The 239,478-nt window shown below is 39.7% G+C and overlaps 1 protein-coding gene and 1 long non-coding RNA gene across 4 annotated transcripts; both read left to right on the forward strand.

Annotated features, from left to right (window-relative positions):
• The first annotated feature begins 14,119 nt into the window (after positions 1-14,119).
• RERG (RAS like estrogen regulated growth inhibitor) lies at positions 14,120-121,016 on the forward strand. 3 transcript variants are annotated; one of them, XM_052668689.1, is made up of 5 exons: positions 14,120-14,231; positions 15,439-15,611; positions 98,431-98,487; positions 114,872-114,945; positions 116,526-121,016. In XM_052668689.1, exons 2-5 carry the CDS (start codon positions 15,551-15,553, stop codon positions 116,931-116,933), a joined length of 600 nt encoding a protein of 199 aa, XP_052524649.1. In that variant the 5' UTR covers positions 14,120-14,231; positions 15,439-15,550; the 3' UTR covers positions 116,934-121,016. The 3 variants fall into 3 exon arrangements, with proteins under 3 accessions (XP_052524649.1, XP_052524647.1, XP_052524650.1); XM_052668687.1 differs by lacking the exon at positions 14,120-14,231 and adding an exon at positions 14,287-14,540; XM_052668690.1 differs by lacking the exon at positions 14,120-14,231 and adding an exon at positions 15,049-15,281.
• Positions 121,017-127,698: 6,682 nt separating this feature from the next.
• On the forward strand, positions 127,699-131,804 carry LOC128073444 (uncharacterized). The gene is made up of 3 exons (XR_008202714.1): positions 127,699-128,017; positions 128,142-128,221; positions 130,926-131,804. It is a non-coding gene; the product is annotated as an uncharacterized LOC128073444 (long non-coding RNA).
• The last annotated feature ends 107,674 nt before the right edge of the window (positions 131,805-239,478 follow it).

A 239,478-nucleotide genomic window follows, 5' to 3' on the forward strand; every position in this document is an offset into this window, starting at 1 on the left:
TGTGTAATAGAAAAACTACATCAGAAACAAAGCCAATCTATTCAAAGTCAATCACGATCTAGGGAAAGTACATCTGGCAAAATCTCCTTTATTTATTAGCTGAAAAATATTTGGCTTCATATAGTAAATAATAGAATGATATGAATTGGAAGGGACCTTAAAGCCCATCCAGTTCCAACCCCGAGCTGTGAGCAGGGCTGCCACTCACCAGATCAGGCTGCCGAGCCCCATCCAACCTGGTCTTGAGGGATGGGGCATCCTCAGCTTTCTGGAGAGCTTGTTCAAGGGGCTCACCACCCTCTCAGTGAAAAATTTCCCCCCAGATCAAATCTAAATCTCCCCTCTTTTAGTTCAAAGCCATTTTGTCTTACTACTATCAGACCTTGTAAAAAGTTTATCTCCTTCCTGGCTATAAGCTCCTTTTAAATGAATAAATAAACCAGCTCAAGTTAATCTTAAGACAAAACTATCCTATGGAGATCATATTTACTTTTACCTCAATAGCAAAGATAGGACTTGAAATATTCGATATTTTATTACAGTAGCAAATTCCTTCTATTGTAACAAATAATTAATTAATCCTGCTTTGTTTTAATACGCTGAGCACCAAAGTATTGAGGTTTTTTTTTTTCATTTTTGTTTTCCCCAAATAGGAATGTTGTTTGAATATTCTACAAAAAAACAAGTGGTTATTGTATGTAGATACACATTTTCATGAGGAAATAATGTTTCTGGCTAAAGTCATGATTACAAGGACTGGATCTCACAAATGATCCCTCAAACAAAATCTGTAAAAGATACTCACAGGATATGTGTTAATTCTTCTTTGTCAACATTAATATTATCTTCTGTAAGCTATGTATTGTCTTGTGTATATCACTTTTTTAGCAAAACAACAACAATAACAGTGACAACAACAAAAGTGCAGCGACACAACCTTCACCAGGAAAACAAAGTCAAGGCAGCCTCAGAATAGGTGCATTTTAAGAGTAGACCATCTTTTCACACTTTTCTCAGGATGCACATCAGTGACTCCTGAATAATTCGATCAATTCTACAGCCAGCACAAGTCCCTGTCCTTGCCTGCCTGATCACAGGAATAAATGAAAGACATGAGTCTTTAAAATGGCATCTAATGGCAAAGCCCTGTGAATGATTATTGAGACCCAGGAAAATCAGTGGAAGTTATTGCTAACTGCAGTAGTTCTATCTTGCAGAATGTCAACAGAGATGTCTTTGTTAAAACAACTAGTAGCTTAGTAGATCAAACAGAATTTATTTATTTATTTATTTACTTACTTACTTACTTACTTATTTACTTATTTATTTATTTTTCATTTAGATCCTTTATAAAACCCTGCAGTTTATCCCTCTTGGTACACTGCACCAAGTGTCAAAGCAACTATTACTAACCAGAAAGTTTTCCTTCAAAGAAACACCTCTTTTGCCTGTCATCAGGCTGTGGCCTGAGGTTATTCTTTAGCTTAGTCTGACATTTTCATTTCATTTTACAGAAAAAATAAAAAATTGGAAAAACTCTGTTTACCTGCTCTGAGCCTTGTGGCATTACCTAAAAATATTCTGGTCAACATGTAGTTTTTCTCCACAGAAAACCAAAGCAGAAGGATGCCAAATACTGCCTTAAGGAACATTCTAATTAGCAAAGAGTTTTGAAATAAGGAGGCTGTGGAACGAATGTAGAGAAGCTGATTGTTGGCTTCCCCTGTCTTCATTTGCTTGGCTATTACATACATACTGCTGCCAGCTGGCTCCCATTTGGGCAACACATGAGCTGCCTCTTGGTGGAAGCAAGGCAGTCTGCAAGCACTGGTGTGTGATGGGGTCTCGCCTGCACTTGCATGAAAAACATCTGGATCCAGCTCAGGCTGGAGGCTTCAAAACTCCTTCCAGGTTCTGGAGTCTGGGTGTAGCCCAGTTTAATCAGAAAGGAAAGAACGGATACACAAAATTATTTAAAAATCTTAGTTTCTATTCACATTCTTTTAAGAGCTGCAATTAAATGTCAAATTGTCTTCCAACAAGCAAAGGTTGCTGAAAATTGCTGTGGCACATTTATCCAGGTACAACTCCTACAAAGAAAGCTGCTGCCCTTTATATCAGCTGCAGCTTACAAAATGATTTAAATTTTCCATATATAAATTGTTGTATTTATCAGCCTTTTCCATACAAAGTCAGAACAAATGTGCAGACCAAAAAATGTCAAAGGAAATCAGTGTACCCCAAAGCTTCTTAATTCACATTCTTTGAGTGTATGCTCAGTTATACATTTCTTCATTATATGATGCAAATCATTATTTTCCCATTGGATCTCAGCCTTTCCACCAAACCTTGCCCTGAAGGACTTTGCCATTGTTGCAGATAATCCATCTAACTAGAACATTCCTCTCAATAACGTGATGCCTGAGCCATACAGAATAATTAATGTTGTATGTAAGTAATCACTGAAACATTCCTATGGACAAAGACTGCTGCTTCAGGACTAGCTTTTAAACAAAATCTTGCAAAACTGAGTTCTAACTGCCAGCCACCACTAAAGAGTAATGCAGATGCAAACACCTGAAAACGAAGTTGAAAATTCAGCCTCTTCCTCATTTCTGCCCCTCTAATGAGCTGCATGAGAGATAGTGGGGGTCAGTTACAAATGTTTTTCCCAGTACATTTGCTTGCATGAGATCTATATCTTGTGCAGGGAAAAAAATTCCTAGGGCCATGCACGATTTCCATTGCAAGAAAAATGCCATCAGTAGGCACTACAGGAATCACTAAAAATAGTTTCTGACTCTTGTCTTCACAGAGCCAATTTTCAGCACATTTTTGCAATCTCTTCAAACCTGTTTATATATGGAAAATAATTTTATGCTGTTTCATTTAAGGAAGACAGGAGCTTGAGATACACTGAAGAAAAGCAAAGAAGGGACACTATCCACGTCCTACTGCTGAAGCGTGTGAATACCTACTGTTGGCCCTGAAACAAAAAAAGGAATACAACCCAAGCAAAATCACATGCAAATAAACAAAAAACAACCAAGCCCTCCAAAGCAACAACAGAAACCCTAGAAAACCCCCAAAATCTTCCAAAAAAACCTGAAAAACAAAGAAAACAAAAAGAGAAAACCCATCAAGAAACACACACACACAAAACACACAGAAAGCAACCATCCAAAAGACAAAAGCACCCCCCCCAAAAAAAATTAAGTCCCCACATTTCCCCTCCAAAACACCCCACTAATAAATAAGTAAATAAACAAACAAAAACCAAGTTTATTTACTTCTGTGACTGAGGATGATTTTCTTTATTAAAAGTTATTTGGATTTATATCTCTGAATAGAAATGCTTCCCATTCTCTTCCACTTTGGCAATGACATAAGTTCTGAGAAAGATGATAGCTGTGGGTTTATCAGCAATTATTTGTCTTTAATTTAGGTCTCAAGAAAGGTATTATTTCAAACTTTAATATCTATAGAAAATATTTCACATTAGTATTATAACACTTTGAAAAATGCACTTGTAATCAGTCATGGAAAGCATCTCCCCATTATCACCTTGTTCCTACAGCATTTCAGCTTTTCAATAGACAGTTCATTATTTGATGTACCAACATATCTTATTCTCATATTTGGAAAATACCTGACTTTTCACATTTTCAAATGGTTCAGCACTGTCATCTGGTTCTTCAAGACAACCAAGACAGTAAATTAGTACTTCCTTGATAATGGAGAAATGGACAATTTTGGATACATTTTAGATCTATTTTGGAGCAGTTGACAAAAAAAAAAACAAAAACCAACAACAACAAAAAAAACAACCAACCACCAACATGACCTTTCAAAACAAGTGGTAATTGAGTTTTTAGCTGAAAGAACATGTATATTTTGAGAAAAGCAAGGAGCTTTAAGCCCAATATGACTGGAACAAACTTTTTAGATGTGACTGAAGCCCAGAAATCAAAGCTCATATTTGGTACCTATATTGTGTGATTTTTGTGAATAGAGAATACTACAGTTCATTTTTGCTTCAATCACAATCATACTCTTGGTTTTGATCATAAAGATTAGACTACTTTTTGCCTTGGAAGGCAATCATTTTTACGTCATATTATTTCTGGAGGGTATTTTTAGTTTGGCTGGACAGTCAGCAAAGCTTCAGTTCTTACAGAATTAATATACAACAGGAAAGAAGGTGGCTTAATGATGAAGATGGCACAAAGCCATGGAATGCACACACTCCCCGCTTTATAAAATGAAATAAAAATGCATTCCTCTCACCATGGCATCCCCAGAAAAGCTAAGAGGGAAAATATCTTTGTTTCATTTGGAATCCAGCCTAGGAATCCGAATTTTTAAATACAGACATCTAGTTTGTGCCTTTTAAAGATATGCCACCCTGAAACCCACACTAAATAGCAATGTGCATCTGGAGATGGTTGTTACACTGAAAGGCTCGTGGTTGCCATGGCACTAATGGTGGGGTTCAGCACTGAGGACAATAGTGGACCTCTTTTGAGCCAAACTGTCTCTCCCATTCATGCTCAAGAGAAGGAGCAATCAAACCCCTTACGTAGCTGCAGATGATGATGGTGACTGCCTCAGATCTCATATTAAAGACAGGCAGATGTTAGCTCACACAAAGAGTGGCTAACATGTATATATACATATTTAGTTTGTCAAAGCCAGAGGAAGACAAAACGAAGAGTTGAGACAAAGTTACTTAGGCAAGAACCTCACAGCAACAACACGTCATATAAAGCTATCCAGAACTCTGCTGTTGTGGTCAGGAAAACCACATAGCAAAGCTGTGTACAAGATTGTACATAAATATATGCCATTTTTATAGGTTTCTCATCTTCTGTAACGAGAATGAAAGTCAACAACCTGCCTCATGAGAGAAAAACATAGAATATGAATGCAAAATTTTGAACTAAGAAAATTCCTGCATTTCCAGCTGCAGGGCAGTCACTTTTTGGCAAACACACCTCACTGGGATGAACCTTGAGAACTAAACCTTCCAGGCTTCTGATGGCAATAGGACTCATTTGACTAAAACTCCGTGAGAGCTCTCAACACAAAACATTTCACAGTTAATAGGAAAATAAGTGCCACTAGACTCAATGCCTCTCATATTAAAATAGATTACTTAGACCATAAGAGGAAGCAGGATTGCTATGACCCATCTTCAGTTAGGTGATGTCTTGCTTCAAGTGGATTATATTGACAATTAAGTTGATGGTTTGTATTGAAACAATTGTGCTTTCAAGGTACTTTCAGAGACAGGTAAGATGAACTGCCTGTTAGAACTAACTTCACAGACTGCAGAAATGTTCATCAGTTCAGCCTAGATGCTTGTTAGATGGTTAAAGTTGTATGAAATAACTTGCCATCCTCAAGGTAGTTTGGAGGGACCACAGTTAATAGCAGTGGTCAGAATGGAAACACTGTCCACAGTTGGGGATATTTTTCCCATGTTCAAGCATTTGATGTGATGAATATCTTGTACATGGGCCTGACTCTCAGCCTGTGTCTGCCAGAATCATGAGAGGGAACAATATGAATTGTCCTGTAATTTTAAATAAAACAGAGAAGTTGTTTCTGTGCACTTACATGACTTAAGAGTGAAAGCAAAGTATCACATACACACATCCATATTGTACTGAAAGTGGGTGGCTTGGGCTACCTCAGTTTGGCTTCTCACTTGAAAGCACCTTGTGTGGAGCCAGTATTTACAAAATACTGGATCACTGTTCTCGAAAAGACAAAGTGGTCTGAGATTTGTCAAGTCGAGCATCCACTCATTAAATCACTCAAAAGATGAGTACTGATTCAGTTAATAGGGATTTTAGACAATAGTTGGTTTTCAAAAGCAACTGGAACCTCTCAGGGCCTGATTTCCAGAAAAAGTACAGATGAATTCTTCATAATTCTTCAGGGCTTTCTAAACAGATGTTAAAAAATTTAAAACAGAACCATCATCTAACAATTTTTATTTTTAGTAAGCAGATGACAAAGTCTTACATTGGTATTGGCATTCACAATATATGCTATATTCATCAGAGTTACTTTTCTTCTCTGTTTTGTGCGTGGCACTTCATAACATATTGATGCCTCCCTGTCATGCTGCAAGGACAGCTATGAGATGTTGTTTTGGTGTTTTGGTCTGGGCATGAAACGCTACAGAGAAATGATCTTAACTACAAAGAATGCACAGTTTAGAATGAATTTAGTCAATCAGCCAAAATACTGTTAAAGGCTTATGACTAGGGTATCTCCTTTTTAGTGCCCATTTGCTGTGCAGCAATATGTGTTAAGTGGCTGAACTATGGCGTTGTGTGACACTAGCAAAAATGTGCTGTTGCATTCTTGAAGCAGAAGACTTATGTAAAAACTGAATGTTTTTTTAAATGACATTATTATTGTGGATGATATCATGTTGACGAAGGGTATAGGAGAGGCATTATCAGATAGTGTTTCTTAAGGAATACTCTCTTCACCCACTACCCCACTCCCAGTGGATACTGAAATAATGAACAGCTTAAATAAATTAACTACTGCTTGGTTAGTGAATCTCCACAATATTATTGCATTGTTTTCCATGGGATTGTGCTCATATGAAAATGAGAAATCATAAGAAATAGCTTAATCTTTAGGTGTTGGCATTTGCTGTTTTCATTGCTTCTGCCTTACTGAATCCTTTAAGCTTTGCTTTCAGTTGAATGTGAAGTCAACAGGAATTCAAAGAGTTCTTAAAAGATTTCTGAAATTATAGCATTACTAATCGCTTTTCAAAGTAAGTCCTTTTGGAGTCATTCCACCTCACAGAATAATATGCTGAGAAATTCATTTCTGTAATGTCTGTTGGTTAACATTGGCACACAAAGTTTTGTGTTGATTTATTTATCATTTATTTACAAATGATGCCTAATGGTCATTGTTGCCAACTGAAACTTCTGGTGCACTTCATAACAGTAACCAGTGCACAAAAGCTAGACTGATTAGCAATAATGATTTGCAATGCGGATGGATCACTCATGAGCACCTCATGTTCTCCAGTGGCAGAGCACCACAGAGTCTCAGAGTTGGTCACCAGATTGGGCTAACTACTGTAACGCCAGAACAAGCTAATTTCCCTCTCCAGCTATTTACTGAATGGAAAAGAGAGTCACAGGCTGTGTGATTCTTTCATGGTCTTACACACAAATTCAGGGAGAGTTCCAAAATGTATTTAGATGACACTAATGCTACTGGAGTTAACTATCCAAACAATTGTTGCTTTTCCTCTCCAGATCTTGTCCCCAAATACTGTGGTGAAAAATAGCGATATATAATCCCAGACACCATTCATCAAAACAGCACCAAAGAATATATATGTATATGAGGGGAGCGGAGGGGCAGTGCTGAGCTCTGCTCTGTGTGACAGCAACAGGGCCTGAGGGAACGGCATGGAGCTGCGTCAGGGGAGGGCAGCTGGGGGTCAGGGACAGGGTCTGCTCAGGGCGGTGGGCATGGCCACATGTGCCAGAGTTCAAGGAGAGTTTGGACCACGCTCTCAGAAATAGGTTTGGATTTTGGCTGAACTTGTGTGGAGCCAGGAGAAGGCCTGAATGATCCTTGCTGGTCCTGTCCAACTCAGGATATTCTATGATCCTCTGAAACTCTGAGTAAAGTGATTGGAGTTTTTAAGCCTCACAGAGAGTATATCACATAATTCCTGCCTGAAAAAGGCACTTGCTATTTTTCTTCTGAGATATTTGTATGACATGTCACCATCACATTGATATGAACTGTGCACAGGCCATTGCAGTTCCTGAGCATTTGGATGTGGAAAAGTTATTCCCCACTACAACACTCTTCTTTTCCTGGAAGACAACTGATTGATATAGATACAGAAGAGCAAAGATTGTCAAAATGTCATTTTGATCGTGATAGGCAGTGGGCATAACGTATTTGTAGACAAACACTTGTCAAGATGATTTTAAGAGTGACAGCATGGAGGAATTTTAAGGGCTAGATGTGAAGGAGGATAATGAACTATCTTTACATTAGCTCCTCTCAAGCACAGCAGATAGGACAGAGGAAAGAACACAGCACAGTTCTGGAGATTTTATAAATGTTAATGGATTTCATAAACAATACAGCAGACTTTTACAAGCAGAAGTAGTCATCAGTGAGAAATCAACATAAAAGTTTTGTTTTCTTAGGAAACAAAAACAGAAACAAAAACAAAACTGATTTTCTGTTAATGCAGTGGTCTGTCCAACCTGAAATGAAACATTTCATTCTCGGTAGCTTAGAAAGAAAAGCTGAGAAATTTATAAGCATGGCGACAGTTTCTTCATTTTCCTCCCTTTTATATTCACCCTTTAGCCAGTGGAGGATACAGGACACCAAGATGAATTTCCCCTTTTTCTCAAGGATTCCAAATCCATCTTGCCCCAAACAAGATTGTAGCCTATCAATGAAGACCATATTGCTTTGAGGCAGAATGCTATGATTTCATTACGTTAATATTTTCCTGAACAAAACCAAATTTGTGGCAGGGTCTTCTATAATTGTTTTCGTCTTAATTGCAGGGCTGCAAGGCTGTCATTCATGTCTATGGATGATCTCTGACAGCACCGTGAATTCCCATACTGCTACATGTCTGTATTCACTACCCCCACAGCACCTTCCTGTTCATGCTAGCAGCCATTTCAGGAAGGATCCAGGCTGAAAACCTATGGCTAATGTTGGCCATAGCCACATTTCCACAAGACAGCATGGGATACATATTGTCATACACTGCTGGGCAGGCAGACATGGTCTATGCTGAAGAACAATTCACACTCAAGATTTCCTTTGCTGTGCCTCCGTGAGCTCTGTTAGTCCCTAGCCCCTGAGAATGGGCTAGAAACTGATCAGCTTGAGTAGGAAGTAAATCTGAATTTTATAAAGTACAGATAATTACTCCTAGTTAAAATCCGGAACAGCCTCTCTCTTTAATACAAGTATAGAAGCTGTGTATATAACATACAATAGCCATATATACCCATTTATATACTGCAGTCACTAGGGCACTCATGTGAAGAGGCACACCCCAACAAATCTACTGCTTGGATTCAGAGTGGGAGATTGAAGTGTGGCCTCCTGCCTCTCTGGGCATGTTACAGTGTGTTCAAAGTGAATATTCTTCAGTCTTACTTCTATGAACAGGTCTACCTTTTGTATAGAAGCTGAGCCACAATGCAAGCAAGGCCCCAGGGCTGAAAGCAGAGCACTTGCCTGGGCCTGGCTCTCTGCACTAGGGATGTCCCACCCAGCCCTCATTCAGCATTTTCTGTTGGGTGGTGGTTACACAGAGAGAGAAACAAGAGACAAGAACGAATCTGTATCTACACTCCAGGTTTAAATATCCTCCAAAATCCTCTCAGTCATTCAGCTCCCTCAACATATTATTAATGATGGCAGCAATTACCCCTTCCATTCTCTTGATTAAACAGAGGGAAGGAGGTAGAAAAAAGATGAGAGGTGGAAAACTCCAGATGTTGTCGACACCAATATCTGGTTCCACCAGAGAATTTGAACACTGAAGCAATGATGAATTACAATGGAGTCCCTACGGCAATCCAGATTGCAATCATAATACCGTTGAGGAAGAATAAGGGCTAGCATTCATTAACATGGATAGCAAATGAATTTATGGTAATTTCCACTGGTCTTTTCAAAGCACATGAATACATCTGTAAGAAATTAAGTTGACACATCAGTGTAACTCATTCATTAATAAAGTCTGGTATTGCACATTTGTTGCAAAATTTGTTGCAAGTGTTAGCAGAGGTTTTTAATTCCATTACTGTACTTTATTAAATCCATAATACAAATCTCTCTATTAGAAGACTATTAGTTGATTTACAGAATATTATTAGGTGATTTAGTTATTAGTCCAAACTTACTTCAGTGTGGAAACTGGAATTCTTTGTTTTTTTTTTCAAGCATGTAAGTATGTTATAATTCTGAATATGTACAAGAGAATTACAGTCACACTGTTTTTGCTAGGGTTATGTATTAATTAATTTTCCTTTAATAAAAAACTATTAAAAGATCTCTCCTCTAAAAGATGAGTGAGGAAGGAGAAGCGACAATATCAGAAAAGCAAACCATAAACAAAGAACAAAAAGGACTAAACTGTGATAGGGTCAATGCAATCATTGCTGTATTCCAAATGAGTATGTAGTCACAACTTGCCCAAATTTAAAGGCAGACTGATAGGATGAAATCTAGTCAATGGCTCAGATGAGGAGAAACCCAGATTAGCAGAATTTATGACTTTTAATGTGAGCAACAGAATCACAGAATCACAAAATGGTTTGAGTTGAAAGGGAATTTTAAGATCACCTGGTTCCAACTTCTGTGCTGTGGGCAGGGTTGCCACCCAGCATCTCTGGCTGCCCAAGGCCTCATCCAATCTGGCTCTGAACACTCCAGGGATGGGGCACTCACAGCTTCTCTGGTCAGCCCGTGCCAGGGCCTCATAATGAAGAATATCTACCTAATGTCTAATCCAAATCTACTTTCTATTAGCTTAAAGGCATTAACTCTTTTCCTGTTGCTGTACTCCCTGATGAAGAGTCCCTACATATCTTTCCTGCAGGCCTCCTTTAAATAATGGAAGAGTCATTTGTCATGGGTTACAAAACATGAATTTATGCCTTGCTAATCTACCTAGCATAGGTAGACCTTGTATATCAACATAGGCACCATGTATGTCAACTTCGCATGCACATGTATCACTTTGAAGCATACCTTATAAAAATCTTGCTACTGCAAAAAAACCCTAGCTATGTATTTATGCATCTCTTTGAAAACACACCAAATGTTTGAAATAGAAGGCCTGAGTCAGAAAACAGCACAGAAGCATTTCCATGTGTGAGATCCACAAGATGCTGTGAAGAGCATCCCTTGTCCCTCTCCAGTACTCTGTTTTGGCACCTCATGAAGCCAAATGAAACAAAACGTTGAAGCCCAGATTCTGCTTCTCTCTTTGTGGCTGCAACATCAATATAGGCTGTTGCAGAGCTTCAGATTAGAGATTGCTATAGCCTGAATTTCAGCAAAGTTCAACATCTGCTTGGTTTTTAAATCTTCACATGGGCCTGAACTAATTGTACATATAACAAAAAAAAAAAAAAAAAAAAAAAAAAAAAGAACACCACAATAATTATGTATGTGAGGGATTTTGTGCTTGTGTAGATATTTTCCTTGAAGTGGCACAGAGTTAGTATGGCACCAGGTTATCCCAAAGGCAAATCTGTAGCTTCCTTCGCTACTTCATTAAGCCTGCTCTTGTAAGATAAACACAACCAAATGTTTCCAGGATTGTGATCTCAATTACTACACTAGAAATAAACACCTATTAAACAATAAAGCCTGTATCTTAAAACAAAAGTGTTTAATTTTTCTTATATATAGTAAGAAAAAAGTTGAGGGAAGTTATAAAGACTCAGCATACACTCAAGAAGCACATCATTATAAACTCAGTGTTTCATGAGCTACAAGGGAAAACATAAGCAAAGGCAACATTAATTTAAACCAGCAATTATAATGACTACAGACTAACAACAAAGTGTGCCCATAATCTAATGACAAAGTTGCAATTTTTTTCATGGCACTAGATTAGCATAACTGAACAGATTTATGTACATTGCTGGAAGCCAACACAGAAACATTTGGAAGATATTCTGTGAAAATGAAGAAAAGAATCAGAATGTTTCTCTTTGAACCCTTAGAAATAGCTAGAAATATTTGTGTTAACTTGTTATTTGTTCTATTGTTTTTCTAACAGTAATCAAGCAACATTTCAGCTCTCAGGAGAGTGCTGGTAGAAAAGGCTGTAATCCTACTCACTGATGGGCTGCTGCTCAGGACAAGCATCCAGCTCTGACCAGGTGTGCATGGCTCTTGAGCAATCCTTGCTACAGTTCTGAGTTGTTCTCCTAAAGCAGCAGCAAAGGTATTAATCCTGAGCTCAGTAATCCTTTACCAACTGCAGGTACCCTACTGCAGACCAGGAGAGTCTGTCTCCTCAGCCATCCCAACATTGGCATTATCTGCTCTACAGTTTGTAAGCATCTGGATTCAGATGACCAAGGGTGATCAGAGAATGAAGTGACACTGGCTTTTATGAAGCTCAAGCTCCTAGATGCTTTTGTGAAATCAGACCTTTGTAATCTTTTCCTTTCTCACAATTCCCATCAAATTTCATGCCCAAATCTTCTTTCAAAAGTTGTTGAAACCTGCAACACTGTCATCTACCACAAAGTCTCCTGATTGGTAGAAAAATACCACCATTCCTTTCCTGTTTATGCATCAACTTCACATGCTGTTTGTCATGCCAGTAATGTCACACCAGTCTGCTCTACTACCCTGCAGGAAGCTAACGTGATGTCATCACAAAGGAAATGGGAACAAGTTGCCCAGAGAGGTGGTGGATGCCCCATCCCTGGAAACACTCAAGATTAGGCTGGAGGGGTTCTGAGCAACCTGATCTACCCGTGGGTGTCCCTGTTCACTGCAGGGGGGTTGGACCTTTAAAGGTCCCTTCCAACTCAAACGATTCTGTGGTTGTATGATTCTATGATTCTGCAATTCTCTGTCTCATTCCCCATGCAAAGATCACACCCATAAGTACATTCCAGGATCATCACAAGTGACAAAGCCAATGAGAAAACACGGTGCCAGGCACAGCTGCAGGTAAACCACTGCTTATGGCAAAGTATGCATGTGTGGCAAAGCATGGCAAAAGACCAAGGTCCTTGGTCTATAAAACTAAAACCAGTGAATTTCAAAACTCATTTTAGGAAGGGAAAAAAAAGCACACCCAAACCCATCAACATTATGTATGAGGCCAGAGGAAGCAAACAGCAATGGACATGGTCCTGGACCAGGCCTGTGGGTCTCTGAAACCTTTGCCTGTGTCCAGGATTGGTGTTTACTGAATTCTTATGCCCTGGCACTAGGAGACTTCATCGCAAGCAGATTGCACAGTGACTGGGATTTTTAATGACCAATAAATTATCTACTCCTTTGTAAAAGCCTGTTATCATATTTAATTTGACAGCCCCATGCAGGGTGAATTCCATAGACACAAAACAAATGTCAGGCCTCCAGACTAGCACACATCTCCCCAGATGCAAAATAGATACTCACCAGTTGCTCTCTTTGGAGGATGGAAAAATCTAATCCCTCTAAATTATGTAAACCAAACAAAGAATGAAGGCTTAAAGCTTCAGAATTTATTTTTAAAAGTAAAGCACAAACCACACTACTGCTTTCACTTCTGCCTTCTAATTTTTTTGCATTTGAATGATATGCAGCACAACTGTTTTAGGATCTGCTTCCAAGTGGCACAGCATGTAGGTGCTCAGGTCTCCTCAGGGCTGATGTCTCCTAAATGCTGCCTGTGCTCTTGTGTAGAGATGTGGGCTCATCTTTTCCAAGACAACTTTCATTTAATTTTGCATTGAGAAGGACAGAGGGGGGAGAGCCATTTCTTTTACTCACCTTGTATCTCATTCAGATATGGGCTGGAACAGAAACATGAAAGGAACATCCACTGAACTTTAAGTGCTTTGGAACTCTGGTTCACATCTGTTATTCATGTATCTTTACATTGCTGCATAGTTTAATCAACATGGAAGCAAAAGTTGTCCGGTAAATTTTGTCCTGTTGCATCAGAGCTTTATCCCTGCCTCTGACCTCTCGAGTGGACTGATGCAATTACATGCTTCATTTTCCCCATTTGCAAATTGAAATAACAATGTTTCCCTTTGCCATAATGCAGGCTGGGGCGCACAGAGGAAGAACGCCAAATGAAGAGCCGGTGCTGACAGAAGGCCGTTTGAAGAAACGGTCTCACTTTCACTTTGCTGTTTTGTCGTAAGGACTGGGAGAGACTGCCTGACTTTATACCTTTATACAGGGTGCACGGAGGTACTGGTGAACACTAAGAGGGAAGGAAAGGCAGCACTGGAGACGGTCTCGCAGAGGCGCCGTGGGGCCGGCAGGGGGCGCTGCAGCGCCGCGGGCTGAGTGCGCCGCGGGAGCTGCCGCCGCCGCCGCCGCCGCCGGGCGGGCGGGGTGTCCGCATTGTGCGGCCGCTGCCTCCGGCGGGAGCGCCCGGGGCCGGGCCGGGCCGCGCCTCCCTCGTTGAGCGCCACGGCGCAGCCCGGCACCGCAAAGAGGTGAGCGCCGAGCGGGCGGCTGCGGCGTGGGGTGCGCGGAGCCGGGGAGCTGCGGGACCGGGCTGGGCGGCACCTGCCAGGACCCCGGCGGGGAGCAAAGCACCCCGGAGTCTCAGGCGGGCGGTGGTGAAGCTGTGCATGATCGTACAGCCGCTACAGCCGCCGGCGGGACGCGGCGAGACGTGCCGCAGCGCAGCCCGGGAGCGGAGGGTCCCGGAGCGGCGAGCGAGAGCGCTCGGGGGAGGGAGAGCCCCGTGTCTCTTTCCCACTGCCCCAGTGGGTGACGGGCTGTGCCTGGCTTCGGAGCAGGTAATAGTAAGCGAGAGTTTGCTTTGTCGCTGTAAGAATTAACGGCTAACGTGGGCATTCTAGCACAGCGACTAACCTTCATAACGGTAAAGTTCTCCGCGGTTGTAAAGGCAGACTGAGCGCTCGAGGTTTTGCTCGGGGCTGAGGGTCACCGTTGCCGTGTTTTGCTCGATGTCCGAGAGCGCGTTAGGAGGACAGGCAGCGATAAGTGCATTACTGCCCAGCTCTGAGAAATGAAGGTGGCGAGGAAGGAGCAGGTGACTTGCTCAAGGTCATGCAGCAAAGCCATTTATTCCCATGGGGCCTGCTGGAAGCGTGTTGCCAGGTATCTGGCATCCTCTGTCTAACCCCATTGCTTTGCCTAATGTGTGTGTGTATGTGAGCTGAAGCAGCTCAAAGAAGGAGCACTGGAGAACTCCTGGTCACTGATTTGTTTAGGAGAGGGGGCAAGGTACAAGTGCTCAGAGGTTTTAAACAACTGCTGCTGAGTAATTGAAACCTTTCTGGAATTTGAGGGCTCGAGGACAGATCAACTGTCTGCGGGCGTTGCTGGTGAATGGTTGTAGCTTTTAAACTAAGGCCTCAGAGTTAAGGCAGGTACAAACAATTGCAGCCCACCGAGGCAAAAAGAATAAGGAGCCCTACCTGGAGCCCTGAGGCAGATACTTCAGGTTGAATAGGTACCTTTGTCAGCATTACAATGCCAGCAGGAAACAAACAGCAAGAGCTGGAAAGCTTAAGGTAGGTTTTACTTAACGGTGCCAAATGTGTCAGTGGTGTTAGTGCAGTGCTTAAGGCTGGAGTGCAGCACCGTTGGCATGACTTACAAATCACACGGAGGAGTGGTGAGGAAGCGCCTGGCTCCTTGTAGCTCCATGCTCGTGGTGTTCATCCCCAGGCTCTGCACTGACGTCACGATGACACGGTGAAGCCGAAGACAGGATCTGGGGAACGCTGCTTCTGCTTCAGTTTTGATCATCAAGTGAATTTGTTGACACTGTTCCTCCAGCATGGCTAAGAGTGCAGAAGTGAAGCTGGCGATCTTTGGTCGAGCTGGCGTGGGCAAATCAGGTATGTTTGCTGTCTGCTTTTCCTTCTGCTTGTCAGCAGGTAACTTTCTGCTCCCTCTGTGCAGCACCGTGCAAACTCTTTGTGCAATAGGACAGCTGTGAACTTAGTCTTGTCAGAGAGGGCAGGATAAGGCCAGGGCTTCTCTCCCTTGCTTTTTACACTATTGTCTCCAGATTCTCCAAAATTAAAGTACGTTCATTGCTTTAAGATAGAAAACAGAAAACTTCACACCCCAACTCCATCCTACTTCTCATTAAGGCAAGATTCCTCTTTTCCAAGGGAACTGAGGGAATGAGTATTATTCAAGTTGTCCCTTCAAAACCTGTGCTATATTAAGGTTTTATGTTTCTTATTTACATTATCTATATTGCAATCTGTCCAGGATCAGATTCTCTGTTAAGTGTTGGATGGCTTCTGATAGGTGTTTATTGCTGTAATTTGTGTTTATTTCAGCGGAGCATTTTCAGTTTGACACCTCAAAGGATCTTTGTTTTGAGAGTTCTCTTAGGTTTACATATTTACCAAGAAATCAAGAAATGTGATGTGTTAAGTTTGCTTTGAGAGAGACCATTTGAGAAATAAGCAAAGCCTGGAGAGTTCATATTGTAGAAACACAAGGGGGAGGCATAAATGTGAAAAATCCTTTTCTGTGCACAGCCTTTTCCTCAGTGAGATAAATGAGTGCAGTGCTAGGGGTTGCATGCTTCCTCAGGCAGTTTGATGGTGTTGCATTAACTTGGCACCTCAAGGACCACTCTCACGTGTCCTTGCACCACAAAGATGAAAAAACAGGAAGATTCAGGCCACTCATGCTCCTGTGCCAGCTTGGGAATTGTAAGGTGTTGCTTGCATGAGAGAAACCTGCACTAGAGAAGCCAGGATTAGGACCTACTTTTAAGAGCATTAGGCTGACTCCCAAGTGCTGACAGCCAGCTCCATTTCCCCAAGGTCACTTTTATGTTGGAAGTGTCGAGGTTGTGTCCCGCAAGCTGCTTATTATGGTTTAGTTAACTTGGGAAGCAGTTTATGAAAGTATGCTTACCCCGAAGGTCTTTTAGCAGAACGCTATCAGTGAAAGAGTTCTGTCAGCCTTCAGGAAAAAAGGCGTATATGAGGCAGAGGTCATTAGAGATTACACCACTTACACAAAGCCAGCACAGATTAAATTCTACCTGTTTGAATAAAATACCTGGGGGAATGCTGTTAATACACTGGGATACGTTTAAACCGTGCCTTCTCTCCTGTTGCTCTCACTTCTGCCACACCTTCTTCCCACATACCTTATGAACTGGAAACACTTTAATAAATCTGCTGCTGTATTTTGCTGCTCCCTCCAAGTTTTGCAAGTAACTTTAGTGGTTCAACTTGTACTTGGTTGATGGTTTCAGTGGTTGTCCAGTCTTTTGGGTGGATTCAAAACAATGCAAGGGGACCTTGAAACATTTTCAGGAAAACTGCAGTACTAAAAATGTCCCTGCATCCTGATCATGGAATCATTAAGGTTGGAAACAACCACTGAGGTCATCTAGTTCGACCGTCTGCCTACTATCAATATTACACACTAAACCATGTCCCTTAGTACAACATCTATGTGTTTCTTGAACACCTCCAGGGATGAGCACTCCACCACCACCCTGGGAAGCCTGTTCCATTGCAACATCACTCTTTGTGAGAAAAAATTGTTTCTAATATCCAAACTGGATATAGGGGTGCCTGGTAATGCTGCAGAGCCTCCCCACCCCCTTAAATTCACCTTTGTTGTGCTGCCCATGTATTTGTGCCTTCATTTCAACACAGCTTTCCCTGGTGCAACTTGAGGCCATTCCCTCTTGTCCAGTTGCTGTTACCTGGGAGAAGAGGCCAACCTCCACTTTGCCACAGCCTCCTTCCAGGGAGTTATAGAGAGCGATGTGGTCTCCCCTGAGCCTCCTCTTCTCCAGAATAAATCCCAGTTCTCTCAGCCACTCTTCCTAGACTTGTGCTCTGATAACCCTGGCCATCTGAGAACTTATATTTAAGAATGCAAAGCTGCCAATTAGGTTAAAATGCCTCACCAGCAAAAGATCAACAAAAACCTTTCATTTTTATCTGTTGTATCTTTTTTTTTTTTTAAACAGATTTCACTAAACCATGATTTTATGTTAGAAATGTTGTCATGTAGTCCTGAAACTGAGTGGGAGATTGTTTTTAATGCAAATCTATTAAACATCCTAGTTTCAGAGTCCCTTTTCACTTTTTTTTTTTTTTTCTCTTTTCCTTTAAGATGCAGAGAGGAGTTACATAAAATATGACTAAGGTCTCCTCTTTTTAACTGTGACCACGCATGTGAAGCTGTGTGGAAATGAAGGCACAAATATGTGGGCAGCACAACAAAGGTGAATTTAAGGGGTTGGGGAAGCTCTGGAGCATTATCAGCCACCCCTACAGAGCAGCAACTGCATCCCAGAATTTCCATCTATGAAAAACTCTCTTGTATGTTCCCATAAAAGGATCCAGTTAAACAACTCAGCCAATTCCAGTGCAGTAAGTGGGGGGCTGGCAGTGGTGGTGTCTGAAAGTACCTATTTGGTTGTAGTCAACAGCAGCAACATGGAAACTGTTAGACCTTTGTTGAAAGCAGAGCTGCACACTAAGTAATCTCCAGATAGCTGGGTTTGGCAGTTAAGTATCCTACTATATTAATGTATTTTTTTAGAGTCTCCATGTAATTTCCTATCAATGACAGGAGTTTGTGATGCATTGTAGAGACAGTGTCCTGTGGCCATAGGTTTCTAGCATTGGCTTGGCCAGACAGCTGAAAGATAAGCCAGACTGTAGAAGCAAGAATGCAAGACGGGACAATGGACCAGACTGGATATGTATGATGAAAAGGAGACACTGGGTGATAAATAAAGTCACTGTAATTGCTGGATAGTCATGCCAAAATATGGTTGCTGGCCTGTTTTCTTGGCTCATCTTTGCTTGCTGAGGAAGAGCCAGGCATTTGGTCCTTAATCTGTAAGTGGCTTCACCACTTCACAGCATCTGTGAAGTTACAAACACGTACTGTAATTCCTTTCCCAGTTCCAGAGTAGGTCTTTGGATCAGTGAATCAAAGCAGTTATGATGAAATAAGTATTGTGCTGGGATGGGACGCATGGAGAATTATAACTGTCCTCCGTGCACCACGAAAGTCAGTTTAGTTGTTACCCATACTGAGAGGCAGTGAACATCCTAATCTTGTTATTAATGCTACACATCTGTTTAATAAGGTGCAAGGCTCCTTGTTCTGCAAGTACTCCCTTTTGATTAATCCAACTCTCTCACCCGGGAGAGAGCTGCTAACCCAATGTTCCCAACGAGAATGCTGTTCACAAGTCAGAGGAGTGAGAGCATCCCAAAGAATGAATCCTGAAGTTAAAGCCAAGAAAAATAAACCTTTTCTCTACTTTCTTGTTTCTTATCAAGTTTCCATAGTTCAAAGGTTTTGAAAACAAACCAGGGAACAGCAAGTCCGAGTGTCAGCATTTACTGTTCTCCTCCTTTTCGTTGCCTCCCCGCTGTCAGCAGAAGGCCAGCAGAATTAACTGATCAACTCAGCCATCCTGCGTTTGTATTTAATGTAGACCTAAACCTTTCAAATAAAAACAGAGAAATAAACCAACTCAGAAGGGCAACTAAGAGTGTGCTGTTAGGGCAGTTAGATCAGAATTGCACTAAGCATCAACTTGGGTTTCTCCTGGTCAAGTTCACCAGGTACAAGCATTCTAGCTCGACCCACTCTTATCCAGGGGACTGGTTGCTTCATTCTCCCAGTTTTGGAGAATAAAAGTTGCTTTAAATGAGCTGAAAAAAGAACAGATGAGGAACTCTGTGCCAAGGAGCTCTTTGCTGCTGCTTCACTCAGGAAGAGGGAGCAGAGTCCCGTGGGTGGAAAGGGGCACTGCTATGTTCTCCTATAGGTAACAGGCTGTCTTCTCCCCATTTGGGCTAGAGTCAAGTGGCACTGAGAAGGAAAGAGCTTTCTAAGCTCTTTTCTCTATGTCCAAGAGGAGCTTGGAGGGACGGGAGAATTAAAACTGATGTGAATTACTTAAGCATTGCTATTTAAATTGTTCTTCTATTGAATCCTGCGGCTTCATTCCTATGGTAACAAAAGCTAGAATTTCCTAAATAGCTCCTTTTAAAAATATAGAAGTAACAATTAATGAAGACTTAAAGGCCTTGTTCTCCCATGTCATCACAAGGTACAGTATGTGCCCAGAAAGCTGCAGAGGAGTGAAAATGTATTAACTAGGAAAGAAAAGAAGGGCATGTACTGGATAGCAGCATGGCTGATGCTTTTCCAACTCATAACTCAGTTGACTGTGAATGCTCAAAATACCTCTGCATAGAAGCCCTTATATTTTGGCCAAAAAAGAGAGAATGTCCAGCTGTGGCATGTGCTTTCCAACTTGATTTTTTGCTCAGTATGTGCCAGGCTAAACACTTCAAGTTTGTGTGTTTGCATGAATGGTGCGGTGCGCTCAGCCACGGGCAGATGCACTTCTCATCTGTCTGGGCAGTCTGTGCAGCTGCAGCTCTGCTATGTGACATGGAAATACATATGGCTTCTACTGCTGCTTGAACAGGATGGAAAATGCTAAAACCTCCACCATCTCCCTGGCAAATATATGCCTGCTTATCTGCAGCTATAGAAACCCTTTTCTTGTTGAATAAGGTGCCTAAAACGCAGAGCTGCTGTCATCTTTAGATGCAATAAAGGCTCAGTTCTTTGCTTTTGTGCAAAGGGGTGATTGATAAAGTGGCATCAGCAAATAGCATCTGCAAAGAGACCACCACAGAAATGAAGGTTTCACCAGCGTCAGTCTTTCTAGTGTCCGCTGGAAATGTTGTGAACAGATTTCAGTGTTTTCTTACCCTATATCGTCTAACCCAGGATGGGGAACATACCTGGAGAAAGATACCTAGATTTAAAAGTTCCTACAGAACAAATGTGAGCAACAGCCAAGTGAGAGACACCTAAAACAAATCTGTATTTTGTTTTCATTATCTGGGAGTATATTTGAAATTTACCTCTGAGGATCACTTCCAACTGCAGTGCCTGAACTGAATTCCTTTTTTCAAAAAACTGTATGGGTTACTGGGAAAGAAGCCCATTTCAAAGTAATATTCTACTTCACAAATCCCTGCAGCAGTTTTCCCTCACCAGTTTCATTTAAGTGACTTTTGAGGAGGAAACATGAGCTATTAAGGAGCGATTAGTCAGTGAGCTTGCAGTTCTGCTCATAAGGCAAGGAAAACTACCACAAAAGCTTTGAACTTCGTGCTATACCAACTGATGTATCCCAGGAGGATTACTGTAATAAAGGTGCATCTGAGATACAGGAAAGTGAGTGGAAAGGGAATTTATGGATTTACTTATTTTTTTATACACTGATAAAGTAGATGAAATGGCTTTTCTTTTTGTGTGTGTGTTTATTCTTAAGAATGGCAGTGGCAACCAGACACGTAAGTGATTGTTCAGTGCTCAAGTTTAATGCCCACTGTATTAACTGTCCCCTAGGACTTCTCATTGGTAAAGTACTCGTTAAACAATCCCACTTTTTACTACCTCTGGTTTTACATAGCTTATTCAAAGGTGCATTTGTTGAAAGTAGTTGTTTGTGTGTACCTAATAGTGGAAACATACCAGTAACTAGCTCACACTGGGTGAGATTTTGGAATGCTTTCTCATCTTCAAGCACACAAACACATGTTTAGAAGCAAGTAATACTGCAAACAACTAGTTGCAGTAACATGATCTATCTACCCTCCTATTCAGTGGATGACACTGATGCCTGTACTAGGGAGTGAGCTCGGGGTTTGTGAATCAAACACATAGGCCACTGTCACCCATGAATGTGTGGTCCTAGCCATGCTGACAAGAACAAGAGCTGCTTTTGGAGTAGCCCCAGTACATCTGGTTTGAGGGCTGGGCAGGGGGTACATTAATGAAGCAGAGGGCACTACTGAGATCAGTGGTACCCACAAGCACCCCTGATATGTTTCTTGGAGAAGTCACACTAGTGATACCACACAGATATGAACGTCTGGTCAGCAGTTGTTCGTCAGCCAGTCTGTCATGGACTTTCTCAAAGCTGCAGTTGTTGCTTCTTCTCCATTCTCTTCAGTTCTAACACCAGCAACCTGGGCTAGATACAAACACATTTGCTGTAATGGGCAAGATGGTTTGCTTGTACCTGTTGCCTGCTCCCTTTCCTCTGCTTCTCTCTCTGTGCTTCACTGTAGTATTGCCCTTGATGTAAGAAGCATTCATACTCTGCTTTGCTTGACATTTGATCTCCTTTTTGGCTAACCATGAAATAATAAAACCTAGAAATTCTAACCAAAAGCCAGCGTTGTTCATTCAAGCGTATCTGTGTTCCCCGTTCCATCTCATTTAACTACATCTGACATTGGCCCTACCTGCATCCCCTCTGAGCAGCTGGTGGCAGCTGTTCGAGCTAAGCCTACTCCTGCTGTTCTTTGTTTCTGCTTAGGTTGGGCTAAATATAGCCTGCAGTTTGATTGCTGGGGAAGGAATGCCAGGTTTCAGGATTTTTATGTGCAGTACAGCTTTCTTTCTAAGCTGCGCTCAACCACCTCCTGCAGTGCTCTCCTTGGTCAGATAGTCATCTTGCCCACTTCTGTCTCCAGTAGTCACTGGCAGCAGAAGACCTTCCTAGTGGAGTCGAGGCATCCTTTGCCAGATTACTGTGAAGCATGGCAGTACTTTGATCAGTCTGCAATTCACCACAGAGTCACTGAACACACTGACAACTCCCAGACTGCTGAACCTAATTCTTCTTTTCAGAAATTCTAAGTTCACCCTTCCCCAAGTTGATTCCTTACTTCTCAGTGTCTGCATTCCCTGCTTACCTCTTACTTGGCATATACTTTTTCCTTCACTTCCCCTCAGCCCACACCCTTTCCTCTCATCTTGCCTGTCCTAATACCCATTCCTTGATTCCTGTGTACAAACTCCTCTGCATTGTACAGTTGACTTTTTGTGCTTACAGCTGTCTTTTCAACCTTCTCTCATGTACTGCTTCTTCCAATCTCTATTTCTTATCTCCAGCTCCTCCACTACTGTTTACTGACATTGCCAGTAAACAGCAGTGGTTCAGGGCATGAGATCCAGATGAACTGACCTGGCAGCAGTGATGTGGCACAGGACAGCCACTCTGAAGAGGTTCCTGCTGTCTTAGAAACCATTCTCTAGCCTGATTTTTTTGGGATGTTCCCAGCTTTGACTGCTTCAGAGACTTGTTATACAAAGCCAATTTCATACAGCTTGAGGGAGTAAAGCGTGTGACTTTACATAACTAACCTCAGTCATGGAAGTGGGTACATTCACCTATTTTGGCTTAGCAGAACAACAATAGAAAGAAGTCTGTATTTCCCAAGCAGACTTTTTTTTTTTTTTCTGCATATATCTTTATGCCTAGAACTGGGAGGACAACAAAGTGCTTTAGGGTTCAGCTGAGCTGTGGTTACAGTGCTGTCACTACCTGCTGTTGCCTGAAGGTTTACATGTTGTTAGCACACCCCTGGCAGGGGCTCCTACACTGTGGTGAACAGGAGTGTGTGGGGAAATAATGCAAGGCTGCTTGGGGCAAGTGAGCTGCGGCTTTGTCTGGAGCCCTGTCAGTTTGAGAAAAGGTCTATCACTTACTTCTGTGCTCTTTGCAGCCAGCTCTCAGTGGGAGGGTCAGCTTCACATGTGTGACAAAGCTACGGCTGATTCAACCAGCATTTCTGTCCATTTGCTTCAGATTAAGCCAGCTCCCCTGCATTACACTGACTCATACCTCTTCCCAGAGTCAGAAAAATAACTGAGAAAGGACATCTGCTTCTATAGCCTTTTCATAAAATTCTGAATGGGAAAAGTACTTTTTCTGGTTGTTTCTCACCAGGTAGAGCATTCACACTGGTGGAGTCAGGCAGAGGCTGTTAGAGTTTTTAATGCATCTGCCATGTAGGTGCTGAGAAGTGCCATATATTACAATAGTGACGCTGTAGATAACTCATTCTATGCATATAGCATGAAAAGATGAATGGCAAGAGAAGCATGAAGCCCTGGGGAAGGAAGTAGTAGATATATTAAACATATGTGTGGCTTTAAAATGCCATAGAAATTGGCTGGAGTCACAGGCTGCCTTTCCAGAAATGTTAGACAGTAGTCTGCATGCAGGAAAATGAGAGAATATGTTGAAAACATCAAGCCTAGCTTTGAAAGCACACGAAGCTCTGGGTATTCACAGGTTGATTTGCTGCTGCCACTCGGGTCAGCAGAAGGGAAGCTGAAGACAAGCAAAAGCAGAAGCCTGGGGTGGTGAGGCATTATCATATGGGAACTGTTTAGACAGACAGCTTGAAAAGTTTTCAGGCTGGGAGGATGCAATCAGGGAGCGCACAGGATACTCTTTCCCAGGGAATAAATTTCTTTAGCACTTGAACAGTACTTCAGCTTTCCAGCAGGCTGTGGGAACAAGGGCCAGCACTGTGACCCTTCTGCAAAGCATGCCACTGTGACTATCCTCAAGTGGCCAATATAGAAGCCGAGGTGAAGGAAGAAGGAGCCTGATAGCCTTTAGTCACCAAGGGGATTTTGTCCATGCGCACTGCCAGAGCTTCCTTCTATGGTTCATCTTGTGGCCAGGCCTGCAGACACCCAGCATGTAGCGGCTCCCAGACAGGCAGCCATTCTGCAGGGTGTGAGCCCCACTGCATCTCTGTGCATCTTTATTAATTACAGCATGAAATAAGGCATGGAGAATGTGTTTTTTCAAAAGGTGTATTTAAGCAAAATTGGCAATCCTGTTTTTCACTTCTCATCCAGCAAGGCTTACTTTCATTTTGACCTACAGGACCACAAGCATAACAGACCTTCTCTCTACCTGTCACAAAGCACATTATTTGCTATGCAGTTCTAAATATACAACTGGAACATAACCTGTCAATGTTGGAAAACCCTATTCAGGAGACCTTCTCTGCTAGAACAGCAAGGCCCATGGTGTTTTGTCAGTGGCTTATCCCCATGCCTGCCATGGGAAACAAAAATCCCACTCCCCATAACAGCAGATTCCAGTTATAGAGAGCTGTGGACTGTGATCTTTTCCTAACCCACACAGTTATTGACCCATGCCCCTGAGGAGCTTTACAAGTGAGAACTTTTGAATCCGACATTCAGAGCAGAAAAGTGCAAGAAAGAACATAGAAGCCAAAAAATTAGAGCAGACTATTTATTTCTTCACTGAAATAGAGCTGCAGAATAAATAAAAATGTATTGAAGAGTCACCACAGAAGAATGTGGTATTAGACCCATGGGGAGCAGCAGCAGGAAAAAGAAACAACAAAAACCTTCACACTCTGCAAAAAGTGGGGCATGAAGTTTCACCTGCCAAAACAAACACTTCGTATTAACCAAACTCAGTGGCAGAATCAGTGACGCCAAGCACTACTGCTTAACCCAACTGGATGCTCGAGGTTACATACACTGCAATTAGTTCTGCTCCAAGCTGAATTCCAACATGAAATAATCTCATAGTGATCCACAGCGTGAGCGTGTTTCACAAGTCTATATCTCCTAGATCAATTGCCAGGCAAAATTCTAGGAAATTTATCTTCAATTAAGAAAACTTTGCCTTATCTGAAGAGAGCATGTTGGGTCATAAAACATTATCAAAGAGGAATAGAGAAGAACTTCAGCATCCTTGTTTATATATGTATCTGTTTAGAGAGAGGTCCTTCAAGGCCTCATGGTCTTCCATTTGTTCTGGCAACGGATGCCTGCTTACTGCAGCTGAGGATCCAAACAAGTTTGTTCTCAAAACAGGGAATGTGAAGGGGGCTACCAACTTCTTTGCTTTGCTGTGCCTACACAAGCACTTCTCCCTTTGCCACAACAGTTGCTGGGGAAATTGCCTTGTTTCCTGTTTGTGGTCAACAAATTAACTAAAATGGATCAAAAGCTCTTCCAATTTGTATCTTGGCAAGTATGCCCTCACATCCATTCCTGCTGTTCTGTTATTTAGGTTTACCTTGCTGATCAAATGACAAGAACTGGGAAAATGGCAATTTTCCTATGTAGATGCACAATCCTGAGAGCAGGAGACCTGCTTCTGAAAAGCTGTTGCCAGAAAGGTTGAGGACAAGAGACAGCTTTATCCAGAGCACAGCTTACTACATTTCAGTTGACAAATATTCATATGTCACAGAATGGCTTGGGTTGGAAAGGACCTCAAAGTCCACCCAGTTCTAATTCCACTGGCATGGGCAGGGCTGCCACCCAGCAGCTTAGGCTGCTTAGGGCCCCATCCAACCTGGCTTTGAGTGCCTCCAGGGATGGGGACCCACAGCTTCTCTGGGCAGCCTAGTCATGTCCTATTGATGACTTTGTGATGAAAGGAAGGGCTGTGAATAATCCAGCCAGAGGCAAGTGAAGGAAAATAACTGAAACTGAGCAAAAGGACATCCAGTTCCATGGAAAACATGTAAATCAAAATTTTCCCTACTAAGTGCCAATGGAGGAAAGATTGATTAATGAGATGTACTGGTAAGACAAAAAGATGCAAAAAGCTATCCAGGCTTAAAGAGAAGGGACTAACCTGACTGAATGGTTTAGATCCACTGTGAGGGATAGACACACCTGTCCTTTTCCTTTTACCAGTGGTGCTGTCTCACTGAAATGAAGCAATAAAATGAACATCTTGCCTGTAATGAATGCTCAGTGTCCCATGGAAATCTCAAATAAGTGCATCTTACGCAAGAAGCTTCTTTCATTAGTGTTCAGTGTAATTAAATCAGTCTATCTCTCACCACACATTCTTGATAATCACTTTGCTAAGCATGAAAACTAGCTATTTTAAACATAGTTAGTATGACTGTTTTCTTTACAAGCTTTCTTATTTCTCAAACTTATGATCTAGCATGAGACTTCTGAGCTTTGACTCAGCAGCACCATGGTGGAAGGCAGTTCACATAGTGCTCAGTAAATGTGAGGCAAGGGACAGACCATGGAAAATGCAGAATGAACCTACAGGAGTTTCTTAAGTTTCAGCACCTTGCAGATAGGAAGCATCATAGTTTACCTGCAGGAAATCTCTAGACCCAGCTGAGTAAAGATTCACTATCATAAGGACTATTTTCAGGCGCCGTGTCTTATATCTCACTTCGTATTAGCTCTGTTTCTAAAAGATTTTTAATCACCTGAAATTGTTTTGCCTGAGAAAATTTTAGTATTCTTAAGTTTGAGAATCTTGGCTGCACGTTGTAGTGCTGTAAGTATTATTTTTTGTGTCAAAATGCTGCAGTATGGATGAGTACGGGCTGCAAAGAGTGATCTTCACATCCAAATCAAAGCAGTACGTTGCCACCTTAGATCTTATTTCCAGGTTCTGTACAGTATGTAACTGACATTCACATTTTTCAAAAAGGTATGGAGGATAGAATGCCTTAGAGCAGGTGCCAGAAAAAGGCTTATGGAAATATGTTCACAATTAAAACGTTTGCAAGCTTGATTGTGAATTGTCATTTTCTTTTCATTACCATTAATGCTATCACTCTTGGCAAAGGTTAAAATGCCTTTGTGTTTTATGGATAACAAGACACAGCACAGTGAAGACAGTCTTTACAGTTTACAGCATGGGCAGACTGACATAATCGTTTGTTAAAATCAATAAATCATTATGCAATTCCAGGATTGCTCTGTTTGCTTTAATGGTTGACTTTAAGGAGTCAGAGTTACGTGTTTCTGTGACATTCTAAAGATATATTTCATGTGGCACTTCAGAATCCTGCTGATTGCAAAAGTACTTTCAGATCCTAAATTGTTTTGCTCAGAAAAGAGGAGTTTCCAAGGCTGTCATGAGCACAGGAAGCTCAGGGCATCTAACAGTGTGCTAACTCAGCAGGAGTAGTTTAGCACAGGAGTCTCTTCCATAAAAGAGACCTACACGGTTTCCGAGTTGCCTTAGAGATGATCCTGGAGAGGTCTCCCATGCATTTGGGGATCAAAATAACACAGTGGGGTTTGGTAGGTTTTTTTGCTTGCTTGTTGTGGTTTATTTTTATTTATTTGTTTTGTTTTGTTTTTGTTTTCTTTGTTTTAAGGTTAATGCATAAGTTTTCCTCTGCCTTCAGACAAATTCAAGCCTACTTTCCTACTGGGCTGTGAGCTCCCTGACCAGCAAGTGGTGGTGCTTGACCCAAGAGATCCAGGTTTAATTCCTAGAATCAGACTGCTTGGGCTATTGGCTTTCAGCTTGGTTATTTAAAGTGATGGAAGAAGAGAAGTGCATGGCGCTGTTGAATCACTATGCTAGAGAGGACTGCCTCTTGTACAGTAACTATTTTATCTTCAGTTTATCCCTATACCTCTCACAGGAAGGATAACCATTACTACTGAGCTTCATCAGTTAGGGTGTCTTTTGGCACAAGATAGGAGATTGTGTTGGAGGCAATGATATTAATTGTCTTCCTATACTCATCACATCACTCAAGGATTTTGATGAAATACTGAGACATGTTCAGATAATCTCATAACCTCAGCACAATGTCCTAACTGCTAATTCTAAAAAAAATAAAAATAAACTCTATCATCCTGAAGATTTCTGGCACACAGAAGTAGCAAAATAACAGTCAGTGTTATTTATCCCCCTACTGTAGAAGAACTTAAGCCAGCTGTATTTCCAGAAGCCAAGTCATATCACTCCCTCAGCTTGCACACTTGAATGAACTCTGTTGCCTAAATACTGTCACACAGGTAGCATGCACTTGCTACAACAGCTCAATATTAAATGACCTAGAGAACCTCTGAATGGCAGAAACATGAGATGCATATATGAAATTTCTCTACTCTTAGAAAGTTATTGCAGTGCTCTCTTGCAGCAGAGCTCATCCAATTTTAGGTAAGTCATGAACCCCTCAGGATTCTGTTCCCCAGTGGCAACCATTTTATGTCCTTCATTACAAGGGTGCAGTAACTCTTCTTAAATTGAAAAATATTATTTTGTTGATCATAATTTTTTTTTTTCCTTGTGCTTAATTACATTTTTTTCTCCACTTTTTCCCTTGAGCTAAATCTCACTTCTATAGATCACACTCCTCTCCTCTGGACCACTATTCTGAATAGAGTTTGCATTCTATTTATCCCATTATTCCTATATGCTAGTTAGACATATGGAGCCTTGTTTTCATTTTATAAAGCAAATGGTTTTCATAGTACAGTTCTGAAATCTCTTTATGGTATTAAGGAAAAGCAAATTTAAATTACTTATGTTAAATAAAATAAATATGCATAACTTTATGGCACTAAGATGAAAACATTAGCTGAGTCAATGTTTGAATTTTGCTACCAGGGTGTTGATGAGAACTAGCAAATTTCATGCATTTGGACTCATTAAAATCAATAGCATAATTTGTACAGCAGTGGCTTATTTGCAAATATAGGGATTAACAGGAGTAGGTGGAATAGCAGAATACAGACACAAGCTCTTCTGTAAATTCACATGCAGATTCATGATACAGAGCTTTCTGCTGATTCATGCCAACATGAATATTTTTACCTCTGGGTGGGGTGGAATATTTGAAAGCACAGCGGAGAAGAAACTAAGGGCTGGCACAGCTGGCTCTGCACACAAGAAGGGGATGGGAACCTAAATTCAGAAGTTTTAGAAGGAAATTATTGGAAATTAAAGACATAAATTAATTCAAGATGGCACAAAATGTTAGACAAAATCTTGTACAGCACCCTGAACAAGTGCTGCGTCCCTCAGACAGGAGGAGGCTGATAAGCAGGTAACACTTGGTTTCAAACAGTCTGAACTGCTGTTTGTTGGTTCTACTTCCCTGCACTGTTTTCTTCTCCTTCGAACTCATAATCTGTTAGGGAGGTCGCTGTTTAGAGGATGTCCTCCAGAGTCAGAAACAGCTCTGGGAGAACTGAAAAATTGAGGTTTCAAAACATTTACTGAGTGAAGGGTGAGAAAGTAGGCATTTTCTACATTTTGTTTGCTTATTTTTAATCTCTTGATTAAGATTGTGTTGCCTCAGCTTATAGCCAGGGTCTTGAACAAGACTTCTTATCAAGGATAACTTGCAATGATTTGCAGTGAAATGTTAGGTTTTTTTCCTCCTCCAGAAAAAAATTTTGGTCTCTTCTGAATTGCTTTACTTGGTTTCCATAGCAGCATTTCCACAATTAAGAAGTACTGACAGACATCTAGGGATCAATCCAAATTCTGTGAAAGTCAATGGAAAAGCACATTTTTATTTCTTTGGAGCAAGTGTTTGTAAAGCTGGGTGAGTTGTTCCACAGACTGCATCCTACTGCCCCACTGTGGCACTTCCCAAGCAGGAAAGCAGGAGCCAGGGGAATCCAGCCAACCAGCACTAGCAAACTTCCTCAGAGAGTTGTGTAACAAATTCAGAGGCAAAGGACCATTGAAAAGCAAGTATTGTAAGGGCAGTGTAAGGGCAGTGTAAGGGCAGTGTAAGGGCAGTAGGCCCCAGAAAAAAAATTGTTATTTCCTTCCCAATCACAGGTGCTGCATTGTTTCCCATTCAGAATTTAGGGCATTTGCTGTAAATGTGATAAAGCTGTGGTTCAGAGCTCTTTTCTACCCCTGCCTCACAAGAGCAAGACACTGCAAATAGCACAGTAGTGACATTCCCTTGCAGTAGTCCTGTTCAGTAGCACGTATTTCGTGTACTGGGAGTGGGCACACAGAGACGTGGAGAAACTGATACCAAGCTAATAGCTGTGCCTGGAGTTCAACTCGGGCATCTCCAGATCAGTCTACGGCCTGACTCCTCTGACCAAGGACTCTTCCTGCTGTTAATGTGGTTTAAACTATCACTATCAGAATGTTGTAAGATTTTTCTGTTACAGAAATGGAGCCTTACCATAATCTACTGGCCTTCATCTCCTAGATTAATAAGCCTTTAGTAGAGTGCCCTTTTCCTGAGACAGAAAAGAGATGATCAGCAAAAAGTCACTAAGTGTGAGCAACAGCGATATCATACTCTTTGTCTCAAATGGCAGTAGAAGAAGAGGATGGCTCATTGAGAGGTTCCATACTTAGCATAATGACGAGACACCAAAGTTATTAGCATGCAAAACATCAGGGTCGCATATGTAGTAAGAATCTAATTAGTACTGCTGCCTCCAAATGCTGAGTTCAGTAAGTGAAAGCAGGGCAGCTGCTGCAGTGCTTTCTCTGAAGTGTCGTCTGTCAGGCTGAGCCTCAGGTTTCAGTCTGACAGGTGGAGCTGGAAGCAAGACTGCTTTTGTTGTTTATTTTTTAAATGCTTGCAGAACTAATTCTGCAAGAACAATGTCAGGGAAAAGTGAATTGTGTCTATATGGAAAAATATTCTTGCAGCTGCTTTACATGGGTATTACAGTATCACTACTCCTCCGAGCAGGAACTCAACACACAACAAAGAGGGTTGGCATATCAACAGTGGCAAGCCTGCACCTCTATGCTCTTCTTTTATATCCAGCATAACCAGAATGCTAGAATGTCCTAGCACCATCAGATCCTGTAAAAAGTCAGTCTTCATCCTGTTATGAGGTCCATTTAAACACTGGAAGGCCATGATGAGGTTTCCCCAGAGCCTTCTCTTCTTCACACTGAAGAAGGCCATCTCCCTCAACGTTTCTTCATAGGAGAGGCACTCCAGGCATCCTCAATGGCCCGTGTCTGAACCTGCTCCACATCTTTCTTGTGCTTGAGGCCCTAGGCCTGGATACTACACTACAGGTGGGCAAAGTAGAGAAGGATAATTATCTCCCTTGCACTGCTGGTGATCTCTCTTTTGATGCAGCTCAGATTATAATTGGCCTTCTAGGCTGCAAGCACACACTGCTGGCTCATCCACCAGAGCTCCCAAGTCCTCCTCTGCAGGACTGCTCTCAATAGGTTCTTATCACAGTCTGTACACATATCTGAGATAGCCACAACACAAATGCAACACCTTCCACTTGGCCTTGGTGAACCTCATTAAGTTCTTATGGGCTCACTTCTCAAGCTTGATCAGGTCTTTTGGAGGGCATCACCCCCTTCTATTGTCTCAAGTGTACAACTCACCTTGGTGTCATCAGCAAACTTGCTGAGGGTGCACTCAGTCTCACTATCTAGGTCACTGATGAAGATGTTGAAGAACATTGGTCCCAAGACAGACTCCTGGGAGACACAACTCATCACCAGCTCCAGCTGGACATAGAGTCATTAACCACAACCCTCTGGCTGTGACCACTCAACCAGTTCCTTTTCAACTGAATAGTCCAACCTTCAAATTCATCTCTCTCCAACTTAGAAATAAGGATGTCACCTGGAACCACGTTTTTCCACGCATTTCAACTGAGAGATCAGTTTCTCGTGGCCTCAGTGATTTTTTCTTTTTTTTAAAATTTATCTGAATGAGGCTTTTTTAGTGCAGGGCTGGAATGCAACATTCAGAAGAGGCCAGCAAGCAGCCTAAAAAGCAGTTGCAAAACCTGAAAGCATGCATGCGGTTGCAAGCCCAGCTGCCATTATATGGGTATTACATTAATTCTAGGTGTTGACCCAAACTAGGTGCTTCTTTAAGTGATGTAAGTGATTTAGTGATTTTTTAAGCTACCAGATAACTCAAGTGTCTCTCACAAGATTTACATTAACAGCAGGAAATGCACTTCTGTTGAGTTTCAGACTCCAGTTGTGCCATCTCAGTAGATGAGGATAGTGCATTTAGCGCATTGGCAATCACATCAGCTTGGCAGCACACTGTTATTTAGCTTTTGGATGATTTTATAGCCAGCTTCACAGCAGCAAGAGTAGCAATGTAATGAATCTTATACATTGAGCTCATCTGATGGATTTTTAGTGGCTTTGTTTGGACTGGGGGTGAAAAGTATCCCACTCCCAAAGCTCAACACATTTAGCACTGACAAAGGTGCTGTTTAACACTATTAGCACAGTTTTGACTAGGAATTTATGTGGAAAACATACTGTGTAGGGACACAACACAGATGGGTGTACAACTCAACAGTGAAAAGGGGTTATATTCAGCATTAACTATCTCAAGTCAGAGCCCTACAGCATGACAATCTACTCTGTGTGTGTTTTAACCCAAATACAACCAGTGAATGAAATGAGGGTTCTGCTGTTCATCTGAAAGAAACTGTAGGAAAATCAGTTCATTTCACAGTACCTTCAATGTCATAGTCACTCAGCTAGTTGAGCTCAGTTTCTTTTAAAATCCATGTTTTCCTCTCTCTCCTCAGTTTCACCACTCTAATTTCCACTTCAACATACTTTTTCCACCCTGCTTGAAATTACTAGAAGGAAAATGTGCTGTCCTATTGAGAATAAAGCCAACTTTGCAGGCTCTTGAGAATCAAGTAATTTTTGGAGAAGAACCTCAACTTCTAGGAGTTTATCCAGATCAAGGGTTTTGTTTGTGCAATACTAAGGCAAAAGTCAGGAAAAAAAAGGCATAGGTTGGTATGTAGTTCTTGATCCCTTGTGCCATGATATCTTAATTAAACTGTACCTTTGTTTACTTAAGCCCTTAAGTATGTAGAACTAAAAACTTAGCTAAGACCTATTTATAGGGCAGCATCAGTGGTCTATCCAAGTGTTAAGTTAATCATTCTGACTGTTGCCTAGCATGTCTGGTATGCGAAGCAGAACTTCCCTCCAGCATTTGTCCCGTATGTTTCAGTTTGAGGGTCTGTCTCTTGCTTAGGCCTTCTACAGTTGTTACAAAGGCAGTTCGTGCTATGCTTTCTCTGCTTCCCTCTCACCTATTTCCTTTCACTCTCCTCCAAAGTGTCCCTCACTGACGGGCCTTAGGGCCCTGCTTCTTTCATTGGGTACGTGTCCTTCCAGACAGGACACCTCCATGTCAGCCTTTTCCTGCTGAAAGCTCTGCTTTGCTCAGACCTGTATTGATTCACTGTTTCCACTATGGCTTGCAGGGGCGTGAAGCCAATGTTTATATTGACCTGAGGCATCTAAATTTTGCGCCCATAGGGAGTGATAACAATCAGATCTTCAGCAAAGATACAGGAGCTGTCTGCAGATGCAGAATGTCACATTATTTTGTGCTCTACTAACATGTGGAAGATCAGTTGCACAGACCCAGAAACTAAGCACATGAAAGCTTGAATGCTGAATTGTCATTTATTATGACAGTCAAGATTCCTTCATTTTCCAATTCCTAGGCCTTTAAAACATTTTCACAGCAAAAAATTTGGAAGAGTTTTCTTAATGTCTTTCTGTATTTAGTATTAAAAAATGAAGAATTTTGGTGGTCTTGAGAAGTCCTTTAAAACTTCTGAGCCCTGTGCTTAAATTTTTTTTTAGAAATGAAAAAAGGTAATTGCTTTACTGATCTGATACAGAGTACTTAGTCATTTTCTTCCTATGATGTGAGAAGAGAACATATCCTTGCCTTGTTTTGACTCAGAGAATCATAATCTGACTTTCATTCAGGCAAGTTTGCATATACATGTAACTATCTACACCAGTAGCTAATTAGCAGCCTGAACTAATTCCATGTCTAAGCTTGAAGTCAGGATGGCAAAAAGCTTTGAAGTAATGTTGCATTAAAATGGTATAAAGTTCAATTACAAAATGAACCACAGGGAGCATTGGATGACAGGAGACTTTCTTTGGTCCTAGTTTTCTAGTGTCTGTTCTTTGCTCTACTGCTGCTTATCATATAACCATGAGAAAATTTCCATCTTTCTCAGATTCTTGGCTTATCATCCTGTATTGAGATACAAGGAATACAAAGAAAAAGAGTTTAATCAGTCTCAGCAAAACACTGTAGTTTTTGATCAGAAAAGGCTATATAACTACAAAACATGTATAATCTAGGGAGAATTCCCCAGGAAGTTAAGGAACAAGGGAAGGGGAGGCTTGAGGGGAATTCTTGCACCCTGCAAGGCATAGTTCTGCAAGTGCTTCTTCTACAGCAGAGAGCTCTCTCAATAGTCCGGAGTCAAAGAGATGTTCATTTATGACCGAATTAGGCTTTGCAGTCAAGGCAGATAGGAAGGGGTAGGAATCAAGGGGAAATAACAGTAGCTTTGCAGTCAGAGACTGAAAAAAATGAAGCTCCCTAATTGAGAAGGAAATTTTAAAGGGAAGGTATGATCAGGGTTTACTGATCATGGCGATTATGACAGTTCTGGTTACAATAAACACAGACTTCATCACATCTTACAGTATGAGAACTAAAGGCTACTTGATAAAAATTAATGTAAGACTGGCTTCAGATACAAGCATTTTTTGACAGAATATGTCTAGCTGCAGGAATTTTAAAACTATCAACAAACTCAAAAAGGATTTATGAATCCAACTCATGAATAAGAGATCCACAAATTGATTTTGAAAGTGGTGGACAGGAACGTGCCCTGTAGCATTCCTAATACAACAGTTCTCAAGGAGGGAAGCAAATCACAAACAGCAGCCAAGCTTTTGGGCTCTCCCTAGGTAGGATTTCCTCTTGCTTCCACCAGAGAGGAGGCATCTTAGCACTTGGCTAAGATGGACTGCTAGCCTGAACCAAAGTGCATTTTCTATGCTCTTGTGCTACAAGAGAACAGTTCACATTGGCAATGCAGTAATTTCATCTCTGTTTTTTAATGTAAGGTATCCTTTTACTTATTTGCTCCACATTTCCAAATATCATCGGGTTGGGGCTAATCTCTGCTCTGAACATATGCTATTACTACTGCCAAAAAAAGGAGGTTTCAGTTTTTTAAATTCATTTCTTTTTCAGTTAACTGCTATTAAGATTCTATTTTCTTTCTGGTATGAGGTTTCGGACAACAGCTATTTAGAATCTCTTCAAACTTCTTCATAATCAGACTGGCTGAATGTACATCTACAAGGGCTTTCCAACAAAGGTGAGATTCTCAGAGTGTCTGCTGCCATTAGTCAGGGCTTCACCAACCTGAATACACATCCTTCGTAGCCTAGTTCCCTCTGTTAAAAGGGTTTCATTCATCCCAATTAAAGCCAGACATTAGGTCACTCAAGCAAGGTGTGCAGCCAAGCACAAGGGACTTAGTTTTCGAAGTTCAGTTGCAAGATAAACAATTTGCCTAAATCTCCAAGCACGCTAAGGAGCACAGGTAACTAGGAGGTTATCTGGATATTCAGCAAGTACATCAATACAGTTTCCAAACTAAATGATGCTTTGCTTAAAGCAAGCCTGGTTTCAGTGTGAGAAGTCCTGTATCTAGTGACAGTTGCAAGAAATGGGAAGATTATTGATAATAGTTCAGTCCTTGTATGGTCTTGTTTGCTACCTCTGTGTTGCCCAGCCGCTAAAGAATATACCTCTTTATTTCCTAGTTCCTCTTTTATTGCTTAGAACCAGAAGTTCAGCAGAGATTAGAGGACAGTATCTAATATTTACTTTCCGTCAAACAAAAAAGATGTGCAAGAAATCAGTCGATATTTGTATACTAAAGAGTGCCTCGCTTGCAGAGCGCCATATGGAAGCAAAGTTTTTGTCTGGCATATTCTTACAAACAGATGCCTAAAGGAGCAACTGCTCATCTGATTTTTTTTTTTACTAGAGGAACCTCCCATTTCATTTACACCATAACCTCTTCCTCCTCCTTTTCTAACATATGGAAACTAAATGTAGTTATGACTCTGGAGAACGTTCGTCTTTAATTGCAAAGAGCTTCCCCTGAGCGTATATCCTGTGAAGAGTTTGCTTGGTTACTTTTCTTGCAAAACATTTTTATGAAAAGTAATCTATACAAAAGTGACAAACTATGTCTGCATAAAACCATTTGCTTATACTATGAGCCACCAATTTTGGAGACATGTTTGCCATCTTAGTTGGGTACAAGACTAAATCAAGGATTTGAGCCAAACTGAAGGGTTGATTTTTTTTTTCCTCCCTCTTCATATCTACAAATAACTTCGTGTTGAGGTGCTACACAACACTCAGTGAAGCTGACACAATAGTTATTTGTGGGGAAGGCAGTAATTTCACATTCTAGCTTCTTAGCTGCTCTGTTGCAATAGCCACATGCTTACAGGTTAGCCCATGGAAGATGCAACGTAGCCCTTAGAGGGGTTTAGCTATAGAATGGATGATTTCCTAAGTCTTCAACTGCCATAAGGAGAACAGGTAGCCAGGAGGTTACCTGGGCATTTATCAATTCAGTTTCAAAGTTAAATTGTGCTTTAGAGTTGCTCCTTTAGCTGGGAAACACTACACACATGAAGCAGCTAGTGCAAAGAAAATGGGATTAGGTACTGTCTGTCCTAATTTGCCTCACAAACATAAACAAATTGGGTCAATGACAACACCATTACCATTCAGGGATAAATAGATACCTCACTGTGAAAGCTAGTGATCTCAGTCTCCCATCTGTTACAGATTTGTTGTGCAACAGTAGGTCAGTCACTTCACACCTCCAACATGATTATTACACTATATCTTTATTTCAACAAAGCCTGGGGAAGGTAAATGCTTTCCTGCTTGTAAGATATCTAGATATCACAGCAGTGGGAGGCACCACACATGAGCATTTCAGCTTGGGTTATAATTATGTAGAAATGTTTTGGATGAGATAAAAAGATGCATCAGCATATAGGGTGTAGAGCACTGTATATTTAGTTTTGCTGAGGAAATTCATTTACTATGAGGAAGAGAAGATTACTTTTACTGTTGTCTACCTCCTTGGCCTCTAATTTGTCTTTCTTAATATATTTCAATATCAAAATCATTTACTTGAATTCAAAAAATAATCTGCAGTGCTGCCTATAATGCTGGGCTTAACTTTAAATGCTCCTTTAAATACAGTTCCCATCTTGTCGGTACATCTCTTCCATTATCCTCAAAGTCAAATTTCCTGTCTATTCACAGGGCACTCAAAAGATTATGTTCTGTGGGAGGAATCTTAAAGACAACAGGATACAAGGAACCTTCAGCTCTAGTTTCTTCTTCTTAGGGCAACCAGAAGCTACTACTCAGGTGCTTTTAGTATCCCCCACTGAACACGTCACAGTGTTCCTGCAGTTCCTCCCACCTTATTTGTGACACATTTTCCCAAGATCCACAAATGCACCAGTCTATCTGTAGCTGGGATATGCTGACCTGAGGTAACTTCATTGCAGCCCAAAGAATAAACTATTCAAGCACAACAAACAGAGAAACTAACTGGAACTTATGCAACTGGGAACTCCGTGCAATTCAGAAGGCAACTAGGAATTCTGTGCAATTTAGAGGATGGACCTCAGTGCTGTCAGACATTACTTTTCTAGGAGAGAAGTATGCTGAATGCTTCCTACACAGGAAGATTTCCATACTCTCACACATAGCCTGCTTGTATTCCCTATTCGAGCATCAGCTCGGAAAGCAGATGGTATCCTGGTCTCCATCAGAAGAGGGCTGGCCAGCAGGGACAGGGAGGTGATTGTCCCCCTCTACTCTGCTCTCATGAGGCCCCATCCGGAGTACTGTGTCCAGGTCTGGAGCCCCCAGTACAAGAAAACAAGAGAACTATTGGAGAGTGTGCAGAGGAGAGCCACAAAGGTAATCAGGGGGCTGGAGCAGGAAGACAGGTTGAGGGAGCTGGGCTTGTTCAGCCTGGAGAAAAGAAGGCTGTGGGGTGGCCTCATGGCAGCTTTTCAGTACCTAAAGGGAGCCTACAAACACGAGGGGAATCAACTCTTTGGATGGGTTGATAACAGCAGGATAAGGGGAAATGGCTTTAAGTTGAAGGAGGGAAAATTTAGGTTGGATGTCAGGGGGAAGTTCTTTACAGATAGAGTGGTGAGGGGCTGGAACAGACTGCCCAGAGAGGCTGTGGATGCCCCATCCCTGGAGGTGTTCAAGGCCAGGTTGGATGGGGCCCTGGGCAGCCTGGTCTAGCATTAAATGTGGAGGTTGGTAGCCCTGCATGTGGCAGGGGGGTTGGAGATTCATGATCCTTGACATCCCTTCCAACCCTAACCATTCTGTGAGCATGTTTCTGCCAAAGAGCAAACCAGCATCCATGGATCTTTAGTGAACAGTCCAGTCTACAGCCTACTATATTACAAATTTTTGTTGCTGCAAAACCAGCAATACACACTGAGACTTAGTAAGCCAGACCACCAGCAATGACAGTAATGCTCATTTGGAGCTGCCTTGGAGCAGGGAATTGAATTAGTGGTGTTCAGAGTTGGCACTCTATTCCTCAACCAGGAATAGGCCAGGAGCCTTCTGGGAAGAGCTGAGTGTGTTGGCTTGCAATAGAAGAACATCCTTCTCTTTACATGGCAAGGGGCAAGCTCACATGGCTGCTTTAAAAATATTGGAGGCTAGAAATTGTTTCATAATGGAATGCAGGATACTCAGCAAGTTGATTTAAAGACAATGTTTTTTCTCTTAGTCCATTTTAAACTCTCTCCCTATGTTTTTCCCATTGGCACCGAAGCAGTCATCTGAAATAGCTCTCCCTTGTAGCTTCTGGCTCAGAGAACGCTATCGCTGAGAGGGAACATCTTAATGTAATTATTCCAGTGATACTTATTAGCCCTTATATGTATACTTGTTGCCTCTTCCCTATGAAAATGAAGGAAGTTGTCAAGATAAAGCCTGCCTGTAAGCATCAGGCACTGACAGTTAGGAGTGCTCTTTCCAAGAGCCAGGACTATGGACAAAACTAGTCAGATCGCTACAAAGCAAGGAGCAAGTCCAAAAGCTTCTCTACTTTTACAGGTGTGAAGATCTACTAGTAACAAGTGCTACACAAATACCCTGCTCCAGATTTTGTCAGTACAGCTTAAGCCAGATGAAATAAAATCTATTGTGCTGGCAAAGAGACTTTCCATCGGCATTACTGTCTGCATATGTGCTAGATTGGCAGCTATAGTTACGGTAGGGAAGATGTGCAGAATTGAAGTTTATTAAACCTCATGCTGCTTCTGCTCGTTGCAGTGACAGCCAGGTATGTCTGCAAAGAGTTGTGTTGACATTCCCAGAAGACAAGGAAATCATTCTGGCATAAGAAGGGACAGCATTAACTTCAAACTCAGGGACTATTCTAGAATATTTCCTTTTTCTGACATCAAACTGAATCTTATGATTCGGTTGAATTCCCTTCCAGGTATTTGTCTTTGCTCAAAATATAGCTCCAAGAGTCCAAGTTGTATATCTTCCACTTCTCACATTAGAGTCTAGAAATAAAACATTAGCTTACAGTATTGCTTGTGCGGTATCAAATGCTTGTCTACATGTGGAACAGTAAAAGTGAAGTCTTGCAGCTTGGTTTGTATGCTGCATGATCCTATTTCCTGTTCGAAGGGGGCTTCAGTTCATTACACAATTTTTCCTGCTAGTTCTACATCAAGATTTGCCAGGGTGATTTGAGATGAAACAGTTTCCTTTAGCTAAAGATCAGTACATAGACCTGATGAATTACACTTCATCGTTGCTTTCTATGTCACCAAGGCCACCAGGATTGGCAATGAAGTGTGCAGACAATGAACATCAAGACAGCCAGTTTCTTAACTGAAGCTGATGAGAAGGAGTACTGTATCAGAAGCAAGGCAAATGTCATTAATCCTTCAGATGTTTCGGTACCAGCTTGCATTTTGTTCTATACCTTAGGTATTTTTCTCTAGCATACATCTTACTGAACCCTATATATTCAGCAAACAAAGCATCTTTGAGACAGGCTTTATGTCTTTAGGGAATTAATTTGCTACTAAACTCAAAAGGTTGCTCATATATTTTATACACAGGGTGTTTACATGCATGGGTTTTTGGCTGACGGATCAAAAATATAGTAGGAATACATAGTAAGATGCCCTGGCATACAAGGAAATAGGATTATCAGATCCTGAAAAAAGTAAAAAATTTGTTATGTATCCCATAGAAACAGCATAACATTTTTTTTGGAGAAGGGCCACTCCAAATGAGTCCAGCCAAGAGTCTAGAAAAACAACAGAAAACCCTACTGACTAGTTCAGACCCAAACCTTCAGTACAGAACATTTTCTCCCTAAGGTTTCTGAGTGCTTTCCATTGAATACAGCCAGGCACTGCCTCTGTTTTCATGGTGTTGCACCGTTTGCACCCTTTTCATTTACTACATCTACACATTGCTTGCATCACATAGACAAAGCCTGTGGTAGGAATGACTGCATCATTCACAAACTTTCACCTTGCTGTCATTGAGGCCTTCAGCGTCTGTCTTTTCCCTGGCTACCCTATATTAGAGTTACTCTGACACTGTAATCATGCTAGTCACGAGCACTTCTAAGACAGGTAGGAGATGAGTGCCTACCCAGTCCTCTGTAGTTCACTGTCTGCTCATCATTTCCTGCCCTCCCTCTTCTCTGCCCCGGCAGGAAAACCCCATTCTTCCACCATCACCTCTGTTTTCTAACGCAGCCTTGCTGTTATATGGAAAAAGAAAGCATTGCTTTGGTCTTTTATGAGTTCTAGGACAAATTACTTATTTGCATGTGTTTGGCCATGCAGCTTTGGCCACATCAGTATTTCTCAACAGCTGTTCAAGTGAGGGAAAACTGAGAGGAAGCACTACTACAAAACACCTTGGGCTGAGGAACAGGCCTTAAAGCACATGGATGCACATTTGCTCCCCAGAGTAGGAAATGCAATTACTGAGTTCACTTCTTCTCTTACGCTCCTGAGATTTCCACAATTTGATGGTGATTGGGGCATTTAAAGTGAGATTGTGAAAGGCCCCCCGCTGTTTAAACAAGATGTTTCCATCAGATATTTACCTCAGTTTAGGATGGTCAGAAGTGCATCCCTGCTGGGTTCAGACAGTAAAGTCTGGCTGCAGGCCTTAAGGCAAAACCCCACTGAGCTCTTCTTCCACCACTAGAAGAAAGGCACCCACTGGACCCATCCTTTCCGGACTGAATTTAGATATACTGTATATGGGGAATTGAAGCAGACCATTTATAGTCTTATTACAGTATTGATATTTCCTTTGTAAAAGGTGTTTCAACTCAATTTAACAATACCCTACTTTCGAAAAATTGATTCTTTTTCCTTAGTTAGAAAAAGGGCAGAAGGCAAAACACTTCTAGCCCAGAAGGAGATAAGTGTCTTAATTGTGACAAAACATTCCATTCTGTAGGAACATTTTACGTTCATGCCTATCTTTAACTCAAGGACAAGCAAATCTCTTAACATTTTTACAAGGTTAAAAACCCAAACAGACACCCCTCTGCAAAAACACTCAGCACCATCATCTTCCCCTCCTTGCTCCCTTACAAAACAAAACAAAACCAACAAACCACAGCCGCTGAAGTATTTAAACTTGCTCAGTCGATGTTCTCAAGCATAGACTGCTAACTAAAGCCAGAGTGGATATGGTACTTCTGTATTTTATCACATCAAAAGGATAAATGCATATGAACAATTGTTAATGCTGAAATGTAAATTCACTATGAGCCTCACAGGTCAAGATTTATTAAAGCCACACTCCTACAAGACAACAAGTGACATGTAAGTAATCCAGTACTGATACTTGAAGTGGACAGCAATTAATTGAAGCTGTAAGTAGAACTGGAGCTTCTCCCACAGGTTGTATACTACACCTGTATGAGAAGCATTAGCAAGAAGTTGTAGTTTCAAGCTTAGAAATAGAAAAGTGATACAAAGCTCTTCTAAACCTATCAATAACAACAGCACAGTGGTTCCTTGAATATTGCCACAGCCCTGCCCATATCTATTTTAATCTCTTCCACCTACAGGATGACTTTTTAAATGGTCACCAACAACAGCACTGTTGGTTGTAGCTGTGTACAAGATCTGGTATTTTTAACGTACTTTGTTTCTAACTCCATGCAATTCTTAAAGTCACCCCATAAAGTGATTCTCTTATGTTAACAAAAAAAAAAAACAAAACAACATGGTTTATTTCTTAACAGCATAAAAAAAACCAAAACAACTTTAAACAGAGGTTGTCTTAAAACCCTGTAAGTTCAAAATGAAGCATCAGAACATGCTCTGACCTTGTCAGCACCCATTTGATTTTTTTCTTTTTTTGTGCAATGAAAATATATAGCAAAAAAACCCTACCATCATCCCAAGGAACTTGTTGATTTCTGTGAATTGACATTTCCCAGCAGAGGGAAAAAAAAAAAAGAAGAAGAAAAATGTTAGCTGGAAATTTTTCAAGCAGTTCTCTGCCCAAGAAATGCAGAGCAGAAAAACTGCCATGTATGTTTGCATCATCATAAAGGAGTTAATATAGATAAGGGAAAAACATGAAAATTTCTCATGCACACCTAGGCACCAAATCATCATTTCCTACATAGGTTCTTACCATTGTAAGATCACTCCTTGAACTTTTCTGACCCTGCATTCCTATGGCAGTAGTTGCAATGTATATTTATTTCCAGCCAAAGCAGAACACCATTCTTTCGGATGGGAATCAAACTCTGGGCTACAAGACAGGCCTTTTACCACCTCGGTAGGGCTCCAAAGTCCATTCCTGTTTCAGGAGCATAGATGCTTCCTCTTCAGGTATGCAAGATATTTACCCTCACAAACCAAAAACTTCACCTCTTATCTGAGGATCAAAGTGGCAGTGGATTTATTCAACCTTCTGAGAGCAGCTGAAAAGGTGGAGATACCCACACAGGACAGAACCCCTCTGTAATTTTATAGCATGTAAAGCATTATACTTTCTATCAGGCCATAAATTATTTAAAACTGCTGTTGAAGACCTGCCCCACATTATTTTCTGAATAGTTTTTTACTCACTAAACAAACAAATCCTCCAAAGTTATTCTGACCTAAGCAGCCCAGGGCTTGCAATTTAAAGGCAGTGCTGAAGTCGGCTGATTTCTCTCACCTGCTCCCATGTTCTTCTTCAGCCACAGACTGTTTCCCATCAAGGCTTTGTTCTGGGCTGCTTCCAACCCTCCCTGTTGGATAGAGTGTTGGAGAAGCAGTAATCCAAAGGCCAGCTAGTGCAAACAACAGCATACAAAGGCAAAGCTTTCAGCTCTAGTAGCTCCCTGCATTCTACTTCGCTATCTAAGACTGTTGAAATAGGTAGGAAGTAAATAGCGTCATGTCTGAGCATGGAATGATTTGACAGAGGCTGTTAGCAAAGCAGATAGCTTTGATATGTGCAGCAGTGGATGGTAGAGTTCCAGATACTGAAACTGAAAGTAATATACATGGCTAGTCAGCCAGTGCTCCAAGTACATCCCAACATCCTGTGAGAAAGAGCCTAACAAGTAGTCACTGTGGTCTTGGTACACTTTTTTAAAGCTGAGATTAAATTTATCACTCTTGATGAAGAAAATGATTTATCTAAACATACATTCTCAAAATTGCAAGCAATGATCTGTGAGTAAAAGCTGAATACTGATGATTTATGGCTACATTTTATACTGGCATTGCTAATGATGTAATATTTTTGTATGTGAAACCAATGAATTGTCTAGGCAAAACACAATCAGTAGCTAAGAGAATAACATTAATGTGCTGATAAAGGGAGAGTTTATCAATGTCCTTTCAGTAGAATTGAGTGAAGGGGAATGCTTTCTGCTTGTGTAGAAAACCTGGGACACCTTGTTTTAGGACATGGGCATCATCAACGCTTGTTCCTAGTAAGCAATATTTCCAGTGGGCTGCATATTTGAGAAGTCTATTACATATTGAAAACTTGATATTGTTTTGCTTCAGTTTATCGTAGAATTTCATAATTTCATCTGTCCTATTTTTCATTTTTCCAGACTGATGTAACTGTCTCAGGGTATGTATGGTTAGGTCTCGCTCCAGCATATGAAAAGAGATCCCCTTGGAAGAGACTGTTGCACCAATGTCTTATACAATGTAGGTCATGTGTTAAAAAAAAATAATAATAATAGAAAGGAAAAGGGAGAGAAAAAGAGAGAAAGAAAATTTGAATGAATTTAGCATTTCCAAAATGAAGGTTAGTTAGTCGTTCTGTCACTACTTTGCCTTTGTTTTGTTAGATTTGATATTTGAGCACAAAGCCTTGTACAAATCATTGACATACAGCCACTGAAATGTTTAAATCCTGTATTGTTACACTGGGAATTGTGATGAAGAACTAAGGCCTTAAAATGTTCCATTGCACATTAGTACATTTCACCTTTTGCAGTGTCTAGGAAGGAGATTGCTTATGTTTATGAGCAAGAAACCCTTTCTTGGAGATGATTTGTATCAAAACTTATTACAGAACTACTTTCTTGTGTAAGAGATTTTACTGGTAAAAGAACATGTCAAATAGTTCCACATAGCTTGATCAAAATAGAACAAAAATCTCTTTTTCAACTCTATTTTATCAAAATACCAGAACATCCTAAAGTAGTTTGGAAGTCTTGCAAGAATACGCATGCTAATGTGATTTGTGGGGCTTCTTGCTTCTGCTTAAACTGGAGCATAAAAACACAGAAATTCTCAAGGAAAAAAAAAAAAAAGAAAAAAAAAAAAGCACAGTACAATACAGTACAATAGAGCAGAGTTTACTGAGCCTGAAATAGGATTGGACTGAGATTGCTGAATAGCTGTATCATCATGTACGTTTCCGCATTTTATTAGCAACTTTTGTCTCTGCTATATCTCTACTGCTCAGATTATCTACAAGGTGTAGCGTGGGTACATTTCACAGAGTATTTTATTATTGTATTTTGTTGAATAGTATTTTGTAAAGGTTAGCACATTCAGCCCAGATTTACATGATTCCTTTGTTACTGAGGAAGAAATGAACGATGTTTAGCAAAGCAGATGGTACAGCCAGGTGTGTATTTATTTAAGAATAAATCAGTGTGCCGCAATGCATTTCCTGCTACCAGTATTCCAGTGGTGAGCCAGGAAAAGGGCCTAGAAACTTGTCATCTTTATCCTCTCAGAATAACCTAGCTGGAGATATTTTTTTTACGTAGATGTAATATCTTAGTATGAAGAGGTCATTGCTCACACACACACACATGATTTATTGAATATCTGTTTAAACAAACACTGTTATCCTTTAAAGCTTGTTTCAACAGTGCTAGGGACTGAAACCGCAAAGCAAGTTTATAAGTGTAAATTTGATTTAAAACTTTGGAAATGTCAAAGCAGAATACATTGTGTTTGAGAAGACTTCAAATATCTCTTCATAATTGTCTTCTGAAGTTGGAAAGTAAATAATAATGACTGACACTGGTATAGAAGATTTGATTCACATAAACACAAAACCCATCTCCACAGGTTCCATATCTGTAATGGAGGTACAAACCTAGCTGAAGCTACTGAAAGAATAGAAAGTCATAGTAAAACTAAATTTGTAAATAGTACAACTAAAAGCAACATGGCTAACATCTCTTTTCTTGTGAAAAACAGTATTACATTGTCCGGTTAAAAGAATGATCAAGAGCTTTGTTTCTCAACTTAAAAAAAAAAATGTTATTTTGGAAAGCTGATGGATTTGGCTTGTAAGATTTGTACTAAAGGGATGAGAGGATTCTGGACTCTAAAAATTCTTAGAGAAGGATTAAAACCTGTTACATGTTCAAATTCTTTTACTAGCAGATTGTTAAGGAAAGATATTTAGAAGTATCTAAGAAGTTTCAGAGATCTGTGCATGGAATAGTCCTGGGCAAAGAGAGTCTTCTCAGGACAGAGATAGGGTAGAAGTTGCTGATCCTACCCAGCTTAGTTGGGGAGTAGGAGGGGATGAGAAATTCATAATTTTACATAATGATTTAAATTCCACAGGTTGTTAAATGAACCTTTCCTAAGCAAAGATGCACTAGTATCAGAGATGGTTCTATACAACTGAAGTTGGGTTGCTTGGAATGGTAATTCCTATAGAACTATATGGAATTTGGATTTGGTTTTGCTCAATAAAAAGGTGAAAGGGAATGTTGCACAATTTAAAAGGTGCAGAGCTTATTAGTAGAATCACAGGGCAGAATATTTTTCTTGATGTACAAGGGTGTTACAATATAACATTTATTATTGTGACAGTATCTTAAATATGCTTTGTGCTTACTCTTCTAACCTCAGATTAATTTGCTGTGGTTCATTATTGCATACACTGTAATTCTGTCTCGTAAGAATTTGGGAGGTGTACTTTAATGGTTCAAGAAACAAAAGCCTAATTGGGATGGAAAAAACAGTAAGGGGAGGTACTTCTGGAAAATTGTGTGTAAGCTGTCAGAGGAAAAGATCCACACCATGAGAAAATATCTTGTGAATCTGAATGTCTCTTTTTCCTGTCATCTTTGTGATCTTGTTTTCCTAAGGAAACCACAATTTTTTTTTCCAGCGTGCTGTCTTGCTCTATCTTGCCATTTGTCTCTTCTTTTTAATAATTTATTAACCCAGCTCCAGCCAAATTTGACAGATAGTTATCTGAAGAATATTATGTTCCAATAATAGGCGTAAAGCCTCAGCTGAAGAAATGCGTGCATTGTAAACTCATCTCTTTAGGCATCTCAGCTTAATCTTGGGACCTACATCTGAAAAATCTCTGGATCCCACTGGTGTCCTTACTCTCCTGGTTGGCTGTTCCCACCAGTGTACCATTTCTATTCTCAGGACACCAGGCTGGATTCTGTTAGATGCCACAGGGACACAGAGCACGAAGAGCACAAAACAAAAATCATCATGAGAGGACTATCAGAGAGGAAGACTATCTGGAAATAGTTCCAGAGTAAAATACATGTATCTAGACTAACAGAGGAGGAAACAGCAATGGCTTAGAAAACGATCTCTGACTCCTTCCCGGGGTGTTCATCCACAAGCCGTCGCTATTTGAGTCCTGTAGCATTAATTAGGTCCACATATAGCTAGTGTTTTGTTAGCCAAAGCTATTTGAACCTTTCTTCCTTGCAGCTCAGTCTGTTGACTGTAGGAGAAATGGCTCATTTAAGATCTTTGCCCACAGCCTCATGGACCAGTTCTGTCCCATCCCTGACTTCCACTCCAGATCCCCAATTATTTTGGCATAGGCCTTGCTGGCATTCCAGCCTTACTTTGCACTCGCTCAGCTGTCATTCAGAATTCATGATAATCACATATACTCTAAGGTTTTGATGTCTTGTTATTGTTGATTCACAGAGTGTGGCTCAGCTGTTGGCCTAGAACAGCATTGCTGCAGGTGGACAGGCAGAATTCCACTTTCCTCTCACATGCGTGTCAACTTACATGCAGCCATTTACTCCTCATCAGTGATGCTATTCAGTGGGCATTAAACTTCATGTCTGAGTGAACTAAAAACCCCCATACCAGCAGAACTGTAGTGCAGTTCTCTACCATTTCTTATACTCCTTTCTTATACTTTTATCATTTCTTATACTTCTTACAAAGCCAATTAATATGAGAATTAGAAAACCTCTTTGGTTGTGTTCAAGTGCTGAATTTAGCTGCAGCTTGGAAGATTGAAATCATCTTTCATATCAGATGTCTTTGTTGCAGGTGACTGCAGTTAATTATTCATTGACCCTGTGCCACAATTGTTGTCAGCAACTGCACACACAATAAATACAGATTTAGAGATGCAGAAGTGAATTTATGCGTGTAGGTTAGATTCACTGGCACTGAGTTAACATGCTTAGCAGGTAGTTTGAGAGAAAGAAGTTTTGTCAGGCCAGATCTATCAGAATTAGATCACTGTGTAGAGTGCAGATGGCAGAGAGTTTTGGAATAAATGGATGTGGCTTGATTTGCTTTTCACAGCAGTTCTAATGTAGTGTATAGCCACATGCCATGTATTTACTGGAATTTTTACATTACTACAGCTGTTCATCTGTCTGGAAACAAATGCTTCCAGGCCATAGTAACAGATGATATATAGACAGTGTGTTTTACTAGTTCCCAAAACTCTATAAATGGTAACAGCCTAAGATGCTGAAGTTCTCTGTGCTCTGCAAGAGGAATGCCATTGAACAATATCAGCTCCTGAGAAAACACTGTAGTGCCTTCTGCAGGATAAATGAAATATTTAGTCTTTATGTCCCTATGGGACATAGCTGGAGCACAATGGAGGTGTGGAGCTCTGTTCTCAACATGGTTCTGAGTTGGCTCCTATTGTTGGTGCTGTTCACATCCCCAGGGACCAAGTGATTCATCAGAAACTTCTTTGTGTGCCTATGTTTTTCACATGCTCTCTGTAAAGAATGTTGAAGCTGAGGAGAGAGGGGCAGGAGATTGTGTAGATTGCACAGTTAGGGATGTTAATGTTCTACCAAGATAATTCCCTTTTGGCCTGTTTGCCATACAGAGCAGTGTACATCATATTGTGCCTGCCCTGTAAAATGTGTGCAAGTCTTTTCACTTATACCTGAAACACAGCCTTCTTGGAGGAAAGAGCAGATTCTGTTTAATAGCACAAAGCAACATTGCATGACTTTTCTGGACAGAAAATGAAGGGCTCCTACAGTCATTTCAGCTTCCAGAGTGGAGGCTGGCAGCGTGGAGGTGCCAAAAATAATACAACTCCTCTCCTGTGAGGGTGGCCATCTGTCCTGTTCTCCCCACGCTGTCTTGGAACCATTCTGTGATCTTTGGCAACCTCCCTCCTCCATTGCAAAATGGGGACTTGTAATATTCCCTCCAACTCCAAGGACTGTTACGAAGCTTTAAGATGGAGATGATCTAAAAATATCAGGGCTGTTAAAACTTGGAGTATATTTTGGATTGGAAAAGCCAGTGAGAAGCATCTGGGTTATACACAATATCTAACAAGCTGCATTCATTTCCAGGTAGACTTGGTTGTCTGGGTGGCAGTGAGTCAGTGAAAGGAGAACTCTATTTCACGGGTGCTCTAGAGACACGTTGCTTCATCATGTGTAAGCTAGTGTGGGTTGGATAATACTCCAAACAGGGCTCCTGTGTGTTTAGGTGCTTCTGGTGATGGTTCTCTGTGCATAAACGTTGCTTAATAGAAAACTGAAGTGATTCAATATCTAGCATTATTCTGAGAAGGGCTATATTTTATATTTCTCTATAAAAAGAAAGAGCCTTGGGACCAGGACTCCGGGGCAGACACCTTGGCTCTCTTCCCCAGAGGCAGTGCCATGCCAAGAGCCCAAGAAGCTCAGCCCTTGTACCGACTGATCCCAAATCTTCCTGACTTGTGAAGGAGAACTATCAAAAGCAAAGCACCTTTTTGAACTTTTCAATTTTAACAAATAAGCAAATACTGCAGCGAAAACAACAACAACAACTGCTGGATTTTTTTCTCAGCACTGATAATAAGCATTAAAGTGCAGTGACTCCAGCTAAGTAAACAGGAAAGCGTGCTTGGCTGTCTGTGCAGTCTGGCAGTGGCAAAATAGAGACTGGATTAAAGGTACTATGGACCACGTCAACCAAGAGAGTCCTGGATCTCTAAATAACGTGTAGTGAAAGATGGTGCCTCTTTCTGAGGCACTCTTAATTTTGTCTCTTCTACTCTATTTTGCCACGCAGGTAATAAAGGCTGATTCCATGATGGAGCAGTCCCAAAGAGCGTACTAGCACCTGCCCTTGATCAAAATAAATAAATAATGACCAGGAAAGATACACATCTGTGCCTTCTGTTTCATTGGCACAAACATCACGGGTATTCCATTGTCTCCCTCCATACAAAATCATCCCTTAGGGCAATTATGACTGTTGTCTTTGTAAAAGGCTTTGAGTTTTGCGCAGGTATCGCTCTTTACAGAAAGCACAAAATAGTGTTACTTCAACATGGTTGCTGGGATACCATTATATTGCACATTACGGGTGTACTCATGTTGGTGATATTGCTAGGAGGGGGTGTGAGGAAAACCAGAAATATCTTCTCCGCCCACCCTTCTTTTTCAGTGCAGGGGTGCTTACTGTTCCCACTTTCTAAACTTTTATGAACCTCTCAGTTGTGAAGAAGGCAGCTTTCCTGCTGCAGCTGCACAGCATCTCTCACTGTGGGGCCATGAACACGAACTGCAAGCTGTTCAGCATTCGGGAGCCCATCAATACAGTTGCTCAAACCCTTGGTACTCAGCACACCCTACATCACCTGCTGGATTAGGCTCCAGTAGTGATGTATAGCTGTGATTTATCTCCCTCTGTGCCTGAAACATCTGTGTGTGGCATCCCATCCCATTCTCTGGGCATTTTGCAAACAACTCACCATCTAGGTCCACAGTGATTAAAAGCATTATTAGCAAGAGCTGCCTAATCTAAATTTCACTGCTTTCATTTTTGTTCTTTGCTTTGGGATTTGTGTTTGAAGAGCTATATGACTCACTCTACTCAGGCTGTTGCTTCTTGAAATTAAAATAGGAAAGCTCCTCTCTTCCCCCACCCCATTTCCTAATATGTTGCTTTCTGAAGCCGTACAGTACCCTTATAAATGAGAGATGCCAGAGCATTCCCATCTGTCACATTAACATGGACAGATTGGAAGTATTTTTAAAAACGTGAGATATCATGTGGAGGAAGGGAATGAGTAAGGAACTGCTTATATGGCTGGGAGAATCAGAATTAATGGGAGGCTGTGCAGTGCTGCTGCTTTGGGTTTGAAGTTCAGGGCCCAGTTTGAAGCAGCAGCCCTCTGTTAAAGACGATGACATCCACCACTCCCTGCCTGCGCTGTAGGCCCATAGCACAACTACAAGTTTGGCCTCTGACGTACTGCTCTGGTCACTTATAAATAAAGTCATCCTCAGGAGAAGCAAAAAATTCCAGTGCTTGCAATCTTCAGAGCTTAAATGGGAATCCTTCAAAGTTATCTCTGCCCACACTTTAATAGAGATGTATTGTAAGATATTTTAAGAATAAGCTTTGTCTCCTGTGTCATACCCAATGTTCATAGCACTTCACCAATTATAAAGTCTTTTGTTTGAACTGAACTCCTGCCCATGCAGAATCATTCCCAGAGTAATTAACTTTACCTGTAAGCAGAGTTAGTTTTCTGGTGGTCTATGGCTGTATTTATTCTGCTACACAGAACAGACCTTGAGACCTGTACCACTGGGTACCTGTACCACTGAGATGTGGTGACATTGAAAGGTTATGGCCAAATTCTTTTGCAGCAGATTTGGAGGGACCTAGTTAGTGCAGTCCAAAGCAAAGCTGGGACAATCTAGTGAGTGAACAGTGTGGACGGCTATTGCCACATCTTGCTTTCTGTTCCAGTGTCGTTTAGGATTATAAACACACCACGTATCTTCTCACTCAAGGCAGGGTCTGCCTACTGGTGCTGCATGAACTTCCCATTCTGCTCAGTCCTGTGGGCTGCTTGTTCTTTGGGACTGTGCTGAGTAAGATCCCTTGGCAAGATAGATGCATTACAGGGTCATGGAGCTACAATGGTTGAATCTGCATCACAGTTTGTGTATTCAAGCTGTGACCCAGAAACTATGAAAAGTTGCAATCAGTGCAGAAAAAGAAAATAATTCCAGGACTGCTTTGATTCTGAGATGCAGATACAGACTCAGTGTGTCTTTATTTTCATCAGCTCCCTTGAGTAGGAGGAGGGCAGAAAAAGTGCTACATTGCTGCTTTCCAGGAACTTACTTGATTCTGCCTCATCAGCTACGTCACGCGCAGCAGCTCTGTCATTGTGCAGAAGACTTCACCACTTACGTTTAGCCACTGCCCACCTCACACACTGCTGACACATGGTTCTCACTGCAGATGAACACACAGGCTGTTAAGAGCCAGCCACACCACACGCCAATTTGTAGGAACATACGTGGACAGGAATGGATGGCTTGAAAGCCTGAATCCTAATTTCATGCCCACCTGTTATGCAAATATTCTATTGCAGTGGGATCCCCACTCTGTCAGTTTTTCTTATGTTAAGTAGTGATAAGCTTATAATAGCACTCCAGAATTTCAAAAGGACTCAGCCTCTCACTCTGACAGCCAGACTTTACAAGGAAATCACTTCCCATTTAGGCAACAAAATGTAATATTCATATGTAGAGAAAAAAGTTTAGTGCATTGGATCATCAGCTGCTTACACAATCTGGGCAACAGGCACTGCTGAGAGGGTGGTTGGGAACTCCTGTAGACATCCTCATTTCAGAACCTAAATGAGAACTCTTGTAAAAATCTGGCTGTGATTCTGATGTTGAGAACTCAAAAATTTGAGTCTGAGCTCTCTGGAAAATCTGGCATCTAATGAAGGAGTCCTGCAAGGACCAGTTAATGAATGTGTGAGATCCTGGTGTAACAGTGATGGCAGTACCAGTACGCTTTGTAAGGAAGTCAGGAACAGCTTCGTGTGTTGAAATGTCAGGGAAAATACCTAGCAGACAAGAAACACTGACCTACTGCCATTCTGTTTCAGCACAAGGAGAACCACAGTTGGTTTTCACATAGCTGAATTCTGCCAATGACAGATGTGATGCCATTGGCATTCAACTTTGCAAAGTTTAAAATATTGAAGTATAGACTTTTGATGAAGTGGAGAAGCACATAATAAATCTTTTATGCTGACTTTTTAATCAAGAAGTGCGAAGATTATTTAAAAGCTTTGTTGCCATTAGTTTCACCAAAATATTTGTTGTCAGATGACACTAATTTCCCTACAGGAAAGGAGACAGAAACTTTGAGGCGAAGCCATGTCTTTGAAACTGCAGAGAGACTTGTTTTATAGAAGAATTAGGCAATCTTGTGTTGCTTTTGAACAGTTCATCCAAATAGAAGGAGAAGCAGTGCACATAGGAGGAGCCTGTTGCTCATTCTGTGTGTTCACTGGTTTAATGCAGCTCAGTGAACAGAGAACTGTGGCTGTCCAGGGTCTTCACTTATTTCAGACAGCCATACAGCCCATTTCTGGGGGGAGGTTTTTCTAACGAGAAATAGAAAGAGTCTTATTTCTCATGCAGTTCTTTCATTTCCTGTGGTTTCTCAAACTCTGCTGCAGAACAAGGATTACTCTGGTACATGGTGTAATCACATCTTCAGCAGAAGCTGAGAGTGCTGTAGCTGAGGGGTAGCAATATTTATCTCATAGCTTCAAGTTCCAGGGACCATCTGTCTCTCTGTTTTATAGTGACCTAAGCAGCTACGATCTAGCAAATAAGTAATTCTGCTGATTTCAGCAAAGCCACTTTATTTCACGTGAGCAAAGGGGCTGATCAAGGAAATAACATTTTTGCAGATACAGCAGTTAATTGTAGATACGTACGTACATACACAGCATAGCACTCCTGGGGCAGTGGAAACCAGCAAGCTTGACATTTTTGCCTATTCTTACCTAACTTGCTTCTTTTCTCAAACTCTTCTTTTATAAGGTTACTTTTTTGAGTCTTACTCTCATGCATATTTCTGCTGATTTAAGAAAAATAGTACTGGGAAAATGAAATGATTTCTGGAATGTGTCAGCAACAAGTAGAATCTCGTGGGATTGCTCAAACAATAAGTTTGAGAGAGGAAATTGGTTTCCCCATGGCTGATGTTTTTCCCTGGATTGGTTACCCTATTCCTGCAGTGTTGAAGCTATTGAATGCTCAATTAGTATTCCCCAAAGTGTCAAAATGAATTGAACCAACTCCAGAAATTCTCCACTGCAGTTCATGTATCATTTCTGAGGATTTGGAAAAAGAACCAACTGGTTTCACTGTGTGCAGCAAACAAATTCTCCCCTTCTTAACCCTGTGCCACTTTGTTGGTTTTTTTTTTTTTTACTTGGTTCAAGGGCACCTGCAAAAATAAACAGGAATGTGTGGAGTACTTCAGCTAACCTGTTTATAAACAGCGAGACAGAGGGATATGACTATAGAATCTTGAAGTATTTGGGGTTGGTTTTGTTATGCTTTGGGTGACTGCTATATTACCCAGACTTATTCTGTCAAAGGTAATGGATTCTCAGAGTGCAGGTGGCTGGCTACGTCTTGAGCTACAAGCCAAAATGATACTGCCAAGACCATGAACTCAAAAACCAAGAGCTAGATTTCAACCCAAATAATGACAGTTCTTCACAAGTTGATGGAAGTGAGTTTTTAAATTTAAAAAAAAAAAGGAAAAAAAAAAAAAAAAAGAAGCTTGTTTGTATTTTATTTATATGTTTTTGTTCTTTGTAATGTGTAGCTACATTTTTGTTTCACTTTGATAAGCAAGATACCAAATTTCTTACTTAGCAATAAATACAGAGACTATAGCACAGCTCTAAGAGGTGAAGTGTGGGTTTTTATTAGAAATGACAAAATGGCAGAAGTTAGAAATTAACATCAGTTGCAAGATGCTTCCAAGGACAACACAGTGCACATTCTAAGAAGTTTTCATTTTGGCATCTCAGCCTAATTCACTCATTATGTACTCATGTTTATCAGTCTCTCTAAGTCTTATTTGCATTGACTTCACTAAGTTTGCTTACTGTAATTCTTGATCCTGTCTCTGCTAGTGGTGATGCCTTCTGTTGTGTTGGCCTGGCTTATGTCTATGGTAAAAAGAAGCAGTGAGAAATAAAAATATGATATGATTAAGCTAGGTGCTGTACAAAACTGAGTGCATCATTCCCCAGGGTGCTCACAAGAACAAAAAGGCAGAAGTTATTTGAACTTTAAACCTCAAGTCACAGTTGATAATTAATCTGAAGCAGCAAAGAAAATTTTAGCAACTTGCCATTTTATTCTGAAACAAGTGAATTTCAGTAGTGTGGTATTTTGCTGTGAGACAAGGACCGTTTACAACAACTGAGATGGTTTGCCTTGGTCAGTTCATAAAGCAACAGCTCTTCCCAGCTCAGCCAGGAATCAGTTATAAGAAGACTGTACAACTAGGGAAGTCTCCATTTACAGGAAAAGACACGTGAAGTATAAGCTGGAGTGTATCAAGAATTCATAAAAGTGGAGGTTTGGATAATTTGTAGTTAAATTTTTGGTCTTTTTCTGGCAATTCATATGAGCAAGTGTACAGGGGATGCAAAGATTTTTTGCTAGCTCCTGACCTCTGGTGCACACTGTGCAGTTTACTAATTGATGATTTTGATGATGTGAGGGAGAATATAGATGTCAAGCTGGTATGGACAGCAAACGTGCTAGAAGCAGAATAGTAATTCAGAATGATCCTGATGAGTTGGAGAAGTTGTTTGAAAAGACTATTCTTTTTAGGGGAAAAAATAATCTCTTTTTAGAAAAATGTTGTGGTACAACATAGAAGAGTGGAAAATATGATACATAGGCTGAAGAAATTAATGACAGGAACACAGCCTAGGGGTTGTCTGTCTTGCTTCATCCAGCAGGGAATGGAGGGTTACAATGAATCAGAAGCAATGAGCATGAGTCAGTCTTCCTTAGGCAAATGAGGAAAATATTAAACAGTATGTTTAAACTATAGTATCAATTGTGTATATAGTGTCAATATGTACAAAGATATCAATATATATATGTGTATATATATATATGTATCAATATAGTATCAATTGTACAAAGAGTAGAGAAATAATTCCTCCACTCTACTTAGAGCTGCTTACACCCAAGAAAGCAGCAAGTAGCATTCTCCAATATTTAAAATGTAGTTGTGGGTACAACAAAAGCAATGCCTTTAAATATGCAGTGAGGAGGGTTGAAAGACAAACATTAAGCTGTAAGGATGATGGAGACCTGGAACAGATTACTTTGGAGAGAGGAGCTGAGCAATCATGGAAAACTTTTGCCCATTGGAGAATGATAAGGCTTAGCTTTCACGGGGATACATTTGGTGACATCTGGCTCCTTATTTTCAATTGTGTGTTGATAAAGCCAATGCAAAAGAGCCAGAGCTCAATAAAATGCTTTCACCATTTCTTTAATGCCCTAAGAAAAAATGGGCAACCACAGGCAGTGCTTTCCTGTTGGTACTTACTGTCTCTGACTGAAAGGCAACAGCAACTGTTCAGCACATAGAGCAGCTTGCAGCAGAGTAGCACAAGGGCAAATGGAGAAGCAAGATGGGGTGCTGACCCAAGCTGTACAGTACGTTGACACTTGAAAGCCACTTGCTGTTTGTCCACAGGATGCTCAGTTAAGGGATATGGCAACGTCACTGTCCATCACTGGCTCACGTTCAGAGTTGGCAGCAGTACAGCTTTGGCCATGTAAGGCTACATAAACAAGCACTGACAGCTCAGTTCCTTCAGTCTTTATAGCATAGGTGAGAATGAGGAACTCTGGCCCAAAAACAATTCATGCCTCCTTCATACCTCACCTTCCCTTTTATTTGGAAGGATCTGGAAGGATACAGGCAAATACTGTGTTTGGGCTTCTGGCAAGATTCCTGTTAGACATTTGTGAAATAAATGTGAAGTTTTACCTACTCCAGTTCTCCCTGAAGCCCACTGTAGAAACTAAAATGGCTTCCTATAGTTTCAGTCCTTACATACTGCAGATCTAGTTCTAATTCGGCTGCTTATAAAAAGTTAAACATGGAAGAAAATACTTCAAAAATATACTTGAGCAAAGCAAGAGAATGAGCTAATCAGAATAAGAAATAGATCACTTTAAGGCATTGCAAGAGTGCAACCCTTGAAGCTATATTTTCACTTTAGCTTTCAGCTAAGAGTGTAAGAAAGTTCTGCAAGAGTGGGAGACTGAGTGCTTTGACGTGTGCATCAAGACCTGTTCACTGGCAGAAGAAATATTGCTGAATTTGCTACTATATCAAGAGCTTTACTACATTGACTTCAGCACATACGCACTGTTTCCCAAACAGTGAAATCTCTCTATCTCTTACTTCCATATTGAAACCATATAGTCAATAAATAGAATAGTAAATAGACACCAAATCAAAGAAGAGGAATGGGCAAAGAAAGCAGTGGCAAATAATGGTAGACTGGGATTGCACAGAAACTTCTTACACTTGAAATGCCTGTAGCATTTTGTCAGCATCAAAGTGAGAATCTCAGGACAGACAGATTGGTTGGACAGCTGTGCAGCCCGTTCTGTTTTTATTTCCTTCCTACGGTCTCACTGTCCTGGGATAAGCTCTTATTTATTCAGCTAGCAAGGATACAGGCCTATCAAACAGAAGGAAAAGAAATACAGGGCATTTACACCAGGCAGAGACAGAGAGTCGTATGTGAGCAGTCTCTCTGAAGTCACTTTAATCTAAGCAATAAGCTGCTTCTAGAGAGCCAAGTGTCCAGTCTGCAAAGGGACGTTCAGGGAAGGGCAGCACAGCTGGATGGAAAGGCAAAACTTGCTTGTGAGCCAGAGCCAGATTTTCGCCTTTCCCAAGGCTGGTATGAGGATAGACTCCTAACCAGACTAAGAATGATCGTACTTGTCACCATGTGCAACAGTCACATCATCATGTGTCCTCTCTGTTGCAGCTCCCCCAAGTCAGCCCCCATTCCATTTAGCTAAACAGCTGCTGCAGCAAAAAAAAAAAAAAAAAAAAAAAAAGAGATTCTCATGTAAACCAGAGCATCTGAAATAACCGAGTGCACAACAGGTTATATGTAATCTTACTCCAGTGAAATAAAGTTTCCCCAGATAAATCCCTAATAAGTCTGCATTATTTATTAAGGCATGATAATCTAACTAAATATAAATTAAGTGCAAGTTTGGGGACTTTAATTGAAGAGATTAACCAAAATGTTTGGCTGAATATAATCAATTACCATCTATGTTTTCTCCTAACATCTGTACTATCATCTGTGCAGAGTTTAAACAATATGCCATTAAGGGTACACATGCTTACCTTCCAGCATCCCAGTACCTACAGCACTTCCAGCATAGCTATGTTTGGGCAGAAAGACATTGCTGACTTGGAGCTGCAGTCCTGAGTAAGCATCCAGCACCCTCAGATGTCATCAACAACATCAGCTTTCATGTGTGTCATACAAGAAAACGTCACCAGATTTTTTTTCTCCAAGATGTGTTTAGCACTGGTGACAGCTGCTAAGCATCTGTCCAGAGTAAGAGCTTCTGCAGCCAGCTGCCATGCACAGCCTGCACGCTAACATGTCAGTGCACAGTGGCTCCCCTTCATGGCTTCTTTCCCTGTCCTTGGAAATCCTGGCCTCCCTCCCAGCTCTGGGCTTTGTCAGTGGACTGGTGGAAGGAATAGTGGCGGGCTGAGTGAAACCTGCAAGGGATTGCTACAGAGAAAGCAGTGAGGCTGAGCTTCAGGGGGGGGGCTGATGTGAGATTTCAGTATGCACGTTGATCTCTATTGGTTTTGTGGACAGCTGTCTGAGTGTGCAAGTTGCTGTTCTGGCACCTACGAACCCGTTGTGTGTAAAGCTGCATCATCCACGCTCTCTGCCTTGTGCACCGGGGCCTATGGGCTGGGGGAATTTTTGGAGCTGTTTTTAGAATTGCAGAATCATAGAATCATCAAGGTTAAGGAAAAGACCTAAGATAATCTAGATCATCCCAACTGTCCACCTGTAACCAGTATTGTCAACTAAACCATGTCCCTTAGTACAACATCTAAATGCTTCTTGGATACCTTCAGGAGCAGTGACTCCACTGCCTCTCTGGGCAGCCCATTCCAGTGCCAACCACTTTCAGAGAATAATTTGTTCTTACCCAATCTGAACCTCTCTTGGCGCAACTTGAGGCAACTCCCTCTCATCACTGCTACCTGGGAGAAGAGACCCACCCCTCACAATGCCACAACTTCCTTTTAGGCAGTTGTAGAGAGCAGTGATGTCTCTTCTGAGCTCCTCTTCTCCAGGCTGAACGCTCCCAGTTCCTGCAGCCGTTCCCTGTGCTCCAGACCCTTCACAGCTCCATTGCCCTTCTTTGGACATGCTCAATCTTACGATTGAACTCAGGCATGAAGCAGCCAGACAGCAGTTTTCCACACACTGTGGAGAGAGAGTGATTTAACCTGATGGAGAAGAGCTTTGTGTCCCATTAGCTGTGTCTCAGCTTTCGTACCCTGATGACAGAAGGCTACCTGGTGTCTAGGAACTGCATTCCCAACTCACTTAAACCTGAAAACTTAATTTAATTCTATTTTTCCATTAGGACTTTTTATTGTTTCAAGACTAAAAGGGTAATTTATGCCCTGTTATTTGACTTTATTACACAAGATGCCAAGATTTATGTTAATAGAGGAAAATACATTTAAAATGTCTCCTAATATATTTCCCTTGAAATACATGAAGATTACAGCTGCTACAATAAACTCATAATCTCTGAATGTTATAATGGAAATGTTTGACATTAACAGGCTGCTTTTAGAAATGAAATATCTGTAGTGAGGACATAGAGAACTTAAAACCAACACATAATTGTGACTGCATTTGAACTTTGCAAGCTATTTGAGATTCAGGGGGAAAAAATGTTACCTTTTTTTGCACATGCCTCAGTACTTCCTGTTGTCAACCAGAAACAAGCAGCAGACTTCCAGGGGGGAGGCTGCTCCAATGGCAGTGTTGAGTTGACAGGATCCAAGGAGCATATGAAATCCTCTGAGAAAGTTTGAGCCCTCCAATTTTCCAGGCCTCAGTTTCCATGGAAATAGAATTCTAAAGAACTCTTATTGAGATTTATATCTTTACTACACCACAAACATTAAAAATCTGGATTGGTGTGGTATTGGTGGGGAATTGCTGGGTTTGAAGTAACTCTGTGTTCTTGTGTCCTGGTTAAATGTCTGTTTGGAAGACTTTGGAAGTGGACAGAACCATCCCGCAACCCTTCATGTGTATGAAGGGTATGGTAACAGGCTTTTCATATTACTGTGAAGTAGCAGGTAATGAAGAGATGGAAAGAGGTGGTCTCTACCAGATTCTCTTCTCTGCCACAACCGTTTTATGCCGCTGAGATATTACTAGCTTATCTCAAATCTGATGCAGTAGGGCAGAGAATTTAGTGAGGATTTAGAAAAATGTGGGCAAGTTTGAAATTTAAATATTACAGAAGACCTGCAGTTCATGCTATCATTAGCAATCTTGACTGCTTAAATAAGACAAGGACCAATTTTGAGCACATGAAACTCCCACTGAACTCTGCTGATATTGACAGGGTAATGACTAATTGCTCAAAATGAAATATGATTGCTTGATCTGAATTATTTTGCTAAGACTCTAGATCCTTTTGATATAAATAGTGTTATTCAAATCCTCCTTTGTAAAATGAACTCAGAAGTGTGGGTCTAAGTCTAAAAAGACAGACTTCCATTTTTGAGTTGTGAAGCCCTGTGATAACAATCACTCATCTGTTGGGAAGGCTTGAATTCACATTCTAAGCATTAATTGTGCAAATTTTTGGAGAATAAATGTTATCTTTCCCTTGTCTTGAAATACCTCGTTGGGAGGAAATCAAAATCAAGGTGGTTCTACAACTTGAAGGAGGACAGCTATTTTTCTACTTTTCAAAGGTTCACATGCAAATATGACCCTGCTTGTGTTACCAAGGGAAGAAAAAGTGCCAAACCCAAAACTGTATCTGCTTTAATAGAATCAGTACTTTGCTACATTTTTTAATGAAGGAGTCAGCATAGTGTTTAATTTATGAATCCATTCCATTCCTGCTACCCGTATACCAAAACTGAAATGCCCCGTGGACCATCTTTCTTAGAACAAAGTCATACATTCTTGTCACTTGTTCACTCTATTTAGAATGACATTGACCATATTTCTGTTTGAGTCAAGTTCGAAGTAATTTCAAAGAAATCAATAAAATTCATCTGCAATTTTCTATGCAATTCAAAGGAGAACTTGATCCAATGTTATTGTTAAATGAGCACTCTTAAAATAGAAAGTAACAGATCCTAGACACATGTATCAGCAGTTCAAATTTGATTTTACCTCTTGAGGAATCCCAGCACAATGCAAAAAACAGGCATGGAAAGGAATCACTCAGGTAGTGAAGAGTACAGATTCTTTCACGTTTTATATTGTCTTTGCTGTGAGTTTTTTCTTTTGTTCATCAGTCATAAAGTTTGTAGGTTGTTAATGAAAATACATTTTTCTGTTTGCCTCAGGCATTTTGTATGTATCTTTGTATAAAATCTATAATGATCATTTCAGTTGTGTCTGCCTTTCTAATCATTATGTACTGTTTCATTATTTTACTTTTTCAATAGAAGTCTCAGAACTGGTTCTTTGCCAGCATAAAAATATGAAAGAAGCCAAAGTCTTATTCCTAAAAAGCTCATGACAAAAATGCTAATATCTTTGGGTTCATCTTTTTTTCAGGAAATTACATTAAACCTTTAATATTTATTTGTTAAAGACAGATCACTCACACACAAAGAAGTATAAAATAGAATCTTAGCTGGGAAGTTCATCTCATTTTGTAGGACTTTTGCGTGTGTCTTCTTTTGTAGTTTGAAATGGATAAACTGAAAGATGTTTGACTATTCCAGTAATGTGGGGAATTATGATTCTCTACTCTTGAGCCTAAAAAATAACTCAGAGTAAAGCATCTATAAACAAAATTTATCCAGTATAGCTTGAAATCTTAGATCATAATGCTAATCAAATCAACAAAGCTGCTACGTTATTAACAGTCACCAGAGGGCTCGGTAATAATAGCTACACTAAACTATGATGATGTAAAGAATGGGGTCCTTAGATGAGTTTTATAATTCTGTTAGTTTCTTGGAGACTGTATTTTATCTTATTTTTATTTTTAAAAAAGAAAGAAACAAAAAAAAAAATTTGTGTATTGAAGTGTTTCATTTGGATGCTCATTACATTATGTGGAATAGAGTCAAAATTTAAAAAAAAAAAACAACACAAGTTACACAGAATCACAGAATTGTAGGGGTTGGAAGGGACCTCCAAAGATCATTGAGTCCAACCCCCAAAGTTAGTCCAAGCCTTGACTAAAGCGGGAGCTGAAAGATAATCCTCTTCGTTGAAGCAAAGCAAGCTGAAAAACTGAAGTTTTACAATGTAATTTTCTGTCATTAAATTAACTTGGCTATAGGGAGGAATGCTTCATAAAATTATTTTTAATCAAAAGTCAGTTTAGTAGTATTGAAGAATAATTTTCGTAGCAAATTTATGACCAGCTATTGATTGTAACCATGATGAGTCCTTAGGTGGGAAGTAAAGACCTTTCTTTGGCGGTATCATACTTTTACTAAATATATTCACTACTGTAGCATCAAACTTGTTAAGACTTCTTTTTTCCCAGGTACAGCTTTGCAATCAGATGCAAATCTTAATCCTGCTTTTTGCACCTTTTCCAATGAGTGAGTTTGATCTTCGATATACAGAAACTTCAGAAGCAAAGCTCTACCTTCCACCTTCTGTCAAGTGCATCAACTATGGCAAAGGTCTTGAAAAAATAATACATAGTCATCTAACTAGAGGTTGTATAGCTGACAGAAAGTGATTACATCAAGGTATTGTGGGCAGTCTAAAAGTTAAGCACTTGAAACTTGATTTTACAAACTAAACAAGAATATTATTAACATGGAATGCTTCTCCTAGGTGTCTTTGATTGTCAGTATTAAAAAAAAACGGATGTCCCATTAATTTTACACTCATAAAATACCTAAAAAATTAGATTATCTTCAATGTAAATAAAGCTTTTATAAGTAAATGGTGTAGTGAAGATACAGGAAAGAGGGTTTGATCACTGAGTTTAATTCTTCAAGTCATGAATCCCCTGTAAGGTATTTGCTTTCTACATGAATTATGCACTAAAAATTGCCTCACTTATAAGTTGTTTCCACATCTTCCATAGGAATAAATAAATACAATATTTGCAGGAGAAGTCACTGTAGAAATCAATAGCAAATTACTTTTGATGACAAAAGATAATAGGATTATGAAAAGTCCCAGGAAATTAAAAAGGTGCTTCAAGTTAAAAAGGAGGTAGAATATTGCCTCAACTATTACCATGGTTTTTTTTTTGTAGTTTTTTGAAGGTGCAGAACTGTACTGTCAATTAAATCAGTAATAACACTTTTTAGGAGCACTGTCATCCCTTGAATACCCGTGTGTTGTCTGATGAACGCTAAATCAATCTGCCTTTGTATTCCTTGGCAAATTTTCATTCTTTGGCTCAGTCTGAAGGTATTCATTGTATATGTAGCAATGTGACTGTAGATTTTGAGGGGTGCTTTTCTTGAAGAAAAATTGAGGAAAGCATATGAGGATTGGCCATTATGCATGTCAGATATTCACAGAATGATGTTAACATAACACATTAATCTACACGAGTTTGACAAGCAGATCATCTAAATGTGCTGTGACACACATCTGTAACTGAATGACTAAACTGCCCACTCTAACCTCAATTTGCTCTAATTGATTGGCTCTTCTGTCTACAATTCAAGAAAATGGCTCTGCTTTCAGGAATGACAACTGAAAACCAGAAAAGCAATCCCCATGCACCTGATTTTCAGAGTTTCTAAGCTGCTGTTCTGATGACCTCTGAGGCAGTCATGAACCTGCTATTTCACGGTGATGCTAGATGATGTGAACTGCAATTAATGGTGTCAGAGGAAGCAGACAGTTCTGTTCCTAGCCTACCACTTAGTCATGGAGCTTTTGCAGCTGCACAGTAAATAGCTCTAAAGCATTCTTTTGGAGATTAATTTTCCACCACAAAAATTATTCAGATATCACATTATGTACACAGTCCTTGATGTACCTAAGTCTTTATGCATGCTATTAGATTCAGACAGGCCACTTCGGTTATAGTTGCAAAGCACTCTGAAGTCAAAACGCACTATTTTCTCAGAGGGTGGGAGGGGAGATTCACAACTGCACCTCTTTTTATATTGTTGTTGTTTCAGTTAAAATTGCCATCCCTGACCTTGACATATCAAACTTCTAGAAACTCAGGTCTGCATTAATTTTGTTTCTGTTTCCCAGTTTCCAGTTCAGTATCCTACATTTTTTATGGAAAGCATAAGCTTAAAAGGTAGAACAAATATAAAAACGAGCTTTTCCGGGTAGTTAAAGATAAACTGCATGGAGCACTGGTGTTTCAGGTAATTCAGTAACAATGTTCCCATTCCTTTACCGAGCTAATAGAACATAATGGGATATATCTGGTTCTTTTCATGAAAGTAATGACATAAGCATACGTATGTAGTTCAGTAAGATGGTTATGAAAACGCAGTGCTTTGCCACAGTGATTGGCACTGTCTGATGTTTCACTGCTCTCTCCTCTTATTTGTAACAGAATTACTTCAGGAGAATCCAGTTCATGCTATTTTGCAAATATCTCTACTTAAGAGAGACACAAGGGCTTGCCAGTGTAGTAGAACTGGATGTCTCCTGAATACCTTCAGGGACCTGAGAGCCCAGATGTGGGTCACAATACATGCCTGCAGCCAAAAATGGGGATGAGCTGACCAAGTTGAAAGAAAGAGTGTGGCTGGCATATTTCGTTAAATCAGAAAATTAAACATCCCATTTCCTTTTTTTTTTTCATGTTTATACCGTTTACAGCATGCCATCAAATGAGCAACATCAGCAAAAGGCTTAGCACGTTGTGCTCCCAGTACACTGCAAATGTGGCAGGCTTAATGCACCAAAGGCAGCGCCTAACTAGCTTGTCTTCACATTTGCAAGGCTCTGGAGAAACACAATCACTGTCCCCCAACCAAGGGAAAATATACTAATTAAGGGTTTTTGACTGTAAGACTGCGTGCAGCATGAGGCTACATGCTGTCTGCTCATATTCCTCGGGGGCAGATTATTGTAGAGAAATGTCAGGGTGGATCTCCCAACTCTTCTGGAGGATATATCCATCACAATCTCATCACACAGAACGTCTTGGAAAGAGAATAGGCAGGTGGAGGGAACAACAAATGCAAAGAACTGTGCTGCTCAAGGCAGCAGCCACAGCCCAGGACATTCCTTCAGTAGCAGCCTCACGCCAGGCATGTTCACAAGCCAAAATGTGAGCACCATGAAGGTGGAGCAGCATATTAGAAAACTCGATTTTCTGAATCTGTGGTCCTAACTGACCAGAGAAAAAGAGGGAGTGAAACAAAACCTTTCCAGCCATTTCAGTGGGAAATCTCTGTTGCATTCAGATATAGAAATCAGCATTTGTTCATACCTAGGCACATGTTACTACACTGCTTTTTACAAAACACCAGATGTTGATCTGAATTGCTTCACAGAATCCATTAGCAATTCAGGAGATCTAGGAGGCACTGATAAGAGAAGATAGAGCAGTTCTGTAAATTGTCTTGTTACACATCAATAAATGAAATAAGCAGGAGTTTTCATCTACATTTGATCTCTTTCCAAATATGTTGAATTGTTGAACACATCCGTTTTTCAGAATAATAAAACTATTTGGTTAAACTCTGCAAAAATCAATAGATTAATTAATCATCCTTCAAGCTAAGAAGCAATTGAAAAGAAATCTTTTCAAACTTTTCTGACACCATGGCTTAGGAGGGTACTGCTGACATTTTCTTATTGTGCTTTTAAATAGGTATTATTTACAATATACCTGAAACTTTTGGCAAAAATATCTTTTGATTATGTTGTTTCAATAAAACAAAGTAATAATTCCACCTAAAGCTGATAAGATATAAATGTAAATTTAGAGAGTCGTTGTGGTTACACTTTTTCCTCTTGGTTTTTTAGTTATTCTCTCCTGCTTAGCAGATCCTTTCATGCTGAAGCCTTCCATAGGAACCAGGCCCCTCAGTGGGAATGTTTTAGGCTCCCATTCAATGGAAGCTGCATCATGATAAAACATTTACAATAAAGTCAAATTAGCCAGTAGTAAGCTAGCATAAGGAGAACGGCACATTTCCACAGGGAGATGATGCCATTTGAAGGTACTTGCTTGTGTGAGGAGCAGAACAAGAGAGCACTGCCAGAATCCCAGTGCTGTTACAGGGCTAGGGCTGTAGCACTCTGTTAACCTCAATTTAGAGCAGTGGCCAGAAGAGTGAAGGATGGGAGGCAGAACAAGTATGCAGGGATTGCACAGCATGGACAGGGTGCCTGCATCAAGATTTGACTGTATTAAACACAGTGCAGACCTAGGAATCCTATTCAGAACTGTGTCCTTTACAGTAAGCTTTCCATTACTCGGTGAGAGGAAGAGAACTTTGATCAGATATATACACAAAAGGAGGATAAAATTTTAAAAATAGCAATTTTCAAGGAAATCACAATTAGTGGACTTGCATTTCCTGCCTTGAGGTGCAAGTTTGTAGGCTGCAGAGGTTATGGTGTTTTGTGTTTTTGAGGGTTTGATTTTTTAAAATGGTGGTGGGTTTGGGTATTTGTCAGCAGGCTTTTCTACGTAACTTTGTCAGCCTGATAGCAGAGGCAAACATTTACAACTTTTAATAGCTGAAGTGTTCCAATGTGCTTAAGTGATTTAAGTGCTTCAGAGATTGTTACCCTAATTCCTTGAAAGCAAAACTTTAAATATCACTTTCAATGGAAGAAATTACAGCAAATATGCGTATGAATATCATCATTTACAGTTAAAGGATAGCTAAACATTTCTAGAGATATATATAAACCAGAGCAATTGGATCCAAACATAGCAAGGCTTTCAGACAGACTGAGATCTGGTTACAATCTTTATAGCCGAAACATCTTTCTAAATATCCCTGAAAGGAATGTACAGCTCTCACTGTAATATCTGAGTCATCTTTCAATGAAGGGGGTAAACAGAGAGAACTGAAAAAGTAGTGAACTGATGCAAGGAAAAAAAATTGATTAGAGATGCTTTAGGGGCAATTAAATAAATAGTTGATGTCAGGGTAAATAAAAACATCAATAAAAAGCTCTTTTGAACTACATATGTTAGGTTCTGAAGCTACAAAGCTGTTGTATTATAGAAAATGAAAGAAACTAAGAAACTTAAGTATTTACCTATGTAAATGGAAAAAGAAAACCAGATAAAAATGCACGCCTCCTCATATTTGAATGCATAGTCAGACTCAAGCAAGAAATCTATTCAGAGTACATCAGTGCTGTCAAATAACTTATCTGCATGCCCTGCTCCTGCATCTGGTCCTTTGGTCATCCAAAGGTTTCCTCTGCTCCCCTTCAGGCATGATTCTGGGAAGTTTTCCCAGTGGATTGTTCTTATACAATTAGGGATGAAGAACAATGCCTTCTTTTCCAACACCTCTCCACTAACCCAGCACTTCAAAAGACCCTTAAGCATTCTGCTGTTACTCAGGCAGTATCCATCTGTACTATAGAAACTGAGCAGTCCAAATAGTCAAAACTGAGGGTTATAACAGAATTTTTTAAATCAAATATTTCTGTTGGTAAACTGCAGGAAATATGTGGGCATCTGCACAGTAACAGGCTGGTTGAGCAGAATAAAAAAAGCTTGTAGTTACGGATATAAAAGTAGAGATGATGTGGTGGCCTTTGGACATGGAGTCATACCTGTCTAGATTAGAGATAAGGTAATTATGCTTATTTATTTTAATAAGCTGTTTCTCTCCATGCATGAATTTCTGCTGATCAGTCATTAGAGTGGCTGTACTATGAATCTCTGCAGTTTTTCTTTAAGCAGGCTAACAGTATTTTGCTATTCATTTATTTCTGTGTCTCTTCCCAACACCGTGCCAAATATAATAAAATGAATCTTGTGGGAGGCCAGGCGTGAAAATATTCACATCCAATGATAAACAATTGATTTAGGGTTACAGCTTGCCAGATGCCATTTCAGAAGCTTATCCGTTTTCAGTGACTGGTAAAGATGTTAGAGAAACAACTGCACCTCATGTCTGTGCATGGAACAGAGACCACACAGTGGCCTCAAAGATAAGACAATTAATCTGCAATGACAATGTTTATAAACAGCTGTAAAATGAGCTGTGATCACACATTAGGGAAAGAAAAGGCTCCTCACTGCAATTTTATCCTAATTTGGCTGAAGAGAATAAATCAATGAGATTTTAGAACAGATTGATAAACTTTAACAAGTGAAGGTATGACAAGAATTGAGAGCTACATTGCCAAAAGCAGTAGTTAATCCTGTTGAAAATAGGAAGCTTCCAAGACATCTTAGAAGGTATTATTAATTGAGTGTATTTAAGAAAGTAATAATTGGGTCTTAAGGGAAGTCTCAGGAAATAACATGACTGTTCATATTTGTAATTCTCCTGCTGGTTTGTTTTTCTTTTATGTTAATTTGAAAATGAAAATATTTTACTTCTTAATGGAAAATGAATATACTTCTATTAGGTAAAATTTTTGACTGTTCTGGAAAGTAATTAAAATTACCAAAGAAAAATAACTGAGGACCAACAGACAGCATTTTTCATCTCTGCTGTTGCAGAAACAACAAAATAATGTTCCCCAACATTTTGCAAAAAAAAAAAAAAAAAAAGGCAAAAATACTGTGGAAAATTGAGTTTGTTGTTTGTTTGGTCTTTTAGAACTCCTTTTTTAAATAGGAAAGTTATTCTGAAGATTATACATAGTTGTACAGCATAACTGATTTATAGCCCACACAGGATACCGTAAGAAAGCAAGGCCAAGTTCAGAGTGAGCATAAATCAGTCTTTAGCTTAAATGGAGCTTTGGACTAGCTGAGAAGCTCATCCTCACTCCACTATGTTGGTAGTGAAAGCAGCATGTCTTGTTTCTTTCTGAATTAGCGCTGACTCTTATAAATGGTCAACACAACTTTCAAGTCCATTATTATTCCTGGATGAAAGTCTTCTAACAATATATGGTATTAAAAGATAGGAGGAAAAGCAATTCTGTAGGTCAGAGTCTGTCATTGCTTAAAAAAACCACAAAGCTCATCTTCTTTGAATTTTCCTTATGTGAAACCTGGGAAGATAGATGAGTTACTGGCAGAAGAGTTATTGTATAATAATAAATATTGTAGAAGACAGAGAATCACCTTCTTATTGAACATTTCAGAAGTGTCATGATATATCACCCCTGCCCTGACATTTAACCAGGGCAGAGAACCCGTTTCCACTCACTTATCTGGAAAACCTCATTTAGCCAGATTCTGCTCCTTGACGCATTTCCAACAGCTGTTGAAAGGCCATACGGATGCCTGCATTGCCTCTTGGAAGGCATAAAGCCCTGCAAGTGCTTTACCAATAAGTAATAAACAACTCACAACCTTTTTCAACTTAGGGAATTGGGAAATGAAGTCAGAGAGATGCCACTGTCCTCTCCCACAGTGTGGCAAATGCAAAGATAATAGGTGTCTAAGGTCAGAGATCACTGTCCCACCTTCAGATTGTGCTACTACTGTTCGTAAATATTTATTCATTTCATATTCAAAATGTGAGATAATGAAGGCAGTGGCAACATTAATAATTTTTTTTCATTTGCATTTTACTGCACACTAGTAATAGCAAAACAGGGAAAGAAGGGAAATGCTTTGTCTTCTGTTTGATGGATTGCTTCTACTGTCCTATGTGGAGTCCAGACAAGTGAATAGCAGTATTTGGGACTAAGAATACTTTTGCACTGTGGAAACATTTTCAAGAAAACTCCCTGACGTGGAGAAAACACATATGAGGGCAGTCAGCTGTGTATTCACATGAATGCAGACCATCTTTCAAGTAGTACATGCTGTCTGGGTGCTGACTTCTTAAAAAAACAAACACACATTTGTCATAGTGCACCACAGTCAGCTCAGGTTCTACTTCCTATTAACACCTGAATAAACCTGCTTTTTTGGTGCTGTGACGTTTTTTGCTTGTTTGTTCATTTGGTTTTAAAACTGAATAGAAAGAATGGTAACCACAGCCTTCGATGCACATTCTTCAGATACAAATGATGCAATCTGACATGAGATAGAGCTGAAAAATGAATTGACTTGGCTGAAATGAATTAAAAACAGGTGTTTTCTGAACACAGAACACTGTAGGCCAGATTCTGCCCATATTCTATATGATAAATGATTGGTAATAGAAGCAGAGGACATATCTTCGTGCTTGCCAGGATGTATGAAAGGAGATCCATCGGATAAAAACAGCACTTGTGAAGGGAAATTGGATGAGGAAATGTTATCAAAGTGGGGATACACTAGTGTAAAACTGTAGGAACTTAATGATAAAAAAGCATGGTGATATTTGAAAATACAGAAAGTACTTTTTCATAGAAATGCATCTCCATTGTGCATCTCATCTCATCTCATCTCATCTCGTCTCATCTCATTATGCCCCTGGGGGTTGCTTATGTATATGATCTGCATAGAACGAAATGGATTTCATATTTGGTGTATTTTTCTGCTAACTGGGAAATCAACAAAATGTTCATAAAGAATATCTTAGAGGAGCTACTAAATGCACTTCTGATTCCCTGGAGGAAGCATTTCAAGTGACAGCAGGCATGACTAGCTCTATTTTCTCCCTTGTCTGACTTTCTGCTAAAAGTGAGCTGAAAAGTTTGTGCTAGGAGCTAATGACTGGTATGTGGGAAAGCAGTAACAAGATTATGTTCATTTTCATCCTTGGTTCAGATCTATTCCACATGGCTGCTGGTCAAAAGTTTTTTCCCATCTAAATGCATCTGGAGGTAAGCCAGGGTACTTGAGACTCATTACAGCTTGTAGAGATGGGTCTGCCGCCTATATTACATACTAACTTGATCCAACTGGAATTTGTGATGTTGATTTGAACAAAGAGATTGATGTGCCTTCTCCAGGTTGCCTGGCACAATCTGTTCATTTGAGCAAACGTACATACCTCAAGGGAGAGCAGCCACAACGAGCAGTAGGATTAGAGACATCTCAGCAGAACTTTCTCTGTGCACCACATCCATCCCTAGGTCCTTCAGTTGCATGTAGGAGAACAGTCTACCAGTTCCCTTAGGTCCAGAAAGATCCCTTGTTGCTTTGTGAGATTCAGAAGGGGATGTAATACAGGGCTCTTTAAATTGTTTGTGCTGACCGTATTATAACAAATTTGAAGGCAATAATTTTTTCCCCAAGGTAATATCAACTGCCCTAACAACATGAGAAATTTGATCTACCCATTTCCTGGTTTTGGCCGCAGCTCATGAAATCACAGCTATCACACACACAGCCTGCATGAAAGAGCCATTCTGTTCTACCTACATGGCTATTTCTGGTCCTTCATAACTTAAAAACAAGAAAGTCTTTGAGATTGGAATTGCTCAGGAATTTCTTCAATCAAATGGCAAGTGCCTTTACAGCATCTGGGGAGACAGGGCAAGCAAAACTATTTTTTTGAGTCACAACTGTATTTTTGAAATTTGTAAAACTGAAAATATGTTCCTATGAAAACAGATATACATATAGTTTGCATTTTATTCTCTCTTCATAGAAGCATTCAGTGATTTGCATGGAGTTATGTCAAATTGCACAGACTGGATACTTGCTCCAGTCTATTATGCGATCACAAACAACAAAAATTTTGTCATATTTCTGAAAGGAAGGCCATCGTCACTGGGAAACTGGTGGCAAAATACCATTTGTAAATAAAAAGGTCACAAGTGAATGAAAGGAATAAAAGCACAAAATATTTCACCTCCTTTAAGCTTTATTCTGCACTCCCTTTAATTGTATTCACCAACCACGTTTTTCTAACCTTTTCAAAGGTCTTTCAGAATGTAGGCAGCTTATTTTTTGTGTAATTTAAGCTCTGTGTATTTGGAAACCCTGATAAAAAAGAGCCCTTCATTTCACTCTCTAAAACTGGGTACTCAATGGAAAGGCAGACAGGCCTAAGGACCACTGTTGAAAGAGGGAAGTGAAGATTTGACAGATGCCTCAAACCAAAGATACAGATCCAAACAGAAGATGATGTAGAGAAAGGGTGTAAGTATGGGCAGTGCCATCGGAGCTACAAGAAGCAGCAAACACTATCTCGGCGATTACTGATGGAGTTAAGATGCTGCACACAGCTACTGTGGCAGCATATATATTGACTAGAGGCATGAAGCCTCGATGAATCGAGAACATAAGAGCATCTTTGGCAGGAGGCAAAAATAAATGTAAACAGTGAGCACAAAATGACTAAATACTTATCTTACTCAATCACTCCTTCCTCACGCAATGAAAACAAGCCTATGCATAAAGGGTCAGAAGGAAAATTTATGAGAATTGTGGAAACAGATTGTGATGTTTTACTTGTCCACGAGGCACAGGAATTTATTGGAATTTTGGTCTCTTTTTGGTTTGGTTGTTTTTTTGCTGCTTTTGTAGGAGTTCCTTTGGTCAGACACGAACAGGGACTACTTAACTGAATTAAAGTGAACACTTTTAAAACTGTTTACCCAGGATAAAAATTTGTAGCAACAAGTAAGAACACAGTTTTAGCTAGGGATCACAAAAACAAATCTAATCTCCTGATTTGTATAGAAATAGAGGTGAAGTTCTCTACTCCTTGTACAACACGTAATCCAGTTTTAAAGTAACTACAAAATACTGAAGCTTTTGTACCATGTGGCTTTTCTTCTCTCTCACTGAACTATTAGTGCGCAAGTATGAATGAACAGTGCTGGAATCAACTAACAGTAGGGATAACCCCAAAGAATTTGTAGAGTTATTCCTGTTCCCCATCTGACCTGCTCTGCTTTCTGTCAATGTCTATTTTAAGGGGTAGGAATTGTCTTTCTGTACCGTGGTTTATGTAGTGTCACAAATGTTGATACTGATCTCTAGCAGGAAAGGTTTCTGTTTGATCTCACCAGTACAAGAGTGTGTATGTTATTTTCATCAGGGCCTTTCCAGGCACTAGATTCATTCGTTTCGCACAAAGAAGGATTGTAACTGGGTAGTGAGGAGGGAAAAATTGTATGTGCAGAATAAGAGTTAGCAATTCCTTTATTTCCTGTAAGTCAGAGGCTAGCTGGGGGTTGGCTTATTGTTTGGTCTTCTTTTACCAAAGGAAAAACTACCTATATATTTCCTACCAAATGAAGCAGAGAGCAGCGACATGCAATTTTGCCATCCACTATTTGTCAAATCTTTAATAATTGGGCTTATCTTTTACTGTCTCCTCAACTTTTCCACTAATTCTATGACAGGATGACGTTGTTCTGAGAGTGCATGCCCTTACATCTCAGTCAGAGATAACAAATGGCCTCAACACACCAACACCTCTTCATTTTTCACACCAGTATTGCCATCCAACTAGTTGCTCAAAGAGCTGTATTGATAAGTGTTTTGCCTCTGAGCAATTTAAGCTGAGACTGGCAAACTGTGGGTGTTCACCTTTCAGAAACTGAACAAGGTTATAACATCAGCTTGGGACAATCCATAATATCTGGTGGCATACAAACTTTCCCATAGCAAAATCCATAGAAATGGTTTAGGTTTTGCTCACACAGTAGAATTCTAAATCCATAACACTACTAATACTAGGTGAGTATTCTACTGTGTCTGTTCTGTCTCGCATTTCTACAAGGAGGAACCCTTAGAGATGCAAATCAATTAGTAGGAAGAAACCTATATTCTTCTTATGGAAAGCAGGAAAAAAAAAATAAAAACCACAGTGGCCTCCTATTACATCATCTCCCTCACAGGATCATTTGAGCGTTATTTTTAGGCTGTAGTTATTCCCAGGCTGTTCAGCTTCCTTTGGGTGTGAATTTAATTGTGAAGTTCCATGTTAGGTTTCCTGTGGGAGAGATGTTGAGAGAGACTAAAGGCAGAACTCAAGCAGAAAGAGAGATCTAACATACTTGTTTTTTCATGCTTACACGAGAGGTCTGTTCTTCACACCCAGCCAAAGCTCTACGAAGCTGCTTAAACAGAGTCCCCTGGTGCCATCTGAGAAAGCTCTAAGAGACCGGTAGATATGAGACAGAATCCATTAAATATCCATGCTTTTCTAAAGGGCAGCCAGAGCCACCTGAGGTACCACAGTGAATATCTAATGCCGCTTTACGTTCAGCCCATGGAATGAAGCCCTCAGGGTCTCTGCTATTTATACAAACAGCAAAGCAGTGAGCACAGCATAGAAAGTAAGTGGAACTGGTCACCAAATAACAGAGCCAACAGCACTGCTTCTCTTAATCTAAACATTTTCCAAAGCAGCAGTTTTCCTGACAGATTAATTGCCTCCCTTCAGTTGCCACAAAGTAGAGCAGAAATAGCGCATCTCTGTACCTTCTGCTTTTCCTGTTTTCTACAATTTTAGACTATTTCTGACACAGACAAGTGAGTGTTCAAGTCCAGTTCAAGGTCTAGAATACATGTCAGTATAGTGGGACACTGAATTGTGACAACTAACCAGCTTGTTTTCCTCACTCTGTTCCTGTCTATAGGTCTCTTTGACTTTCTCAGATATTATTTTGGTATCATCAGAGGCTGTATTTAAGTAGTAAAGACATTTTTTACATTACTCAGGAGGAACAGCATCATTAAGCTAGTGCTTTATAGCCCGTAAGTGCTTCAGAACCTACAGGGGCGGTTGTTTGCTGCGCAACAGGTCCCCTGTGTCTTGTCTCCTAAGTAAATATGTGACTCATTCGTCCTACAACAGTGTAGAGCCATAAATATCAGAAGTTTAATTGCTCAACAGAAAGCCACGTTCATGAGTTGTTGATGAAGGCAAGTGTCTAGATATTAAACACTCAGGCCCAAACAACCGAAGCCTGCAAGCCACTATGAAGAATTTAAGAATTTCAGAGGACAAGGTAGACATTCTAGTCAGTATCAAGAGTAGTCCCTGCCGTGACTTGGGCTATGTAACTTTAGAAACAAAAATACATACCAAGTATTAACTAATTTTTGTTGCTGTTCTCATCTTAGAATCCTTTTGAGGCCAAAAATATATTCACTGTGTCATGAACTGTTTCCAGTCAAAATATGCTTGACAGATTCTAATTAATACATTCAAGGGGACAGTTTTGGTACAGCTTCTCACAGATGCTTCTATGACAGTTGTGTTTCAAGAGGGCAATAAAACCATTGGGAGGTTTGCACTATAATAATACTTGCTATTTGTCTGAGCTCAAGGTTACTTGGTGGAGGAAAATGAATTTAAGAAGAAAAACAGCAAGCATCCTTCAGGCAGGAGGCTGCATTGTGCTGGAGATTTTTAGCAAAGCAAATTTGGCCATCTTAACCCTAGCACAGCTAGAAAGAGTTCAAGGATACATGCATGTTTCTTTACACTCATGTAATTTCCACTGAAATTATTTGCTGCTGTAGCGCAAGTCAAAATCAGCAGAGAGATATCATTACGTAAGTGGCACCAGGGACTCCAGCATTAAAGGTACATTGACAGTTCCACTTAGAGCAAAATTAAAATCCTGCAAGTTCACAAATTAGTGGTAACTTTGGAAACCAAATTCTAACACAATAACGCTTCAGGGGGCAATGCGCAGGAGGAAAAGCATTTTCATTTGGCTTTGACAATTTCGCTTGTTTTCTTGGCCCCTGTTTGCTAACAGCCACTTCAAACCTAGCACTTAGAGCATGCAGTCACAATCTGGTAGTCTCAGGATTCATGGCACATTTCAAACTTTTAATCGCAGCCACTGATCACTGTTCTCCATAACCTAATTTAGCCCTGCAAACAAAGACAATTAAAATGTCAAGCTCCATCAATTTCTTCAATTCTGCAGAGCTGCCTTACGCTTGGCTCCAGCTCTGACTGGGATGCCTCCCCACAGGCTCCTTCCTTGCACTGCTTAGCTCTCAGGACCAGGCTACAAAAGCAAGATCTCTCAGCCTGAATGACTTGCACACGCTCTCTTGACATCTGGCTCCAGCAAACCCTGAAGCTCTGCTTCTCAAAGATACAGTGTCTTCCTCCCTCTAATGCCACCAAGGCAGCTTCTCCTTGTGATGAATTCCCTGCAGTGCAGTAGGTTTCTCAGCTTCAGTTTCTAACTAGAACCTGTGCTTTAAAGGCAGCTGGAACCCATAGCAGGAGAACCATCCGGTCTTTAAAGATGGACAGAGATTTCACCCTCTTCAAATCTTCCTATATTTGAAGAGGAATATCCACTTGTGCCTTAAGTTTGTTAAAAATGTTTTTAAATGAGTGCATCAGACAGGTCTACATAGGAACTACCATAATAAAATTAAACTGCACAATAACTCATCCTTACCATTATTTCTAAACCACAGAATCATAGAATCATTTGAGCAGGAAGAGACACTTAAAGGCCATCTGATCCAACACCCCTGTGGTGAACGGGGACATCCACAGGTAGATCAGTTGGTCAGAGCCTCATCCAGCCTAACCTCGAGTATCTCCAGGGATGGGGCATCCACCACCTCTCTGAGCAACCTCTTCCACTGCCTCATCCATCACCCTTACTGTAAAATGTTTCTTCCTTATATCCAATCTAAATCTCCCCTCTTTTAGCTTGAAACTATTTCTGAATGGTTTCTAAAGACTGAATGCTTGACTGCTTCAGCCATACCGTAACTAATAATTGAGCTTTAAGTTTTTAAAAAAGAAAAACTGTATTTTTTTAACTACAGATTTTTTAACACACTACAGAAAAGCAGAGTTCACACCAGAGTCCACAGAGTGTGGAATAAAAATTAAGTGCAGTTGAGGAGGAAGGGAGAGCATGCAATTATGAAGGGAAATTATGAAGGATCTAGTCAGTGCCTCCTATTTCATTTCTCAGTGTCACAAAATCACTCTGGAAAGATTAATAGCTGGTACATATAATTTAGAGGAAAATAAAAAGAAATAATACTGCAAACAGCAGCCTGCTAGCCTCCTTATTGCACATCCACAGAAGATCATTGTATCCTTTTCTTATTCTAGGTGGTTTACAGTATTCAGTAAACATCCATAATTATAGGTGATAGGATGTTGGAGGGTTTTATGAAAGACTCCTGATTCATACTATTAGAGGAGCACTGTCAAGAAGCCTGAGGTCTGTTTTATCATGAATAGACATGCTGGGCTCACACTGTCAGTAATATCTAATCCGTGTCTAATAGGAGAGATCAGAGTCTACAGCATAAAAAATAACCTGGAGGACTACACTGGTGAGTCACTGGGAATTTTAGGTGCTAGAAGACAAGTAAACCAAACAAGCCAGAATTACAAGATCAAGTATGTATTTACTCTTAACCTGACTCCTAAAAGGATTGGATAATATAATAATACAGATCTAGGGAGATCTTTGAACATACCTCGTCTAGAAATTACACTGGACATCTGGTAACACATTTTGCATAGAATGGTAACTGTCTTTCCCTTTCTCTGAGTTGAGACAACAGCCACTTTAAACCTCATCAGTCCTTCCACCACCACCCCTTCCAAATTCTTGTTCTACCTAAAGAATGTTAGCAGCATGAGTTCTTCATTTCTGGCAATGTGTTTCTGGCCAAACATTCAGCTGGTGTAAGACAGCAGAATTCAGCTGATCTTACTGGATCACAGTGAAGTTACAAATGATGCTCAAAACTCATGTCATAGCTTTAGTCACATCTGATCCGCTTAAGAGTTTACTCCGTTCACTGTAGTTTCACTGTTGTTAGTATACAAATACACAAACGTGTGTGAGTTCAAATTTGATAAGAAAAAAATACATACGTAAATGTAACTCTAGGGCATATCTAGGTAAGTTTCAAGTAAAGGAAAAATATAGAAAGATATACTTAAAACTTCTAGCTAGGCACAGGCATGAACCTTCTACTTTTTATCCACCTGCCCTCTGAAGTTTTGGCATACCATTCTTCTCATATACCTTGCAGTGTTCATTTAGGTGAATGCTAATGCGAAGAGAATAATTTGATGACCAGTAAAGGGAACATTTAATCTAACCAATTCCTGCTTTGAGCTTCTGCAGTGCTAGGAAAGGCTTGTCAAACCACTGTGCTTATGTAATGACGGTGCCATTCATGAACCCACACATTGCTCATTATTTTCTGCTGACTGCTGGTGCCAGCATATCTCAGGACTGTGGTTGCCTGTGCAGAAAAATCTTGATGCTTTGTTAGCATTTTTTGTCACACAGATGAGAACAGAATCTAAAGAGCACCGTCTGCCAGGAAAGTGCAGTATTCTTCTGGTCCAATTCAAAACAAACAAGAACAGAAGCACGTGAAGATCTAATGGAAGAAGTAAGTTAACTGTTTCAAACTTCAAAAGAAGTGCTGAGCAATTTCAGTTTACAAGGAAACAGCCAGTAGCTGAAACAAAGGTTTGGCAAGGCGGGGATTGGCCTCTTCTCCCATGGAACAGTAACAAGACTTCTATTGAAAAAGTCCCTTGTAAACTGGGAGTGAAGACAGAGCTATCTTAAGAGCAAATATCAAATATTTATATATTAACTTGCTTATATAGCTGGAAATACAACATGGATAGAAGCTGTGTACAAATGCAAAATTTTGAAACAGTGATTTGAAAACAGGAAACATTACCAGCTATTTAACAATGATAAATTAGCAGGATTGACTAAAGTGTTTTGATGGATGTTAGATACATATTCAGGAACTAAGAACTCAGAATCTAGCTTGTATAAAATCAAGGTGATAACTTAAGGAAGGTAATATGGACGCAGTAACACTAAAAGTGATCTGGAAGCCACGCTGAATTATAAACTAGGCATAAGTTAACAGAATCATAAAATTATTAAAGTTGGAAAAGACCACTAAGATCATACAGTCCAACAACCAGCCCATCCCCACCATACCCACTGCCCACGTCCCTCAGTGCCACATCTACACGGTTCTTGAACACCTCCAGGGACAGTGACTACACCACTTCCCCTGGCAGCCTGTTCCATTGCACGACCACTCTTTCTGAGAAGAAATATTTTCTAATATCCCACCTGAGTTGGATATTGGATGTAAGTTGTAACTTGGTACAGTTGTAACGAATGGCAGTACATGTCTTGAGTTTGGTGCATGGAAGTTCATATTGGTGTAAAAGCACAAAAGCTGTTTCAGTACCTGAAATATGAATACACCTATGCTAAGCTTCCTTTTATTATTATTAGGTCGTGTTATCTAACAAAATGAGTAGGAGATAGAGCTGGAGAATAAGCAACAAGAAAGGGCAATGACAGCAATGACTCAGTTCATGAGCATTACCCAGCCAATAAATGAATAAATATGAAAGGAGATTAATTATTAGGAAGGCAGCAATACTATGAAAACATAGACTACTTTCTGAGACTCATTCTTGCAGAAACATTGGTTTGTTCTCTAGAAAAATATAGAGCTTTTTAAAGAACATCCTAAATGCTGTTAACTATAGAACAAACACCCTGTTGTTTGTGAAAAACAAGTAAAAGCAAAGCAAATATGCAACTAATAACTAGTGTTTATTCAATTACTGCTTTTTTTAAACAAGCAGAGTATTTTAGTATCAGTTTGTAAACATCTCCTTACCCAAATTGCACGTCCCATTGGACACCATCTACATGCAAATCAGTTGAAAATAAGCACATGCAATAAATAATGAAATAAGCCATCCAAAAAGTCCCAGGGGAAAAAAGAAAAGGAAAAAAAAAAAAAGCCCTTAGACAAGCAATGAGAACGAGTGGTGAAGGATGAAGTATGGAAAAAATACGAGGAATTGTTCAGGCATTTTGCAATGTTTTACTTGAAAAACAAAATTAGAAAATTGTCAACTAAAGAAAGACACACATGCACAAAAAAAAACGAATCTACCCCACTCATCTTGTATAAACTCAGTTGTGAAGTGGCAAATGGAAGATTTTAGACACGGCAATTTGCCAAAAGGAAAAGAGGAAATCCCAGCTGTTATTGAATAGGCTGACTCGTCTTTCTTGGTAAAAAGCAGAGCAGAAGCTCTTTGATGCCCCTTCAGACTTCCCCTTTTTCTGTGGGTAGTATGGTGAAGACAACCTGGCTAAGGCACAATGAATTAGGAACAGTGGGAGGACTGGGGATTTCTAGGACTTACAACCTTAACACTTTTCAGGTGCTTGCATAAGGACATAAAGGATGGGGGAAAGGAATGCCCTAGTTGACAATCACCCTTCCTTCCCAGGTGTTTCCAGCCTCCTGATATCCTGCAAAGAGGGGAAGGCTAGCAGCTCCCTCGTATCACTCCCCTCTGCTAGGAGAGAGGTGCTTGTAGTTAGGGCTTTTGGTTGCTCTTCTACAAAGGAAGTTTAAACAGATAATAATTTGCTGTTCAGATACAGTAGCTACTAACTTTGAAAAAGCATGCAAATGCTAGATCCTAGTTAGGGGTCCTTTTCGCCAGATCACTCCCTGCCTAGAAGGGACAGGTGGCTCAGGCACAAGACTGGGTTAGTGCATTTTCAATTGAAACATCATGAACATCATACTCAAGATGTTTTTGAAGTTTCTCAGTTTTTCTGTCCTAGCTGATACTGTTTGAGGAACCATTCAACTGTCTTATCAGGATAAGCTAAAGATGAAGGATTTCTGGGGCATGATGCAATCTCTTACACAGAGGCTAATCAGCTGAGTAGCGACTTGTTTTACAGCTTTCCTTTAGATAACCTTTTCCAATGCTCTGTCCTCTTTTCTTTAGTGCATACCCCCAGCAGTGAGCACACCCTGCACCAGCTGCCCTTGGGAGCTCCCATTCTCCCAGCTGCCCCACTGGGGAGCTGCAGATGTTGAGCTGTCCCATGTCTCAACACGCAGCATCACGGCAGAGGAATCCAGATTCTTCTTTCCAATCTACCTTGTTTTGGAAAACTATGGAGCATTATTAGACTCCATAAAACTTGACCTTTAAAAGTCAGGGGTGCGATTAACCAATCTGGCCAGCTCTGCATCAGCAACTCATACTAACCAAGAAGATGCAGGCACCAGACAGCTCACTTCTGACTAATGTTATTATAGAGGAACAGGAGGTGGACCCAGACACTTTAATTAAACTGCAGCAGGTCTGCTCAGCAGGCTGTTATGATTGAGTGCAAAGCAGAGATACCATGCAAAGCATGGTAAAACACAGGGCCTCATCTGATTATTGGGCTTAGCCGTTTCTGCGTTGATTTGCTGGCAGTAGCCAGTCACCCAGCTGGCAAAAGTAGAGGAAGATGTCCAGAGATATGGGATTCGCTGCTGCCATCACTGCTCCAGAGTTCCCCATATGAAATCACTTTATCAAAACTGGTAGGTAAAAGCATGGCTAGAACAGAGAATAATTTTAGGTTTTTAAATTGGATTATAGAAGAAACTCTACTGTGTCAGCTAGAAGGAGACCTTGGAGAAATTAGTCCTGGAAGAGTAAAGCCAGCTACTCTACATGTCCCTAACACAGTTCAGATCTTAGCATAAGTGTCCAGTTTTTCTTACTTTTAGCTGACTGTGCAAGAGAGCAGCCAAACATTTCATTTCTGCTAAGCAAGCTGGGTGCAAGAGCTTGGATATTGCTTTGTTTGGACCTAAGTACCTAATAGAAAATCATTTGGAGTTTCATAATGATTCCACTGACCCTTGGAATTGACTACTATTTGAGTACTGTTGGTAGAATTACTCACCTAAAAAAGGTACTTTGACTTGCAGAGAACTACTGGGACTGCCAACAGTTTTATACTTGCTCCTGATTTACATCCATGGTTTTTCACCTTGGCTTTGCTGTCCTATATGCTGTAGTACTTTTCACTAGGTTCCTTATTAATGCAGAAAATTTCTAATTACGTCAAAGTAGAAACTATAAGATTAATTGTATACATTGCTGAAATAACCTGTACAGCAAATTCTAAACTGGCAGAGATGCATTAATACTTAGAAAGCTTGTAGGGATTGTAACTCTTCTTGGAATAAATGAAAATGACAGAACGTGTAAGTTAAAAACAGAGACTGAGGACCAAATTTTTTTACATGTCTCTAAAGATGCAGATAAATGCCACGAATGGTGCTTCTGGAAAATCAAATTCAGATGCAAATCACTATTATTTTAAGAGCTTAAGTAAACTTACAATTATGGTAAATTTGAACTTCTGCAAAGACTGATGTTGATCTGGGCCTTTGAAAAAAAAAAAATAGTCTCATCTCACTGAAGTGACTGGGAAATCTTCAAAGGCAATTGAAAATTTCCCAATCTTTTGTTGGGGTCATCCAAAATTTTGACAACTAGAGACCAAATGTTATTATAGGAAATTGCTCAGATTGGTCTTTTGGAGACAAATTAACTTTATGATCTTATATAATAGTGGAAAAAACATTTTGCAAGGACTTAGTGGAAAAGACCCATGGGCCATCAGCCGTGCAGCCATGCACCAACGCTATGAAGGGATCAGTTACTCATTAACCCTAGTCTGGATATGTGGTTTTCTGATGTTCTCATCAGCTGCGTTAAGCCAGACTGAGTTTTCTTGTTCTGCAGGACAAGTAACGTGAGGATTTCTTTTCTGTAAAAGTCTTTAGATTAAATGTTTGAAAAAGGGAAAGTGATTTAATTGTTTGATTGGCAAGTGTTTGTAAAAAGAATGTAAGCACATTGCTACATAATTTGCATGAAATTGCCCGTAATGGCAAGCAATACCATCGTAGCACTTGCTAATCCATCAGTTGATAGATTTATGATCTGCTCGGATTCAAAATAGGTATCTCATGTCATTATTTTTTATTTTGCAAACTAAAGAGACAAGATCCATGAAAATGTATCATGTTGACAATGGTAATCCTAAGAATTAGCTCAGTATTATGACTGTTTGCATCTCTGGAATTATTTTTCAGAACTAGTTCAAAACATAGCTGCCTGAGAAGTTGTCACATTTTTCTCTGACAATCTTTTTACTGAAAAAAAAATATTTTTACTTCTGAAAAGGGCAGGAAAAGAAAAATGGAGTGATCAAGCAGAAGGGTAGAGAAACCTACCTTGAAATTTCAAGTTTCCTTCCGGAGCATAGGAGTTGGGGATCAGATGGGCAATAGCCTAAAATGGCTGTGAAATCTCTTCTGATAAGGGCAGTGTGTGATAGTTGTAATGATATGAGTTTTTCTATACATACTTCTTGTACTTGATAGATAAAAATTGAACTGTCTAGGCCCTCCCTCAGACATATGATCACACTGAATCAGTGTTTTTACCATGACCCCTTTGGGACACAACCATGCCGTACCCCTTTAAATTAATTAATTAGTTGCCTGTTGTGGTTTATAGCACATCCATCTGCCATCTATTAGGCACTCTCCTGACAGCTAATGGGAAGATAGCTCAAGTTCGATGGAGCAAGAACTAACAAAGCAACAGCTGACCCTAATCTAAGCCAGCAGTTATTGTCCATATTTCATGAGCTGTATGTTTATAGACATCCATGGGATGTTCTTTTCCTCTTCTAGTAGGCTGCATGCTTATTTTAGTAATATTTTTATGGAATAATTATGGAATAGTTCCTTTGGAAGTGACTTTTCAGGGCCAACCAAAAGTTTACACATGTTACTGAGTACACTGTTCAAATGTCTCTTGAGCACTGATAGGCATGGGACATCAGCCACCTATCTAGAAAGCCTGCACCACTGTTTGACCAACCTCACGGTACGTAAATTTCTCTTAATGTCCACTTTAAACCTCCCCTGGCACAGCTTTTTGCCATTCCTACACATCCTGCTATTGAATCTCAGGGAGAAGAGACCAGAGATCCTCTGCACTTCCCTGCTCAGGGAGCTGCTGCTAACATATTTGGCATTCGTTACCTAACCTCTCTGGCAATAGCTGGTGCAGGGCTGCAGTTCTTCTCCATGGGTCCATCTAGACAGCTGTGCTAGACCCAAAGCCAAGGAGATGAGCAAATAAATACCAGGGAAAAAAGGTAGCCAGCTACTTTTGGAGGAATTCCCTGTCTGATCAAGATGGAATTTGACCTAACAATTATTTTCACAATGATTCTTGAAATCAATTTAGTTTTACCAGCTTTCAGCAGAGAAGGACCAGGAGTAAGCCTATCCACATAAAAGCTGTTGAAGAATTTGAGTTGTATTTCATTCCACACATGAGATGATTTTCCCATGCAGACAAGCTTTTCAGAGCACTGAATAGGAAAACAAGCACTCCAATCTTAAGATCAGTATCTAGTGAAATGTTTGCATTAACTCCCACACAGAAGATACTAGAGAGATCAGAAGATCTCTTTAAGAGACCGCTCTACAATGCAGGAATTTAGCCTGTCTCCTTTTTTCCATTGCATGTGCTGTGGTTTCTCCTTCTTGCAGGGTGAGGCTGCTGCTGGTATCAATTTGAGAACATTACTTATCACACCTAAACGGCTCCCTGGGGGCACAGGCTCCAGCCTACAAAGAGAGAGGCAAAGCTGCCGCTGACTTCAGTGGGTTGCGCCTCAGGCTCCATTCAAAGAAGGAAGAATTCTGTTCAAAAGTCATTGCAGAAATATATAGCTACATTGAGCAACGGCAGAGTGCTTCCCAGCTGTTGAACAATTTAACAGCCCAGTCAAAAGCAGCCTCCTTATTCTGATCCTCTAGGAATAAATTCTGTGGCATGTGAGTTTTCTGCCCTTTCATTATCAGCTTCTTTCCAAGAATGTTTTTCTCTTTTCCAGCCAACGCTTTCTGCAAAAGTGGCTTATCTGACTGTAAGTTACAATGATTACCACCGCTTCTCTGCTTTCCTAAACACAGTCACAGCCTTCTTATCTCCTGTATCAATGTGTGACATGCCTTTAAAAGTTGTTCTTTGCCTTATTAAAATGAGCGCGTAGCTTCTTCTAACCAGACTGTGCTCATTTGTTTAGAGCAGCGAATTATTTACCTCTTCTTGCTGCTTATGGTGCTTTTTTTGGACTAAACTATGAAAAATGTGAGGAACTGAGAGAATGAGGAGGAACAATAACATTCCTCCTCCAGCTATGAGGTTGGTAGCAGCATGGAGAGCAGCAGTTGCTACCCTGAGTGTACCTCCTCTGGGACAACAGGTAGAGCAGATAGAGGAGATAGGCCCACCTGGAGCAGAAGCTGTTGTGGAGTAGGAACAGGATCACTGTGGATGTTGTTGCCCCTGGAAGGCTCCATGTCACTAGGGTGTGATCACTTAGCCCCAGGTGGATTGGTAGGAGGTGACATAGCCCTCCCAGGTACTCCACCATCTAACAGTGAGCCCACGGAGCACACCTTGGAGCTGAAAGACCGTATCTTTTCTTCTGTGTGAAAACATAACAATAAAGAGGGGATTCAACTACTTAAAAAATAACCCTTGGTCCCACAAAGAAAGTGAGTAGGAAGTTCAGCTCTGGCTGAGTCTTTGGAGTTGCAGAGTTCATCTGCTCCATTCAGCAGACTCGTTGGTCAGACTGCAAGTCTCAACTTTAGCTCCTGGGGAGGATAGTGAGCCCCTTACTACAAGACATTGAGGTCCAGAGAAGGGCAGTGAAGCTGTGAGGGTTCTGGAGCACAGGTCTTATGGAAATTGGCTGAGGAAACTGGGATAGTTCAATCCGGAGGAGTCTCGTGGGAGACCTTATTACTCTCCATAATTACCTGAAAGCAGCTTGTGCATAGCTGTGATTTGGTCTCTTCTCCCACGTGACTGTGATAGGACGAGAGGGGCTGAAATTGTGTCAGGAGAGGTTCAGGTTGAGTATTAGGAAAAATTTCTTCTCGGAAAGAGTGGTGAGGCATTGGAACAGCCTGCCCAGGGATGTGGTTTAGTGGTCGTGATGGTGGGTTGATAGTTGGACTTGATGATCTTAGTGGTCTTTTCCAATTTTAATGATTCTATGATTCAATGATATGTCAAGGAGAATGAGGAAAATAGAAAATGCTAACTAAATGTGCACCCTTGTAGTAGGGAACAAAGGGTCATAGAATATTTTTGCTGTCTGTAAACAGCTCATGGAAAATGCATCTTCTAGCAAAGAAACAAAATAAAATGAATGCTTTCCTTGAAGTTCCATCCCTGCGAGCGTTGTTTCAGCATCCAGATAAAAAACAATATTCATATTTCCTAAGCCCTTTTGGTTTGTCAGTGTTGGCCAATCTATTTATTCCCACAGCAACCCTATTCCATCCAGGTTCCCAATGAAATTGAGGAATGTACAGAAAAACTAAAGACCAAATGTCTCTGAAGCTGCTCAGGTGCTAAAAGCAGATGATGTATTAAAAGGAATTTTAAGAAATGCCCTAGCACAAGTGAAATCACCAGGTACAGGGTACGTCTTCTCCAGCAGTACAGCCAGTCCAAGCATGTCCCTCTTTTCCATCAAGATCATTTTCTGCTCCTAGTTTGGCCACATTGGCTCAGAAGTCACTCAGAAGTTTTTTCCAGGATCACTGGGACTAAGACAAAAATTTCTTGGGGAAAGAGCACCTTTTTAATGAGGGTGATTGAACTGATTACACATGGTGCTCATCCCCACAGGGATTGGGTGGGTGCACTCTTGTAGCTATGGATTGGAGAATGACAAGAGGTTCATTGGGGATGGATACAGAACACAACAGCATGCAATGGCATCCATTAGAGACCACCACCATCTAACCACTATTGGACTGCTGGTGGCCTCTCTGCTCTGCTGGGCACATTAACAGCTTTGAATACGTAATCACCCATTAATCCATTTTAAAACAGAGAAAAACATGGTGGAGCAAGGAATGTAAACCTCGTCTCAGACCAGCTCCAGAGGTTCTGTATCAGCCTTTGTTACATGCAATTGGAGGTATTCTTGCTTGTCAAATTGTAGATTCCCAGGGCTGTGTTTCCTCACAATTTGTATGATGTCATCACCAAGAGCTAAGCAAATGCAGATTGCTGCAGTCAGGTTACAGCACTCTATAGGGCAGTAATGGGAAAAATAAACTTAAATTGCTTTATTCAACTGCTGGCAGAGAAAGTGGAATCATTTATATTCGCTCTACTCACTCTGAAATGACAATGGGGTGAAACTGAGAAAGTGTTCTTAAGAAAAGCATTGAAAGAAAAACTCAGCAATGAACAGATTATCAGATTAGCCTGAGAAAATAATAGAAGTCAATACCACAAACTTCCTTAGTCCTGAAGGGTCTCTGAGCATCTGACACTTCAATCCACTGGATGACACATACCTTCCGACCCTCAGGACTGAGGATAAGATGCTAGCAGGAAAAGATGACATAACACTCTTGCAAAACTGCTATGGGATCTTTAACTTCCCTTAGAACAAACAGGAACTTGGTGTTTTCAGCCTCATCTAAAAGGAATGAAGAAAATCTTATTGCTAAGGTCACTTTAAACTGGGTAAACCACTGGATGAGATAATGACTGGAAGAACCCTGAGTATACAACTTCTTATCTTTGCATCTGTGTAATTTCTATAGATAAAAAATGTGCAAAAGAATCTCAAACAAATAGAACCACAGCTTTTGGGGGAACTAGCTCATTGTTTGTAGTGAGTCAAATGTAGCAGAACTTCCTCTTAATATATAATTTTAACTAAGCTTAGCTAATTATCTAGCTGAGACCAGAACACTCTCTGAATCTGTGGCACTCTGCAGGGGCAGGGCCAGGTCTCCTGGCAGCTATGATGACCACCATAAACTAAGTTATGTTAAACCTCCAAGGCTGAGGCTTGAGATAAGTCAGAGCTTTCACAACATCTGTTATCTGCTACTGTGTTTTTTATTTTGTTTGAAGTCATATGATGTTTATTAGCTGAATGCCCTCAAGTATTGAAAATGAAAGCAGAAATTTACCATTTAAATTTGGGAGTTTAAAGTTTAATCTGAACAGCTTTCATGATCACATGTCCAAATTCCAAGCAGAAGGTTAATAATAGCCCCTACATTATTGTAGCACCAAATGAGCGCTTATAAAATTGCAGTTGCAGACAGAGATAGGAGATTAGAGTCATTCATCAAAGCAATGGATTAGTTTAACTTCATTAATGCTGTTGTCAGTACTGGGAACCAAGCACACCACGCTGTAGCATATTGGCTGGACCGTTTAGTAGTGTTTATTGTCACCCAGCCTAACATGCTGTAGCTCTGATGGGGACTTGTTACTTCGGAGTCAGACATCAAACTTCCTGCTGAGGGTGGTTGTATGGGATGAGCAGTATGTGAGATCACTCAGATTACCCTTAAAGTTTCAGACTGAAACAGGCTTTGGTTGCCAGTGATTTATGAAAAATTGCTGTCCACCCACACCTGCTCTTCCAGCCTTCTCCACAAAAGAAAAGAGGTGATGTTGTCTGTGATGCTATTAGATACCACTTGGTGCCTATCAGTCTCATCTCTCTTGGGATTCTTTATCTACAGTATGTTAGAAAAGCTTTAGTCTGAGTTTTCCTCCTCAGCTCATCACTTCTCCACTTTGGAACATTCTTCTTTGTACTGTGACAAAGAAACATATGGTCCATAGTATTTAAATTATGTTTTATTTTGACTGTTAAACACAGCCTATCACTTACTGGTTTTGTTCTCCGGTATTGTGAACCCTACTGTGGAAATAATAGCTTTTCTCTTAGAGATTCTCTGCTCCTGCTGCTGTGCCTCTTAGTCTCCCACGTGTAATGGAGAAGTTGTTTACCATAAAAAATGCTGGCACAAACAGAACTGCAAGATTCCAGGTGGCAAGCAAGTAATAGGAGCAGATGTCTTAACAATGCAGAGAAAAGAACGGGGGGAAAAAAAAGGTGAACATAAAATGTGAGAGCAGCCATTAAGACATTTGCCACTGCTTTCAGTGAGATGCCTGAGGCATTTTGAATATGATACACTATGATGACAGTAACTGGTTACAGAAGCCTGAAAACCATAGTTTATTGTCGCTCTCTGATATGTCTGCTCTCACATGCCTCTCTTTTCTTTCTTCTGTGAACTTCCCCATGTGTCTGGTTCAGGTATTTGGCAGTGAGCTCAACAGAAAGAAAGCTGTAAATTCTGTATCTTCTGCCTTTAAAACACCAGGTAGCTAGGGAGCTGCAATGCAAAGCCAACTACTTGCATGGTTTGAAAACACTGGCTTCACAGAAAAATAATACTGTGACATGTTAAGAAGATGTAACATTTATCAATGCTTATATCATTTTCCTTATTAAAAAATAAAAAAATAAAAAATTGAAAGTACATGAGTCAGTTTTCAGTGCATTTGATTGCCCTAAATGTGCATTCCCGTGTGACATAGGCACCTTACAGGCATGTATCTGTTGATTGCTGATCCTACTGACCAGTCCTGACAAACCTGTAGTACTCCTGTGTTTGCCTAAGCTCTTTTGTCAGACAAAGCTGAAAATTGCATAGGACAGATGATCTTTGAAGGTATGAGTTGCAGTCACATCTGATAAACCATGTGTGCAGTTAGTGTGCGACAAGAGAATTAATATGGTCAGACTCAAGAGAAGGATGACAGATATTCTGCTCATACTGTGGCCAGTAGGAGACAGAAGGAGACAGTGACATCTAACAAAAGTGACGTAGAGAGCTCTGTGTCCCTTTACATCGCTGTGTTTCTGGATCAAAGGAGAAAAGGTGCAATTTGTGTCATTTCTAGATACAGCTTTTCCTGATATGTACAGACAGAGAAACAGCATGCTACTTCTACGAAGGTACTTCATGCTATCCTGAAGGTTACAGACAGGTCATTCTGAAAGTGATGCCTCTTCTTTATTTTCATAAAAACTATGTATATAATAATATAATATAGTCCAACAGATCCCTTCAGTGTATTACAAAATACTTCAGGAAGTCAAAGAACAAATGGAGCTAGTGAGCTTTGAGCTTTGTTTCATCTGGCTTTTAATTGCAGGTTTTTCAGGAATAATAAAAAAAAAGGTGAGGTGTTCAGGCATTCCCTTTGAAAGTGAAATCTAAAATACTCTCTTCCTTCACAAATAAAAAATGGCCTTTCTACTCACAGTGCAGTTTCCATTAAAAATTCATTCATACAAAAACGTTTTGACAATAACCAGAAGTCCATTCTGCCACCTAGAGTATTAAAAAATTCCCTGTTATTTCTTTCCTTTTTTCTTTTTTTTTTTTTTTTCTGTTGTAAAGATGACAGACGAAACATGACCAGAGAACAGAGTGAGATGTTTTCTGAAGTCAGCACTGGGAGAAATTTAAGGGGAAAAAAATAGAAACCCCTGCAAATCTTGCTGTCTTGCTACTCTAGTACAGAAAAACCTCATCCTATTCTTTGTCCAGTGTCTTTCAAAAGAGCACACAAATTCAAAGCTTACCCATGTCAATTACCTGGGAAAGTCACAGCTATTTGTGTGATTTCACTTGTAGAACTTGCTTTACAGTCCGATCACAAATACGTTCCGTCTTGTACACATAAACATCTGGAGGTGTTATCATTAACTGTGTTTTGGAAAGCCATATGTGTTAGTAATAGCACACCAGAAAGTTTAGTCTTCATGAAGCGGCGACATAACAAGCTATACAATAAAGTCAGTAGAGGAGAAATGGTAGAGGTATGGATATTGCACACCATGTTTCTAAAATGATCAAAACCATTAGAGAGGCCAGTCTCACAGTTTGTCTTTTATATGAAGGGAGTCCTGTAAAATAAACAACCCTATATTGGAACAGTTTGTTATGGAATGGGATAACAAGATAAATTAAGCTTCCTGCTTATGTGCCACATGCGGTAACGGTTGAAAATAGTCCCAGTATAAAAGACAGTGGGCAATACTTTAGTATAAAAACGTCCCAGATAAGAGGTGATGGGATGAATGACCATCACACTGCATCTTTTGCAAGATTGTGGTAGGCTATTTCAGAAGAATATATGGAATTCTTTCTATCATGAAATTACCACACCAGGAGCAAGGCAAAAACCACTTCCTGATGTTAATATTTGGACATGGTTAATAATGAACATTTTGATGAACAACTCTTGCGTTTTTCATATTCAGTACTGAATAATGAAGGCTTTCAGTTTGCAAATATGTCAGTGCTGAGATTGCTTTCTGCTCAGTGTCTCAGCAATGGCAAACTTTGCCTCTCATGTGAAGACTTAGTCCTTCTCCATCCATGAAGGGAGATACCAACTGCCCCACAACAACAGATTTAGGGGGTGTTCAAAGTGTCAGACTACAAGAACAGGATTGGGCAGGGCTAGAAATGCACAAGAGCTAGAGAATCCTTAAGAGCCCATGTCTGAGTGTGTGGAGCCACTGGACACCTGGAAGTTTGTACAGTCCACGTGGTCTGACCAAGAGAGATGAAGCAAGGGAAGTGGAGAACTGTAAGCAGTTGTCCTGGAGATAAGTGTGGTCACGGGTAGAGCAATTGCTCTTGTACAATCCAGGAAATTGACCACTTGCTTTTCTGTTTGGTGAGCACTTGTGAGCATTGGTTGCATTACATTTCAATGACTTCTACATTCATTCTCAGTGAAAACTAAAAACAAAAGCAAAACTAAACTACTGTGCATACTCTGATAAAAGCACAGCTTTCTTTTCCCTTGTTTCATTCCTGCAATTAAGACATGCTTGTAAAATCTGATACGGTGCTTCCTTCAAGTCCTCTATCCAGACAGCGGAGAGAAGATTATGAAATAAACAGTACTTACGGACTGATAATTTCAGATGAGCTCCTTGAAACAAGTTACTTTTCTCCAGATGCTTCCCACTCATAGGTTCCTAAAAGCAGGTATTTTCCACAACAGTGAAATGCAGATGCATTTGAGAGAAATTTAAATTGCTACTGACAAAATAAGCTCCACTCAACACTTTACAGTATAAACTGAAACGGGATAGAGATTTTAAAATGAAACATTGACTACTTTGTTATTTGGTCAGATCCAAAGGATAAATATCCTTTGAAAGACAGCTAAAAGACATAGCTGATTATGGATTACGAGTAGGAAAATGGCACTGTCCTTCCAAACAACTTGCCAAAATTGGCAATTTTTTTGATTGGTAGTTATTGAATTAGCATTTAAAACAGGGATTGTTCAGATTAGGTCCGCAGCACTGAAGCCTGTACCATTTTGACTGAGGAAATCCCTTAGATAACACCAAGCAAAATAACCTCTTGAAATGAAAGAGTAACATATTTTTTTCCACACATGTTCAATCCTAGTTTGTCTTTATTGTTACAAATAATATAAGCTTTTGTTCTGTACTTAACCTGAGTCAGTGGACCTCACTACACTGTCACACAAAAAAATATAGAAGAACACACAGTAATTTTTTTGAAGAGTTCAGTGCTTAAGACATGGATTAAAATACCCATAAAATGTGCAGAGTATGAGACAGCAAGGTAGTCAGCAAGTGACCAACAGACAGTTGGACTAGATTATCTTTGGCCTTTTCCAATTGTTGTGATTCTATGATTTTTATACTTGATACAGTTTTTCCTTCCATGTCCCCTACTGATCTTATTTTGCTCCATTAAATGTTCTTTCTAGTTTAATGCAAGCACATTAGGTCTCAGTGTTAGCAGTGATCACAGTGAAAGTAGGGAATGCAGAGAAATCCTGTTGATGTCCAGCTCACCATTCACCCAGCCTTGCTAAATTAATTGAGACGTTGTCAAAACTAAGTCAAATCCAAGCCCGCGAGCACAGGGCCAGAAGCCACGACTGCATGTCTACACTCAAGGTGCAGCCAGGATCAGAAGGCAGTGCCACACCACAAGTTCACATTTTTCCCCCTCACTGGAAGGCCTGCACATTCAGAAGCAAATTAGAAGTCTCATGGTAGAGGTTTTAAAACAAACCATTATCTCCCAAAGCTGGTCACAGAACTCCCACGCCAGTGTGCTGCATTGCTGCTCTCAAAGCCCACTGAAACTCAGAATCATGAGGGGCCTCCAGGAGAGAGTTCGTATCCCATTTGCCCCCCCCAAAAATACACATTTTTTAAAAATGAAATAATTGTCATGTGAAAGTGCCTTTTGATCATTGTAACAACTAGTTTCAGCCACTCCACTTTCTCCAGCCAAGTATGATTTACTGATGACACATCATCACAACACCAGGAATGGACTTGTTGATATGTTAAATAATGGGACTTCTTTCAGATAATTTTTATAGCTCAAAATTCTCATGGCATAAAAGAATCATCATACAGTTATTTAACTGCAGAGAGCTGTTACTTTTCTTAGAATAACTTTGAACTCTGTCTCTTTTGGGAAGAAGGAAGCATTTTTCAAATAAAATCCAACTTCCATCCTTCCTGCCCCAAAAGCTGGAACAGTAACAGAATCATGAAGATATGTATTCAGACAGACTGTAAATTTTACCGGAGCCATTTATGTTACTAAATCCAAACAAAGATCTAAACCAAAACTCAATGGTGTATATACATTTAAATGTTCCAAAAAGATACGGACTGAGATTTTTAAAGTTGGGAAAGGACCTTAGCCACACAAGTCCCAAAGAAACTGATTAATTGTGTAGTTGACAATCTCAGTTTATAAACCAAGTTAACTCCTGCTATAATTTCACTGTCTTCATTGGAGTTACAGTGCAAATGTGTTTGACAGATAGTCATGTTTCTTCTCCAAGAATAACTTCTAAGGCAGAAGGTTTAAACATGACTGAATGAAAGTCAAGTTCTACCCTAATTTAAACCCTGTACAAAACAGCTGACTTGGAAATGAGGTTGTAAAGAAAGGCAAAAAGAGACATGAGCCATTACATCAATTTCCTTAGGTAATGGTCATGTCTCCAAAACACAGCGGGAATCCAAATTGCAGTTTGTTGGAGATTCTTTCCTTCGCAGCCTGAAAATTCATGCATTTCACAAGCAGTGAGTGCTGGGGGAGGGTGTGGGCTCCTCTCAGCAGAGAACAATGAAATTCACTTCTGTTCAGAACTGCATCAATTCGAATCTTGTCTGCTTCAAAATGCATTTCATCTTTTCCTACAACAAACACTAGGAATGTTGATTATAATGTGAACACCAGAATTAGTCACCTAGTTTAATGAGAAAACAATGTTTCATACATTTTCAATCTCTGCATTATTTAAAATAAAAATCCAGTAAGCAGATTATTATTACTTTAAAGTGTTGGGCTATTTTTGGCTTACTTTTAGCAAACATCAGAGCAAACATGGCTAACAGGTCAAGTGCTTCTTGCTCACCTTAGCAAAGGTCTGTGCAACTCCAACTTCTTATTTGTAGCATTGCTAAGGATATGAGGAAGATTTATTGCTTTGCCTGAAATGTCCTTTTTGCCAGCAGCAAAAATCTGAGCACCACAACACTGAATGTAGTCAATTTCTAATGTCTTTGTTTCTGATTCTTCTGCTGGCAGAAGTTATTCTACTAAAATAAAAGTGATGTAATCTGGCAGTAACTGAGCTCAGCAATAAACAAAATGGCTCCACAGTAATATTCATGGACTAGAGAGATCGTTTCTAGGGCAGGCAACACAAGCCAGCAACTGGTCTAGGCCGAGCACTTTCTCTCTCCCAGCTCTCCTCTCATTGACTCCCTTCTGTCAAACCAGATAAAGTCAGACACTGCTGTAATACCCAACTGTACATCAGAGACTCATTTGCTGAGCACCCCTAATGAGATGAAGGTTGAGATGCTTTCCATCCAGAACATCTTGTGATCATTTAGAAACAGGATACATACTGGATCAAGAGTATCTCATGTTTCCCATCTGTGAAACGTAGCTGCTAAACTTCAGTCTAGTAGTGTGGAAGCCAGTGCTGTTTCATTTAGTGTACACACCTGTAACCCTGTTCTCTTAGGGTAACCTCAGCAGTCATGGTCCACTTCTATCTTCTGTTTTTCACCTGGCCTCATCTCTTTCATTTTGGCTATATCTGAAATAAGCCCTCCTCCCCTAGAACTGCACATCTATGGTCTTTCTCAGACATGAGAGCTTAACAGATTTTCTTCCAGTCCCCTTCATCTCTTTGACCCTCTTTCTCCAGCAGTTTCCATCTACAAATACAAGGTGGCTGTGCTTTACCTGCTTCTTTGTCACCACACACAGCATGCCCAAGCAATTCAGCTGCAGTCCCAGCAAGCAGAATGCAAGCAGAGTTGCTAGACATTTGTGAGCCAGCATCCCAAAAGCCCTCTTCAGTCATAAGGTAGAAGAGTGCAATGTGCTGCCATAAAAGCCAGCCCATGGGGTTTTCTTCTCTTTGCCAGCATTTTATAGCATCTATGTATCTGTGGGTGGTGCTCATTAAGAACAATGACATAGTGATAAGCTGAGAAGCGAGAAAAAACATGATTATATTCATGTGAATTCTGTGAATTCTTATTCTGTCACTGAAACAAATTATAGTTTTCCACCTTTAGAGTCCATTTGAGAACCCACTCTGCTGCTATGATACAATGCGCATCAAACCACCTTCTCCGAAAGGGTTGAGGAACACCTTGGAATTCTCAGCATCTGAAAAACAGTATGCAGCAGGCATGAGGCAGGATAGAGCAAATGCTGTTTCTTTTGAGTGCTCAAGCATACAGGCTTTTCACTTCAGTGGGCCGCAAAGCTCCTGGAAGCATTTTTAAAATCTGTTCTTGAAAAGTAACATGGTAAGGAGCTTCAAAAAGCATGTCAGGAGAATTTCTACCCTGCATTACTTCCCCCGTCAAAATAGAACATGCCGTCTATTTTACCAGCAATTAAAGAACCAATTACTAGCAATTAGAGAAGAGTCATGACCAAACTTTTAAAACGTCAAGATGTTTAAACTTCACCAGCTGAGGTAAAACATGGGGGAAATTGTGCATTATGGATGGAAAATAAGCTACACAGAGGTATTCTTGTTCCATGATGACATCCATGTTAGTGGTATGACTTGAGAAGTACTTTTAGTATTGCCACATTCACTCAGAGGGCCAAGGAGAGCATTGCTGCAAAGGCTTAAAAAAATTCCTAAGGTATAAAAGAATCATAAAATAACATCAATTTAAAATTGCATCTTGTCTAGTGATCTCATTTCCTTAGGATCACATTCTTATTACTTTCCAAGTGTGAAGCATACTTAAGTCTTCCTGAAAACTAAGGTTCTGACTCTGTTAAATAAAATAGGTTCCAAGTGACCAAAGCTGAATTAATGAAGTTTTTTCTATAGTGTTGGGCCTGGAGCATCTCCCATCAGAGGAAAGGCTGAGTAAGCTGGGTCTGTTCAGCCTGGGGAAAAGGAAGATTGAGGGGAGATCTCATTAATGTTTATAAATGTCCAGAGAGTGGTGGGAGGCAAATGGATGAGGCCAGGCTTGTTTTATACAGTGGTGTATAGCAGTATGACAAGTAATGGCCTAAAACTTGAACGTAGGAAGTTCCATACTAACATGTGGATAAACTTATTTATGGTGAAGGTGACTGAGCAATGGAGCAGGCTGCCCAAAGAGATTGTGTGGTTTCTTTCTATGGAGATCTTCAAGACTCATCTGGACGCCTACCTGTGTCACCTATTGTAGGGTACTGCTTTAGCAGGGGTTTGGACTTGATCTCTTGAGGTCACTCCCAACCCTTCAATTCTGTGATTCTGTAATTCTATGATTCTGCTTCTGGGCACAGAAGTCTGGAGTGTGAGAGATTCCTATTGCTTTGATTTTGAAAAAAGCCAGAATTCAGCTTAGATGTCACCTTTTGCTGTCTGTCTGCAGCTGAAGGAGAAATAGAACAAAGCTGTAGGGCTGACAAGAAAACCTTCTCCTATAGCTGAAATCACTAAAATCACAGTTAGTGCAGGGATATTTCTTTCTCCAATCTGAAAGCACAGAGAGAATTTTGAATATTTGACAGCGCTGAATGCTTTGCTTACGGAATCACAGAATTACAGCACTAGAACTACAAGGCAGTGCTTAGCTTTAAGATTGATAGCTAGAACATAATCAAAATCTTGGCAAAGCATTTGTAGGATGTCTTTAAGTGGATGGAGAGAAAAAAAAATCGATATAAGAATATAAGTAGCAAGATCTTAGCCCATAAACTGAAATTGAAAACTAATTATCCCATGCTATAAAATCCAAAACATTATTTCTATTTCTGCAAATTCATTAATTGCACTTGTTGGTCAAGAATGTAAATATAGCTGATCACTGCCAGTGGTAAGTAGGGAAAATACTGAAGGCAAGTTATTGCAAGGAAAGCATATCAAGCTGCAGAGGAAGCAATTTAGCCAATTATATTTACTTTTTGAAGTTTCACATCTGAAGGGAAAGTTTATCAGAAATTATGAGGGCTGCTCTGAAAGTAATGCCTCCAATTTTATGGTGTCGGCTTATGATATTAGAGGCAGATGCTGATGATATGGCAGTAGAGATTGAACCTTCTGGACAACATTTCAATACATTTTGTTGCTGTGTGCCGAATAGCAGTGAGGAAGGCAGTCTGACAGAAAGTCATCTGACACGGAAGTGAGGATGAAGCAAGGGTGTAGAATTTAATTCCTCCATGCAGAAAAAATGGCACCCATTGACATTCACTGATACTTGCTGAATGTTTATGAGGACCAAACAGCAGATGTGAGCACAGTGAGGAGGTGGGTGGTGCGTTTCAGCAATGGTGGTGTGAAGGACAAGGCATGTTTTGGACAGTTATGGAGATTTTTACAAGTGTGGCATGCGGGCTTTTGTTCATCACTGGCAAAAGGCATATCTAATAGGAGAGACTGTGATGACAAATGATGTTTTGTAGCTGAAAATTTGCTCTATCAAGTAGCATTATTGTACTCCTTATATCTGTTGTAGTTTCAATAAAAATAAATACAAGGCATTAGTTTTGGAGCAACCTACATAAATGATGATGACCACCTCTGGCTTTGAAGCTGAAAAGCATTCTGGTTCAAAAACTGCCAGCTCTTACCCATAAAGCAGCAAAAGAAATGTGGTTCCCCCCACCAAAGGTCATCTGCTCATCCAACTCAAAGCATTCTAAATAAGGTTCTGATTTGTCTTTTTAACAGTAAAGCTATTGTGTGAAGAAAACAACATGAAAGAAAGTTAAAGGCCATTGAAAGCCTCTTGGCATTCTTTTCCCAGCATTGTTACACGGGTAAATCATTAATGTTATAACTTGTTTTTTCCTGTTTTGTTCCCCTCCTCTGAATGTTAGAAGTGGGCGACAGATAGTGAAAAGGTCTCAACTGCCCCCATTAACAAAGCTGAATTCCACCCCCTGTTCAGAAGAGCCACTAAACAAGCATTCACACAGAAAAAAATTGTTGATAGAATTTCATTAACTGGGCAAGCTGATGGTTTGTATGTCTTTTCATTCCTCCAGCTCTCGTTGTGCGCTTCCTGACCAAACGATTTATCTGGGAGTATGACCCGACTCTTGGTAGGTTACATGTTCTTCCATCTACACAGTATGTTGTATACACTAGTATGTCTGAAGTAATGGATAATCATGGAGTCAAAATTTTGAGCCTCGGTTAAGATCATTTGCTGTACAAAGGTCCTCTATGGTCACATAAAGCTGGAACAAATATTACCTAAGATGGCAGAACAGAAATCTAATAATGCACTCAAATAAAAGCAGAATTAAAAACAAGGCACAGCTCTGCCCACACAGAGGTCAGTGGGAATTCTGCCACTGAAGGCGATTGCATTATTGTTTCACTCTGAAAATTAAAGCATTGAGCATGGGATCTGTTTTTGGCTTTGGGATAACACAGCCAGCAATTGCTGGAGAATGGGAGGCTGGGATATGCATCTCAAAAATTCAAGGGAAAAACAAGCATAGGTATTTACACTCTGCCTACTACATATGTAGTTCTCACCTGTCAAGCACAATTGCATTTCACTTCTATATGTGATGGCCAGATAAAGGACACCAGTCATAAGAGCATCAAAATGTCCCCTCCACAATTCCTGCTCAGCTGAGTTCGGTCTGGCACTGTTGAGAAGCTAACACAGCTAATTCAAAAAGATCTCAAATAGTTTTCTGAATTAGAAGCCTCTTGAAAATATAGGCCAACATTAGATTTGTTACTATTTCTGAAGTTAGTGAATGTTTGAACACTCAGTGCCAAAGAAAATCCAGGCCAAGAATTCTGAGATGAGGTGTGAAGTAACGAGCCAGGAAATTTCCTTTTCTTCTAGAGTCAGTTGCCATCTCCTTTACCTTCCTTTGGAGACTTGAATAAACACTGTCCAGTTAAAAGCTATTTCTTTCTTAGGGATCTTCCTTTAAGAGGTCCCGCTAAAGAAATAGAGAACAATGTAAGCTTGTAACAAATAAGATGAAAATTTAATACACTTTAACACAAAACCCAGCAACCCTTTCTACAAAGGAAAGTTTCCAGTATCACACTGCACGTTTTTGACTGTTAAGAAGAAGGATGATGAAGGACTGACAGAATTCTCATCATTGAGAAAATATTTCTCAGAACAACCTGAACACAAATACATTCTTTCATCTTCTAATATAATTCACTGATGAATGTATTGGTGTATGTACCTGTCCTGCACAATAGGATGTTCAGAATAATGTTTCATTAAATTTCACACTTCTATTATTAATACATCACTTTCAGAATTTGACGATAGAATACACTGATATAAAAAACTTTATATACAATTTCATTAATGTCTTGCAGGGACACTCCATACTACAATATCCCAGCTCTTTCTAAGACTTCCAGTTTAAGCACACAATCTAAAAAGTTAGCATGCTGCAAGATTTATTATTTTTTGTCCCATTATGGAGGCTGTGTGTCCTTTTTTGTGTATGAGCCTTGATGTTTGTTTCTGTTTTTACAAATTAATACAACTGCAATCCAGCCATGCCCCTCAGGATTGTCTTCCATTAGGAACATGAAAGCTCTAATGCAGACAGTACTCCTGTCTCAATAAAATAAAAATTAAATCTCTTTTGACTGACTGAATTCTACATTCTCATCCAGTTTAGAGGTTGACAGCTTAGACTATATATTACAGCTATTGTGAAGCTAAGTGCTTTAGCCTGCTCAGAGCAAAAGGCTTCAGAAATGCATAAACCAATAAACTATTGTCAGGGAGCTGTTTCTTAATCATAGAAATCTCCGACAGAAGATGTGCACTAGAAACTTTCTTGAAGCACTGTTTTTCAAACCATGTATTACAGTAGGATTCCGAGCAGGTTCTGAAGTGTTAGAAAACACATCTCAGGAAATTCTAATCATTACTCAGGCCTTCAGAGATCAATCAAAAGGATTGTACTTTCAAAAGCTGGGAGAAACAGTGCTTTGAAGAATGCATTCCTGGCTTTATCATGGTCATCGTGGGGTGACTTAGTGTCCAGTTACCTGTAAATACTGCTCTGAACTTACTGAGGAGTTTTATCAGATTTGTTTCTTCTTGGTAATAATAGACTGGCAATTGGGTGGAAAGAATGACATCTATATAGTCAATTTAAACAGATGCAAACCATCCAGCTACTAAGCAGCAGGAGGTTTTGCCAAAAAAATCACTGGGTCTGTGACAAAAGTGTCATTTTTTATGGTTTATTTCTTATGTCAAATTCTCAATCCCCCATTAGAACAGATAATTCCTATTTTTAGGAAAGCTTTCACCAAGATGTACTAGGCCTGATGGAAATTCAGCAGTGTCCTAAGCTAAGTGTCAAGGTTAAATAAATAATCTCTTGTGCTCTTAATTCAAGGGTGGCACGTTTTAACCAGAAAGAAAAAAAAAACATACATCATAGATATTTTTTTACTACTCTAACCTGACAGAAGAAAATGAAGGACAGTATTTTTAGCACTGTCTGGACATGCTGCTGTATCTCCAGGAGCCAAATTAAAAACCACAAAATAACATTTTCTGGCAAGAGCAACACCACTGAATCTTGCAAGTCTTGGCACATGGAGCTGTCAAGGAAGTCAGGACTTTGCAGTTCTGCCCCTTCTGTTCATGGTACTGGATCTGTGGAGGCACTGATATGACAGCTGCATCTTCACCAAAAGTACATACCACTGTGCTTTTTATTTTATCCTTCCCAGCCAAGGGGTAAGAATTGCAGCGAAGGTCATTTTGTGGGGAGCATTAACTGTCAGCCTCGACTTCTCTGTCATTTCTGCTTAACGTGAAAGTCACTGTCACCATCACGGAATGTTTTTTTGTTTGCTTTTTTTTTAAATGTATTTGATTGTTTTTTGAAAAGGTGCCTAGTCACTCAAACTATGTGGTTACTTGGCATTATCGAGGTGAATGGGTTTCCTCCTTCAATATTTGTTTGTCATAAATTATGCTAGTATCCCTTGCATGCAACAGAATATGAAGGTCCCAAGAAAGAGCCCTGTGAAGAAATAGGCTGGAACTGCACATTTTTAAAAACACACGTGCAGTTGTTTTCTAAAATATTTAGTATATGAATTCAGCATTAAACTTTGTCATTTTTAGTTAGTTAAGTATGTGCTGAGAAAGGAGATTGGGCCACCACATGAATTTTATCAAAAATTCACTGAGTGTTTTTAATTAGAGCGCAACTTACCAGCTAACAAGCAGATTCACTGTGGCGTTCAAAAGCCTGAAAACCACCTTGGCCTCATTAGAGCACCATTTAGCCTACAGCCTAAGAGCACTTCACAAACATAAGCAACATCTCTGCGATGGACTGAGTACAGGACTGGAAATCTGTGCTATATTTCAGTTTGGCTCTATTGACAGATTCATAAAAAGGAAATATGAAAACAAGCATTGCTATGTGCCATTTCAGCAGGGCTTGCCAGGCAGCGGGTGGCAGCAGACTGACAGTTGGCCTGCCAACATGGCGGCTCAGCTGCTAGAAGCAACCCACATGCAGCAAGCTGCCACCCTCACAGTTCTCCTAGGGTTCAACCATTGCTGCCACTTGCCACAAAAACAGATGTGCATAAATGCATAGCATGTGCCAGATGGCCTCTTCTCATGGATAGACATATTCTATGGGGAAGTGTATCAAGGTGGAGGTATGAAGGCCTTCATATTGCTTGCTACCTTCTGTGGGTAATATCTTGGGCTGAATTCAGGACTCCTATGGATCTCAGTCATCCTGGACTTCATGTCCGTTGTAAAGCATGTTGTGAATAGCTGTTCTTCTCAGCACCAGTAATTAGGACTAAGAGTACAGATCTCAACAGTTTCCTCCATGAACTATTGGCATTGCCCAGAATTAGTGTGCCTCCTAGGGGCAATCCCAAGCACAAACACAGTCTGGATTTGTGATATGCTCTCAATAGTTTGAGAGCAGCCCAGAGGAGAAAGATTTGAGAGTGTTGGTTGATGAGAGATTCAACATGAGCCGACAGTGTGCTCTTGCAGCCCAAAAGGCCAACTGTATCCTGGGTTGAATCAAGAGAAATGTGATCAGCAGGTCAAGGGAGGTGATTGTGCCCCTCTACTCTGCTCTACCCAGACTCCACCTGGAGCACTGTGTCCAGTTCTGGGACCTCCAACACAAGGACATTAAGCTGTTGGAGTGGGTCCAGAGGAGGGCCATGATGATGATCAGAGAGCTGGAGCATCTCCTCTACAGGGATAGACTGAGAGAGCAGAGGCTCTTCAACCTGGAGAAGAGTAGGCTCAAAGGGGACCTTATATTGGCATTCCAATACCTGAAGGGGGCCTACAGGAATGTAGCAACAGGACAAGGGGAAATGGTTTTAAATTGGAAGAGGGTAGAGTTAGACTAGACATTAGGAAGAAGTTCTTTACTGTGAGGGTGGTGAGAGTGGTCACCCAGAGATATTGTGGATGCCTCCTCCCTAGAAACATTCAAGACCAGGCTGGATGAGGCTTTGAACAAGTTGTTGTGGTGGGAGGTGTCCCTGCTTATAGCAAGGGGGTTGTAACTGGATGATCTTAACAGTCCCATCTAACCCAAACCATTCTATGATTCTGTGATTCACCTGCCCTCAAAGATGAAGAGATACTGTAGTTTGTGATATTTAATTGGTTCAGCATCCCCAGTTTTAAAATCAGAAGGGAAACAAACCAATTCATTTTTTCCTGGAGGCCAGAAAAGGAGGAAGAATCTCAAAGAGTCATCATGGACAACACTGATGCTTGAAAAGTACTTAATGAGCAGCAGCAAATGACCTGCCTGTATCAGCTATGACAGGCAGGGAAAATCTGCTTGTTCAAATGATGAAAAAATAAAATTCATCAGTTATGCCTAAATGAGTGCTTTTAAAATCCAGTTTTGCAGTATTTCACTGAAACCCCATGTGTTTCTCTAACATATCGGGACAATTCACTCAGCTAGAAGCAGAACTTGGGATAATCAAGTCTAAGAAGAAATTATTAGAAAAAGAAAGAGGAGGAGGACATTATGAACTCAGCTGTGTCATTTATTCTACAATAGAACATATGTACAGATAAGAGAATGAGGTGTTACGAGGAGCAAAGACATGCAGCATCCATTTTTGCCATATAAGGGGGAAAACCACACAAATAAAACCCCAAGGAAGTGCAGGAGACATATTCCTCAGTTCTTTCCTTGATTCTGTCACTGATTTGTTTCCTGTAGTCCCTCTGCTTCTACTTCTCACCTGTAAAATCCTTCATCTCATAGAAGGATTGTAAATTTTTTAACTCTTTAAGTACTGGTTCCTTAAAGACTCTCATGTTAAAGGCGCACAAAAATACCAAGTATTTCTGCAAAGACTGAATTTTAAGCTGAAAAAACAGCAAATAAAGAGTTAACATTCTTGTTGACCTTTTTAAAACTCAGTTGGCTTTCTCACACTATTCCTAGATGTCTTTCTCTAGCTGTTCACATATTTCATACAACTTTGCTAATCCTCTGAAAGGAAAAGTGTCCCTGAGCAGACAACCAGCCGCACACAGCATGACAGACTGGCCCATCTATGAAGGCAGAAAATATAAGAGTTTCTTTAATTTGAATGTGATAGAGCAAAGGCTGTTCATTACTTTGAAGGAGCGAAGGTAACTATATAGAAACACATGTCTAAAGAAAAATAATTTTGCTAGGGTAACTAGGTTAATGGTGACATTGTTAAGAGCATGTGCTCCCTTTTAACTATTTCAGGATTTCTTCAAGTTGCTCAGGTTTTTGTTCACTCTTTAAGTTGGGAGAGAGAAAAAAAAAAAAAGACACTGGGTTGGTGTTCAACCTAGAAGACAACATTAAATATACATGAAATATATAGGAATCAGTAAACCAGAGAAGATGGGACAGCAATTTGTATCCATTTATCTCCTATTAGGTTGATTATGAAAAGCCCATGGTAACACTGTTGTTCTTCAACTAAACATGAGATGGCCAAAGGATTGCACAAAATTGCAAGTTCTAGATAGAGGGACAGAGATACTTCTGCTAATGCCCTGAGTTATCGCAGACCAGAGAACTTTGACCAGCTGCTACTTAAAACTTTTAAAACCATGGCTGTAACAGCAGAAATCACTTTGTGCAGATATTGTTTACCTTGGCAAGAAGGCTTTTCCCAATGGAAAATTTGTTGTAAGAAAGACTTTTTTGTTTAGGAAAAAGAAAAATCAAATCAAACAAACACCTTAAAAGGGCAGTTTTGCCTATATAACATCTGTAGCTGGGGGGTTCTGGTGACAAAACGGAATGTTCAGAGATCACAGGGGCAGTCTGCAGATATGATAAAGTAATTAGCATTATAACCCCAGCAAGTATTTCTAGACTGGACCAGGCATCTGAATTTCTTTTCTGTACCCTAAGAAGGATAGATTCATACAAATCACATAAACAGAGCTGACTGTGAATATATCCCAACTAGCTTCCATCAAAATTGTTGAGAACCAGAAAGGAGCTTAGCTGTGGCAGCCAAGACCTCAGTAAAAATAGTTTATCAAGATGCAAAAACTGTATTTCTGGACTTTGTACCAATCCAGCCATGAAAAAGAGCTGAGGTCCTCCAAACAGATCCTCAGGTCCATAGACACTTCTCGAGGAATGCCTTTGCTCTCTGGCTTATTCAGCTAACACATTCTCTGGGCAGCTGGAATACAGTCTGAATACAGAGTCTTTGTCCCCAGGATTGCTTTCACTGCTGCAGATTGCAAGTTGAAGAAATGCATGTCTTTGTATACTGCAGATTTCTAGCTTTCATGACTTTTGGCTCACTTAGCAAGTTTGTCTTATCACTCCTGAAGGCTTACTGCCTGCCTCTACCATAAAATCAGTAATTCCCAGCAGCACAGCAGAGAAAGAAGCTGCCCAGACAGCAAACTAAACTTTTAACGAACAGGCCCATGTTAACATCAGTGTTAATAAATCGTTAACTGATGGTCCCTTCAGCTATGGGGTATAGAGGTTGACAGAACAGCAGCTCTAGAGGGGACAGCCTGGGGAAGTCATCCCTCTCTCAGCCTCTTCCTCCTTCTGCTATCCAGCAGTCTACGGAGTGCCATAGACAAGATCACCAGTATGCTAATGAAAATACCCATGTTCCATAGCAAGATAAAGAGAGGGGAGAGAAGGAGGACATCATCTTGCAAAACATTGCCTTCTGCATATTTCATCTGAACACCCATGTTGACAACTGCACCTTATCCAAGTGCTTAGACAGAAATAATGTATGCTGTTCATTACTGGCTTCCAGCCAAAATGAAACATAATGGTAACCAACCGTTGGAGGCTGGGAGGAATGGCTGGCAGCCTGTGTTTCAGGAAATAATGTGTATGTGTTTAATACTTCGCTGGAAAACAGCCTTATTTTCGAGCAAGACTCAAGCCAATAACATCTTCGACTTCTCTTGAAAAATTACATGTTCCTTATGCTTCAGTACTTAACAGGTTCAGTCCAATAATAATCCAGATCATGCTTTCCTACCTGTCTTCCCTGAGTTTTGTTTTTTTCCCCAGTTCAGTACATTAGAAATATTACTTAGCTTGATATAAATTCAATGCACATTATATCATTTTTACTGTGCTTCTTTCTGGTAGGAATTTATACTGAGTGTATCATGGAAATAAAACATGAAAATCCTTCCAATTTCTCTAAGGTGTCTGTAGAAAATGGATTGGTATGGCCTACAGCACCTTAAACCCCTGACATTGGCTTCTAAAATGCTCAAAGACTTGAAATGATGAAAGTGTAATTGAGAGCAGCAGAGGAAGATGTTTAAAGTAACATGGGAAGCAGTAACCCAAAAATGTGGTTTGTTTTCTTTCATATGGGTCTCAAGATGAAGATATTCCTGATGCCAGTAAAATATATATATATATATATATATATATACTGTATTTTCACTGTTGCTGTGCGTGCAGTAAAATCAGGAATGGAAATGGCACTTCTTGTTGCAGCTACAGCTGCAAGATATCTTGCCCCCAATTTTCTTGTTCATCATATTCCAAAATGTTCTCCAGATGAGAAGAAGTTTCCAGTGCTCGCTTCTGGACCTTCAGGAGCAAAGGATTTATTTTGCTTGTTTTAGGTGTGAGAAGAGGCTCACCGGTTAGTTTTCATTTATATTGGCAGAAATAAGGTGAAATGCACAGAGCTTTGCTGAAAGACTTTTTGCCACGGTCAAAAGAATCCATCCAGAAATGGTTTATTTAGACTTAGACAGGCATAATTCCCACCAGGAACTCTCTGCTTGGTGTTGGTGGGAAAGTTGAATCAGACAATTAGAAAAACAGTTGAGGTCTTGAAGTTTGCTCCCTACTAGTTACTGCTGCCTCAGTTTTGTTGATTTTGCTCTAACTTGCCTTAATGAATCCAGTTCCCAAGTACTTGTGCACATTTTCTCTGCCTGTCTCAGCAAAAAGTGAGCAAGGATGGGACCTATAGGAAAGGAACAGTAACACTATTCTCTTCAAAAGAAGCCCAGTCTTAGCACCAAGGAGAAAGTTAAATGCAGCACAATACAACAGAAACATATTTGTGTTCAAGAAAACTATTCTAGGCTTTCTGTTTTGAGGCAAAATGTTATTTACTGAAAATACTATTAAGTCAATAAATAAGAGTTCTTTGTAGGCTAGTTTTATATATCCCCCCTGCTCTCCCTGGATACCAAATTTTGATAATCAATATAGATCCTTTCACAATGAGAACTTCATTGTTTAATGTGGCTGTGTGTACATTACCAATTTATTTTGCTTCCCAAAAAAGTAAACGTGATAAATCCAAAGTGTTTACTGAGCAGCAAACCTACCGGAGGCTCATTTGTTTTGAATTTGTTCTCCCTATTTCATTCTGCAGTAGCTTCTCTCTTAGCACATGCTCTCTTGTTTCACAGAGTATCATCTTGTGTCCTCTTTATTCATCCAGTGTACCCTGATGTCTTCAAACATCTGTGTGGAGTATGGGTAGCCACATTCTGGCTTGTGCAGACACATGCGCCTGCTGGGCACCCAGAGAAGATGTCGGATCTTCCTGTGTGTGTGCAGGGGGTTTGATAGGGGTTTTACCCTCAGCCCAATTCTTATTTTAGCAAAATCTACAAGATGGAGAGCTTTGTCTTGGACTGAAAGCAGCAAGTAAAAGCAGCTTGACAAACAAGGACTCCTAGTGGCTGCAGTGACTGCCATATGTGCTTAGCTCCGTGCTTAGCTCTAATCTGGCTAGTTTGGGAAAGCTTGCTGTACTGCAGTCACATCTCTGATAACAGCAAATGTAGCTTCATAGAAAGGAGCCAAAAAAGCCAAAGTGGAATTCAAAAAGAAACTCCGTTGCGTGTCAACATATCAATTCCAAAAGCAGCATTGACAGTGATAGAATGCATGTGACGCAGGGTACAGGCCCTAGAATCAAATTAAACATCACTGCAAAAAAAGCCTTCTTTCATATACACATTCTGGTTTAAAATTGTGCTTTGACATGAGTGTATTAATGTTGTATGATAATCATACATATAAAGCACATCACAGGAACGGTATACGCTTCTGCAACTTCTGCTTCTGCATGTGTCAAGTCTCGGGGCTACGTGTGCCAAAACACATAAAACATTGACAAGTGCAAGCCCAACTATCAGTGCTGTCAGAGCCATGTGAATGGCTTTCTTTCTGTAACTTTCTACTGCTTTTACACGTGATAAAGATAGTAAAAAAACAGATTGCATATAATTTGATAATTTTTTGGTAAATAGTAAATGCCCAACTATGCTTATTAAGAGTTTTGTAGTATCTATTAATAATGAGACATGTGGAGGTACACAGCAGTGGATATGTTCTAAGTACACAAGGTCAGAGTTCTGGTTACTGTAAAATCACTGATGGCTGCAGAATAAAAGCCCTCCTACAAAGTAAATGACAAATGGAGAAAGTAACAAAATGCAAGCAAGAAAAATACGTTCAGCTGAGTTTCAGGGAGAGCTAGGGTGGAGAAGAAGGCAGGAGAGACGAAGAGACTTGACCAGAGAAAGGACCCATTCAAGTTACAAGGGCATTATAAAAGGCACAAAGTTCCTAAAGCAACAAGGAAAGGCAGAAGAGTTTCTCAAAGGCAGACTGAGGCAAGGCTCTGGAGAGCGTCCTCAAACAGCACCACAATTAGTAATGGAAGTAAACTGTTTTTCCAATGGCTATCAAATCATATATTTTTTTTAAATATGATAGAGACAGATGCCTTACTGATGGATGCCAAGGATCACAGATGTCTAAATGATCAGGGAGTTTATTTTTTTAAAAAACAACAAACAGGAACTTGTATCATGTAATCAGAAATAATTATGGGAAATTTTAGTCTTTTGAACATACTTCTGCATCACCATAAATCAACATTTTTAACATAACTTAGAAGATCATACCTATTAGCTACAGCTTTTTGGTCTGGAAACTCAGCTATAATTATTTTAACAAAAAAGATTTTTCTAGGTCTCTTGCAGTTCTCAGATCCAACTGGCTGAAAGCCACCAGGATGGAGACCAAAATTTTTTTTTACAGTATTTTTTCTATGTACTTGTTTTATTAACCTTTCTTGACAAAAGTGAACTAGAATTCTGAATGGAAACAAAGCCTGTGTCTCTCTGTACTTAGAAGCAAGCAAACAAAACAAAACCAACAAGCTGTTCTTTAAATTTGCATGTAAAATAGCATATGTCACTGTTTCATCTTAACTGAACCTACTCCTACTGCAAGTTTTTTTTTCCTAAAAGCAGTAAAACCTTGCAATGCAAATATTTGCTTCAAGAGCTGATAGCATGCTTGTGTTATGCATTGCCTGTTCAAAGCAAGCAAGTATTGAAAAGAAATCTTTAAATTCCTGCAAATACAGAATTGTTTGAGTTGGATGGGACCTTTAGAGGTCATCTCATCTAACTCCCCTGCAATGAACAGGGACACCCACAGCTAGAACAGACTTTTCAGAGCCCTGTCCAGCCTGACCTTGAGTGTCTGTAGGAATGGGGCATCCATCACCTCTCTGTACAGCCTGCTCCTTAGTTTCACAATAAAGCCATTACCCTTATGGCTAAAAACTTCTTTTTTTTATGCAATCTAAATCTCTCCTTTTTTAGTTTGAAATTATTTCTCCTTGTCCTATCACAATAGACCCTGCTGAAGAGTCTGTCCTCTTCTTTCTCACAGCCCTCCTTTAGATATTGAAAGGCCACTTTCTGGTCTCCCCACTGCCTTCCCTCCAGGTTAAACAGCTCCAGCTCTCTCAGCCTGTCCACATAGGAGAGTTGTTCCATTCCTTGCATCATTTCTGTAGCTCACCTCTGGACATACTCAAACAGGTCCACATCTCCCCTGTACTGAAGGATTCCACCTCTGGACATGCCACCCCAGATGAAGTCTCTCACCAGAGCAGAGTAAAGGGGCCTCCCTCATCCTGCTGGATGTGCTGCTTTTGTTACAACCCAGGATACTGTTGGCTTTCTGGGCCACGAGGGAACATTGCTTGCTCATGTACAGCTTGCCGTCTGCCAATACCTCTTAGTCCTTCACAGAAGAGCTGTGCTCTATCCTTTAGTCACCTGACTTCTTTTGATGCCAAATCTTGCAGTTGGATTTGTTGATTCTCACAACGCTCACCTGGGCCCACACTGCTCAGGCCTATCCAGGTTTCTCTGAATGTCATCCCATCCTTCGGGTGTACTGGCCGCACCACACAGCTTGATATCATTTGCAAACTTGCAGAGGTTGCACTCAATCCCACTGTTAGTGTCACTGATGAAAGCATTTGTCCCAGTATTGAAATCTGAGGGACACCACCCATCACTGATCTCCATCTGGACACTGAGCCATTGACCACCATTCTCTGGATACAATCATGCAAACAGTTCCTCATCCTTTGAACATTCCACTTATCAAATCCATATTATTCCAATTTGGAGACAAGAGCATTATGGATGCCATGTCAAAGGCCTTACTGAAGTCCAGACAGATGACATCAATAGCTCTTCCCTTGTCCATTGACACAGTTACATCATCATAGGATGCCACAAGGTTTGTCAGGCAGGAGCTGCACTTAGTGAAGCTGTGCTAGTTATCCTATATCACCTTTTCTATATGCCTTATCATAGCTTCCAGGAGCATCTGACCCAGCACAGAGGTGAGGCTGACAGGTCAGCAGTTTCCTGGACTGTCCTTCTTACCCTTCTTAAAAATGGGTATCATGTTGCCTTTTCTCCAGTTGCCAGGGACTTCACTTGACCACCATGGCTTTCCAAATATCACTGAGGGTGGCTTGGCAGCTACATCAGCTAGTTCTCTCAGAGCTCTGGGACGCATACCTCAGACTTAGACTTACAGACTAAGACCTAGCAATTATTTCTTAGATTTTTTCCTGTAGAAAACATAATCTTTTGGAACAAATGTATTCTATAGATCTAGGTTGCACTGGACAAGCATGTTTGATAAATGATTACTTAGTACTTAAAGGCCTAAATGCAATTGAATGTCACAATAAGTATCACACGAGGTTGTGATCAAGCTGTGACTGAATCCTCAGACAGTCTGCATAGTATAGGCTTAGAGCCTGTCTATGCAATTTTAGTATTTTCTGCATTTGCACAATAAGATTGCTGAGAAGAGTAAGATTTGTGACACACCAACAGGGACACCTGCAGCTAGATCAGGTTTCCAAAGCTATTTCCACAGCTGCAGAATTTTTAAAAAATGATCCCTATTAATGAATTAATGAGGCAATATATTACGTATTGAAAAACAAGCCAGTTGCAACAGTCATGTTTCTCAAGCCTTTCAACAGACCTACATATTCCTGGAATGAGCTTTAATTTTTAAACAAAGTAACTATGAGAACCAGTTCTTTGTACAGCAAAAGCACTGGGAGATTGCAGTTTTGTAAGCAAAAGAGGACCTTGTAAGTTGACATCAGCTTCCAGAGCCACACAATAGCAAGCTCTTTAGTTATTGGGAATATGAACAGAAACATAGAACACCCCCAAACTAACAAGAACAGGTCAGGCTTGCTTATAACAAAGCGGAACTGAATATGACTACTGTCATTTCCATAGTGCTGTCATCTAGTATTCCATTACTCCATCAGCATCAGCTGTCTGCTTCTGCTTTGAGATTAGCAGTTCTGACACAGAGTCTACACACATATCATGCTCTAAACACAGAGAGAAATTGGCTCTGAGGTTTATTCTCTATCAGTGGGATATCAGCCATATAACTATAAATATAAAATATAGGCATCACCTGGTGTAAATGATATTTTGGAGCTCAGAAAATTGCCTGGTATCGTCTTGGGAGCCTTTATAACAAAGACTGCTGGCACAATGCTATACGCTTTACTCTTCCTACTTGAACACGATAATGCAAGGATAAGATATTTACAGCCTGGATTCGTCTGACCAATTTTAGACTTGTAAGTGCTTCTGAGGTATGATTCATCCCAGGAAAGAGATCAGACAACCTACATCCAGCATGTATTTTACTTCATCCACTCCAACAGGGGTCACAGTACTTAGGTGAGACACAGATGCTTGTATTGCAGATGATTTCAGTTAGAGAATCTCAAGTCGTCTTTCTCTCGAGCTGTGTAGCACAGAGAAAAAATAACATCAATAAAACCCAAAGCAAGGCCACTTATTTGTAAAGCATCATGGGATCTTAAGGCTCTAGGGTGCTCAGTGTGAACAGATTGGAAATCACAACTTCAGGGCTCATAACATCTGACCAGATTCTTCGGATGTTTCTGTTCCCTTGAAGGAAAAGCCATGTCTGCTATTACACCAAAAATGCTTTAAAGATCCAGCTGTTTTACACTCCTCACTAAAAATCACCCAGCTACCGCACATTCCAAAGCAGGGGAACAGACTCACTTCTACCAAGTTGTATTTACACTAATCTGACCCCAATCAATGCTACTGAGCCAGAATTAAATTCCACCCTAAAGAAGACAGATAAAGGGAGTTAAATGTGCAACATGAAACACTGGCAAAGTACTGTTTCAAGAATTCAAATCTCTCTTAAGAATCACACTTCTTTTCTGAAGCAGGCAGAAGTCTGCTCCTTGAGATTCATTCTGCAGTTTCGTGCAGAAGATCCGTATGAGCTACCGCATTCTGCTTCCTAAGAAGATCATTTCACAGATTTGCTGGAAACATGGGTAGATATATTTTTTTGGGACTTGTGTGGACCAATTCTTAACAGCAATTGGTCAAGCAGGGCCAGCTGATTGAAGGCATTTAGGCTGCAAGACCTACATGAGTGAAGAGCTAATATCACATTACTCCCTTGAAAAATCTTTTCATACCACTCTCTACCTAGGAAATGAAATCTAAGATGCTAAATCGCAGAATTACAGAATTGCAGAGGTTGGAAGGGACCTCAAGAGATCACTGAGTCCAACCCCCCTGCCAAAGCAGGTCCCTTTACAATAGGTTGCGCAGGTAGGTGTTCAGACAGGTCTTGAATATCTCCATCAAAGGAGACTCCACAACCTCTCTGGGCAGCCTCTTCCAGTGCTGTATCAACCTTACCATAAGAAAATTCTTTCACATGTTTATCTGGAATTTCCTGTGTTCAAGTTTTAGGTCATTGCTCCTTGTCCTATTGGTACACACCACCGAGAAGAGCCTGGCCCCATGCATTCATGTCCCACCTCTCTTTAGATATTTACAAACATTAATCAGATCTCCCCTCAGTCTTCTTTTGCCCAGGCTGAACAGATCCGGGTTACTCAGCCTTTCCTCATACGGGAGATGCTCCAGGCCTTTTCTCATCTTGCTGACTCTCCACTGGACTCCTTCTTTCCCTGTCACTGTTGAACTAGGGAGCCCAGAACTGGACACATGGCCATGAATAGGGAATACTGCACACAGAGTCCCAAATTAGCACTGGGCATTTTCTCCAATTAACTAGTTTTCTAAAGCAGCATCCTCTGTCTTCTGCATCAAAACAAAGCTTTTGCTTGGCTGCATTCTCTTGCAGGAAGTGCTTAGGTAAGTCATACTGAGATTCTTAGATATATCTTACTCTATTCTGTAGGAATAATGTCAAGATCACAAAGGTGGAACATCAACACCTTTAGCAGCCTTACAATAATGAAGAGCAGTGGGGGGCTTCTGCTTTGAAAAGAAAGAGAAAAAAACCCAAAACACAAAAAAAACCCACAAGAGCCTTCATTGCCTGAAGCCCTATGCAAGATTGCTTGCCATCTGCCTAATTAAATTGACCATTTGTCCCTATTAGAGGCAGCTGTGCTACGTAAAGCAATTAAGGTGGCACAGGGCAGGGGGTATGGGTGGGGAAGTGACAGTTTTTGGTGTGGGAAGAGAGTGTTTGAAGTGGTGACATCACTGAAACATTCTCAACAATGAAGAGGTGATACATTCAAGTATATAACCAAAAAAAAGACATGCACCAAACATGAGCCCTTTCAGAAGCTCTAACTCAAGAAATGTCCTTCCTTTAACATATCCTGCATTCCTTCTGGGGAGATTTACACCAAATAAAAGCACTGTGTCTCTGACAACACAAAGCATTCATAGTAATGGGCCACAGTTTCACAACATACATGTTTGCCTTTTGATATAGGACATCTGTGAGCCAGCAACAGTAATAAATCTCAATGTTAGCATAGATGAGTTTCCAGATTTTGAGTCAGACACTATCAAATTTAACTTATCAGCTCATTAAGATAAAACAAGCTCTTTTGTCATGAGGTTTCTGATTTGTTATGCCGTTCCAGAACCTGGGACACAGTAAATAGGTTCCTTTTTTCCTTTAGATAGTGTGAATGCTTAATGCCACTGGCTATTCTTATAAATCACATAAGGGGAAATTACTGCTTGAGCCCTTGCTATAAGCAGGGAATGTGATGATTTCAGTATGTTTCAAGGAGACATTCCTAAAATACCTAACTCTTCTGTCATTTTATCATTGTGTAAGGCCTGAGTATAGCAGTTTTATCCCTAATCTACAAGCATGCTGGTTTTGGTCTTGTCAGACTTCAGGCTCCACAGTGACAGGCTTTTGAGCCGGATACATCCAGAGTAGCAGAATTTGTGTTTTAGAAGTGGCAGCCTTCATTTGAGCAAACAAGAAAAACTGCCTGCAGTCTTGCAGAGCTCTTTGCTGCAGGAGACTCAGTCCTTTTCTTGGGGGTAGAGTGTAGTGTTCACAGGTATAGCCTTCCATAAGTATAATACGTTGGAAAGAAAGATATGGAGGGAGAGAATGGAGTCACAGATGTAGAAAGGAAGATTTGAATGTGCTCCAGACTAGCTGGAACACCTCCAACAAATAAAATCTAGCAAAGTCATGTGTCACGTATGTCTGGGGTAACCATAAGGAAGATAGAAAAAAAATTACTCTTTTTTAATACATTTCACAAAATGTGTTCTTATTTTAGAGTCTACATATCGTCACCAAGCTACCATTGATGATGAAGTGGTTTCCATGGAGATACTAGATACAGCTGGTCAGGTGCGTGAGTGCGTGTACCAACATCCAGTGCCTTGGCTCAGACAGGCAGTAGGGAAGGGACTGCAGTGGTGGCAGTGTGGTGGGTGGCAAATGTGCTCCACTCCCAGGGACTGAGATTTGCTTCTGAACACAGCTCTCCCTCCTCCCCCCATCACAAGCCTGCTGCCAGACCAAGTGTTCTATATTCCAGACTGTTCTGCAAGGGACCCTGCTTACAGTTTTCAAATGCTAGAAGAACAAAGTCAGGGTTTACACTGGGATTAAAATTATTTCTGCTTCATTCCTTGATTGAGGGCCAACCATATAATGTGTTATTACTATTCAGAAAGCCATAATCTGTTTCTTCAGTCAAGTGATGAAGCTCAATAGCTTCTACCAATGATTTTCAACAAACTGTAGAACGGTTTTGTCATAGCAAGGAACCCCTTTTTTTCAAAACATGACAGGCATTCAAGCTGCACATTCCTATGCATTTTGTGTGCTGGGTATCGTTCAGCAGAGACCTGTTTTGGTTCTGGTTCTGTTCTGGTTCTGGTTGCCTGCTACCAGTCTGCCCATGATAGGCAGCCCGTGATGGCTTGTCAGAGTAGGTCTCTATGTTGGGCTTACTTGACAAGGTTTTGTTAGAAGGGGGGCTGCAGGAATAGCCTCTGTGAGCAGGGCCCCCTGATCATGTCAGAGCCAGCCCCAGCTGTTCCAAGAGGGATCCTCTGTTGCCAGAGCTAAGCTATAAGCAACACTGGGTGTGCTCTGGAAGAGATTTAAGGGTTAAAACACTAAAATACAGCAACTGGGAAAGAGAGTGAGAAATGAGAGAGAAGCAGCCCTGCAGCCACAAGTGCAGAAGGAGGGCAGGAGGTGCTCCAAGCATGTAGCAGAAATTCCCTGCAGCGCATGGAGAGCATGGTGGAGCAGGAGGTCTGTGGAGACGCCACCTGTGGAGCCCTGTGATTGAGCAGTGTGCTGCTAAAGAATGGGCCCCATGGTTACAGAGCTGTGTTGGAGCAGAGCTTAGTGAGTTGCAGTCTATGGGAAACCCAGGCAGGATCTGTTCAGGAAGGATAGCATCCCATGGAAGGGACCCCACATGGAGCATGGGCAGAGAGCAACTGTGAAGGAAAGGCAGAGATGGACTCACTACATTCCCTGCTGTTGCACATGGGGAGGAAGTAGAAGAGGGTGGATAGGGGGATGGTGGTTTTAATTTGCTGTGAATTCTCATTGCTTTAGTCTGTTAGTAATAGGCAGTAAGTTATATTAATCTCCCTATACTGAATCTTTTCTGTCCATGATAGAAATGAGTGAGCAATCTCCTTGTCCTTATCTCAGTCCTTAAGCCCTTTTTCATCACATTTTCTCCATATATCCCATTGAGGACTGGAGAAGAGCAGTTGTGGTGCAGTTTAACCACCACATTGTCCTATGCCATACAATAAAGAGAACAATGTGTGTAGAGTACAGAATCAGGCAGATGTATGTGGCTTTCCAGGCACTGGGGAAGCAGTCTCTGTCTGAATGAAGGCCTTGTGTCTTTTTCAAAAATCATGTTCCTAAAGCTGGTATCTGTCTTTTTGAAACAGGAGGATGCTATTCAGAAAGAAGGACACGTGCGATGGGGTGAAGGCTTCGTCCTGGTCTATGACATCACAGACAGAGGCAGCTTTGAGGAAGTTCTACCACTCAAGAACTTGTTGGATGAAGTTAAAAAACCCAAAAATGTCACTCTGATCCTGGTGGGGAACAAAGCAGACTTGGATCACTCCAGGCAGGTCAGCACAGAGGAAGGTGAAAAGCTGGCCACAGAACTAGCATGTGCTTTTTACGAGTGCTCTGCTTGCACAGGAGAGGGAAACATTATGGAGGCCTTCTATGAGCTCTGTCGTGAGGTACGGCGTCGAAAGATGGTCCAGGGCAAGACTCGGAGACGAAGCTCCACCACGCACGTCAAGCAGGCTATTAATAAGATGCTTACCAAAATCAGCAGCTAAAAAGATCTGTACTAAGCCAGAAAAGCATTATAGAGCATATTAGCTTGTGGTAGGGACAAGGCAGGCAGAGCACATTTAATAAAAAATGGTCAAAGCTTTGCTATTAAAAAAATAGAAAACTGAAACCACACCACTTTTTGAGTAGCATGGAATCAGACTTCTTCCTGTTTCAAAATGTATTATAGCCACACTGCTTTGGGCTAACGTGGAAAAAACAAACAAACAAACAAACTCCAAAGGACAAAATGATTGTGGGGGTTGGCACTCACAGAGTATTTTCTGCTTCTACAAGGCTGGCTCCAATCCCCTGCAAGTCAGTAGTGCCTAAACATCATTCCCAGCCAGCCAACTGCTCAGTAGCCACTTACTTGGAGAGTAACTCAGTCTTCAGTCCAGCAACAACCATCACAACTGGTAATCTCAAGGACTGAGGCTGCTGTGTTGCACCAGAAGGTTCATCTGACACCTTTCACCAGCTTTAAATTGGCGCATTGTGTGCTTTTACTCCAAACAGTCCTTCCTTGTTGTCATTTTGTCAGATCTATGAGTGCTGATGTTCTTAGCGAGTTATGCAAAAAGTACAGTAAAGGTCTTTTTCATGGAATGTTTAGCTAGCAAGACAAACATTTCAATGGAGCTAAAGTTCAGCTGCTTTTTGAGATCCTCTAAAACTACAGAATTCATCAAGAAATAATCAGCTAGTCCAGTGGCATTTCAGCGTTTCCTCCTTGAAGTACAGTTCTGTACTTGGGGAAATGGGAGTGTATGCATCAGGAGATGAAACTTTAAGGATAACCACATTTCTGTTGATTTCATTATGGGTAGTTTTTAGCTTTTGTTTACAATTCTGTTTTGGATTTATTTCAATTCAAGTAGTTTCCCTTGCTCTATCTTCCACTGAAGAAAAATTCAAACCATAGGAAGTCAAATGTTTAAATTCTGAGCCCGAATGTATGTAGGCTGCTCTGAAAGTATCGCCTCCTATTTTTTTTTCCATGTAAAGTGACAAAAACTACAAAGAGCACAATAGCACTATTTCATAGAGAAAATTCTCAGCTACATAATACTACTTTTCACAACACAGTTACCACCATCAGCTGATTTATGCAGATGAGTTGATAGGGACACTCTTCATTTCATGGTGTGACAGCTGTGCATAGCCATCTGGAACATGGCTTGTCTTTCATGTCACTGTCACCACTGCACAAATGCACCACCCACTGCGTCACTGTGCTGACATACACTGTTTGGTCTCCAGAAACATTCAGCAAGTGTCCATGAATGTCAGTTGGTGCCATTTTTTCCACGTGAAGGAATTCAGTGACACACCGTTGCCTCATACACACTTGCATGTCAGATGCCATTCTTTAAGACTGCCCCTCTGCTCCCATCTGTCACACGGCAACAAAATGTAACAGAATATTGGTGGGAAGGTTCAGCCACTACTGCCATACCACCTCTGACACTGTGGCCAACATAATAGAGTAAGTGGTATTACTATTAGAGCAGCCCTTGTGAATCAGTTGTGAATGGCCTTCACCATATCAAAAGGCCATAATTTCCAGTTGTTTAACTTCCAGATGTTGCTTGAAGCATCTGTGGTTTAAACCAGCAGTTTTTTTGTGGTTCTATCTGGCATTTTCAAGAGAAAGTGTGGTTTATCATATTTTTGTTTCCTGGGATAAAAGGCATTCAGTTTTTTTCTCCTGTTCTTCCCTCATGTCTCACATTGAAGCGAGCTATCAAGTTTTCCCCTGTCTACTTGTCTTAACTGTAGTAGTGAAGTCTTCTAGAAGAAGAGATACAGGAACTAGCACTGGAAGACTTTCAGACAGTGCTTGCCTCACCAACAGTGTTGCATCCCTTTAGACATCTTTGTGTGCTTCTCAAACTGACATCATGTAGAACCACAGCCAAAGGGTAGGTTGACAAATGAGATTATTAGCAGTACTTTATTCTGAAGAATAGCCCTCTTATAGCAACTGCTTACAACTTTATTCTCCACTGCTTTGCACTTCATATGGTTATTCGCCTTTGTGAGGAAATAACACCAAAAGGCTATCAAATCCAATTTGCTGTAGATGTACAAGAGTGAGGATATCTGGTAGGACAGCACTTTATGCAGTTGTAGGTAGCCATATAAATGATGGAACATCTGTTGGAACATTGGCTGGAGAACCAAGTCTATATTCCCATGGACAGAGAAATGTCCCAAGTACGGAATGCTCAAAGCACTGGCTTAAAGATACTTACCAAAGTAACTTAAAAAAAAAAAAAAAAAAAAAAAAAAGTTTGCATAAATGAAAATCACATTCAAATGTATTTTTGCTGTTGTTTATTTCCTCTGTTTCCCATTGTAGATAGTGAAAATTCATTCTAGTCTTTCAGAATCAATATTTCTGTTTCGGTCCTCATATTCAGGCACGTTGCCATACATCAGCTACACACTCTGCAATCAAAATTACTGTGTGCTTCTGGACAGGTGGTTTTGGCAACAGATCACATCACTGTTGACACATTTGTTCCCAAACTATTGGTCATGCCTCTAACTGTTGTAAAATAAATAAATAAATGAAATAAAGAGGAAGAGAGGTTTAGCCAATTTTTAATTCTGTTAGTAATATAGAATCAACACGAATGTGAGAGTTAAATTAATGCACTGACAGTCATTAGCTGAAGGTCTGAACTTGCATACATGTACATTACAACTTTATGAGAAAGAGTAAGCGTTTGCAAGTTCAGGCACTAAATCAGTCTGTTATCTTTCACATCAGTGCTGTTGTATGAATCTGCAGCAAACAAAATCCTTACCTGCAATCCTATAGGAATGCAGCTGATGAGGAAGGTCATCATGTTAATATTGTAAGCAATGATTTTTCCCTCTCTAAGACAACATCAACAGCTCTTTTCTCTGAAATCTTGTCTTAGATTTCAGAGTAGAGCAGCATTTAAAATATAAAAACATTAATACATGAATTACAAGAAAAAATAAAGAAATCATATTTGTATTAAGAGAGTTGAAAGCCTAAGGTATGGCCATAATACTTTCCAAAAGAATCTCAGTGAATTATATATATGTAGTGTTATGGGGAAGTTATAAAATCTCCATGAAAGAAAATATTCCACTGTGCAAACATTATTTGTTACATAAAGAACCTCTAATAAAAATAGTAACATTTCTTTGCAAAGACTGAATTTGGAAACTGCCGAACATGATAAACATTCAGTCAGAAAGGAGGCTGCTATTTTATGACCTTTCCTCCCACACAAATACGAATTTCTTTACTTAATTGCTCCTTTTTTTTTTTTCTTTTTTCCCCTCGGTGTAATAGGCTGCTTGACAAGCCAATTATAGTAGAGTCTATTATAATCTATTGATACATACGACATAGTATTAAATGCAATTTGATCTACTGTTCCTCACAATGTAGCAATATAATATTGGCTATGCTATAAATGTGTCGTATTTCTACAGCGTGCAAATTAAGCCCCAGCTTGCGCAAGCACTGGAAAGACCAAATGCAACATGAATTTGCATTCAGTAGCCATTTTGCAGCAGATATCAACAGCTTAAATTCTGTTTCTAATGCTGCTATTTACATAGACAACGCTAACAATCGGTTCTTCTCCTCTGCTCTTTCCATTTCGGCAGAGGGAGGACAGGAAGGAAGAAAAACTAAAAGGGGGAGGAAAGGTGAAATGGACACTTGTTACCTGCAACAAGTTGATTGTCATTTATGAAGTTTTTAAATATTTATCTTCAATTGATGAAGAGTTAGTCATGCCCATGCTGTGAGACCTGGATCAGGAACCAAGACTTCCCTAGAACTTTGAGAATCTTCATATCTGGGGGTTCGGTGCAACCAAGGATGGAAGTGAGGGTCAGCCATTGAATTTGCACCTGGATCCAGACACGTTGTCCCCAAACCTGGGGATGGTTGCATCTGGCAGTTTGCTACAAGGCTAGTTGATTTTTATATATATAATGATCTGTATGCATTTTTACATTAAAAATATGAAAGCTTGTGCTTGTAGATAATATATAAGAAAAAAATAAAAAAAAAATGTGCTGTCCGTACTGAACTCTTTTGCATTCGTTTTCTGTTAGTTATCTCCAAAACACTGTTGTATAGCTTTTAAATGATCAGTTCCAGAATTCCTGAGTCAGGGTTTTTACGCTTTATCTTAGAAAACAAACAATGAATTTTGTCTGAACAAGCACCTCAGCATTTGGATCAGTTTATTTGATCTTATTTGGCTGCTAAGCCTAAAATCAAGAGGTCAAACAGAATCTACAGTGAAACACAGCCCAGAGAAGCAGAGAAGCTCCATCACTGGAGGCATTCAAGGCCAGGTTGGATAGTGTCCAGGGCAGTCTGAGCTCGTTGGTGGCAGCCCTGCCCATGGCAGGGGCTCGGAAATGAATGATATTTAAGGTCCCTTCTAACCCAAGCCATTTTATGGTTACCAATTCAAAGCTGATCAAAAGTGGTACAATGCCACGGTTATTAAATGACCTCATTGAAGCACGCTGGAAACCCTTTTTCACACTCATGCTTACTAAAATAAGATGGGTCTTTATCCCAAGCTTCTCAGGTAAAATCCCAGAATGAGAGGTCTAGGAGATAATTGCCACGGATTTGGTTGCAGCCAAACACCTGCCAACAGCTATGCTCATTTTCCAAGGACAAACACAGTCTCCTTATTCTGAAGAGAAGGTACGTTGTAAGTACCTTGCATAAGGTACAGTAGCCAATCACACACAGTTTGGGTACTAAGCTGTAGTGGAGAAAGCCTCATCACAGCTATGGAGAACTAGCAGCAATCACTTCCTTGTTTTCCTCCAAACCTGGGCCAATGAAGTAATCCAAAGCTAAATATTGAATAGGTGAATGGCAGCAAGTGTGTAAGCATGCCACCACTGACAGAGAGGTATGTGATATCCAGATGCAGGATCTATGCGTTGAGGTGGACTCCCCAAGCTAGGTAAAGCGTTTTTCCACTCTTAGCCTCAACAGCATTGCAAAGCAGCTCTGAGTTATGTCAAGCTGCACTGTAACTTGCTTCAGTTAAAGTAATGCAAAGTAAATGCAGTCACAATGGCTATAGATAAACAGTGCTTCGGATTTCTTTTATCCTTGTTTTAATGACTCAAACTATTTGCATATCTTGACAAGAAAAGAAAAATGGAGGCTTTAATTAAAAAGAGTTCCTTGGCAGATTGATGTATCTGCCTTTATGTTCTTTGAAAAATGAAATATATGATGAAAACAGTGTCATTTTAGAACCCCTGATGTTACTCGCTTTGGTTCCATTACAGGCGCAAGGCACTAATTACTGCAGGGTTATGACAATACAGAGCAGCAGCTTGTCACCTTTGTGAGGTTACCAGGAGGCGATAATGATGGTCTGCGAGGCTTGTTCAGCCTGCTTTCTGTAAACACATTTGCACAGGAGAAAAGCTATTAGCACAGCTCACACCAGAGGCAGTCCAAGTTCCTGGGGCAGGACTTCAGTGACACTAGGGACTTAAACCACGGATAGGTCAGGACTCCAGTTCACAGCTTTGATGGCCAACACATGGAGAAAGCACAGCCAGCCTGGCTCCTAAGCTTGAAAAATGTAACCTCCATTTCTAGCCCACTGTACAAAGGTAGGAAATTCAGAGGTAAGTTCACACTGCTGACAGACATTTAATAAATCAAAGAATAGGATGGAAGTTATCTTCTGACTTTTTTGGACTGATCGCTTTCACCTCTGCTAAATTTTCCAAAGCAGAAGTGGTTTGGTTTTGTTTTTCCAATGTCATCGTCCTAATGTCAGATTTTTTATATGGTAGGTGTTCATTTACTCTGGTATTTGGAGATGTTGTGTGGACAAAGAGGCTGTGTAACAGCTCAGAGGTTTCTCTTGCAGGAATGCAATATTTACTTACACCTCTGGATGTGAATTCTTAAAGCTGAACACAGCTGTTCTGAAGAATTGGAAAGCTGTTTTTGCTGATAAGGGATTGTCTCATAGATAAAGCATAGACCTGTTTGGCAGCTGCCATGGTCCTAATCCTGATAAAAACATTCTGCATCATGAAGGTCCACCGTGAAATATTAAGCTGTATAGTAATAGCAGATCTCAAATCAGATCTCAGATCTTTTTCCCATTTAGGTGGCACAGAGAAGGTAAGGTAGCTGGAACAGGCTGCCCAGAGAGGCTGTGGATGCCCCATCCCTGGAGGTGTTCAAGGCCAGGTTGGATGGGGCCCTGGGCAGCCTGGTCTAGTATTCAATGTGGAGGTTGACAGCCCTGCTTACAGCAGGGGGGTTAAGGCTTCATGATCTTTGAAGTCCCTTCCAACCCAGGCCATTCTATGATTCTATGATGATTCTATGATCCAATCTATACTTCTTTTTTTTTTTCAATCATATATATATATATATATGTACAAATAATTATATATAGATTAGACTCTTATATATATAGATTTAGTACACTAACATTGTAATGAAACAGGTGATTTTGAGGTTTAGATTTTTTTTTTAAATTTTTGCAAGTACAACTGGAAAGAAGTGAAACTATTATTATGATGTAACAGATATTATTAAGTGTGGAAATTGCAATTAATGCCAGGTTTCTGATATCCTGCTATACTTTAATATACTTTAATAAAGTTTAAGGATTGTTCAGTATTTCAGTTAGTTTTTAAGCTATGGGAAATATAACATATCTAAATAACTTTACTCAGTATTACTATAGCTGTCTTATTCATGATTCACTTTCAACAAAATCAGCTGCAAACATAAATCTGCAATTTTTTTTGAGAAATTTGGAAGCTCATTCTTTCCTGAAATTTTAACAACTGAAGCATGATAAGAGAATATATTGAGTTGTGCAAGATAAATATTGGACCAAGAAGCTCCGAAATTCTGGGTAAGCCACCAAAGAACATCTATACTGCCACTACAGTATTTCCCCCAAAATTACGTTTAAGATCTCAGGATTGTCAGAGTGAAGAGCACGTACCTTCGAAGCAATAATTAAACAAGTAATGTTTTCTGATGTCAGTAAGTTCAGTCACTGAGAGGGTTCACTGCTGCAGGGAGAAGTGATGTCTCCTATGCACAGGTCTGGTATGTTATATCAACATTTCATTTTATTCACTTGGTTTTGTGCTGCTCTTCACTTTTACAGGTGAGAACTGCATAATTATGAGCTTAATCTGAAGTCCAAGATCAGTTGTTAACCCAAAAATCTCTCACAGTACCCATTCCTCAACTGCCAAGAGCAGTAGAGCTGAGTGCAAGGTTTTGTAACAAATAGAGAAAACATCAAAATTATATCCTCTAACCTCCTTTTTCTTTTTAGTAAAAGAGGAAATTTGGCCATAGAAAAAGTGAATCAATTGTCTGAAGCCATCATGATGGCTTGTAAAATGCCAGCAATGGAACACAGCAGCTCAGTCTTCCATTTCTGCTTTCAAAAACCCAGAAAATTCATTTGGAGCTTTAATTTCCATTCAGTTTCTGCTTAGAGAGAAACAAGCAAAAAGCAGCTTTAAAAATAAAACCGACATGTTTCTTTCTTTTCTTAAGATTTCTCTGTGCTGAGCTTTATCTATTTCCTATTGTCCCATAGATAACTCCAAATCTATCCTTCTGACTTGAAGCTATAAAGATCTCTTTGCCTGTTAGGGAAAGGCAGACAGAGATCCGCAGTTCCACAAAAAAGCCCTTGATAGAACACTGAGGATATACACGTGGTATCCAAAAATCTTGTATCTCATGAGAATATACATAATATCAACCAGATTTATATAAGTATTCCACTCAATTTAGTGCAAATCTACTCCAAATTATTTCCTTTCCACAGTCCAAAATTGGGGTATATTTCTCCTCATTGGAGTACTATTCAAACCAAAGCAGTGAGTGCTATTAACAAAATTAAATACACCTCGTTTTGTTGTGCCAAAATATATTTAACACAAATCCGTAAACAAAAGAATGGTAAGCCTATGTGATCTGTTAAAAACAAACAAATGTTGGCAAAGTTCTACAAATGCCTTATCTTTTTGTAGCCACACGAGTTGCCTTTTCTTCTTTTCTCTGTTTTTCATTACTTGAAACAACCATAATAAATGTGAAAAGCCTGTAACTTCCTTTGGGACTTTCTCTGGAAGACATCACTGCTTTGGTGTGCAGCTAAAATATTGCTAACAAACACAATGAGAAGAATTTTAGGAACGGTATCAGAAATACAAAAAGTAATTTTAGAGAATGACGAAGGTAAGGGTGAGCTCTTCAGACTTCCTAGAAAAGAAACTAATTAAAGCTCCCTGAAGGACTCTGACATTTATTCATAGTGATGAGATGCTATTTAATCTCAGATTCTTTTGAAATAATTATTACTGCAGGGAAAAGAGATGTATGAGATAGGATGTTTTGAGTAGCAATCCATCAGGTGTTCACTTCCAAGCTGACTATGTTATTGTTCTGGAGCAAAAGGTTAGTTATCAGTCTGCCATCAGAATTTCCCCACTGAAAACTAGTGCCACTCTGCATTTTTCAAACTGTCAGTAGAAAACAGAGCTTGCAAATGAAAGATTGCATTGAGATGCAATGATCTTTATGGGTCCTTTCCAACCCAGGATATTCTGACTCCATGTTTCCAAATTTACCTTCATAGCTCTTCAGCATTTTGGGAGCTTTTAGGGATGGCCCAGGACAGAAAACCAAAATTTACCATACACATCAGTAACATGACAGTCAGGATGTTCTGCTACACTTTGCCCACATGTTGGCCCAAATTTTCACCAAACTCCAGGTCTTCATCCTCTTTAGCAAAAATCTTCCTACAAATATCTGATGCAAAAAGTTAACAACTGTTGAGTGTTTTCCGTTTTTTAACTGAAACATTTAGAAAACATTTAGAAAGAGCAATCCCAAAGCATTTTACTTTAGGCATTACTGTCATAACCTCAGTGAAAATACCTAAGTAGCTGTTTAGGACAGCTATTTCTCACAAACTTGTTAAAAAGAAAATATGTACAGGATAGCCATTCTGACCCTTCCTGTGAGCTCATTCAGTATGCCCTGTGTTCTCGCTCAGCAGCCACAAACCACAGGGTCTGTGGGAGGTACTTTGCTATACTTTGCTGATTAATACTGCAGTGTCTAGCTCTTTTCAGGAGCTTCCCCTTGCTTTGCATCGGTATGCACAACTCCTCCCTCCTGAAATCTCCTTTTAGTCTCATTACTAGACCTCCTATTCTCTTGCCAGGCCTCTGTTCTTGCTTCCAACACTCCTTCGCCTCATGTCTATGTAAAACTCTTCCACAGCACTCCCTTCTGTCAATGTCTGGCTTGGTCTGTGCCTTCCTTCAATGACTTAATTATTATCCCATTATCCCAATCTATTATTCAGAAAGGTCAGTGAGGCCCTGCTCAACTCCATGACTAGGCTTAGGCATGTCCTCATACCCTTGCTGTATGCTCCACATTTGCTTCCTGCAAACAAAGCCTTCCCCAACCACTTCTGCCTCTCTTGCCTCCAAAGCTACAGAAACTTGGATGCTGCCAGGTGGCTTGGAAATACACATGCCATGAAAACAGAGCAAACTTTAGCACTGTAAGCAAGCATAGGTCAATCAAGCTATGCTGATTAAAATTACTTGCTACTCTGTCCCAAATCCTCTGCAAGACTTAATATGTGTTTCTTTTACAATTAAGTGTGTCAGTCTAGGTTTTAATGCTGTAGTGCTAGGTTACTGCCAGTAACAATAAGCAATAGAGGGACAATGGTGGGATTTAATCCAGCTTCTCCCAACTTTTTGTTCAGTAGAGTTCTTGTTTTCAGAAATTCTCATGATCTCCAATAAATTTTTATTAAGGTAAGTTGCTTTATTAAAATAGCTACAAGGAACACGTCATAGCCTCATAGATTGTGTGAGTAGGCTGAGTTTAATAACTGCTGGTTTTCTCAATTTTCTAGATTTGAGGATGAGTAAAGGGAACAGCAGTTCTCAAATCAAGGAAAAAACAATTCCAAATATTTTTAATATTATTTTTTTGTTTAAGAGTCTGAGGATTCACTTTTTTTCCCTTATTATTCTGAAACAACTCCTTTAAGATAAAGGAGGCTATGAAGACTTGTAGAATGTACGTAATTGAACTTAACTTGCAGGAAGACTAAGTGAAATGCAGAAGTCAATCCAACATAATGCTCTGACAGCTTCTACCATTCTCACAGTGACTGAGAATTAAAGAGAATGCATAGTTCAGTACACACATTTCCAAAACAGCCAGTATATTTCAGATGGAAAAATGTAACATGTTTTAGGTTCCCTGGGTTGTTCCTTCTGCCTGTCTAGCCCAGGTCTTAAGTCAGAAAATAATGTCTATATTGTCCAAAGCTCATTTACATCCATTCACACATTTGCAAGCCTGTTTCCCATTTAGGTGGCACAGAGATCCTTAGGGCTCTGTCTCGTTCTCTGCTTACTTGGGGATCCAGCAGGGAAAGATCACTGCTGACCTCCCCATCACCCTTCTCAGCATACCCAATGCTTTCTTGTTCCTAAGGCTGGGCTCCCCATGTCACTTGTCACCAAGTGAGAAGTGGAACAGTACCTTGAGCCTCCTGAAAGACATTTCACAGAACCAGTCACTAGTTCTGCCTCAAGGAAAAATCCCTGATGCAAACACTTTCTGAGAACCAGCACACCACCTAGGAGGGGTCTACAAGCCTCAGAATCACAGCATCGCAGGACTTTCATGTGGCTTAATGTGTACTTAGCCACACCAATCAGCTGACCAACAACTCCAGCTGCAGATGATGACTCTTCATCTATCATCTGTACTTGATTTACAGCCACAGCATGTGTTTCATGTTAGAAGCAAAAGGGCTCTGCACTTTTCACACATGGCTCTTCGTGGAATTGATCCAGTTGCTTCTGTGACCCAATCCGAACTTTGAACACAAAAAGCCCAAAGTGTGGTGTTTTCAACATGCAATTATTGTGTCTGTGGAGCTCCAAGAATGAAATAAGCTGCTTCTAATTATGTGAACTGAATGTGTGTTGATGGCAAACTTCAGTAGTACTCATGGAGTTTTCAGAAACTCCCAGAGAACAGTAAATGTATCATTAAGACTGTTGAGAAGCTCTTTTTCTGATTTCTTTTTTTTTTCTTTCAAAGATGTACAGCTGGGCAGGACTAGAACACACAACAGCTCATAAGGACCAGTACCAAGACAAAGTATGGCTTTCAACTGCTCTTTTTTGATGCTGAGCAAACTAGGTAAGAACTATTTCAGATTTCACTGAAGTCAACAAAAAGCATTCTCTGTATGTTTTCAGGAGCTCTGGGATCTAAATCTTTATCCTCACAATTCTATTCTCTTAACTAGGTACAAGGGATAAATAAACTGATTCCTAACAGCCCTTTCTATATTTCTATGGCATGTCATGGGGAACACGCTCTAAGCTCCTGGCACAGTGAGAACGTGAACTCCACATTTGGGATACAGTAGATTAAAAGTGAATACTGATCATCGCATCAAAAAGTCATTGTCAATCCATTCCAGACTAGCCATGACAGGCTATCTAATTGTTCAACTGTCTTAAAAGAATTGCTTTCTTCATATTATTAGTAGATGGGCAGCCAATTGCCAAAGCTGTCACTAAGTCCATACAAGAACAGCTTCCTATCATTCCCATGACAGTGGTGTCTTTCTGACGCTACTCATTTCTTGAATGAGAAAAAAAATAAAAAAAAGAAATACTTAAAGATAAATCTTTCATTATCACAGGATTTAACAGAGAGAGGGAGAAAAATATAATATACATATGCATGAAAGCACACAATAAAACTGTCAAGGTGATTCATACAATCACCAAGGTTGGAAAAGACCTCTATAACCATCCAGTTCAACCATTCATCTATTACCAATATTTCTCACTAAACCATGTCCCTCAGTACAACATCTAAACCTTCTTGAACATCTCCAGGGACAGTGACTCTACCACCTCCCTGGGCAGCTCATTCCAGCAGCCAACCACACTTTTGTAGAAGAAATTTTTCCTGATATCCAATCTGAATCTCCCCTCTGTTTCTGTCACTAGTTACATGGGAGAAGAGACCGATCACCACCTCACCACAATCTTCACTCAAGTAGTTGTAGAGGGTGATAAGGTCTTCCCTGAGCATCCTCTGCTCCAGACAGCAATCCCAGTTCCTTTAGTGACTCCCTATAAGGCCTGTGCTCACCACTTTCACTGCCCTTCTCTGAATACACACCAGGGTCTCAGTGTCTTCCTGCAGTGAGAAGCCCAAAACTGGACACAGTACTCAAGGTATGGCCTCGTCAATGCTGAGTACAGAGGGATGATCACTTCCCTGCCCCTGCTGGCTACACTGTTTCTGACACAAGCCAGGATGCCATTGGCCTTCTTGGCCACCTGGGCACACTGCTGGCTTATGTTTAGTCAAGTGTTGCCCACCATACCCAGGTCCATTTCTTCTACATAGACTTCCAGCCCTCTGCCCCAAGCCTGTAATGTTATGTGGGGTTGTTGTGTCCAACCAGCTGGATTTAACTCCATTCATCGCCATTCCTTGGGCCTGGCCCTCCAGTCAGCGCTTTACCTTGTTCCTTCTTGTTTGAATACCCCAAAGACAGATCCACACTGCAGACATTTCCAGCTTTCAGACACAGCAGAATACAAACTAAAAATGACATGTTCAGCCATTCATTCAGATCAATCATATTGTTTTTTAAAACTCATGTATAACCTTTTAATTAAGTGTAACAACAAAAGTTACCAGCACTGATTTCAAAGGCTTTGATAGCTCATGTGGAGCTACTTTTCCACAAAGTCTGCCTCCATCTTGGGTCCATCAACCCATCTTGCACTCTTCTAACTCAACTAATGACACCATTTAAGGCCTGTTTACTTTCTTCCTCTACCCATCTCTGTAGGTAACTTCTCCTTTCCAATTCAGTAAAAAAACACCTTCATTGTCAAGTCAACAACATTGATTTCCAAGATACTTACCAGAAGAGTTCAAAGTGTGTTACTTAATCTTTGGAGATGAGAGATTTACTTTCTCTTCCATAAATTCTGCCCAGTGCCAAGCAATTTGTTAACACCATATAGGATTAGAGTAGTGATACTTGGCACACTTCTTATTTTGGCTTTTATGCAGAGAAAATTCCAAAATAAAATCTCCGTTACTTGTTACTTTGCTTTTCATCTAGAAAATTTTCCTATGATGATAGCATGCATGAATTTGCATTACTACATTAGGACTTTCCTTATTCTCACTCACAACAAGGAGATTTTGTCATAGAAAGGACTACAGAAAAGGATAGTGCAATAATGAGCATCTTATTAGCAATGTAAGTTGAAAGGAAAAGATTTGAGTAGATAGAAAAAAAAATTATATTTTCACTTATAATGTCAGCTGTTTCTGGTAAATGGTAAAAGCATGCAAACCTTACTGTATGCAGTCATTAACTTTGCTTCTTCTTCTCCTGCAATTGTTTCTTGTCAATAGGAAGTCAGTTACCCATCCTTAATGGATCACTTTCTTTTATGCTTAATATGATTTCATACTCATACAAACTTATTTCAAACTTTTGGGAAAAAAAAACTAATTAACTGGTGATGGGACGAGGGCATGATGATTCCATTTTAAAATATACTATACTGAATGTAAGCTTTGTAGCTTTCTCACTCAGTTCATAGTTGTTCCAATGTTGTGTTTTTTTTTCCTGCCCTGGATGTTTACCCTAGAAATCTTCTCCCAGACATGATGCTGCACATAAAGAAAAGAAAATACACCCAAGAGCTGCTGTCATTTCTTTGTACTAGTTGGCAATGCTGAAAGCCATCTTGAATTGGGTCCACAAATTCATCAGTTTATGAAATCATAAGAGTGAGTACAGTGGTGGCTTTTTTTTTCCTACACAATGACTGATATTTCTTTTTTTAATTTACAGATATAGTATGATCTAGTACAGGAACTACTCCAGTGACGGTTTACAGGGACAATATCTCAGCAGAAGGGAATGGACCTCTATTCAAGTTCATCTGAACACACACAGAAACCTTAAGAGCTGAATCTAAGAATTTAAAGTCTGCTTTGGACTCTGCTAGAAAACTCCTGGCATCAGGCTCTGATTGCTCATTTGAAGAGAAACGACTGCAACACTTATTGACCCATCAGGATTCCTGAGCGTTAATTTATTAATGGAGCTGACTCGCTTGTTTCATGTACACCTCAATCACATCCTCTGACATCTTCTGCTATTCATTGGAAATGAACTCTTTCCATCCAGGGGATTTTACCCTAGACGGCTGAGACTACATAGTTATTACACACTGAAAAGAGACTACTCAAGCAGATCCAGACTGTTAGGATGAAGAAACCATAATTGGAGACGGTATGGTTTGCTGCTGTGCTTCTCAACCACAGAGCTAGGTCACCAGAGGTGAAGGTAAATGTGTCTGTGTTGTAGTTACTCTGGCAGCTCTTTACAGTACACAAGGCCTTGAAAATTTTACTAGACAATGAAAGAAAGATAAACATAATTCCTTCCTCTTACTCTTCAAAGTTGGGCTTTCTTAACTCATTAAATCCCACAGAAAACTTTACAATGAACTTGCCTCCACTCTCACTTTTCCTCCCTGTGTAGCCCTTCTATTACAAGTGTGAAAATACAGTGACATTTTTGTATCATTAATAGGTGATAACTAGCTAATAAGAGGGAAAGAAAAGATGAAGCCCAATACATTGCTGTGTATAAATTCTGGACACTCTACTGGTTCTGGAGTATTTTTCCTACTATTTGACTTCAGTAAAGTCACTTCAGTTTTCCCTGAGCCTGCTTCTTCTTTGTAAATGGGAGAAATGAAATATTTACTTTTTTGAGATTCAAATGTGAAATGCGTTTAATGACAGTTTAGAAGCACTGATCAGAGCAACTCAGCAAAGATAGACAAGAACTAGGCCAAACAGAAATGGCAGATTATAAGTAGAAGAGTGATAACTTCAAAAATGTGCTTAACCACACAAGATCTTGTTTACCAGATATTTTTCCAGAAAATTTTCATTTTATGACATCATTATAAATTGAATAATCTGAATTTAAGATACTCACCCAAAAGAATCCCTGTGACTTTGGCACTTCTTGGTGCAGAACATTTCTCATAGCTAGTTTTACTATTACTGCATTTTTAAGATAACAGAGTAACATGGCCAATGCTTTGATATATGATGAAACAGAATTTACAAGAATTTCTATGTTGAATATTTTCTAAAGAAAGCAATAGAAAGAACTATGGCTTGAAGAAGACGCTGACATAATGAGCTTTAGATCTTCAATCTCAAAATAACAATGAACAGAATCTTTGGGGGCAGCATTTTCTGTGTTGTAAATGCACTGAGGTCTAGTGTGCTGAAAATTGAAAATTTGGCCAGAAACATGTTACTGAACAATGCATGGGTTAGTAACTTAGTGAAAGTTTCAGTTTTCTATCAGTGCAAGGATTATCTACAGAGTTCAGAGTACCAGTGTCTATCAGGTAGCAAGGTGCCGAAAGAAATAAAGGAATCTAGAGATGATGATGTTTCTGTTCCAAAACCCCTTTGCTTTTATTACTTTTAGAAAAGGGTTCCAAACTGTGGAAAGAAGACGGAATACAAGTTCCAAACTTCACAGCTGGAACATATATCTCCCATGAGGTGATCTGAAACATGAGGTCTGAGTATCCCTCTAATTGGGATGTTATTCAGACTTAAATTCTGTAGCAAGACCCAGATATACCCAGATATTGAGGCATACCGATGTCTAGATTCATGTGACAGTAAAACATGTAAACTAAGCTGAGTTCGAAGTCCAGGTTAGAAAATTTCCACAGTCCCAACATAAGCAACTCCCTTCACTTTGAGAAACTCTGAAGGGTATTACATACTGCTGAAGTACAGAGAGATAAAAGAACCATGGTTAGGGTCAACAGGCCTATTCCTGATTTTAAGAGAAAGGCTTTAAAAGGAGTGCAGAGAAGACAAGCCCTAAAGAAAATAATTAGTCAAGCAAAAACATTTATACTGGATTGTGGGAACAACCTGAAATGATTTTCCCTTTGGGACCTCAGTTGCAGAGGCTTTGCAGGCTGTCCCAGAGACTTTACTGTCTTTGGATCATGAAGCTCCACAGCTGCTTTCTGGGGAGAAAACTACCAGAACTAGGGGAAAATGAACTACAGGGAGGAGGAAGATGCCTTAACAGCGTGCTTGCAGTGGAAGAGGTCATCTTATGTAGGAAATCACAATAGAGGTCAGCAGACCATATTAATTAAATTCTGCTACTTTCTGGAAATAAGATATCACAGTAGATGAAGATCAGCAATAAGAGATAATGAACGTCCGCTGAATGCAGAGAGAATGGAGAAGGAAACAGTCAGGCCTTCTTGACAGTATCTAGAAATGAAATGGAAAAGTGATGTTTGAATATGAACACAAGCCTTAAGATTTTCTTTTTCTTTTTCTTTTTCTTTTTCTTTTTCTTTTTCTTTTTCTTTTTCTTTTTCTTTTTCTTTTTCTTTTTCTTTTTCTTTTTCTTTTTCTTTTTCTTTTTCTTTTTCTCTCCTCTCCTCTCCTCTCCTCTCCTCCTCTTTTCTTTTCTTTTCTTTTCTTTTCTTTTCTTTTCTTTTCTTTTCTTTTCTTTTCTTTTCTTTTCTTTTCTTTTCTTTTCTTTTCTTTTCTTTTCTTTTCTTTTCTTTTCTTTTCTTTTCTTTTCTTTTCTTTTCTTTTCTGTATTTTGCAAGATTAATTTTAGAAAATGTGTAGAAAACCTGTGCACATATCCTGTAGCTGACTCCCTTTAGAGCTGGTTCTCAGCAAAGAATCGATTGGAACAATCTTTCTCTGGTATGCACCCAAAGAAGTCAATAAAACAACCCAAAAGAAGAAAAATTTTCCATTCTATGTAATCTGAAATATGTGAAACAGTTTTTATTAGAGAAAATGGAAAGAGAGGAAAGATCACCCTTCAGCTTAGATGTAGATTCCCTCAACAAATATTTGAATTCTTGCCAGCGTAGCTCCTGAACATATAAATAACTTAGCACAAGCCATAAAATAAAATTGGGGGACACAATAATGTTTTGTATCATTGGTTTCTAATGTTATGGTATCTGAGAAAGCATGTATATTCACTTACATTTCACTAGATAGACATTTTGAAGGTTCAAAATATCACTGCAAAATTTCATTGGGTTTCCAGAATGTAAAACCATAAAACATATCCACATCTTCTGAGGCAAAGCACATTTGTGCTGTATTAAAGAGAGTATATTTTGTTCAAAAAAGGCGTAAAATACGAATGTACAAATGTGACATAAAGTTCACCAAGCATACATTTGAGTGGGTTTTCCATAGACTCATTTCTACAGTTGATGGAACAAGAAGACAGGATTACATTACTTGACTTTTTCAGATCAGTTTCTGGCTGCAAAATGCTTATGAATGTCAAATTGCCTCTTTGCCAACCCCTTGCCAATGGCTGTCAGCGCCGGCCAGCAGGGCTGAGCAGCACTACCACCTAGTGGTACAGCCTTCCCTGGAGGTGACCAGCCACGAAAATCTTACAGATCAAGTGCTCCTCTTGCTGCTGGTACCCAGAAGACACTGATCTCTTACAAAGTGGTCCAAAACCCAGTGGCATTAATTTGCCAGTATGACACAAAACCCAAAGGGTGGAACATTACAGCAGTTTCACACGTCTTGATAGGAATAAGGTGGCTACAGATTCATAGTCATAGAATCAATCATTAAGGTTAGAAAAGATCTCTAAGATCAATTAGTCTAACCATCAAACCATCACACCATGCCCACTCAGTTATTAATGTTTGAGAAGACCTCCAAGATCCCCAAGTCCAACCCCAATCCACTCTCACCATGCCCACTAACCATGTCACCATCATACAAGCATCTATACAGCAGTTGGTCCTGTAACAGGTTAGAAAACTTTCCAGCATCTTATATAGGGAGGCGTCCAAAGAGCATAGAATATGTGAAAGTTAAACAAGTAAAAAAATGGGATTAGGGAATTACACACTAAAAAAAAAAAAAAAAGAAAGAAAGAAAAGAAAAAAAATAAACCATAGATGGAGCCCCAGATAAGTTCCTGCAAGGGTGTCTCAAGCACTGAAACATTACTATGTTAAAAGTGGGGGATGGAAGCTGAGGACTTGCACAAAATCCAAGCCAAAATGAAGGCTTATTTTGTAATCCAAAAATACTGTTAGCCTAGTGAGGATGTACACATGTAGCAGTCCAGAAGAAATGCTGAACACAGGTACATATCTGAGATCCATGACCTCTTCACAAAGTAAGAAGAAGCAAGTACCTTTATTTGATGTTAGCAACACCTATCCTTTTTCTTTTTTAACTCTTAAATGAGAATTTCAATTCCCTTACCACACTACCAAAGGAAATGCAATTACAGAGTTCTCTGTAACTCTCCACAAAACTTGCTCACCTTTCTAAATAGGTATACAACTTCAGCAGTAAAGACAGGTGGGGGAATTTACAGCCCAAGCTATACAAAGGGAATGGAGCCCAAAGCGCAAACAAATCGGAGATCAACGACATACTGCTGATCCATATCCCAAAAAAGGCTAGACCCATGAGTGAGGTGACACACTGCAAGGGACTGTTACCAGCGAGACATCCACACCAAAGAAGGGGAAAGAAGTTGGATAGTCTATTACTGGAAACATTACATATGGAACAGCAGTGCAGACAACTAAATTCCATTTATCTTCTGTTGCCATTCCTACTATCATTCCTAAGATCCAACCTTATGACTGTATTTCTTTTTCCTGAGACAAGTTTTCTCCTTGTAGCACAGCTTCCCACATACCTGGCAGTGGAGAAGTTCTACAAGATGGAGGCTGTCTATGAGATTACTGGTCATCAGACTGAGTTAGTTTCAGAGCACAGTGGCATGTCACATCAGTTGTTTTCTTGTCAAGGGTATCATAGACCAGTTATACACATTTTTTGGGTTGGATTTAATCAATTCAGAAGATTGATAGTCTGCATTATAACACACAAATAATAAAACTGACTCATATTTTGCCAAGAATATGTGAAATATTGTAGAACTGGTCACTATAGGATAAAACAGACAAGAAAAATAGTCCTGTGTGCATTTTAGAGAACAATCAAGAGAGAATTTGTTCCACTGCTGGGAACAAGGGCCAGTTATGTCAACTTGCAACCAACAGGAAGTAAGGGCAACAGAAAAAATAAACCGAGGTAGTTGAAATAAACTGAGCTTGTCATGGCCTCTTGCTACTTAAAATGAGAGTATGCAAACAGAAGAAATAAGCAAACCAAATTAAGGTACAAAATACGTCTCCACACAACTTTACGGAAAATTGTGCTCTACTGTACTTACCAGAGCACTGGAAGGAGAAACATTCACTCTGGCCACAGAAACATAAAGGGAAAAATGAGAAGAGAGTCCACAACAGACTATGTGAGAGAATAGGAAGGTTTTAGTGACAGTAAGAGGCACTGTGAGTTGTCATCTCTAGAACTTGAAGGAGAGGTAAGTGAGGATGAAGTGAAAGGTCCACCCAAGAGCTTGTCTAGGGCAAGACTTGGCCTTAAGACTGCCTCCACCAAGAAGGAAAGAAGGATAATTGTTGCAGGCAACTTCTTTCTGAGAGGAACAGAGGGCCCCATGTGTCAGTCAGACCCTACCCATATGAAAGCATGCTGTCTCCCTGGAGCTCATATCAGAGGCATTGCAAAAAACATTTCTGGTGTGGTCCAACTGACTGACTACTACCCTTTAGTGATAATTAACTGGAGAGGTCCCAGAGGACTGAAAGTTTGCTCGTGTGACTACTATTTACAACAAAGATCATGAGGATCTGGGGAACTACCAGCCTGTCAGCTTACCTCAGTGCCAGGAAAGGTCATGGAGCTGAATATCTTGAGGAGACCACACAGTATGTGTGGGACAACTGGGATATCAGGCTCAGCCAGTATGGGTTCACAAAAGGCTGGTCCTACTTTTTCTATGATCAAGTGATTTACCTGATGGATGACGGAAAGGCTTTTGACACAGTCTATCTAGATTTCAGCAAAGCCTTCAATGCTGGCTCCCACAGTATTCTCCTGGAGAAGCTGCCAGCCCATGGCTTGGAAAGCCACTCTTTACTGGGTAAAGAACTGGTTGGATAGCCTTGCACAGAAAGTGGTGATGAATGGAGCTAAATCCAGCTGGCAACTAGTCACAACTGCTGTTCCCCAGCAGTTGGTATTGGGGCCTGTCCTCTTCAATATCTTTATTGATGATGTGAATGAGGGCACTGAGAGTACCCTCAGTAAGTTTGAAGATGATACCAAGCTGGGATGAAATGTCAATTTGCCCTGGGTTAGGAAGAACTTTCAGAAGGATCTGGACAGACTGGATCACTGGGCTGAGGCCAGTGGGATGAAGTTCAACAAGATCAAATGCTGCATCCTGCATTTTGGTCACAAGAAAACCACACAATGCTAAGGGCTTGGGGCAGAGTGGCTGGAAGACTATGAAGAAGAAATGGGCCTGGGGCTGTTACTTGAAGCTCAGCTGAACATGAGCCAACAGAGTGCCCAGGTGGCCAAGAAGGCCAATGGCATCTTGGCTTGAAACAGTGCAGTCAGCAGGAGCAGGGAAGTGATACCTGGCTCTATACCTGGCTCTGGTGGGGCCACACCTTGAGTACTGAGTTCAGTTTTGGGACTTTCACTAGAAGAAAGATATTGAGGCCCTGGAATGAGTCCAGAGAAGGACAACAAAGCTGTGAAGGGCCTGGGACACAAGACTTATGAAGGCTGAGGTAACTGAGATTTGTTTAGTCTGGAGAAGAGGAACTCAGGTGAGACTTCATTGCTCTCTACAGCTCCCTGAAATGAGGTTGTAGCGAAGTGGAGATCAGCATCTTCTCCCGTGATAAGACAAAAGGGAATGATTGCAAGTTATACCAGGGGAGGTTCAAGTTGGGTATCAGGAAAAATTTCTTCTCCAGAGGAGTGGTTGGGTGCTGGAATGGGCTGCCCAGGTAGTCACCATCCCCAGAGGTGTTCAATAAATATTTAGATATGGTACTGAGAGACATGGTTTAGTGGGGAAATATTGGTGATAGGTGGATATTTGGACTAGAGGACCTTGGAGGACTTTTCCAGCCTTGGTGATTCTATGATCTCACCAGTTTCCAAATGGTAATTGAGGTCATGTCTAGTTACTATGTGAATAAAATAAGCTAGTGAAGAAAAGGGATGAAGCCTCTGTAACTTACCTTACGATGGGAAATTACAGAAGAGGCTGTTTTCTAGCAGATCTCAAGAGACCTAATGACTGAGATGAGGGGTCAAACAGCAGTCTGCCTTTTTCTCCTGGCAGCCTCAAGAAGGGCAGTTGTTTTGCCAGGCTTTTCCCTTTCACATCCACAGTTTATACTGCACATCTGCAGTCTGTGTCTCAACAGACACATTTTACTCCACAGTTCCTCCTGTATGAAGGGCTCAGAAAGTAGTTCTGCTGAGAAAACAGTCTAATGAAACACTCAGAGTTCTCTGGAGAGATGAGGAACAGTGACAAAACTGGCTAAATGAAAGGTTGCCACACATCTACAAAATAAGAAGTCAGGCTCATCAATCTTTTGCTATCAAAACATTCTCAGACATACAAATCTCTCTGCTTGCTTTTGTGAAGCTGTTTCAGTGAAGCACAATAAATGCTAGAAAGTAAATGAGGATAGCAGAAGAGAATCAGTGAATTCAGATGGTGCAAAGCACATATATAAAGCAGAGTGATCCAGTGGAACTATCTGATCAGAATCTGGCTGCAATACAGTCTGCAGAAAAATACCCTGAGAGACTGATGTTGTGGATGCAGCTCATCCTCATTCTGTGCCCTTAATACTAAGGAAGAAACTGAATGCCTTACCACTTAAGAGGCTGTGTAGCACAGCCTCTTACAAAAAGCATAATCTGCTTGTTTTGCTTCTGAGGCTTTGGCTGTGGATTGACTTCAGTGAACTGAATCTGTTTCAGCTGGGAGCACATAGTCAGATACTGATGTTAGAAGAAACTCAGTGTAGTTTTTACTAAGAAACAGCATCTCCAGCACAGCGAGCAGACTCAGCTCTGACCTTAGAAAGATGTGTTAAATGATCAAATCCACTTTCTCCAGCACATCGGGGGTTTTACCATCCAGCTCTGGATTGAACCAGCCCTCTGCTACCTTATAAGGCATGATGAATTCTCCTGAAGTACAGTCTGACCTCTGGCCAGTAATGCTCAGCAGTTCTGCAATATAACAGTGCTCTTCAATGTATGGGGATTATGGAAAAGTCAGCAGAGTAGATCTCAATGAACTCAGAAGGCAGACTGCAGGGAGAAAATGTTTTAGAACTAAACTACTGAAAGATAGAAGAATAAGGGAACATTGCTAAGTAAGTCTGACACGCAACCACTTTACGTAGTGCTTCAATATACATGTGATTTTTTACATTTCTATTTACAGACACATACATGCATACAAATATGAGTTTATACACAAAAACACACACACAGGTAATATCAGGAAAAAAATCTGCTCCTTCTAAACAAAAGACAGGTAAGTCTAATTACGGAAAAATTTTCATATATGTAACATTCATGAAGTTTAAAGTGCCATTATAACAGCAATATGCTTGATTCATTTTGAGAAAAGGAATCACTTGGGAGTCATCTTAACTATGGCTGAAATCAGTAGCTTTTTACACAAGATTTCCTGTTCTGTGTCTCCAACTGTATTAAAGAAAAGTTGCAAAGCAACAAAAGCCATTTATTTGTTTGTTTGTTTGTTTGTTTGTTTGTAACCTGTGGATGTTAGAACAGATGGAGGAATCACACAGAGCTAGAAGCACCTGATTGCTGTATGTAGTTACGCACAAAGCCAAACTTTGTTAGTTCAACCCTAACTGTGCAGTACAAAGGATATAGAATAATTTCTGCCCCTGTGTGTCTTGACACTGGGTCATTCTCAAGCTGTTAAAGAAATACTACGAGGGAAACACAGAGCCAAATGTTCTCCAGCAGTTTTCTCATGCCTCAAGAGCTCAAGTCAAGCTAAAGAGAGATGAGAGAACCAGGAGCCATCTGTGCAGAAGGAGAACAACTCACTACAGAGGAAGAAGTTACCTCAGGCCAGAAAAAGCAGCAGCATCCTCCACTCCTCCCCTCTTGTCTGCTGCATTTTGCATGTAAAACAATTTAAGGGATATGGGGGTGGAGGATTGGGCAAGCGTCCAGTTACACTCCTGCCTCACACAACATATAGTTTCCATGACCTTCATAACATCTCTTGCAAATATTAGTATAAAATAGACAGTCATCTTTATTCCACAAGCATCGTGAATTTCTGAAATAACATCTTTAATAAGAAGAGGTAGAAGCTATATAATACCTACAACTATTTTGGTTTTGGACAAATTCTAATGAAATATTGAGCAAATCAACCATCCCTGCCTGACTCACCTCCATAGACAGACACCAAATTTCTGCCTCCACAAAGCAGGCAGCAGCAAGCTCTGTCATTAAATTACTCAAGCAAGAAGCAGTTCCACCATTTCTGTTTGGAATCTCTTGACATCATTCTCCAATCTCCTTTTCCTATGCTTCACACCACTATGTGAAGGCCCACCCTTCAAGATCACCTCAGTCCTCTCTTCAGTTGCTCTCAGATTTTGTCTTTATCACCACCTCTGCCATGTATTTGAGAAGAACAGCCCCGATCCAAGGGAACTCCTTCTGTTTCCCAGACAAAATGGAAAAGTTATATTTCCTTTCTAACACACATCATCTATAATTTCAGCCTGAACATGAGCAGATTTATTTCTTTGCTACTACAACTGAGAACTCCCTTTAAGGTGTAATCCAACATTTTCTGTCCAAGACAGCCTGTAATTACATACAGTCCAGACATGTTCTGCAGCATCTTCAAAGTTATTTTTGTCCCAGAAAAGGGTTAGGTTGGATGCAGCATCATACAACACACTCCAACAAATATGAATGGGGTCAGAGCCAAAAGAAAAAGAAAACAATGACTGCTCTCAGCATTAACCCTTGCCTAGGGTCATAGAATCATAGAATGGCCTGTGTTGAAAAGGACCACAAAGGTCACCGAGCTTCAAACCCCCTGCAATGTGCAGGGTCGCCAACCACCAGACCAGGCTGCCCAGAGCCACATTCTGCCTGGCCTTGAATGCCTCCAGGGATGGGGCATTCACAACCTTCTTGGGCAACCTGTTCCAGTACTTCACACATTTTGTCTGCGAAACAGAAGGAGTTCCCTTGGATCGGGGCTGTCCTTCTCTGCACCCATTCCAAGAGCTCTGAGTCTTTCTTGTGCTGGGGGTTCAGTCTGTGAACAGAGTCTCAAAATGAAATTTTAATATAAAGGCTAAGTCTGTGTCAAGCAACTGTTAAAAGCAAATTGTGAAGTAGGCACACATGGATTGCCCAAAGTATGAGAACCTCTGTGTTTCCTGTATTCTCAGATGTTCAGAAGCTTTCCCATCTCCAACCCTGTCCACTTTTGCCATGTATTTTCCATTTAGTCAGTCCCAAAATGTTACTTCTTCACAGATATTCTAAAATAACTTTTTATTTCTTAATATAACCCTTGATTTTAAGAACTCGAGTTGGGCACTGGTACCAGGAACATTAGATCAACCCGTTACCACTCTGGTGTTTACAGATGTTATGACTGGAAAACCAGTGGTTGTGTTTTTACATTCTCATTTGAAATGAAAGAACTGTGAAGTTAAAGTAAAACCATATTTCTTCTACCAAATGACTGGGAATCTGAACAAAGTTGCGGGGGACACTCAGCTTTTGGGAAGATGTCTGTAGAACTGGCAGCAGGGACAAATAATCTTGGCAAAGAGGATAAGATAAATAAATATATATTATTGGTCATAATCCATTGCTGTCTGACCAAGCAGCAGTTTCACAATGACATGAATATATGCTAACCTGGATGTAAGAAAGTGAAACCAGTGCTTCATAGCTGACTGCAGATACCAGGCTTTCACTGCTCTGAAACTGTTCAGGTGAAGATTGGCTTCTTCACTCAGAATGGAATCCACTTGTATACAGGCTTCCTGCACACTGAACTACCAGTTTCAGCCAGATCATGCCTCAGTCTATACTTCCATAAGCTATTGTCTTCCCCTTTACAACCTTCTTCCGCTGCATCTCTTTTCCATCCTACCTTCTCCCCGCCTCCTGTCTTCCCACACCCTGACATCCCTCCCATGTATCAAAGCACCATTCAAGACTACCTCCATTTTTTCTGACCACCTCAGTTTATCGCTTCCTCTTGACCTGCAGCTCCAAGACTGTTCTCATTCATCAGACAGAAAGAGGTCTGTTAGACCAAGGGTTGTTCTTGAAAAAGCAGTGTAGCTGGTATGTTTATCTCACCAGGGGAAACGCTTCCCAAGAGTAATTTCTTCAAAGCATTTGAAGCGAATCCTTGATAACTCTCCTTGACTGAAGCAGCTCTGTGATACAGCCAAGTGGAAACAACCCAAGCAAAATTAAACAGGAGCCATTTGAGTATACTTCGTATACATATATATATCTACAGTAGCATTTAGTCATATATTCAACAGAAGTAAATATTAGAGCAAAGTAGCTGCTAAGCCTATAAACTGACAGCCCTGAAGGCATCCTAAGTAACAACCTGCCACTAATTCTGGCTCAGAGCAACACCACTTTCAGAAGAAAAACATTAAAAAGGGACTGTGTGAGCGGTTTAGAATTTGCTTCACACCAAGTCCAAACTACAGCTCTAGGCCCAAGAGACTGCTATATTAACAGCTTCTTGTTGATGTGAAGAATGGAGATAAAGGAACGTCTTCTCTAATCTGAACACTTGTGCTAGAACTAAGGATGAACTGTAAGGAGCCACAATAGAGCTTGGTGGTTGGAGACTTCTGTCCCTGAAGAATAAATAAAGCACTTAAGAAATTAAAACACTGCCTGTTGGCAGTCAGCAGCAGGAATACTGAATTGACGGTAAAAAATGTCTAGAACAGTCCTTGATGAAGCACTAATTGCTCCACATAAGCAGTGATCTAGCCTAAAATGGGCTTGGAAGTGCAGTGTGAACCCCATAAAAATTGCTGCTACCAGGAGATATCCCCTATAACCTGGACAGAAATAAGCTGCCTGCTGTATCCTGGGAATGTGTTCAAATGTAACAGCTGCTGTTGTGATGAAATCTTCGGACTTCACTGAGGGGTTTAGACAGATCACTTACACAAACTATGCCATAAATGAAGAACATACTAAAATGAAAATCTTGTGCTATACTATTTATTAGCATTTAATCCGGATTCCCACCACAGTCAAACCTGCCACACCATTTTACTTTCAGCAGCATTTTCTGCATAATATATAATGCAAGCCTTCTCACACTCAATGATTGCTAATAGTGACATCAGGCTGAAAGGGCTAAAACACTGGATCTTGCTTTGTGCAGAATAACAGATCTGCTGGTGGCTAGGGGCTTCCTGATTAAAATCTGAGATTAAAATCTAAATTCTGAGACTTGTCACAGTTTCCAACACTATCAGCATAACTACGAGAAAAATTGCCAAATTCTTCTTTGGATAGAAAATATTTCTACTTTGTTTAAAACAAGGCTAAGATCTACCATTCTTCCTTGGAATTTCAAACCAAATGTTTGGTGTATGTTCTCTAATTAAATGTATAGTATAGGTAAGACTATTGTTTCAGTCTATCCCAAGCATGTTGCACAGTTAGAAATTCGGGATCGCATCCACTGTATTGTCACAACATCTTTTGGTGCACCTCCTTTTCCTCAGCTCCTCCAGGTAGGAAAGGAATAAGGATTAAAATATCTGGAAATAATTGCACTTCTGGAATAAAGCTTCCAGTCCAAAATTGCTCAATAATTTTGCAGTTTGACCATCTCTGGAGCATCAGATAGTGAGCTAGCATCAGGGAAATCTGATTATTTTCTAAGTCACATATACATACTGTTTGTCACAGGAGGAGCCACATCTAGGTAGACCAGGCTGTGTAATGCTACCTGACTGAATAACAGTGGAGTCAAAATGGCCTTGAAAAGATTGATCCAAAGTTCACTGAAATTGATGCATACAGTTTAAGAAACGTGGGAATCACAGTCTGCTCCTCAAGGCTGAGGGATCTTATGTTCTGAATTCCTGATATTTATCATGGGTTAGAAACATAAAATCTCAAGGGCGCTCATTGTCATTAAAGACCAAACCACTGCTGCCACTCGGCGGTAAAGATAGTGCTTCCTGCAGTTCTCATGGTTGGTCCCAACTCTGCCTGATCTGAGATAATTTCAAACTTCGTTTTCTGCTCATGCCAGAACTGCGTTTGGATCAGTTCAGTTGAAAATCAATGGCCTCCTTTATACACTAAATGCCACAACTCACCATGTGTCATCTTAATTACAAGAGGATCTCCAAGGAACCTGCTATGAAGAAGCAGTTCTAATTATTTACTCTGCATGCTCTCTAAAGGGAGTTTATGAAGAGAAAAATGCATTTTAAAAAGCTGATAAAGTCATTCCTTCCAATTACTAGCAGAGAAACCTTTATCCTCTGGGTACAGCAGGTGCTGAACAGGGACAGGAATTTTTTCTCATACATACATCCATCCCATCTGCACAGAGTGCAGTGGAACATTTCCATAAATTTCCCCATGGAATCTCCACTACTGCATTGATACCAAAGTCACGAAAAGGAATTTTAATGCATTTCATACAGAATTGCTAGAAATAAGGCATATATTTTCATCACTTGCCTAACTGCAGTAATACAAAGGCCAGAATGAGCATCGAAAGAAATAATTTGGATGAAGCCCTTGCTGAGGGGAAAAAAAAACTTTGAAATGAGATGGAAAGATTACTGCCAGTCTTACAAAGACTAACAACTTAAACAATCAGAGATGGAAAAATTATAAAATACCTCTCTGTGCAAACAAATTCTGGTGTAAATAATTTAATTGGTATTAAGATAGAGAGAGCATTGCTGAGCCGCCTTGGTGACTCTTAAGTCTCTCAAGTCAGTCTTTTAAGTCCCCAGGCAAAGCCAAAAATGAAGTTGTGTTTCACCACATTGCCACGTGAAAGTCTATAGTTTGTCTGTAAATTACTATTATGGTTGACAGATTGTAGTGTACTTTGTTCTTGGTGTAATATGCCACTTACATAATTTCAGATTCAGGGACTAAATACGTCAGTGACTTGCAACAGCAATTGCTAAGGTTCTATATATGGTTCAATCTGTGGGTTTCTCCTCTTCCTTCAGAAGCATTACTACTTCAACAGCAGTTGCTGCCAGAACCCAACTTAAACCATGCAAACATAAATATCACTTCAGGAACATGTTCTTTTCCTGCAAGCAGTACAACCAACCACCAACCCACTAAGAGTAAAGAAAAACTAAATTAATTTTTTGATTCAAACTTTCACTCATGCCACCATGGCAGAAATAAAACACCTAAGCAGTCTGGCCATACGTGTTACTATAACAGGTTGCAGTCAACAAATCCAACTGACAGAGGAAATTGGTTTTAATATTAGTATGTTCAATCAGCACAGAGGCAATGGAAGAAATCCAAAGGGCAGAAAGCTGACAGGAGAAAACCAACTCCAGAGAGCAGATTCTAAATGAAAATTGTTGACTATTTGAATTCTTTACATGTACTAGCATCTCTCTAAAATATGCTGGCCTTAGGTAGGACTTAACAGCCATGATATGGAGCAAAGATATCTCTCTGTGGTTCTTGAACAACTTAACACAGTACTCATACGCCAAATCAGGTAACATTAATGAAGAATCTCTCCATCCTTTTCCCTGCCCATCTTCACTAACTTTTCATACACTCTTAATACATTCATGAGGAGATAACATTGGATACAAGACTAAATTAATAGTATTTATATATTAAAAAAAGCTTAAATTGTGAATGCTAAGAGGCAGTAGACAGTTGGGTTTGTGTGGATGGGTGGATGGATGGGTAGATGGGTGAACATCCAACAGTGAACTTTTGAATTCTCCATCAGAAGCCTGCTACTTGCTAAGGATGCAGACTGGTTGTACATTTCGAAAACACCTGTACTAAACGAAAGTGGCATGTCCAAAATCCATCAATTAAGGAAGAGACATGAGACAGAACTACCAATTGGAAGATTGATCAGAGGTTATGATTCTCCACACACACTTTTTAGATTGGCAAAATCAGGGATTTATGGTTTCAGAAAGAAGTCTGACAAGAATTCCCACAAAGATCAGTGGTGTCGGAAAGAAGAAAAGGCCCTGGAAAGAAGAAAGTGAAGGCCCTGGTGCTAACAAGTTGCAGCTAAGACTTGTACCTGCAAGCAACAGCAACACATGAAGCAATATGACTTTCTGCCCAACCTTCCCAGATCTCCCTGCAGGGAGGGAAACTTACGGCCTTGTGAACATAACACTGAAGGGTAGCATGAGAGGGAAAAGCAAGAAGAGTAAAAGACCGGATCACAGTTTTTCTTAAAGCCCTTGTGTCCCGCTCCACTAAGGATGTTGCTAACATGGTCTCACTTGTGTCACTAATGTTAAGTGCTCACGGGAATAGTGAAGGGAATCATCCATCACAACAGCTCATACTGAATACACAGGCTGTACTACACAGCTGCCAGAGGTAATGTCATCAGTATCTGCAGTGCTAGAAAGAGCTTAATGACATTTTTCTCCCCTCATCCTCCTCTGCCATCCACGAGGAATCACAGAATCATAGAACCATTGAATAGCCTGGGTTGAAAATAATCATTTAGTTTCAACTCCTCTGTTATGTGTAGGATAACCAACCACTAGACCAGTGGTTTGGTCTAATGGTTTAGAAAAGCTGCCCAGAGTTTTTTCCCCAATGTCAGCCAATCAAGACACATGCTACCATCCAAAGTAATGAATGTGAACAGGGAGAAAAGGGAGGGCAGGAAATTAACACTGTGATGGGATCACTGCTCCATCCCCGATACTGAAGGTAACCAGGAAAGCGTAGGACTAGAGAGGTGTAAGTACATGGGGACTTAACCACTGGAGAGATACTGCAAAAGCCTATGCATAACCCCATCTTCTCTGATGTGAGAAGCAGGAAAAAGGAGATCTTTAGTTCCACCTGTATACTTTGTTATCAATATGGCAAAGGAAGAGTAAACAGGAAAATTACCCTCCTTTCCTTTCCCTCACTTTCCCCAATGAATCTGTAGCCAGTAATGATCAATTTGTCTGTTATCATGTGGGAAAATGACATGTTGAATGAATGGGCCACAAATACAAGGAGGCAGTAACAGAAATCTGAACAGCTCTTGGGAGGTGAAATGCCTGGTTTCCTCCTCCAGCACTATACCACATTCTTGGAAAAGCAGACATGATCCAAAAACTACTTAGCTGTGAGCAATTCTCAGACTCCTACAATAAACCTTTTCTCGGCTCAGCTGGAAGAGAAAATAGACAAACTCTAGAACTACCAACCCATTTGCAGTGAATCATCAGGTAACTAGTCACTATTGCATGACATCATTTGCATGGTATTCATAAACTGCTTTTTGCTCTCCAATGTTCCAAACCAGCACACTTACAACAAGCAAACCTTCCATATGTACCCTTCAGGGAGAAAGATTGTAGAGCTTTTATCTCAGTTTACTGATTTGAATGAACAAGCAAGCCAGGCTGCCTGTATGTACACATAGAGATTACTAAAGCAGGGCATACCCAAATCCAGTCCACAAATACAAAGAACTCATGGAAAACCCCATAGCCCACAGACTGAGATTCCAAAATTCATCACTCCATGAGAGATTGCATTAGTCAGTGAGATCTTGTTTGCTGGATCCTGATTACTATCCCAATCTCAGTGCCTCAGTCTCCAAGCACAATGTTCATGTACTCTATATTGGCCCCAGACATAACTCACAACCCACATTTTTGCTAGCACCTGAGGCTAATCAGCCACAATTTAGCTAGCAACTATTCCTACCTAAGCTTGCTTTTCAACTTGACAAAAATACTTATGCCAAAAAATATAAGCATATCCCATTGCTTGCACTTCTAATGAAGCTTAGAAGTTAAGTACACATTTTTCATAAATTGTTCACATGGTGACAGCAATGAAGTTGAGAAATAAGAAAGGGTTCTTCTTGCTGAGGATCAAATCAGTAAGAAACCCATTTCTAAGTCCTTTGTGACTGCCAGGTACTTACTTGTATGTAGGTCCTTTTAAAGAAAACAGCACTTGAATATAGAAAAAGTATAAATTAACATGACTTTAAGATTACAAGCAGTATACTAACCTCATAAAGTTTTACAGATTAACTATAGTTTCCTTCACTGAAAAGCTATTTTAGAACAAGGAAATAAACTGAAATGTAGGATTAGATTTTAAATTTAATACTATTATACAGAACCATTGACTTATAAACTGAATTTTGTTGTCAAAACCTGTTACTTAAACCCTCAATCAAAAATGGGAAAAAGTAGTTGGGTCAGTTGAATTTCTTAATAGTCCAATACACATTTTTTATATATATGCCACAAGACCAAATAATTCTTACTTTTATAGGAGATGCCATAAGCCAGCATTTTTATACATATTTTTATTTTTTTCTTCTTATGGAGAGAGAACTACTATTTTTGTTTTTTTTTTTAAAGCTATTGTATCACTGTTGCTTTGTGTGCTAGTTTCCTTAGAGAAGCTGCAGCAATCAGCAGGGAATTTACCTCCAGCTTGATACTTGGCCATGGACTGAGGGAAGACAAATAAACACTTTCTTACTTTCACTCACTCTGAGTAGGGTGAATCCACTATACCATAGTTATCTACAACAGAGCTAAGTGGGACAGTCCAAAACAGGGCCATAAAGAGAGTGAGTAACCAAGGAGTACTGGCAGGGCCAGGACAGTAATCCTGTATACATCCATTGTTTTACAGTGCGTACATAATCATATCACACAATCATTGAAGTTGGAAGGAACCTCTGAAGATCTAGTCCTAGCTCCCTGCTCAAGCAGGTCCTGTAGAACACGTTATCCAGGATTGCGTCTAGATTGCTTTTGAATACCTCCAGGGATGGAGACTCCACATCTTAGGGAACGTGTCCCAGTGCTCTGTCACTCTCAAAGTTAAAAAAAAAAATATCTCTTCACTTTAAAATATCTCTTCACATTCAGAATGAACTTTCTGTGTTGCAGTTTGTGCCTGCTGCCTCTTGTCCTATTGCTGGACACCGCTGAGAAGAGTCTGACCCTATCTTTTTAACCCTCTCACTTCAGGTACTTGAACACATTGATTAGATCCCAGATCCCCCTTGAGTCTTTTCCGATATGAACATGCCCAGCTCCCTTCTTCCTCATATAAAAGATGCTCCAATTCCTTAACCATTTTTGCAGTCCTTCACTTGGACTCACTTCAGGAGCTCCATGTTTCTCTTGTTCTGGATAACCCTTCACTGGACCCAGCAGTTCAGGTGAAAATTCATCAGTGCTGAAACGAATCACAGAATTATCAAGGTTGGAAAAGACCCCCGAGACCATCTAGTTCAATTGTTCACCTACTACCAATACTCCCCCACCAAACCACATCCCTCAATACCACATCAAAACGTTTCTTGAACACCTTCAGGGATGGAGACTCAACCACCTACCTGGGCAGCCCATTCTAACACCTGAACACTCTTTCAGAGAATAAATTTTACCAAACTGAACCTCCTCTGGTGCAGTTTGAGGCCATTCCCTCTCACCCTAGTGCCAGTTACATAGGAGAATAGGCTTACCCCCACCACAACCTTTCAGGCAGTTTTAGAGGGCAATAAGATCTTCTCTGAGCTCCTCTTCTCCAAACTGAACAATATCAGTTCCTTCAGCCACTCTCCATAAGACTTGTGCTCCAGATCCCTCACCAGTTTCATTGCCCTTCTCTGGACATGCTCCAGGACCTCAGTATCTTTCCTATAGTGAGATGCCTAAAACCAAACACAGTACTTGAGGTGAAGTCTCACTGGTTCAGAGTATGATCGCTTCCCTGCTAGATTCCTACTGGCTGCATTATTTCTTAAACAAGCCAGGATGTCAGTGTTCTTTTTTGGCTACTTGGGCACACTGCTGGCTCATGTTGAACCAAGTGTGGACCAACAGCCCCAGTCCTTTTCCTCCATAGTCTTTCAGCCAATCTGTCCCAAGCCTGTAGGGTTGCCCGGGGTTGTTGTGGCCAAAGTATAGGGCTTGGCACTTGGTCTTGTTGAACTTCATCCCATTGGCCTCAGCCCAGCAATCCAATCTGTCCAGATCCCCCAGAAGGTCCTTCCTAACCTCATGCAGATCAGCACTTCACTCCAGCTAGGAGTTATCTGCAAACTTACAGAGGGTATGCTCAATCCCTTTGTCCACATCATCAATAATGATATTAAACAGGATCAACCACCAATACTGACTCTTGGGGAACACCATTCGGTCACCTGGTGGATTTAACTCCATTCATTACCACTTTCTGGGCCAAGATATAAGACTTCCTTCTTGACAAGTGTTTAGCCTTCCTGGACACCTTTACCTTTCAGGACTGACTTTCAAGAGATCCTCCTTACCAATGTCTGAACAGTTCAAAGTCCACTCTCTGGAAGTAGCCCTCTGGTAGCAGCTTTGCTGACCCACCTCCTGATTTCACCAAGAATAGCGAACTCCACTATTTTGTGAAGAAGATCACCTCCTTCAGCCTGCTTGCCAGGCTCTTTTTAATGCACCTTAGGATATCACTGGCCTTCTTGGCCATAAGAGCAGACTGCTGACTCATGGTTATCTTGTCCACAACTGCCCTTGTTGAATTTCAAATAGGTTGCTTGCCCATATTTCACTGCCTATTCTTGTACCAGAAATCATATAAATAAATTCAGTTTGATTTTCTTTCAATACAGACCAAGTCATACTACCGACAATTTCCAGGAGACAGTAAGTGCTGCAGATGGAACGATGAATCAATGTATTCAACTGTCCAGGGTATTTACATCATGTGTGCTGAGCGTATTAGCAGAATAACCAATTTTGTAGAATGCCTTCAAGTGACAAGCTGAATTGCCACTAAAAAATTAATCTCAGTGCCATAGCAGGGAAGGTGAGTACAGCTGTGCAGTCATTCCAATGAAATAGGAATCTCTCACACTAGGAGTTAAAAGTTATGAAATCATATGTAAATCATTTTTTTAAAATATCTTAAAACCTCTAGTTGGAGAGTTAAAACCAAAGCAATGTAATAAAACAAACAACAATAAAAAAAGTAAAGTTCTTCCTATTTTTTTCCTTTCCAAAAACCAAAGCATGACATAGTAGTAACTCTGTGAATAACTTCATTTTATGGTTCATGCACTCACTCATATTCTTTTTCAGAGAGCACAAGGAAGGAAGGAAGGACGGACTTCTGCAAAGCAGTCACTTCAGAGCTGTTAGATTTGCACAGCTAGGGTGAGAATGGTATTCTTACCAGCTGCAGATCTTTACCACTGTGATCAGCAGTGACTTCTTTAACTAAGCAGCTACCAACATTAGTGTTCACTCATTCTTCATACACAGACCAGGGAAGAAATGTCACCGACTTTGCAGAGAAAGGAACCCCTATAAAAATGCATGTTACAGCTGACATAAATACTGTGTTCCCGCTAGGTGAAGCTCCCTGGAGGTCATCACAAATTAAAACACTCTTAGAAATGCAAGGATGCTTAACTACAATCAGCCCTAAGTCTGATTAAAGTCCATTAAACAAGAAAGGGATGTACTTCCTATAAACATACAGAAAATAGCTCCTGTTAGCTTTTTCCTTGAAGAATTTCTACACAGGAGATCAACAAATACACTTATTTGCCCAAAATATGGCAGTAATACTCTCTGTTGTCTCTCTCATCTGATTTTTTTCAATATTTGAGGAGACATGAAGGCCCTGGTCTTTTTCCAAAGGTGAAAATAGATGCTTCTGAGACTGCTATCTGTAACATACTGAACACTAAGTGCTTTCCCACATTTTGTCCTCTTGAATTATTATAGTGTTTTTTCTTAAAGCTACAGCAGTACGAGTCAAGACATCAGAATTTAATTTTCACTCATTTTTATCCTAGAATAATTTAATATTTTTGGTTCTCGAATGAAAGGTGGGAATACATCACTTACTGGAGTTCAAAGTCTAGCTAGAAAATTGTACTCCTTTTCTAAATTGAAATGAATACAATATCCTGAGTTTTACCCTAGTTTCTGGTGGTCACATACTTCACCAATCACTGCATAAGTGGAGCTCATCCTACCAAGTCTTTAGCATTTGTTACTTCAGTAGCCACTGTTTATAACTGTGTGCGAGAGAGGGAGTGCAAGAGCACTTGCATGCAAATACATATGCCTTCATTTCTTCTTACCTCCAAAATGTTTTGGTATTTAGTCATTTCTGGGAGAGAGCAGAGCAGATAGGAGTTACCTAGCTGTAAAAGTAAATGTATTAATAGAAATTTTTATGTATAAATAGGATTAGATGGATAGATAAAAAACTAGATAGAATAGCAGCACTATTGCTGTTCCTGCCATGGCAAGTAGCACATGCTCCTTCAGAGAATCACTTAAGCACACATCCCCTCCACTTCTTTAACACAAGTCTTCCTAGATTCACATCTCTCATAAATCTTGTTCAATTTATAAATCCAGCACTCAGCTCATCTCTAAAACAGTCACTTGACTATATACATCTAATTATATTTCAAAGTTTGGATTGTTTATTTTTTTGAAGTAGTTTAAACTACTCTTTTAATCTATTCCTCCCTAATAAATGCTGTCCTCCCAACTCCAGATTCCAAAAAAGATTCCAATATGCCGTTCCCAAAAAATGTATCATTCTTTCTGGATGCCTTTCTATAACATAACTCAACAAGAAGCTGAGTTTGATGCCGTGATTAGTGGCTGGATTCTTTGGCTTGAGCTATGCAGAGGATCTGATTTAATTACTATAATGGCCAATTTTGGCCTTAAAAGAAAAACAATACAAAACAACATATAATATCTAATTCCCCTTTTCCCCTTCCAAAGACCACAAATATTCGGGAGTAACTTTCTTCTACAGTAAGAAATCCAACAACAGTATATGCTGTGGGTATGCCAATCCATGCCAGTGAAGTAATCTGATTTGTATCGTCCCTGCAGAGATTGCATAGCATTTCTGGGAAGCAGAGCTCTTGGCGCACAACTCAAGACCCACAAATGTTATTCTTACTATTGCATTAAGCTCGATGTAGTATGCAACACTAACAGCCTTGTATGCTACATAGAGCCTGCAGATTGGTTTGCAAGTTGTACCTGCACCTTCCCTTCTTTGAGAGGATCTGAGGCAGTCCAGGACTGCTCTCAGGTTTAACTCCAACACTGGAGATGGCTCTTGGTATTTGGTTCTTCGTGAATAACCAGATTTTGGAAGGCAGGAGGAGCTTTTCAGGATGCTCTGTAGCTCAGGAAAACTGACAGAAACCAGGCATATTCCAGATTCAGCTCTAATTTACAATAATTAATATTAACTTTTACTGTTAGTAACTGCACTCCTTATGTTTTCTGACAAGCGTGACATAGCAAGGAATTTTGGGAGTAGGTGCAAATACAGTGTGAAAAACTTTGGAAGGGGGCACCTGGGAGTCACTCTGACTACCATTACATAGAATATACAGCATTGTTTGTATGACAGTTGTGCTACTGAGGGATTAAAATAGAATTTGGAGCCTTAATGCATGCAGAAAAAACATTCTTTTCCATCCAGAAGAAAGATAAAGTTTGGAGGAAGAACCACACATTGTAACGTGCTGCAGCAAGCCAAGCTTTATATAGCAAAGGAAAATTTGGTGTAGTTAAGTTGATTTTTTTATTTAAATAACCAGAGTCTGTTTGGGTAGAAATCAATTGAGTTCAGCTTTCTGGCCCAAAGAATCTTGACAACCAGCTCCCTGACTTTATTAAGGAACTTGTTTCTTGACAGGACTGAAAAATGCATCCCTGCACCTGCAATGCTGAGAGAATAGCAAGCAAACTTTCTTGCTCCCATTCCAATTTACTCCAGATGCTGCAGTTACTAATCAATGTCACTTGACTTTAAACTAATATCCCAGATAAACTGTGATTTCGGTTGCAAAAGACTCTGCTTACAAATCCTTTGCATGCCTATAGTGGCTTCAGATTATGAAATTTATAACAGCATAAAGACATAGCCAGCCATTTATTTTGTTTTGCTAAGTGTATTATAAAACATTTCTTGCCCAAAGCAAAAGCATATAGCAGTATGCTTTCAGTATCTTGCATCTGATTTTGGTTTTGCTAAATCTTACGATGACAACCTGCAAGAGAAAATTTATTACTAAAATTTGAACCACTGGGTATATTTCCTTCTTCAAACAGAGTTGCTGATTAAATGAGGCATGGGGGAAGGTTAGGAGTGGAAATGTTACTCTTTTTAACACCTTTGGATCCAACAGAATCATTTGGCTGACAAACGCAAACAACTCTTTTTTCAGTTGGATTTCTGATTCTGGGGAAAAAATAAGCTTTGTATGCTGTCAGGAGAATGGATTTACTTTACAAACATTTATAAAGGAAATACTCTTCTTGCTGTTCTTCCCTATTTTCTATGCCAGCTATTGCCTGTTAAACAGATTTCTCAAATCAAACAAAATTTACTAAAGACTGAAGGAGTAGAAGAATGCCTTTTATGTGCAAAGTTGATGGTGCATGTTGTGCCTGATGAAACCACAGACGATCACACTGCAATCTTAAGGAGGAGAATGAAGATATTGTTCATTCAGTTGTTTTGAGAAAGTCAAGAGATCTTCCCTTTCTTTTGGGGAAAGCCTTTCCCAAACAGAATAACCAGACAGATAGGGAAATTAAGTGGACAGCAGCTAAGCTTTGGAAACTGGAATCAAAAAAGGGAAATGTTATTACCATTCTTGGCATTAGTTGCTCAGATGCAATTAGATACAATGTCCTTCAATGGCTATGCATATTTTAGCAATTCAGGCTGCCAATTTAAATTAAGTTGAGCTCGTTTGCTCAGTTCTCACACATAGGATTGGTTGTGTGCCCAAACAGAAAATCTCTAAACCCTCTTTCACCAGAAGTTCCCCAGGTAGCTTTAGATAACATATAGACAAAAGATTAACTCTATGCATATATATCATCTTGTTGGTTACAGATCTCTTTGTAGACTGGATGGCCGCTATGAAATATGTCAATAATTTTATATTGGCAAGATTCCTTCCAGTTAGTAATAATATCCACAGACTGTCCTAAGCTCTAGTGTTTATTTGTATTCTGTGTTATGTTTACTGGTGCAGCTGACATTGCAACTAGAAGAAGAAGCCATCTGCTACCAAAAAGATTATAAACTTTAAGATTTAAGCAAGGTCGTAGGAATAGGTGAACCTAAGAAGATAAATTCACAATTGATCAGTTGTTTTTCTCATCCCTTTCCTTAACTCCATGCATACCTGCCATTTTCACATGCATCTTTTATTTCTTGGCTGTGGACCAGGAATAAGGGTAGGATGTTCTTGCCTTTCCAACCTGGCTAGAAAAGGGAAATATCTAAAATATACTGAAAAGTATGTCCTCTGCAGATTTCCAAACCAGTTCTGCATATTCAGCTATGGTTTAGACAAGCAAGAAGACCCCTGGGTCCTTACACGAAAGAAAATACTTTTTTGCTCTACAACACTAGTTTAAGCATCCATGGGATAGGGTTTTTGGTAGAGATTAGTAGATTCTGTAGCTACTTAAAATGTGTTATTGTCAGCTCAATTTTATGTGGTACTAGAGATCAACACACTGAAGCCCTTACCTCTCACCAACATCACATTTTCTAAATGATCTGACCCCTAGAGAGTAGCACTCAAGCCAGTTTTCTTTGCTTACATAGACCACCAGAACCACAAGAAGGCTGTTCAGCAGGCATTTAGCCTAAACCATCCTGCTTTTGCTTTGCTACAGCTTTCTGCTTTCCCGTCCCTTCTATGAATGCCAGCTTAAGTACCTTATTGCCTGGCTACATTGTGCAACACAATCCAACATCTGTGCTGTTTCTAATAGATGACACATCCTTCCCACTGAAAAAGTCTCTAGTTCAGTCAGAGAAATATCAGTTGCACAGTCTATGGCTGCAACATACAGAGGGCTTCCACTGATGTCAGGACATGCACTAAACGCAGTGCTGAACAGAGTGGAGAATTTTGCCCTTATTTAGTGAAAAGAGCTTGGACACATGTTGAACTGATGAGCTCAACTGGGTGTATAGCAAATAGATACAGTGATTTGCCAAGCTTTATGTAACACTCCTAAATAGGTTTATTTTAGCAGAGCTGAGCCATTCTAAAGCCTTTGGACTTTGGATCTAATGTCCAAAATAACATTAAGTAGAAGAATGTGTGAAGGGAAATCCATACAAAGATAGCAGTGATCTGAGTGTTATCCATTTAAGGGCACTCTAACACATTCTTGCCTGAAAACATTAACTATGTTGTTATTCGGTTGCTATTCGGTTATGCTACAGTTGCTGGCCATATGGCAGCTCCCCCATTTTTGGAGCATATTTAATCTAATGTGGAACATACATTATGTGACAAATTATCCATATACTACCCTAATAAATTGATACATTTAGATCTTGCCAACACATTATTTTTGCTAATTAAATGTCAGTATGTGCCCAAGAGTGTAGCTCTTCAGCATCATAAATGTCACAAATTAGCAAATTGACAGTACCATTTACAACAATACTGGCCCAGACTACAATCAAACTCTGCCATGCATCTCCTGTGACACAGCTAAGGCAGAGCGGAAACAGAGCAGGAAGCTTGGGTAACTGGTGGAATCTGTTGGCATTGGTTTCAATGCAGAGGAAGCAGTTTTGGGAGCCTGCTCCTGCAGTATGCTGCATATGCTCTTTCCTCCTCTGCTATTCCCTGTTGTTTGTGTTGCTGGCTGTGGCAAGCAGAGAAAGGAGCCAGAAGTTTGAATGCAAACATGCTGGTAGAGAATGTCACCTTTGAGCTCAGGGAAATCAGTTGGTGAGATTGCCTATCAATAAGGGGTTCACATAATAGTCCCTAACCAAATCCATCAATCTTATTTAGTGAGATTGAATTATTTTTTTCATTTTGCTGTTCTGAATACTTATGACAGAGCAAGGTCTGCAGCAAAGAGCAAAGCTCCTCCTGTAACTCCTGCCTCTCAGCAAGGGCAGGGATTTTCCAACCAGAATTCTGTTACCTTCCACGCAGAAATCCAAGTAACAACTATTTCTATATTTCTGGATTCTGTTTCATTCTTTGCTCCAGAAATTCTTCTGCTTCATCATCTAGAGATCTCCATCTCTTTGGGGCAATTCAGATACAAGACTTCCTTAAACTTACCTCTTCCTTAAACTTGTACCTCTTAGTCTTCAGCTGCCTGAATCCACTGACATTAAATCTCCTCATTTTAATGCCAGTCCATGATGCAGCTCCAGAGAAATGAAGTTCAGTTGCTAAATCTGATGGAGTAAATTGATCTAGGGACTTATTTGCATATTCTGGAGTGTTACTGACCCTATTTTCTGCTACCATTACTGCTGAATTTTGGGGTTTGTTTTTCAACCTTCAATATATCTGTAAAATATTGCCTATTGCACTTCTTTTTTTTTTTTTTTAATTGGTCTTGCATAAAAATCCTTTCAAGAAAACACAACTTCAGGCTGTAACTGCAACAATTTCTAAAGCCCTTCAATTCAGACTAATTCTGAAGGAAACCTAACACCTGAAAGGGCACTCCGAAGTCACACACTACGGGGTGACTGGGGGTTGGATTTGCAATCGCCCCACGCAAAGCTGCTGTGCACTGCCACCTTGTGACACAGCCTTGTGAGCAAATCCATCACAGCAGCAAAGAGAAGAGGGAAAGATGGATAGCCACTGTGAAAACCTCAAACCAAACACTTATTTGCGTGTTTTGACTATAAATGTATTTAAGTACTCCAAAGAAAGACTTCATTTTTCAGTGTAGTACAGTCTTTAAAAGGTGCTGCTGTTCTCTTGGCTCCTCTTTCTGATGTTGCTATTAATTACTATTATTTTACACAGACCATTTCCTCAACTGCTGCCTAATGCTGTGGAAATTCAGTTCTCTAATCTGAGACCTCTGTGCCCTCCCAAAAGGGTTTTGGCTGCATAGTTTGTATCCACACATGTCAAAGCCACATTGGCATCTGTAGAACAGGTTTTCTTCTACCCATACGCCTGGTACCCTCTGGTCTTTGCAGAGCACACAAAAAGAGTGAGATGTGCTCCAACCAGATTTGGGACCAGTGAAAAGTTAATATTCTTCCTCTCACCCTAAAAAGAGAAGGAAAATTCACTACCTTCCGTTAAGGCTTTTCACCTCAGCATTTGTTTTTTGTCAGTATATGTTGACCTAAAGGAGAGAACAAACATGACTTTTATCCTGTGCTTGCTTGGTACATAGGAGGGCTGTGTTGTAGTTTCTTGTTTCCCTGAATAATTAATACAAAATAGCAGCACCAGAACTCTGAGAGAATCACTCAAGCAAAACAGAAATTCAATTATTTTTCTCGTGTTTACTACCAAGCATACAAAAGAGAAATCATTTCTCTAGCCCTCCTGTAGAACTAATTTTTCTTCATTTTTTTCAAGGAAAGCTATCCAAATCCAAGAGATCACAGGAAAGGGAAGGGAAAAGAAAAGGAATGAGAAAAAGAACAACTCTAACCTTCCCAAAAATCTAGTAAGAAAACACATAACGCACACACGCACATACTAAAACCAACCCTACATAGTTTCTTTTAATAAATAACCACCATTCTAATGTTTTAAAGAATCTAAAACATCTAATTCTGATTTGTGGGAATTCTTCATACTTAATTCTGGACTACACATTCTGTTAGACAGCCAGATGACTAAGCAGGGACCATCTCAGCTCTTTACCATTTTTCTGACCTTTGCCAACTTTCCCCATCTATAGAAAAGAACAAGTAATATTTTCTAACCACATAGGAGTATAATGAAAGTCATGACCTCACTCTATCTATAAACAGGCTTTTAAGACTTCAGTGAAAAGCACTGTTTAAATGCAAGTCACTCTGTGGTATCTGAAATCAAAATTAGATTTTATTAGGAATTATGTTGAGGGGGAATATTCGAGAGAAACACTTTCTTGATTGTCTCAAACAAAATGACAGGGAAACATTTAAGGTTTGGCCTTTGGAATGCCTTCCTCAGTGGAATCAATCTACAACAGTGAGGTCTATTATTAACATTAAATCCATTTTAGGATAAATACTAACACTATTTTCCATGTTATTATAGTTACGGAAAATAAAACCACTAGTAATTAAACCGACCAAAGTGGTTTAATATCTTTTATTTTCAAGAGCAAAAATTATCAAGCTCCTTCTTTGTCATAAGTATCTGAACAAATATAACTAGCCATCTGTGCTCTAGAGAGAGAAAAGATTTATGATGGTGATGCCAACATCCTTAAAATGAAATAGAATAGGAGCTACAGGCCTGACACTACAGTTGCTGGAAGAACACTTCTACTAGAAACCTGAGTCCACATCAAGGAACTCTGCTGCAAATCAACACTGCATATTACTTCTGGACCAGTCTGACAAACAAGTAGCCAGCTACCTGTTCTGTCTCATGGAGAACCTGAAGTCAGAAGTATAATTCCTTCCAGACAAAACCCTTTAGATTGAGTGCACACGGTTTTCAAGGGACTGCTTAGTATTGCCTTATTACTCAGCTCTACAAATATGCATAACAGAGTTCACAATTCAGATGTATTACTCACAGTGCATTGGGGGTTACATAGTTCCTTATGCACAAGCTGTCCTTTGGTGTATGCACCAGCTTCCCACAGAACTAAATGCCAACTGCTTTGGTTACCATTGCCAGAATAAATGCAGACCTTCCTTCTTAATTTCCTTAATTCCTACAAAATCTCAAGAGGAGAAAGAAACTGTTTAGCTTGTGATTTATTTATCTTTGTATGTAAGAAAGAACAGCACTCAATTCATCTAAGGAGAAGTGTTTCTCTAAGCAGAAACATTTCTTTTCAAACAGGTGAATATGTAATGGTCTTCTCTGGCAGTTTTATATTTAGTTACCTTGAGCTTCAAACATTATTCAGTCTGTAAATTTATATTCTTCTATGAAGGCCCAGACATTTTTGGAATCTTAAGTTCAACTCCTAAGTTTGATAGTTGTAAGCAAGCAAAACATCACATAACAGTAGAGTTGGATATAGTAACCACGATTTGAGATATTTTACTATGCGTACATCAGAACTATTGAGGGTGGCCAAAAACAGTTTGCCAAATATAAAATATAACTTCCAACTTCTTTGCTTGTAAAAAAAAGGGCAAAGATGAAGCTATGCAAAATTTATTTGAATTCTTACTGTTTTACAAGAAAAGAACACTTAGTTCACATTTTAGGCTGCATGGACAATCTAAAATCCATGTGTATATGCAAACAGAGCCATAAATTACCTTAGATTTGATTCAAAGAACCCAGCAGCAACATGATACATGCAAAAGAGCCAATTAGAGATTCCTGCAACCCTTCACCACAGCTTCACCTCACTTCTCAGCTCTGTAGAATTTCTCTTCCCTTATGGACTCAGAAGAGGATTGGGATTCCTATAGATGAACAATAAATGATCCTGAAAACTTGTAAGTCCAAGAAGGAGTGAGCTTGCTGACTCCTCTATTATCCAATAAACAAATATGAAACCCAGACTCCCACATGGAACCCAACTAAGGAACAAAGGAAGGCACTCTGACAGGGGATCGTACACCTACATAGCAATACATAGCCGTTTCATCCTTCATTTCTACAGACTCATCTAAGGGTCATGTTATGGAGATATTATCTCTAACACACCTGTACATATTCCCAACATATCTTTCATCAGTTGCTATGAATAATTACAACAAAATAGATGTTTGGTTTTCTTTAATTATAAATCTCAGGTGTTCTTGTCTCCTGCTCTATACGGTAAACTATTTAAATCAGAAAACAGTCGTGATATTTAGTTCATTATACAAGCAACCTTTTGGAGAAGTTTAAAAATAAGCTTCTACATCTTGACAGTCTAAACAAACAGAGCAGATGAACAAGACTTTTATTTATCTATCTATTTTCAATTGTTTTTCATTTTCCAGTGAGATCTTGTCAAAAATAGCCTGTTTTAAAAGTACTAAATCAAAGAGTTAGTGAGACTGATGCTGACTGCTTTTGTTGTTACTGTTTTTACTGTCAAATTTTAAGTACTGTTGAAGTGGTAACAAGTCTTCTAAAACTATTAAGAGGATTAAACTACAGGGCACCTAGATGTGATATGTTTTCCTCCTTTTTCCTGCTCCTCTGTTTCTTAATTTAATTCAAATTGGCTTTAAAAAGGAAATTTTTACAGACATATTTAAATTCGGTCTTTCTCACAAGGATGTAATTTCTGTAGGCCATTATTTTATACATAACTTCTTGCTGCTGTGCCTGAGAGATGCAGTTACTTTAACTTTATTAGCGAGCACTTCCATTTAGCACCAGGTCAGCATGGTGCTAATCTTCTGCTAAGGAGCTTTGTGCCAGGAAGGAGTTTCTCATGAGTAGTTACTGTGAGAATTACTTTGCATACTAAGTGTCAGCTGCTGGAGATGTGTGATCAACAGCCTGAATGTCTGCTGCCTTTTTCCTAAGGAAATTGCTTTAGTTTTGGTCTGAAAGTGGGAGGAGAGAAAATTGCCTCCGGCTGTAGGTAAAAAGTGCTAGAGATGCTTGATACAGACCTGTGCAAAGGGCAGGTGGTGAGCATGGCACTTGCTGGAATTCACGAAGTGTCTGGACACTGCTCTCAGTCATATGATCTGATTTTTGGGTTATCCTGTGTGGAGGCAGGAGATGGACTCAATGATTCTTACGAGCCCCTTCTAACTTGGGATATTCTATGATTCTGGAATATTCTTTGGCGCTGGCTGACTTTGCTCCACTCAGAAAACCCTGCCCAGAGCAACAACCACTGGTGCTGAGCATCTCATGCAGCAGAAGTCCCTGTTGATGCCTTCACCATTCTCCTTACTTATAGGCACAGGGGAGTGCTCTATCTTCGTGCTGATCCTCAGGACTCTTTCATGAAGTAATAAGGCCCACTGTATGCCCAGCTTGAATTTAACCTAGCCGCTGGGGTGAAAAGGAATAAGAAACTCTTTTATAAATACATTAACAGTAAGAGGAGGACAGAGGAGAATATCCACTCTTTGCTGGATGAGGCTGGGAATGTGACCACTGAGGATAAGGAAAAGGCAGAGGTTCTGAATACCTTCTTTACATCTGTCTTTAAAAGTCAGACCAGTTATCCTCAGGATGCCCCTCTCTCTGACCTGGTAATCTCAGCTGAGGAGTACAAGAAATACTGCCCTTTTCTGAAATTAAAAATTGTGCATGATGTGCAGGCACTTTGCACCCAACAGCTCCTGGAACAGGTGGTGACACAGACTGAGTTAACATACACACAGGTGGTGTCTGTGACTTGGGAAACTAACATTCAAATATCTCATTTATTTCACTATCTTATTTCTTTTTGAAAAATTTGTACATGCTTTGTTAGACCAGGAAAAAACTTCTGAACAGAGAATGCTTATTGAGATTATGCATTAGTTTTTAAGAAGGGTTTTTTGAAGCACGTAAGGAGAAATTTCTCACATGAAAACATAAGGGAATATATGCATAATTAGTTTCAAGAGCAATTAGTGAACAACATCCTTAAGGAAACACTTTATGAGGCTGGACATTAGGGATAAAAAGTCCTTTTATCTGGTGAAAATTTGTAGACAAGTGATTATCTTCTCCGTGACTTTTGGAACATACTGTGTGTTTGACAGACATAAGATTGGAGGCCTTTATGTGGTTTGCACAATTGCCATTAGCTGCAGGCCAGTTCCATGCCCCAAACTCTCCTGAGCTTAATGTCTGATACGAGCCCATCTGTAACTGAATTTAGTCTAAGGCATAGTGAGGTGAATAATACATTTGCAATTGTTCTTAAGGAGGCAGGAATCGAAAATTGTCATAAGAGCCAAAAAAGTGAAAGTAGAGTTTGATTAAAAAGTTAAGAAATAATTGTGCATTTTAAATTACCTGGTAAGTACTCAAACTATGCAGATTTTGTTCCCCCATCATGTGGTATTTCAACATCCCTTGGGAAAATACAGAAATGGAAAGTCTTTGAATTTCTGCTATGATAACTCCAGTGTCACTGGAGAACACATTTTTCTCTTAGAAGATGGCACCACGATATGGCCTGTCTCTACATTTCTGTACTTGCATTTTTAAAGCCTTGAAAACGTATCTTCTGAAGAGCAACAGGAGAGGATTAATTATAACCTCTGGTAGAATATTACCAAGTTTTGAAAACAATTTGGAGCTAAAAATACCAAATGGATTATTGGAAAAGGAAGCATCTGACCATAAAATTAACATGAAAGAGACAAGCTGAACAAAGCCAAATCTGCCAAATGGGCCTCTTGAGATGAAAACTATCTTTCCAAGCCAAGTCAAGGCAGTAAGGATCTAAGGGAAAAAGGAGGAAGGAGAAAGAGGAAGGAGATCTAGGTGCCCTGTAGTTTTCTTTTCTTAATAGTTTTAGAAACTTGTTATCACTTTAATGTTACTGAAAATTTGAGAGTAAAATCAAAAACGTCAGTCTGCATCAATCCCATTAACTCTTTGATTTGGTATGTTTAAAACAGGCCACTTCTGACAAGATCTCACTAGAAACTGAAAAAAGTTGATAATAACATACTTTCAGAAAAAAAAGAAAAAAAAGGTCGTGTTCATCCTATCTATTTTGTTGTCCTGAAAACAATGTACAATTGTAGAAAATTCAGTCATCATGTTAGCAAACAAAGAAAATAATCTTTGTAGGCTTTCCTTTTCCTTGTTTTTAAAGACATGAGAACTGCAAAAGCAAAGAATGTTATCATTAGATATCATCAGATATAATTTTGAACTCTCCTCACCTTTATCACACTGGAAACAACCACAACTTTCCAAAGGAATATAATATTTATGTTTCAGGATTCCTTCCCATATTGAATCACCTTGTGATTAAAACACTTTTAGTGCTTTTTCACTTGTCAGCTTCCTGCCTAACACAGAGAAACTTCATTTTACAGCAGAAAAGAAGCGAGAATAATTGTTCTTATCCATTTGATGAAGAGTTGAAGGATAGATAAAGAGAGGCTCACTTATATGTGGGCGTATACTAAAATACGCTGACATAAGACCTTGTCATCTGTACCCTGCATCCAAATTCTTGACACTTCCTCCTCCTACACATATGCAGTACTAGTTCCATGGCTCATTTTATCTTAGTTAAAGTGAACTGATTTAGAAGTAAGTCTTGGCAGCAATAGCTTTTTATTAGGGGAACGCACATGAGCCACTTCACTCACAGCACGCAATGGGCAGCTGGAGTTGTGATGATTTCTGCAAGCACAGCCAGGCCATGAAAGAAGCTTTTGTCCACAGCTGAAGCCCTGAGACAAACAAATATCAGGCTGGTGTGCAGACAGTTTGTAGTGTCAAAGAAGCCATTGGCATTTCCTGCCCCATGCTGTGAGACGATCCATGGTAGGGCTCTGTTGAACACTGATGAACAACTCCACAAAGCTGAAGGTTGCATATGTTAAATAGTAGTAGAGTGGAATTAGTATTGCCTGCTAAATGTGAGGTTAAAAGGTTCTGGTAATTGAAAGCATGAAGTGACATACTACAACTACAACTGTGATTTGCCCAAGGACTGGGCAACAAAAGAATCTCTATCCTTCATTGAATGCGGTGGGATACATTATCACCAAGGAGGAGGAAAAAACTGAGGATCTCAATGCCTTTGCTTCTGTCTTCAATAGTTAGAACAGGGTACTCAGCCCCCTGAGTTGGAAGACAGGGATGGGGAGCTCAAAAAAATCCTCCATAATTCAGGAGGAAACAGTGACCTGCTACTCCACCTGCACTGTCACAAGTCCATGGGTCCAAAAGGGACCAAAAGGGATCCACTCAACAGTGCCGAGGGAGCTAGGAGAAGTCATCTTTAATCAGGAATTTTGTCAACCAGGGAGGCCCCAGACGACTGTGACACCCACTTACAAGAAGGGTCAGAAGGAAGCTCTAGGAAACTACAGGTCTGTCAGCCTGTCTACAGTACTGGGGAAGGTTACAGAGCAGATCATTCTGAGCACAACCACACAGCATGCATGGGACGTATGTGGGACCACCAGGGGATCAGACCCAGCCAGCATGGACTCAGGAAAGACAGGTCCTGCTTGATCAACTTGATCTCCTTCTATTAGAAGGGTGACCAGCCTGGCTGATGAGGGAAAGGCTGCGGATATAATCTACTTGGACTTTTGTAAAGCCTTTGACTCTGTCTCCCACAGAATTCTCCTGAAAAAGCTGGTAGCTCATGTCTTGGACAGGGGTACTCTTCACTAGATAAAATACTGAATGGCACGATCCAGAGAGTGGTGGTGAATGGAGTTAAATCCAGCTAGCAACTGGTCATGAATAGTGCTCCCCAGGGTTCAGTATTATATCCACAAAGACAATGCACAAATATGGTCTCCCTGCACTGCAAGATAAGGAGGAGACTAAAAGAAGAGGGCCCAGCATTCATTTGTTTCTTATGCTTATTCCCCATGTAGTTCTCTGTTCTTCAATGGATGCTGTGTAGGAGGCAGGCAGTTTACATTTTTTTCTCTCCTTTTACAGCCTCAAGTTGAAGAAAGCCATAATACATGAGGGAATGTATTAGTTGGCTAAAGTACTAAACCCTTATTCACTCAATATTCAGATGTCCACATTTCATGGGAGATGGGAAGAGTGGAACAAGTGATGTTGATTTTGAATATTAGTACATCTGGCATGGATTTTATTCCTAGCATATGTTAATAGTTTGTGCTTCAATTAAAGAGAAGGTAGAAGACAATCACACTATATCTGAAGTGCCAAATGTACAGCATTGTAGAATCTGTTGTCCTGTTTCCCAGCTCCTGAAAAGTTTTTATCCATGTAAGACGCAATCAATTAGAAAACTGTTCCTGAAAATTTCCTTAATTAAAAGGAAACACCAAGCAATTCTCCTCCAGAAAAGACAGACTTCACAGTTTTGGTAGTGTTATCCCCACTGGGAGATGAAACATTGAACAAAAAAATTTATAGAGACTAATGTTGAGAAATACGAAGAATCACAGGTAGCTATTTTAAACAGAAAAATGTTTGTAAATCCTTTAGGAAATTGACCACAAAAACTAAGATGGCATTGATTTGCTACTTCTTGCATACTTCAGTTGCAAAAGCAACTCAAACACCAACATTTCACATACCCATCTATTATAAATGTGTGTTACCCTACAAAAGGTTATGGAAATTTTCTTCTCTATTTCACTACTGAAAGCCTGATTCTCAGCTTCTGGAAAGACATCCTAAAAACATGTTCTGAATCTGCAGAATTTGGTTCCAATTCATCACAAAAACTGCAGCCAACTGAAGTTAGCAGGTCTATTTGGAGGTCTCACATTTTTAGGTTAAGCATTATTTCATCTCACTTAAACTCAGCTTTGATGCATGTAATTTTTAACCTTTATTAAACATGAAGCATTTTTATGCAATATTTTCCACTTTATGCGCAGTGTCAGAAAGCAAGTCTGCACCAACTATTTACAAGTGCTACAAGAGCTCTGAACAACACCAAGAGGAAAGGCAGTAGAGGATAATGAGAAGGAAGGAAAGAGAGCTTTGCAGGCATAAGGGACATGTAAATTACAGGAATGGTACCTGACTCTTTACTAGTAAAGTCTCATTCATATCTCTAAAAATGGACTGAAAATAGGGGATTACAAGGATTCTGTCACAGACTCTGCCTCACTGATGACAATCACACTAGCTTCCTTGTGCAAAACCTGAGATTAAAACTTACTTTGTATTTTCCCATTTCCCATTCTTAAAGATCTACGTATACTTTTTTTTTTCTACCAAATAATAGCAATGACAACAAATCATTCCAAGCTCAGCATCATCCAGAAGAAATGTCATTTCCATTTAAAATAACTGGCCAACTATAGAGTCTGAGAGATACAGCACTGGGTGGGAAACAGCAGAGGAACTTGCTGTGCTAGTAAAAAAAATTGTGGGGTAGATTTACAACACTCCCTGGATTAGGATGTAAGAGATTAGCTTTCTCTTGAAGGAGATGCTCTTTTTACAATGACCAAGACTGCAATCCAATACAAAGGAAGTACATGGTGTTATTGGTGGTGAAGAGTTTCTACACTCGTGTTCCAATCCTTCTTGTTTACAGAAGCATGAAAACTTCATGTCATCACTGCCTATCTGCTAGGCTTAGATTTGAATCCTGCCATGCTAACATCATTGGGCTAACATTTTGTTTCCCTTTACTTTGATTTCTGCAAAATGAGACCTTTTACATTTTCCCTGTTTATTTCTGCTTCTGCCTGCAGTAGAAACAGCTCTTGTACTCCATTTGTAGGCTCCCAACAGCAGGAAATCAATATGGGTTTTGATCATGAAATCCATTCATTAAATGACTTTTTTTTTTTTTTTTGTTTGTTTGTTTGTTTAATGCTTATTTAAAAAAAATTGTGTGTTTAGAAAAGTATTTGCCTGGGCTTAAAATGCAGGTAAGCCCTGGAGATCTATTTGGAGATCTATTTGAAAATTAAAGAAAATATTGAGTGGAGATCCATACTCACTGCAAATCAATATAAACTTTAATGCTTCTGGTGCAATACAAATAGATGAAAGCTGGTTGGTGGTACTGAAAAGAAATCAAGAAGAGTATTTTAATCAATCTGCCATCTACAAGTTAGATTTGGTATTTCAACTGTAGGTAGCACCACAGAAATACAGTGCCTCGTTACACAGCACTAAGCACTTGGCTCAGCGCTCAGAGGGCAATGAAAGTGAGAGAGAAAAGGGCAAGAGGAAAACAATTACTTTGAAATGGTTAGTGGCTTGCATTATGGGCTTCAAAAAAAAAAAAAAAAGGAAAAATAAATACTAACAGGTCTTTTTAATTTTTTTTTCTAGATGTGAAAAACCCAAAGCAGTACATGAACTGCATAATACAATGAATATTCTTCCCGTTTAATTTGGCCCAGTTCTCCAGTGGCATCCTGTTAAAGCATGGACAGAGTTTTGTTTTGCTAGTTCTGAGCTCAGTGACGTTTTTGAGGTCTGTCTTCCTTCTTAAGCTATGCTCCAAAGCATGCCTAGGTTTTGGTGGTGAGATTATAACATCTGCAAATACGAACAGTCAGCTGAGGAAGAAAAGAAGGGAAGGGAAGGGAAGGGAAGGGAAGGGAAGGGAAGGGAAGGGAAGGGAAGGGAAGGGAAGGGAAGGGAAGGGAAGGGAAGGGAAGGGAAGGGAAGGGAAGGGAAGGGAAGGGAAGGGAAGGGAAGGGAAGGGAAGGGAAGGGAAGGGAAGGGAAGGGAAGGGAAGGGAAGGGAAGGGAGAGGATTAGCTATTGCACTGACTCTGCAAACTGATTCCCTGCTGCAACCTAGCATCAGGGGAATGAAAATTAGACTGGAAAAGGAAGCTACAGGAGATTTACATGTCAACTTAGGAAAAAGTTTTTGCTTATTGAAATAAGACAAAAAAAAAAAAAAAAAAGAGGTTTTTTTCTGCAGAGAAATTAAAAATATGGAATTTTTCTCCAAGTCAGAAAAAAAAAATAAGACGTGGGATAGTATGGGAATAGTATTTCTCTGCATTGCTTTAGCTGCATGCTTTTTTTTTTTTTTTTTTTTCCTTCCAGGACAGCAAAGTGTTTGCCCTTTAAAATCTTCATTCCCCTGGCATCTCTGCTCTTGGGTATTTCTCACTAGTGCCACAAAATTTTGAATTATTTAGAGAGCTAGGGAGGGGAGAAAGGCAGCAGTTTTGAAAAATATTGTCATAATTCCCTGGTTTTGAGTACTAAGAAATCACCATCAAAAGCATTCACTGAGGTATTTTGGAATGAGAAGCCTAATGAGCCAATATCTGGGTCTGATCAGAGAACTGAATGAGCACAACCACATCCACACAGCAGAGCAACTGAGTACGTCATTATAATGCATGTGTGCTTCCACAGGACTGCAGAATCTGCATGTAGTTAAAAACAGAAAGGATAGTGCAACTCCTCTGTGGACTTCCTATGCATAGTTCATCTTAGCATCTAAAAGCATCTGGTTCAGAAACATTCACTCTTCATCAATCCACACTGTCTTAAGCTCTCCATTATACCAAGTATTCACTGCATAACCAGCCCTAGGAAGTCAGTGGAAATTAACATCCCTATTGTTCAAATTTCAGCTTGGTTTGGACTTCAGTATATAAGGCCCAGTCCTTATATATTAGAGAAAACTGGCTCCAAAGTGCACATTATAAGCTGGGCTATTATACAGTTATTGATTTTTGATGTTGATACAGCCTCAAGAAATAAATCTGCTTTTTTTTTTTCCCAGTTTGTTACTAGTTGATACTGGATAGTATCTTGCCATTTGCTTCACATGAAGTGATGTGATATTCTTGTTCATCTTTCTTCTCAAAGAATGTGACTCAGTAATTAGGATAGGGGACTAGAAGTCAGAAATTCTGGCTCTAAAATTTTCCAAAGATCCCAAAGTGACTTATCTTCACTGATGACTACAAAGATGTATGCCCGATATGCTGCCCTTCTGGAATAAGTAAAAGTATGCTAAGTATGGCAGCCACATGTGAATGCTTACAAATATTTAGATAAAAGTTTATACCTAAAGCAATACTGCATACAGATTGTGTTTCAGTTTGAGAAGTACTCTGGGATACTTTTGTATTAAAGCATCTATATAAATGAAAGCTTGAATATCTCCAGTGAACCATTATGGATTTTGAATTGCAAAGAGTCCTTAAACAAAGTATAAAAACCCCATCATTATATAGCTGTGAAGGTGCAGTTACATTTTTATTTTTCACAAAAGTCTGTCAAAAAAAAGTATTTTACTGAAGGAATATCATCTTCAACAGAAAATTGCATCCACAAATTAGGAAGGAAAGATGTTTTACTGAAGGACACCAGTACCAGCATATTCTGCCAGTTCACAGTCCCAAGCAGAACTGTAATTACACAAAGAGAATAACTAGTAGCTTCAAGAGTGCTTATATCACTTTGACAAAGAAAAAATCTTATTCCAAATCTCAATTCTAATACCACCTTTTAAAAATAATTCTGCAAGATTTGTCCAAGTCTAAGACCCACAGAATTCAGTAAAACAACATGATAAACACTTTTCAATACTATTTTTTGTAACAGTGAAAAAGTGAACTTTTAAATGAAACATGGAGATTAAAAAGACATAGTTTACACAAAGTGTCTTTAATTGGATTTCCACTGACATTGAACAGATTAGATGACTAGAGCCAAGCAACTAGGAAGTCACTACAGAGATGTTTACTTTCAAAGTTCTTTATATGTTAAAAGAATCTGTCTCCTAAATGTTAAATCATAGAATAATTTGATTTGGAAGGGACCATTAAAAGTTATCTGGTCCAATCCCCTAGGAGTGAACAAGAACACCCACAACTCAATCAGATTGATCAGAATCCCGTCCAGCCTGACCTTGAATATCTGCAGTAACAGGGTATCCACCACTTCTCTAGGCAACCTGCTCCAATACCTAATCATCCTGATTGTAAAGAACTTGTTCCTTGTATTCAATCTAAGCATCTTCTCTTTTAGTTTGAAATCATTTCCCTTTGTCCCATCACAACTGACCTTGCTAAAGAGTCTGTCCCCTTTTTTCTTATAGCCCCCCTTAAGATACTGAGAGGCCACTATGAAGCCTTCTCTTCTCCAAGCTGAACAGCCCCAGCTCTCTCATCTGGTTTTCTTAGGGGAGATGTTCCATCTCTTAGATCATTTTTGTGGCACTGTTTGGACATACTTCAAGAGGTCCACATTTTTTCTGTACTGAGGACTTCACATCTGGACACAGTTTTTCAAATTAGGTCTCACCAATGCAGAGGGGAAGGATCACCTCCCTGACCTGCTGGCCATCCTTCTTTTGATGCAGCCCAGGATACAGTCTAACTTGCCATCCATCTGTGCCCCCACATCCTTTACAGAAGGGTTGTGTTCTATTCTTCCATCCTGTAGCTTCTTTTGATAGTGGGGGTTGTCACAAAAGAGGTGCTAACCTTTGCAGTTGATTTTGTTGAATTGCACCTGGACCCACTGCTTTTGCAGTGTCTACGTCTCTCTGAATGTCACTGCATCCCTCAGGTGTATCAATCACACCACACAGATTGGTGTCATCCACAAACCTGTATGGGAGTACACTCAATCCTGCCATCAATGTCATTGATGAAGACATTAAAGAACATTGGTCCCATTACTGATCCCTGAGAGACACCATTTGTCACTGATGTCCATTTAGATATTGAGCCATTGACCACTCTCTGGATACAACTGCAAAACAGTTCCTCATCCGTTGCACATTCCACTCATCAAATCCATGTTTTTCCAATTTGAAGATAAAGATGCAATGTAGGACCGTGTCAAAGTCCTTAATGAAGTCCAAGTGGCATCCATGGCTCTTCCCTTGTCCACTGACACAGTTATCACATCATAGAAAAGCAACAAGATCAGGCAGGACTTACACTGGTGAAGATATGCTGATTATACCACCTCTATCTTTTCTGTATGCCTTAGCATGGTTTCTAGGAGGATCTGTTCCATGATCTTACGCAGCACAAAATTGACAATAACAGGTTGTCCTTTCCACCCTTCTTAAAAATAGGTGTGATGTTGCCATTTCCAGTCACCAGGGATTTCACCTGACCACTAAAACTTTTCAAACGTCATTGAGAGTGGCTTGGCAACTACGTCAGCTAAATCCCTCGGGGCTCTGGGACACATCACTTATAGACTAAGACCTAGTAATTATTTCTTAGGTTTTTCCTATTAAAAAGATATATAGTCTTTTGGAACAAATGTATTCTATAGACCCAGGTTACCCTGGATAAACAAGTTTGATAAATGCCTATTTAGTATCTAGAGGCCTACACTTTATTAAATGTCACAATGAGCATCACACAAGGATGTGATATGATAAAGCTGTGTCTGAATATCACATCCACAGACAGTCTGCAGAGTGTAGGCTTAAAGATTTTCTCTATACAGTTTTAGTGGTATTTTCTGCATATGTAAAATAGGATTGCTGAGAGGAATAAGGAGGTATGTGACATACCAACACATAGAGAAAAGAGAGGGTTTTTTTGTTGTTATTGTTGTTTGTACCCAAAAGAAATCTCCTTTCAGCTCTGCTCCCTAATCCTTGAGGACAGATTATTCCAGGGAAGTTTGACTAACTTCCTGAAGAGCTGGAAACTGGCTTTCCTAATATTAAGCTTCCTTATTTTAATCTTTGTCTGTCCAAAATTCCTGAAGAGTGTGAACTCCACCACTGCATGGTGGCTACAGCTCAGACAGCCAGTTCACTCACACTGGTGATTCAGCATTGCATACCCCTGATGGAGCTGCCTATTACCTGGCTCAGAAAGTTGTCCTCAGTACTTTCCAGATGGCTCCTGGATCACCTACAGCTTGTCATACTACTGTTCCAGATGTCAAGGTGGCTGAAGTCCCCAGCAGAATGACAACCTCTGACCACAACGCCTCCTGTTGCTGGAAGACATCCTCATCAATAGGCTTCACTTGATCAGAAGGTCTGTAGACACCAACCACACCAAGTCTCCCTATATTGCCTCAGTCTCACTCATAGACTTTCAACTTACTGTTAGCCATTCTTCAGGGGCAGCTTTTCACATTCTGTTCCTTCCTTGATGTAGAAGGCAAGGTCTACTCCTCTCCCTCCTCACCTGTCACTTCTGAAGCATCCATAGCCATCAATAGCCACATTCCAGTCATGGGAATCACCCCACCAGGTTTCATTGGCTTCCAGCTCCTCACATTTCCTTCCATGTGTGTTTTCCCCACATAAAATTTCTCAAAATGTTATAATTCCAGGGCAAGTAAAACGCTACACATGGTTGGCATGAGCTACACATGGTTGGCATCAGTGAATACAGGAAGGGCGAGGGATGTCATCCTCCTGGACTTCCACAAAGCATTTTAACATGGTCCCTCACCACATCCTACTCTCTAAATTGGAGAGGTATGGAAAATAGGAATGCAACAGAACTAAGGAAAAAAATTAAAAAAAAATCAGTTCCAGAGAAATTCAGATCTGAGGAATTCCACAGAAATTCAGTGTTCAATCACAAAAATAATGAAGTCAGAAGTATGAAATTATACCCCTTCCTGGTTTATCTTAAAGTACAAAAATTAAGACATTTCTCTGCCAATGGAGAAAAGGCAATTACTCCCTACTGTCTTTGGTTTAGCTTTGTATTATCACTTCTTGGGGAAAAATATTTTATCTTGATTATTCTCAAGGACTTCTTAACTGTTCTTTGAACATCCTCCTAAGGGCATCTACCATCATCCTACTCATTATGTAATCCCAGCTCATTAGATGTTCCATCACATTTTAGTTGTTTCAAGCAGGCACTGAGTGAAATAAGACTGTTTACTCTCATTTGGTGGAGATGCCACCTAGACTAAGGGTTTTCTGAGACTTGTTTCCTAATTATCACAGCAGTTTTACAAATGCTTTACCAGCTGGCAACATATCGAGAAAAATGGTGTGTAAGGAGCTGATGAGTAGGCAGTAATTCGTCAAAACTCCCACATGCTTCTACAGAAGAGGAGGAGAGAGATCCAGGCAGCATTTCCTGGCTAATAAAAGCCTGGACTTTAATAACACTGGGTAGTGGGAAAAGTATGTAACAGCAACAAGAGAAGCCTCTTTCAATCTTGCACAAGAAACTGCTCCACTTCTCACTGTTTCATAGAGAAGGCTGGACCCCTTCTGGGAAATGCCAGTTCACCTCCTGCCTCAGCCAGCTCCTCAGCAGATGCTCCTAAGGCTGTGGCAGGTTGGACAAGCCACATCAAACATCTTCCTGCTGCAGAGCAGGAGCAGGGACAAGGTCACCTGAGGAAACATGAGCCCCTTGCCCTGCCTGGAGTATGGTCAACTGGGACGTGGTTGAGCACACCATATGACAGCAGTACCATGGAGATGGTGAATTGTTCCCATTATCTATTCCTGCTGCACCACACACTGTCACTCTTCTGCAGATTTGTTTCATTTATAAAAATCTTTGTGTTGATACATTTACCTTTGTGAATCCATCCCTGCTGAGGGTGACCTGCTGCCCACACACACAGATTTGGCTCCAGCACATGCTCCATGCTGGGAGGAAGCTGATGGATTCACCAGCAGCAGCACAACACTGGCTGTGCAGCAAAGGCCAGGAAGGGAGCGAATTCCCACACCTTGCGAGACAAGGAGATGGCCAGGCTGCCCTATAAGCACACAGCAAGGAAGTTAAGATAAAGTATCTCTACAAGAAAATAGATTAACAATTAATTTCAAACCCCTTGGAAGAAGTGATCTCAAGCACATAGATCCTAATAGACTCTATCAATTCATTTGAAGGGCCTAAAGGGAATTGATGGATAGCAGATGGCAACATGTTTCCTTTAAAGTTAAAAACATGACTTAACTTTTCTTCCCCCCATTTTATCCCCTAGAGCATAACGATGCATTAGTACAGATACTGATGCAAGTTAATCCAAAGGAGTTTGCAAAAATAAGTGAATAAAAAAAAAACTACGAGTAACATTTACCAACAGCTTCCTTTTTAAAAAATTAAAATAAAAATCCATGTTCATGGACAACATAGCTACTTAAATTCAATAGAAGAGCACAAGAAAACACCATACAGAGGATCTAGATATTACTTGATAGATTGCAATAATTCAGGTCATCATTGTTTCATAAGAGATAAATTGAAAATACTGCAGGTAAATTAAGTCTGCTTGCTCTGGTTGTTGAGATTTGGCTTCTGATCAAGTAAACCTTAAAACCAGATTTGTTTTTTTTTTCTTTTTTTTCTCTTTACACAAGCAACAAGATCTGCTGCAGATATAGACAAGGTAGATTATGGAAAGAGTAGTAATCTGCCAGGGGAAGCAAAAGAGATATGGCTTTGGTGCCAGTTATGTCTTCTTCAGAAAGTAAACTTGCTCTGGCTGCCATGATGCAGAGGTCAGAGCAAGTATGTCACTGGTATGGCTCAAGAGTAGCCATTTCACCTAGAACCACTCATGGCTGGCATCATCCCTAAACTGGATGTTTGAGGTGCGTGGCTTTGCACCTGACAAAGGTGCATAGGACCTACCCACAGAAGACAACTCTGAAATCCCAGATGTCCTTCTGCTGCTTACAAGCCTGGAGTGACCATAGCTGGATTATTATATTACTGCTTTTTTGAAGAGTATAATAGAAACCCTGTCAGTATGCAGATAGCTATAGTAGACTGATTTAAAGCTCTCCATTAACCTGGGATAGCAAATCAAGAAGGTATTAAGAGAGTTACATCAGAATTTAATTATATAGGGCTTAATGTACACAGGCATGTCTTACATTTTCTCCCAAAAACAGAAGGATGATTATATAGGAAAATATAAATGACAAAGTTTTTGTACAGAGAGCACTGCAGATTCACAGTTTGGAAGCTGGTAGTCACCTCTTCGATGACATTCAAGGTTCTCAGCCCCCACACTTCTGAGCTTTGCCTTTTAAAGCACTCTTTTGCATGAAGAAAAAAAAACAAACCTCAATTTGTTAGATTGTATTTTAGTTGAACAGAAAAATTGTCCAGAATAGCAGTGGAACTTCATCTCATATTGCATCAAATCTTAATAAAAACAGCATAAATTCAGACTGGCTTTTTGCAATCACTGGCCATTTAAAGCCTTCTTTCAGCCTAAATAACTCAGTGCTACTTAATCATATTCTCTATGCATAGCAGGAAATTACATCAAGTATCTCAGAGCACAAAAATCAAAGAGTATTAGAACAGGAGCATTCAAGGGAGCATTCAAGGTCACACTTCTAACTTCAGTTGAAAAAGAAATCTTACATATCCAAAACCAAAATATTTTACTGCATGTTGTCAATTCTGCACTGAAAATATTTCTGTTTGTTGGGTAAAGACCTTTCTGTTTGTAAGTAAAGACCTTTCCTTCCTTTTTCTAAAAGCAAATCTCTCTTCTTTTCTATCAGAACTGATACCATAGCTGTACAATAAAACTACAATAAACAGATACCCCTCCCCCCCCCCAAAAAAAAATCTTTCGCCATTTACAAATTGTCTCTTAAGCCTCACTCTTAGCTAAGAGAGGTTTATTTGTTCAGAATCTTAACATGTAACTGAAGAAGGAAGTAGTAGCTAAGCTGGCATTTATGCCTACTTTACAAGAGAGGGGAATGTCAAGGCTCTCCTGCAGGGAGATGTCCAGCAGACATATTTTCTACATGGAAGACAGTACACTCCTTTCCTATTCTTTACGGCAACATTCATCCAGAATCCCACACTCTGCCCTGGTTTCCATATCAGAAGTTCAAGTTCAAGTGAAGCTGATTTATCTGCAGCAAAGTAAACCAGCTCAGGTCAGTGACAAAGCAGAGGGATGATGATGAGAGCTCTGAGAGCTGTTCCAAGTGACTGATATGTTGTAAACAAAAATGTTAGAAAACCTAAGTCAGGGCTGACTGAAGGGTGTTAACATCAAGTAAGCAGTGAAATAGCCTTTGTGACTCATTTTCTGCATTATTGCCAAAGCTCTTTTGTATCTTCAAAGACAGAACATCTTCAAATCTGAGTGCGTGTGAAGGGAAAAAAAAGTATTTTATCTGAGTATTTAAGTTTTAAAAATATCAGAATGCTAAGATTTGTCTCGTGTTTTTTATACTGGAAAATCTGCTAAGAACACAGGGACTATGTATATCTTTGCTGCAGTGGACATACGAAGTTTTTTTACAAATGTTTCCTCCCTTTTATGCCAGCAGTGGACTCGCACTGACAATTCTGAACTTGAAACATCTCTCATTCTCATCTCAGTGTATAGTCCAAATCTAAACCAAGAGCAGGCAAGAATTTAAAGAAGTTCAGCTATACCATTTCTCTCTTTTTTTTTTTAAATCTGACACATCAGAAACTCTAGTGTTGTTTTTTTTTATATATATTTCAGTGACAATAGAACTGTTGGAGAGAGTGAGGGAATGAGGGAAGAGAAAGAGACAAAGTGAATGTAAATACATTTTCCCTCACATTTGGAAGGCCAGATCTACCCTTAGGAGTTAATCTGGCATACTGTGGTATGTCTTGTCTGGTTTAGGCTGGACCACAGGACTCTCAATATCAGTCCTTTAACAATGTTTGTATCTTCCTATGGATTGCAAAGAGTGGTAAGTAAGTGTGTCAAAGGAGACCATGGTATTCACGCTGCTAAAGGTATTCCAGCAAGAAGACAAGCTAACTGCAGCCTCCAGTTACTCTACTTTGACTTGCCTCAATATTTTTGCTTAAATTTGACTCAGCGTCACATTTTCTTAGCAATCACTGTACTTCATTCACATCAACAAGTGTCTGCATTTCAATGTTTGCTCTGTATTTTCGTGATAAAGTGTAATTTACTTTAAGCAGTGTCTAAAACTCAAGCATTATATGAAGAAGTCTACTTCATCAGGTGTCCTATGGCAGGTTCCAAAGCCAAGAGCTCTCACATCACACAACAATTTTATAAGTTCCTCCACTGGACATTTCACTGCAGTTCTATTTTGTACATATGTATTACAGATTTGGATTTGTTCTACTGCAAAACAAACTTGTTGAAACCATTCGATACATCCAGTCCCCAGGTGGTTAGTCCTGAGGCCATGACAGCACCAATAAACAGCAGGTAACTGGAATGATTTTTACTAAAGTGTTAACACGGAGTACAGCAACATCCTGTCTAGATGACACCTAGCAGTTCAGACTATTACCTTTTACTGAAGCCTAAGGTTTATTTGAAGGTAACTGCCTGCTTCAATTTTTTACTCCACTGCAAAGATTGAGTCTAGGCAGATACATCTGAAAAACAAGATTATAAAGCAGATCAAATAGCAAAATAAACAACAGCATCCTCCACCTTACAAACCAAGGTGAATAAGCACAAGAATACTGAAGGAGCACTGATTATTCTCATATCATATGCAGAAAGCAAATCTCAACCTGGTCTAAATTAGGCTGCTAGAAAGATTTTACACTGGTGTCCAACAGATTTGAAATGCAGATGACTGAGACGGATATTTGAATATGATGAAGAACAAATATCAATCTTAACTCTGATTTTTTCTAATTATGGCATGTATGTTACCTGATATATCATGAACACAACAAAGCAAAGCAACCTAGGAAAGTACCTTGCCCAGCAGTGCAGTTTTTTCATGCATACTCCTAGTTCCCACAGCATAGTAGCAACCTTTTTCTCTATAAGTTTAGAGGGGGTTTTCTGCAGCTGCAGAAATGAGGAGGACAAACATAAAAGGCCAATTTTCTTTGTATTCAAAAAAAAAAAAAAAAAAAAAGGCCATCATTCCCCCTACACACTGTCAATTACATGTATACTAAATAAGGAAACTGCTCAAGTGGTTCTTGTTATGAAAGCCAAATATAACAACCCCTTTAATTACAAATTTAACATGGTGAAATCCACTGTTGACAGATGAGCTCAAATGTATTGTAAAACATTGACACAACAATGAGAGTCAGAATATTTTATAGAAATGCCATTTTGAGAATAATAGGAGAAAAATAGGAATTTAAAAAAAAAAAAGGAAAAAAGATGAAGTACTGAAATAACAGTGTACCATCAAGAGGAGTTGAGGGATTCACAGGCAAAAATCCTGGAGTTTGGAAGAATGAATAAAAAGCATTAACTCCTCACATGACTTAACACTTGTCCGGTTCAAACTGATTCACAGGAGCCCTACATTCATCTAAATTCTGCTGATGTCCTTCCTGCTGTATTGCCTACATACACAGCATACATACCTATGTACAGAGAAATGCTTGCTAATTTGTAGTTCATCCTGATGTCTCGCAAACAGCAGACACTGATGAAGCAGTGCTGAGTAATTTCCTAGGTGAACTGCTTTCCCTGATTTACACCTAACAGTGATCTGTCACAATTCAGGCACTTTCAAATAATGACTGAGTCACAGGAACTATTTGTAGCCAGGCAGGAATACAGAGTATGAGTCATACACAGCATGGTACCTTTGTGTAATCCTGCTTAACCTTTAACCAACTCTCCACAACCTACATGCTTTTGAAGGTGATTGCTCTGCAGTGTTTTGCCTGGATGCATGTCTAATCATAGGCAGATGTTAATGCTCATATATTTAAAGGAAAATAAATTATCTATCAAGTTTCACAGGAACAAAAAATCAGAGGTCACCTGAAGCTGTGGAGTTGTACCTAATGCAAAGTAGAACTACTTCAAAATTGCAACTGAGACTCCACAAGGACAGTTGTACTACCTCAGGGAAATCACTGAGCTTCACTAAGTTTGGTCAGGACCAAAGGCAGGACAACGCTTGTAGTTTAAAGGACTAATTGTTACTGAAAATACCATGAGTGGAAAAATTATTCAACTTCCTAGGTATGCAACAAGCCTTACTTCTTTTATGAAACATAAGGAGCAGCAATCAAAGCCAAGCGCAAGCAGTGAAATCCATTGCTTTCTGTTTAGCTAAAAAGATAACCATAACGTGTTGGGTTGTTGGCTTTTTGTTTTTTTGTTTATTGGTTTGTTTGTTTTTTGTTTGTTTGTTTGTTTGTGAACAAATGATAAAATGAAGAGGGTGAGTAAAAAAGATCTGAAAAGGTAACGTCACCCTTGGGAGAACGATGGAATTTGTGATTGGTCACAAAAAAAAAATAATGCTTCTCCTGTGGGCCACATAGACTCAAACAGGTCATAAACTGAGTCTATATTGCTAGCATCTATTAGCATCATGAATTTTAGCCTGTAGGCTTACCCTTGAATGCTTTTGCTGTAAGGGGCCTACAGGTCTGAGGATTAGAATCATAAAATCATTAGTGTTGGAAAGCCACTAAGATAATCCAATGCAACCCATCAATCCATGCCTTGACCACTGTAGACCATGTCACTCTGTGCCACATCCGCACACTTCTTTAGTGCCTCCCTAGTGACTCCACCACTTCCCTTTGCAGCCTGTTCTAACATCTTACTACTCTTTCTGAGAATTTTTTTTCTTCCTCGTATCCAGCCTGAACCTCCCTAACACAACGTCAGACCAGAGAAAGCAATTACTTTGTATGAAGGATTTACTTAGTGTCAGTAGGCATCCTTGCCTTTTAGAAAACATCCATAGGAGTTTGGTCTGTTGCCGAACCATTTCTCTGCTTCACAATTACTGCAAGAGCAGTTTGGCACATTCCGCTCACGAAAAAGCAGAATTGCTTCTGACAGGTCCCCAATAATACCAGGCAAAGTATTTGCAGGTAGGCAAATAGTCGGAAAGAAGAGTTGAATTCACCCAACTGGTGAAAGAGATGTCTGGCTACACAGCACAGCTTCTCAAGATACAACGTCAGTCCAAGAGATGCTCTCCCTCCCATGGCTGGGCCATACGTAGCCCAGGGTGACTCCACTATTCTGGTCATGTGGGAAACAGAGATGCAAACAATTTGCCTGTGCTTCCTGCTCCCTTCAGCAAGTGCTCAATCACTGGTTCAAGCTGTGACCTAATAGTTCCCCTACTGGCACATTCTTGAAAGGGCAGACACAGAATCTGGGAGTGACAATAGTGTTTCTATAGACACATATGCTGTCATAGAACAGCAGAAACGAGGGGTAAGTTTTATATGTTTTTCTCAGGCTTATTTTAGGTGTATTATGAGGTATATACAGTTCTGCTTCTGCTGAGGTTAATGCAAATTGGGAAATGTGTGAAGCTCAGCACAGATGGTTCTGAAAAAGTTTGTTTGTTTGTTTTTCCCAACATACAGATTTCTCCAGTACAGTTGAAAGCTTAATGAATTTCCATTCAAGTCTCAGAGAAAGATGGCATATTACAGCCTGAGGTATAAGAGTAGAAGAGCTTCTTGTGTACTGAACTAGCTCCCTATAACATTCAAGCAGTACTCTCCAAGACACGCATCCTCCTCTTGGGAAACACTTCTTGGTAAAAATTCCCTCCCATTTACATTCTGGCAGCTTTCTTAGAGCAGACACAGCGCACCCAGACTTCAACTGTATCTTGGTGCTTGTCATTATGATTACTGAATCTAATAGCAAGCAGGTATGTTAGTAGCCAGCCTTCCTTAGGGTAGTAAGCTATGTGTATATGTAATTCACTGTATCAAGGAAAGTGACATTTTATCACAGACAGCAGTAAGGAAGTTAATTACAGTGTTTTTTTCATTCTCTAAAAAGATACTAGTTACTTTTCAAAAGAGGGAAGCTTGTAGGGATGCTTCTATCTTCTTCAGACAGATGAAAAGGTTCCAGGATATTTTGTCATGTTAGTCCTGCCCTCGAATTTCCAATTCTCCCAGCAGAAAGAGTCTAAAACTCAGGTGAGAATGAGAGGCACCTTCATGTAAGGGCACAGAGAGGGGACTTAAATAGACCCTACTTAACAGTAAAGCACTATTTAGTTTAATAGCATGTAAATCAAAGTTTCAGGGGAAAATAGCCTGAGAAGTAGGCTGGGAAAATAGCCTGCTTAAATGCTACTAATAATTTACCTAATAGTGTAGGGGCTACTGGTTTCTACCACCTGATAGATTCACTGGCATCATGTAAAACTGCAGGCACTGATGTCTAAGTGGAAATGGTTACCAGAAGACGTATTTGAATCCATCATTTGGGGGTATAGCAACATTTTCAGTAGCAGTATTCAACCTCAAAAGAGATTATTATTTTCTGAGCTAGAAGCAGGTGTTTTTGGTCATAATTAAAGTCCGTGAAGGTGAACTGCCTCTTACAGATGCCATATACTGGATCTAGATTTGTTTGCTTCAACAACCATTTATCTATTTAAAATTCAAATGGCAAATCAAGAGAAACATTTGACTAACACTACTACTTAGTTTATATGAGTCCCTTTAAGAGCTATCTATATCTACAGCTTCATTTGTAACACCAGTATCTCTGTTTAAGTGTACTATTTGGCATTGGAAACAGCCAGAATTGAAATTCAATAGAACAAGTTCTGAGTTTGATCTGGTAGGAACCAGCTTACCCTTATTTTCCATGCTCTGTTTCAAGTACCACAGGTTACATACATCAACAGCTCCACTTCTTGTCAGGTCCTTATAAGCACTACTTGATGTGGCATTAGGATAGCAACCTGAGGATGTTGAAGGGAATGCACAATGGATAAGGCAAGGAAACATTCTCCATGCATTCCTACATTGAATTCTTCATACTACGTCAAGATACCACAAGCACCTGAGGCAGTATATGTGGAAAAATGGTAAGTCAATTCTAGTTCTAGCTTCAGATAGTGTATATCAAAGCTGGCCTCCTATAACATTGTGCCATCTGTTAGTTAGCAACAGTTAGAGATGGAGCAAGAGCAGATTTCCTATTGATTAAAGTTGGACACATACAGATGTTACTACTTAAAATTACACACAATCAAGCTTCTTGTTACCGTTAGGCTTATATTTACTGAAAGAAAGTTAGATTATAGTATTATCTTTCCCTTTGTAAGTATTATCTTTCCCTCTATAAAGACATCCCTGTGTCAAACTAAACAGGAATACAGGAATAGCCCACCATTTTTACAGCATAGAAAAAGCAACCTGCTGTGAGAGTCCAGCACAGAGCCTTAGACCACCATCTAGATTCCCTCAAATAAGGAGATTAGTTGCAGTTGGCCTATAGAATTTAAATAAGCATCTCACTGCACAGAGGTAATGTTTATTTCCTCCCAAAGGATAGCAAATGCATGGGCAGATAACAAAATGCAAAAGTTAAAAGCCATGCTAAAATATAAACTGATGCCACTACAGGAAGTAGAATTTTAAGAGAAAACTTCCAGTATTTAATTTGCATCATTGCTGTCAACAAAGTGAAGGAAATTACTTTGTCAGTTCTTTGCTGATGAACTAGCAGGTTCTCCTGTTTAGCTTGATGAAATCTGTACTCAATTTCCATAGTAACAAGAGCAACCAAATATCCGCAGAAAGGGATGGACAATATACTACCATATGAATCAGATTCAGTTTATATCCACATTGTAGAAACATTTCAATACTGGCCAAGTCACAGCTGGGCAACAGCAGCTAGAAGTCTCTGTCCTTGAATTGTACGCTGTCACTCTCAAGTTTTCATCTTTCTTCTTAGAGCTTAACATCTGTTCAGGAAAGTTTCCAAAAAACATTAAAGCATGTCTCTGCATCTCAGCCAGATGTTTTCACCTGACTTCTAAGCACGCTACCCAAATTCAGGCCATAGTTGGTCCTTAGCCATACTCTGCCACATACATTGCTTACTATGGTGAGTATCAGTCAAAACAATTTTATTTTTTTTAACCTAAAGCAGGCTGCTTGCCTACTATACACACAAACTCTTTATGTTCTGCACATCCAAGGAGTTTCCTGTCAGATTCGCTACTAAAGATACCTAGAGGTTGTAAAGAAATCTTAATAACTCATTGACCAGTATCATGCTCTTTTTTTATGGAAAAATTTGCCCACTGATGTTATGTTTGTAGCAGGTAGGACTTCTGTCATCAGGTAGTAGGCAGAGACCATACGCTCACTTGCAGCCCTCAGCAAGAGGCTCATAATGCCATCCCAGTTTGTTTTTCGGGAAGAAATTCTTGCTCCTCATCTTAAAAAAGAGGCACCCTAAGACCTATCTGCTGTCTGGAGTTAAGACAGGCAACATGCAGTAGCCATTAAGGTATGGAAGTCCCTTCACAGTTCTCTGAAAGATGTTGATAACAGGCCACTAAAGAAATGCTGCTTGCAGGAATTATCATTATAGATGTTTCTTCATTCTGAAGATCAATAAAGTCCCAGAGGCTGCCAAGCAGAAGTTGCACACACAACATTAGAAGAGTGGACAGTCTACTCATCTCGAACATCAAATATGTTTGGAAATGGGGACAAAGACCCTCAGCTACTTCCCAGGAGGCCTTTACAACAGGATCTCCAACAATATGCATGTAGTAAAAGCCATATAATTAATTTGTTTTGAGTTTTTTTGTACTCTAGCCTATTTAATAACAACAATAAAAAAAATGATAGACAAAATCAATCAGGGATGTGATGGAGTCACCAGTCCTGGAGGTGCACAGGAAACATCTAGATATTGTACTGAGAGACATGGTTTAGTGGGAAATACTGATGATATGTGGACAGTTGGACTTGATGATCTTGGAGGACTTTTCCAACCTTGGTGATTCTGTGATTCTACAATTCTACTTGAATTATAGTGCTGTTTTTACATACAGTTGTGTCTGGAACTCCAGTAAGTCTAGAAACTCAACAGCAAATTGCTAAGGTAACTTAAGATATTAATTTAACTACATATTTCAAAAAAAAAAACAAAACAAACAAACAACCAAACATATCAGGAAAACACTTTTTAGTGCAGGACAAATAGTCAACAGACTGACTACTGTCCAGGCTGTACATGCAGTAAATGCAAGAAACAGCACTCATCTGTTGCATCTGTCCTGCATTCTCAAAGGATGCTGCATACATTCCTCGTTCAGTAGACTTCATCTTGTAGTACAGATGAAATAGATAAAAAGAGAAGCTGAAATAATATGCTGTAGCCTTAACTGCAAGGGCCCAGTACCACCCAGTAAGGCGTGGCACAAGCTATGTAGCCTCTTTTCATCATATACACATTCAGAGAATATTATTTTTAAAGAAGCAAATACATCTTCATCATTTTTGGACAGTAGTATTGTCCCTCAGGCAGTGGGTTCTTACATCCCCTCTTATGCCTCCCTGGCTTCTACTGTCACTATTAAAACATGCTTTCAAAATTCCAAGATGCACAAAGATGATGAACCAAGGTCACATACAGAAGACAATATTTTTCAAACAAGCAAACAAACAAACAAAAAATACCCTACAATCCCACCTACACTCACCTACATTCATCTAAAAGACAGTTTCCTTCTCCAGAAAAAGGAGAACTAAATCCAGAAAAGACCAACTTTTAAAGAATACCACACTTTCCTCTGGCTGTATCTTTTAAGCATAACAGCTACATCAGACATTCACATACCTAAAAACTACTTCATAGAACACTGAATCAAAACTTAATGAAAACACAGCTTAAAGATACAGCTTAAATGAAATTCCAAACCCTTTATACATTGGCCTGCTGTTCTTGTTTTGCCTCTAGCTACTGGCTCAGAGTTCACGTAATTGTACTGCTATCTAATATTATATTGAAAATTCAGAGATGTAACAAAAAAAAATATTTCCTATCCTAGAAGTAAAGAAAAGTAAGTGGGTTCTTTTCCTAGAGTTTGGGTCTTAAAGATAAGCACTTCACAATGGCTGATTCTAAGTAATGCTTAAGTCTTTGATTAGCAGTGATGTGTCATTCAAGTGAATTCGCTTAAAAATCGACATTTTCATAGTTAACATTTGTGTAGTGGTGGCTTACAAATCCAAGAGATTATCCTTGATCTTTCATTAAAGTCAAAGGTGGTGGAGTTAAAAGGAAAGTAGGGAACATATGAGGAAAAAAAAAAAAAAAAATAGAAAAACACATAAACAAATTATAGATCTGAGTGTTTTTTCAGGAATAAACAAACAAAATGACAACAAAGCAATGAATGTTAAGTTTGTATCCTGTATTTGCAAACAGGTCATATCCTGTCATATCATACATAGTCTATGAAATTCCTGCTTCTCTATTTCTCTGTGTTCTACTCTCAAGATGGGTATAATAGTACTGCCTTGACTCATGATCCTAGAGTAAAGACAAATCTATTTCCAAATGTAGACAAGCTGTGAAGCTTTGGTCATAAGCCTTAAGACAAAATGCTACAGATTTTGTCGGCAGATGAGAGAATTAGAAGCAAGGTAGTAAAAAAGACCCGATAACTTGGCCCTTGTTCCTTCTCATAATGATGTAGAACCAACCAGTGAACAGAGGTAGATTACAACGAGAACGCAATAAATTTGTCCAAATTCCAGGAATGCAATGATGCCAGCTTCAGATTGAGTTTAAAAATAAATTTAGAAAGAAATTCAAGGGGAAAAAAAAATCAGAGTGAAGTATAGCTGCAATAGTACTATTTGCCCATTGCCTGCAGCAATATATGACACAGCAGGCAATACTTCATGCAAGCAAGGTGTACTGCAGCCCCAGGATATTTCCAGCCCAACCCTCACCATCTGCAAGCTCACAATCTTGCAGAGTTAGAGAAGACTAACGTTGCTTACACAAAGGCTGAAGCAGACTCAGAGATGATTAAAGTGGCCAGGCCAGTGGAGAGGAACAAAGTGCAATGATGCGTTGGCATGGATGACTCTGCAAACTGAAGGTGATTTTATTCAATCTGTTAATTACCTACACTGATGCAATCAAATGTCATCTGTGATGGAAATCTGTTATAAATTTTTCAGAAGTACAAAATCTTCAGTGAAATCCCAGAATTTCATCATGGGCTGAAGAAAGATACTATAATCTGAGTTACACATCACTTTTCCACAGTTAGCAGATTTTTTAATCCAGTTCTCTTTGCAGTTAGATTTATTTGAAGTTAGAACTGGCTTAGCATTAGTGGCGTATCACTTAAGGCCTTTGCTCCTTCTGTTACCCAAACAAACACAGATTTGATATATGAGCACTTGCAGTTTATTTATAGGAAACAAAGTGACAGACAGAGCTGATGGAGGCCATTCACTCCCTTCAAGTTGTCCAGCTAGGCAAAGCAAAATAAACTCCCACCTCTGCATCTGGGAAAAGGAAAGGATGGTGTGAAATGGCATTATCTTATGCCACTAGAAGATACTCCAATATTTCCAGAGCAATGGCCAAACACGTCCACCTATCCATCATGCAGTTGACAAATCTTCAGAAAAGACCAGGGTGACAGAAACATGCTCCTCCAGGCTCCACAAATAGTGCACATGATTGGACAGATTGCTGGAGTTAATTACCAGGTCTTCAGAGGAGATAATAGCTGATGCTTGCATTCTGCTGAATGGATAGCTAAAATATATACTCACATTTCTTCCATCTGGGGCTCATTTCAGGATCAATATTTAAAATATTCTGCATTTGACTCGTTAGGAATTGCCAGTGCAAACCAGAGCACTGGGGCTGAGCCTCATCTCCTACAAAATGTGGCTATTTGTTTCTCCTGCCCTCATTGTCAATGGAACTGTCTTGATAGAAGACGGGTAATAGTCGTTAGGGGAAATATTGGGCAAAGTTTGATAATCTTATTAATGAGTCTAGGTAAAAGAAAGAATACACATCCTGCAGTGAATTACAGTATAAAATGACTTTTATGGATCTGATCTTAATTTCAACAGTAAAATCAGCGTAACTTCAAACAGTTCACAAACTCTTCCTTCCAAGCATCAATGATACAGAAGGAAGACAAACAACCCTACCCCTATTTACATGACCATCCCTGTTAACATTCTCCTCAGGTCCTGTTCCCACCTTCCTCCAGCCCTCCTCATTCCAATCCCTGCTAGCTCCAAAGCTCTGTCATGAGTCCTCTGACACCACTGCCTCTGCTTGGCCAAAGTTTGACCAATGTGATGACGGCTAATCAGGTGTCCATGGAGCAGCACAGCTGTGATGGCACCACATCCCAAAAATACTGTTAAACCAAGCTTGACAATGTGCAGGCACTGCTTCAGGCCAGTTTGGCTCCCTGGACCCAACATTTGCAAAGCCCATAGGAACAAAGCCCATGTTCAGGTCTCAGGGTGCCCCATTAGGAGATGGGGACAGTGGCACACTCATAGCATTGCTGAGGCCAGGCTCGTTCTCTGTCTGTTCCATAGAAAGGGTTCAGAGAACCCAGCTGAAAAGTTCCACATGTATGATGTGGCTCAGGTCAGGCCTAGGGGCTCATGGTAGTCCTTGGTGCCTGGGCAAGAGAAAAATGGAGCCCATATCCCAATATTTATAGGCAGAAGGTGAGGACCCAGTGAAGTGGTGAGGTGGCTTAGGGCAGGGACTGGCTTTGTGGTGCTCAGCAGCCCCAGCACGGGTGGCACAAGTTTTCCTTAGAAAATCTAGCTGAGGAGCAGAGGGGCTGTGCAAAATGAAGTGCAAATATAATGCAAAATGAAGGGCAAATACAGTGAGAAGGGTTGGAAGCATCTAACATCCAAGGTGAAGACTGGGAAATGAAATGCAAAGAGGTAACTGACTTAACCATACACAGGCTAACTGCAACACTAGTGGAAGAGAGACCTGAATGCTCCAGATTGACTCTAACAACACCCTGCTTCAGAGAACAGTAACTTGAAAAAGAATGGGTAAAGAATTTCCAATCTGCAGGTGATTAAATTTGGCTGGCAATCGTCTCCACCTGAAATGAGTGTTAATGTTTAAGATACTAAGCTGCAAAATGTCCTTAGAGACATTTTGGCACAAATATAGTACCTCTTAGAAGGATCTTTTAGAATTTATCATTGAGCATAAGAAAAAGCAATTATATTATCATGGAGAACCTTGCATATACATTCAACAGTCACATCTGACTTTTTTTTTGTGGGGGGAGGGAGGTCATATTTTAATTTGACTGTCTCTCAAGCAATCTTTTTTCATCATCAACTTAGGAAACTTTTCACTTCCCTTTAACACAGGTAAACATTCCTTTGGTTCTCTGAATTGAAGGTTAACAATATATGTTGAATTTGAGTGGATCCAGTCAAATAAGTCAACACATCTATACAGAAAACATATATAACCTCCCAGCTGAGAAGTCCTAATTCCTATCTCACGCCTGACTCACCGGCAAATTACTTCAGAGAATAGGACCTTCATTTTTGCTTATAAAAAGTCATACCTATTCCTGAAGGAATGCCTTTATTTCTGTTGCCCATTTGAAAAGTCAGAATGTACTGCACTTTATTGAAATGATCCATACTTACTGTTTAAGAAAATGGTTTTTTAAATAGATCTAAATTAAGTAAGTTTAACCATCCCTCACACATCCCAGTCTGAAGGAGCACCCTAGCAACAACCTTTAGCATTTTGCAAACATTTGCTACTAATTATGGATTCTTAGAACAATAATACATAGCTTCATGTTTTCAGGAAAGAGGCCAAAAGCAGACTCAAAAGTAAGCCTTAGCTTTTAATTTAAACCAGTGCCATACAAATTCTCAAATATACATTGCAAAATTTTCCCAAAACATTGCTCTGATTAATGGCTCTGAAAACTTGTAAAAGCTCAGCTGTCAAGCATTAAAATGTAGGCTGAGAAAAAACTCATGTAGAGAAGTTAAATAAAAATCCTTTGAAAAAGCTTTTCCCTGTACCCTACAGAACAGCAGCACACAACAAAAATCCCAAAAGCCATAGGACTCACTCAGTACCAGCTCAAGGTCTCCCATACCTGTTGCTAGCAAGTAACTCAGGCTCTATGGCAGGGTACTCTGACCTCATCTCTGAAAAATCCATCAGCATCCCATAATCCATCTGCTCAGATTCCTGTATACACAACTGTCCTCTCTAGCACAAAAACTCCCCTATTACTGCTTGAGTGTCTTTTAGCCCTCAAGTGCTCCTTCATTCCTTGACAATAAGCAGACAAAAGAGGCAAAATGAAGCAGGGACAGAAGAAACATTATCCTTTCTAGATTTCTGCTGTTTTCATTATCAGATCATCATATCCTAACAAGAATCCAAGATGTACTTGACAACATCTGCCCTAGATGACATTGTATGAGCGGAAGAGTTGGTTAAGATGACTTGTAGAGGTCCCTTCCAATCTCAGCTGTTTTGTGATTTTTTGCTTTGAAGAAGCTGTAAGTGCAATAGAAATTCAACATGGATAACCCTTTACTGAGAAGCAGAGTCAGGAATCCTCAGCCATATCCCTGTGATGATCAGCTGGCATACTTCTAACAAGATACTCTGGAAGAGGCATCAACTGCTGAAGAACTATCAGCCGATAGGAAAATCCCTAGTTAAGCAACGTGAGAGTGTCTTGTGTTTCTGTTGTTGTTGTGTTCTGGTTTTCATTTCCTTCTCTTGTCAGTCAGTAATAACTAACATTTTATAGATTACTTATAGTAAAACTCAAATCTGTGATCCTAACATGATACCCTTTTAATTTTCTTGGGGAAAAAAAAGGCAGGCATCACAGAAGTATTTTATCTTCAGTGCAAGAACTGTACTCTCATAGCAGGGAAGAATGACAAAAATAAGTAAAGTTATCAGATTATTGGCACACAGACTCCTGAACATTTCAATTGTGATAGCACAATTCTTTTTCTCACACACAAAAAAATGAGAATATGAGAATTGTCAAGGAAGTTAAAAAGCTCTATTGTTTGCTGAGGCTGGAGCCTATTTCCATCTTCCATGAGATGTAACAGTGGATTCCAACATAACAGACATTATAGTTCTCTGTGTGTTTAAAAGTAAAAAAAATAAAAATAAAAAAAGTATTGAAGCTTTTATAATGTGTTGGAAAATGGATGTTCTTCTCAGGGCAACAGTTCCTATGTCCCCTGCCATGAGACTGAAGCCTGTTCATACAACTTCAAAACTATCACTAGAATAGAAAAAATCACCACTAAGTTTCCCTGGGCTTGGTGACTGATTTACTGCAGTACATCCAGCATGACTCATGCAATTTCCATCAGTCTATGCTAACCTGTCAAAGCACAGTGCCTCTAATATCCTATGAAACAGAGGGTTTAAGTCCTGTATCTCCCAGAGCTGAGTACCATGTGCCACAGCTCTGCCCCAGATACTTCAAAAAGCTTACTGCAAATCCAGTATGTGTGAAGGGTAGATGGGTGGAGGAGAGAACAGGAGGATCAAGAGGCCAAGAGACCCAGCTTTTGGACTCATGCAAAGTCCAGTTTTTACTTCAAAATTTAAAGTAAGTACTGAACCTGTAAGTGTTTGACAATTGTGCTGCTGCATTTTCTCACTTGGAGGATTCAGTTAACTGTAGATAAGAAGGAAAGCAATCATACAAAAAAGCAAGAGAAACCACCTCCTGTATCTGGTCTTCCCTTAGGCAAAACAAAAACTTGGATGTGAGTCTTCTGGAGCTTTGGGAAAATCTGGACTGCAATCCAAGTGCTGCAGTTTTGGCCAGCTCTCACCTAGAGGAAGCATTAACCTTCAATCTCCTGAGGTCTGGGATATCATGGGATCATAAAGATACTGAATTAAAAATGGATGGTTTTAAATAATCATACTGATGGAAAAATAATTATGTTTTCCTTGAGCTGAAGGAAAATATGTACTGAAGAAACCAGACTTCTAACCAAAGATATCTTAAGATTACATGAAATCATAGGCTTTGTTTTATGAAACAAAAAGTGTGGTTTTAAACGATAAATATTTCTGCTTCTATAGCATACTGCAAAGTTGGCACAGATACTGTACAACTAAATTTTCTCACTGTAGCACTTGGAAATTATTGGTATGTCTCACATTTTAAAGATGATGTTGATAAACTGTTCAAGTCATCTTTGTGACAGTCAGAGAAGTGACCTTTTCAGACCCAGATTTTAACAAATGCCACCAGTAAATGTACTGGGTACAATTATTAAATCGTTAGGCAAAGCAAAGGCTGAGACAGCACAGCCATTAACAACGGTGAAATATCCAGTGAGAAATACAAAAAGGGAAAAGTTTGCTACAGATCTGAATGATAAGAATAATGATGATAATCAGATTTAAAACATGCCTGATAGTACTCATTCTTTAAGATGAGTTCATACTTCTTTTAAGCTTCAGCACTTTATTTTGGTTAAGCAAAAGCAGAGCTTCTGCTACACAGTGTGTGCTCTGCTGTTAATGCATATAGCAACTTGCAGTTTACAAAGAACTGTTTCCTCTCCTGATAGTCTTCATCCTCTATGGTTAAGAAAATAGTACTTCCAAACACTTGGGGTCAATATTCAAGCTGTGATGCTTCCTGTTATTTGTAGTTCATGAGATGTCTATGCCAATGTTTCCAGGGACTTTTTTAATTAACCAAATCCCATAGCCAGTAAGCCCCAGTATGTGTTTTCCTGGTGTAATTCATGTGTGATCAATTTTGCAGATGTTAACACTGGAAATACAGACACTCATAAGGCTAAAGGCAACTGCAAAGCAAGCAGGTACCAGTGAAGTCGTGGGAGCAAAGAGTCAGTAGAGATGGGATACTAATGGCTGCAATATCTTCCCTTTAGAGGGAATAAAAATAAACAGCTCTCCTGTTTGTTTTTTTTTTTATCTCCCACAAAATAAGTGGGAGATAAAAACAAGCAAATGCACTAAACACTTTGAAAGGAATTGATTTCTAACCTCACTCTTTCTTTCTGTCCTTGGTCTGGTGTTCTTTGCTGCTATTTTTTCTTCCTCCGAGAGCTAAGGAGGTAATGTTGCTGTAGTGCAGAAGACAGAAAATGGAGAAGTTTTTCTGTTTGAAATATCTAACTACTCTTTTGTCCTGCAGCCAACAAGGTGGGCTAGGATACAAATCAGAAATAGTTTGTTGTTTTCTGGGGCAAGAACCAGTTTGAAGTATCATTCAAATAACAGAAAAGGTTAAATTTCACACCCCTGTACAAATGAAGTGGCATTTTGCTAAGGAGGTGTATTTCTATGAGCACGAGAATCAGCATGAAACAACATCATTCATTGCTTCTTGCTGTGTCTGATTATCACTCATTACCACATTCCTATTTTCTTTTGTACAAGTGTGTACCATAAAGAAGAAAGAGCAGGGTCAGCAGATGACTTACATAAACGGTCTGCATTAAGGTGTATGGCATGTCTTGGAGCTTTTAAATGTTAAGATCTCTCATGTTTTATTTATAAAGCAGTTTTAATAAGCACTTTAGAACTCCATGGATGTACAGTCCCAAAGCAACATCATCTTTCCTAATTTTGTTCTCTGCACAGTAGACACGTTCCATAAGCCCCAAAGAATTAAATGGCACCCAAGTCCATATCAGAATATCCAAGGCATTATAAGGTTTTGTGGTTCAGTCTGCACAGTTGGCTCTGTAAGTCATCTGTTATGTATTCTGAAAAGGAAATAGGTTGAGAAGGTGGTGAAACAAAACATGTTAATCCCCCCAGATTCAATAGTAGCAGTCAACAGTTAGGAAAGGAAGAAAAACTAAGAAATACACTCAGATCCATGTAAGAATATGAAGAGGAACATATTCTGTATTTTAGATTGGTTTTACATTACTAGCTATTGCTTCCTTTGCGTGAATAAGATTTAACCAGTAGTAGACCTGAGAATACCACGAGCAGAGCATCCCAATGACTATGAGAATAAATGCACTGAGATTACATGGTAGAATGTTAACCATAAATAAACATATGTTAGTTGAATTTTCCCCAGGGAACATGTATCTGTTCAGAGTGAAACACTTCACAAAAATATATTTCCACACTGTTTTTTTTTCCCAGGGTTGGGGTGAGGAATAATTTTTCCCACACTTCCAAGAGAAGCAAGAGCTCCAGTTAAGAAATTTTCTGAAGCAAATGTTTTAGTTATATTAGTAGGAATATGTCTCTCTTTTTCTATTTTTTTAAACTTTTTTTTTTTTTTTTTTTTTTTTTTTTACACAACGATATTGAAAGGATAGAAGAAAACATCTCACTGTTATTAATTTACCTACTGTTACTGTAGAATCTTGTCATTTGTAGTATTTTGTTTTCTGGTTATGTTTTCAATAAATTAAAAAACAACAAATAAAACCTTGATTTTCTTCTGCCTGTTGGACAACTGCAGTTGTCAGTACTTTGGATGATTTATACAATGTGATCTTGGCTCAGCATAGTTCTGTGTTCTGAATGAATTGTTGAGTTTCAAAGTTTTTTTATATTTGATTTTGTTCTATGCTGATCTGCATGTTTAATTTCAAGAAATTGACTCCATTTGAACTCTCTGACCACTCTATTGTCTTCCTTGACCTCCCAGCATGCCAGAATCTACACAAGGTCACCAGAGGGCTGATGCTTATCACAGGGGGGAATCCAGAATCCAGAGTTATGAACTCAAAGACTATAAATGTACAACTTCTCAAAGCCCTTATTCAAAGGGCAGAGTAAACTAGGCTTACAAATCCCTAGCAACGCTCATTTTGGTTCCCTCACCTGCTTCCATCTTTTTGCAAGGGTTTTTGGTACACATTTATCCCTATAGAGTTCCTCACGTTAATTTTAATGTTTTTCTTTGTAAGTCACAAATATTTAAATAATTCACCCACTGAACTCCTTAATAAATAGCCTATCAGCAATGCTCAATTTCCTCTTTGAGAGGTAATTTTCAAATAAATGACAACATGAAGGCTTACAGGTAAAATCAGTATTTTGTAATTTTGCCTTCAGTTCCAATTGCAGTAACAAAGCTGCTTTTTTTTTTTTCCCTACTGTGATGTACTGCACTAAGCTGTGAATCTGCAGCACTCTCAAACTGCTCACTTGGGAAGTGAACCAGTCTGTTGACATGACTTGGAGGCTTCCATTAGCTTCAGTCCCATGAGTCAAAGATTCCATCTTCAAGGAGATCTCTGACAACCTGTTCTAAGCAGAGTACAAAGAAAAGCTGAATATAGAAATTAAAGTTTTTCAAAGGTAAGAGCTCATGCATGATCACTTTTTCAAAATAGAATAGCTGAACAGAAGAAATAACTTTTTCAGCATGTTTCCTGTGGATGTCAGATTTTTCTTCTCTATTACCCTTTGTACATTCTATTTAGTCTTACAGAACAAGACAAGGCAGATTATGCTGAGTTTTTTTGGTGTAACTTCTTGTACCTCAGCATCTCAGTTTCTGTCACACAGAGCACTGGCTTGATCCATTGCAACAGTAGGCAGTTACTGCTTGTAACTTTATCCCCAGAACAGTACATATCAAAGCAGTATAACAATACAGTTTAATTTTAAAAGGGCTCCAGAAACAGCATCTTTAAGGATAGCTATAGCTCATCTATTTGTACATTCCTCATATCTTAATTAGCAAGTCTGAGCAAAGGGATTGTTACCATGTAGAAAAGAATATTTTCAAAGAAGATCTGATGAAAGCCTCCTGCAGCAATGTCCTCCAAAAGTTCCTGCTTCCAGGACTCCTAAGCTAAAATGCTACACCTTACATTCATTTAGCTGATTTGAACATTGCCACTTTCAGGGGTAACCGGAAGCAAGAACTCACATAGTTCAGACATCTCCAGCACACAGAGAAACCCAGAAGAAATAGAACATCAGAAGATCATGTAGCAGTCTGAGAAAATCTGCCTAACATAGGAAAAGATAACAGAACAAACTAGCATGCACATTTTGTCAATTTGCAATGTGAGACAACAAAAATCTCAGTGCAGTTTCAGAGTGTTTCAGAGTGTTTGGTGCTTTGGTTACAAGGAATAGAGTGAGGGGGCAGAAGTACAAGAGTCATTTATTGTGTTTTTTCCAGCAAGCTCCAGCCAAATGGCCTGCTCTGTGTGGAATCTTTCTGAATATGTGAGAACCCAGTGAGAACTATCACTGATAGTGGATGGTTGGACTGGATGATCTTGGAGGGCTTTTCCAACTTTGGTGATTCTATGATTCTATGCCAGACTGCAAGCACAGGCAAGGGTACACCCTCATAGATACTACTGTAAGACTTTGAGACATGACTCAGTTATAGACAAACTTGGTGCTCAGTGTTCAATTCCAAGAATGTCAGTTGCTACTGAGAAATAAGATGAAAGACAAGAGTTCAGTGAAATAACTCTATATACTCAAGGTATGTAATGGTAGAAATAAAGAAAAATAAATAAGATTTAGGAATGGATTATCAGATGTGTACATTGTCACATCTTCACAGAGGTGACAAAGTTAAGAGAATCCACTGAAGATAAATATCTTTCTCAGTGGAGCAGCACTGTAATCCATCCAAGGCAGATCTGGCATAACATATCTTAAGTACAAAAAGGACTGAAAAATAAAAGTTCAAAGTAAAAGAGAAGCTTGAAGTTAAAAAGGGGGAGAATGTGATGAACATTTATGTGACCCTGGGATGAGGTGCTGGGAAGAATATTCTCACATGCACAGTGCTTCAGACTGAATGAAAAATAAGGTCCTTTCTTTGTAATTTCTCTGAACCACTCAGAAACCCTCTGAGCTTGGGAAATAATGTTATTCCACGACAGCTGTGAAAAGAGGAAGTCACAAAACTGGTCTTTCTCACAGTGTCAAGAAAAGAGCTACTAGACAGCAGGACACAGAGCAGCCTCCAGTGAGAGGAAGGATCTATTAATTGTTCAAAAACAAAAATAAGAATCACTTTAATGGCTAAAGGGAAGAAACTGCACAAAGATTAGATAAACATAAATAGAAGGAGCTGGGATCAGCAGACTGCAGGAAATAAAGCTGGTGGAATGCTTCTATGAAAAAGAAGAAACGTGTAATGGTTTTATAGACTTGTGCATCTTAAAAAGGCACTAAGGTATGCTTCTGATGAATTGGACCTTCCCCTCCCTCAGCCTTCACGGACCAATGGTAAAACTCTTAAAAGAATGGTAAATTGAGATACTTCTGAGCCATGCATTATCATTCCTGCAAAATAACAAATTTGAATTCATTTTAAACAAGTTATAGAGGAGCTACTATCATCAAATGCAAATCATTAAATGAGCAAAGAGTAAAACATCTGCAAATGTCTTTTCGTGCAGCAATGCCTTTTCAAGAAGTGCTCAGGACAGAAAGAAAAGCAACGTGATGATGTTCATCTAGAGACATATGAAACTACTCCATGCACAGTTGAGCACAAGCATTCCCAGAATTTAGAGATCAGAGCTAACCTCAGATGCGTTCTAGCCTATTGTTATGTTTTATTCTGGCTCACATAAATATCAGGCAATTGAGTAACTACTTTACCATAAGTTTAACCCCCACTGGAAATACTGAAGAAAACTGCAATGGCTTGAAACAACTGCTTTAATCAGCCACAGGCAGATGAGGATTTGGATTATGGGAAACATCTGAATGAAACAGGTTGATTCCAGCAAAACTCTTTACAGTTGGAAAGCTCTCTGGTGTTAATTTCAGGATTTCAATGTTGCTGTGCATAAAAGCAATGTGATGACTGGACCACAAGCTAATGCAGTGTATTGTGGAGAATAGACATAATGATATTTGCATGATAAACAGGTGCATGTATGGAACAACTTAGCTGAAAGTAATAAAGACTCCTGGGAACACCAGGTTTTTATGGGAGTACCAAGCTGAAATCTCATCTTGTCTACTGCTTTTTGCAAGAGAAAAAAATAAATAAAATTACATTTCTCCTTTAATATACATCACCCTGCATGCTCTCTTTTTCCCCCTGCATATGTGGTGGGGCTTGATTAAAGCACCTGAAATACTTGTATGAATCTGGCTGGAGTCCATTTAGTAATGGACTTCATTGTTTAGAAATAACCATCAACATTCATTAGAAGTATGCACCCTCAAAAAAACAGCATATGACGTTGATGGAGAATCTGTGCCAGCTGTCTGAAAGCACTCCAGAAATATCTATTCTTACATATTTCCTAGGAGTAGCATTCACAGGAACCAGGCTATCTCAAAGTCTGCAAAAGTTTTCTTTTGGTAATGTGCTGCAGCTGTTGACTCAGATGCTGTGCTTTGCATGGTCACCCACCTACTGAGATCCTGAGCAGACACAGGTGGTAATCAGGAATGAATGAGATGCTGGCAACAAGAGTATTCATCACTTAGACAAAAGAGGACCTTTATCATTGACTCGCAGAGAAAATTGACCATTTTTTTCCCCCCTTCTTTCTTTTAAATGATATTTTTGCTGTCAGTCCTGGTTTTAGAAGAGTCAAAAAAGTCTAGCTGCTTTCCTTGTAGTTATAGATATATTCCCCAAAAGAAATATCTTATAGAACGGCATAGATGCTTTACTGTGATATGTCATAATACGAAGAGTCTAGATATTGACTGAAAACAAGAACTCCAAGACCTCACCTGTTGCTAGTCTGGCTAGAACATTGCTATTTTTCATTTTCCTCTGTCATAAGATGGGAAACTACAGTCCCAGCTTCAGAGCTGTTGTGATTTGGAATGTTTACAGAGTTCAGCCTGATTATAAGAAACAGCCTGTCTTAGTGTTGCACTCTGAGATGCTGAGGATGCTGACCATCACTTTTACTTTCAGCAGAAATACATACACTGCTGCAGCTGCAGCCACTGGGTCTATCCTGAAATACCTGCCCAGCCATTAGCAGGAAGAGCTGCTCACACTGACCCTCCTCACATCAGATCTGGTGTGTGAAATATGATGTGGTTTTTTTTTTAAATATTGATATAAAACTGTACGTTACAAATCATATTGCATGGGCTATAAAATATATAAAATAACACACATATAAAAACCACTTTCTAAATGTTAATATATGTGTGCCATGTTACAATGATAGCACAAGAATTTTAGTACTGCAGCAGCATCAATTTTTTCAGACTATTTTATTTCAGGAGTTTTGTATTATAAACAGCAAGTATAACATAATCTGTCCAAGCACCAGTCATTCTTTAAAAGATTATTCCCCTTAAGAGGAAATGTTTGAGATCTGCCATGAAAATATTCACAGCACTGAGTAGTTATCAAATGCCTGGACAGAGTGAAGCATAGGGCTGCTTTCTTTGCACAGCTAGAGCAGAGGTCGACTGTAATCCATAACTTGGAAATACATGAACAGTTGAAAGGAGAGGGAGGAGGGTGCTGGAAGGGAGGTTGTTTGGTTTTCTTTTGCACAGGACATGCATTATTACATTTGAATCCTTAGAAATACACAAGCTGTATTTCAATACCCTGGGTAGATTTATAAACCAGGTTACTCTATCTGAAATCTAATCATCACAGCTACTTTGCTCCAAATGCTAGCTCAGAGATAAAGCTTTGTAATAACGATTACAGAGTTTATGCCACAAGCAGGTCATTCTATGCACAGGCATCGTAAAACTGCATACCATGGCTGCTACTTTAATTCTGGTGAACACATCTTTCATTCACTGGATGCAGTTTCCAGATGCCATCGCTGTCAGCTCATTTCTTATTCCCACCGTTCCTCCACCCTGGCCCTGTCTGAATGGTGCTTTTTTAATATTGGCAAGGGATTTCTAGTACTTCAGAAATATGCACACACCACACATGCTCCCTGTAGCTCTGCTATACATGAACAGCTGCTCCCAGAGACGTAGAATAGGGGATGCACATGGGCAACATTTTCCTCTGCAACAAAGCAAGCCAGATTGCTTCACTTCAGTAATGTCAACTCAACACCATTTGCAACCACTTTCCTTTCTAATGGTGAAAACTGTTGGAAGTGGAGTAGAGACAGTGCAAGACAGAGGCCCACTGGGTTTCACAGTGGAAAACTGTCACCTTCCAATTCCTTTTATTTCATTTCGGGGGTTGGGAGGTACCAGTGGAAACAATGGAAACAAAACAGTGTTTGAACACAGCCAGGCTCCTTTGTAAACTCAATGAAAAAGTACATTTTCAACCAGAATCAAAAATGACTATTTGAAGCAGCATCAGCCTCAGAACCACAGCAAGTGACATGCATGTGTAGATCAAGTGTCACCAAACAGCCACATGTGATCTGTGTTGACACTTCTTTTAACTGCCAGTGCATAGTGCCAGAACTGTACTGCACTGCTGTATGCCCGTATCAAAATTGCTTCGGGTCCTAAGATTTCATTGAGAAGTTAATCATGCTATCTGTATTTATCAGAGTAACTCTCCAAACACAAAGTGTATCCAAACTAAAGAACCCTGTTGCACTATTTATCTCAGCACTGAGGAATTCTGAAGTCTACAGAGATTATATATAGACCAGTATACTTTATTATTATTATTATTATTCAGCATTTTTGCAATCCAAACTTTCTCTGGTAGTATTCCAGCTTCCAAAATCCTAAATGCCAAACTCAGAACTACATTTTTTTTTACAAACAGTACCATGCAATTATGTGCTGGCAGTTATTCCAAAGTATTTTAAGTACCAGGAAATATGGGAAGAACATAAATAGTGTAATACAAAAGAAAAATAATATGAATCACTCAGTGCATTTTTCATCTTAGCTTTGTGAATGTGCTCCAGGGTTAAGATGAAGCTGCTGCAAAATCTTCATTTAACTGATGTGGAGTGCCATCAAGAATAACATGTCCATTTACAGAACATTAGTCAAGGTGAGACAAATGATGCACAGAGTCAGATGTTATTCCTGTCTGTGACTGTCCAGTTCTGCTTTTCATCTTCTGCCTTTCGGATGCAGAGGGTTTGTTCTGGCCAAGCAGAAGTTCTCTTTTCCCACAGCCTGCACTACTGGGGTGGAGACTGCAAAATCCTTGCCAAGTGCCTTGAACTCCAGGGATTTGCTCCAAGTGCACCAAAGTTTTCCAGGAGGACATCACCTCACCATGGAGCTCTTTCCAGAATCCAGTAGCAGCATGAGATAAGAGGATCTCTGACAACTGCTCCTTCAGATTCTAAATAGGGTTTGAAACAAGCTGGCTTTGTTCCAGAAGCCAAACCATCTGAATTTAGAATATTATCAGTAATTACACTGTTAGTCATTTATCCTAAGGTTTCTATATATATTTATATTAAAAACTACTTAAAATATCAGTAACTATATTTGGAATTGGTGGAAGAACAGATACTTTAGAAAAAGAGGAAATTGTCCAAGTGGTTAAGAAGCATTTGGCTTTGTGTCATGGCTGTGAACATGACAAAAACTGTAATTGATAACGATGGAGAAAAATTAAAATCTTGCAAGAATGTTCTTCCACACTTTAAATCATGTGGAACATGGTCCAGTGTTATGCCCTTCCCTTTTGCACTATTTCCTCTGCATTTTATAAATTATATGTAACAAAGCCAACCCTTGCCACCTGCCAACCTTGACACAGGCATAATCTCTTGGGCATTTTGAAAGTCAGAACATCTACCTAGTTTAGGGAGACTTGAATCATGAGGCAAAGAGATGAAAGAAATCTCCAGGCAACTCAGCTTTTCAGCATGGTTGATTCCAGTCACAAGTTATCTTTAGTGGTGCTCAAAAATAATGCAGAGAGACTTGAAGTTGTAGAAGAATAGAAGGAACAAGAAAGAATGTGTATCCTGGAACTCATATTTTGCCGTGTAGATATTCAGCCTGCATACTAACTTTGTTCATGTTCTGTCTCCATTACTATGTGGATCTGGCTTTCTTTAATTTAATTACTTGCGAGTACTACAAACCATAGAAAACCATCAGATTTTAGAACACTGAAAGAAAATGACAAGAATTTTCTATTCTATTCTGTCCTCCTCTGGCTGCTGTGAGAATGTTTTATCAGCAGTACTTAGAAATACTTAGGGAAATTAAACTGAAGAGCTTGTGATCGAGTCTCATCCATACAAGAAAGGAAGAGCAATGTCAGCCTTAGTGGCACCTTTTGCTTCTTTCAGACCACTCACAGAAACCCAGAAGGAGCTTCTTCTGACAATAAGGAACATCACACATGCGGGGTGGCTTCTGGCTCCTGGTCCTCCCACTCACACAGAAGCAGATAAATAAATGGTGAAGCTTGGCAGTGCCCAGGATTTATTTCCTAGCATCATGGTATGTCAGAAGACAGACAAACAGGCTCTTGTGCTTGCTACAGTGCCAAATGCCACAGACAGTCTGAGTAAATAGGTAAGGATTTCTGGATATAAGGCCTTCTCTTCCTCAGTTTACGACATAAGAGCAGAGTCAATCCAGAGCAGTTCTGGCCAGCTTAGGACTGTAAAATCTCCCACACCAGCTCTTCAGCCACCCATGAAGTTACCTAGTGGGCTTCTTCTCAAAATTCCCATCACTAAAGAACCTTCCACAAAACTATCCTTCTCAGTAAAATACATATTAACAAGCTTCATCGTTTCATCACAAAACATGTGGTGTCTCTGTTTCTCTCCCACTCCTGGTATGTGGAAAACTTCTTATTTTGTCTACGTTCTTTAGCCATCCCTGACTGAAATAAAGACACCCAGTCCTTTGGAAAAAATTAAACAAAAAGTTCCATGTCTCCCTAGGGAAATAAAAACCGACACAACATACATGTGTTTTAAAAAATTATAGAGATAGTTTCTTTGAGGTTCTGCAGGACAATTAGCAAGAAAGAGAAGGAAGACAGCCAAGTTTTCTTAGATGTTTATTCTAACTCATGAACAAAGTGTGGTAAACTGTACATTCTCTAGAGACATCCAAACATGTCATAAAATGGCAAATATAAAATGTACAGTTAAAGTATTAACTTCAACAATTTTAACATCCCCAACACAAACACTTCTGAGTGGTGCTAAAGAATTCCCATCTTTGAGAAAAACTGTTGTTCATACAGGGCAATTATACAACACTGAAGTATCCTTTGTTATTATTTTGGTTGTTTAATTAAAACTAAAGCATACAAATCTTCATGATTCAGGTGAGATCTGCATTTTAACCCTCCTTGTCTGGGCACTGCTTCATTTGCGCTCAATTCTGCGGAATCCAAAGAAGAATCTACCAACACCTCTAACACTGCGCAAGAGGATGCACTGTGGAGACCAAGACAGAAGAACAAAAATGCTTCTTCATATATGGTAATATATGGTAACAATCAAATGCAAGACAGAAGAAGGTTATTTGATCTGCTGAGTGTTCTTGAAATAAAAGCAGCTCCGGATTCAGAATTTGATTTACAGGATGACATTCAAGGATTCTTAGACAATGGATTAATTTTAAAGCTTTTGCAGAAAGGTAAGATGGGAAACAATTTCTTGAAAGAGAGGAAGTCAAAGCATGTTGAATACTGAATTAAAGGTCTAAGTTGGGAAAAGGAAGAAAGCAATTTTAAACTCTAGTATAGTGATAAGTGCCAATCTAAACTGTGAACACCTGTGGAATATCTGAAGTGCCAAAAAACATCAGGACTGTGCCTGGACAACTGCAGAACACAGAAAAGCCTTAGAAAGAAAGATCCCACAAAGCTGAGAAATCATTTTGAACCAAACTAATACATAAGTTTGGCAAACTGGTTACTCCAGATGACTTTCTGATACAGTCAATATTCCATCACACTTTTTGCAGGATCTGTTTTCTAAGTGAGATGCACACAAATGGAAAAAGAGAATTCAGCTCACCTGACTACAGCTGCACAGATCTTAGTAGTTTTGACTCCATTTAAGGGCCAGAGAGAAACAAACTTGCACAGGGCTTTATCTGCAGGACAGGTTTTGGCACTTGCACTCAGCTGTGTTGAGTCACAGTGTGGGGGTACTCATTGCCCTGCAGAAGCCTGCAGAAGTCTGTATTAGCAGGTGAGATGTGTGATGTCTCAAAACAAGGAGCACCATTGTGTACTGTTAATCCGTGCAGTAATTGAGTGGCATCAGCAGCATGAATAGCAAGCATATGTAGGACCTTTGTTTTCCAGTTGAGGGCCAGGAGCCAGATCCCACACCAGCCAACAAGCATAGCTGCAAACTGCAGAAACACAGAACTAAAGCTGGCTTAAAATAACACCCCTCCTCTCAGGAGCTGGTGCAACATCATTCCCCACTCAAAAGCTGTTCTGAGCTTTGAGAAAAGAGCAAAGAGTGTTTGTATGAACATATTGAATTTATTTAATGCTTTGACAACCTTTCTGAGAGGAAGGGCAGCAGAGTTCTGGAAGTGTTTCGCTGTATGCTTCAGGTTGGGGGTAAGCATAAGGAAAAGCTCTTATATCAAGACATCTTTCTTTCTTCTGTCTGGGGATATCTTTGATCCATAATTCTTGAGGGGAAAAAAAGATAGAAAAAGACACAAGGCATTCTTCTCCCTAAGAAAAAAAAAAACAAAAAAAACTTTCAACACATTGTTTCTAATCTTTCTTCACAGCTTACTGAGAGTCTGATAATGTCTGGGTTTAAAATAAATATGAGAAACAATCAATATATCTGCTTTTTGTTCTTGCTTCTATGCTGCACTCCCCCAAAATGCATGGAAGATGTGCCAAAATAACACAAAACGACTGTTCTACATCTTGTGCTCCCAGAAAGACAGGAAACACTGTGGTCTCATGAGAAGATTTTTTAAAAAACAACTGTGGCTTATCCTGCAAAGAGCTCCATGGAAACGTCAATGGAACTCATTGCTGGAGTGTAGCCTAAAGCTGGGGTTTAGGTTTTTTTTTTTCTTTTTTTTTAAAAAAAAAAGTTTGTTCTTGTTTTGTCCAAAACAGCCTACACATCTCTGGTACAGCTCTGTTGGCCTGTTAGGAGCTAAGCTGAGCTCTTCAGCTTCTTTTAAAACAAGATACCAAGCAGCCATGAAATGGTAATGACTTTCAGTATTTGACCCAGTAACCTACAGGAGGAATGTAGGTAAAACTTTGTTGACTGATGCTGCATTATGTAAAGCCAGGATCAGATAAGTGCTGGTATTTTTTTCTATGCTTGCCATGATGAATAAAATCACACAAAGCTTTATTTCAAGATATAAATGAAGTTGGATTGGATTGAACAATTCTTTTAGCTCTTTTAAAAATTACACAGTTGGAAAAGAATTGTCAATCAGTTCTGTAGGGAACAATGAATGTTAAACCTCATTCAAGGCTGTTTCTGTACTGGCCTTATTTTCGTAGCATAGAGCACATTCTTGTGCTTCACATATCAGGTGGTATCTTTATGCCCTGTGCTTTGAATGATTTCATCTCTTATGCATAAAGGCACAAGAGAATCCTGAAAATCTCTTCAACTTGTTGATCTGAAAGAGTGTTTGAAAACAGGAGAAGCCTAGGTATTTTATACCCTTGACTTCATTACTTTAGAAAGTAAAGCTACATATGTTCTGTTTTAACCAGTAAGTAGGCCCTGGAAAAGTATAAATATGCCACTCAGTATGCAGGGGTTTTTCCCCTGTCTGCAACAAGATGTTCTGCCAACTTATTCACATTTGCATGACATTGTAATATTACCATTAGCTTGGCCGATAAAAGTTTTGAGAGGCTGAGTATGTTGACAACATCCAAAAATTTTTAAGAAACTTTGGCCTACATTGTTCTGAGGGGGAAGTAAGAAGACAAAACACAACAAAATTTTCAAGGACAGAGGATCTAAAGCAAACCATCATGACTTCGAAAAATGTGAATTTTAGTTTAGTTGGCCTCAAGTTTGCTTTAGATAGGAGAGCAATTCATTTTATTTTGCTTTTTATTTTTCTTTTTCATGTCCAGCTGTTCTAAATGTTTTGAGAAAATCAACATTGTAAATGAAAAGGACATCCTGTAAACTTGAACATCAAACCAGAAGACTTGGTCATGGTCAGCGTGAGCCCAACAGTCTATCACAGTTACTAATACAAAAGAGAAGCCAAACACTGAAAGCAACCAAAGTCTAGAAGGACAAGATAAAGGTCACCAAGGAATTCCTTCTTTTAAAATTCTAAGATTGGCTGGGAGACTTTGTCCACAGAAATCCTACCTTAGATGAGCAAATAGGGTCCACCAAAACAAGCCTCATTTCTCAAATGATGAGATGCCAAAGAACCAGAAGATACAGTAGAGAAACAAGAAAAAAGGAAATATATATTTCCTAGACTGAAGTAAATAAGATGCTAAAGCCCCGACTGCTCAGATTAACAGGGACCAGAGAAATCACACGGGGTTACTACAACAGTACCATTCTGTTTGCACCCTCAAACATTCATTGGAAGTTCACCTATCAGTGATCCTGAGATTCACTGATGCTGGAATCAGGAAATTACCTTTAGTTTGTCTTTTTTCTTCTTCACTTAAAAAAAAATAAACAACAATAAAAAACTCCACACAACTAAAATGCAAAACTTTGGTTATAAGGATGGGGAAAATAATAAGTTCAGGACAAGGAAAAGGATTTGGGCTGAGAACATCAAGGCACCCCACTTCATCCTCACTCAGCTCCAGAGTCCATTGTTGGAAGGGAGAAGAACACCCCTTTTCCTTATAGGTCCTGCTGTTGTTAGGCAACACTCCTACTTGCTTTAATGCACTGATTAAACACTAAGGACCTCACAACTTAACCTTTAATTAGACCATCACTATCTTGCAATCAGCAGTGTGCAGCATTCACAGTTCAAATCCTGCTCTGCACAAAGCTAACTTGATCCTGCAGAATATTTTGTGCATCAGTATTTGTTAGTGTGGGATGTTCTCAAAATTAATGTCTTACTGTGTGGGAGAGCTGTTTTATTTTTCTTCTGTAGGGTTACTCTGGAATAACTCTTGTGGCTTCTAGAAATGCTAGATAGATGAGGAATTCAGCCTACCCTGTCTCATAATAGGGTAGTTTGTTGTTGTTTGGTTTTTTTTTTTTTTGTCTGTTTTGTTTTTCTTAACATGAGGAATTGAATACTGATGCACATTCATAAAAGTCTGTTCTTATAAGCCCAAGTACACAGTGCTGCAGGACATACTTTACCTGCAAATTCTTGTGCCCATGTAACACCGCAGAATTTCATCAAGCACAGCTAAGCCTACCATGCAGCTAGGTCTTTTGTAAGGCATTTTGTTAGAGCTGGAAGCCACACTTAAAGTTAAGTACACATTTTAATCATCTACAAAGGTCTCTTCCCACTAAAAGAAAGACTTATTTGCCTCCTTTCTACTTAATCTTCAGAGACTTTGCACCCATAGTTACAGCAGATGGCAATGGGACAAATCTGCTCCTAATGCACCAAATCTGCCATCCCTTACTTAAGGAGTAGGAATAAAAATGTGGCCTTAACGTGGCTTGAAATACCACTAAGAACAAACAAGCTCCAGAAGAACTCTAATTTGTGATCACACAGAAACTTCTATAGGATGCAGATTAGAAGTTCATGTTCTTGTCACTGTGGGGATACGATGCCTCTGTTAATTTAAGCCACTTAACCATTTGAGTTTGCAGTTCCTCATGATCTTGTTGCTAATTTGCTCACACTGGTCTTAAAAATTGAAAACAAGCCTATCAGGGACCATTTCAAAGATCTTAACATTGTCATACCATTAACTCAGAGGAAGAATAGTTCCAGTCTAACTAAGTATAGTCTTTAAAATCTATAACAGCAATGGGTGAGAAAAAGCTATGCTTAATGAGCCTCAGCCCACTCAAACATATGTTTGTTAGTAATGCAGAGTAAGTGCCAGGATTTATTAAGTAAATTATTGTACAGCCATTTCTTGAGTATACACTAATAATGACTTGGTGTGAAAGCAAATCATACGCAGAAATGAAAATCAAGAAAGAAATCATGTTATTCATATCTGACTGCTTTTGTTTCTGCCATTGACCAACCATTCTTTAGCATCAGGTGGGCTGCTTTTTGAGATAAACCCTTGACAGACTCCCAATGAGGTTCTGTGTTTCTGTCTGCCAAGGGGTGTAATAAGAGAAGAGGCATTTTGGTGCACACTGAAAACCAGAAAGAGAAATAAAAGAACTTGCAACCCAAAAGAACATCTTACTTTGTACCCTTTAGATTCTATAACAAAGTATTTTTAGATAGTACATGGAAGATCCCAACTAATGATTTCCTAAATAATATGTAAATAAATTCACCAGACTACCCAAAGCATTTCAACATGGCCTGATGTTTCATTTAATGTTCAGAAACCTTCTATCCTGTAGTACAAACTTTGCATCTTCTTGAAAAGATTTGCCTGAAACAAGCACAAAATGTATTTACAGCAGCACCCTTTTCAACACCCAACAGGGAAACAAAGAGAAGCAACATGAACAAAAGTGGACAGAACACCTTATAGCACTAGAGCTCCTTGGTGTGGAGCTCGAAGTACCACTGTCATAATTACGCAAGCACCTACAATCAAAGTCACCCTTCATTTTTTTTAGCTTTGTACTCAGAGGCTGAGTACAGAGAAGCCTCTACATGAGAGCAGCAAAAACAATGTGATCTGTCTCTTCCTTAGTTTAAAAATCACACTAACTGCTATTGGAAAGAAACATTTTCAAGTTAACAAGTTACCCTTCAAAACCATCCCATTGCAATCTTAAATGCGATTTACGGACAGGTAGTCCCAGCTCCTTGTGAGCTAATTTTAGGCACTTAGCTAGAGCTACCCTTGCGTATCCTAGGAGATAATGAGGTACCTGCTGACAGCAGTTGAGATCTTAGTGGTATGAACAACTTTTTTCCTCTACTGATTACAGTGAAGACTTAGGACAATTATGCTCCTAAATGAAGTGCATCAATTATGTACCTGAAGTTAGGCAAGATGAATGCAGGCCTACAGAGCCTAATATTTACAGAGAATTAGTACACCTAAGGTGCTTCTGTGGGCAGGTTGTTCCTGAAAAAGGCTTTTAGGCCCCATGGTGAGCCTTTAGGTAACAAATTCCCTCCAAATCCACTGGGAGTTGGTCAATAACTACCTTCAAAAAACTTTCCTCTACAGCACATTCAAAAACTTTTCCTCTGATTTTCATCCGTTTGGAGTGGCTTTGCACAGCAACAGAGCAACTGTCTATCAAAGGACAACAGCCAAGATATTACGGAGGGAGATACAAGTGAAGAACAGGAAAAGCTGCCATACTTTGTCAGATTTTCTAGCATGTCAGATGGCCCTCGAGAATCCTGCTTTGTATGATTGACATGGTTTATGAAGGTCAAGGAGCTGTGAACAGCAGCTCTGGGTAGTGCTATAGCTGACAGCGTTCCTCTTCACTGGGAATGCAGTGGGGCACAAGGCAGTAACAATATGCAAACTGTGTCTTCACAATATGCAGAAGTTGAGCTCTTTCTTAAAGAATGTTTGATAAGGGCTTGAGTATTTATTTGCAAGGCAAATAAATAAAAAGAATCTGCCTCAGTCCCAACAAAACCTTTCTAAAAGGAAAGCAAAACAAAAAGCTCATAGGAGAAAGCCAGAAAAAGCACAAAGTTGGTTGTTATTATTCAGCACACGCAATCCAGTGAGAATTGAGAATTTACCAGAGAACATCAGACCAGAGGACCAATTGAAAGTCCCTGATGTTCTCCCACATGTAATCAGAGAAAAAAAAACACAAAGAAACCCCACACCATAATGAACCCAGGGGATTTCAGTTGCTGCATGCTATGAGAAGAGATAAAATTACTTTCTCTCCCAAGGAAAGTGGTTTAGTGGTCATGGTGGTGGTGGGTTGATAGTGGGATTGATGATCTTAGTCTTTTCCAACCTTAATGATTCTATGATTTCAGTTAGTTTAAAATGCATGTTTTCACAAATAGGAGGACATATTCAGTAAGGAACATCCAAATCCAAACTTCCAGTTGTTTTCATCATGAAAAGAAAACATCTGTAGCATTGATTCTGTTCCTCTTCTCATTACTACTGTTCAAAAAAATATTTCCCCCTTAGCTCTAAAATGTTCACCTGTCAAATGCCAGACTTCACTTCAGATGAGTCTGACAGAATGAAAGTTTTTCATTAGTATCAGACTCTTACCTCCTCTTACCAGATGTAATGCTATGTGACCACATATTTCCTATGCCATGTCATTCATCTGGTGGATTTTTATCCAAGTGACATGGCAAAAATGCAGCAGTTCCCATTGCCAACAGCAAGAACGCATCGTTCTTGCTTGGAGAAGGGTCTTTCAACTTCAAAGACTCAAGTTGGTGGGAATTTCAGCAACAATACCAGAGGTGGGAGTGGAAGAAATAGGCCAAATATGCTGAAATAAACAACTTCCTTCTCTGTCCACCAAGTAACCATTTTGCTATCAGGTACAATTGTTATATCATTGTTACACCATCATTACCTCCTTTTGGTATTTTCTGCTAGAGTCATTCCCTCTCTGATTGCAGAAGTACCTCCTGAATCATCACGTCTCCAGGCCTCTGCCTACTGAGTTGCAGGCCAAGGGTTTGTACATTCAGAATGTCCCACAAGAAATGTCAAATATGGAGAATGAGAAGAAAAAAAGAAATGATGACTACTAACATCAAAAGCATGCATTACTTAATCAGACCACCAGAGTTACTCACTTTTTAATAAAAATTTGTGCCTAACTTGTGAGGTGTTGATGTGTGATCATGCCTCAGCTGCTCACTACTCATGAATGTGGTAAAAATCTGGACTGGAGCACTACTGGATAATGTGTCCTAAGATCCACTGCAAGGAAATGACATGACAAATTTGAGTATCCTCTGCCAATATATTTGTGAAAGTGCTAGATGCCTTTCTAAGGAGAAAATCCAACTTCATACAAAACAATTTTTCACAAACTTGAAAATATTCTGTTTCCTCTTATCCAAAATACGTTGCACTGACAAATTCCTAAACGGAAAACAAAGATGAAATGGGCTTCCATTAAGATGCACTTCCAGTTTAGTATTTATTAAATAATGTTCTTTATTCTGGCTGATTCAAATCCTGCATTCAGCCATGAAAAATTCTATAACAGACTTTCTAATCCTACAGCTGCAGTGTTAAAGGGTATCCTGGTTTGCAAGGCATAGAATATTAGGAAATGAAGTAGACTTATTTTATTCACAGTGGTGCCAGCAGTAAGGTTTAGAAAAGACAGTACTTCAGTGCAAATCTACTGACTGTATTAAACAAACTCTGAATTTTAGGACCATGGACCATTTTCTTTATTACATCATCTGATATCTGAGTCTAGCCTAGCAAACAAGAATACTATAAAGACTATATGGTCCAGAGCAGATTATGCTTTCACTGCAAGAATTAATAAAAATACCTAATGCCCTGTGCAGCTCTTTTAACCTCTCTGAACCTAAAATTTCTTCCATAAAGCAGAGATAGCATGTAGTATCCTTGCAAAAATCACTACGATAATGAAAAAAATATTTTCCATACCCAATCCCTCTTCCCAGTGAATATTTAGAAAAAAAAAAAAAGAAACCTCATGGATAAACAAGCTCAGTATAGGCTCAGAAACATTTTCTTTCATTATGAAACACATAAAACATAAGCTCATGTGGGAGACAGGTTATAGCCTTGCTTCTGGTTTCTTTCTGTAAATGTACATTGTATTATAAATTAAATGAGGTTTGGTTCTTTCTTGAGGTTTGGGATGGCCTCTAGTGGTGGCTGTGTGAATAGAACATTTCCTTATCCCAAACATTCAGGAACCGTGCTGTGGAAGAAGAATTTGTATTGTAAATTGTGTCTCCCAGCTTCTCACACAGCAAAGGTGGAAAAGAGCAAACCAGCAGCACTTTCGTGTAGCTCACACTTAGAAATGAGAAACGCAAACTCTTCGGAGGTGAAGAAACACTAGGGAGATGTCATCCATAGACATCTCTGAACAGGATTGAGAAGAGGGCCCATGCTAATATCAAGAAGTTCAGCAAGGCCAGCACAAGGTCTTGCACCTGCATAAGGGCAATTCCAAACATGAATAAAGACTGGGCAATGAGTGGATTGAGAGAAGACCTACGGAGAAGTATTCAGGGGTTTTGGAGGATGGATGAAAAACTCTACATGACTTGGAAATGTGTGTTTGCAGCTCAGAAGGCCAATAGTATCAGGGCTGCATCAAAAAAGTGGTGGCCAGCAGGGCAAGGGAGGTGATTCTCCATCTTTGCTCTGCCTTTGTAAGTCTCCATGTGGAGGTCTGCACCCAAGGTTAGGGCCCCTAGCACATGAAAGATGTGGAGCTTCCAGAGCAGGTCCAGGAGAGGAAAGATGATCAAAGAGCTGGAGCACTTCTGTTATGAAGAAAGGTTAAGGGTGCTGGGCTTTAGAACCATTTGGCTCGGAAAGGATCTTTATACATCATCTAATCCAGTAATCATAGCCCCAGTCAGCCTGACCTTGATCGTTTTCAGGGATGAGGCATTCACCACCTCTTTGGGCAACTTGTTCCAATGCTTAACCACCCTTATTGTAAAAAACTTTTCCCTTGTATCCAGTCTAAATTTCTCCTGTTTTAGTTTGAAATCATTTCCCTTTGTCCTGTCACATCAGACCTTGTTCAGCTTAGAGAAGAAAAGGCACAAGGGAGATCATTGTCGCCTCCCAGAACCTGAGGGGAGTTTTTAAAAAAAATGGAAAGAGACTTCTTACAAGGGTCTGTGGTGAGAAGAACAGGGAGCAATGATTTTAAAGTAAAATTGAGTGGATTTAGATTAGATATTCTGAAGAAACTCTGTACTTAGAAGGTGGTGAGGCCCTGGTACAGGCTCACCAGAGAAACTCTAGATGCCCCATCCCTGGAGGCATTCAAAGCTAGGCTGGATGGGGCCCTGGACAGCGTGATCTGGTGGGAAGGGTCCTTGCCCATGGCAAGGTGTTGGAACTTAATTATCTTTAAGTTCCCTTCCAAAGCAAATTGCTCTAAGATTCTGTGAAACAACTTCATCCATTGTTTGTCCTTTGCAAGAATATGTAAGCCCTTTCCTAATATTTCCTAATATTTCATCAAAGTAACCAAAGTAGTCTTTCTTTCCCACAGCTTCCCTCAAATCCTTCTAGGACCTAGGGTTTTTAAGGTGAAATTCACTCTAGAAAAGTTATGGAAGGATGCACTTCAATACTGAAACTCTGAGAATGACACAACACAGAGCAGCCAGTAAAAGTGTTTTCAGTATCCAATTTTCTTCTTGAACTTCAGTGTTTATCCTAACCTCAGCTTAGGATATTCATCAGGTTGGTTTCAAAACCATGACACTGCCCTCTATTAGTGGAAGTGCACTTACTTTCCCCTAACACGTAAGGAAAATCTTTGCATATACTGCCAGACCTTAATGGCTTCTTTGCCAGATGCTTTCCATCATTTCTCTACTAGATTTCGTCACCCAAACCATGAGTCTCTTTGCTACACCACTGCAGAGAATCTTGAAATGGTTTCTTCTTCTTTTACTCCTCCTCCTTTCTTCCTTCCAACTTCAGAGCCAAAGGAAAGACCTCATTTCCATGAAAAGCTCTAAAAGTAGCAGAGCACTGATGTGAAGACATAGCAATAACAGCAGCATCTGTTTCAGATGTCTGCGTTGAAGGGATCTGACAGAATCCATTCTTGACACACTCGACAGCAGAAATCAAGCTTTAAGAGTGCTCACTAAAGGTGTTTGCACTAGACATGCTCAGAAGGGGCCTCTTTAGCAACGAATACATTTGAAACATGGAGAAGTGTTTTTTCTTTTCATTATTTCAGTGACTACTTCAGAACTCTCAGTCTAAGATTTTCAGTTTTAAATCTTAAATGCAAAGCACTTAACTGTCAATTAAAATAATGATATCTTTTCATTCAGCTTTTTAGCTGAGCTCACCAAAGAGGCTAATGCCTCAATGGAGGAATGCACAGAACAGTTTTAAAGTGAGCGCTTATATGGACTGGGAAACTGAGGCACAGTGTGAAGCTCACAGAGACGCAATATGACAAGGTAAGAAACAAAACCCAATTTTCCTAGTTCCTAGGACCCAGTCCTAATTCCGGAGCACATTCCTTTCTTTGCAAGGGGTATTTCAAAATGAACCGTCAAATCCCACCACTGTTCTCATCTTTCTCTGGATAGATGATATCCCATGTTGCTTTCATTATTGCTTTGTGCTATCCTTTGTCTCTCCTGTTCCACTCCAGCTCTCTTGGCTTCACCCATAATCTCTTCAAAAACACAGTGCAAGTATTATTCCTGTTTCATGCAAAGCTTTCCTAAATTTGTGGCAGGGAAAAGGCTGCAGAAAAACTGTATCGTGTGACTCCCAAATGAAACCAGCTGCCTATTATTTCCATGCCTGTAACTTTAGACCAAATTATGTGAGCTGGAAAGCAAATCTTTGGTCACTCTTTGAAAAAGTAAAGTATTTTATAATCATTTTTATTTACATTTCATGCTAGTAGCATAGAAATTTGATCACAAATGTGACCTTGATATTTTCTCTTGCTCAACTATTTTGCTACTAAGCCAATTATAATAGTGATATAGGATATTCTCCTTATGGTGTCTTTAAAGTGTAGCTGCAAAGTCTACTAACAAGAGGCTTATGGTCAGTGACAAACCGCCATAGGACACTGAGGTCCAGGTGCTGTGAAAACTGATAGCACTTGCAAAGCTCTCCTGGAGCCTTTATCCTGCTTCCTGCAGGCTGTTGAGATGTCACACCAATCTCCATGCTACTGGGGACTGACTATGTCTGGAAATCATAAGATCTAACTTAGTGGGAATTTGGAAATATCTACATGGGCGAGTATAAATACAGCATTAGCCTACACACCAATTCTGGCCTTAAGAGCTCACAGAGTTGCCAGCAGTCACTGAGGTTCACTCAGGTAGAAACAGCACATCAGTGCAGAAAACGTCCTCTGAAACACTATGGCCAGTAGTCAGCAAGATAGGTAATTGCCATTGTCCCTTCAGTTATATAGACATATATACAGTTTTCTCTCAAGCCTGTATATTAATAACACAGGTGCCCATCTTGCAGCTACCAGTAGGGCGTGCCTTGTTTCACCTCAAGCATTTCAGAACTGAATGTCCTACTCCACACTTCTGTTTTCTAAGTGGGGGAGTGGAAGAAATTGATTCAAAACTTTTCCCTCATGTTCTGTCCATCATATACCCTTCATTTATTCTTAGTCATTCTGTTTGTTTGGGATCTCACACATGACCGTGTCTGCCAATTAATTGGTACCAGTAATTATATTTTAAAAAGTTAAGCTCTAGTGAGTGTGATGAAGCCATAACATTGTAGTACATTATGACTTTCACAAAAATTAAAATTTCAATGCATTAGAAGCTGCATAATGTTTCTTCCTTGAGTACCAACTAAAAAGCAAACTGCCTTTCATATCGTTGACCACCTGTACTCTTAAGTTCAAATGAGTTCTGTTTATGGTGCATCAATATTATCTGACCTGCAAGTGAATTTTAATTGTTGAACTTTCTCTCTTCTGCATTTCAAAAGCCACTGAAGTCTAAAGGCCCACATATTCAACCTTCAAAAATGTAAAACAGCTTATGCAGCCTATTGAGAAATAGATAACTGATTTCCTGAATAAAGCAACAGATTTCACAGAGATAAAAGTAATACTTTCTTTCTTCAGAGAAACCAATAAGAATGTTCCATTGGAACATTATGCAGCAAAATGCTGCTATTTACCACTAATATCGTGGAAAATCTGAAGATCTAAAAATACAAGGTGGCAGAATCAGCATGCCTCAGTTCCAGCTCTAAATTGCTATGGTCTATTCACAGCCAACATCTCGAGCCTTGGAATGAATCCTGCAATGTACATTCTTCTGAAAAGAATTTATGGTCAGGAAGAAAGCTGACTGGTGGTATGAAGTCGCTGTAAAACAAACACATGCACAAATCCTGGTACTCTGCTAAGGGCAATGAATTCAAATCTACTTCCATCCAATTATTTCTTCATTTTCAGGCGGGACAGAGAAATGAAAGTATTCGAGCTTTATCTTAATTCTGTCAGATCTGCGTAACAGAAAATGGCTTATAGCTTGAGGCAAAAACATACTTTCTTCTAGAATCTTTGTCTTCCTGGCTGCCCATTTCATGAGCGATGAGCTTCCCACATCCTTGGCCTGCTTAAGTCTTTGCTTCAGTGAATCTTCAGTGTAATATCTTAGTGAAAGAAACACTGACTAGCTAGTAAGGCAGGCATGCAACAAACTCTTGGTCTCTTTTGTCAGCCTGGAACTTCAGAAGATCTCTTTGGCTTTCCAAAAAAAAATATATATTTTTTTTACTTCCAAGAACATGGTGTTTTTCTGACTGTTCATTTACATTCAGAACAATGGCAACAAAATCAAAACCTGAAAAAGCTAAATCCCATACAATACTTTTCTCACCACATCTGCAGGTTTTGTCTTAGAGGTAATTCAAAAGAAGTCCCAGCTACTCATGAGTCTTACAGATTTCAGTTTCCTGGATAACTTTAGAGTAACAAGAGCTTTAGAGTTTGACTACTAACACATCACTATACTACATAGTGAAAGTCCACTGCAGTTCTAAATTAATATATGTAAATTGTTATATGTGTGAATGTGTATTTACCTAAATGTCAACATAAGCTGTTAAATATGTAAACAAATTCTTCATGGTGTAAGTTAAAGCATGCATCTGGCAGAATCAGTTGTGGTTGGGTTTGCATTCTGAGTTTCTTTTTAACATTTTGCAGTCACACTGCCATTATTTCTAAAAGACTTTCTTTTATTAATATTGGTTGGTGTTATAGTATCACTTAGACTCAAGCCTTTTAGATGTTGTACGCAAAAGACAGAAGTGTTCCGTAATTATTTAAGAAAGATGCAGTTCACACAATCAGATTGGGCTGCATGGGTTCAGCAATGCCCCAGTCAACCCATCCTACCGATTGAACACCATGCGAGGAACAGAAGCATGCTGGAAGTTTGTCAGGACTTTAGCACCTTGCAATGCCTGGAAGACATGCTACTACAGAGTTCACATGATTATTTGTATGGCAGTTTCCCAAATGGCTCTATTTTGATATTTTTTAAGCGCAATTTATTCAACCATTTAAAATCACATGGATCTAAAATTAATTTTCTTCATGCTATTTTTAAGTTTCTGAGGTAATCCAAAATACAGCACTTCAGAAATAAGACTTAGGCAGAACTGATCTTTGATCCATCTTCTTACGTAAAACATTAAGATCATAGTCAAACTCTAAGTTTGTGAGACTTTTTCCTGCTCTGGGATGTACAGTCTGAAGCCTCAGCTCCCAGAAACAGAATTTACAGCTGATATTTACCCTTGGCAGAAGTGTAACATGACCAAGCAACAAACAGTGAATCAAGACAGGGTCACCATTGAAGGCTTCAACAACTTCCCATAGCATAATCAGAAGGCAGCACTGTGGTTTCCATCACTACAGCAGACTCAATCCAGCATTTTCTCAGTTTTGACAAAGCAGTGTGCAGCTGTTATCATTATATTCCTTGCAGCATGAAATTTTATAGAGAAGAAAAGGTTGATAATGAAATTGAAGATTCTTACACATCATCTGTCTAATCCTACACATCACTACTAAATGTACTTGAAAGAAGCTTTCTTCTCAGAACTTGTAACAAAGTTAAGTCTTTTATTTTTTTTTGTCCCAGATTATTGCCATTTTATCCCTTTAGTAAAACTAATAAAAATATAAAGTTTGAACTGAGAAAGCCTTTGCAGCTTCAGTTAGTGTCTGTCTTAAGCCACACTCAATATGGAAATTACTTTAATCCATGAAAGATGAATGACAGTTTTCATTCTACATAGAAAAAGTGATAGCTTTTCTTGCCTTGAAGAAAACTGAGGTTAATTCCAATGATTTTGGTATCACAAAAACATAGCAGAATATTTTCAACTTGGTTTTGATGGTATTGTGACATTTGGGAGTCCTACTTTTTCATCTCAATCATCTGGAAAGACATTTCTTATGCAAATACCCAGGAGCCCTTTCACCCAGCCTCCCAGCTGGTACCACTCAGCATTACACTGCCATCACAGAGAGGACAGCTTTCTTCAACACATTTACAAAAAAAAACAACCTGAAAAGCCAAGTAAGATACTAACAATTGTACTGGTTTCCAGAATAGAGCATTAACTTTTTCAGACTACATCTCACAAAGACTACTGAAGCAAACTGAAAAAAATCCAATTTCCTCTAATAGCAGTAATTCCTAATTTCTACTTTTGTACACAACCTGAAAATGGGTTTGAATCATCAGATTCTTCTAATTACTTCAGAGATTAAAGATATTGAAAAGAATAGGGAACAAAACTCTCACACTAATTCTACTGCTTTACATGTATCAGAGTTACTAATTTCATGCAGTGACAACAAATTATAGAGGTCAGGAACCCTTGCTTTATTACGATATTTTTGGTTTGTCAGGCTGCAAGAAGTGATCCAGTTAATAAATAAGCACACTCAGCTAATAAACTTGATTTCTAAGCCTTAACTCACCTTTAATGCATAACAAAGTAAGTGCTTGCTAGTGCCAAGTCATTCTGGTGCAGTGCTTCACTGTCATGCACAGCAGAGGTTATTATTTTTAACTTTCATATCAAATTGATGATTGGGAGAGGAAGCTTCTTATACAAGTGATAGGCTGCTACTGCCCCAAGTGAGCCCTCTCCACCAGCAGCCAATCTGAAAAGAAATCAATTTTAACTGCATAGGAGAGCCACAGCTCTTCTTTGGTCTTGTGGTATGAAGGAGACTGGGGGAGTCTATAAGACAAATTGTATCATGTTGAGAGGATAACAGTACTGAGTCTATCTACTGCTAGTTTAAGGGCTAGCCTCACTGCAACCAGTTAGAGGCAGCATTTGATCACACTATTATTTAACCTGGAAGCACTCTTGTCTCGACCTTAGGATCCCAGCCACAGTGATATTCTTAGAGAGATGAATTGTCTTTTAGCTTGCTGGCTTTGTCTGGCAACAAGATGAAAGTAATTTTCTGCAACTTGATCTGGAGAAAAGAGGCATCTTAATATTTTAGGACAGAGATTAATTGGAAACAATGGCTATACGGACACCTTAACACCATTTTGATGCTGTATTCTAAGATTGTATGGCATCTCTACTACCTAAGAGCAGTTAAATGCAAAAGTAACATCAGGAAAGAGCACCTGGGGCTGCCTGGACCCAACAAGGATTTGAGTATATTTTTCACTGTAGTATGACAAAATATCACAGATTGTGCAGTTCCACATCAGCAAGATCTCAGATAACATGCACAGCAATATTTACTATTAAAACAGTATGTTACAGTATCAGAGCTTATATTGTGGCTGAAAATGGAAATCAAATTGTATTTCTTGAAGATTTGTAACTTAATAACGAGAAAAAAAGCCATCATGCTGAAAGATTTTCAGACAACAAGAAGCGTCTGTTGTTCCACGATATAACTGGGAGCTTGGAAACTCACGTTAGAAATGACTGGGAAAATTTATAGACCTTGAAAAAAGAGGTATCTGCTGATTGTATGCCACCTCTCTATAAATAAGATGGACAAAGAAAGTCCCTTTGTACAGCTTTTATGCCTCACTGAAATAAGACTGGAAAAAAACACTAGTCTTTGTGTGAGACTCCAGGCCATCTGAAGGCTTCCTCTGACTTAATAAGGCCAAGTGCTGCCTCATTTCCAATCTCTTTTTTTTTTTAATTATTGTTTCCTACTTATCTTTGAGTACACAAAACTAATAAACGTGCTCTTATCATAGATAAATAAGGTAGCAGAGGTGAAATCAGCAAGATCAAGCAAGCATGGAAATGCCTTTATTGTTTGTTTGGTTTTTTTTTTTAGTAAACGTTTTAATAAAGATGTATATACAAGCCTTGCAGCTCTTCAATAAAAGTCTGAACCCACACGTTTCTTACAGACCTCAACTCCCCTGAAGTCAGCAAGCAATTTTATAGGAAACAATCTTACACTGGCTCCAAGGCGATGAAGAATATTATCTAATATGTCTTTTCCCTCTTGAATCCCTGTGATTAAGTTTTTAATTATATCAGATGGAGAATACATACAAAGACAGAGGAGCAGAAGAACTGACCCCAGCTCTTTGCTCTCCTGGTGCAAGAGGGGGTGCACATTCCCGTCCAGCCTTGCACAGTGAGCCCTGGAAGGAGAGAAAGCTCCCACACTCCCCAGACACAGCCCTAGAGCCAGCCTGAGCCCATCTGCTGCTGTAGCACCATTTGCATTACTGACTGTTACAGGATGATTGCAGACAGCAGCTTGATGGCCAGCAATTTCTTTTGTTATCAGTGGTGCTAGAACCCAGATGTTCTACTCTGATAGTTGGCAAACTGATTTCCTTTTATTCTTATCCCTATTTCCCAGGCGAATCATCACAAGAAATAATTTTGAAGCTAACTAAGTGTAACATAAATAAAAAAAGAGATTAATTGTAGAAAAAAGATATTTTCTATTTCAAAAGGGGAAATCTGGTAAGTTAGGCCAGTTAACAGTAATTAACCAAACTAGCCAATGACAGAAGCCTTCTGATCCAAATACTTCCATACAATTTACAACGATAGAATGTTTTTGATCTTAAATATAATCTGGTTCCAGACCCATGAACAAGGTCTGTGTAGCTTGAACATCGAGTTCATAATAGGCATTATGAAACACAGTGACTGTGAAGGCAGGAGCTGTTTTGACTCCAGGCCAGCAGCAAAGTTGGGAATAAAATTTCATCCCCTGTTTATGACTCCCTGCACAGAAAAAGACTGCTCAAAGAAACTTGCTCAATGCAACTTGCATTACTTTTTTTTTTTTTTTTTTTAAGCATCTCACTTGTGTTTATGATCAAAGATGTACTCAAAGTTGATTTACATTATCATAAAGAAATATTCTTTTTGCAACACTCTACCTTTGAAGTTATCAATACTTTAGACCCTATCCAACTCTATTAGCAGTGGCAATAGTTTCAACTAACAAACATTAGTAAGAAAAGCTACAGGTAGCTCTAAGTTCAATGAAATTAACAGTTCAAATTTAATTTCAGATGCATCCAATTAAAGAATTGACCAGAATAGAAATTTATCTTGGGAACTGATTCTTTCTAATGGTTAAATTATAGTTAATACTGCTACAAGTAGCACAACATACATACTTATGAATTTATAAGGGAAAATAAGAGGTACAAAACTGAAAAGCAACTGGTGGGAGATGGAATAGAGACACACAACATAAAGAAAGTGAACCCATACCTCTACTTATTTTTTTTTCTAATACTGTCTGACAAGGCAGATACTGTCTGTCATTTTCTCAAGCTGCATGAGCGCTCAGAGGAGAAGAGCTGATAAAACATGAGAAAAATAATGATGAAAATGTGTTCGAGCACCCAAACCTGCTTGGACAACCACTACTGCCATCACTCATTTAACACACAGCCACCACAAAATCGGTATATATTGACTAACTTATAACAGAAACATACAACTCTGTAGTTAGCTAGCAGCTAATGATGTGGTATCAGTGTTACAGCACAACTAGAGCACTAGAAAAATCACAGAGACCTTCTTTTCTGAGACTCTGACACAATATGTGACTTCCACACATCCTCCCTTGCATCTTGGTCTTCCCATTGCTGAGACAACTTAACCAGCTAAAATTACAGTGAAAGCACTGAACAGTTTGCATCATGATCTCCTTCTCCAGCCTGACCTATTTCTGGAACACAGACTTAATCCTCCCTTTTTATATTTTGCACTGTTTTAAATAGGAGCTGAGAAATAAATGCTCTCTTCAGTATGCATGGACAGTATAGAAAACAAAAGCAAAAAGAAGTCTCAATTTCCTAACTTCTTAATGTCTGCATCTCAAAGTCCAGTAGGCAAAGTTACCAAGAAGAACAAGAAAACAAAACCATGCCATCATTAGGGCAACATATAAATAGCCAAAATAATCACAGAATGTGAAATGTAAAGAAAAGCCTATTTGTGTGACACTATAACTTACATATCTTTCTGAAACCCAAATTCACTGCACAGAAATTGAAGGGTGTTACATTTGCTGCTGATAGCTCTCAACTGCTAGTATTAAATATTCTTTAAATGTTAATCTGTGTTCTCATAAGCCTATTTCAACATGGTTCATAACAAAAGATTCATACAAATGTGCTTTAAGAATGGGGGTCAGAAACAACATTAACTGGGAAAGAAATCTATATACCTATCTATTCCATCTTCATAGAATCATAAAATGGCCTGGGTTGAAAAGGACTTCAAAGATCATCGAGTTTCAACCCCCCTGCCATGGTCAGGGTCACCAACCATCAGACCAGGCTGCCCAGAGTCACATCCAGCCTGGACTTGCATGCCTCCAGGGATGGGGTATCCACAACCTCCTTGGGCAACCTGTTCCACAGCATCACCATCCTGCACCACAATGAAAAGGCTAATCTACTCTTTATCTACTATGAATTGAAAAGAGTGGTCTCCTCTTGGGTAAAGGATTTTTGCAGCCGTAGCTGCAAAGACTCAGCACATCTACAGAAATTAGGACATCTACAAAACCTATAACATGCACTAGATTTTATACATATACATTTTTAACAAACTAACATGTGGTATGGAAAAAGTACAGCTATTTTAGAATCTTATTAGAAGCCTTGGAAGTGGAAACAAAAAGATACTTACCTGAACTTCCAGAATATCCTCACAGTACTTGCAATCCTTTCAGCCACATGATAAAATGGGAAGAATTATGGGAAAGGACAAAGCCATTAAGCCTTTTGTGCCCAGAGTGCTCTGATGTCCATATCTCCTATGTCCATGCTCCCATCATTTGGCTTATCCTAAGGAGACTACGTATGAATGAGTGATGTGTTGCCTCATATTTCTGAAATAGTCAATTCACTCTGTGGTACAGTAGAGGAACACATGGGCTCTTCTGGTGTAGAAGTCTGAGCGCTGCTGTTGGAAAATAACATACTTTTTAATTGTGTGCCTGAACAAAAACACCCATGATAAAAGCGATGTTGATTTTTCAGCTCTGATGACTAACGACTGGGACTGTAAATGATGTGTATGTTGAGGCAATTTGAATTTTTAGTGAAAAGAAGAAAATGATGCCTGTAGAAGCTCAGGCCAGTAATCAATCTTAAAAAGCACTCAGCATTTAAAGTAAATTTGATCTAGAAAATTACTAGTTTGTCAGGTGTTTTCACGACTCAGGAAGAGAATAATAAGATTCCAGAAAAAGAGAAAAAGTCACTGGCAACTTTGAGTAGCAAGACAAGAGAATTTCACTCCACGCAAGTTACGTAAGAACACACTACCATAGTCAGGTTCATGATACGGCCATCTCACCACTGTTATTTTTCATCTTTGTGCAGGCTAGATTCCCTGTCCTTAAGAGCTTATAACTGAAAAGGAGAAAATAATAGCAGAAGGTAAAATAGGAAACAAACAAAAATAGGGTATCTAGTTTTGTTGCTGGTGCTTTTAATTAAACCAGAGAAAAGGCTTATGACAGAGATAGATTTCCATTGTGAGTAGGAGCACAAGAGTTACATGATTATCAAAGCACTGTTTGATGCCATGTAACTTATACATTCTTTTATCTGTATTTCATTATACTCCCAAAGAAATGCCAGGTGAACACAGGGCAGAAAAGCTGAAGAAGCAAAGCAGACGGGGCTGCAGATTTCACTGTTTTTTCAGGTGTCCTCTTTTGAAATCATCTACACAGAAAGGTCTGTTGGCTGAAAGACCTTTTACAGTTGTATCTGGGGAATCTTTCAAAGGAGCATCAAAGAAATGGGAAAGAGTGGAAAGTAAAATAAAGGCTCCCAAACAGCTGTGGCTGACCACACAAGGCCAGGAAGGCCTACACAAAGGTCTATGGATTTGAGTGCGGTATTTATGTTAAATAATTAAGACAACAAGGCAGAGAAACATCCTGTGCCTAATCATTAGCAAACTAGACTAATATTTCAACCAGTCCTTGATACAATACCCTCATAACAGCTACAGCATTTCCCACGGATTGCACAAATAACAGATCATTCCACATTGCTTTACTGCATAATCTTCCCAGCAGTCTTTAATTAAGAATGCTAGGCAGAATGAAGAGGAAAAAATGGCACTGACAAACAGCATGAAAATAGCCTATTTAGAGTGGCAAGGTTTGTATTCCTAGTGAATAAGCGATGACACTGATCCACTGATCACAAATGTCATATAGTCAGCTCTCTCTCCAAATAAGCAAATTTGAATAGGTGTGACAGACTTCCCAGCATGAAAGAAAAATGCTTTGAACGCAGGCGGCTACAACCACAGCTACAGTACCACAGATCTAGAGGTCAAGAAAGACTCTTACTGACTGCAACTAGCTAAGAACCATTCGCTATTTGATCTTCCTTACCCACCTACCATCCCAACAGTCACGGTCACTGCAAAGAGCTGGTGATCCTGATGGATAATACAGCTGATGTTACTATCATCAGAAAGCAAAATGAACAGATTTTTCTATTTCCTTTGTGCCTGATTGTAGCTTAAGAAGATTTGGACCAGCCTGAAAAAGTGATCATAATTACATGCTGGCACATATTATAAGCTCTTAAAGCAGCGTTCAAGTAATTGACATGATTTTAAAGGGACAGAAGGTGCATTAGAAGAATCATTCTGAAGGTGACCATTTTAAGGCAGACTATATAAATATTACAAAGTGATACTATGCATCACCGCATATACGAAGAACAGGAACATCTGGATTAGCAAAGAGAGTCAATTTTGGACTAATAGTGACATGGCAAGTATTTAAAATCAGTAAGACCACAAGAATGATTGGAAGGAAAGGTAAGAAAGACAGTTTCAAAAGTGTCAATAAAGTGAAATTTTGAAAAATTATTTGTCTGCATATTTTCATGTGACGATGAGTGAGCTTGCCATGGAAAGTCAGCTGGATGGAAAATGTAATAATGTACACTGCAGGTAAGTTATAACGAGGAAACAATAAGCACAATTCTGTTGATGTGGTCAGTGCTTCAGAATCACATTAAAACTGGCTAAACACAAGTCTGTGATAAACAAATCTTAATCTGTATATTTTCTAGCCTGTACAACAAAACAGTCGAGTATTTTATATCAGCTCAGTTGCTTGCGCACATCAAATTAGCAATCCATTTTGTTTGCTTATCAGCAGTAGCATACGGGAAATGAATTCCACACATAAAATCAGTTAGTGTGAAATAAAAGAGACAGGGTAACAAAGCTTTAATAAAACAGCATCCAGCATTTGGGGAAATTAATTATTTACAGAAAAAGACAGACAAGCTTCTTCACAGGAATTCAGAAAAACAGTATTTGTAATATTCTGATAAAACGTGAACAGTAGTATAATTTTCCTTTAGCTTACCGGAATGTTAACCAAGACACACATGAAGTGATCAAGCAAGTGGCCTCTCTTACACACAGTAATCTTTTCATTTGGAATTCCTAAAGTGAAAGGAAGAGAGTTGGTTAATAACAAAAATATAATTCTATGATGTAATGAATTTAATTTCTATGCAATGTTCAGTATTTGACAATCATCAACTTCTGTTAAGTAGGGAGGACAGAAAATATCAGCATGAGTAATGAAAATTTTCAATATCTATGATTTTTGCATGATTTTTAGAAGGAAAAAAAATAACTCAGTTGATGCCAATAGTTGATTCCACTGGAACATAAAATTAGAACATTAGAATGGAACATTAGAAATAAGCATGCTATATCCTTCTTTGAAGTCACTACAGAGAGTTTCTCTTCATAAGGAGGTAGAAGTTAGCTAATTTGGTGTAAAATTTCTGTGAAAAGTAAAACCTGTGTTGCTTTTATGTAAGCTATTTATTAGGATAGGATTAGGATAAAATCTATAAAGGGGGTGGAAATTTCTATTGACTTCTTAACAGTCTATGAAAACATCCGAGCTACATTAAATTTTACCACCCAAACATTCTGAAGTAATTTTTTCATTAGCCAAAGGGTTGTTTTCTCTCTCTGCTCCAATCTATTATATTTTTGTTCTGCCAACTATGTCAGACAGCTAATGGTTAGTATGTGTCTGGTTAGTATGCTTAGTATGTGTCTGGTTAGTATGGTTAGTATGCTTTGGTCCAAGTGATCATTTGAACTGGACTGATATCTAGTAGCCTCTGGGAGGCTTCCATTTTGAACTAACTGTTGAAAAAAGATTTAAAAAGAAAAAAAAAGTACTTTGTTCAAAAGTTGTCCTCAGATGAACTGTAAAGGAATAACTCTTCCCCTCTCTCTGCCATATTTGTCATTTTTATTTAACTTTATTTGACTTGTTTCAAAAAGACAGGCTCTTCTAATCTCGTCTAGTAATACAAGCTGCCCTTCCTGATACCCGTTTCAACATGATTCCACTTGGACTCCACCTTACTAATAGCTGTTGAGTAATCTGTACGCAGTGTTTCAGATAGAGACTTGCCATGTTTTGCAATGCCATTAATACTCCCACAAACTTCAATGAAAATGCCTCACACATCACAGATTTTATTCATTCCTTTAAAGTTTAACTGTACCACTGAGCATAGACCATATAGCAGAAGGTCAACTAACAGTTACCAAAGTAGAAGAGAACTGAGGTAATAAAGTTCAAACAGTTCAATTAGAGAAAAGATATTGATGCCTCATAAAAGCTTTAATTTTGACACTATTCTCTCCAAAATTTTCCTGTAAGTTCAAATTGTTCTAAGTGTGTTTGGCACATCATGGGCAAAAGAGGTACCATGATGTAACTCAGAAGAGATATACTTTTGTGCAGTAAGTAAAGGAAGAGAGAGCAGATTAAAGACCAGACTACTACAGGACTGCTCTGGTTCAAGCCAGGTAATAAGCATCTTCGATGCCACAATCAACAAGTACCAGTCTGTACCTGATCCAGAACATATACAACTCAGTGGAAAAATATACCCTGTTTTCCATGTTCATTCATCCAGGCTCAGGGAAAACTATAGCTCAATCTCAAATAAGCTAGGTAGTAAATGCAATGCTGGTGTTAAGGGCTGTTTTATTTCAGTTTCAGGTACCCTCAAATCTTTTTTTTCAAGAAGTGTTTCAAGGAACGTCTGGATTCTGAAGTTAAACAAAAATGAAAGTTTTGGAAAATATTATTCTAGCTCTGATGAGAAACCCTGCTTAAGTCTTTTTTCATTTCATGAAGATTTGTATATCCTGATATTATTAAAATTCATAGGCTTGTTGTGTCTGAGACACCTTAAAAGGGACTGAACTTCTCTTTATAAGGACTTACTCTTCAGTTGAAAACATAGCCAGACAAGAATTCTGTATTTAGAGAAAATAAATTCCTCATTTCTTTGCCTTCCTGTCCATCTCCATAGATTGATAAGAATTTTGGTCACTCTCTACATTAATCTCTTTCCTGCAAAAAGGACTAATACTTTTTGATTTAAGATCTTACCAAATTAAGATCTCAAATCTGTTTGCAGAAAGACAGTGACTCAGTGATTATAACATAACAAACAAGCAAACGAACAAAAAACATGAAAGAATCATAGAATCTAGAATCAGAGAATGGCTTACCTTGAAAGGGATCTTAAAGACTGTTGAGCTCCAAGCCCCTGCCATGAGCAGGGCTGTCACCTACCAGCTCAGGCTGCCCACAGCCCCATCCAACCTGGCTTTGAACACCTCCAGTAATGGGGCATCTACAGCTTCTCCAGGCAGCTGTGTCAGTGCCTCATCACCCTGTGCATAAATAATTTCTTCCTAACATCTAACCTAAATTTCCCCAGTTTTAGTTTAAAGCCACTCCTCCCTGTCCTATTACAATCTACCTGTGTAAAAACCTCAAACTCCCTCCTACTTAAAAGCTCCCTTCAAGTGCTGGATAGTTGTAGTGAGGTCTCCCTGGAGCTTTCCATTCTCCAAGCTAAACAGTACTAACTGTCTCAGCCTTTCTTCATGGGAGAGGTGCTCCAGTCTTTTGATCATCTTTGTGACTGCCTATTGGATCTGCTCCAACAGCTCTCCGTCCTTCTTGTTCTAAGGGCCTCAGACATATATACAGTACTCCAGATGGGGCCTCACAATGGCAGAGAAGGACAATCTGCTCCCTGCTGTCCAACCCTCTTTTGGTGCAGCTCAGAATACTGTTGGCTTTCCAGGCTGCAAGCACACATAGCTGGCTCACGTCCATGTCTTTCCATCCATAAGGATCCCCAAATCCTTCCCTGTAAGGCTTCTTTCAATGAATTCTCCCAGTTTGTACTGGGAATTTGGGATTGCCCCTACTCAGGTATTATACCTTGCATTTGGACTTACTGAACCTCATTAGGTTCATTATGATCCCACTTTTTGAGCTTGTTCAGGACTGTCTGGATAGCATCTTTCCATTTTATTGTGTCAACTGCACCTACCCAGCTTAGTGTCACCAGCAAATTCACTCAGGGTGCATTCAATCTCCAGAAGAGCTTTGTTTTTTATTCCATGTGTGTTAAGTTCCCAAACAAAATAAGGCTGGGCAGTACTCCTACCTCTTCTTAATCCATTCATTGTAGGAAGCTTATTCCAGTACGAAGGACAGAAGGAAGGAAGTTGTGGATCCAGTATAGGAAACTGGAGATGCCTAAATGCACCTTGACACTTTCTCTTACTTACACTTGATGTACATCAAAACTCTGATCTGTGAACTACAAGAGATAGATCTGTGTTTCTTAGCTCTTTGATGACCCTATATGCCTCGCAAGACACTATGTGTGCGTGCCCTCCAGACTGTGTACATCAAAGACAGAAAATGATGATTCCCTGTTCTGCCCCCTAACGTGGAAACTGCACCAGTCAAACTTATCAAAAAACATCAGAACTTCCTTAATGAAAGTCAAGTAACTCTCACTCTGATCACAAGTTGACTTTCGTGCAAGGTTTTGCAATTGGGCCAGAGGAATCCCAGGCATCCATGCAGACTGGAAGGAGCAGTCCTTGAGAGCAGCCCTATGAGAAGGACCTGGGGGTCTTGATGGATGAAAAGCTTAACGTGAGCCAGCAGTGTGCTCTTGCAGCTCAAAAAGCAAATGGTATCCTGGGCTCCATCAGAAGAGAGCTGGTCAGCAGGGACAGGGAGGTGATTGTCCCCCTCTACTCTGCTCTTGTGAGGTCCCATCTGGAGAACTGTGTCCAGGTCTGGAGCCCCCAGTACAAGAAAGACAGGAAGCTGTTGGAGAGGGTCCAGAGGAGGGCCACGAAGATGATCAGGGGACTGGAGCACCTCCCCTATGAAGACAGGCTGAGGGAGCTGGGCTTGTTCAGCCTGGAGAAAAGAAGGCTGCTGGAGTGACCTCATGGCAGCCTTTCAGTACCTAAAGGGAGCCGACAAACAGGGGGGGGGAATCAACTCTTTGAAAAGGTAGATAACAGCAGGACAAGGGTTTTAAGTTGAGCAAGGGAAAATTTAGGTCAGATGTCAGGGGGAAGTTCTTTACCAAGAGAGTGGCGAGGTGCTGCACAGGCTGCCCAGAGAAGTTGTGGATGCCCCATCCTTGGAGATGTTCAAGGTTGGATGGGGCACTGGGCAGCCTGGTCTAGCATTAAATGTGGAGGTTGGTGCCCCTGCCTGTGGCAGGGGAACATAATGAATTATTTCTCAGGCCTTACAATAGGAACTGGTACACACTACCAGGTACTTGTCCATCTTCATTCAGTAATGCTCTGAAACCTCTTAACTGCTCTGTACAGGACACACACCAAGCAGACAAACAACTGTTAACCAACCCCATTGGACAAAACAGACAAAAAAGCCCATCTGCCAACACTTTCCTACAATAACCAGTTTGTGAAACTCTTATCTCTTAAATGCACCAGATCAGATTCTTTTTTTTTTTTTTTTTTTTTTTTTTTTTTCCCGCATGGGATGAGGACTGCCTTCAAGGAAGTTTTCCTCTTCTCTCTGGCATTGCCATTATTCACAGTCACACTGACTGACCATGAAGAACAAAACAGGACTTTCACGTAATGATATCCAATTTGCATCTTGACACCCACTGAATCATTGAACCTTGATCATTGAAGAAGTTTTTACTGAAGTCAGAAAACTAATGTGACTTGCTTAAAACAAACAAAAATCTTGTATCTTTGACCAGACATGGAGACCAGCATTTAAGTACCTATCCATTCTTACACAAAGATTCATTACATGTGTCTTACCAGTCTGCAAGTTTTCTGTGTGTATAAACATACTGCAACCCAACCCTCTCTGAGCTGAAATGGAGCCAACCACAAAGGAAGAAAAAAACACCACTCTAAAAACTTTTTTAAAAATGGAAAATCAGACATGTTAGACAAGTTTTTCCAGCATATTGTAAAACATTCCTGCAGCTCCCCTCCCAGGTATTTTAAGTTTGAAGAGGTTTGCCTAGTAATGCTGCTCTAATTTAATAGTAACAAAGCGTGTGATTTGGTTTTCAGAATAAAGAGGCTTTTGGGATAGCAGATAGGCTTTATTCCAGAATCCTCAGTATTTCAGAAGAAAATAGTCGTGGGCTTCACACTTTCTCATGTTGCTTAACTGGTGAAAATAAAAAAAAGTGAAGTTGCAACAACATCTGGGATGTTTTCTTCCACTATTTCATATACCATTGTGATTGTGTGAGAATAAGACAGCTTTGAGCTACAAATGAGCTTACAAACTGAAGCAGTTACGGGAAAAAAAGTAGAGAGATTAAAAGTCTGGAGAATTTATGTTGAGGAAATTGTATTACGACAAAGTGAGATGAGATTGAAAGGGAATATATAGCCAGGAAGTGAGCTAGGCATTAGATGTCAAAGAATAAAGATTACTATAAATGAAATAGCAACTGCCTTGCTTACAAAACAATAAATGCTTTTATCTCTGGTTTTTCTACTATTAACTGTTCAGCAAGGATCACACTATACATGAAGTATACCTGTAAGTTATCAGAGAAGCAAAACATGCAAGGAAGATATAGTAGTATCTCAGCATGTTATGAGCTATGTTACATGAAGATTTTGCACCACCTGCAGGTTCAAGGAGATATAAATACACTACAGATATACTCATCAAATAATAAAATACAACAGCTGTGTGCATAATTTCCTGTTCCAGCAATAATAGGTTTTGCGGATTTTTTTGAATGCAGCCTTTATTGTTACTATATTTCTGGATGAGAGGCTGTTAGACCCTCTTGAGTACTCTCCAGCAAGAATCAAGCCATGTATATATATATATATAAGATTTTTAGGATTCATTTAATCATTAATTCATTTAATTTAAGTAGACAGCATTGTCCTGCTAACTTAGTTCAGGGCACTTAATTTTCCTGGGCAATCTGGCAGCGGCCACAAGCCTTCTCTAGTTCTTATATTCACTACTTGGAAATACTAAAAGTGTTTTCTTATAACCAAAGGCTACAGCATATTCATCCTTATATAAATGTAATCATCTTGTACTTAATTATGCATTGTTAGAAAGGCTTTCTTCACCAGGTACTATTTTATATTCTCAGTGGTTCTTGATCTGAGATGTTTTTGATGATTTAAGACTGAAAAAATATAGCAGTAAAGGTACAGTTGCTCATAGAAGTAGGATGATTTCAGACAAAGCACACTTTTTCTCAGTGTCAATTTGGAGAGGGTTTAAAGCTTTACACAATAATATATTCTTATTGTAAAAAAAAGGACAAGATAGAAAATAAAATAAATGTACCAGTGTAATAATGCAATGAAAATTTGTTGTGTAAAAATCACTCAACATAATTCACTAGCACAAACATCAATATAAAATTATACAGGAAATAAACTCAGTGGCCTTTGAAATTTTTCCTCATAAGAGAGAATGACACAAATAGGGTATTTAGGTTGAAAGTTTGATTAATTTGGTAAAACTAATTATATATCAAAGTACACCATTATTTGATACATCTGCCCTGCTGACACGTAACACTGCAGCAAATATAAACTAAGTCAGTTACTGATGATAAAATTTTGTGATGCAAAGATGTGTTGGGCAAGTACCAAGGGTATTACAGGAAAATAGTACATACTACTCTCTTGATGACTTCAATATGTGTTTAAAATATACAGCTGCTTTCAATTGATCTTCAAACTTCTACTGACGTCAACAAGAAAACAATGTCAGGAAAAGATCTGTGATAAAATATGGTAAGTTCTAAGAGCAACTGTGCTTTTAGTTATTTATTTTTAAAGTCACGGCAACGATACAGCTGCTGCAGTGTGTATTCTACTTGCAAAGGAGCACCTGTGAAGAAGAACCTGCAAAATATAGAAAAAAAAAAATTAAAATATGTGCATAAATTGTCTTTTGCATTGATTTACTGTGTTTACTGTCCATGCACATTAAATTTTTGCAATCTAGTTTACAAACAACACACACATTTTTGCACATCTTCTTCACAACTTCAACTTCTCTATTGTTTGACATACCAAGTTATAATTTACATTTTGCCATGACATACAATTCTGCCAAAATTCTTGCACTGAATTTTTGCATTGTTTCTTATTGCCTCTGACTTAGTTTCTCTGGAGAGCTTGAGCAAAAGTGGCTCAGCCATTCTGAAGCACAAAACTTGTAAAGCCAGACTAAATCTACAGTGAAAACTTCAATTTCTGAAGATCAGCCTTACCTACAGCAGAATTTTAGAGAAAAGCCATTACTCCAAACACTAGAAGAATTACTGCACTTTTTTTCTGTGTGTGTGTGGAAATATATCCTGGCTGGCTAATTATTTGTTTTTTATAAATATGGGAGCACAAAGTTTAATGTTAACACGCCCAGGTTCTGAGAAGCTAAGCTGGCAACTCAGACAGCAAAGAGTTAAGATTACCAATGGAAACGAAACAAAACATCGTGTGCCAAATTGCCACAGCTAATTTTTGGCTCCGAGGCAAAAAAAAAAAATTATGTCAATCACTCACTCTGCAATTATAAATTGTGATGAGAGATATTTCTGGCTTTGGTATTTTAAGCAGATGACCTAGGTGCCTGGTCCTTCTCTTCACAAATTGATCCCAATCCCCTAGAATCAAGGAGGCAGTAATCTGAGTTTTTGCATAGCCCTTGCACTCCTAATGCAGAAATTACTCATGTGCCAAAATACCCAATTTCTGCTGCAACACATGGTGGAATTTCTGAAGTTACAGAGAAGCTGGAAAACAACAGATTACTCACCCACACTGTTTATGCTGCACACACTACACTTTTACAGTTTTGCTCCCTAAAGATGTGAAGGAACTTCAATGTTGGTAAAAAAAAAAAAAAAAGGAGAGGGGGAGATGGGAAGCAGTGGCAGCAGCGTGACTGCCTATTAGCTAACTTAGAATTTAGAGAAACAAAACAACAAAACGCCAAAGAAAAAAGGGAAAGCTTCATGATCTACATGCCAAATCGATTATATGACACTATTTAAATCATCCAAGAGATATTTGTACATCCTCTTAGGAGTGCAAGTGGACCCTTAAGAAAGCCAAAAGAACCAAGTGTCAGCCAGTGGGCAAACAGTCGTGCGAAGTCCATTGTTTTGGTTGTCAAACATAAATACTCATGTTCTAAGATGAAATGCAAAGTTAGCAGTATTGATTTCTGTAAGTCTCCAATATTATGAAGCATTTGTGAACAAGTTGAAGAGTACTTAGGGAAGCTTTCTTGGGTCAGGACAAACACAAGATTGCAGTTATGCATACAGCTCTGGACCTCAGTTTTTTATGCCACTTACAAGCCTGATGTTAATAGTTTTCAAGGAAGGAAAGAAAAACTTTAAAGGAAAAAAAAAAAAAAAAGCAGAGTAGTGACCTGTTTCAAAATCATCATTCCATCACAAATTTGAAAACCATTATTCTACCACAGTCATAATAACGCCAATGTACACACTGAAATCTGCCTAAAGCACTTATAATTTTTTTCTTAGTAATAAAGACAGAATGATGCCTACATATCTTTTTCTACTCTTTTCTGGAAAAATTCTGCAGTAGTAGGTACTATATACTAATATTTATCAGAGGAAAATAATGGTGACAGGCAGCGTCTGATGCACAGACTTAGATGTGAAGGATCCAAATCATTTATTAGAATTTCTCACATCACTTATATACATTCACAAGTTTCCTTTTTTTAGCTTTTCTATCCACCCTTAAAACTTTCCCATGCACCTTTACATGTCAACAGAGTATCCTACAAACTCTCCTTAACCGTGCATGCAGATGCTTATCCAATGAGAGCCATAAGCCATTCCTTTTGCTTCTTTTCTTCTAAAGGTATCCTTGGTTCTCATGTTGTTTATCTTGCTCCACAGCTGCTGCTCAGAATAGTTTTTCTTGTATTCCCACAGTGACACACATACTTAAATTTTAATCTAAGATCTTGGATTTTGTTAACTTTGCTGGTAATGTTAAAAAGAATAATTCCATAATTTAGTACTGAAAAGAACTGCAAATGAACCACAAGTAAATAGAACTGAATTATCTTTTGCAAAGATCTGAGAGAGACTGAGGGTATGCATGCTGCATGTGAAAGCTTATAGAAAGCCAGATATGTTTAATGTGTGGAGGGCATCTTTGCCTTGAGTTCTGCATTGAGTTCCCTCGCTCCAGAGACAGATCTGTGCCTGCAGCCCTAGGACATGATTGTGTTACAATCTCAGAGGTGTTTTGGTTTAGTTTCACACTGTTTGCTCTACTGAGAAAGGTTTTGCTTTAATGGTTGAAAGGAAAAAAAACTTGAAAACTGGAACCAAATGAAGCCCTTGGTAAAAGCGCTGACCTCCATGTGCAGAGGTGTGACAAGAGAAAGGAATGCAGCAGAGAGGACTGTGCTCAGTTCCCCCACCTGCTGGCAAATTCCCTTTGGCAACCAGGAGTAACACTGGGAGACCTCCTGTGTGTGCTGGCAGCTTTATGTGGCTGAAGGGTCCCCATGCAATGGGGTTGCCCCTGCCCAAGCACAGAGCACTCAGGCTCACAGTGTGGAGCAATTTTGAGGAAGCAAGCTGGATTCCTCTTGAATGAAACAGACCCAGAAAATGTTCTCCAGAGTTACACCTTAAGCATTTTGGCTGCAAATTGGTGTACAGGTAGAAACCGCTTAGAATCATAGAACCACAGAATGGTTTAAGTTGAAAGGAACCTTAAAGGCTGCCCATTTCAAACTTTCTACTGCATGCAGGACTGCCACCCACCAGATCCAGCTGCTCAGGGCCCCATCCTACCCGTCCTTGAACACCTCCAGAGATGGAGCACCCACAGCTCCATCTGGGCAGAAAGTGCCAGTACCCTACCACCCTCTAAATAAAGAATTTCCACCTGGAATCTAACACTTTCAACAGCCCATTGCTGAGCATGAGTGGGCTGTGAAGCACCCTGGGAAGTTTTGTACCCCAAAACCTCTGCTGTGCATACATATGTCCCCTTCACGGTCCACTGAGCCAGCCCAGAGCTACAGCAAACTAAATTGCCACTGAAACACAAACAAGGTGAATGCCAGGCCCTTGCCACCAAGGGTTTTACTCTACGGACTGGCTCCTCCTTGTCCATAACATTTGATTTGTGAACACAACCCCTGATGCCACCAGCACCCCCAGCTGATAGGTGCCAATTCCTCTTCTGTCCCCAGCTACTCCATGTCCAGGAAACAATCAGAATGGATTGAGGAGACCAAGCTCTGCAGAAGATCAGAGGAACACAGAAAGACCAAAATCAAATTTTAGCAAATGAGACAAATCAGGATCATGCAAAACATTCAGCTTTCGCACAGCTCACGCTGACAGTGATTAACACGGAACAGGAAAAAAAAAAAAACAACACGAAATTAAGCATATTACAACTCACTCTATCAAGTTTTAATCCCATTTGTGATTGATATTCTTAAAACAAATACTATTCAGGTATGTAAAGCTAAACACATGCATAAGTACATGCATAAACACTTCCTGGAAAGCCAAAAGGCTATTCATAAACTAGCATTCCTCGAAACTGGGAAGAATTCCTGACATGGTCACTTACCCCCAACAGTGAGATTGGCGTCCTTAGTATCTTCAAGGAATTCAATAAGCCAGATTTGAAATGCTCACTAAAGAAATAAGTGTTACAAAGCTGTCCTTGGGAACTGAAGTTCCTTTAACATTTACGAGAGTTGAGCACTCAAAATTCATCAGTGGTTTAAAATACTAAGTAAGCGGAACAACGAACACAACTGGAAAACTATACTACAGATCACTAAATCTCCTTTTTACGTTCCTATTGTTGGAAATATCCAAGTAATTTTTGTCAGGACGGTATCTCTGATAAAAGCAAATTTTATTTACAATTGCAATGGCAGGCATCCCGCAAGCAGGAGTGCACCTATGGACACAACATGACAGTCTTTATACCCTGTTTTCTCCCCCTTGCCTCCCCCATCCCCTGTTTCCCCACTGGCTGGGTACTCCAGGTTCACAATCTTATCAGAAGGTTTACGTTTGCTATTTACTTGTTAGTTTATTTGTTATCTGGTGTCAGTCAGCAGTCATCCTGTTGTTTCCAAGATGTCTCTGTGCTCTCCTTGTCGTATTGATATGGTGATTTTCTTTAAAGTCGTCATTAAACAAAGAGCACTGGGGGGGATGATGCCAAGCCTTCCGATGTCTCTTCAGGCGCTTCCTAGGGCATGGCATGACTTGTTCTCTGGTTTGATCAGGATATTCTTGCAGTGTGTATAACAAAATATACATATATACACCTACATACAGAGTGTGTGTTCCTGGGAAGGTTCGTCTAGAGGATAAGTGATGTAAACTTATCAGAGATCTTCCCCAAGTTAAGTAGGACTCCCAAAAAGAACTATGATAGCGGAGATCATGAAATAAAAATAATATTATCCAATTCTAATGCAGAAACAACATTTGATTCCCACACTATGCATCCTCACCCTTTCTGCATTTCACGTGGTTCCTTTCCTTCTATCTCCTGGACCGCTCTGTGCAACAGCCACCTTGCTGGTCAAACACACATCCAACTCCTGATCTTCATGAGTCATTCTCCTGCTGGGTTTGTTATTAGGTGACTAACCGGGGATTCAGGCTGTCACGGTGCAGGCAGCTGGACTGTCTCATGATAAGCACATATGGGAGTTATTCAGCACTGTGGTAGGTGGTTGGAACAGTACGTCCACTGGCCTTGAGGAAGAAATTAAGAGAGGAAGAAGGAGCTGAAGGACGAAGATAGGGAACAAGGAGATGGCCACCACCTGGAGATGGTCACCATGGAACAATGTTAACAGTGAAGGGCCAATGGTAGGATTGGTGCTGGGCAGCCTGGGCTGATACCCACCAATAAGATTCTGACAAGTGAACTCCGGAGGGTATATAAGATACTGTTGAATTTCAATAAACACCATTTTGCAGCATCCCCCATTTTGGTGTCTGTGTTGCAATGGCCCTAGCGAGGAGAGATTGTGGGTAGAGCAAGGACAGATGGCTAGCCCCTGCAGTGAGGGATCCTGTAATGGTGGCGTGTCTGTGGCAGTCTCCTCAGACTTTTACTTACTCTGCCATCCTCCCCTGAACTCTTTCTACCATGGCAACAGCTTTCTGGGTTTGAAGCACCCCAATTAAACACTTTCTCACCACTGCCTGATTAATTGTTCATAGACAATATAAGGGCTTCCTTCTTTTACTGATTCCTATTACTTGGCTTCATGTTCTTAAAACATGAGTAACAACAGCCTCCCCTCATCTCAACAAGATGTGCAGCTCCATGCAGCAGTGCTTTTCCAGAGTGTGCAGACAAAACAGCTTGGAGACCAAGGCTGCAGAGCATGGAGGTACGTCCAAGCAGGAACATACCTGCATTTTGAGTCATAAACTGTGTCAGAAAATCCACCCCACTGCAACCGTGCATTCTATCAGCTCCTGAACTCACCTGGCACAGGATCTTGCCTTGATGACTAGCACCAAGCCTGCCTGCACAAACTGCTGCTGCCATTGCACAGGGTTAGTAGTCCACCCAGGGAGAAGTGACAACGGGTGGGAGAGTTTGGACTCTGGCATCAGGAACTCTCATGAGGGAACAGGGATGCAAAGGTTCTTTTTTCCCTGTAAACAGAAATTCAATTAAGCTTACAGCATCTTAGGATCATAGACAAGGCTTGGGTTGGAAGGGACCCTAAGGACAATCAAGCTCCGATCCCCTGCTGCAGGCAGGGCTGCCACACAGCAGCTCAGGCTGCCCAAGGCCCCATCCAACCTATATGCGAATGCCTCCAGGGATGGGTGTCTGAACCCTTTTGTTTTTGGCTCAAAGCTTGCTTTCCGAGGCATTTCTTGCAATAAGACTGATTTATCTAGGAGATGAGAGGAGCGTGCTGCCATGTGGCAGTCAGCATCACTGTTTGGATAGTTTTACATTTGAAAGCATTTCTTTGGAGTTCTTTGCAATAAATAAGTTTGTACTGCCATTGGAAAGGATCGTCACAGTTGTCGATGTCAACCGAACAACAACGCCTGATGATCCATCACTGCTGAAGTTTAGCATCTGAGCTATGAGCAATGCTGGTATCTATGGTGGTCACTATCTCCCATTTGCTTTCTACACAGACTCCTTGCTTTTATTTCCCATCTTTTCTATTGCCTATCTCCCCCTCTCCATCTCCCTAAACGACTAGAATATGTAATTAAATGATCGGGCGAATATTTGACCTATTGTGCCTTAATCTCAGTGTTGGTTATACATATATTAAAAGAACCACCTCTCACTCCTATAAACTGGAGCAAGACAGCGGGCCATCCACAACTTCTCTGAGCAGCCTGGACCAGAGCCTTGCCATTCTCTCTGAGTAAAAAGCTTCTCCCTAACATCCTGTTGAAATTTCCCCTCTTTTACCTTAAAGTCATTCTCCCGTTTTCCTGTCACTGTCAGACCACATAAAAAGTCACCCTCCCTTGCTTATAAGCTCCCCTCAAGTACAGGAAGACCACAGTGAAGTATCCCCAGAGCCTTCTCTTCCCGAGGAAGAAACAAGACAAACTCCCTCAGCCATTACAGAAGGTGCTCAGACTCTCTGTGCACCCCGATGGCCTCCTTTAAACCCACTCCAACAGCTCTACGTCCTTGTCAACCCCTCTGAATGGCATCCCTTCCTTCCATTGTGTCAATAGCACCACTCAGCTTGGTGTCATCAGCAAACTTGCTGAGGGTGCACTCAGTTCTATCATCGATGTCATTGATAAGGATATTAAAGAGCACTGGTCCCTAGACAGTCCCCTGGGGGACACTGCTCTTTACTGGCCTTCACCTGGAGATAGAACCACACTCTATCTGCAGCCTTTCAACCAATTCCTCATCCACTGGGTGATCCACCCGTCAAATCCACATCTCTCCAATCTGGAGATAAAGATGTGGGTGGACAGTGTTAAAGGCTTTGCACAAGCAGGGGAGCTGCAGACCTTCGTGCAGAACTTCGCATGGGGCCTCACAAAGGCAGAGCAGAGGAGCACAATCACTTCCCTCACTCTGCCCACCATTTTATTTAAAATAAATAAATACATACATACATACATAACAATATCCATTGTACAGCCAAAGATGAGGGTGACAGTGCTTTCTAACGAGATACAAACAGTACAGAGCAATAGCAGATAAAAAAAAAAAGGGAAACTGCCTCAATCTTGTCAACAAGCAGTGACGATTCAGA

The sequence above is a fragment of the Tympanuchus pallidicinctus genome, unplaced genomic scaffold (genome assembly GCF_026119805.1).
Source record: "Tympanuchus pallidicinctus isolate F22 unplaced genomic scaffold, pur_lepc_1.0 scaffold8, whole genome shotgun sequence".
In the NCBI taxonomy this organism is placed as follows: Eukaryota; Metazoa; Chordata; class Aves; order Galliformes; family Phasianidae; genus Tympanuchus; species Tympanuchus pallidicinctus.

Coding starts and splice junctions, on each gene's coding strand:
- RERG (XM_052668689.1), top strand. CDS start 15,551: ATGGCTAAGAGTGCAGAAGTGAAGCTGGCGATCTTTGGTCGAGCTGGC. Junction 15,612..98,430: donor AGCTGGCGTGGGCAAATCAG/GTATGTTTGCTG, acceptor TCATTCCTCCAG/CTCTCGTTGTGCGCTTCCTG. Junction 98,488..114,871: donor GGAGTATGACCCGACTCTTG/GTAGGTTACATG, acceptor TTCTTATTTTAG/AGTCTACATATCGTCACCAA.